At 37.9% G+C, this 287,590-nt stretch overlaps 1 protein-coding gene and 2 long non-coding RNA genes across 3 annotated transcripts; 2 read left to right on the top strand and 1 right to left on the bottom strand.

Moving 5' to 3' along the window:
• On the top strand, positions 54,531 to 63,102 carry LOC110256430. The gene is made up of 3 exons (XR_002337923.1): positions 54,531 to 57,473; positions 57,558 to 57,634; positions 62,381 to 63,102. It is a non-coding gene; the product is annotated as an uncharacterized LOC110256430 (long non-coding RNA).
• MORC1 (MORC family CW-type zinc finger 1) lies at positions 67,509 to 241,375 on the bottom strand. Its single transcript, XM_021070415.1, is given in 28 exon segments — positions 67,509 to 68,534; positions 68,536 to 68,603; positions 71,540 to 71,734; positions 79,392 to 79,445; positions 80,752 to 80,839; positions 89,728 to 89,874; positions 93,506 to 93,572; positions 95,675 to 95,744; positions 111,792 to 111,896; positions 118,667 to 118,912; positions 120,166 to 120,231; positions 139,298 to 139,436; positions 145,251 to 145,356; positions 147,987 to 148,115; positions 172,175 to 172,329; positions 174,570 to 174,713; positions 176,907 to 176,971; positions 179,398 to 179,471; positions 180,137 to 180,216; positions 190,996 to 191,121; positions 213,029 to 213,134; positions 216,071 to 216,230; positions 221,377 to 221,485; positions 222,174 to 222,264; positions 225,245 to 225,313; positions 232,223 to 232,257; positions 237,935 to 237,988; positions 241,249 to 241,375. Coding segments are annotated over 28 exon segments (2,898 nt in total). The 5' UTR covers positions 241,314 to 241,375; the 3' UTR covers positions 67,509 to 68,449.
• On the top strand, positions 257,045 to 273,062 carry LOC110256429. Its single transcript, XR_002337922.1, has 4 exons — positions 257,045 to 257,130; positions 257,231 to 257,283; positions 270,639 to 270,772; positions 272,175 to 273,062. It is a non-coding gene; the product is annotated as an uncharacterized LOC110256429 (long non-coding RNA).

Below are 287,590 nucleotides of genomic sequence, written 5' to 3'. Positions count from 1 at the left end.
TAAGTTATGAAGTACTGATCATGCAGTTATTAAGCTAATATATATACTTCACCTGTGACAGGTCTCAGGGACTATGTACCAGGAGGAGCATCATCACAAATTTTCACATTTTAACTAAAAAAAAAAAAAAATGTACGGAGGGGAAGATAGAGAACATTTTTAACTAGAAAACAGATAAATTCCAAAGTCTTAAGATTTTTCACTGAAAATGTCTCAAGGTCCCAAAAAGTTCAACTCAAATCTCAGCAATAGGAGCAATAACTCCTTTTCCTTAAAGGACTTATTTGTGGCAGAGTAAAGACAGGATGATTAGTAATGAAATATAATACTTAAATCTCTGAGCTTCTGCCTTCACTTGATAAAGAGGAGAGACAATTTTTATGAAGATACTAAAAACAGGAAACATTAAAGTTTAAATAAGAGAACAAAAGAATACAAATTCGACAGAGATGCACTAATAATGCTGCTTGCTGTTCCTTTAACCTTTTCTGAAGAAAGCTGTCTTACTCACTCCCAACTCCTACCACCCAAGAAGTCATGGCTGACTGGATCAGAAGTGGGTTTACCTGAGTCAGGGCAGTCAGTGCATCCTCTAAACCAATCTATAGTTTAGACAGTTATCAGTGGGGGCAGAGCCAAAAGGATACTATAAAACAGAACTGAGATCTTGGGAAACAAGACATAAGTTGCAAGGCGGCAGAAATTAAGAGTGAACACAAAAATGTTGGTACTGAGTGAAGTTCAAAACTCTAACTGATCAAACTAATCAGATAATCATCATGACAATTATTATTTATTAAGAACTTACTAAGTGCAAGATACTGGGCTAAGTACTTATACGCATACCTAATTTAATCACATAAAACCCTAAAAGATGGGTGCTATTATAATCGTAATCTTACAGATGAGAACATAAATATTGATAAAGATTAACTTGCCTAACACTACACAAATAAATTACAGGTTCAGGATTTGAACAATCCATCTAAGTCCAGAGCGAGACCTGTAGAGAAGCCAATTCCTTCAATCAATCCCTGTTTTTAGATTGTCCTTACACCCTACCAATTTAATCATAGTAATCTCTATTTTAAAAAGGCTGGGTTTCTATTATTTAAAAGCAAAAGAAGCGAACTAAAACAAACTGAAAAAAGTATTTCTTAAAAAATGTTGAAAAATAATGAAATTTATAATAGCTTTCACATACTAAGAACTGCTCTACTTTAGGATGAATACAAATATAATTCCACTTAAATGACAGTCTGTGGCTTTCATTAACCACTAAGAACTCTATCAAAACATGTTCACATTAAAGTGTTTTTGTGGACAAGTATTTTATTAATGCCATGTGCTTTTAAATGCCTTAGCCTTTCTTTATCAGTCTATCCCAATTTTAGGGGAAAGAAAAAGAGGGAGGTCCTCACCTCAATGACTTTGGATGCATAAGTCATGTTCGCCCCAGAAATGACAAAACCCAAAACAAATTTGCAAAACAAAATTCCAATGTTAAAGCTAAAACCTTGTTTTGTGTGCAATTTTGTCTAATTTTGTCCTTCGGGAATGAAAGTTACTAGAATCAGAGACAATTTCATTTAAACCAAAATGGAAAGAGAACGGGATAAGTGTTTCAATTAGCACTGTCTTTGGCCATCTCTGATGTAATAGACCACTCTCTTAACATGTCAGTATTTGTCATAATCCTTGAGAGTTAGTAGATGCTTGCCTTGGTTTTGTTTTTACCTAAATTGATTTAGATAGTAGTTGATAATTTTAAGAAATTGGTTCAAGTGTCAAATTATAAAATATATATATATTTTTTTTAACTTAAAATGTGTAAATATTTTTAATTAAACTTTGATGTAGGGCCAAGGCCATTTCTTTTTTTTTTTTTTTTTTCTTTTTTTTTTCTTTTTCTAGGGCCGCTCTCGTGGCACATGGAGGTTCCCAGGCCAGGGGTCTATTGGAGTTGTAGCCACCGGCCCACACCAGAGACACAGCAACATGGGATCCGAGCCACGTCTGCAACCCACACCACAACTCATGGCAACGCCGGATCCCCAACCCAATGAGTAAGGCCAGGGATCGAACCCGCAACCCCATGGTTCCTAGTCAGATTCATTAACTACTGAGGCATGACAGGAACGCCAACCAAGGCCATTTCTTGCGAAAGCCTATCCTGGGAGTTCATGCCATCTTTCTTGTATAAATCTCACTGCCCATAAAACATTATCTATATAGCCCTAGTTTTAGTTTCTTTAAAGTGAAATAAGAACTTAAGAACTTAAAAACATTTGTGATGAAATCTAAGTGTAGAATCTCTCTACATCTTTTCTTCCAAGACTTTAATGGGAATTTTACCCTCATCTAAATTAGCAGCAATTTTTAAGCAAGTCACATTTTTTTTATTAACAAAGTGAACTTAATTATCATACAGAAAGTTCTATCTATCCCCACAATTCATTGACACGATTAATTTTCTTATGTAATTACAATAGCAAGTATAACTAGCAAGTTTAGGGACAAACAGCCCTGGCCCTTGGAAAGTATACAACCCTTGTGGTGGAAGAAATTCAGCAGACTATAGGAGTGTTATCTACCAGCCTATAAACACGAGCAATAGCAGCTCTTGTAATTCTACCAATAGAAAGATTAATTTTTGAATTAAGCATTATTCTGTTTTTGCGGTCTTTCTTCAAAGAACTGAGAGAAAATGATTGAGCCAGTGGGAAGAAACTGCCAGTATTCCTCCAATTTTCATTTTCCCATTCATTCTTTCTTGGTACAGAATCATGATTTTTACCTTGTGACCAAGTAAGCTTTAACATTTCCTCAGCCTGACAAATTTTAGGCAGATTTCTTCTTGATTATACATTCACAATCTTTCTTTCCCTAGAGTATTTACTTTAAAAATACTTGTAATTGCAAATTACTTCTGTTCCTTTTGAAATGTGTATAAATTGCCTTATTAGCCTCATGGCAGTTTGATGACCCAGGGGATAACTTTCTCAAGGACCTGAGAACAAACTCTTTGAAATGCAAACATCAAGGAAGATAGCGCCCTTACTTCTTGGTCTCCTTAGGAGGGTACAAGCTTATTTCCAGTGGGTACCTTGCTCCAAGTTCTAAAACTACCTACTGTCATGGAGTTAGGAGAAAATTTACTTTTCCTAATGGATAAGGCCAATTAGCAAACACAGATGGCATAAGATTACCCCCATCCTAGCTCCTAAAAACTTTCCAGTCCCTTTCCATCCCTCCAACAATCTTGAATATAGAGTTCTTTTCCTGTTTAACTTGTCCAGTGCAAATGACCCTGGAGGCATAGCTGCTGGGATGGTTTTCCCCCTCAAGCTTGGTGTGGCCTCTTTTGGTAGACTTTTCTCTAGCTGGAATAAGGATGTGATGGTTGACACATGATCCATCAATCCCACTCCTGGGCATATTATCTGGAGAAAATTTTAATTCAAAAATATACATGCAACCCACTGCTCATAGCAGCATTATTTACAATTGCCAAGATATAGAAGCAATCTAAGTGTTCATCAAAAATTAGTGGATAAAGATATATATAATATATATATATATGCACACACACACATGACTATTACTCTGCCATAAAAAATAATGAAATAATGCTATTTGCAACAGGACCTGGAGATTATCACGCTAAGTGAAATAAGTCAGAAAGAGAAAGACAAATGCCATATGTCACTTATATGTGGAATTTAAAATATGACATAAATGAACTTATTTACAAAACAGAAACAGACTCACAGACATAGAAAACAAATTTATGGTTACCAAAGAGGAGAGAGCATGGGGAATGGATAAATTAGGAGTTTGAGATTAGCAGATACAAGCTATTATATATATAAAATTGATAAATAAGATGCTACTATATAGCACAGAGAACCATATTCAATATCCTGTAATAAATAATGGAAAAGAATATAAAAAAGTATATATATATGTATGTATAACTGAATCACTTTGCTGTGCACCTAAAAGTAACATAAGGTTGTAAATCAACTACACTTCGATTAAAAAAAAAAAAAAAAGATGTGATGGCTGAATTTCAGCAGTCATATTAATCACAGAGAAACAGCAGGGAGAGCCTAAGTTCCTAACACACAAAATATCACTCCAACATTGGATTAACTGTATCCAGCTTCTTTAAATTTGGGAGAGAAATTTCTGTTTCATTTATTTCATTGTTATTTTTTGAGTTTTCTGTTACTTCCAGGTAGGCCTAATGCATCCATGAATATCTTGATTTCATTTTCTAGTTAATTTCTTCCAAGAGGAAATAAAAAGTGATGAAATAGTGTCATTTGGGGTGCCAGCAGGGGAGTTGGCAGAATGCCATCTATTGGTTTATACCCCTAGACTGTATCTATTCCCTACCAATCAGAATAATCTTAGAGATAAAAGAAAAGCCAATTTTCAGGAAGCTATATATTGAACTTCCTCACAAATGCAAAAATTTGTTCCTTCTCCATTAAAATTTAACTATTTTATATGTGGTTTTAAAAACTAAAATTGTATAGTTATTGGTGATTAATTATCTTTGTAAGTTCAGATGAAATAAAATCAAAAAAATAAAACTGTCTTAAATACCTCACTGAAAAGAAAATATTTGGTAAGACATATTGAACAATCAGTTTTAAAAGACCAGCCAGTATCTCTTGATTGATCATAATTCATCCAGTCTAAATCTTACTATCAAATTGTTAGGAACAATAACACTTGCTGTATTTTAAATTACCAAATTAATATCAGTTTGACTTAATTCACTCAGCTCAGTTGGCCCTGGAAGACAAGGTTCCAGCAAAGAGGTAAATCAATTGGCCTGCAGAGTTTGACACTCATAGGTCACAGGAAAGCAAAGGAAGAGTGAGATAATCAGATTCTAACCAGGAGGCAGGTCTGCAATCTCTTGTCATAGGGCATATAGAGGAGCAGATTTCCTTATTCCTCTAGTCAGAAGTGCTACAGTGTCCCCTACTCTATAAGTTTTTAAATTTTTGATTACCTTAAAAAAGGAATTCCTTTGCCCAAGTCTGCTGGCATTTTTTTTTTTAATCAATTTTGCCATTCTTACATTCTTTCCATTCAATGAGAAATAGCACATACCTCATTTGCAAAAATCAGAATGTGGCAGATTAATGCCCCATGTACCTCCTTTCACTGCTAATAAGTAAAATCCCATTCATCTTTTATTCCATTTCTGCAAATAAAAATGAGGTTGCAGCCTGCTTTTTACTTATTTATGCTAAGTAATGAAGTTTACAAAGCCTTGCCTTAAAAAAAAAAAAGTACAAGTCTTCACAATTAACAGAAGGAATCTAAAAGAAATGAAGAGATGTCCCTGCTCTACTGAAGTTAGAGACAGAGAGCTTTCTGCATCATAAAACAAATTCAAGTGGTCTGATTTGATAAGGTGTTAAATTGAGAACATTCACAAGAATATCAATCTTATTTCATGTGCAACAGGGATATTGCGTGAATATTCATAAACAGTACCAATTTGTGCTATTCTATTAATAAAAATTTCTCCTTGGGAGCAGCATTTGAAGAAATCATTCTTCTGAGACTTGGAAGACTTTATAGATTATTGCCATTCCCTGGAATAATAACCAAAATAAACTTGCAGTTCTGATTAGCTATCTTACCTGACCTCAGTGTTATCTCAGTGTTTTTAAACAATATAAATACTTGTATTAGTAAGTCATATCAGAAAATAATCACTAGCATTTTCCGATTTTTTGACGATCATGATTTGAAAATCTTAAAACCAATGACTGCAATTTTTTTGGAGTCTTTCTTGAGGAGATTGGGTCTACTAACTTAGGAATAATATTTCACAAATATTGTGAAAGTAGAGGAATAACCCACTTATATGCAGCCTACAAGTAATATATCTAAAGCTTAAGGATAAAAAAGTGGAAAATAAAAGCTAAAAACACATATAAGTAAATGACATAAAAGAAAGTTGACATGGTTATAATAATGTTAGGCAAAATAGACATGAAAACAGAAATAACAGAGATAAAGAGGATCACTGGCAATTCATAGTCAACATTTACTAAGAATATACAGTTATTCTAATTTGTACCTAACACATATATGTCAAAATTTATAGAACTACAAGGAGAAAGTATAAAAATAAGAGACTTGGTAAGAAGGAAAATTTTCCACTACCTTTCTGGGTTCTTCTGGCTGGGCTAATAATTAAACTGAAATAAGATTAACAGAAAAAAAAACAATTTAGCTTTGTATGTATGGGGTCCCCAAAGACCTGAGATTCAGAGAAGTGACCAAAGCAGGAGGCTTCTATACCTTTTAGGCAAAGAAACAAATTTGTGACGAACTGACAAGGCAAAGTAACTTAGGTCTGAGTACTAATTAGTGAAGAATCTAAGCAGAGTTTGTTTCCACAGCCCTCTCAGCCCTCATTCCGTCTCTCTGATGATAAGGATGTCTGTCTCTCTACCTCCTGGTATAGGGAGGGTGCCTTTCATGTGAGAGATGTATTTCCTGCTTTCAGGGTGACAAAAGGGGTCAGAGTGTCCTTCTGGTGCTGGCGGTTTCTTAAATAACTTTAATTTAAAATAATCAATGTGCCACTTCGGCATATTTTGTCAAGGCCTGTCCTGAGCCCCATCAAATTAAAAACAACTGTCTCTGTAATTTATGGAGTAATACACAAAGAAATCAATAAGGATTTGGGAGACGCAGAAAATATAGTTAAAATTGACCAAGTTTTGGGAGTTCCCATTGTGGCACAGTGGTTAACGCATCTGACTAGGAACCATGAGGTTGCAGGTTCGATCCCTGCCCTTGCTCAGTGGGTTAATAATCCGGTATTGCCATGAGCTGTGGTGTAGGTCACAGACGCAGCTCAGCTCCTGCGTTGCTGTGGTTCCGGCATAGGCCAGCAGCTACAGCTCCGATTAGACCCCTAGCCTGGGAACCTCCATATGCCCCGCAAGTGGCGCTAGAAAAGTCAAAAATAAAAAAAAAAACAAAAATTGACCAAGTTTAGCTGGCAAACTGTTATACTATGAAAAGGTTACAAGTCCCCATAGATCTTAATTCCTTTGTCCTATGGGGCACCAACAGTGGGTGTCCTGAGCCTCACAGATCAGTCTCATATGACCTCAGTAACCTCATTCACTTATTCCAGGAATACAGTGTATGAAAATATTTGAGAAGAACTGAAATAATAGACCTACATAGAAAACTACATTCAGCAACTGGATATTCTCTTCAAGAATACACAGAACATTTATGAAAATTATTGACCACATTCTAAGCCATAAGCTAAGCCTCAATATACGTCAAAGAATCAAAATTACACTGACACATTCTTTAACAATTAAGATAAAAATTGTTTTAAATCTATAAATTCAGAAATTATAAAACATATCTTTAATGGATAAAAGAATAAAGCTATTTGTAGGTTTTTTTAAGTTAGAAGGAAATGTATAGTCTTAAATGCTTATTTCAGAAAAAGAAAAGTATGAAAACTGAAGTGTTAAATATCAACAGTAAAAAGTTGGAAATAAAAAAGGCTACATAGAGAAATAAACAAAGGTCAGAGTAGAAATTAATAAACTAGGAAAAGAAAAAAATAAAAGTCAAAGTTTATTCTTTGATAAGTCAGAACTTTCAAACCTCTAGATCAGCAGTCCACAACTGAAAGCAATTTTGCTTTCCTCCTCCCTGAACCTTTTCCAGGGGATATCTGGCAATATCTTGAAGATAAACTGGGGTGGGGAGTGCCACTGGCAGGTAGTGGGTAGAGTTCAGAGATGATGCTAAAAATCTTGCAATGCACAGCCCCCAATAACAAGGACTCATCTGATATCCAAAATATCAAAGTTGAGAAACCCTGTCTAGTTTAGATGGATTAGTAACAGGAAGAAGCCTTTAGTACACATTAGGAATGAAAAGGGGCTTCTGTCTGCAAATATAAATAAAGATTTAAAAAGATAGATTATTATTAACAAATGTGTGCAAAAATGGGTAGACATTTATGTAAAAAGCATAACTGCCTAGAAAAAACAAATTATCCGAAAAAAAACAGAGAAACTAAAATGTTCTATGGGTGTTACAGAAATTGACTCAATAGTTTAAAATCTTCTAACTGAACACAGGTACTCTTCTACTCTGCTGGTAAAGAATACAATACGGGGGCAGGAGGTTCTCCTGCGGCACAGCGGGTTAAGGATTCCATGTTGTCACTGCAGGGCCTTGCATCATTGCGGTGGTGCATGTTTGATCCCTGGCCTGGGAAATTCCACATGCCATGGGCATTGCCAAAAAATAATAGTAATAATACAATATAGTATACATTGGAGGTCAACATGGCAATATTTATAAAAAATACAAATTCATTTGCTCTTTGACATGGAACTCCCATTTTAAGAATTCATTCTGCAGATACATTAGGATATAACTGAAATATTTCTACACAGCACTTATTGCAGCATTATCTGCAAAGCAAAACTTTGAAAACAATAGGGATCTTATTAAATGAACTCTGGTATAGTCCCTAAGTGGAATATTATGCAGCTATGAATAAGAATGAAGACTCACCCTGTGCATTGATGTGAAAAGCTGTAAAGGATATAGGTTAAAATTTTTTAAAAATCACAGTCTGTAACACTGTGTAATGTATGTTGCCTTTTGTGTAAGAAAGTTAAGAGTGGAAGAATAAGAATATACATATATTTGCATTGACTTGTATTTGTATAAAGAAAAATCAATACACACACACACAATAAATCAAAAAATGGGGTGAACATGGAGAAGGTTGGGAGTGTAACTTCTTTTCTAGAGAACAGAAAAAGAAAAAATAATCCTTAATCTCTTTTATGAGATTATTATTTTCTTGATAACAGAAACAGATGACAATAATGGTATAAGTCCATCCTACCTAATGCAGATACAAAAAATTCTAACTAAAAAATTAGCAAAAAAATTTCTGCAATTTATTAAAAATATCTTGTCAAGAGATAGTATTTTATCAATATACTACAAAGACCCCAATATATAGAGAAAACCTCAACATTAATTAAAAAACAAACTAAAACCTCTCAGGAAATTTAGTCTAGAAAATCTGGAGCCAGAAAAAGACACCTATTATTATTGCTCCTGTTCCACATGATTCTGTGCCATTCTTTTTGGCATGATAAGAAAAAATTAAAAAGTAAATTGAAGAAATAAAACTATAATAACAGATTATATTGCTATAAACAAAAAATTCCTAAGAAATGACAGCAATATCAGAATTAGAGAGTATATAAGAATTCCAGACATAAAAAGAAAATCAATAAATAAAAGGTAATTGCATATTTACATGCCAGTAACAGAATACAATCTAACATAATTATCACTTATAAAGAAATAATTAAATGATGTCTTTATGTAAATATAGCAGAGATATGCAGATTTAAATGGAAAACATTAAGCTTGTTTTAAATAAATGGAGAGAAATACCCTGTGAGTTGATCATGAGAGTCAATGTTGTAAAGATATCATTTCTTCCCAAACATATGTATAGATTCAATGTAATTCCATCCAAATCCTAAAAGGCTTTTTCATGTAAGTTAAAGGCTGATTCTAAAATTTATATAGGAATATAGAGGGCCAAGAATAGCCAAAATACTTTTGGAGGAGAATAAAGCTGGGGAGAGAAGATGGTGCTGAGAAGTGAGGGCACACCAAAAAAGAGGGGGGAGGGAGAGAGGGGAGGAAAAGAAACAAAGAAGTGGGGGGAGGTTTTAAAAACATGGGGGATATGTAGGGTGTTTATAAGATATCTGCAAAGGGCAGATATATGTGCCCCACTTATTCTTGGGGCCCCATATTTGGTGTTGGCTGTGCAATGTCCATGGAAGCAGGTTTTGAATCACAGGCACAATGGGAATAATGTTAGGGTTTCTGAGGTGGAACTGGCACAGAACTCTTGTGAGAAACAGGTCAACAGCCATATGCAGCTGGAGCAGAGATGGTAACAGGGACCTCAGGTTCTGGGCAACAGGAAAGATTCCCACAGGGGAAGCGAAGGGGCCTCCAAAAACACACTCAGGATTGAATTTCACACAGTCTTAACAAGTGATGGAATGAAACCATAATTAACTTGATTTACACAATAAAAGCAATGTAACTTTTTTTGTCCCCAGTCTGATCTACTCAGAAAACACCATCTCAAATTAATAGGGTTTCTCTTACAGAAATACATCATACCACTGCAACCAGAGAAAAGGAAGAAGGGTGAAAATATGGAGCACAACTTCTTTCCAGGCTTTAGTTTAATGATAGTCCCAGATTCACTTTGTCTCAGATGGCTCTGACAGTAACTGCACACAATATTAACAAAGCAATATAATTATTGACGTTTTGAAAGTCATTTTTTGTTATTCCTGATTATTTGGCTACTCTTATGAGTATAAAGCTGTACAAAAATGATACAAATTTCTGCCTTAAAAATTTTATTGGTCTCACTTTCTATCCAGGATAATTAAACAAGATAATTGGGCAATTGAAGATGGGAAAAAAAGCATGGTAATCACTTGTCATTCTAATCTCATCAGCAGATAATTCATCTAGCTCAGATATGCTACTATTTAATTTACCTCCTTTCAGTTTGGGTAATGTTGCTCTCTAATCAAGGGAATTAAATCTTACTCAATTATAAAGGAATGTTGCATAGGGTAGGAGAACCAAAAAAGCGAAGCATCCATATGTGCATTTTGCTTAATAGCATCTGCTTATGTGTCACCAACAAAAGGCAAAAACTCTGACTCTACTTTTGGAGTCAACTGGTGTTCAGTGAAAAGTAAATAAATGCCTGCTTAATCAATATCTTGTGTTCAATAAGGAAAAGGAAATGATTCTGAAGAAAAGTAAAAATAAAAGGCTCTGCTAAAATTTGAACTTGGTTCTATTTTTCCAAAGTTAAATATACTCATATTAAATCATCCCACTGGTTTTTTGGGCTTTAGTCATCTTATTATGGTTTATTCATAATACTTTTTCCTTTCATCACTAGATATGGAGGGGTACCCATCAAACAGCATAATAACAAACAGCTGCTGGATGTGTCAGAAATTTCCTAGGAAAGAAAATGTGCTTAATATTATTTTTCTCATCTTTTTGTTGTGTTTTGAAAGCTGCTTGTCACTGAGCAGTTTGTATATAATGTATTTATCACGTTACATGAAAAGTGAGAGATTATACAATGGGCCTAATTATCCCCTGTGTGTTGGGAACAGTTTTTGCCCAAATAGGACTAAAATCCACACTGACTGCAAACTGCTGTACCTTACTTGTCATGCTTCTCAGCACTTGGTTCTGACATTTCTACTTTGTTTTTGTATACTTTCAAGAGGGTTCAGAAAGCTCAGAAAAGCACTGTAGTGGAGCCATAAGTTCTGAGACATAGCACCACCTCCCTCCCCCAGTAATTCTCAAAGGGTTTGGGGGGCCCCTCTAGGATACACTGCAAAGCAAAATGTTTTGTCACTTTTCTGACAATGCATAAACTCAAGAGGAAAGCCTTTGTTTTGTGTTGAAATTCAATTTTGTTTCAAAAATAAACATTGAGTTAAATAAAACTACTTGCTATTTACTACATAAATTCTTAAATTCTTCAAGAAGCCAATTCCTGTACCAGACAATATCAAAAAGGTCAGAGATCTCTTTGATAAAATGCCGAGTCATGATTTTGTTTCCATTTTTGTAAGATGTGGGCTGAGTAGCTTGTATACAGACATCTTAACTGTCAAAGGAAGGATTTAAGGATTTTATTTTAAATCTATACAAATTTTTGCAAATCTGCAGAGAAGTCTAACATAGGAGAAAAGGATCTGTTCCTCTCTGGGCCTATGCCTTGATCACTTGCTGCTTTTGAGAGAACTAACCAAAGCAATTTGTCCAGCTGAGGTCTTGGATATTTATTCCAGACCTGTAAATAAATATTCACAATTAGCAGCTTAATTCATAATCACCAAAGACTGGGAATAATCCAGATGGTCAAGAAAACTTTATTCCTATACTATGGAATACTACTCAGTGATAAAAAAGGAACTGATTACTGATATACGCAACAGCCTGAATGAAACTCCAGAGAATTATGCTGAGCATAAAAAGCCAGTTCCAAAATGTTACCTATTGTATATGATTGCATTTATATAATATTCTGTAAATGATAAATAAAACAAATACAGAGTAAGTTAGTTGTTCCCAGGGTTTTAGGAGGTGTATAGGCTGGTGGAAAGTGAGGTTGGGCAAGGGCAAGATGAGAGATCCTGTGATCAAGTTAATATTCTGTAGTTTGAATCTTGTCACACCAATATCGCAATCCTGGTGTGATATTGCACTAGAGTTTTGCAAGAAGTTACCACTGGAGAAACTGGGTAAAGGATACAGAGGATCTCACTGTATTCTTTCTTTAAAACTGAATGTAAATCTACAATTACCTAAAATCTTTGAAAAAGTTTAATTAACCAAAAGCAAGTTACTACATGAAAATCAACACAGAAACAGAAAAGATGGTATCCAATCTGATTCCAGGCTTTGGGAAGTTGTGCTGTGCCCAACATTAGTAATATAAGTGACCGTAATTAATTAAAAGTAAAATTAAAATATTTTTTCCAAAGAATTTTTCCTCCAGATAAGAGCAAATCTATATAATTCTGCCTCCTTGTGTGTTTTTGTTTTTGTAGCAATTCAACCACACAGTTTTCAAAGCAACACAGAAAGGCAATGAAATAAATCCTTTCCAAGATCTCAAAAGGTATTCTGAAAGTAGCATGAAAGTCCTTCATGACCACTGAGCTAATAGTTTAATTACCATTGTATGCAAAATTCTGAGCCAAACTGCCCTTTCTCTTTCATAGTTCTTCTCAAAAGTGGCAACTTTATACTCCTAATGTAATCTATTTGGTTAATAACTCCTACTGAAATATAAACTCCAAGAGGACATCGTCTATGTCTAGTTTTATTGTCCTTTGTCTCTGCAGTCTCTCTCTCAGGGTCTGGCAGACAGTAAGTCTACAATAGGCATTTTATGAATTAAAGAATAAACTCATGAATGACTCTTCTGTCTCTGCCCACTTCATTAGCTCATTTCTCCTAGCAGCACAGAAACTAATGGTTTTATCTTTCTGTCTAGAGATTCTCTGGGCAGTAGGCTCAATGTAGGCTGTGTTTAGATATGGACGCACCTTCTCTTCATTTCAGTTCATAAGTTTAAGGGATATTCAGCTCTGTCCGGGGTGATGGTTCCTATTCCTGTTAGGGGTAGTTGAAAAAAATGAAACAAAGAGAATGTGGAGAAAAGGTAACTCTCCTGCACTATTGGTGGGATTGTAAATTAGTACAACCAACCAATATGGAAAACAACAAAAATTTAAAAATAAAACTACCGTGATTCAGCATTTTGATTCTGGGTATTTACCTAAAGAAGATAGAAAAACTAATTTGAAAATACATGTATACCACAATGGTCATTGCTGCATTACTTATAATAACCAAGATATGGAAGCAACCTAAGAGTCCACTGATAGATAAACAGATAAAGATGTGGTACATATATACATATATACAGTTGACCTTGGAACAACATAGGGGCTAAGGATGCTGATTCTAACTTCACAGTTGGCCCTCAGTATTCATGGTTCTGTTTCTACATCGTCAACCAACCATGGATCATGAAGTATTATTGTATGTATTTAGTGAAAAAAAAATCTGTGCATAAGTGAATCCATGCAGTTCAAACCCATGTTGTTCAAAGGTCCATTGTACAATGGAGTATTATGCAGCCACTGGGGGAAAAAAAAATTAAATCTTGCCATTTGTGACAACATGGGTAGGTCTAGAGGGTTTTATGCTAAGTGAAATTCAGACAAAGATAAGTACCATGTGATTGTCCTTATAATATGGAATCTAAAAAACAAAACAAACAAAACAGAACCAGACTCAAAGATACAGAGAACAAATAGGTGGTTGCCAGAAGGGAAGGTGGTGGGGGTTGGGAGAAATAGGTGAAGAGGATTAAGAGGCACAAACCTTTAGTTATAAAATAGAGAAACCATGGGATGTAATACACAACATAAGGAGTATGATCATGGTCAGTAATATTGTAATAACTTTGTGTGGGGCAGGGTTACTAGACTTACTATGGTGATCATTTTGTAATACACGCAAGTGTCAAATTACTGTGTTATGTAATACTATGGGTTTTTTTTTTTTCAGTTGCACAACTATATATTAAAAAACAACTCGTTATCCACTTAGCTGAGAATAATGCAATTGTGCAAAGTCACTTTGTGTCCTAGTTCTGTAATTTAGATTTGGTTAGGGACTTCCTTTGCTTTGTGCTACAAGATCATTAGTCTTGTTTTCCTCATGACTTCAGTCAAAAGGTCATCCTAACAAATCACAGAGAAAAATAATTGATCTTCTACGTTAGTACTGCATTTTAATGTTCATGATCCAAAAAAGTCACACATTCTGTTTTCTCACTTGATATGACCTTAGCATTTGAAATTGTTATTCAGTCAGTATATAAAGCATACTATGACCACACTAAGCTTTGTTGAAATGTATTTATGCCTAAGAGAATCTAGTTGAAAATACTGAATAATTTTCAAAATAGAAAACAAGCAGAGTGTTTTAATGAACAATCTTAGCCTACATAGAAAAAAAAAAAAAAAAAAAAAACAGTTCCTAACTTTAATCAGAACAGAAGACAGTGTAGAGAGCTATTTATTTTCATTTGTATAGACACCAATTATTTTACACAGAGAGGCCATTGAACTATCTGTAATATGTTAATTATGTTGGGCATTTAATGAAATTGTTCAAATCCCCCCCCTTCTTTTGGCAACAGGGAATCTGGGTGACAGCAGCAGGGAGAAATAACAGCAATTTAGAGTTTTTATGTAGGAATTACAATTGTTATGCAACTATCTTGATTATCCGTCTCCCCCTCAACTCCTCATTGTTCCCCACTTCCAAAAAAAAAAAACCACTTTCCTACTACTAGTCTTAACTTTGCTTACCAGTCTCAGCCCACCTCCTATTAAACTGGTGTGTGAACACAGATTGATTCATGAGCCACTGCAGCTGCCAACCCTCAACACCCCCTGAAAAGAGCTCAGGGTGGAGATGAGGAGTTAGGCACCAGGTGCTCTGGGCACACTGGGAAAACGGGTCTTCATAGTTAAATATTTTCAGAAGATTTTTATGAATCCAATTCTTGCGTCTTCTCCTACCTAGAAAAGCACTAAAATCCTTCATGGGGACATCTGTTCCTCATGACTATCAGTAACCTTCACAAAACTAGTAGCAACTTTCTGTAAAATGTGTGCTTGTTTGCATGTACCTCTCCCTTCACCAAAGTCACATACATAACTGACATTCCCCACTACTTCTGAGTGGTTTCTCAGAGCTATCTCAAATGCTACCTCCTGGACTACGGTCCTCATTTTGCTCACCTCTCAACTTTCATCTTGTGCATATTTAAGTTGACAGTTCGTTAGATTGAAAAAGGATGCAGTGCATTTGGCCTTCAAAATTCATGGCTATGTCACCAACTACCTTTATGGATTACCCTGGGAAAAATCCAAGTAACAAATAATATTTTGAAATCTGTTTTGCTTTCAACAGTGTCTTCTTAAATTATCACTGGACAAAAATCACTGAATAAATTGCAATAGCTTCATGTGATGTTTCATACTTTTTTTTGCTAAGCAAAAAAGTCTCTTAAATGACCAGTGAAAAAAATTTTTAAGAAGCCAGTGCTACAGATGGTGATTTTATCTCTTCATCTCTTTTTTGTGTTATTGATTTGCAGAATAGTTTTCCATATCTAAACTTATGTGGATTCTTGATAATACAGATGTTATCATGACAAAGCATTTGCATCATAAAATATCTGCCTCATTTTTTGTTCAGTTTCAAATAAACTATCTTTTTAAACTTGGCATCACCTTCCTGTAAATGTACATCTTATTCCTGAGCTTTACCAGGTTCAATTATAGCAATGGGAAATAATGTTTAGATTGGCTCAATAGTAAACTGTTCATATTCAAATTTACCATCATTTTTCAGGCTTAAAGTTTGTGTGTTTTTTTGTGACCAACATACAAGATTATCATTCAAAAGTATACAAACAGAATGTCTAATACCACCTGTCAAAAGAGACAACAGGTCAGAGTAAATATTCCCTGAATATTAGCACCTGGTGGGTTTCTAAATGTGTTGTTGAAAAAAAATATACTGAAAAAATTCACTAGTTATAAATATGTAACCAAGGATTTAACTTTGCTTTGAATGTTCAAATTAACATATCTGACTTCTGTGAAAAAAGATGTATTTCAGTAATATTTTATGTAATCTAATGGGCTATATCTGAAGGGAAGTTGCATGTCTAAGGATTTATGATGACACCTAATTGAAAGATATGCTACCTTTTTGGATAGAGAATAAAAGGAGCAGATTTGTTATATAAACTTTGAGAGCATCCTGCTATTTTCTCCTTTAACTGGTGGAATCTCTGACAAGAAATACTGTAAATAATACAAAGCAGTGTGAATGACATTTGGAAAAAACTTGTTCATCATTTGTTTTTCTTTTTGCAACCTTTCTCTGCAATCTTTGACTCAAACCCTAAGAAACAGCATTTCCCTGCAGATTCATGTTGCTCATTAAATGAGGCCTGGGTGACTCTGTAGGATAATCACCACTACAGCCTATAATTAGCCTTAAGGAAAAAAAAACAAAAATAAAAAATACACACATTTATCCATTTATTTCATTCTAGAGCTTGCTGAACAGAGGCACTGCAATTAGAGAGGAAAAGGAAACATGTAGAGATAAACAGAGGTAGGAGAGAGTGGAGAAAGACATGCTGAGTTAGTGGGCTTAGTCTAGCTTTACATATAGGTGTGATATTTTCATTCATTTATTTGAAAACTATTTTGCGGCACCTATTATTTACCAGCTGGATGATAACCATAAAGATAGAACGGAGGAAATAAACACTTATACGAGAAGTGTAAATCAATGACCCTGAAAAAAGAGAAACAAAGGATCTTGTTAGGGAATTCAGGGACATTTACCAAGGACGTATCATTTGAGCTAAAATCTGAAGGAGGGTAGTACTGGATAAACAGGAAAGAAATGTTTGCTGAGAGAGACTACAGAAAAGCAAAGACCTGTGTCAGGAGGAAGAATGGTGAAGAGAAATTAAAAAAGACACAGTACCCAGTGTGGAGAAAGCACAGAGGAAGCATAGTGTGAGCAGAGGCTGGAAACACTGACTAAGCTGCACAAGGTGGAACCTTATAGAGCCTCATATTAATGCCCTGAGGAGGGCTTAAATTCCAGTAATGGATGAATTACCTCCCTCAACCACAGGCCAACTGGGCTTGAAATCCTTTCAGGCATACTGATCAAGAGCTGTTTGTCCACACTGCTGGAGCAGGAAGTTGGATGGCAGAAGAGCCACACAAAGCACTATGTTTCTAAAAAGTCAACTTTCCAGTTGGTATTCTGGTGTGGGGTCCTACCCGTGGGCTGTTAACATGGTGAACTGAGCAGTATACCTGAAGAGAGGCCCAGAGAGAAATCACAGTACAAAAGAGACTGTTTTCTTTTTCTCTTTAGTATTTTTAGGAAAGTTATACAGAGACAGATTTCAGATCATTATAACCAATGACTTCCCTAACAGAGTGACCCAAAGATGGGGTGAACTTTCAAGGAGGAAGGCTGTTCTCATGCTTGAGATGCTCATGAATAGACTTGACAGATGGGTCAGGTGCCTGAAGCAGATACAGTAGATTAATATGCAATAGCTGACCAGTTTACCATTCTTGATATATTTTTTACTGTGCTCTGGACATTTTAATTGGTTTAATGGGTAATATTTTTTGCCTCAGTGGGTGTGAAACAAAACAGAAAAATGACCCTTTGTCAAAAGCCAAGGAAAAGAGCCTTGAAGGACTCAGAACATAAAATTATGACCCTAAACAAAATTTGGGGAATATTTGGAAATATATCTGAAGAGCCAAGCTACAGTCCTCCTGTTCAATAAAGACTCATTAGAAGGAGAGAGTTTAATGTGAAATAATAAAGTGATAAGCTGAGATTTCTGAAAGTTACCTGATCCCTGCTTCTTACCTGGTCCAAATCCAACCCAAACCTTGTTAAGGAAGGGGAAATCAAGAGCAGGGTAGCCCTCTGACACCATACCCTCCTACAGTTCTTGAGTAGAAGTCAAGAAGATGTGAGACCATAATTTCCAAGTCCTGAAAAAGGGGTAAAGAAGGCAGTTTAAAAGGCCAGATAAGGTGATAGGTGTAGAATAAAGCATTTAATGCTCCTGTAAGCACCTGGATATGTGCAAAAACTTCTATGGGGATGAAAAGATGCAGCTGTGGCTTGAGTGAACCAATAATTGAAGACTAGAAAGCAAGGTCCGTATATTCTGTTCATTTGTACTAATTAGTTACTACATACATCCATTTTGATTGTGCCTGTGCCATTTTGATTTTTAGACTTTTAAAAAATATATTCTGATGATTATCCTTGATCATGGCAGAAATAAACCGGATATATGGCAGCACACACCAGACCCCATCCTCCCATATATTAGTGTCATCAGCAAAGCCCAAACAATTCCTGGGAAGTAAAAATAGAATCAGGGTAATAAAGTCTTAACCTTTTTTTTTTCTCCTTTGTCTTGGTCTAGAGTTTCACTTATTCATAGGGTACCATGTGTAGAAGCCTTGCACCTGGCCCTTCATACCAGCGTTCTTTGTGCTAAATGGCTGCACCAACACCTCAGTCATGTTCTGCAATGTGGGATGCACGAAAAATTTGGGGAAGCCCAACAGAATGAAATTCTTACTCTGCCTGGCACAGTTTTTTATCAAATGAACTGAAAACACAAGAACAATGAGTAATACTAAGTCAGCTGATGGCAAATCAGTAAAACTACAAAGAACAATAAATGGACAGAGAAGAACAATATTAATTACAGTGATTAATGTCCAAAGAGGCACAGGAACTTGAAAAAATCATGCTGTATTTCTATTACTCTAAGTTTGTACGAAAGTATCATTCTTATACTGTTTCCCTTTCTCCAGTATTCCTCTTTCATAGAGATACACTTAAAATTTTTTAAGAGATAGTATGTAAATAGAGTCTCTTTTTTCAAAATCTGATACAGTCTTATCTCTTTCGGATCTTGAATCCAAATGAGAGTCAGGGATTGATATCAGTGTAACGCAGAAGCTGCTTTGGTTCCTACATGAAATTTTCCATTTTATTATTATTTTAAAATGATAAGGGCAAGCTTTTTCACAGTTCAAGAGAAAACCCTTAGCAACATAGCAAACCTTAGCAGAAAAAAGAAAAATCGGAAAAAAGGAAAATTGTAAATCTTGCAGGAGTGTCTTTCCTTTAGTACAAGTAGTAGCTAAACTGCCTCAATTTCCACACCTTTAAGCTACCTGGTGAGGCTGTGCGTGTAGATTAAGAAGCTATGAAGGACATGATTTCCCCTTGGTTAAAAAAAAAAGTGATTGATGAAGAAGCCTACCCTTCCATTTTAATTTTGATGAGGCTGGCCTCTACCAGAAGCAAATGCTGTCAGGAGTCACATTCTGATGGAGGAAGCCTGAGTTGGGGTTTAAGGTTATAGGGATCTACTGACTGTGGTTGGAGATTTAACTGGTTAACATTTTTGTTACAATTTTTAGTGTTGTTATGTGTTCCATAGACAACTTCATTGTTTTTAGATAGTTTCCCCTCTATTTTTGCCATAAACTTTGTTATTTTTCATGCGCGATTTTGCAGAACATGTGACTTTATAATGGAAAAGACCACTATTGCAGGTTGGATTCTCTGGAAAGCAGACTCAGAGTATTCAGTGTGCAGAATGTTCATTATGGAAGAGCCTTGAACAACACCTGTGGAAGGGAAGAGAAGGAAAATAGGCAGAGAGAAGTCAGCTGTGATGCAGGCTGAACAGTTTCATCCAACACCACTGGGTAGGTCTCGTACTAAGATTTTGTGTAGGTGTAACTAGGCTATTGGGCTCTGCATGTTCTGAGGGGGTAGTTTTCAGCCCTTTGATGTCAAAAGGTCGCACTCACACATGCCCAGTTGGAGGATTGGTCCTACCACATCTTAATCAGCTCAGCTCAAATTAGATGCAGCTGACACCAAGTTCCTGGGAAAAAGCTTAGGAAAACATTTAGGCTACATGCAGCTTGGGGGACTTGCAAGTCTTAAAACCGTCTTGATTAGGGAAGGCAGGGGAAGTGGATCTGACTAATAATTACCCACGGTTTTAGCATCTTCTCCACCAGTAGTGAATGACAATTCATCTTTGCTTTCATCCATCCTTAATACCAACCTTGATATTATTACCTTGTACTTCTTCCAAATCTGATGATTACAGCAATATTGTTTTATTTTGCATTTTCCAGATTACTAGTGGCAAATATCTTCTTATATGTTTTGGTGGATAATTTGAGTTTCCAAACATTGTACATTTTTCCATTTGGTTGCTAATGTTTTTCTTACTGATTTTTAGAATTATTTGACATTTAACTTTATATATATATCATATTTTAAATTATGATATAAAATTCCAGAATTTTATCAGTTTCTCAACTTTAATGTTAGTTGATAATGCTTTAGAATTTGGTTTCTATAGTATAACAATTATGAAAGTAATTTGCAATAAAACTTTACTGCCTTGGACCAATTAAGACAAACTAATTTGAATTAGAAGGAAAGCTCAATTTAATATAAATGAATGTAAACCAGTTGTTATTAAATTGTATTAATAAACAAGTGTTTGGTATAGTCCTTTACTATTAAGATATTTGAAACTAATATGCAAAATTGTTTAACTTATAAATACTGCTACCTTGTTTTAGTAATATTTTGTATTTTGTGTATTTCAGAATTTTTCAAAATTTCCACAGGGTATCTTTAGGGAGTTTATACTTGAAAATTTTAAAAATTATTTAATGTAGCAAACATTTATTGAATATATACTTAGTGCAAGAGACCATGGCAAGATTTGCAACAACATAGACGGCGCTTGAGAGCATTATTCTAGGTGAAATAGGCAGAGAAAGTCAAATACTGTATGATGGCACTTATGTGTAGAATCTAAAAAAGGCTTAGAATGCTGGTTGCCAACCTGGGGGTTGAGGGAAAATGAGGAGACATTGGTCAAAGTGTAAAAACTTCCCAATTATAAGTTCTAGGGATAATATATAGAATGGTGACTTTAGTTAACAGCACTGTCTCATATACTTCAAAGTTTTTAGAGAGTGGATAACCCCCCCACACATAATTATGTGAGGTGAAGGAGGTGTTAATTGATCTTACGGTAATCACTTTAATATGTGTATATCACATCATTACATTGTATACTTTAACACAATATTATATGTCAACTATATCTCAAAGCTGGGAAAAAAGAAACCATGGCAAGGACACAAAACTAAAGTGAGTAAACAAAAAGACTGGAAGGATGGTGCTAATAATTATAAGAGCTAAATTTTATTGTGCAATTGCAATACGTATGTAAGCACAGTGCCAAGTTATTTGGTTTCAGTAAGAAGAAACTTACTGAAGTAGTAGTTGTAAGTAAGTTAAAGCAAGTAGTTGTAAATTAGAGATTGTCAATCAAGATAGGAATATATCTTTGAGATGGCTGATCTCAAAATCCTCAATATGAAATTCGAGTCAAATAATCAAATATTTTCCCAATTTCCTCTCTGAATTCCCAAATTCCACTTTACTATATGCGTAGTAAATAATTTAGGAGCACATTAAGTTTGAAAGTGAACTTCATTTGAGCATTTAATGTTTTATAAATACTAGATAAGTAGAGTTCAAATTAATGCTTACTTTATACCTAGGTTGCTCATTTGGCCCTCAGCCAAATTGACCCTGCATTTGAGGCTCTAATTTTTGGAGGCCTAGGAGTTGCAGCTGTCTCAGCTAGTTCCTGGAACAGTTTGAGGTAAACTTAGCACACATAAGATCAAATTTTCTAGCTCTATTACCAATCACAACTTCTCCACATGCCTCTTGAAACAGTACTGTCTTTGGGGGAATACAGTGTGTTGTGACAGTATGAGGCTTAGGATAAAAAGCACATATTCAAGTCTTGACTTGGAGACTTAATGACCTAAGCTCTCTTAAGGTTATTTGAGCTTTAATTTCTTCATCTATAAATTAGGAATCATAATGAAGTCTTCCTCACATAGTTTCTATAAGGATCAAATAGAAAATGAGAGTAAATTCTCTTTGTAATTGGAAAGTCCCGTACAGAAGCTATTATTTGTTATTGCTGATTTAAATTTAATTCAGTTGATTTCCTTCGAAGGTAATATTAATTTTGCCTTGGCGAAAAAGCACTGAGATCTGTTTCAACCTCTTTTATGGCCCTTTGGGAAGCCATGGGAGGTTTTGTTGAAAGGCGTAATGGATCTATGTCTACAAGAACATATGCATCAATTATCTGTTTCGAATCTATCATCTCTGTGAGCTATTCTTCTAAAACAGACACTCAAGAGATTTCTGTCCAGGGGAAAAGTTCAAGATAATGAACACATCCTGTTACTGTAAGGACTTTATCCCAATGGAGAACCCAATTTTAATGAGTTAAGCTGTATTACGCAGAGAACTCCTTTTGCCCAGGTTACAGGGAGACTTAGCAACTAGAAATGGCTGTAAACCTGGATGCCCAGAGATGCAAAGCAGATCATTTTAATTAGTGACACAGACTGGACTATTAATAGAAAGTAGTGAAAACTGATAAACTAGGAAGGACTTTTTTGTCTAGAGGCCATAGCTGCTACTCAACAGCCACCCAGTATTTCGCCAATCTTCCATCTTTTCAAGAGAAGATACAAATCTAGATTTTTATGAATTATCTTTCAATTTTCAAAATATACTCTGGGTACCAAAAATGATGGGATCTGGCCCATGAAGCTCTTGGTTTTCATGGCCTACAATCCATAGAGGGAGAGCTACTTCCTTGTCTGGTCCCTCTGAGATCACGATTATTGCATCTTAGTCCTTTGTGTTTTAGAAGCAAAATCTGTCAAGTGGCAGGGTGGGGAGTCAGCAAGCACTGACATCAACTGGATCAGTCCTAGAATCTTGGCTGCACATTGAAATCACCTGAAGAGTTCTTAAAAGTGCAGACGCCTGGGTCCCAATTCCAGAGATTTTCATTCACTTGACCTGGATTACATCCCAGGCATGGGATATTTCTTTTTCTCCTTTTTAGGGCCACTCTTGGGGCATATGGAAGTTCCCAGGCTAGGGGTCAAATCAGAGCTGCAAATGCCAGCCTACACTACAGGCACCACAACACCACATCCTACCTAGATGCTTCTGTGACCTAGGCTGCAGACTGCAGCAGTGCTGGACCCTTAAACCACTGAGCAAAGCCAGGGATGGAACCTGCATCCTCACAGACACTATGGTGGGTTTCAACCTGCTGAGTCAAAACAGGAACTCCTCCCTCCCTTTTTTGGGAATTTTTGAGTGTCCCAAGAAGATTCTAATGGTGCAGCCCAGTTGTGGTCACCAAAGTGATAAAGGGGAAGTAAAGAGGGCGGTTCTTATCAGTATGCTCAGACAGCAGTGGGAAGCGAAGTCACACGGAAAAAACACATCCACAAAGGACACAGTTCTGAGCACTGACAGATTAAATTCCTAAATAGGAAAGGATTTATACAGTTTTTAGACTGTGTTTAAATTGCTTATTTTTCAGACAATGATTCAAATTTGCATGGACTCTACAAAGTTTTGTTTCTACAGTAGTTAATGAAAGGTGCCTTGCCTTACTTTGTCATGCACTTCGCTCTCTAAAGGCGAGGTGGTTAAACACTATCATGGTGGTGTGAAATGAGGCGGTACTTTTGGAACTTCAGAGATATAAGGAGAAAGAAAGCTGGATAGATGAGAATAGCTTTTCTAGAAACAGAACTCTTCTCTGTATTCTTAAGATTTAGGTGAGGCTGCGGATGTTTGCTTCTGCTACCGGCCCCTCAGTATACACCAATTCAAAGAGACTGGGCATGTGAACAGCGTTATCCAAGCCCTCCATTGTCCAGGCCAGTGATTAGTACAGGCCACACCCAAGACAGTCACAGTCTTTCCTCAGATGTGATACCTGGGTGCTTAGGAAGGAAGAGGGAAAATAGATACTGATAAAAGTGGAGCCATAGGGATAAAGAAAGAGATAGGAGTGGAAAGAGACAGGAGGAGGGGAGGATCTCCTTGGAATGGAGAATTGAAAATAATTTAGGTTAAATTCATACATAGTGATCTCTCTCAACCTAGGGAGGACATTGACAAGAATGAGGCCGGTGTGCAGAGACAGAGATGAGATCCAGAGAGCTGATAACATTCTTTGAGGCCTGTGTTCAGCTGTCTGGATGTTTATGTGAGTAAATAGATTCCCTTTTCTACTGAAGCTATTTTGAGCTTGGTTTCTGCTGTTGAGGACATTGGAATTAATCTGCAGGCTCTACTCCTAAACTCCTAGAGTCATCAATTTACTCTAAACCATGATACACACACCTGCTAAAATGGGACTCAGTTTAGAAGACAGAAGAGTGAGCTTTATTTTCTACACCAGATTAAAACTTTATCTGAAGGGAATAATCCAAGTGGGAAAATATACCCATCTCACCAGCCAGTAAATCTGGAGAGATCTAAGCTCTGATCAGATCCAGTTTTACTCCATGTGCAGGACCCAGGAGAGGTGCTCAGGGAGCATTAGCAGAGGAAGATATACACAGCATGTTGTTGTTTCAGCCACTATCTTTCAGTTCATTCTCCCCAAACTGACCTACATTCAGTGTAACTCTGGTGGAAAATCCCTGCAGTGATTTTTGTGAAAATTGACAACCTGATTTTACACTTCATATGGGAATGACAAGGGTCAAGAATAGCTGAGACCATTGCAAAGAAGAACAAAGCAGATACCAGATATCAAGACTTAGTGTAACACCATAGTAACTAAGAGTACAAATCACCGCAGGGATAGAGATAAAACAGAACTATTCTTTTCCTTAACTTTTTAAATTAATTTTAGACTTACGGAAAAGTTGAAAAATAGTACAAAGAATCAGCTTATATCAGTACTCTACTTCCTTTAACATCACTGTCTTGTGATTGAATTTAAAATAAACTTTAAGAGTTTTTTTCCCCAGAGTTCCCATCGTGGTACAGCGGAAATGAATCCGACTAGAAACCATGAGGTTGCGGGTTCATCCCCGGCCTCGCTCAGTGGGTTAGGGATCCAGCGTTGCCCTGAGCTGTGGTGTAGGTCACAGACGCTGCTCGGATCTGGCGTTGCTGTGGCTCTGGCACAGGCTGGTGGCAATAGCTATGACTCAACCCCAACCTTGGAACCTCCATATGCCTCGGGTGCAGCCCTCAAACAAAAAAAAAAAAAAAAAAGGTTTTTCCCTTGTGGCATAGCAGATTAAGGATCCAATGTTGTCATTGCAGTGGCTTGAGTCACGGTTATGGCCGGAGTTTGATTCTTAGCCTGGGAACTTCCAAATGCCATGGGTGCGGCCAAAAACAAAAAAAAAATTTTTTTTTTAAAGAAAGTTTAAAAAGTACACTTTACATTTGACATGGAATTTTTTGTTGTTTAAATTTGTGGTGTTTTTCTATTATCTGTGACCTTGAAAAGTTTTGTTTGTTAATCAATAATCAATTGTATTTTTTTCTTTGAAAATTTTCTTTCCTGATAAATTCCCAATTTTTAGAATCTGATTTTCTTGTAAATTTGTCTGAAGTTTTATATTTTAAATGTGTTGTCACACTTGTACAAATTCAACATATTTATCTTTTAATTTTTGATCCAATAGTTGACATTTTTAAGTATTAGATTTTTAACTATTTAAAAATCTTTTCATATTTTGAGAACCATCTGGCTCTTGAATGGTGACATATCATTCTACTCTTAGAGAATATATTTTGAATTTTGAAAAGAGGCAGAAACTATTCATAGCTAATTCAGGTAACTAGAGTATAGACACACATTTTGCAAGAGGAGCAAACCAAAAAACAAAACCATCAACCAGCTATGATGATAATAGGATGATATTATTATGATTTTCTTATGTGATTAAGAAGCTGCTTAAAAGCCAATTTCCAAAGCATTTTTAAAATAGTGGCTTCAGTTGGATTATATGAGCACCTCCAGAAGCTAATTTGAAGGATAATGTAAAAATTATTTCCTCATTCTGACTTTTGTGACATAATGAAGGGACACATGGAGTGGAAGAAAAGACGCTGCTGAGAGACTCAGAAAGGCTCCATTAGCACCATCACGGTTAAGATGCATCATCATTGGCAAGCCTTATAATTCTTCTATTCATTCAACAAGTATTTGCTGAGTGCTTACTGTGTGCCAGGTTCTGTCTTAAGTACTGGAGATGTGTTAATAAACCAAACAGCCAGAAACTTTGCCTTGTAGAATGTGTGTTCCCATGGGAAAAGATAAAGAATACACAAAATAAGCCATGAAATATTAGAAGATAACTAGTACTATGGAATAAATTTCAGTAGAGGAGAGCATAGGGTGTGGGGGTGGAAAGGATTTGCAATTTTAAATAGGTGGCCAGGTGACAGCTGAGCCAAAGCTTAAAGGAGGTGAGAGGAAAAAGCCCCTTTGATGTCTAGGGAAAACATCCCAGGCAGAGAGGAGAAAGTCCCTGAAGAAAGAAAGTGGCTAGTGTGGCTGAGGTGGGGTGAAAGAGGTGAAGAGTAGCAGCGGGTAAGGTGAGAATGATTAGGGCAGAGGGGAGGGCAGGTTGCATAAAAGCCTGAAGGGCACTCTGTGAACTTTGGTTTTCATTTTGAGAGAAAGTAGAAGAACATTTGGATTAACATGATCTGCATTTCATTTTAGCTGGATCCCTCCGGCTGCTCTATTGAGAACAGGCTATGGAAGGACAAGGGGGGAAGCAGGGAGTCCAGTCAGGAGGTTGTGCTAATAACCTCGATAAGAACCTAGATCCCTGGTTGGTTGTGTGGGAGGTGGTATCTTGATAGAGAAAGGGACCAAATTGTGGATCTATTTTTACTTAACATTCTCATAGGTATTGTTCTAAAAATATGAATTAAATGATAATCATAATATCTAAGTTATTTTAATGAATTGGTATTAGTTTTGATATTATATTCCCTAAAATGCTCACAAAAATATAAAATGTTGTAGAAATGTAAAGTATATAATCAGAAGGAATGAACATATGTGCTGCAGCAGGAACCAAGTTATAGTCTAATTACAAGATTTGCCTATAAATGCAGGAGAGTTGTCATTTTAAGAGCATGGGCAAAATATTGAAGGTCTGTACAACTAAAAGATAAGATAACTCATTCCCTGTGGGCATGTGAAAGGTTTTGCTACCCAGAGATAATAGTTCATAGATGATTGTTTTCTTAGACTTCATTAGAAAGGCTGATACGACTTGAGCACCAAGGGATTAAAGTGTCTGGGACTATCCTTAGTCTCCTTCTAGGCCAGAATGGAAACTATTCCTTAAGAAATAATCTTAGCTTTATGTATCTCAGGGCTTAAATACTCTAGAAGTTAGAGGAACAAGCAGTATATTAAGTGTATAATCTGCCAGGCGCTGTGCTAGGTGCTTATGTACGTTCTCTCATGTCATCTTCATAACTCAGTGAAGTATTTTTAATCTCACTTCATGGGTGTGGAAACTCAGACTTACTGAGGGAAAATGACTTATCAAGGACAATACAGTTAGTGAGTGATAGAGGCAGGATTTAAATTAGTTTGCATGTGAGCATGCAAGAGTGATTTTTTTTGCTGTTATCTTATAAATGAAGTATGTAGGACTCCATGGCTCCAAAGAACTTAAAAGGTCAATGCTGGGAGATAGGGTGGATGGATGACTGTGGGGGTGGATCTCTTGGAGAGATGTGAGTAGTTGTGGCTTCCACACCTGGCCATGCATTACAATCACCAGGAATATTGGGGATATAAAAAATCATTTATTTTGAAAAAGCTTCAGATGACTTCTATGTAGGCAGCCTGTCATTGGCCTTCCCTTCCATTCATGATAGGGAGCAACTCTGAATGAGGGGTAGGGACAGAAAGTAACATGCCAAACTGAAACATAGAGCCCATAGGTAGAAACCTGAAATTCACTGGCTGAGAGTTTTTAAAAAATCTAGGCTTCATGAAATGTGTCAAATACAAACAAGTTTTCTTAACTTTTGTTTCTAAGCAACTAATCATTTTGAGGTACTGAGGTGTTATTCCCTTCATTATCAAAGTTTCATGGAATCATGGAAAATTAGGGAGGGTGGGAGCACAGAGATTTGCACCCCACCCCCCTACCTTGAGAGCTGAGGAGACCAAGACTCAAAGGGGTAAATGGCTGGTCAAAGTTCATAAGAATCCAGGTCTGGGTCTTGATCCAATGCTCTTTCCACCAAGCAATTGTCTCCCTAAATATTTTTCCTAATGTTGTCAGTCATTCTGCTGATAAAACTTGGTATTCCCTGGGTTTAATTTGAATGTCCAATTTTTTTTTTTTTGAGGGCTATACCCATGGCATACGGAGGTTTCCCAGGCTAGTGGTCGAATCGGAGCTGTAGCTGCTGGCCTATACCATAACAGTGTGGGATCCGAGCCCATCTGCAATTTACACTACAGCTCATGGCAACCCCAGATCCTTAACCCACTGTGAGAAGCCAGGGATCAAGCCCACAACCTCATAGCTCCTAGTCAGATTCGTTCCGCTGCGCCGCAATGGGAACTCCATGAATGTCCAATTTTGCCTACCTACAGCTGTCCCCAGAAACAAACTCTGAATATTGAAAAAGCTATTCCCTGTCCACGCTGTTTTAATGATTTAGGTTCCTTCAGCAAGCATAAGACCCTAGCTTGGTTTTAAATGTCAGGATTTTTCTGTATATCATTTTCATTTTTAAAGGTTATTCTAATATAAATTTGGGCTGGGGGAGGTGGCAGAGGCAGCAGGCTCTTTCTAGCACTCATATTGTGTCTTTAATGCAGTAAACCTTCCTGCAGGCCCCTTCATTTGCCTCTCAGACATATGTAATGGTAAATAAACCATATTTTCTCATTTATGTCCCCACTACATTTATGCCAATACATTTTGGAAATAAAAATGAAAGAAATATTTGCCCCTCCTGGACCATCCTCTGTCCTCACAGCCTACTATTCTGCTTTAAACAGCAGTTCTATGTCAGCAGACTTTTCTCTCGGGTGAGTGTGCTCTCTTTGTGCCAGAAAAGAACCAAGGCTTAGTTATAGGGAACAGCTGGACCCCAGCCACTGACCTGAGGAGAAAGAAAAATTGCATTAGAACTTGTTTTCATCCTGGACCAGCTGCCACTCACCTCTTTTCCCCTTTTAAGCCCTTTCTTTGTTGATATTTTGAGCCAAAGAATCAGGCCATTTTCTTTCTGGCACATCCTCAACTGTGTAGGTAGATGTAACTAGATTTTAGCTGTCTTTTCCACGAGGAGGGGTCATTTTTATAAATTAGACCCTTTTCTATCTTCCCTTTCACCATTCTCTTTTCTTAAAATAGTGTCATTTCCCTTCAAAACATTAATTATTTTTTTTAAAAAGAGGAAAATATACTGGAAGATTGAGGATCTCGTTAGATGGCTATAATTCTGGTTGGGCTACTGCCCCCTGATAAATGAGAGTGACAGGCTCAGAAATTGAAGTTGATGAGGTTCTTCACACACCAGGGCCTACTTGTCATGGGATCCCTTACCTGAGATTGCACTGTAAAGCCATTAGGGGGAAAACACAAGGAATTCCAATTAATTCATAAAACTGCAGAATTAAAAAAAAAAAATCTCTGGGCATAAGGCCCTGATTAAAGCTTATCATCTAAAGGAGGAATGCAAATTTACTTGAAAACATTCAGTACATTAAAGTAACATGACTTCATATTTCAATTAGGACTATTTCCTTAGACTCAGTATCACAATGCTAAGTTTCAGAAGAAACCCTGGAGAAGGATAGGACTTTGTGGAGATTGGTTTTAAGATATGGAGACTTGAAGGAAGGAATATTGTTCCATTTTTCCAGCCTCTTTTCTATGTAACTGATCCATTATTTAATCTAATTTTTTTTTGTACCTGAATTTCTGTTCATCTCCTCAGGACCATTCTCAGCAAAACTATGGTATAGACATTATTTTATGATTCGTTTTCTTTAAAATGTTTTTTCTTTTTACAGTCTCATGTGCGGCTTCTGGAAGTTCCCGGACCAGGGGTCAAATCAGAGCTGCCGCTGCTGGCCTACACTATAGCCAAGGCAATGCTGGATCTGAGCCACATCTGCAAACTACACCACAGCTTGAAGCAAGATCTTGAACACACCGTGTGAGACCAGGGATTGAATCCTCATCCCACTGACCCAAAACAGAAACCCCCTGATTTGTATGCTTATTACAAATAACTAGCATCTTCACACCCTTCAACTAACACCCACAAACTCATCTTCCAAGGAAGGTGATAAGTGTGTGCTTTGTGGGCCTGCCTGCCCTTCTCAGATGAGCAATATTATTGTTTGGAAAAGGAAGGGAGTGCTGCTCTCCCCTCTCCTCTGCAGCTTTCTGTCAACTTAAGAGGTAGACCTGGAGTGAGCTTTGGGTCCAGTGATGGAACAGGGCTCAAAAATCCAAGGTGCAGCACTCAGGAAAAAACTGAAACCAGACCTGGTAAACTAGCAAACTATCGTGATTCCAAAGGTGCTGATGAGTGGAAGAGGGGGATCCAGGTAAGGGGCAATAGGGTGACTGCAGCCTGGGGAAGCCACCTGAGAACTACACGGTTCAAAGCATAAGTGGGAGATGGGGTCTGGGTTAAAGCAGAGCTTGGATGCTCTTACTAAGGTACCTATGGGTGGGGAAGGGTTCTTGAGTTGTCTCCTTGGCTCACCCCACCTATTCCATCTGTGTTGGTAATTTAGCTATAAACCCTCAGCTCCAAACCTATCTTTCCATACTTCTTTCTGTGATGCTGGGGTCCTACTGACTACACATTGCTCTGCTGCCAGCTGTTAGGCTCAGCCCATAGTTTGTGACACTACCAGGCAATAATGGAAAATGATCCCACTCATTTGTGTTTCAACTACCAGGTATAAAATGGGACTAACAGCGAGATCACAGGGTTATTAGTATTTAACAAGCCCACTCACAATTCCAGTTTAAGGACACAGTATGTGTAGGGAAAGGAGGGGGTGGGTTTCCCACCTTAAGGAGGATTGACCCTTCAGTCAGTCAGAGCCCAGTATCAGTCAGGGAAACAGAAACCACACTAGTTATTTTAACAGAGAGAATTTAATGCAAAGACTTGGTTAAAAAGACTTTGGAGGACTGGAACAGCAAAGGGAAGATACTGCAGTAACAGATGGCAGGGAACAGCTCCCATCCTAGGCTGGGGAAACTAAGGAAGAGACTGAGGTTATTGGGACATAGAAGCTTAGAAGGGGGAGCTGGAGTTCCCGTTGCAGCTCAACGAGTTAAGATCCTGGCTGGTATCCATTAGGATGTGGGTTTGATCCCTGGCCTCGCTCAGTGGGCTAAAGATCTGGCATGGTCGAAAGTTGCAGCATAGGTCTTGGATACCGCTGGGATATGGTGTTTGCTGTGGCCAGCAGCTGCAGCTCCAACTCAGCCCCTTGCCCAGGAACTTCTACACTAAAGACCAAAAAAAAAAAAAAAAAAAAAAAAAAAGATGGGGGAGCCAGGACCTAGTTTATGTGGCAAGGACATTAGGTGTCTCATAGTTATGTGGCCAGAGGAGGGGTGTGGGCATGAAATCAACTGCCCCTGCCAGCATGTAGCTGATGCTGGGGTAAGTCTGTATGGATATTTTCCTTTTCACTTCTGCTATTAGGAAGTTCAGAGGCCAATGGGTAGCCCACCTTTGGCAAATGAACAGTACTTCATGGCATTAGGGCTGCAATAATCTTTCTAATCTTACTTTATGATCATTTCATTTCAACTTTCTCTATGATCATTTTATTTCAACGTATTTTATAGTATGTACTTTGCATATCTCAAAATCTTTTGGAAAATCCGAGGATATTCCTACTTCCATCTGTATGATCTTCATCTGTATCTTCATCAGTACATTTGTGTGCCTCAGATATACCTCTCTATATGCTTTATCCACATCTGTAACAGTGGGGGAGACAGCAAGATGGTCCATTCTTGTCTTTGTAGTTTCAGCTGTGTGTTTTTAACCCAGATTTGAATATGACAACAATTAAGAAGATCTTAACCTGAGTTCGCATCTACCTTTGCTATGTTTCCATGAGAAAACCTTGCATTGACAGAGATACTAACAGGCTTGTGATATAGAACCCAAAACTTTAAAAGTTCTAGCCCATCAAGAAATCCCATTCATCATTTCATTTTTTGGAAAGGATATAAAAAATGAAATGTCAGAGCTATAATGTCAGGACCGTTTAAAATGTCAAGTGCTTGTTGTTGCATAGCCTGGCTGTCTGCTGTTCTGATCAAACCTCCAACTGGCATAATAATTACAGATGATGCATTGCATTTTCATGCACAACTGGACCCAGATTTATAACAGATCAGATGGAAACATTCTCATTGCCCAGCCGGAAATTTTCTCCTTTTACTACATAGTTTAAGACTTTTTCCTTTGGAGCAGAACATTATTGCTGATCAAGACAGCATTTGGGGTAAGGAATGAGAGAGAAGGACAGGGGAAAAAAAGCTTCTCGACAGACTGGAACTCAGTAATTTATATTATACAGATTTAACAAGAGCCAAGAGGCAGCAAACATATTTAGCAAATGCATGTTTAAGAAGGATGCTGTGGAGACAGTGCCCAGGTAATCCAGTTCTAGGTCAAGATGCAAACTAATTTAGGTGGGCAAGAAAACATATATGAAAGTTCTGTTTTGAACTGACAGATATGGAGGCAATATTTCAGTTTAACCATCACATCCTCACCTGCGCAGAGAGCACTAACGTATAAACAAAAGCAACAGTGCTTCAGTCCAGGATCTTCATGAAAGTCTCTGCAAGACTTAAGTGAAGTATTCATAAGTGGATACCAGTTATAATTAAAAGTCTGAAATCAATAGCATGAACATCCAGAAAACCACATTTCTTCAGTAGGTGTGAAACTGAAAATTTCACAGAAAGCTTGGGGAGGCGTTCCCACAGCCACTTCCCTAAACCAGCCTTGTCAGATGGTTTGGAAGAAGCCTCTCTCCTATATCTGGCTGCTACCCATCACAGATTACTTTCTATACACTGGAAAGGTCAAAGCTCTTGGAAACAATCTCCAGAAGCTCCTGGTCTTTCCATGCCACTGATAACTTCTTCTAAAGTCAATCCTCCCAGGAAATAATAAAAGGACAATTAGCATGAGGCTTTGTCTATACGACTCACTAGCATATACAATGTATCACTGGCATTTTTATTGATCGTCTTTTTATATCTCTCATTGCAACCAGATTCTTAATTCCTTGAATATCCTCATATAGAAAAGCATTCAATGGTAGCGTTGCTAATGAAAATACAGGTGATGAATAGAATACAACCTATTTTCACTTTGAGTTGAGAACATCAGGTAATGCACCTGTGTTCATATATATATATTTACATCTCTACACAGTATTGACCATTTGACTTTTAATCTTGAAGCTATGACCATGTCATAGGAGAATGAAGATTGCAGATATCTAAAATCAGAAGGAAATGACTGTTTGCAAGGCTGTTTTTAATATTTCTTCTCCCAAAAGGAGTAATTCCAAAAACTATCCAAAGCTATGCAAAAGGTTAAAATGTTCATTCCTCTTCTTTTCTCATTTTCGATTCCTAATTTTCCACCTTGACGTGAGCCTTAGGTCTATGCTGACCAGTCCAGTGCTATAAAACTATCACCTTGTATCCCTGTGTACTGGCTGCCATGTTTCCCACTACTACTCACATCCTCAAAAGATAAACTACTTTTCAACATTTGGGGTGAGGGGCAGAGGAATTTTGTTGACAAATTAGACTAATTATGCATATATTCAAGTTGAATGGTACAGACGCATTTCTTGATGTTAAGGAGATTGGACTTAATAGGGTTTGTGGCTTAGTGGGAGGTCAGCCAAGGACAAATGAAGTACACTGAGTAATTAGGAAGTATGCACCTGAGGCAGGACGTCAGCAGGAACTGAAAACAAGTATTAAACTGTCCCTGTACTTTTTACTGGATAAAGACAAATCTAACCACCACAATCATGATTCAAATGTAAAAAAGTGTAAATCCATCATTCTCATAAGATACTCTCCTTTTGGTTTCCATGGCAAAATACTAAAAAAAAAAATTTTGTAAGAGAAATCTTTGTTCTTTATATTTTCCTTATGCGAAAAAAGTCTGTGTAAAACCCCAGTAACAGCAGGTAGGATTAGAATTCCCTATGTATCCCAGGGAAAGTGCAACTGTAGAATAAATCAAAGTGAAACAGGAAATCTGAAAATAAAAAGGAGTGGTGAGGGCGTGGGTGGGGAGGGTGCCATGTTGCAGCGGTAGGGGTGGAAGCAGGGGGACTGTAAGTAACAAAATAGCCATCCTTTGCAAAGGGAAAACACAACTGCTAAATTCAGAGCCCAAGGATTTTTTCAAATTTCTAGGCACTCAGCATGACCGAAAGAGAAGTGGTGGTGGAGATAGGAGAGCTAAAATCAGTTTCAATCTCTCAGTTATAATAACACTTCTCTGTTGTCACTGCTAGTGAGGAAAGAAGCTGTAGCTGAAGGTGCTGGGATAGAGTGGCCTGTGTTGAAAAGCAATGTCAAGTTACTGATGTGGAAAAGAGCAAAAAGATGGAATCCTTTTTGGGAATTTTTAATTGCAGCGTAAGTAACATATGACATAGTAGTTTAAGGAAGGCAGCATAATTTGATACACATATATTGTAAAGTTGAAACTGTCAGAACATGGTCTCAAAACTTAGTAAAGTACTGTCACAAAGCAGGAAGAATTCAGAGAGGCAGAGAGATAGGTAGGGAAAGGGTTTATCAGTATAGGATGCTTGTGAGAAATACAAGCAAGCAGGCAAGGGGGTGCTGCCCTGAGAACTTAATGGGCTACAGTTAAGGAAGAAGGGGAGGGAGTGAAGACCACTTTCATCCCGATTCTTGAGTAAACATCAAGCTTCCATCATCAGCTCCTCCTGCACGTCCAGCAAGGGAGTTTTCTTGTCCCTACACGGTCAAATTGGGACTGTCATGGAACATTGGAAATGAATAAAAAGGCAGTGGACATACCAAAATATGATAAATCATCTCAGATTTCAGGATAATGTCATCTTTTCCTATATTTTTGCTTTTAGTGTGTGCAGAGACACATGTCCTTGGAATCATTAACTTACCTCACTGGATGTGGGTCTCATTCCACCATTGGTTTACTGTTTGAGGGCATGGCTCATGCTTCTGTTACATGGCTTTATTGCCAAGCAAGCCTGCTTTCTCGAGTGATCATTAACAGGGGTCTCCCATACTTTTCTCTACTTACAATCCCCTAGAGGGATTAATAATCACTTTTTATTTTTGTTTTCTATTTAGAAATGCGTTTTAATCTTTGTAAGACATAATTCAGAAAATGCAGTTTTTATATGTTGAAATATACATATGCACATGATTTATGTCCACATTATTGAAGGCAGTTTGTTGTTTTGGTGAACACATTGTTTTCTACTCCTGGGGACTCTGCAGTTCAGCGTTATGAGTGCTTTTCCATTACTCACTACCAAGTTCAGCCATTTTATCAGTGATAGGACAGCTCCCCATGAATATTAGCTTTAGTCTTGTTTCTGCAATCTGTATTTTGTTGATGTATTTCTGGATCATGTATTTCTTCCATTAGCATTTTAAATATCTTTATAACATAACCAAAAAATCTCCCCTTTCCTCCAAAAAAAGTCAAAAGTGACTATGCATGCCCACATTAGCATTTTTTTTTTGCTCTAAAGAAGTCAGGCTGGTTAGAAATCAACCTGTGTAAAGGGAATTATTTTTCAGTTCTTTCTAATTCTTTCAGATAAGAACTTAATGAAAATTTGTGCTGGAGCTAGGAAAATAGCAAAGAGGGGAATGGGGAGTCTCAGGACATGAGAATGACCAAATTTTCAAGGGAGGATGCAGGATTTTTAGTGACACAAGTTCTGTATTTGTTAGCAAGGTGGCACTAGAGGCATTTAACAGCTTTTTGTACCAGAGTGTTAAAAGCTACAGTTTTTTCCTCTTATACAAGGGAATTTGATTCCCAATTATCTTCTGGTAGTTCCCAGTTTCCCAGTTTGATTCCACAGTGTTCCAGTCTAAAACACTGGTCTTTCTGGTTAACTGCTCAATAAAATATCTTTGTTTTATCCCTGTTTTCTTTACCTCAAATATGTGCTCAATAACCACCTTCTTTGATTTCCTCTTTGGCCTCCTTCTGTCTCTCTTCACTTTCATGGTTTATTATTATGAGCTACTGAAGTCTCCTTTGTCCCTGGGCTATTTGGTGCTTTGTTGCCTGGACACTTTCTGCACTTGAGGCTGTGATGAACAGCACCTATAAATCTTCCTAAATCATGTCAAGAACGACTCCTAAGTGGCGCATGGAAGCATGCCGACTGCTACCTTCCCGAAGACTGCAGAATTCCATGCTCAATCATTTATCCTGACTTGTCTTGCAGTCCTCTCTGTTTTCATTCCTCAATAAAATTGAATGTTGAGCTTCAATTTTCTGTCTGTGATTCTTTTCAAGATCTCCTTCCTGGATGCTTGTTTGTAATATAATAATAAAACTTGAATCATAGCAACGATACAGGCTCATGGTAAATAATAAGGAAACACTACAGAAATGTGTAGTAAGAAAAGAACCCTACTTTTAACCTTCTGGCCCCTCAGTTCTACTTTCCATTTGTTTATATTTCATGATGTTTGCAATTCATGTGCATATACATGTTAATTCTCAAACTAGTATCCTGGCTGCCTTTCTTCCTACAGATAGCATTGCATAATGTGCTTATTCTTTATTTCTTCCTTTGCTTTTCACATGAATCTCATCAGATACTCATTTTACAACTATTTAGAGAGTACCTATTATGTGCCAGAAAGAGTGAGAGCACAGGAAATACAAAAGTATGTAAAACAGAAATAGCTTTTGTCCTCATGCAACTTATGGCTCTTCATCTTTTTATTTTCTTAGCATCAAATCTATACCTCTCTTTTGATTAATCTTCTTTGATTTGCTAATTGCCCAATAATTATGTATGGAATTTATAGCTGTTGTGTATTTTTCTGTTCCAACAGATTTGATGTTGGTCATTCTTTTGCAAACTATTTACAGTCAAATTGGGATGTCCACATATGTTCCTGAAGTTTTTTGGTTGTAACCGGGGTCTTTCTTACTGTGGTTCCAATATTTCTTACCTCTCATTTCAATATTCATTGGATCATCAGATACCGATCGCATACTTGTTCCTTTTGAGAAATCAAAAATGACATGTGTTGACTATGTGCCGGCATTATCCTGATACACCTGATTGAACAAACATCTCTATTTCTACCAACACTGATGTTTTGATAACAATGATAATAAACTGTGAAATCTTATTTGGGGTGTATATACTGAAGCTTGTACAAATGTGAATAGATAGTATCCTCTGTGATACTAACTTCTCCCTTATGTGTAAGTGAAGCATTTTATTCCCCTCTTGCCAAATACTGGCAAAATCCTTTTACACTTCTGCAAATATCAACCTCCTACATCTTCATTACTTTCTTTTCCTTGTATTCTGGTGCCCTGGGCTGACTTTGTCTAACAGTATAGTTTTAGCATCTATTGTCTTGATACAGGAAATGACCATGTGTCCCTTGATGAGATCAGCCTCCAGGAATTTCCCTTTAAAAGCAAATTCTATCCATTTTAATTCTCCATATGCCTTTGTCAAGAAAGAGTGGTTCATTGTTGTTCCAAAGTACAGCTAGTCTATTTGAAATCTTCATTTCGTAAATGCCAATGGTCTTTTTTTCTTGAAATACAAATTTTTAATCAAAGGCACTGATTTGTGTGATTAGTTCTATAAACTGTTCCAGAAACCATAATGTAACCCCTTTCTTCTGAGATGTTCTTACTGGTTAAAGATCTCAGTTCCCTAATGCAGGTAAACCACACCTTCTCTGTTCCAGATTCACAATATCTTTCCACTCATTTTTCTCTATTTCTAGGCCACTTCCAACCACATTTCCCATTTTACTGGTTCCTTATTCTTTGTTCTTTAGGAAACTCCATAGATAGTAAACAAAAATTCCTGCCACATTTTGCTTTTATGACCATGTTGTCCCTTGAAATTGAGCCTCTTAAGGATAGTGCCATCCTCCTACTTCTCCATGGGAACTTGCTTTCCTACTCTCGACCACCAGCACTACAAGCAGGATTCATGGACATTTTCAAACATTCTTGACCTGTCCTTTCGAAATTCACTTATTATGCTAGATCCTAAACATTCGTGATGTTCCATCTACTTCCAGAATACGCATCTTTGATCAATGATTTGCCCCTAAGTTAAATGATTTATCCTCTCTACTCCAATCCCTGCCGTCCTGCAGCAATTCTAAGATTAAAAATTAAAACAAACAAAACCTCCGGCATTTCTGCTTTTTGACAATCACCATTTTCAGGTGCTTATTTCAAATAAGGTTTTCACTGACCTCATCAGGCCCTCCCCTCCCATCTTTCTGGTTCTTTTCTAGCTTTACTTAGCCTCCATATCAACTGTGGGTAGTCTGAATCTGTTCCTTCACAAGTTTTCATATGACCCAACTTATTTTATTCTCCATCCATATAGACCCAAATAGGAGTTGAAACCAAGCAGGGCCCTGTGGGGCTCCTGGGCACAAAAGCCTTTCCCAGTTCTTGTTTTTAGGAAATAGGCCTCATTCAGCTTCCATGACCATCCCTGAGTTCCAAAAGGTAGGTTCAAACAACTACTAATCAGGAAAGGGAGGGGATACAGAGACAAAGGAGGAACAGCCAAACAAGGGTGCAGCCTTGGGGCAGGGTCCTGCTTTCTCAAGGAATATATATATAGAAATATCTTTGAGTTCTTCTGCAGAACTACCCTCCTCCCCCAACAAATGAAAGCTAGAGAGAGCTAGTCTGGGGTCATTATACACCACCAATTTTGAAGAAAAATGAAAGGTTGCTTTCACCCTTATCCTTACCTGTAGTCGTATTTTCCACTCCCAAATTATAAAACCACTTATTGTCTCACAAGGGAGGGCACAGGCGTTAGGACATTAGCCTGCTGTGGCCTCCTTTGCCTGGCCAAGTAAAAAAGCTTTTTTTTCCTTCTTCACCCAAAAATCTGTCTCTGCATTCCTCTTTGGCATTGGTAGTCAGAGGCCGAGTTTCGTCAACAAAGTGACAACACCAATGGACTTTGATCTTAGTAAACAAGTGAGCACTCTTCACTTGAGATTGAGGCCAGGCAGATCTAGAACTTGGTACTTGAAGAGTGATGCTCTTGATATATTTCCAGATTGTCTTTCTGAGAATTATACTCTTATCCAAATGTTTGGTTTGCTTATAGTGGTGACTTCATTTGAACTCCCTCCCAGCCTCCTCCTCATTAACATCCTGCCAGACTGAGAGGGCTGCTTTTGAGGAATGCAAACTGCCACATGCAAAATGAATCTCCCCTGCCCTCTAGTGTCCACTTCAAGAAGTGACCCATGGCTCCCAATACCTCACCATCTATTCCCTCTCCCATCCCCTTTTTAATCTCTTACTAATATCAGATTTTCCACAATTCCAAATTTTGTTTTTCAAGGACTATTCACAGATACGATGCCTCAATTTCCAATCAGTATGCCCACCTGCTAGTTTAAAGATTAAAGCCATTTAGCATAAGAACCCGCCCTTCTCTTGGAGTGTTTGTGTCTTCCTTTCTCATTCCTGCCTCTGAGGAAGTATACCTTCTCTGAGACATAGAGGAAAATCAGATTTGAGGGTAGAAAATCTAAAGAGAAATGAGAAGGGTAGAAATATAGAAAAAGATAGAGACCAGACATGGAGGCAAGTGTAGACAATTCTTTCCAGAAATGTATTGCCCAGGGGAAGGAAAAATCTGATAGGAAAAAAGATGACATCATTGAAAGAAGGATTTCTCCAGTATGGAAAACAAAGTTTATCTGTAAGTTGATAAGAAACCTCCAGTGAATTCATCACTAGAGCATATCTCAGAGCAAACAGGAGAGGGTCCTTCATTTCAGATTCTCCCACATGTTTTATCTCCTTTTCTTCTTTATATATGCAAGAGTATCACTGTGCATTGACTAGAAATATGGTCAATAAATATTTATTCCATTGAATTGTATCAACTGGAGAATATTGTACTAGTCCAATTATGAAGCCCAAATGGTATCACAAGTTTGCTTGAAAGGGTCATGTTTTGGTCTAATTGGCATCCCTCACCCCACCACTATCTCCTGCTCTGTGAGAAAAGTGAGCACAAGGTGCATAGCTACTCTACTGTCACTATGTATGTATATCAATCTTATGTGACACCAATTTGGTAAATTATTCAGAATACACAGTTTGAGGGCCTATACAGTGTGCAAAGCAAAACTAAATTTTTGAAATAGTTTCAACTTTTCTGCAAGCGAATTCATTTTGTGACATTTCTTACCCCAATGTGACAGAATTGGGGGAAGGAAATGTTTATGTCGGTATTGCTATCCAGCCTGTTCTAGTTGTTCAAAACAAATAGGATTGCATGTCAGTTCTGGGTAATGAGGCTTGGAAATTAAGTGAATTGAATATAGTCTGAGGTTTTATTTTACACAGCACAAAAGGGATCCATTCAACATATTAAGTAATAAAAGATACTAAGAGCCCACTGGAGAGAAAAAAAAAAATCATAGTGGTCACTGGCATAAGAATTCTGGATTCAGAAAACAGTGTTCTCATTTTAGACTGATTGTCTTTGCTCTTTTAATGAGCAAAAAGGGATGTCCTGTAAGCCTCTAAAGCTTTCTCAGGCTTCTGCCACTGGCACCTTTGGTTTTTGTAGTCTTTTACAAGTTGGGAAGACAGATACACATGCCTTGGAAGGACACTGACTTTCGCACTCTGCCAGTATCTTTTCATCATTAAAAACTGTCATTTTCCCTATGTCCCCTGACATTTCCAACTTTCCTAGAGGAACAGTTTAACCACCACCCTTCCTTCCTCCCCCTACTCATACCCCAGGTGATTAAATTAAATGACCCACATTCGAGGTAGAAATTCATAACAAAATGAAAGATATGGAGAGAGAGAATGGATTAGTCATCTGGGAATTTTGAACATAACTATCTTGATTGAACATGAAGGAATCTTTAGAAAAACTGCTGGCAACATATTTCAATTAAAGGCATGGTCTTAAACATGACTATCTCCTGCTGCTACCCAAGCATTACTAAGCCTGAATCCAAGGATAAATCATAATTAACAGTGGCAAAGCACCACTCTTGGCCTTAGCAAACCGAGATCTCACAGTTAAATAATGCTCAGCCCAATGGTTATATACATGTAGTACCCTATTAGATGAGGGTTTTTGAGGTTTCTCCGTGTGTTGGCAGAGGCTCCAAAAACCTTGAAAATGTGGCTAGGCATCCAGTAATCCTACATCCTGAAGTGATATTAGACTACATGCCTTAGACTACATGCCTTAGTCATAATAAAAAATTAAGAAATTTCTAGAACTTGTCTATCACCCGACTCCAGGCAGTATAAGTGAGAGTGGAGGACTGACTAGAGGATTGAAGCAGTGTAAAGGGATAATATTTTTGGAGGAGAGCGTTGTCAGTGTCCTTGTAGGCTCTCTTCTAGGTAAAGGCTGGTAGGGGGATGGGCAAGGAGGCGTGGTTTCCCCCCTCCTTCCTCATTTAGTACTTCTTTTTCTCCCCCATTTTGCTAAGCTCTTCTCTGAAATCTCTCCAGTGTGAGCAGGGGGAGGGTGGAGAGAAAAGGGGAGCACCAGAGCCCCGACTTGTCTGATACTATCAGGATCATCTACCTTCAGGTGTTTAAAGTCCGCACTTTCTCTGAGGCCCTTCCCCCCCCCCCCCACTCCTTTTCTTTACTGAGACTCCTGGCACTCCCCCTAGACATGAATAGAATCCAGCTTTGATTCCAGGTGATCCCTTGAGCCTCCTTCTACAGGCTCCAAGTCTGGGTTCCTAAACATCTGCACAAATGGTGTTTTGTACTCGATAATTCTTTGTTCCATGCTTGGCAGAATGTAGCAGCATGCCTGTCTTTTAATAGCAGTCACTGGTAGCACCGCACCCTCCCCCACTCTCCAGTTGGCCACCAAAATGTCGCCAGACTTTGCCAAATGGCCCCTGTGGGAGGTGGCGTGCCAAACTGCTCCTGATTGAGAACCACTCTCCTGAGGATCTAACCCCAGCTTTTTTCTTGAGGATTCCTTGCGTCTCCAAGTGGCTCAGCTGGACAAGATCCAAGACAGCTTTATGGCAGCTTCCTCTCACAGTGGCCCATATCTGACCCAGGGAAGAACCCAAGCACCCTTTGTCCTAGCAGATTCCAGGAATGCAGATACCTCCTAAATTCATCTCACTATTCTGCAGCCATGGTCTGATTCTTCATATTTCTCAGGTAGGACTCAAGCACTGGAACAGGGTTTGTTCCCCATAGTGCAGGGCACACCTGCAGGGAGCCGAGGAGATGCAAGGACTCAAAAAAAAGACTTTGCCTGATGGCAGAAAACCTTAAGGCAAGTTCCTAACCAAGAACCAAGGAAGGGAGCTCACCTGAACGGTAGAAGCCGAAGGTGGGCTTCTGATCAGGATAAAAAGCCTGCCTGAATGGTGCATGCCAAAGGTGGGCCTCTGGTCAAGATGAAAGCCTGCCTGCACGGTACAAGCGAGGGCAGGCCTCGTGTAACACAGCTCTCATTTTGATGTTGATGGGGAAGAATTGGGGCTTTCCTGGGAAAGCAATTTCCATGTTTGCACTGGAGAACATGGATTGTTTCTCGGGTGACCTAGTCTTTCCTGCTGTTTTATTTGTTATTCAGTTTTCCTCAGTCTTTCCTGATTACTTGCTTATTATTCTTTTCCATTCTTGTTTTCCTGTGGTGATTTGTGATTTAACAAAATTACAACAATAATATAATAAAAATTTCATCCTGAAGGACTTTTCCCTATTCATATCCAACTTAATATATAGTGTTTATCTACTAACTAGTTACAGTAAACTTTAAGAGCTAGGATTTTAATGAGGTTCATAGAAGTTAGACATATATTATTCTTGATCAAAAGACACCTAGCTATGAGTTATAGAAGCTTTTAAGTGATAGCTAGTTAAGTTGGTTTATATTTCCTTACACTGTCTCCTTGCCATAACACTTTAAAGATAAGCACCAGTCTAAAAACTAGATTTGTGAATGCCAAATTCTTGTGTCCGTGACCTCTTCAACTTGTGGAGACTTGCTGGCCATGGGATGATTTGTACTGAGTCTCCTCCTTTCCACATGATGTATTGTACCTAATTGCCCTTAAATTGTACTCACTAAATTCAGTTAAGACAAAGATGTTAGAACCTGATGTATAGCTGCTGTACCATGTAAAAGATAGCCAATGTACTTTTAACACTGTGATGTAATCTGTGGTAAAAAACTGTCTATATAATCAACCACTTATGCCAACAAAATTTGAGCAGTCCCGCGCCCTCAAAGAAGGAACAAAGAGGCTGTCTCCGTTGCAAAAGCTGACGTCCATCCCTCTCCTTTGGGAAAAAGTGTACACTCCCTGGCCGCCGGAGCTGGCCTCCGGCAACACACACCCACCGACATCATAGTGGTCTCCTTAAATCTGCATGCTGTAGACACGAGGGGTCTTAAACAAGAAACACTCCCCATCAGTTCTTCTCAGAAGCCCTCATTTTGACCTTATCCTTAAAGCGTGATTAATATGCGACTACTTCCTTTGCAAACTCTGCCTGTAATTTATTGCTTTCTTCAAGTCTCGTGGTACCTGGACTGAATTCCATTTTAAACATCCTGTTATCGTGTGTTGAGAGAACTCATATTATACAATATGTATTATTCTTTTACCCGTTTTTTTCCCACTTGCTATCACATAGAAAGTATGTTTGTAGACTACTGATTTTAAGTACATATTCAATTGCATTATTAAAAAAAAAAAAACTAAAGGAGGAAAATTTTTAAGTTTTGACTCTAAATGATTCTGTGATGCAAGTCATAGCACTTTTTTATATCTTTCACAACATTGTTTTTCCTGACCTAAAGTAATGTTGACTCTAAAATGAAGATACATTTTGGCCTGTTAATGCAGACCCCCCAATTTTCAGAAATGTTATAGCCATTTATGAGCCCTCCAGTGTGTAAGGGTGCACTTCTTATAGTGCATGATTATGTCATATTGTTTTTTTAAATCTTTATTTAATCAGCAAAAAATAGTAACCAATTATTAATATCTGCTCTGTGCTTTTATTATTTGTTTCCCTTTCATTTTTTTTTTCCCAAACACTTTAAAGAAAAACTCAATTTGGTACTAAATACTTCTCTTTCCTTGACTTGCTAAGTTATACACTTTAATGAAAATCTGTGTAAGTTTTCCCATAAGATTTAGACAAATCCACTTTATCCTTTCCTTCCTAATTCTTTTGAGAACCTGAGAACCTGATAACCCTCTTCCTCCTGTGGAAAAAAAAAAAAAAAAAAAAAAAAAAGATCACATGCAGGCAGAAATTTGCCCTTAAATTCAACAGGGGATGGACAAGGATTCCTAAAGGCCATAGACCAATAGATCCCAGGATAAGAACTCCTGCTCCAGGTACTGATTTGGAGGCATCCCCTAATATTTGTATTATCTATTGCATTTAATGTTTTTAAAATTAGTTTGGGTATATTTAAGAGGCTATTTAAAAAATTCACATGGGGTTGAGCACTCTATAGAATATTTTAGATTCCCGATTTTCTGTCACAACATGTAATACATATGCAGAATTTTCAAATTTTAATGCTTACAAAGTTCAGTTACAAAATACATCTTAGCACCCTTTGGTGAGAATAAAGTGGAAGCAATACTAGTACCATACCTTTGTTGTTCATATATTGGTTACTACACATTTGTTAAAATGTTTAACAGATTTGTCCATTTGTTAAAATATTAGAATTGTAGTTCTACCCATTGATTTTTTCCCCTGCACTTTTGCTAATATTTATACTATGAATTATATTTGTGACTCAGCTCTTCATTTGTAAATGAGAGAATTGGGGACCAGATCATTTCTAAGACATCTGATTCTGTGATTCTATGTACAGTACAAATTTATGTACTATGTACATAATGCTTATTTTACTTCATATTTAGGGACAGTATCACATATAATCATCTTTTACTCTGGATCCATTTTGTTTCATAACATAGTTAATAGTTATCCCCACTCCATTGGTAGAGACTTATATTCTTGAACTTCAGAGCTGGAAAATAATCTGAGGTATCTGGGCTATTTAGTAGAAATACAGTCAAGCTCCCAGAAAGATTGGTTCCCCAGGTGCCTTTCTTCTTCATTCATGTCTCTTGCTATATAAACCATCTTGTATTTTAGCTGTTCCCCACAAGAATTTCTGGACTCAGGCAGAGAAAAGAAGTTGTTTTAGAATATCATATTTATCTTCTCACCTCAATACTCTGCTAAATTTGTAAACCTCAGAATGGACTGTATGTAGAAGAAAAGGCGGATATGCATTGGTTGGTTACACATTCATTAACCAACAGGAGAGTGGAACTTACATTGCTTCAGCCATTCCAAATGCGTATCTCAAGAATAGCAGGCCACATAGAGCACTGTTACCAACTCTGAAAGGAGGAAAATTGAATTAACTACACACTGTCCTGCAAAGGATACTTTACTACTTCATTTATCATGGATGTGCAGTAGTTCCCTGTGTCAGTAGAACCATTTCCGTCTACATCATACAGCTTAAAATACCATTTTAATTTTTTCTTCATTTTTCCATGCACTATTAGATTTACAGCCGCAATAAATTTGAAAAAGTCAATAAATACATCCTATGGAAAGCAAGGTGGAAAGGGAAATAAATATTTAAGAACACCAATTATCTTTTATTTGTGAACTCATCATTCATGAGCAGGACCTTTAGTACAATTTAATATAACCCACAAATTTTTGGCATAAAACTTTCCCTGGCACATCATTAAAAAAACATAAGTGTATAGAAACAAGTAACTTTAAATAGAAGAGTGCCTTTAGAGAAAATATCTTCTTTTGACAAAAAAAAAAAAAAAAAAAATTCTGAAATGCCATGACAGAAGGCTGAATCCCCACCACCAAGCACTCTATTATAATGGTTTTCTTCTCCCAAGATTTTGTCTTCCATTCAGGCAGAAGACCAGGTACCAATTTTTAATTGGAGGGAAACAAAAGTAGCTAAATTCTATACTCTGTTTTAGAGAAACTGGTTGAAGTTTTTGAACTACTAATCTCCAAGATTCCTTTTAATTGCATCATTTTCAGTATGAATTGAAATTTATGAACCTCTTTTTCCATAAAGATTTGGTCATATTCAATCTTAGAAAAGATAGTTTAAGTGTTGGCAGCTTAGGCAGTTCCCCTCATCATGTTTCAAATTGGTAAAGTATTCTCAGTGGAAGCAGAAACAGCCTGTGTCATTCTTAAAAATCCATACCCTTCACTCTTAGCCTTAAATCATAAACTTCAAACCTTGCTTAGCCAAACACTCAACTCCATTAAGAAAGGTGGCCTGTGCAGTAGAAAAAAATTGTATTGGGAAATAACTATTAAAAAATAATAAAGGTAATTATAATAATTTTTAAAAAGGTGGCCAGCTTGAGGGAGGTGTGCAACTCACTCTGCTGTTTTCCCGTGTGCTCTCAGCTGCTGATGGTAGTATATTGAGCCAAAGAGAATGTGCTATCTGCTGCATTTTGTTTTGGGGGGGATATTTGGGATGTCAAGTCCTATTTATAAAACAAGATGTGACATAAGTACCCCTTTCCCTTGGGAATAAAGGGCTTTAGCCTTATTCATCTGTAAAGTGATATGGGTTTGTGTTTTAAGTTTTTGAAGTCAAGTTCCACCAAGTCTATAAGAAAAGCAACTGAGAAACCACCAGCAGTTCTGGATGTAAAGCAAAGCCTGTTTGGTTGAGTTAATGGCTTTTTAAAGGTTTTATTTGTTTGCTTGTTTGTTTTATTTTAAAGACAACTACAACATCTCAGATATTAGAAGCCAGTGTATTAACCACTATAACATGTCTTCAAAATATGTTACGCTTTAAATTTTTCGATATTGTGGATAGTCTAAAATACTTTAAAAAATCATTTCACTACTTTTGGGTATCAGTTATCTTTTACAACAGGCATCCTTATCCCTTCAATAATTAATATGTCTTGTAAGAGATAAGACTTCTGCTAACAGGTAGGAGTCTGGTAGAATGTTTTTCTAAAGGAAATTGATTTAAGTATCTGCAATATTAAATAGTTCTTACCTTTTCTCTGTCTGCCCTTCCTACTGCTTGCTACCACTACACTTATTAATCACTAGCAGAGGTATGGCTGAGACAAGCAAAATACATTCTAATAGGGCTGAAATTTTAAGATGACATCAAGATATATCTGCAGATTTGGTGTGGGATGACCATTAATTTTCAGAAAAAGGACTGGCAGGTGTAGAGGACATGAGCTAAATAGAACACTATTTAACCAGGGGTACATCCACTTCTCTAGAGCTGACCAATCAATACAACTGTTTCCTGAGTAGGAACGATTTCCTGTGCATGTTTACAAAGGGTCACAGAAGCATCCACACTGTGACACCCTGTGAAGCCTGAACTGGCTTGTTACAAAGTTGACACTTGTGGAATTTCCATAAAACTTTATATTTCATCATGATTCGTTTCACATTATGAGTCCCGCTTCAGTGATCACAATTTTCAGTGTCACCTGCATGATAAATGGCAGCAGGCTAGATTGAACAATGTTGTCCCTGGAACATTTGGTGTTTTATGAAGTGCAGTGGGTGGGTGGTCCCAACATCAGGCTCTGGAAGCTCTGGGCAAACCCTACCTGGAGACAAGCATGAATATTTTCATCGTGGGGTTTAAAAATGGACAACCTGGCTAATCTATAGCCGAAGTTGATTATGGATGAGCAAACATTTCTGCTTAGACAAGTGCAGCCTCTTTCAAAAGCTCCTGCAAGCAAAACATTTCCTGTTTTCATTGCAGCCTGTGATGCAGTCAGGCAAATTAATCCTTACAACCCACAGCCAACTCTTCTTTCCAACTCCCGTTCTGTTAAGGTTTTGTGGAAATTTGCCTTGATGAGACAACTCTGGTGAATGTAACTGAATGTAATGTAATAGCTTGTGTTCATGTTGGACAAGGTTTTAGGTAAATGCTTGTTCTGTAAAACAGAAGAAGATACAATTCAAAGATGGGAGAGGAGGATAAAGAGAAGGGGAGATGTCTCTGCAAACATGACTAGGAAGTATGCAATAGAGAATAAAAAAGACTTTTCTTTGGGGCCATCCAAAGAAACATTGCTAAGTATGCATGCCTGTAGTGAAGCTATGGGAGCTCCTGGTGTAGAGAATTGTCTGGAGAAGTCTGACACTTACTGACCTTGAGACAGAGTGGGGTTCATAAACACTGCATCAGTCACAGGGAGACAATGAAATATGCAGATTCCTAGATTGTGACCCCCAACAATAGCATCAAAACTACTTGGGATGAGACCCAAGAGACTGCATTTTAAAGTGTTCGTCAGGTGAGTCATGTATCTAAGATTTGGGAAGCATGGACCTAGGCTGTTTTTCTTATCCATGCCTCTTTTTAGGCAATCTTAACATCTAACCATCTCTCCATGTGGCTCTTGCAATTGTGGCTTACTCTCACTTGAATTTATATAACCTTATTAAGACTAATTAGAAAAATTATGAGCCACATGGTTCAGTCTCAGGATGACATAGTCCTACAGAGTCCAGCCATCAAAAATCCATTTCAAAATAACGGCAAGTCTTTACTTTCGTTTCTGGAACAAGCACGACTTGCAAGACATTTATGGGTTTCTTCACCACACCCCTTCCTCTCCCATCTGCTCCTCCGTGTACACCCTGCTGCTCAGGGTTCACAGATCTCACTGCTCCACTCCTACTGCCAGCCCCACCTCCAGGATACTTTATTCTTCTATTTCAATTTCTCATAATTCTGTATTACAAAATCCTAAAAAAAAAAAAAAAAAATGGTTTGGCAAGGGCAGGATCCTCCTTTGAAGTTGAAGGAGTGGTGGAAATTGGGTGCAGACAAAGCAGTTCTGGCGAGCCTCAAGAGAGTTTGGGAGCCTATATACAAAAATATTTGTAGATTTACACACCATGTTCTTAGGAGGGAGTAGATTATTGGGAAGAGTTAAACGGGGGTCAAGACATGGAAGCATGACAGCTTTTCAGGTTCCGAAGAGAGTATGGCTCCACTAATAGGTGATAAATCATTTTGTAGAGAGGGATTCAGTGAGGGAAAAAAATACATGGAAACTTCAAGTTAAGCTTTCTCATTGTTTCTAAAATGTACAGAAACCAAAAGGCATACTTTTTACATCTATAAAGAAAGTATAAGATTTTTTAAAAATAAGGTTTTTTCACCTACCACTAAAGATATGAAACTTAGAAGTGTAGTATAATAAAATAAAACAAAGTCATTTAGTGCTTCTAACAGAAAATCCGCAGGTGGAATATATGGTCTTCAGGTGATGGTCATGACCTGGCGTAAATTATAGTTGTTTTTTAGGAGTATGGTAGAACATTATAAAGCTTATATACATATAAAAATTGTTTTATATATATATATATATTTTTTTTTTTAAGGGGTGGGAAACTCGTGTGCTTGCGGATCTCCCATGCATTCTCTCTCATTCTAACAGCAGCCTTACAGGTAGCATTCTTATTATTTTATGGAAGAGAAAACAGCTTTTCAGAGAGGTTAAGTGAACTATATAAAATAGCAAAGCTAGGATGTAGGTTAAGTGAACTATATAAAATAGCAAAGCCAGTCAGCCTTACTCTAAGACCTTTTTTCCTTCTTTCACCCAATATTGCCCTCAAAATTCATTACACTTGAGTTCTTTCTGAAAGAGGTGTCCATAGACTTGAAGAGATGGGACACATTCAATGCAGCATGTTGTGGATTTCTATGTGTGAACTACTTGGTAACACAATCCTACGAGGTAAGGGGGGATGTCTGAAGATGCTGCCCCCTGTTTCCTTCATGCCTGGTGCTGCCCAAGGTAAACAGGTCCTGGGCTCCAAGCTGCTTAGCCTCAGGGAGACCTGAGAGGCCCCCACATGCAGGCCCCCCCTCACCCTGCCACCATAGCCATCTGGCTCAGGACTGAAGGGGTTTGTTTGTCCTTCTCATGTCCACACCCCCCTCCCAGCTCCCATGTTTGATGAACATTTCTTCTACCCATTCTGGAATCCTTGGCCCCTCTCTCCTGGCCCATGATTTAGCCTCTGTTACACCCTTAGACAACAGCCTCTCAGGTTCCCCAAGAAATGTTCCCAGTTCTCTTCCAGGACAGCTGATGAGATACTGGTTCTCCTTCAGCTGATCTGTTCTTGGTCATCACCCAGGCTCTTGGCCAGGAGTCTAGAGCCTTCCTTTACTCTTCAGCTGCTCCTTGGTTTCGCTCAGCATTTCCCCCCTTCATAGCCTTACACCTGAATTCCATTCCACTTTTACAGCCCTCATTTCCCCATTCTCCCCACCTTATAAAATCTTTGGGTAAATAGAAAATAAAGTCCTTGGGTAAAATCTCACTGTAGGTATCATCTGATGTTTTTAATATGGGTCTGTTTGCAAGAGTGATCTTGAGATAGATAAGTGAAAGGTTCTCTCAGTACCCTTCAGAAATGTCTGCTTTAGGGTTTTGTCCAAATGATAGAACCACGAATTTATGAACTGGGTAATATCATTAGGAAACCTTGGCTTCATTTTCATCGATTCAACTCATAGAATTTCAGCTCTGGAAACAGTCCTTCATTTTGCAGATGAGAAATGGACTAGACTAGTAATGACAGCAATTGACAACTGTTGGTGTTGATGTAATACTCGCTATACATACAGGGCCAGGTATCAGGATTAAATGAACTCCTGCATCAGTACAATAAGGCTTTACATTGTTTTAACCAAGAAGCACCCCATCTGAGTTCTAGTAAATCTAGATCATGGCAATAAAATTGATTTTATTACAGTCAAGTGATAAAACCCCATTTGTTCTAGTGTACCCTCATATTCAAGAAAATAAGTCCAGCAAAGTCCAAACCTTAGCCCAGATTAAAACTATTTCCTCCCACAGCCATTTTGTTACTTCTCACAGAAATACTCTGAGAAATTCATGAATCATCACAACCCCCAACCTGAAAGACATTTAGATGTTTTTCTTTTTACATGTGACACTTTTCAAAGACATTTTGCCAGCTGTGGCAGGTGAGTAACAACATATGAATTAAAATTTCTGCCTGAAAATGGTTACTCAGATGGTCAGAAGAAAACCCAAAGAGCAAATTCTTAAATGAGCACATTAAACCCAAATAAGCACATTATATGGTTGATTAACAATTGTCAGTGATATTCAATTGGCAATTTAGGAACAAAAGAAAGGCAGTACAAGGGCCATCTCTTTCATATCAAATACACGTGAATACTTTTAAGATACTTGTGAATTTTTAAAGCCTGTAAGGGAAACATGATGTTTGGCATCTGTGACCTAGCTCATTTTCACCTACTGACATTTATATTAACAGCAAACATAGTCTCTATCAGCCATGGAATTGCTGGAACGTCCTAAGAGGCTCACCTCTGTAAGATGGGAAATATGCTGCTGGCTTAGTAAATTGGTTCTATAATGTGATTGTTATACAGATCAGACACTGTTGTTCTTGACTTGGCCATGATTACATAGAATCTGAGGATTCTGGAGTTCCCATTGTAGCTCAGTGTGTTGAGAACCTGACTAGAATCCATGAGAATACGGGTTTGATTCCTGGCCTTGCTCAATGGGTTAAAGGATCTGGCATTTCTATGGCTGTCGTGTAGGCTGGCAGCTACAGTTTCAATTTGACCCCTAGCCCAGGAACTTCCATGTGCCACAGGTGCAGCCATAATAAAAATTCTAAAAAATATTCAAGGATTCTGGGACAAAGTGTTTTATGATTTTTACCCAAACAAGCTCTTGATTATTACTAGGTTTCCTGGATATCAGGGAGCCCTGATCATTTGCCCCCAGAATGCAGCCAGCACAGCATGCCCAGCTCTCTTGTGAATTAGAAGCCAGTCTCATGTGCAGTTGGTGAAAGGCAAAACAATTGTCTGAGCTTGATCACTTCTACAGAAGACCCAGCTGGAACTGCAGCAAGTCTTTTGCAAGTTCAAGTAGCTAAGGTGGATTTTTTCTTACAAGTACCTGTCTCCTTAACTAATATTGCAAGAGATAAAATTCAGCCTCACCCTAATTCAGTCAGTCTGTCTCCTAAGACTGTTTTATTTCTCAAAGAATAGCCTGAATCCTCTTCTTTAATGACTAGAAGAGATGAATAGGGGCTGCACACAAAGGCAGACAAATGATGGAAAATGTGTACCTATACTCCTGGCTTCAACACTGTGTGGGTTTTTGTTTTTTAAACTATGACTAAAAGAAGAGTCAGAGGAACTGCTTCTGAATTAATGGCTTGGGATCCAGAATCCCCTTTTTATAGGTATCCATTGTACACAGATCTTTGGCAGTATCAGAAATGGGCCTAGAACTCAGTTTTCTGCCACTTTGTGATCTTTCTGGTTTAACATCAGTGCTGGCTGCACCTTTGAACCACCTCACAGCCTAAAAACATTGTTTTGATTCAGTTAGACCGAGGTAGAGACGCAGCCACTGGTATTTAATATTCCCAGGTGCTTCTGTTATGGAACCAAATTGGATCCACTCACCAGCATGAAGTAAAACCAATCTACTGAAACAGGTTGTGGAGAAGGAAAGTACAGCATTTGATTGCAAGGCCAAGCAAAGGGCACCAGTGGCTCAAAAGACCCAAGCTCCCACATTGTCGCCAAGGCATGTTTCTACAATCTTTTCTTAGCCTCTTTGCTTCTATTTTCTATGCTGAAAACTCCTGGTCCTGCTTTACTTTACCCCATCTTCCTGCTTGAAAAACAGTCACAATGCTGATAAATGACTTCAGCTTAAGAACAAAGACCTTAAAGGCATTAAGTTATCCATAGGGTCAACTGAATGAGGACATAATGCGCTGGTCCTGTGCAGATTAGCACCGTTTGCACAGCATGATATGTCCTCTGAAGAATAAGAGGAAGATGAGCCTCATGGCCCCAAGGGGTTTATGAGGGTTCGTTAGCAGGATATGCATTAGCAAGGAGAAACAAAGTGCAAAGGCAGGCTGGGTTGCTGCAGATAGGCCTTCTGCAGAAGCACAATGGTGATTCTCCAGAATGCTATGCATAGACAGCTGACACCAAGCTTCCTCAATGCTAATGATTGCTAAATGCCTAAAGGTCAGAATAAAAGCTTAATCAGCAACTGGCTATATGACTTTTAAAATAACTGAAAAAAAAAAAAAATCTATATCCTGCACCTACAACCCCCTCCTCACTTGACGTAATCCTAAAGAGCACAATAAAAGCAGTGTGGTTTCTTGAGGCGGTGCTCTTGGTCTGTGAGACCTTCAGTCCCCCTGTTCCCACCTTAAGATAAATGTCTGTCTTGTTTTATGTTAACTTTTTTCCTCAAGTTTCACAGCACCCGTTCTTCAGCCCCAACCTGCTGAGCTGGTCTCGGCACCAGATTTCAGGGAAAAGTTTTTAAAGATGGGTGAGGGAGAGAGTTGCAGGATGACCAGCTTGTGGACTTTCTTCTAAACTGGTTGGTAGTGAGGTAATGGGGAGTTGCCATTAACCTTTTAGTTCCTAGGTCTGGGACCCATGAGATTGTGGACAGCATGCAGTTAGCTTCTTTCTCTTGGTGGGGGTTTCTGTGAAGGATATGGCTCAGAATACTATCTACAGTCCCTGAGAAGGAGCTAAAGTCTTTTGACTTTTTAGGTCCTTGACTTTAATGACTATAACTAGTAAATTATTTTTTCCTACTTGGCTGTTTTCCTTTGTGTCCGCATTTTCTCACTTTTCTGATTAAATTTGCTCTTTGGAACCTGGAGAAGGCCTAAGAAGCTAAAGTTTTTGTAAACAAGAGAAAGGCAGAGGACACAGTGGTCTCTCCCGGGAAGGCCCCATAGGATCCTGCTCAGTCACACTGCTAGTGTAGCTAGAATTGAGAACCATGATTCTAACAGATTGTTAAAATCAGTTACAACAGCTTAAGTTTAAACATACATCAGCAAGTACACTTAATGTGTTTAACAAGTAAAAGAGGCTCAGTCAGAATGTTGATAGTTGGTGGTATATATGAAAATGCTTTGTAAATTCTGAAGTGCTAAAAAATTAGGTGTCTTTAGTAATCAACAAATGCTTCCTAAGAATGTCTGGTAGTTCTGAAGTTAGTAACCTTGATCTTTACCCTTAAGAGATTTCAGCCTAATGGTTTACAATATAATAGGGGGTCATTTGTTTCCAGTTAAGTATGTCTTATGAATAGTCTAGCAGTAATTGCGGTCACCTTGTAGGCCAGACAACCAGATAGTGTTATAGGCTGCAGGGAAGCCAAGGGGGTTAATGATCAGCAGTAATTACGACACAAGTTAAAAGTCAAATTGCCTGCTCTGATTTTTAAGGGCTCTCACACAGAGAGAAGCTAAGGAACCAGATAACCAAAGGTCACTTCTGAATTTCAAGTAGATTTGGGGCTCCCTTTCAGGTGTCCTGGGTTAGATTAAGAAGAGAGTAGAAAGTCTAAGATGATTCCCATCTAATTAATTTCATTCTGTGGCAACCAGTGCACAAGGCCGGTGTTGCCCCAATAGCACAAGTGAATGTCTGAAGCACTCAGATCAATAAGCGACAAGAAATTGCAGGAAAGCAACCTCTGCAACTGTAGGCATGTCTTTTCATTTGGAAATATAATTTGAGGTTGATAACAAAGAGAGTTAATCTCTGCGGGGACTGAGGTCAGCATTATCTGCATTTTACAGATAAACATCCCTCCCTCTGTGGGCTGTATTGCACATTTTTTCCTCCTCAAAGTTTTCTCCAACATCATATCACATGAGCTTGGTGATAATGTAAAATAGGATTGGTTTTGTCTGTTTTGGAACTGAAGACTTTGATACCGAGAGGTGAGCCTTATCCAAGATTACACACAGCAGTGAGGGTCAGAGCTGGGCCAGGAGCCCAGCAATCCTACTTGTCTTCAGGTGCTGCCTCTACTCCCATGGTAGCTGGTGATTCATATTACAAAGAGATTCATAGAAGAACTCATTAAAAACAGCAAGGACATCAGATATAAAGCTTTGATTTGTGGAGAATTATTGAACACACATTGTAGTAATTATTAAGTCATACAGCTTTCTCACTTTTCTAAACAGGTTACCCATTCTCTAAGGATTCCTTACCATTTCCCTCACTATTGCCAGGATTGTCTGAGGTTGCTAATTGAAATAATCTGAGAACTTGCATTTGGCTGTTTTATCCTAGTGTTCAGATATAAACTGCTGACAACTGTTATACTAGCTCAAACCAACACTACTTATGGTTGTGAAAAAAACAAAAAAAACCGCCATGTGCTCTGTTAGCCCTATGTAGTTCGGCTCCCTTCAGAAAGTTCCTTTCAGCAAGTTAGTTCGGCTCCCTTCAGAAAGTTCCCTTCAGAAAGTTAGTTAGGCTCCCTTCAGAAAGTTAAAGTAGTTTCCCTTCAGAATATATATTAGTTCCCTTTAGAAAGTTTCCATTCTATGGTCTTTGATTAGTTATGGCCCTTAGTGAAGTTCACTTTTAACCTAAAATCCTTTATAATAAGCAGGAAACAAGTGTTAGAGTAAAAAGAACTGCTAACAACTTGAATTTTTGCAGGAGCTTTGGGACCCAGCCTATGTGAGCAAGCCAGAGAAAGAAATGCGATGCTTCCCTTGAAGACCAGATCACTACAAGGAGTCTGCAATCTGCCTTCACGCATTAATCTGAAAGCCTCCAACTACCCCTCCCTACCCCTTTTTTCTTAGCATAAAATTAAGAATTCTACCCCAGTTGAGATAGTTCTTTAGGATATTTGCCCATCATCTTCTTGGCTTGCTGGCTTTCTGAATAAAGTCACCACTCCTTGGCTGAACACCTTTCTCCCAGCTTATTGGCCTGTCATGCAGCAGGTGAGTTGTACAAGCTTAGGCTCAGTAAGAATTTACTGAGAAATTCAGAGAATTTGCAGAGAAAATTCAGAGAGACTGTTTTACTTCTTTCGTAAGCCTCTGAGGCAATGCTTCTGACAAACTTTTTAGGTCTACCTCTCCATCATTCCTTTGTACCAGTAATCAGGCTTCTATTACCCCATTCTTTCCCTCTTGCAGATACCTCTCTGACAGATTACTCTTGGAGGACTTTAGATTCCATTTAGGAGCTGACAATAGCACTCTGTTTGGAGAGCACCTATTATGGAACCAGATCTGTTTTGCCCTAAACTAAACACTGCAAGCCAAGATTCTGAGATGCCTAGATTTGATGAAAAGAGAGTTATCTACAGCAAGCCAGCCAAGCAAGAAAACAGAAGAACAAATCCCCCTCCCGGAAGGCAAGGGGCAGGGGTATTTATGGGATGAGGAATGAAGACGCAGGGTGGACTGGGGCGTGGGGTACGTAAGGAAAGTTGATTGGAGAAAGGTGCAGTGGTTTTAGTTCTGCGCAGGCGTAACTAGACACAGCTGATTCCAAGTTCCTGGAAAACAACTCTGGCAAACATCTTATTGTTTAGGCTACATGCTGCTTGGAGAACCTACAAGTCTTAAACCAGCCTTGATTAGTGAAGGCAGGTGAAATGGATTTGACCCACAATTTCACACCCAGATGCCTAGATGTGGCCCGAGGGCTGTGCACCGGCCTTCACACCTGTTATAGCAGCAAGAATGTGGAGCAGAAGGACTAAGGGCTGACTTCCTGCTGTGAGATTCTGCAGGCAACTCCACTGGCATTTTTGTGTTCTGAGTGCGTCATTTCTCAGCTATGATGAAATGTAGTCCCAGCAAAAGACTGGTTATCGCTATGGAGCAAAAGATACAAGCAAGGCGCCTAGAGTATGTGCTCCCTGCTCATAATCCAGCAGAAATCCTTGCCTTAGGTATCCATAGACCCTTCTTTCTCCTACCTTGTACCTTCCTTTAGGTTGTTCTCTTCCTTGAAATGCACAACTATTTTGTTACAGGTTGAATACCATAACAATTTAGGGCTCAGCCCTTGGAGTCAGATGGCCAGTACTCCAATTCTGCTGTGGAGTTTCAGGTAAGTTACTTAACCTCTCTGTGCCTCAGTGTCCTCATCTGTAAAATAGGAATGATAAACATAGTACCTACTCTCACATTGTTGTTAAGGATTCTATAAGATAATAAATGTAAAGTGGTTAAGACAGTGACAGTACAGAAATGTTCAATAAGCATTAGTATTTATTAGTCATCTCTTCTTTCAAGATCTCAAAATGATCGAGTTCTCCAGAAAGTCTTTCCTAACTCTACAACTTAGTTGTAATTGTATCTTCTGATGCCAATAAATGTACCTTGAATATTAGAGCTCTGCTATGGTTTGTTATATTATACTGCTTTATTTTCTCCTTAAGGCATTTAATCTCATCATGACTTTTATCCACCAGATTATAAACTCTTTGGGGGCACAGAAAATCATGTCTTCTACCTACTTACTCAACCCTAGCCCCATACTCCTTGCTGTGTGGTTTTTCTGCTGTTACCTGCCCTGTTGGAATGGGACTGAAGAGGTTGCTGGCCTGTCTAGGAATAGGCTGGCTGGACTACTAGTCATAATACTGGGCAGGTTTGAAAAGCAGCCCTATATTACCCAACACCCACCTGGAACCTCTCAACTAGGGAGTACAATGCTTTGCCCTCTCTCGGCCTTGATTATTTACTACCTCTTATTTCAGGGGGATGCACTTATCATCCCATCAGATTGTAAACTCCTTTTGAGTACAGGGACCAATTCCTATTCATCTTTGTGCCTACCTTTCTTCCACGTGTCTCCCAGGTGCTCAATAAATACTTGAAAATGCAGTGGGATAATAATACAGTGTATTAAGGATGTGACTTTGTGCCTGGTAATCCTTTCTATCATCTAGCCCTCCCCCACTCAATAAAGACATTCATTGCCTGAGAGAGAAGTCACTGTACCAGAAAAGCAGAAATCAAGAGTTCATTCTTAGCTCTTGAGTTTCAATATTTTAAGCCATTTGGGATTCAGAGCATAAAATTTATGCCATAAACAGAAAATTTGGAAGAATACATAATTAGAGCCAGTTTCTCCAGTTTCTCCTGGCTACTCTCAAGCTAGATAAAAATTCCAGAGGCCAGGGAAGTGTGGACTAGGGAAGGAAGAGAAAGTTGCAAGACACAGGTGGGGGAGGTGGGGGGGAGTGAAGGAGGGGAGAGGAGTGGAGGGGGTGGGAAGGCCACTGCTCTGTGAAGGTCAAGACTAGTCGCAGGAAGGGGGTGAAGGTAACATAGCTTGTGATTGAGGAAAGGTTGTAAGGGAGCAGTCAACAATCCTGAGCCAGACTGAGAGGCTTCAGAGCCTGGGAGTATAAACTAGCTGAGAGAGGATCTGACCCAGGAGGCCTAGCTGTGCAGAGATAGCAGCCTTCTGAGAGAAACAGGAAATGAGGACCAATTCTGTCTCAGCAAATACCAATGTGAACAGACACTCCTCTGACCTCTGTTAAAACCTTGAGTTGTCGATGCACCAAATCTCCTTGGTAAAATGGGGACTCAAAATATATCCTATTTTTATTATGCAAAACTAAAGTTGCATTTCATAAATGCATTTTGTAAATGAGTGTGTGAGCTGAAATTCTTACCAGCTACACAAATAAAGCATATGTTTAAAAATTTCCCTTGAGATAATCATTCCAGTTGGGCACTAGGTTAAAATTTGGAAGATACAGTGGCCCTCCTTGGTATAAACATGGGGAAAAGGAGGAGTGAAGGAGAGAGGTGAATGGAAAGGAAAGAAGTGCATACATAGAAGATATGGGAGTTCCCATCATGGCTCAGCTGTTAATGAACCTGACCAATATCCTTGAAGACGTGGGTTCCATCCCTGGCCTCGCTCAGTGGGTTAAGGATCCGGTGTTGCCGTACGCTGTGGTGTAGGTTGCAGACGAGGCAGATGTGGCTCAGATCCCATGTTGCTGTGGCATAGGCCACCAGCTACAGCTCCAATTCCACCCCTAGCCTGGGAACCTATTCGACCCCTATGCCATAGGTGCGGTCCTAAAGAGAAAGAAAAAAAAATAGAAGATACTAAAGAAGTCACTTCCCTTATTATTTTTCTTTTTTAATTTACTGACTCAGTAAATATTAGTTAAATGTCTACTTGATGCCACTGTGCTAGGTGCCTGGCCTGGGGAAGCATGTGGGATGTGAAAGGATGATTGATTCTTTGTATTTCTGCACTGTTGTTTCATGAGGATGAATTCATGCACTGCTTGCATTTAAAACGAGAAGAGACATAAGGAAGAGCAAACTGAAGAGGTAGTGTAAAAAGAGCAGTGAAACTAGGGTGCAAAGAGTACAGGATAAATAGCAGGCTTGGTGATCCTTAATCACCAGGCTATGCCTGGATTCAGCGGAACAGAAGTAACTCACTCTGGATGCATAGAGCCCAGGGCGCAGGTTCCCTCCTGGTACAAGAAGTAGCTTCCGGGGAACTGGGCATTTTGCACCCATCTCCAGCTGAAGCATGTAGAAGCTTAGGTGAGAATAGTGCAGCCCATGTCCATTTTCACTGCCTTTTAGGAGTCAATAGCCAGCAACATCGCCATTTTCACAGTGTTTCTTGTTTTTGGACTATCAGCACTGGCCCAGACACAGCTCTGGCGCTCAGCACCCTTTCATCAGTTTCTGCTTTGGCAGTGAGTCTTTAGGCAATGACTCCTTTTCCCTAGCAAATTGATGGCATAATATAGGAGGAGAAAGTTGTCCTGGTCAGTCCTTAGAGCCCACTTAACTTCAAGTCCACCATCTCACTGATCAGGAGAGCCAAACATTTTGATTGTGCTATGCTTTTTAATGACAACTTCACATTTTGACGAGGTTACTCACTACCAAGTTTGGGCTGAACTAGACCCTTAAGTTTGTAGTATTTCCATAATAGAATGGACAACTCCTAGTTGTAGAAGTGAAGGAATCCATGTTGTTCCTTGCATAGAGGCAGACCTTATTTTTGAGGAGAGTAGTTTCCATCACTGACCTCACCTACAAAGATTTGCTAATATCTATGTTATCTTTTTTCATTTTTTGTGTTATTATACATTTTAGGTCAGTTTTTATTTTTTATCATGTACATCATACACAGATATAGAAAACTAAGAGGCTTATAATTTAAATTTTTGAACTTTTTCATTATTTTTCTAAATTTTATTTTACATGTTTGCAATTAAGATGCTTATTCTGCTTATATCTTGATTTATCAATTTTAGAATATAAGTACTTATTTCCTGTTACAGCAAAGGACAAGTATTTAACTCCATGACACCCATACATATCCCAATGGTGTGTTAGAGCTTATTCTACCTTCTGGTAAGAGCTGATTGTTAAATTTTCAGAAATTTTGCAAGCCAAATATTAAATGATTGGCAGCTTGAAATTGACCATAATGGGAGTATGTACACCATGGAAACCAGCAAATGTTATCAGCCTATTTTTCCCCCAGATAAATAGTTGTTACACATTTCCCAGTATCCCAGTGTTCTTTCTGCATACTCTCACAATTGTATATTAATCTGAAAGTCAAGAGTTTCCTTTTGGGAGTTCCCTTCATGGCTCAGTGGTTAACGACCTCGACCAGGATCCACGAGGTTGCGGGTTCAATCCCTGGCATTACTCAGTCGGTTAAGGATCCAGCATTGCCGTGAGCTGTGGTATAGGTCTCAGACGCACCTCGGATCCCATCTTGCTGTGGCTGTGGCATAGGCCAGCACCTGTAGCTCTGATTCAACCCCTAGCCTGGGAACTTCCATATGCTGCAGGTGCGGCCCCCCCCCCAAAAAAAAAATGAAGCAACCTTCATCCTTGGCAAAAAAAAAAAAAAAGAAAAAAAGTTTCCTTTTGATGACTCTCGTAAATATTGTTCGCTGCACAACCTATTGGTATTCCTGCAATTAACGGACAATCCACAAAAAGTGAAACAACGAGTAATTGTGTGCTTATGAAGTATTCTTGCCAAACAAATGAATTTGAATCTATGTAAGCTTCTACAGCTAAATCCAGTTTGTGGGTAATATAAAAAAATAAAAAGCAAGTTAGATGACACAAGAAAGCAATCAATTAAATCTGGAATGCAAGATTTTCTACAGGATCAATGACTCAATTCTCCTAGTAAATCAATAGCACAAATGGGAGGCAGGAGTGTTAGGAAGCTACTATTATAGAAAAAAAAGACTTAAAAAGTCATAACCCCCAATTTCCATGGATGGACCTTGTTTGGAGCCAAACTCAAATCAAGAAACAATAAAAAAAAAAATATGCTTGAGACAATCAGGAAAATTTGCCTATAGATCAGGTATTAGATGACATTAGGAATCAGTTACCTTTGTCATATGTATGATAATGGCATAGTAGCTACTCTAAAAAGTGTCCTTATTGGTAACAGATGAATAATGAAGTGTTTTCAGGTGAAATAATAACAATGTTTGAGGTTTTTTTCCTTTTAAAAAAATCCGGGGCGGGGGTGGGGGGGCGAATGAAGGAGGACAGATGAAACAAACTTACAGAATTTTGGTAACTATTGAAGATGGATGATGGGTCAAAGAGAGTTCACTAGATTATTCTACTGTGAATACATGTAAAATTTTCATAATAAAAAATTCTGCTTGCTTCCTTTGAAATCTCAATAGTTTTCTTTGTGCTTTGCATTGTTCCTTTTTTTTCAAACATACTATGCCCTTGGTTAAATATCTATTAATGAATATTGTTTTTGAAATCCTCAAACATAATAGATAATCTGTCAATGTCCTTTCTTCAGGCCATCTTCCCTGAGTTTGCCTTCTTCCTTCTCAACCAGGATTAGCAGGACACTGGGCTTTCCGCATAGCTGTTGGTCCCAACTGCCCCTCTCCATGACTCTGGACGGCCCGCATCGGTCTTCCTCTGTGGGATTCATTCTCTCCCTCTTTGTTGATACAGTCCCTCATTTTGCCGGAGCACCTGCTCCAGCCGTGTCCTAAGAAAAAATAAGTGTGAAATAAAATTTTTCAGTCCTTGGTTATCTTTTCTTTTCCCACATTTGATTTGGCTTGATACTTTCCCCATAAGAATTTTGGAGCTTTTCTCTTTTCACTTTTAGCTTTCAGTGTTAAGTATTAAGAAGCTCGATTCTGTATTGATCTCCATTTTCTCCCCCTTTCAGAAGATTACAAAATTTTCAGCACGTGCTCTAAGGCCTAGGCAGATGCAGGGCCTGTGTCCTCACATGAGGAAGGGGCGAGGGAACTCAGAGGGCTCTTCATCAGGTCACCGATCCCATTCATGAAGGCTCTGCCCTCATGACCTAATCGCCTCCCCAAGACACCGTCGCCTCAAATATCACCACACTGGGGTTTGGATTTCGCCATATATTTTGAGGGAGGAACACAAACATTCCATCTATAGCCTATCTGGAACCTTTTTCAGAGTTAAGAATGAAAGCAGAATCTTTCTTTCTCTTCTATTAGCATGCACAGCCTTCCAAAGTCATGTATTTTTCTATTTCCCTTTCTCTTTTATTCTTGATGGCATCAGCACACTTTGAAATTTACAGACCCACCGGTAAAACAACTGAAATGGACAAGGAAAAGCAGACAGGAAGACCTCACCCTAGTATCTCAGATTGTTATTTTTTGTGTCTTATTTTTTCTATTCCATATTTTCTTTTCTCATTTTAATATTTTTTCAAGACATTAAATGTGCTGTATCTCCTCAGGAATAAGTAACTTCAAGACAACATTTGAGCAAACAATCCTTAGAAATGAAAACTTTCTGATTTTAAAACTATAAATTATTTTGTTTTCTTCCAAACTAAACTGATAGATATGACAAAAAGAAAAGGATTATGAACATAGCATTCTAACTTTTGACTTGAGTGTGAACAACGTGTTGGCTAATTTGTATTGATTTTATTTGCCAATCTAGATGCAATCACACTTTTAAAAGCAGATTCCTATAATTTGCTTTTCTATAAAATGTCACCAATGCATTAAATACTTTGAAAACAGTCTTTATAAATCAATCTGCACTTATTAGATTTGTTTAAACGATAGCATTAGAATTCCATGCCGAGATTTAATTTAGTTTTAAAATAACTCCCTACATGCAGAACAGTGCCAAGGGCGGAGAGGCTAGTTCCCAATTATTTTCACGCCAGCAGTGCTAAATGTGTTTAATGACTCACTTACCTACAAGCTGTGGGTTCTCTGAAGACCTCCCCATTCAGTGGAACACACATTTTACCTCAGGATATTTTCTATTGAAAAGGGGGGAAATATAGAACCATAGCCAAATGATAAGTAAAAGTTCTTACCTTGTTCTTGTCAAAGGTATCACAGGCTTGATCAACATGTTGATTGGCTTTTTTTTTTAATTTTATTGGAGTATAGTTGATTTATGGTGTTGTATTAGTTTCAAGTGTATAGCAAAGTGAATCAGTCATACATATAAATATACCCATTCTTTGACTCAGATCTTGCAGACCCAAGAATGTCTTAAATGCATGTAGTGTCTGAGGTCCCTTTAGCAGGAATCACTGTCTTAACCACCATAGATTCGCTAGTCTCCATCCTCATTCAAGTCTACAGCTGTTTTCTGGATTTAGTCCCTTAGTCTTCTCTTAGAAAGCTACTCTATATTTCTTACAGCCACAGGCTAAATAAGAATATAAAGCCAGTGAGATTACTCATTTGTACAATTTTAAGACCTAAGTCACTTACTAACTGATGTGCTTACTGCTGTTCAGAGATACCGTTTTCTGTGAAGGACAGAGACAATATTTTTGAAGGCAATCCTTTCCAAATTTTTAGCCATAAATTATGCCTATATTATTCAGTGGTATGGTGGGGTCTAATGGAAGAAAGTTAGTCTTGCAATCAGGAAGCCTGGTTGCTAGACTTTGTTCACTACTTATTAACTACATTGAGCCATTATTTCAGGACTTAAACCTCAGTTTCCTTCGTCTGTAAAATAGTATCAGGAGTATTTGCTTTCTCACACATGAATATTATGAAGGTAAATTTAGATAAAAAACATTTTTTTTTAAGCCATTGAAAAATTACGCATTCTGAGTATTGTTAAATTAAAAGGAAATCTATGTATGAAAGAGGGAAAGAGATAATCAGATAATTAGTAGTAAAAAGAGTTGTAGACATAGGAGACTGTCAAGTGTGGTCTGCAGATAAAACGACAGACTAGGCTGTTCCAGCACTGCACTTGCCACTGCCTCTCTCCCTTTTCTGTTCTTGTCTTTCGTCTGTCAAGTCTGCATCTACGCATGCCCTTTGCCTGCTACTTTTATCTCCCTCCAGTTCCTAAGTTTATCTTGTCCCAGCCAAGCCCCAACTGCCAATGGACCTCAGAGCTGAGCCATGGTCTAGTAATGGACATGAATTGCCCCAGGTTGTTTCCAAGCCCTCTTACTACCAACCATACTTAGGAGTAACAGAATTACATTATTTCTACCTGGAGTCATCTGGTCCCAAGTTCAGATCTCCTCTCCTAAATGTATGCCATCCCCCCCCCCCACCCAATTCCCATGTTGACTCAGTTCATAAGCCTAGTTACTATGTCCATTCCCATTTCTCAGTCCTGATTACCTGTATAAAACCCAGATGCCCCAAGAACTAGAGCCATTGGGGCCTAAATGAACTGCCTTGACAGGAAGTGGGGAGGTTATGATTAATTTTCTTTCAAACATACCAATGTAGACTTTCAATAGAAAATTTCTATTTCATAATGAGAGTTAAATAACAGGTGTTCAATAAGGTTACAGAAATTTAGAACTTATCCATTTGGAAGTATTACTTGAAATCATAGAATAGATGAAATTTCTTATGCAGAGTAAAAAGAAAGATGATGAGATAATGAGGACTCAGCCCTGGGGATTATTCAGTTAAGAAATATGAGGAATATCCTGTTAAAATCTTCAAAAACCATTCTCCAAAGAAGTCTCCCTTCTTTCTAAATGTCTGCCAAAAAATGCTCAGAGGCATTGACTTTTTATTGTCATTAAGATTTGTTAATCACCAATTTTTAGATTAAAGGAAGAATGGATACTGATGATGGCAAAGTAAGGTAATGAAAGTTTTTAAGAGGTCAAGAAAATCCCCTGTGGAAGGAAAACTTCGGATAGATTGAGAATGCAAGGATGTGAGATCCAGACATTGTATTTGGTCATATAAATTATGCTTTTTAAAAAAATCTGCATAATGGTTATTTGAAATAGAAGAGCAACATCTATATCAAAAAACAAAGTCTTGCTATATGTAACATTAACCAGTCATAAGATCATGGGAAAAAATTCATTTATCATAGGCCAAAGAATAAATCCAGTTAATTACAATAAATACAACTATAACATGTAAGATATATGAAGAAAAAATTTAAATACTAATATAGGTCACTAATGAAGACCTGAGCATACAAAAAGGCATATTTTGGTTATAAGTAGAAAGACTATATGTGTGTGTGTGTATGTGTGTGTGCGTGTATTTTTTTTTAAGGCAAGTCTCCCTAGATTAACTTATTACTACAAACTCCAAGAAAAATCAAATAAAATTTGAGGTGTAGCTGGTGACTTAAAACCTAACTCTAAGTTTGATGAGAATTACACATGCAAGGATCCAAAGGAAACTTCTGAAAAATAAAATTATTAACTAGCCCTATCAAAACAACATGGGTCCAACATGAGAAAAGATGAGACAATCAATGGGAAAAAAAGTAGAGATTTTTTTTTTTTTATAGAACCTAGTGCAAATACAAATAGGAATTTAACATTCAATAAGGTAGCACTGAAGATGATTAGGGAAAAGATTATTTAATTAAGAATTCTGGGACAATATTATGACTATCTGGAAACACAAGGAACAAAGTTGTATTTCTAACTTACTCCTTACATCAAAATATATTCTAGATGAATCAAAGATTCAATAACATGATTATTAAAATCTTTATAGAAAACAAGTAAAATTTATTTATAATTTTAACATTGGAAAGTACTTTCTAAATATGACTAAAAAACCCAGAAGCTATAAACAAAAGGAAATTAAACTAAAAATTTTTGAAAATCTTACATGGCTCAAAATACCATAAAAAAATTAAAAAATGAAGAACTGTGAAAAAATATTTGTGATATACATCATATTCAAAAACTAATTTCCCCAAAGATGAAAAATAGTTCCTATAAATCAACAGGAAAATACCACCAAACTGAAAAATGGACAATGGCCAAATTTGAAAATTCAACATTAAAAGATGCTCAGCCTTACTCATAAGAAATGTACATTATAGCTACAAGTGTATACCACTTTCATCTATTTGATCAGCAATATAAGAAAGTTTGATAATTCCTGGGGCAGGTGAGGGTGTGAACATATATTTCTGGGGGAGAACATATTAATATAATTTTTATGAAGTGCTATTAGGCAATATTTTATTAATAAAATACATACACCCTTTGACTCAGCAATTCACCTGAGATTTAACAAGTATAACTGCACACATGTGAAATGAACAGATTTAAAGAATGTTCGTGTTGTATGCATGTAAATCCAAATGAATGAGAAAAATGTAAATATCCATCATAAGAGAATAAATAAATTTTGTTATATCCATAGAATGGAACAATAAAGAGCAGCTTACGGAGTTCCCGTCGTGGCACAGCGGAAATGAATCCAACTAGGAACCATGAGTTTGGGGGTTCGATCCCTGGCCTCGCTCAGTGGGTTAAGGATCTGGTGTTGCCATGAGCTGTGGTGTAGGTCGCAGACTTGGCTCGGATCTGGCATCGCTGTGGCTCTGGCATAGGCCAGCAACATCAGCTCCAATTAGACCCCTAGCCTGGAAACCTCCATATGCCACAGGGGCGTCCCTAAAAAGACAAAAGACAAAAAAAAAAAAAAGAGCAGCTTAAAGATAATGAGACAACTCAGTATGTACTTATCCTGATAGGGAATAATCTTGAAGGTATCTTAAATGGAAAAAGCAACAGCATCTTTTGGATGCTATTATATCCATATTTATTTCCATATAATGATTTATATGGTTTTATACACACTGATTCTGGATGAAATCACAAGAAATTGGTAAAAGCATGCCTCTTGAGAAGAGTAGTTAAGTAGCTTAAGACATGAATGAGGTGAAGACTTTTCACCATATTCCATTTCATATATTTTGAATTTTATATTCTGTGCATGTACATAAAATTAAAATTATACAATTCCACAAATATTAAATGTTTTATTGCTTTTGTCCAAAGTCACAGATATTTCTAAACAAATAAAACAATCAGTTATCAAGGAAAATGTAAAACACAATTCTTACATATATAATCTGTATCCATATTATGCTCTTTTACTATAACTCAATAATAAAATTATCACATAAATTATATCTCAAAGTTTTGGGCGGATTTATATTATCTGCTTTACTGAGTATTAGCTGTAGGTGAGAAAGGGTATAAGGTCTTTTTCAACTCAAGTTTCAAAAGGAAGTGATTTTGTAGTCTTTTGTATATTCATTTTAAAAACTACTGTTTTCCGGTTTTACAATATTTTCAGTGAAAACAAAATTTAAGCCTAAATGACATTTCCATCTTTCTTAGTAACTCACAAGAGAATTAGAGAACACTGGAAATGGTTTCTGAAAGAACAGGAGGAGTTAGGGAGAGAACTGAAAAACATATAAATTGTAAATCAGTCTCCATTTTTAAAATATAAAATATTCCTTAGTGTTAAACGAGATGAATTTTACAATAGCAAGTGCAGAGGAGTTGTTTTTCTTTTTTTTTTAAAGAATCTTCCTTTTTTTCTTACGAGCATTTTAAAAAGTGGAAGGTCTTTTCTGACTTTTAATTTTGAGGCATATTTTCCCTTTTTTGTAAAGGGAGATTATGTCCTATATCTGTAGTCTCCCTATTTAAACGTCTTCTGAAAAAGATTATCTTCTTTAAGCAACACTTCTAAATAACTGTCAATCTGCTCCAGGTCTCCTGCTGGACCACCCTGGAAAAGAGAAGCAATAATCATAGCAGGAGAAGCTACATGGTTTAAACATTCTTGTAATCTCGATGACCTTAGACAAGTCTTCCCTAAGATTCATGTAGCAACAAAACCCAGTTTGCATTTGAATGATGCTTTTCACCTTTTGAAATGTTTTTGCATTTAATCTCATTTTATGTTCATGACTGCTTAGGAATTTGGATTTTTTTCTTCTTCTTTAGTAGAGGTTAGTTCAACTGTTTTTCTCCTTCTATTTAATTACTTGTCATATTCCTAAAGCCCCTGCGCCCTCGTCTCACCCTTCTCTGTTAGAGGCTCTCATCTTGCACCTTAAAAATTCATGAATCTTTAGCTTTGAGGCAAAACAGATAAGTGGGCGAATTTTGTTTCCTCTGTTTCTCCACTTCCCCCCGAAGCATCTTTTCCTATGACCTCTGGCTTGCTGCCCTGATTTGTGCCCCTAGTTCTCTCCTGGGGTAATCTCAAGCTCTCCTTCCCTGGGCTTCTCGGTCCATGAACAGCTGGATAAATGCTCCCTCTTCACTAATCTAAATCTCACTCCCTTGGGCTCAACCATAAGATAAATTCGCTCTCCAACTGAGCTGATGGGCAGGAGAAATTTTATGAAGGACCTTTCAGAAAAAAAAAAAGCCAATTTTATTATTGTTCCTAATAAGCATCTGGCATGATCCTAGTCTCTCCATCCTTTATCTGGTTCCATTAAATGTGTTTCTGCTTTGTTCCCTCTGCCCTAGATTTGCTCAGTCCCCTAACAAGGCTGAACTGTATTGAGTCCCAGCTTTGTGACCAGGGCCTTGTTTCCGCAGCTGGGTTTCCATAATATTGATGTTCACCTAGATTTCCAAATTCCTGACCCTGAGGAATGCCCTGTGTGACCCCTTCTGACACCAACTGCTCTCAGTCTATTCAGTCTGGCTCCTGCTCTCTGCCCAACAGACGAGACTTCCTCCCAGGACACCAGGTTGGTTTTGTCCCCAGCCTCTTCATGTGCATCCCATCTGTCTGCTTTGGGCCCACCTTGTCTCACATCTCTGCTCTACTTCCCTGCAGTTGCTCTGGCAATCAGAGGCAGTGAAAATGGAAATTTCAAGTGGGGGATGAGAGTAAACATATCTGAGTAGGAGCCCTTCGAGTACCTCCCCAATGATACTAGTTAAAGCATTTCATACTCTTCGGGCTAAAGCCTTTTGCCTCTTTACTAAACTTTGTGAATAAGGCAAATTAAATGAGTATAATCACTCTGGCTACTGTGAAGGAACCCAGGGGTTTAATACAGAAGGAAGAATAAACTACTATTTTTTTATTTGTTTTCCTCTAGCTGAACAGATTTGCTATTATGAGAACCAATAATTTTCAAGAACTTTCTTGATAGAGAGTAGTATTCAATTACCAGGATATAGAATATCTTTGACCTTTCTAGTTTTTCTTGTTAGTAAAACAACAGTTATCACTGAAACTCTTACCACATGGAAGGCTCCGTACCAGATGTTTTACGTATAAAAATATTCACTACCTTTCACAGCCACAAGAGCCCAAAAAAGTTCCATCCAAATCCCACTCTCACAAATTGGCATAGAGAATTTGTTGTTGTTTTGCTTCTTAGGGCCACACTTGTGGCATATGGAAGTTCCCAGGTTAGGGGTTGAATTGGAGCTGCAGCTGTGGGCCTACACCACAGCCACAGTGATGCAGGATCTAAGCCATGTCTTGACCTACACCCCAACAATGCCAGATCCTTAACCTGCTGAGTGAGGCCAGGGATCAAACCTGCATCCTAACGGATACTAGTTGGGTTCCTTACTGCTGAGCCACAACAGGAACTCCCTAGGTAGTACTGTTGATAGAAGCACAAATATAACTACCACTATGTGAAAACAGTTAGCTTTAATCATCTTTTTTTCTTTTAGTGATGAAGCATTTTAACTTTTGCCTAGACCACCCAAGAAGAGAGAGATTTTCTTTTTTGGCTACATATACAGTTAATCAAAAATACTTTCTGTGATTTATTTTCTATGTAATTACAACACAAATCCCAGAGAAACCAAAAGACATATATTTTTTGAAGGAGGAATGGACCATCACACTGACTGAAACCCAGGCAGTCGGCTTCAAAGTCCATGCTCACCACATAGGATGCTGATGTGTGAAAGCTTCCTGTCTCTTCCCCACCCCCTTCATGGGCAAGGCCAACCTCCCTCTTCCAGCAGGGCTCCCTATGGGGCACAGCACCTGCCCTTTCATGCTGCAAGGCCCAGGAAAGCCCTATCTCCTGCCCCAGACTCAGGGCCTAAGTTCAAAATGCCATGTGTCCTGGGCTCGATTTATTTCTAACATCTATAGAAAGACTTTTCAACAATCGCTACACGTATTTTAATTTCTGAAGCATTTTATTTTGCATTTCTGTATGCCACAGTAGAAGGTGAGCCTCTCTTCTGTGGCTCAATCTGTCATGGAAGCCCAGTTCTTTATGCATTCAAATATACAAACAAAATGAACAGTAATTCATACTTATATGGTATTTCCTGATCTCTCCAACCTTTCCTATAAGATTAAAGAATCTATTTTTTTAAATATATGTATTAGGGTAAAAATTAAAATATTTTTTGTCTGAAAAAATTAGAAAAAAATTCCTACTGGAAATATGTTATTGAGCAGAGAGCATGATCAAAATACACCAGCAGCACCAGAAAAGATTCTGATTGTTTTAAAGAGAAAGAAATAGGCCTTTAAAAAAATGTTCTAATTTATACTTTCAAAGTTCATTTATTTGTGATTTCAATATCCTTTTAGGGAGAGTAAGGCCTAGGCTAAGTGACTCATCTGAAGTCAGGAACTGGATGATGACGTCAGGGGAGGAAGCTGGCCTTTTCCACCACATATATATATTCCTATCACTCAATTAAAATTTCATCTCTTACCAGCTGAAGTTTCTTCAGTAATACTGCCAGTTTTATACGAAGATTATTCAGTTTATCTTCAGTAGTTTTTCTCTTTTCTTCACATTGTACCAGAGATACTTCATTAACTACTCCTCTTCTGTTTGCATCATAGATAATAGACTGCATTTTTCTCTTTAGCTTTTTCTCATATTGGGCCATGTAAACATCCTGGATCTGAGAATTTTAAAAAAATGTTTTAATGTATTTTTAAAATATTACCCCCCCAATATCAGAAGGCAATTTCATATTCCAATTCTGCACACCTATACCAAGTGTTAACTCTAAATGCATGCACTATGCTGATCTAAATTTAAGATAGGTTGATCTGTTAAGGAACTAACAATCTGATGGAAAAGGAAGGGAGAGGAGAAAAAATGTACAATAGTCCAGTGATTATAATGTAAGGAGGAACACCAAGGTCAGCTCAGAGACCCTTACTTTGAAATGAAGAAGAAACCTAGTCATGGTTGAATTTTTTCTCCCACCAGATTATTCAAGGCACAAAGGGGAGAGGTGACCACACTCCAAAGCACCAGAAACTCATAGGCAATGACAGAGTGGCCAGCCACTTGGGGCCTCCTTGGCAGATGATGTGTTATTTATAACACAAGTCCATAGCATCTGAAAAGCACAGAAGTACAGTAAGAGGAATTCCTGGTCTGTCATTCTCTCTGGTAAAGAGTACGGTTATACACTAACATATATGACCTTTGCTAATTCAACAGTCTTGGTGACTTTCCAAGAGCTCATGTTGTGCCTGAGGCACTCACAGAGTAGAAAGAAGTAACAGAGAGGCCAAATGCTTCAATTTCGAAATGACATTAATTGCCAGCATCAACATTTCAAGAAGGCCAGAGGATATTCTGAGAAAAGAGAAACAGGGAAAACCCTATTCTGATAAACATTTGAATGTTTCTGTGATAAGATTGCTGTGTTTAATATGCTCGGTTGCCAGGAGATTGTAAGGCATTCTCCCTTGTCTTCTGATTCTACTCTGTGCCCCTTCATCCTCCTCCACACTCACTAGTACATGCAGGCCCTTCCCCAACACTGTCCACAGCATCCCCTTTAAGCACTTGTTGATCTCATAAATTTCTCCTTTTTCTATAAAATTCTTTAAACAAACAGACAAAACTCCCTATCTATACTGAATTCTGTTCATAGACATTCACTAACTACTTCCTAAATTTAAGGCACTGAAAATTATTATGGGTAATGCAAAGATATATAAGGTTTAGTCTTGGCTATCAAGAAGCTTCTAGTCTACAGAATGAGATAATACAAGTATATAAATAATATATCTAAAAATAATAATAGTAATAATAATAATATATCTTACAGGAGAAATGTATTGTGCTTCAGGTAAGGCACAGGTATTATCAGAGTTGAGAAGAGGGTGTGGAGTCTCCAATAAAGTCCTGACCTAAGGTATCTGAGTTGGCTTGACATCAGTAATTACACAGTAATTATATATTACCTCCAGTTATACACTTTTTATGTGCTATTAAATGAGAGGAATATTTGGGGGTGGGGACTCAAATACCACACCACAGTGACAAACACTGGCCACATATGTGTGCATTCACATAGATATACACATTCACACACATACATCATGAAATCTATTAAAGGTGAGACTTAATTGTGAAATCTGTAGATTGCCATAAAAACAAATCTTAGATTTTTTTAGAGACTTACACTGCCTGGATGCTTGGAATTAGACTCTGAAATCCTTGACCCAACTTTGACTCTTACCTTATTTCCTGTGTTCTAGACCTCCCTCATTCTTCCAGGTATTCACCAAGTTCATTTCTGCCACAGGCCCTTCACCCTTGCTGCTTTCTCTGTTCAGTAAATTCAGCTCCAGGGCTACATGACAAGGCTCACTCTTGGCCTTAATCTGTTAAAATGTGGCTCAGATATTCCTTGCTCTCTGTTTCTGAAATAGCCTCCCCCATGCCCAGCACACCATCACTGTCTATCCTCTGGCCCTGTACAATTATTTTATGGCACATCACATTATATATTTATTGATTTACATGCTTAATATACTACATTACGGTTTATTTAAGTGTTTCTTATCAGTCTTTCCCTCTGGAATGTAACTTTGATGTAAAAAAAAATCCTGGTTTTGTTCACCTCTGTATTTCCAATGCCTGTCTCATAGAACTAAAGAGTGGAGAGTTAGGACAGCAGGTGTTCAGCATTCACAGCACGGGGATTTCAAACATGTGGGCCCATCCTGCCTTGAATGCAGGCTGCCTTCTGAGGTCTTGGAGGGGAATCCATTTTTCAACATCCTCAATTCAACCTATGGGAAGCTGACGGCTTACAACTAAGGCATCAGCTTCCTATCAGCTGTACAACCACTGCCTCCAGGAAGCTTCACAGATGCTTCCTGTGGAGGCTTCAGTCAAACCCAGGAGGTGAGATTTCCCAGGGCCTGAAGGTGGAGCAGGGTAAATAATGCAACCCAGCTGGAATAATGAGGACAGAGTCAAAGACAGTTCAATGTTACCAGTCAATTATAGTTCTTAGTTTTCAGAACTTTAGAATTTTATAGCTTTTGCCATCTTAAACAATAGCCAGGGAACAACAATAAAAAAGCAACACCAATAATAAAATAAACCAAAACAAATAAAATTTAAAAATAAATATAAAATATGAAGAACAACACTATTTGGAAAAACAATCATACTATTCATCAGCAGTAAAAAGAAACACAAAAATGATATACTTAACGGCTCTGAAGGGCATCACATCGAGTGAATAAAGCCAATCATAAAGTGATACCTACTGTATGATTCCATTTCCATAATATTCCTCAAATGACAAAATTATAGAGATGGAGAACAGATTAGTGGTTGTCAGGGGTCAGAGGTGCTTGTGTGTAGAGTGTGATGATAAAGGGTAACAGAGGGAGATCTTTGTGATAATGGGAGTTCATGTCCTGATTGTGGGGGTGGTTATAAAAATCCACACATACGGTAAAATGAGACACATACTTTATCAATTTCGATTTTCTGGGTTTGATATTGTACCACGATTATAAAATAACGTAAGACAAAAGCATTGGGGAAAACTGGGTGAAGGGTACTTGGGATCACTCTACTATTCTGTAATTTGCTGTGTATCTACAATTGATATTTTCAAGTTCAAAAGACAGCACTGTTAACACAGTATGACATTAAGAATGTCTATATAGCACACTACATTCAAAACCATATTTCTCTCAAAGTTCACTATTTTGGAACCAGCAAACTGTATTTCCTTCAAACGCTACCAGCCAGTTTAGCCAATTTCCTGATTTACGCTCCTCCCTTTCTCAGGCTAACACCTCCAGGAGGTTTCTATAAAAGGTAGCAATTTTGACAACTTTTAGAGCTCAATGTAAAAGGACTTCTGGTTGCTTTAACATTTTAATTAAGTTGAATAGAGAATTGTTAACATGATGAGAGGCTTAGTTCTGCTGGTTAAACCTACTCTTGTAGAGGTATTTGTGGCAGATCAAAATGGAATTCTTCCAAATCCCATTAATTCAGAATGGAATTAGGATTTGAAAGAAAGGATATTCAACTGAGATTTTAATTTTCTGTTTTGAATTTTAAAAGTCAGAGCTCTAGCAGCTCTGGAGCTCTAGAATCCTAACAGGTCTACATAAGGTAAGACAGGCCTAAAAGATCTATAAATTTTGAACCCCACTTACAAAAATATGCGTGTGTTTATCTGGACAGATACCAGAGCAGAAACAATCAACTTTGACTCAATGCACAATAGTAAGGTCAAGGTGCATTCAAAGGTACTTTTTGATGCCACTAGGATACAGAGTTGGAGAAGAGAGGATTGCTAATTTCAAGGATCTATAGTCTAGTTGGGGAGAAAATAAAATACAAAAAACTACTATAATACCAGGCATAGAATTTAATGAATGCTGAAACAGAGTTTTAAGGTTCTCTCCAGAACACAGAGGTCAAGATTAGTTTCATATGGAGAGACTGGGGTAGGCATGATGTAGAAGGTAGCACTGACCAGACTCTCGAAAGAGTGGGCAGGATCACAAGAGGCCAACCGTAGACTGGAGACAAGTATTCTGGGGGGACAGCATGAGGAAAGGCTCAGAGACAGGCCGTCTAGTGGGTTAGAGCAACTCCATTTTGGTTGGAGCAAGGGGCAGGGGGGAAGATAGTGGTTCAGGTTGGGTTGCACAGGACCATCAGTGCTGTCACGAATCATCTGTTACTCTACTAGTTATGAAAACTGCTCATATGAGATCACTTACATGTGGAATCAAATAAAAATGACAGAACTTACAAAACAGAAGTAGATTCAATGATTTTGAAACCAAACTTATGTTTACCAAAGGGGAAATGTGTGTGATAGAGTGGGATAAATTAGGGAACTGGGATTGATATATATACACTACTATATATAAAATAGATGGGTAACAAGGACCTACTGTATAGCACAGGGAACTTTACTCAATACTGTTTAATAACCTATATGGGAAAAGAATCTGAAAAGGAATGGATGTAGGTATATGTATAACTGATTTACTTCACTATGTGCCTGAAATTAACACAACTTTGTAAGTCAACTATACTCTAATAAATTAAAAAAAAAACCAAAACACTGCTGATGTCATCAGGGTGAGGTGACCAAAGAAGTCTGTGACTTATCAAGGGTCTTGCTGTGCTTTGATGTGGCTCTCTTTATTAAAAGTACACACCTTAAAGCAAGATGCCTAGGGTTGTCCTCTACATGGATTTTAGGAAATGATTTTGTTTTTATAACCATCCACTTAAAGCTACCCATCATTAATAATGTCCTCAAGACCAGTTTCATGTGAGGGAAATCATGATTCCAAGTGTTCTATATTTTGCTTGCAACATCTCAGTTTCAACAGGAATTCATGGTCTCCTGACCATTTACCATGTTTTGATTCTTGGAATCCCACTTGCCCTGATCATTAAGAGGATTTTACTCATCATCTAAGCTAACACCTTGAGTTCACACTTATTTAGTCTGGCCTCTAAGACCCAACAATTTGGCTCTAATATTGAGTGCAGACTTGAAAAAATATTATTTAGAAACAGATACAAAGGAAACATATAAGCTTGGATATACTGATATATGATGACAAACTAATTCTTAGCAAACTTCTAAGTTTTATAGCGTAAATATTTAAATCAGAGCCCCCTAACCAGTAGATAAAAACTGCTGAAATATCCAAGAATCTTACTGATAATTTGTCAAGGTGGCTAGCTACCACAGACTTTGAGTTGGAGCAATTCCTGCTGGGACATTAAACAACTTGCCTACCACAGCCCTCCCGCCACTACCCACCCCCAGCACACACAACATATTTTGCTCTCAGCAACCGCCCATATACATCTCATCATGTAATGTCGAGGTCCCTAGTAAGCAAACAATAATTCTTTTATATCAATAGGCTGAAAAGTTGGCATATACCTATTATGAGTAATAGCTGCAAACTCTACCCCGAGGATGAAGTATCATAGTCTGTATAAGAATGAGATGGAAGGAGTAGTGTAGTGAAAAGAGCTTTGGAATGGGACAAATCTGGGTTCCTTTTTTTTTTTTTGGCTTTTAAGGGCTGCACTTGCAGCATATGGAAGTTCTAGGCTAGGAGTCAAATCAGAGCTACAGTTGCCAACCTATGCCACAGCGACAGCAACACAGGATCTGAGCTGAGTCTACAACCACAGTTCTGGGCAACGCTGGATCCCCAACCCACTGAGTGAGGCCAAGGATCAAACCTGCATCCTCATGAATACTAGTTGGATTCATTTCCACTGTGCCACAACGGGAACTCCCAAATCTGGGTTCTAATCCTGACCTGCTACTTACATGCACCATGATATTGGAATCTCTCTGATTCTCCATTTCCTCATTACGAACATGGAGAGAGTGGCACCCACTTCCCAAAGTTGTTGTGAGGGTTAAATGAAGTAACATATACAAAAGGCCTAGTTTAGTGCCTAGCTCTAGTGGCCCTTGACCAATCACAATTTCACATTCATTGATGGAAGTAATACTAGTGCTAGAATAGATTCAAAAATATGTTTGGGAAAAAGCTGTATTCTAATTAGGAAATGTTGGTAAGTCTTCAAGCTGAAAATGATCAATTACTGCTTTTTCATTAAAACGTATTCACAAAATAAAATTCACTTTGCAGTTGAACAATGATGAGAAAATGGGGACTCAAATATTCCTTCATTTACAGTTGCTTATCACAGGCCAGTAGCCACTCAGGCAGAAACATCAGAAGCAACCATATCAACAAGGGTGTTACATTTAGGCACAACATAATATTCAAATACTTGTGGCTTTTCTAAGAAGAAATCTAGTTCAGGTTCTAATTTTCATTTCAAATTTGCTTAGGTATATGCTTTTGGAAACTTAATTCCAATTCTATTTCATTTATAAAACATGAATATTCAACTACACTCACTCCATTCCCTACAAAAGAGATGAGGCAGTGCCTCTCCTTACAGTTGCACTTTGTACAACTCCAGGGGGCATTATTTGCCTCCCAGTCTTTACAGAATTGCATATTATTATGACGGTTTCCCAGAAAATGGCTGTAAGCATAAGACCTTGGAAAAAGATGCTCATATATGTGCTAGTGATGGAGCTGGTGCACCTGTTTGAGCAAACACAGGTAAAGCGTCAGTGAAGATCTATCACCCCAATATTGATCCTGGGGCCATGAAGAGTTCCAGATTGTTGTGGCCTCTATAAAGTATCTGGGAACCTGAGTGACTGTCCTGGCTCCAATGCCAATTCCCAGTGTTAGCTTGGCCAAGTTCACATCTTGGAGTCTCAGGTCCCTTGAGTGTGAATTAAGGAAGTTGAGGGCATATGATTTTTTGAGATATTTCTTAGTGGAATTGAAGGACTCTATGGATTCTTACCGTCCCCCTCCCCCGGAAATCTCTAAGAACTAGATATACAGTATTATAAGAAAACTGTAAAAAAAAAAAAAAGAAAAAAAAATCTCGGCATTCCTGTGGTGGCACAGTGGAAGCAAATCCAACTAGGAACCATGAGATTGTGGGTTCGATCCCTAGCCTCCTCAGTGAGTTAAGGATCTGGCGTTGCCGTGAGCTGTGGTGTAGGTAGTAGACGCGGCTTGGATCTGATGTTGCTGTGGCTCTGGCATAGGCTGGCAGTAACAGCTCTGATTAGACTCCTAGCCTGGGAACCTCCACATGCCTCTGGTGCAGCTCTAAAAAGACAAGAAGACAAAAAGACCAAAAAACAAAAAACAAATAACTCTATTCAGAGAAAGAGAAAGGTTGTAATGAAATACACCAAGAAATACCAGTGATCCTGAAATGATTTAGACTCTAATTTCTTAAAATTCCTTTCATTTTATTAGCATTACTTATTTTTATAGCTACTTATAAAATATAAAAATTACAACTTAAAAAACTATTGACTGAATTTTAAAAAAAGGATTATCAAATTGTCCAAAATAACTAATCTACAAATGATTTCTAATTTAGTACAGTATCTCAAAGATTCACTGAATTTATTTCTTAAAGACTCAGAAAATCATGTTTCCTGTTCAAAATACAGTCCTACTCCAAATGTTTCATAAGCTTTCTGGTTTGGAAACATTTGCATCTTTAAAATTCAAAAAGATATTGCTTTGTGACATCTGATATGCTACACATTAATCTAAGTCTTGATAAGTGAATGCAAATTTGATTTCCTTTCAGACCTAACATTTGGAAATGTATATCATTTCTCTTTTGGAATACAGGATCATTTAGAATATAAATGACTACATTGAAAGGAAGCTTACCTGGTTGAAACACATTTTCAGCTTTTTGTTTGTTTTCTCTGGGCATTGCTCCAGCTGTTTTTGTAAATGATAATAGAACAGGATATTAACTTTTAGGGAATGAACTGTTGACAGCAGAGTTATAACACACAAGTATCTAGTATAGAAAAGGATCAAAGCCTATAATTGGCGAACATTGGTACTGTGGGTCTTTTAAGTCTGGATCTAATTAAATTAATTGCTGCAGTATACCTCACTTTGTTCCAAAAAAAAATATTAAGGTGGCTTACATAATACAACATGGTTTACAAAATTTGCAGATGAAAAGGAAAATCAACGTGAAGGTAAAGTAAATGACAGATAACAAATAAAGCAGTTGGAGTCTGGATATCTTGGATGGGAATGCCACAGAAATAGATGGGAGTCTCTGGCATGTGGAATGGTATTCAAACTCAGAGACTAGTTGGGGTTGCCCAGAAACAACATTTAATAGAGAGAAGAAAGTGGTCCAGGAACAAGCCCTTAGACACACCAACATTTAGAAACCAACAGAGAAGGAATTGCCAGCACAGAGGATGAGAGGGAAGGAGGCAGGAAAATAAGAAGTGTGTTGTCATGGAAGCTACATGAAGAAAGTGCTTCAAGAGAAAAAAGTGGTCAACTGGGCTGAAGGCCTCCAAGAAGTCAGCTAAGAAGAGTGATTACTGCATTTATCAGCATAGCACTCCCTGGTGGCCTGACATGACAGTCTCAGGAAGCAGTGGACTCAGAAGCCCCACAGGAGAGAATGAGCTGAGAGTAGATGGTAAAGAAACAGAAACAATGATGCAGGACCTCATCCAGGATCAGATGAAGGCATATGGCACCTCTGTCAAATTAATCACTTGGTGCTCTTTTCATGGATACCCTTTCATGTGTATCCATTCTTTCTGCAAACAACACCGAGCCTTGGGAGGAGAAGGAGCCCACCACTCTCCTGTCCCCTCTGGCCCTCCCCAGCCCCATGAGTCTCATTTCACTTACTAACTCAGCCTGCTGTGACTCAGCTTGGGGACTGCCCACTCTGAGCCAGTCCAAGGCTCACCCTGGATACACTAGGAGGACCAACTACTCTATCTGTACAATCATCCCAGAGTCTATTTAAACCTTGGCAATGCTGGTTCTCAGTACAGCTTTAATTCTGAGTCCTCTACCTGACAGAAAGAGCCCCATTTTCATTCACTTAAGCCAATCTAGGTCCTCTTTTAGAGGTGGTGCCTCTTTGGCACCACTTTACATTTCTGTTCACTGAAGATTAAATTCAGGCTCTTCTGTCAATCCCCCCAGCCCCCTACTGCCACCACCTTTTTTCTTAGGGAAAAAAAAAAAAAAGCCAGCTTACCTCAGAATTCCCTATAAGTTCCTCCAGAGATGTGTGGCCTAATTCTGATGGTACCTGATACTCAGGAAAAAAATACAGAAGAATCTCCCTAGGAACAATAAGCACAGCAGAGATGGGACTAGACAAGGAAAAGAGATGCAGCACTCACCTGTCAGAACTGGCTCTGTCTACTGGGTTTTGCTGAATATCTTGGGAAAGATGAAAGTTCTCTCCTCCCAAATAGTTTAATTTTATCACTAGCATCAAAGTGTTCTTCTAAAGTCACTGACTGGGGAGAGGGAGGTGGCTATGGCTATAAAAGGGCAACAAAAGGCATATGTGTGGTGATGGAACTCTTCTGTCTCTTAACTGTGTCGAGGCCAACATCCCAACTGTCTTACTGTTCTATAGTCTTGCAAGATGCTACCATTGAGAGAAACTGGGTAAAGGGTACAGGGTATATCTATCTGTATTATTTCATAACAACACGTGAATCTACACTTACTTTACAATAAAAAAGTTTCTTCAAGCAAGCAAGCAAGCATGAGCTCACAGTGCCTGTACAGAATCCAAGCAGTCCAAGATAATCCTGCGCCTACTTGAATGTTTTCCTTGGCAGAGAATGAACTTGGTATCGCAAAATTCCCGGAGAAAAAGAGGCTGACTACAGGCTTACAGACTTTTTTCCTAAGAAAACCAAAGAACTTAATTCTCCAGAGTAATTCTTTTATCAGAGCCTCTGGGACTACTTTTAGAAATCATCCATGGACCCTGGTTTTTCCAAACCGTGATGGTCACTGTTTTGACAGGTGCTTCATTTTATCAAAAGGCAGTAGCACTCCACCCTTTTAGTGTGATGGCTTTTCTAGTATTAACCACCCAGATGACACATATTTCACTCCTTGGAGAATATGAAATTTAGAAATTTACAGCTACCACATCTTAAAAGTGTACAGAGTGTTTTTATGTTGAAGTGTTCCAAGGACTTTGTGTTTATTACCTGAGGGATTTACAAAATTTTTCAATTATAAAATAACAAGGCACACAGAAGATAAAACAGCTGTCTTATATAATTTCCATTCCTAGTATTTAAAATATATTATTTGTGGAAATATTCATTTGTAATTTTAAGGAGATTCAATCTGAAAAGTTAAAAATCCTCAGCATTTCACGACATCAAATTTAACACGCCTCAGAATTATTTGCCTGGCTGGTAAGAAGATTAGTGGGGAGGGGGCAGAATGAGAAAGGGCTTCTGGGCATTTGAGATGAGCATAAACCAGATGGCACAGAAAATAGCTTCAACCAGAGTCCCTGGGAAAGGGGGCCTGGAGTCAGGTTTATAGCGGGTTTGGTGGGGCAGAAGTGGTGAGAGGTTTTCCACACCAACCAGTCTTCTCTCTCCCTAAGTCCAGCTTCCTTTCCTCTAGTACAGGATTGAAGCCTCAGCTGAATAGTGAACCTTTTCATGGTGGGTATAAATTCTTTGGGGGTTAGATTTAGAGCTAATCAGCAACCTTCCAAGGTGGTACTTCTAGAAAAACAAACACTGTCACTTATATCTAGAATCTAATATATGGCACAAATGAACCTTTCCACAGAAAAGAACCTTTCCACAGAAAAGAAACTCATGGACTTGGAGAACAGACTTGTGGTTGCCAAGGGGGAAGGGGAGGGAGTGGGATGGACTGGGAATCTGGGGTTAACAGATGCAAACTTCTGGCATTTGGAATAGATAAGCAATGAGATCCTGCACTGGGAACTACATCTACTCACTTGTGATGGAGCATGATGGAGGATAATGTGAGAAAAAGAATGTGTGTGTGTGTGTGTGTGTGTGTGTGTGTGTGTGTGTGTGATTGGGTCCCTTTGCTGTACAGTAGAAAATTGACAGAACTGTAAACCAACTATAATGGAAAAAATAAAAATCATTATTAAAAAGACAAATATTCAGAGGTAGTGGCATTTGGTGGGGGAGTGGGAGAGGATAAGGGGCAGGTTGGGGAGAAACCTGAATTAGTTCTGAGTTAGTTCTGAATTGTCCTTAGTCTGTGAAATCTCTGCATCAAAATTTATACCAGGAGTTCCCATCATGGCTCAGCAGTTAGCAAACCTGACTAGGATCCATGAGGATGCGGGTTCGATCCCTGGCCTCGTTCAGTGGGTTAAAGATAAGGCATTGCTGTGAGCTGTGGTGTAGCTCGCAGACATGGCTAGGATCCCAAGTTGCTGTGGCTTTGGCACAGGCCAGAGGCTACAGTTCCAATTGGACTCCTAGCCTGGGAACCTCCATATGCCTCAAGTGCGGCTCTAAAAGACAAAAAAAAAAAAAAGACTGAAATTTACACCAAACACCATAATAGTCTAAATAATGTCTCACATGCATGTACTGTTATTTCTAAAGATAGAGAGAAAGATAGGGAGATAGAGATGGGGGAGAGAGAGAGATTAAAGTAAAACACTTTATGTAAATGTTTTACTAGAATCACAGTAGTTTTTGTCCTGTTTACATTTTTGTATTTTCTCAATATACTCAAGCTCATTAATTCCACAGACATTCCCTGGACACCTACTAAAATAGCCCTTATCTAGTGGCACCTTACAGAGCCTGGCATCATGTCCCTATGCTAAGGACCCACACATTCTTATTACACTGAATTCAGCCTAGTCAGGAATGACGACAAGGAAGTTAACATTCTAATACAGTGCAACAGAAACTGGAATGAGGATGCAGTACAGAGAGGAGGTGCTCTAACTCAGATTTGGGAAGCCCCAAAAAGAAGAGCAGGAATTAGCTCGCTGTGGCGGACAGAGGGGTACAGCCTGTAAAGAAAGCATTCTGGGCCAACTGTACTATATGTTGGACAGCTGGGTGTTTTCAGACAGGATTGGGCCCCCTGGTCAGGTGCTTGAAATATGCTAAGTGCTGCTATAGATTTTATATACACAACTTCATTTTGAAGGAGTGATTGAGGAGTTTTTCCTATTTTGAGCCTCTGTGGTTTCCTAATTATTAAGGACACTTATCTCTACCTCTATCTGTACTCTTTCTTTGTCCCTGTCCCTCAAGGACCCCAATATGAGCTTTGTTCTCCAAATTGCTTCTGTTAAACAGCTCTTCCCTTGGGGTTTGGTCCCACAAGCCTGACTACAGAGGAAGACAAATCATCCAGCTCCTAGAGTTGCCAAGTACAAGCACATAGGAAAACTGTTAGATACGACTGAAATAACTGTAAGGTACCCCAAATTATAAATGTAGGGTTTGAATGTAGATGTTTAAAAACACTTTAAAAACCCCTTCATCTACTGTCTTGAGTCCCTTTCTTTGACGATGTGGTTCAATGGTATCTTCTTCCGTTCCCAAGGGTATATCTTATCAAACTTCTCTCTGCCTTCAAACTTTGATTGATCCTCTCATCCACAGAAAGTCCTGCACGGAGATGTGCTAGGAGGTGCTCAACGCAAAACTGCAGGAATAAACTAGTGTCGGTTTACTAGTATCCAGGTGGACACTGTGCATTTTGGGAGGACTCATGAGCCAAGTGCTACCATTTCAAGGGGAGTGTCTCTTCCCACTAAGAACACCCCTTCTCCCCTTGGAGCAATGACTCACAGTTCTACCACCAAACTTGAGAATACAATCAGGAATTTGTCTTTATTAACATTATCTCTCTTTTTGTGAATTCAAAAACTGAGTATCCTAAAGATCTTCCAGACCAACTGTCTTCATGCGGGACTATAATAGGTTTTTGGCTATGACGCTCATTTCAGTTGACTTTCTATAGAAACTACATCCATATCTGAAAGTTTGAGTCGGAAATTTTTGTAGAGTTCAATGAGTTGAGCTATAACCCTAAATTCACTCTGTCTCTATGTATGACAGCCAAGCTTTGAACAGTTCCACTGAAAGGCCATTTCCTTTTCAGACCATGGTCCTACCCTTTGTCAACAAATTTTTCCTTAAGAAAAATTTTTGTGCATCAACACAACTCTGCTCTTTCTAGACAGAAGCAGAGATACACAGAGGTACCTTGTCCATCCTGCTATTCATTTTATTTTATTTCATTTTATGTTTTAATTTTAATTTTTTTTTTTTTTTTGTCTTTTTAGGGCCATACCCACAGCATATGCAAGTTCAGCTAGGGTCGAATCAGAGCTGCAGCTGCTGGCCTGCACCACAGTCACAGCAATGCCAGATTTGCAACCTACACCACAGTTCACAGCAACACCAGATCCTTTAACCCACCAAGCATGGCCAGGGATAGAACCTGTATCCTCATGGTTACTAGTTGGGTTTATTACCACAGAGACACAAAGGGAATTCTGCTATTCTTTTTAAAGAGTAATCTAGTTAATAAGCTTGATCTTGGCTAAGGATAAGAGCAAGCCTCCCATTTGAGGGAGATCGGCATTCATTTCCTCAACCCAGCGAAAGGCTAGGATAAGGCAGAAATGTCATGGCTCCACTTCCTAAAACCAGGAATCAGGTCCTGGTTTTCGACAGACCTCGAATGCTAATTATTTTTAAAATTTTGTGGTCTTTTCTGTTGCTCTGTAGCTGGCAGCAACCTGTAAAAAGTGACTTTCTTTTTAAAACTTATTTTTGGTATTTTTAAAATTTAAGATAATATAAAGCATGTTTGAGCTTTTGTAAAGTCAAAAATAAATGAAGTCTGACTTACTATCAAGTTTACATACACACAATAAAATAAAACAAAGCATTACAGGTTAGCATTTATAAGTAAGGACTATGAGACCAGATAACCAAGATTCAAATCCCAGCTCTACCACTTATCATGCTGGGCAAATGACTTAACCTCTACATACCTCAATTTTCTCATCTGTAAAATGGGGATAATAAAAGTATCTATTTATAGGGTTGTTGTAAGGTTTAAGTGAGTTAACACATGAAGTAGCACAGGCCCAGCACATATTAAATACACAATAAATATTTTTGTTATTGTTGTGGTTGAAAGTGATTTGAGATTTGATACCACTTCAATATGTAGGACCATTTGATAAAATTTAACCATCTGACAGATCTCAGTTTAGCTTATTTACCTCTGACTTACTAACATCACTCAATTACAACCCATTATTCAAAAATAACATATTTCAATATTATTCACTGCTTTTTAAATTAATCCCTTTCAATTTAAGTAAAAGTATTCTTTGAAAATCTACTAATACATGATAGACACAGTGAGGAAAATTCAATCTGTTTTCAAAGAAGTTACTATATCTGAGGATTAAAAAAATTAATACACATGAAACAAAAAAATTGCAAGATAGGAAAATGATAACCTGAGCATAATCAGGGGATAAAAATGGACAAAGGAAAGTACTATTTTTTATTAATTTATTCCACTAACATGAGCCTAATGGAGGAGGCCCACTTAGTAGCATAGGAAGGAATAAGGATGATGCCACGTCCAAAGTGAATGAAGTGGAAGGAACACTCCACATACTTCAAAGGCCTTAAGTTCCCTCTTATGTTGTGACAAGCAGGTCAAATCTGGTGAACAACCGTGAGTAGAAAGAACATGGTGCCTTCTATATTGCACACAGCCAGCCACATCTTTATGCCTGGAGGAACTTAAAGCCTAGTTAACATGAGGAAAAATACGTGGAGCAGGTAATAGAATAGTGTGGTACAGGAAAAAAAAAATAACAAAGAAGACAAGAAATCTCTTTACACTGGTGAAATGTGAGAAAACCTTCTACACAATGCTAAAGGCAAAAGAGAAAACTGGTGAATGAGGAGCTCGTTTTGTTCCAGTTAAAGTCTTGTGTACAATTCTTTTTCCACTGAATATTTTTATAAAACAATCACCAAAAAAAATTCAAGCTGGTACAGAAAGGAGCTTATTTATTAATTCATTTAGCTTTCAGAGTGTTCCGGTGATAACAGTATGATGATTGCAACTAAAGATTCTACATGTTCATTAGGGAGATAGTTTCTGGGAAATTGTAATTTTCTACTGCTGCCTAATTATAGAAGTGGATGCACGTTAAAGTCTTAGTATACTCAATCAGATTATCTCCTTTTTGATCACATGTAACACATTACAATTAATAGTAATGATACACTTAGATGCAGAACAAAAATTAGCCAAGTAAAAAATAATAAAGAAAATGATACTGCATAGTAGTAAATCCAAACTCTGCTGCAAGACAACTGAGCAAATATCTCTAGGTCTCACAGTGCAGGGAGTAGCAAAGGGTGTGTGTATATTGCAAAATGTGTGTGTGAATATGTGTATGTACACTAGTATGTGTGTGCATGTGTATATACACATACCATAATTAAGAGCATGAGACTCCAAATCAGGGAGTCTGGGCTTAAACCCAGACCTGTTCCTAGTAGCTGTGTACTTGTTTTTATGACTCTCAGTGTTACTTAGTTTCTCTAAACTTTTTTGTTTATTATTATTTAAAAGCACTGGGAACTATGTCTAGTCACTTATGATGGAGCATGATAATGTGAGAAAAAAAATGTATACATGTATGTGTAACTGGGTCACCATGCTGTACAGTAGGAAAAAAAATGTATTGGGGAAATAACAATAAAACAATTTTTTTAAAAAAGTTTAAAATAATACCAGCCTTGTAAAGTTGTGGACGTAAAGATCTAATGTATACAAATCACTTGGGTGAATGCCAAAAATGTACTAATGACTCATAAATGACAACTATTATTATCAAGAAGGCCTGGTTCACTAGATGCAATGTCCCAATTGTTGACATGTGATCATACCATACATTTTTTAATAATATGCACATATTTATTCTGATATATACAGGCATATTCATATGTAATTTATTACATGCCACTGTGTCTTAGGGGCCAACTGACATGCCTGAATCTTAGAACTAGCTACCCAATTTCAAACATGATAATCTTACATATTATTTCTAGGCAAATGCTGACAGAAGGTAAGAACATGGTTACAGAATCCCATTTAGGCACTATACCATAGGCTGTGGCAGTATGAGACTGACATCCATCCAGACCACTGGATGAATGGCCATTTTCAGCCTTGTAATATCTGTACAACCCTGAGGTCTGGCTTGCTTCTGTCCCATTCCCAGGCTAGTGCAAGCTTGCCGAGCCAGGCACTGTGCAGATGTGGTGGTCAGAAATTAGTGTCCAGGAATGCAGCACTCTGGTTTCATTTCTTGGTCGACAACTTGCCTCTGGATCCCCAGTGTCATTAATGAAAATTTGTCCTGATGTGAAGTCCAAGGTGGATCCACCTATATGTAACAAGATCTTTATCCTTTTTCCTGGGACAGGGAAGGTATTAGGAGTGTGTTCCCAAAGGTTAGTAGGTCGGGCCTCCATGCCCAGGTAAGCACAGCTCCACATTCCTGGATGCTGTCACAGAAACTTCCATAACTTTCTATAAAAGTTCCCAAGGCAACTGCAGAATGGAATTCATCTCTTATAGTAATTTGCAGGTCCCTAGACTCCAGTCTGTGCCTGAATAGGGGCCATATCTCCCTATACATATGCTCCCCACCTCTATCTTTCTCTTTCTTCCTTCCTGATTTTATTCTTTGACTACTCCCTTCTTCAGAAAGATTCTGTCAATCTCTGGTCAGAAAGTCAAAATAACTGTCCTAAGGGAAAATACTGTTCCAGCTAGAACATGTTGTATATCTTCCACTGTGAAAGCCTCTTCCCTCTTCCTCTGTGAAGCCCAACCAAGCCAAGTGGCTGTGCTAGTTTGGTAAGTGTTACTGCTCCTGCACACACACACACCCACACACACCCATGGAACCTATTTCAGAGCACTCGTCTATATATTAACTTCTTTGACTTGACTACAAGCTCTCTCCTATCATCTCATCGATCCCCACTTAGAAAAATTCTGAAGCTTGGACTTTACCCCCTCCCTGTCCCTAAACTGAGATCTAGATATTTCCAGACTGAGATCTAGATATTTCAATTCCTCATTAACCATGCCCACGAATGTTAGGACTCTACACTGAACCAAAAAGTAATACTCAGTTTCTCTCTAATAAATTCAGAATCTAAAGCTACAAAAAGAGACTTTTAGAAAGCCATAATGTCATGAAGCAGAAAAATAAAAAATAAAAAAAAAAAAAAAAAAGGAAGGGGGGAAGGAGGGAAGGGAGAAATTCTCTAAGAATTCTTTTTTTTTTTTTTACTTTTTGGGCTGCACCTGTGGCATATGGAAGTTCCCAGGCTAGGGATCAAATGAGAGCTACAGCTGCCAGCCTACACTACAGCCACAGCAACGCCAGATCCTTAACCCACTGAGCAAGGCCAGGGATCGAAACCACATCTTCATGGATCCTAGTCGAGTTCATTAACCACTGAGCCACAAAGGGAACTCCCTGTAAGAATTCTTTTTTTCCCCCTTTATCATAATGACCCTCATCCATTTGTGTTTTTTTAAATTGAAGTATAACTGATTTACAATGTTGTATTAATTTCTGCTATACAGCAAAATGATTCAGGTATGTGTGTGTGTGTGTGTGTGTGTGTATTTTTACACATTCTATTCCATTATGATTTATCATAGGACACTGAACATAGTTCTCTGTGCTATACAGTAGGACTTTGTTATTTAACCCTTCCACGTATAAGAGCTTACATCTGCTAATCCTGACATCCCACTCCACCCCTCCCTTAATCCCCTCCTATTTGTTTTTAAAAACCCTTTGTGTGCTCTTATCTTCTATCTTTACAAATTCTGATTTTTTTATTATGTTGGAGAGAGGACTAACATCTACCATATTACCGACCATGTAACATCAGAGCAGTTATTGACAATAGTTCTATTTCAAAAGACAAGACAAGTAACCCATGGTATATCTAAATCAGTGCAGTTAGGAGACAAGTCATAAAGTCATTCTAGTGAATTTTCTCAATAATATTACCACTCAATAGGGGGAAATAATATCAGGAGTTATCACTGCTTAGAGAAGTCAACAAAACATGTGGAAATATGTTAGCAATATCTTTACCTTAAATTAGATGTCAGTTTTCTTACTGTTTCCTTGACAGATGCTCTTTGAGAAGATTCTGTCAGTGAAGAAGCAACTTTACAACCACCACTCACAGAAACTCTGGCTTTGTTTCCAGAACTTGGATTTAAATCCTCCACTGGCATGCTGGGAGAAAACAAGCTGAGTTTTATAATTTCTAAGTAAAAATCACATTAGATACTAATAAATTCAGAAACATGAATACGTGACAAATGAGAGGTTAATACACAACAAATGAAAGCAAGGACTTAAATGTAATGCTGGAAATTATCATTTATGTAGCTGTGTAAAATTAATTCTCAGTTATAAGAATTATTATTTATTCCTGATAATTCTTGTTTCAAGGTTTTTGGGTAGCCATCAAGAAGAATTTTTTTTTTCTTTTTTGGCCACCCAGCTGCATATAAGTTCCTCTGCAGCTGTGGCAATGCCAGATCCTTAGCCCACTGTCCTAGGCCAGTATTGGAACCTGTGTCCCAGAGCTCCAGAGATGCCACTGATCCCACTGTGCCACAGCAGGAATCCCAACAGTAATTTATTTTTAGCAACAGTAGTCACATATCATTAGTCTCTTATTTGCTGAAAGAGGCTTTTAAATTCAAGTTATATTTTCAGATTGGGGGAAGGAAGGTACAGAAATAAAGCAAAGTCAGCTGAAAGAAATATTTAGTCAAGATCTGGTGGAAGAAGAGTGTTCTAGGCAAAGTGTAATCCTGGAGTAGAAGCAAGGTAGGGCTGTTCAGAGAAGATGAGAAGGTTAGGGCTGTTGGAGTGGAATGCACAGTAAGAAGACAGAGAGAGGAGGTGAGAGGCATTGGCCATGGGGCAGGGACTGAAGTTTATTTTAAGCAGACCAGGTGCTACCATTGGAGGGTTTCTTACATGGAAGTGAGATGATGTGACATACATTTTAAAAGGATAACTGCAACATAGAGAATAACTTGCAAAGAGGAAGTATAGTGTACAGTATGTTATTAAGACCTCAAGCTTTCAGTATCGTGGGAACAAAAATGGTCAATGTGAGAGACATAGCTGGGTAGACAGGTAGGGGTCAGATCACACAGGGTCTTGTATGCCAAGTAAAAAGGAGATTTTTGTAATCCCTTCATGCTAATGTCCATGAATTAAGACCACAGCTTTAGAATTTCCTATGTTTGTAGTGTATGAGCCTTTTTAAAAACTGGATAATAGTTTATATCAAATGGAATGTGCTTCTACTGTCAACAGTTCTTTGGTATTAATTATACTGTCTAACTTCAGCTGATACTTTATTTAAGATGAAGAACATTATAACTAATGCTTAATTGTCTGTTAAAGAACACTCACACAATGTCTGAAGCCTATTCATTATAACCTCTTTTCTGCTGAAATTTTATTAAAGAAGTCTTTTAAATTTTTTTTTAACCATTTTGGGAATGCTAGAAATTCATGCTGGTATTGGGGGTGGAGGATAAAATGCACTGTATCAGAGCAGAGAGATTCTTCTCTGAGACTCTGTTTCTTCTATCAAGTAACAGTACCTTCCTCCTAAAGCTGTGCTAATTATTAAACATGATATATACAGAACTTAGCTCAATGCCTACTATTAGCAAGTGCTCAGTAGAGAGTACCTAATTATTGTTATTATAATCATCTTTATCATTACTATCACTACTAATGAATTTTATAAGATTCTTCCATTAAGACTGCTTTAACTGGATTATAGTTCCAACATTCATATTGTAGTTATATTTCAAAGATTGCTTAAAAAATACAAGTTCATAAAAATCTAAGAGTGATGTATGAACTCATATTCAAACACACATACACACACACATGTGCCCACACACACACAAAACATGTTTTAGTTTTTGGATGGATTTTAAATTTCAACTCAAATTTCAATAAATAGGTTGAAGCACTGGCCACAAAACAAACCAGCAACAGCATTGGGGAAAATTACATCATTTATTCAACTGACAAATATTACAGAATGCCAACTCTGAGAAAGGTACTGTTCTGGACACCAAGGACATAGAGGTGAGCAAGACAGCCCCTGCTCTTGTGGAGTGAGTTAGCTTCCAGTGAAAATACAGAAAATAAGAATGCTAGAATGTAAAATATTAAAAGAAATAGATGATTGATAAGGTACTTTAAAATAGTAATAAGGACTCTGAAAAAAACAGAACTCGATGACATGATTTGCTAATTAATGTGCCTTGTCAGAAGAAGGCCAACTATTTTAGATGAAGTGTTCAGGGATGGCCTGTCAGAGGCTCAGTGTTACGAAGAAGGAAAGACACCATCCTTCATGAAGCTTATGTGTACGCAGTGGGAAGACAGATACTCAGAAGACAATCCCACCTGACCATCAGGGAGGAGTTACTCATATTGTGCAAAGGAACATGGGTCATATTTAACAAATAACTATGGAAGTTGAATAAACCATGATTAAATTTGATCCCTGCAACAAGTAGCTCTGTGAACACCTGAGTTTGCCCAGGGGAATCAATCAAAGCCCCCAAAGGAGATAACACTTGAACTCAGCCATGAATGAAAGTGTCACAGACAAGGGCACAAGAGGGCACGCAAGCCCAGGAAGCCATGTGGACAAAGAGATGTGATAAAACAGAACTGTAAGTAATTTCAAAGCTCTGGAAAGCAAAGTGAGGGCTAAGTAGAGAGGCAGGAGCAAAGAGGGCTTGGGACACGCTAAGGAGTTTGTATCTTGTCTTAAAAGCAGTGGGGCTATGAAAGGCTTTTGGGTAGAAGAATGAGGTGATGGGGTTTGAGGGTAAGAATGAGTACTCAGTCAGCAAGTGCAGGAAAATAACAACTCCTACTTCCTGTTTTTGGTTTTTCCCTGGTATTTAATTAAATTTTCTCCTCTGCAAAAAAAGCATGGGTCTTGGATTCAATGACACTGGGTCTGACTACCTGGAAAGCAGTTTAGACAGATTTGGAGCAAAGTGAGGATAAGAATTTGCTTCCTTGAAAACATTTTTTTTTTTAATGCTATTGAATATCCAAAATATTCAGCTGATTTTATTTAAAAGTGACAAAAGTCAAGAAAACCCTAGGAGTTCCTGTCATGGCTCAGCAGAAACAAATCAGACTAGCATCCAGCAGGACACAGGCTTGATCCCTGGCCTTGCTCACTGGGTTAAGGGTCTGGCGTTGCTGTGAGCTGTGGTGTAGGTCTCAGACACAGATCAGATCCTATGTGGCTGTGGCTGTGGCATAGGCCAGCAGCTACAACTCCGATTTGACCCCTGGCCTGGCCTGGGAACTTCCATATGCCTCAGGTGTGGCCCTAAAAAGACCAAAAAAGAAAAAGGAAAAAAAAAAAAAAAAAAGAAAATCCTAGCATGCAATGATTATTACAGTTACATATACATGTATGACAAAAAGATAATGAACCAGACCCAAAAAAATGTTCATGATTTCATAGTCAAACCTTATATATATGTGACATTTTCAGTTCTTTGCCTGTAATACAGTAATTTGAATTAGTTGCTTGCTGTGACTAGAAAGTTAAGCCTGTTCCATTTCATTATTCCCAAATCTCCACAAAAGCAAATGAAAAGATATGGGAGGAGGGTAGAAAATCTAGTGTATTCTATTCTTTCCTGTTTCCTTTGTAAAAAATTTGGTTTCACTCTTAACTGCCTTTGCATTTTGCTATTATTTTCTTTCTTCTTGTATTTAAACATTGATAATTACTTTTCAACTGTATAATTGCATTCCCTTGGAATTTGTATAGTTGCAGTACACTCACCTTTCCCAGTTAGGTGATGAAGAGTTTCTCTTTATTTCCAGAATATCACAGCACAGCTCCTGTTTTTCTTCAAAGAACACAGACAAAATAAAGACAACCACATTTTAGTGATCACACAGTAAAGCGAACTGAAAGAAGTATTAGCAATTCATTAACTACTTACATATAATTTGGCCTTGTATTCAAAACCCTGTCGTAAAACTGCACCAATATGTTCTTAAGGCAACTTATAATAACCTCTTAATAAAGACTATGGAGTAAATATAAAAATCCAAGAGCTTGATTTTTGTAATTTCTTTTTGATGATGCTTATTACCTGCTATTGTTGTGTAGGGGGTGACTAATTGGAAAAGTTTGGCTTTCTTTCACCAGCCTCTGCTCAGACAACTCACTTGTTTTCCCCCAATATTCACTCTATTCCATTTGGGGTTCAGGTTCAAAGATATCCTGACAGGTCTCAATCAGAAATGTGTCTCCAGGAGAGGCAGAGCTTTAAAGCAGGAAGAGAACTACGGTCATCTTGTTAGTCTTCTCACTCAAGAAACCTCAGAAGTGTAGGCTCAGAGGGATTAGTGTCTACTGTCCACAGAAAAATCAGAAATGCTTTGATCTCCTGGGGTTGGTTTCAAGTGTGTCTTGGGGGTGAGCCTAGGGAGAAAGGAACGTGTCCTTCTTCCAGCTATCTCTAGAATTCTTTGTGATGACAGTGATCTTGTTCACCAAGGAAACCCTCACCAATAAGTTTAGGGCCACAGAAGGCCAAGCGGAGCAGGACAATAACAAAGAAAGTTTTAGATGGTAAGTAAATGGCTGTGGACCTGCCTGACTCTCGTAAGGAGACATAAAAGAGAACAGAGAGGTTTTCCAAGCACACTGCAAGCACCACTGGTTTTATTCATGATTTGCATGCAAAGTGAAATTTCTTACCCAATTGCCAACGCATCCATAATTACAGTCATTTGAAAATATTTCACAGTTTTTTCTTTCCAAATCCAGGATGAGTATTTGATTAAATATTAATTTTGGGATCAAAACTGTCTTAACAATTTTTTCCATTACAATTTAAAAATCCAATAGGCACATACTTGAGGACATGTTAATAATTTGAAACTTCTGTAAAAGATTGGCTTTAAAATTAAGAGCCGCTTACAAAGACATCTTGATTGTGCAATGGTAAATTATCCTAATTATGATGAAAAAGAAAAAGTGTGATTTCTAAGGGACCTTGCTAATGGGTTCAAATATAAAGATGTGAATGAATGACTGATTACGTTACCTAAGCAACAAAGTGTGAAGGAAGGGAAAGCTTACAACCAAGAGTGAACACCAAATGATGGCATGGATCAATATAAAAAAGACTGGGAATGATGCAGTCAAAATGAGCTGAGACCTATTTAGGAGACTAAGAAAGGCTTTAAAACTTATTTTAGAACAAGAAGATGACAATGAAGATAATGGTCTTGCTGCTTAGGCCCAATGGTATAATCTTACAATAAGAGAGACAATGGTATAATAATCATACAATACATAGTTCAAGAATTCTAGTGATAATAATGAATGGACACTAAGAAAACAAAATCTTCTGACCCTAGTTTGTTTCCAGCTTCTCTATCCAAGGAAACTGTCTCTGGATTGAATATTATAAGATGGCAACTGCATGTTTTTAAAAAAGCTCATCTCTCACCTGAGACAAATTACATCCCATGGTCATGAAGGAACCATTAGATGTATTTGTTGAACTGCTCTTAATGATCTCAGAGGAATCGTGCAAAATAGCAAAAGAACTAAATCACTGAAAACAGAGGAATTATAATTTTTAAAATAGGTCCTGAAAATTACAGACTTGATATCTATCCTTGGCAAATTTCTAAGCAGAATTCAGTGAGGAGGGTGACCTAAGAGCACTGCTGGGAATTTCAGGCAGTGAGTTAGTGCTGGGGTCACTAGTCTCAGGCAGGAAGCGTCCCCCGTCCCTTCAAAATGTGTGAGTTTGGCAGTTCACTCTTTACCCATCTCTCCTCCCACTTCTGGAATAGTAAGTTTAATATTTTAAAATTCACACTGCCACCACACTTCTGATCTATATGCCACATAAGAGATGTCACATAAGTCATATTGAAAACAACTCAAAAGATTACAACTAATATATGTGAACAGAGTATTTTTTACCTTTTTTCATAAGAGAAGCTTCCTTGTTTTCTTGTTTCAATGAAACATCAGTGTCACTTTTATCTAAAACCTGAAAAACAAGCTCTTTATTTAAAGCTGTGCAAAAACACAGGACATATTGTAAAGTGCAAAAATGATCTTGAACATCAATGCCCATATCATAAAGAGACTATCAGGGTGTGTAGTTTATGCACATGTTTTGAAGGTAGACAATCATAAATGTTGTTGATAATTATATTGGCATGCATCTCAAAGATGGTTGCCATATAATTGTCCTCTTTACATCCACCATTTCTTTAATGGGTTTTTACATTTCTACCAATATTTTTACAGATATTTTTAAAAATCCATATCTTTCCTGGATTTTACAATGACCCCAACAAATGAGACAAGTATTTGATCACCAGGAGCAACCAGGGACCCTCTGCTGTTTTGTGAAGGGTGATCACACCCTGGTTGCTATAGAGCAGACCCAGGGTATGAGCTCAACATCAGTGCAATGAGAACTTCAGGGAGGTCGGGGCCTGGGGCCTGAAGCCCAGAGCGTGATGGGGAAGAACATGGGGACTGGGCTGGGGGCGTACCTGGGAAGTTGAGGGAAGGGACACCTTGTCTTTTGACAGGCTGCCAGGAAACTTGCCCAAAAGGGGCTGCAGAGCCTTTGTGTGCTGAATATAGAGCCAGGAGGGTTGGCAGCAGCTGAGTGTGAGGGGAGCTGTGTGTGTGATTTCTGAGATGGAAGCGGTGGGGGCAACCAGAGGCCAGGTCTCCTATCACTTTGGGCATCCTGTAAGCCCATTTTACAAGGCTAACACAAAATAAATGTACATTTTGGGGATGCACTTTATTAGATGAGAGAGAGAGGGTTAGCATACACCCTTCAGAAAACAGACCTAGAAGCTCCCTTTATGTATTTTTTAAGTCTGTGAGAAGGTGGGGAAAAGATAGCAAAAAGTGAGTATGGAAGAGTTCCTGTTGTAGCACAGTGGTTAACAAATATGACTAGGAACCATGAGGTTGGAGGTTCGATCCCTGGCCTTGCTCAGTGGGTTAAGGATCTGGAGTTGCCGTGACCTGTGGTGTAGGTCGTAGATGTGGCTTGGATCCCACGTTGCTGTGGCTCTGGCAAAGGCCGGTGGCTACAGCTCCAATTAGAACCCTAGCCTGGGAATCTCCATACGTTGAGGGAAGCAGCCCTAGAAAAGGCAAAAAGACAAAAAAAAAAAAAAAAAAAAAAGAGTGGGTATGGAGAAGGCAGGGATAAGGCAGGGGTAAGGCCAAAGCTCCGTCTTCTTGATCTGAAGACCTCTGAACACAATCTGAGACACACTAGGCTCCTCCACTCCACTGTATAAAGCTTGGAGCCATCACCTTTCTGGAATTTACCTACTGTGCATGTATCCTTTGTCTTTCTTGCCCCCTCTAAACTGCTAAACAAACGTGGGATGGAGAGATTATCTACCTCCCTTTTCTCCCCTCCCAGGAAACAAAGGCATCTATTTTGCATGGCATTCTGGAAACTGCTCTGTCAGGAAGCAGGTTAAATGGGCACACATGTAACCTAGCAACAAAAGAACTGTGAGGCTATCCCTCATCGTCGTTTTCTATTTTACTCAAATCCAGAGAAAGGAAGCTTTGCAGGTAATAAATAAAACAGATTCTAAGCTACTTTGGTCCATTTTAAAATATTTGTGTTCTTATACTCTAAGTAAATTCATGCCCCAGGAAGTAAATAAAATGCATTTTTTTTTAAAGTTCATTGTGCAAAATGCCTTTAAAATGGGTGTCTTATTTCTGATATAACATAAACTTTAAAGTTTTCTTCTGATGTGCTGATATATACGGAAAATCTACATCTGTTAAGTGTCCCTCCTTTGAACTGAATATTTTTTGACCAGTTTATAAGCAGCTTGGACTATTTCCCATAATAGTTAGCAGCAACCACAAGGTAAGTTCATGACAGGAACTATTTAACGTCTTTAATAATAACCACTTTGTTATAATCTATGATGATCCTGCTCAGGATGTGTTCATCCTGAACTCTCCTTATGATGGAAACTCTCCTTATGATGGAAATCAGACAGGAGATAAGTATCCAAGGTTGACAAAAATCCCAGCACTCTCAGCAGGGACTCTTGGTGGTGGTATTGTTAATACAGCCTCCTGACATCATTTTTGCATTTTATTGTTAAGTTCTCTGCTTTGAGCTCTGCCTTGTGGGGGCTGTTTCCATGAGGAGCGGCTATGTGCCCTCATCCCCAAAATGTTACTTACACAAAGCTTTACCATCTCTATTGCAGGAGAGATGTCCTTTTCCTTTCTTTTCCTATATTTTCTTTACTCTTTGGCATAGGAGTTTTTAAAAATATTTTAGACAAACAACTCACAGCCTACAGTATTTCCTTTTAAATAACACTGTGTAAATATCCACGTTCATAGGGTGCTGCCATTTTCACAATGCACTTGCAGCTTTGAAGCTCTGGATTTTTTTCACACTGAAACAAGGAAATACGCAGTTGTCTTTTCTATGACACTATTTGTATCATTCGATACTTGCAAAGCTCTTTCACATACATTACTTCATTTCATTTTAAAAATGTTCTCCAGTCACTTAAGCTTAACCGAGTTTCATACTCTGCAGTTTGGGGATATCTCTTTCCTAAGATTTTACTTCAGTCATGAAACAGCTAACACTTCCCACACAGTAAATGAGATTAGAGTTAAGTCTTAACATGAGGTTTTAGATACCATAATTAAAATTATGTTAACAATGACTAGAGTGGGATTTGTCGGTTCTCCAAGGAATGCAAGGGATGCGCGTAATACCACATACTCAATTTTGTGAAGTATCTATTTAAGAGGATAAATAAATCATAAATAAGCTAGAGAGGAAAAAGAGCATACATACCCCAGTCAGCTGGGTAACACTTTTCTCATTCAACTGTAGTTAGGGAAGCTTAAGAACTGGCTGATGTCATTTTATCTGGTTTCTTTCCTTCTGTTTCTTTGCCCCTCCACACCCACCCCAAACATTTTATCAAGGACCAGTAAAGACTACCAGATCAGTGCTTGCTCTCCTGCCAAGTTCCAAGGCCCTTCCTGTTTTCACTCTTCCATAGCGAACATTATGTTCTGGGGGTCCCCCTTTCATTTATTAATGTATTCAATAAAACTAAGTTCCCAGCATGAGTCAGACACTGTCATGGTGAAGACTACAAGGTCCTGCCTTTATGGAGCTTATTTTCTAGTGAGGGAGAAAGATGTTCAATACATAAAAAGGTGAATATGTGATCATATAAGTTCTGTTAAGAAAAATAACACAGGTAAGAGAAGGAGAATGACCTGCGTTACTGCACAACCTGAGTCCAGCTGCCTATCTGGGCTCACTGTTGCTTCCACGCCCTCCTTTCTCCAGGTCTTTGACTGGCTGTTGATTTGTTTGTTCCCCCAACTTTTTTCTAGACTTTCCTCAGCTGGGCCTTGCTTGCCCCCTCTATATAAAAACTATTCACTCTCACAACACCGACACCTCCTGTCCCCATCCTCTGCTCTATTTCTCTCCTTAGCATTTACCATTATCTACCATGCAACATATTTTACTTACCTTGTCTACTGTCCGATTCCCCCACCAGAATGGAAGCTCCATGAAGATAGGGGATAGTGCCTATTTTTCTTTCTCCTGTACCCTCAATGTCTAGGACAGTAACTGGTGATTCATATACTCACAGAATAAAAGAAAATTAAAAAACAAGTCAGGAAAATCCATGTGTGTTGCTAGGAGTGGGGAATAATGGAGTCCGGGCATTGTGAACAGCAGAGGAAAAAAGGCTGTGAGACAAAAATAAGCTTGGGGTTTTGGAGGCCAAGGAAGGTCAGGGTGACTAGAGTGGAGTGAGAAAAGGAACAACCAGCAAGGAGTGAGGACAGAAAGGAGTAAGGCCAGGTCATGAAGGCCCTTGGATGGCACTAAATTTTCTCCTAGGTAGAGAACAGCATAACCTGACATATTTTGTGTGGAGAACTTAGATTTTTACACTGTGGAGGCCAAAAGAAGTAGTGGAATCATTTAAAGGCTATTATTGCAGACCTGGTGAGAGATGTTGGTGAACTGGTCAGGTGGGTAGCTGTGGAAGTGTTAGAATAGAGTATATGTCTGAAGGTTAATGCAGCATGATGAGTTAAGTGCAGTGTGAAAGAAGGAGAAAAATTCACGTTTTGACCTGAGTAGCTATGAGAGATGGTACCATTTATTGAGATGTAAAGCATGAAGAAGTCCCTTGGAATTCTTTCCTCTCTTGATTTTGGTAACCTTCTGAGTCTCAACTCTTCCTTGGTAATTATTATTTTTCTGTCTACTGTCAATCCCTCAAGGAAAACCTTGTGGTGTTAAATGATCACCTTTATGCAAATAATGGTGTCAGAAAATCATCAGCCCTACCTTCTCATCTCTGCCCCAGTTATTTCCATCTGACTTCAGGACATTTACCTTTGAATATATTGCTAAAACTTAAAACCCCCCGTCTCATCTTTACCCACTCAGACTCCCCTGGTTAACGCCTCTTCCTATTTATAATACCGTTTTGTTCCAGGCTGCCATCTCAAAAACTGCTGTCACTGTTTAGTCTTCCATACTCCTTCCCAGGTTATGCAATTTTTCCTTCAAAATGTTTCACTTTTCCTTGTCTTCTTACACTATAACTCTAGGAAGCAGCATCTGACTTGGTTTTTTGGTCTTTCACTTCTCCTTTTTCCAGTACTGCTCCACTATCACAACATTTTCATAACACAAAAGAATTCATTCTTTAGACAAATTTCCATGACTAAGTGTTCCTTCTCAAAACTTGCTTACAGGAGTTCCCATCGTGGCTCAGCAGTAACGAACCTGACTAGTGTCCATGAGGATGAGGATTCGATCCCTGGCCTTGCTCAGTGGGTTAAGGATCTGGTATTGCCAAGAGCTGTGGTATAGGTTGCAGATGTGGCTCAGATCCTGCACTGCTGTAGCTGTGGCAAAGGCCGGCAGTTGCAGCTCCAATTCTACCCCTAGCCTGGGAACTTCCATATGCTACAGGTGTGTGTCCCCTGACCACCCCCCCAAAAAAGACAAAATAACTTGCTTACAGGTCCTGACTATTTACTCCTTCAAGTACAAACCCTTTTCTGGCTTTCAAAGCTCTTCTCCATGTGATTCTAAGATATCTTGGTGTATTTTCAGTATTTCTCAATAAATATCCTCTGTAAAAACTAAAAAGTTCTCTTCAGAATTCTCTGAAGGCACCAGATAGACTTCTGCTTCCACACCTTTGTCCACACAGTTCTCTCTACCTGGAGTACATTCTCTCCTCCTTTTCCTGTAAGTCTGTCCCACTTTTTAAGATAAGTCCTACTTTTTCTAAAATGTCTTCTTATTTACCCCAGCACATACTGATTTCTCCTTTTCTCTGAAAACATAGTAACAGTAAATTACAAATAGTTTTAAGTATTTTTATTTTTTTTATTTTTATATTTTTTTAGGGCCACATCTGAGGCATATGGAGGTTCCCAGGCTAGGGGTTGAATCAGACTGTAGCTGCCAGCGTACACCACAGCCACAGCAATGCAGGATCTGAGCTGCGTCTGTGACCCATACCACAGCTCACAGCAACACCAAATCCTTAACCCACTGAGCAAGGCCAGGGAGCGAACCTGCGTCCTCATGGATGCTAGTCAGACTCGTTTCCACTGAGCCATGATGGGAGGAACTCCCTTAAGTATTTTTAATAGCCAAGCATTGTATCTATGAGACCCAGATAAGACTGGAATCCTGAGGCAAGCTTGATTCTTGCCATGCCATTTCGAAACAGAATTCTAAACTTGGGTCCATCTCCCCAACACAAATCCAATTGTACAGAAGCATTAGTAAATACAGTTTACTGAAAATTGTGTTGAGAAATGGAGGAACATGTTACATACGGTAAAAAAATCAGCTTAAAATTACCATGAAACAGCTTTTTTTTTTTTAGCAACACCCATGGCATGTGGAAGTTCATGGTGGATACTTACCCCACTGAGCCACCCGGAAACTTCCAAAACAGCTCTTCTTGACTTTTCCAACTGCTAGCTGTCTCATCTCTCTCTACATACTTTCCCCTCCAGACTCTTTTCTGCAGCACCAGTCTTTCTGTTTGTGGGATTATCTCCTTCCCTCACCCCTACCCCCCAGACTCACCCTTTTCCACAAGCACTGGGTCACTCTCTAGAGTTCCCTTTTCTTCTACAAAGCAATGTCACTCTCAAATTTCATTCTTTACTCCCATTTCATGGCCCACTTAAAGGCTGAATCTTCCCTGTTTAGATTTATAGAAGGTGGTTTTTAAAAAATGTTTTTCATAACACAAAGAATTATTTTCATTCTGTCACAAATCATCCCGTTAATTCTCATAATAACCTTGAGAGTAGGTAATATGATTCTTCTTTTATAGATAAAAAAACAGAAGAGCATAAGTTGCTACAACTGACACGTGCCATATTGGTCTGAATCTGAACTGAGGTCAATCTGTCAGAGTTCAGAGCCTGTCTCCTTTCTGTAAAATAATGCTAATTTACAGTTTTGTAAAATTGTCTTCCAATTGTTCTTCCGCTTTAGGATAAAGATCATGGTTTTGTTGTTGTGTTTTGTTTTGTTTTGTTTTGGTGTTGCAAAATCTCTAACATAATATTGTTCAATAAATGTGTCTTGGGAGTTCCCTTCATGGCTCAGTGGTTAACAAATCCAACCAGGAACCATGAGGTTGTAGGTTCGATCCCTGGCCTTGCTCAGTGGGTTAAGGATCTGGCATTGCCGTGACCTGTGGTATAAGTCACAGACGCGGCTCGGATCCCATGTTGCTGTGGCTCTGGTGTAGGCCGGTGGCTGCAGCTCCGATTCAACCCCTAGCCTGGGAACCTCCATATGCCGTGGGAGCGGCCCAAGAAATGGAAAAAAAAAAAATGTGCCTTGAATTAGTGCATGATTTCTGAGGGTTAACACATTAGCACATGAATATTTCGATTCATTTGAAATTTCCCATGAGATTTTCCTTTAATCAAGGGGTATATAAGATATTGTCTTTGTGTCTGTCCATTAGTATGTTGGTGGTGAGCTGATAGATGATGCTCTGAAGGGTGAGTATAGACAGCTTTTCCTCCAAAGCCCTTGGAGCAGCTCTGGTTTATATTTCATAAAGGGTCTGGTTCTGTCTCATACTGTTAGCAACAATCACAGGATTATACAGGTTCATATAGAGGCAAAGGTAATATCATCAGCCAAGAAAATGGACTATGAAATGGCCTGCTTTTGAAATTAAGGCAACTTCAATTACCCGAAATCATGGTATTGCAATTCCAATGCACTTTCCCATTAAAAAAAAAAAATTCTGGGAGTTCCCATCGTGGCGCAACAAAAACAAATCCGACTAGAAACCACGAGTTTGCAGGTTCGATCCCTGGCCTCACTCGGTGGATTAAGGATCCAGTGTTGCCGTGAGCTGTGATAGATCACAGACGTGGCTCAGATCCCACATTGCTATGGCTGTGGAGTAGGATGGCAGCTGCAGCTCTGATTAGACCCCTAGCCTGGGAACCTTCATATGCCGTAGGTACAGCCCTAAAGACCAAAAAAAATTTTAAAAAAATTCTGTTAAGAGTCAGAAAAATTTGTCTATTTAGGGTAAATGCAGCTGATTTAGAAGCTGGCTATACAGGTTATTTGCTTTTCTTCTTTTTCACCTGCTTTTGGGTTACTGAGTCATTTTTTACTTTCATTGCATATAGTTGTTTTTTGTATGTTTGCTTTTGGGTCTTGAGGGGTTTTTGGCTACCACAGAGCATAAACCTAGATACTGGAAACTCACCAGCTCTTCCAGACATGCCTCAGCTTTTGTGATATACCACGGAGGCCCTGTCAATGACCCTAGGGATTGAGAGTGGATTGATACCTTTCCTGAGCTGGCACTAGCCTCTCTAAAAGATGTACTAAAGAGCTAACCAGATGTAACTGGTAAAGGACTTAGCTCATGCTGAGTCAAGAAAACAGTTCCATCCACTCATTCCTTTATTCATCAACCTTCCTTCAACCCCAGAAATTGCCACACTCTGGACTGGACATTGGAGATTACATTTTTCAGGGTAAACCCTAGAGAACTCCACTGCCAAACTCTTAAAATACATCTGTCAGTGGTGGTCTGGCCATCAAGTTTTTTAAATGTCTGCAGGTTGGGAAAATAAAGTGAATCCATCTGCCAGTCTGCTCCTGAGGCCAGGTGCAAAGAAAAAAGACCTAAATGACCACAGAGGATAAAAGGTTTAAAGCCAATCCAACCAAAAAGATAGTATGGTTCTTGGTTATTAAACAGGCAGGTCTAACCTGATCTAAAGTAACCACACCCAGAGTTCCTATTGTGGCTCAGCAGTTAACGAACCAGACTAGCATCCATGAGGACTCAGGTTCAATCCTTGGCCTCGTTCAGTGGGTTAAGGATCTGGCATTGCCGTGAGCTGTGGTGTAGGCTGCAGATGTGGCTTGGATCCCGCATTGCTGTAGCTGTGGCGTAGGCCAGCGGCTACAGCTCCGATTAGACCCCTAGCCTGGGAACCTCCATGTGCCATGGGTGCAGCCCTAAAAAGACAAAAAAAAGAGAAAAAAATAAAATAAAATAACCACATGCTCTTTCACCGCTTTAGCAATCTTGGTTTACCACTGATATTCAGAACAGTAACTGAATGAAGATTATTATGAAATACAGAAAAGTGTCAAATGCTAGGGTTTAGGAAAACGGTAAGTGTTGGTTCATATGAGAGTCAGAAAATTTGCATCATGTCAACTTGGGATACTTGCTCCACCAAGATGAATAAAAACATGCACACGTATAATAAAAAAGCTAGTACTTTTATCACTCTGGCTTGAGTCTCAGAAAACGATTCCTTCTCTAACTTACTGTTGGCACTGGCAGGTTTCCTCCCATGGTGTCCCCATACTTTGAAGCTTTATTCAGATTGATCATTGGCTTGCCTGACCATCTGCTGTGGTTTGGCAACCTAATTTTCCCAGTCACCTTTCAGAACAGATTCCCTAGGCTGCCTATTCTGTACAGTCACTTCTTATATCTCAACTTGTGACATAACATGAGACTGCTTACCTCTTTGATAAGATGCTTGGTAATCTAGTCCCATTACTTCATTTTACTTTTTATTGCTTCTACTAAGCATGGTGCAGTGACAGCTAATCAGATTGCATTATTTTGAGGGGCACTGGGGTGCTTTGGAACTCATATGCCAAATTTTTGCCTGGAGTAAAGTTGAACTGCCAATTTATCCCATAGCAATGCACAAGAAGTTTTTAATTGAACTTAGACAAACCCTTAATTACAACAGTACCACGGGGCATTGCTCCAGTAAAGCAGAACGGAAGCAACCTTCACTCAGACATTGATTCCCTTGACATCTGTAAAAGGTGCTATAAAGAATTTCTACTTCTTCCCTATCTGGGATTAAATGGGAAACGTGAATTTTACACACAGGTTTATAAATGCTTGAGACAGAAACAGTTCAGAATACATAGTATTCATTAAAAGAGAGGGCAGGGCATATGTTTTGAGCATGGAAGATAGGAAATAATAGGATTTTCTCAAGGCCAAGCAACCAGGAGACACCAGCTCATGGGAGGGGTTGGCGGAACAGTTATGACCACAACCATGTTTCTAGATTTATAATCTTGGGCAAGAAGAAGACTCTCCTTTCCCGGAATCATCTCTGAGATGACGATCCTGATGATTACTATGTGACTCAGGCCTGAATGGAAAGAAACAAGTCAGATCTTGAGCACAAAAGCAAGTTACTATATAGATCAGATTTAGGGTAGGTAAGGCAAGAAATAGACTAAAGGGAAATCACCTTAATCTGGGCAAGGAGTGGATGATGGCTTAATTTTTTAAAATGAATTCAAGACTACTGGCTGGAGAATGCCCATCTGTGAAACTTTGGAAACCTATCTCAGCCAAAATGCTAAATGTTATTCAATGCAGTATCTACCTGTATCTTCAAGTCCTCACCCCTGAGTAAAGTGTATATAGGTGCACTCCAGCCAACTGGTGTGGAATGCACTGCCTGAATTGGAGTGGGCGACAGCATGTGGAGATGGATAATACAGGGAGAAATCATAATGAGGGTGGCTAAGAAAGTGGGAGCTGGAGTTCCTGCTGTGGTGCAATGGGTTAAGAACCCAACTGCAGCAGCTGGGTCTCTGCAGAGGTGTGGGCTCCTTTTTTTTTTTTTTTCATCTTTTGTCTTTTTAGGGCCACATCTGTGGGATATGGAAGTTCTCAGGTGAGGGGTCAAATTGGAGCTACAGCTGCCAGCCTACGCCACTGCCACAGCCATGCCAGATCTGAGCCGCGTCTGCTTCCTACACCACAGCTCATGGCAATGCCGGATCCTTAACTCACTGAACAAGAATCGCATTCTCATGGATAATAGCTGGGTTCGTTAACCACTGAACCACAACAGGAACTCCAGAGGTGTGGGCTTGATCCCTGGCCTGGTTACAGTATTCAGAATTGCTGCAGCTGTGGTGTAGGTCATAGCTGGGGCTGGGATTCAATCCCTGGCCCAGAACTTCCATATGCTGCAGTTGTGGCCAAAAAAGAAAAAAGAAAGTGGGAACTGAAGTTGAACAGCTAGGGCTTAAGGTGACCACTTCCTGACTGTGTGATTCTGAGCTAGTTAACTGCCCTCACCTGTAAAACAGGGATGAAAAGAGAATTTACCCTTCAGGTTATTAAAAGGATTAGATGAGGAGTTCCCCGTGGCACAGCAGAAACAAGTCCGACTAGGAACCAAGAGGTTGAGGGTTCAATCCCTGGCCTCACTCAGTAGGTTAAGGATCTGGCGTTGCCATGAGCTGTGCTGTAGGTCGCAGACATGGCTCAGATCTGACACTGCCATGGCTGTGGTGTAGGCCGGCAGCTATAGCTCCGATTAGACCCCTAGCCTGGGAACCTCCACATGCTGTGGGTGCAGCCCTAAAGAGCATAAATAAATAAATATATAAATATATGGATTAGATGAGATGAGGCACATGAAGTACAGTGGCTGAATTTCATATGGCCACATAGGAAAAGGAAAGACTAACTCCACTAAAACACATGTGTGCACACACGGTAGAATTTCAGAAAACCACAGTTTTGCAGGATTTGAGATAACAATTCAGCATCATACTAGTTGCTCTGAAATGTTGGAGGAAACTGCAGCTGTGCTAACAAGATTGTGTAAAATAATGAAAGAAGTCTGCTGCAGCACAGACTGATGACTGCACATATAATGTTTCCAAAAGTCCAATCTGGTGGCCATCTAGAGCATTTTGAAGAGGATTAAGACACCCTTAATAAAAACCCAGAAAAACAAAAACAAACAAACACAGGAGTTCCAGTCATGGTGCAGTAGAAACAAATCTGACTAGGAACCATGAGGTTGGGGGTTCAATCCCTGGCCTTGCTCAACAGGTTAAGGATCTGGCATTGCCATGAGCTATGGTGTAGACTGCAGACACAGCTCAGATCTGATGTGGCTGTGGCTGTGGCTGTGATGTAGGCTGGCAGCTGTAGCTCCAATTGGACCCCTAGCCTGGGAATCTCCATGTGCCAGGGATATGGCCCTAAAAAGAAAAAAAAAAAACAAAAAAAAACAAAAAAAACCACCTCATTATTTTCATGATAGTTTTTTAATCTCTAAAAAATTCCTGGAGTTTTAACTGAATCCCAGCTGGCAATTTTCACAACTCCAAACAACATTCAAGTGAGGTCTTACCAACAACACACTCATTGCATGAATTTTAAAAATGAATGGTCCATGCTGCCTGAAAGGCCAAGCATAAATTAATACCAAAAAGGAAAAAAATGCCACAGAAGTGACACCAACAAACTATGTGATCAGAAGCAAATGGAGACAAGGAAAACGAACCCCAGTACCACATGAAGGATTAGGGAGCATGTGAGATATGACACACATAGGATACAGACATTAAAAATGACTTGAAAATAAGGATTATCCAACTGGGAAAGAAAAATACAAAAGAATATTTTAAAAAAGTCTCATTGTATGCAGATGACATGATACTATACATAGAAAACCCTAAGGACTCAACCCAAAAACTACTTGAACTGATTAATAAATTCAGCAAAGTAGCAGGATATAAGATTAACATTCAGAAGTCAGTTGCATTTCTGTATACAGCAATGAAACATTAGAAAAGGAATACAAAAATACGATACCTTTTAAAATTGCACCTCACAAAATCAAATACCTCGGAATACACCTCACCAAAGAGGTAAAGGACCTATATGCCGAGAACTATAAAACTTTAATCAAAGAAATCAAAGAAGATGTAAAGAAATGGAAAGATAGTCCATGTTCATGGATTGGAAAAATCAATATTGTAAAAATGGCCATACTACCCAAAGCAATCTACAGATGCAATGCAATCCCTATCAAATTACCCATGACATTATTCACAGAACTAGAACAAACAATCCAAACATTTATATGGAACCACAAAAGACCCAGAGTCGCCAAAACAATCCTGGGAAACAAAAACCAAGCAGGAGGCATCACTCTCCCAGACTTCAAGAAATACTACAAAGCCACAGTCATCAAAACAGTGTGGTACTGGTACCAAAACAGACAGACAGACCAATGGAACAGAATAGAGAACCCGGAAATAAACCCGGACACCTATGGTCAATTAATCTTTGACAAGGGAGGCAAGAACATAAAGTGGGAAAGAGAAAGTCTATTCAGCAAGCATTGCTGGGAAACCTGGACAGCAACATGCAAAGCAATGAAACTAGAACACACCCTCACACCATGCACAAAAATAAACTCCAAATGGCTGAAAGACTTAAATGTACGACAGGACACCATCAAACTCCTAGAAGAAAACATAGGCAAAACACTCTCTGACATCAACATCATGAATATGTTCTCAGGTCAGTTTCCCAAAGCAATAGAAATAAGAGCAAAAATAAACCCATGGGACCTCATCAAACTGAAAAGCTTTTGCACAGCAAAGGAAACCCAAAAGAAAACAAAAAGACAACTGACAGAATGGGAGAAAATAGTTTCAAATGATGCAACTGACAAGGGCTTAATCTCTAGAATATATAAACAACTTATACAACCCAACAGCAAAAAAGCCAATCAATCAATGGAAAAATGGGCAAAAGACCTGAATAGACATTTCTCCAAAGAAGATATACAGATGGCCAACAAACACATGAAAAAATGCTCAACATCGCTGATTATAAGAGAAATGCAAATCAAAACTACCATGAGATACCACCTCACACCAGTCAGAATGGCCATCATTAATAAATCCACAAATAACAAGTGCTGGAGGGGCTGTGGAGAAAAGGGAACCCTCCTGAACTGTTGGTGGGAATGTCAACTGGTACAGCCACTATGGAGAACAGTTTGGAGATACCTTAGAAATCTATACATAGAACTTCCATATGACCCTGCAATCCCACTCTTGGGCATCTATCCGGACAAAACTCTACTTAAAAGAGACACATGCACCCGCATGTTCATTGCAGCACTATTCACAATAGCCAGGACATGGAAACAACCCAAATGTCCATCGACAGATGATTGGATTCGGAAGATGTGGTATACATACACAATGGACTACTACTCAGCCATAAAAAAGAATGACATAATGCCATTTGCAGCAACATGGATGGAACTAGAGAATCTCATCCTGAGTGAAATGAGCCAGAAAGACAAAGACAAATACCACATGATATCACTTATAACTGGAATCTAAGTTACAGCACAAATGAACATCTCCTCAGAAAAGAAAATCATGGACTTGGAGAAGAGACTTGTGGTTGCCTGATGGGAGGGGGAGGGAGTGGGAGGGATCGGGAGCTTGGGCTTATCAGACACAACTTAGAATAGATTTACAAGGAGATCCTGCTGAATAGCATTGAGAACTATGTCTAGATACTCATGTTGCAACAGAAGAAAGGGTGGGGGAAAAATGTAATTGTAATGTATACATGTAAGGATAACCTGACCCCCTTGCTGTACAGTGGGAAAATAAAAAAAAAAAAAAAAAAAAAAAAGAATTTCCTGGAATCAGAAAAAAAAAAAAAAAAAAAAAAAAAAAAAGTCTCCAGAGACTGTAGGCCTTGGAGAAAAGGGATTATAAAAAGCATTCAATCAAGGATTAAGGGAGTAGGAGGAGGAAGAAATTAGGAAAACAAATCAAACCATTATACAACCCTGAGCCAGAGCAGATATGGTAAGTTTAAAGAATACATGACAAAATATGGCTGAAATAATCTGCAATGGTCAGATTCAACTTAAATCTGAAAAGTAATCAATACCCTAAAAATTTCACTTGAAATTTCACAACTATCAGTACAAGATCTGGAGTCATATGTGTCCAAAACTTGAAAGAGAGAGAAATGAAATGCCCTAATATGAAAAAAAGAGCCTTCTCAAGGGCAGACTCACAGTTATTAACAATACACAGAAGAAAGAATGTGCTGATCAGAATAAAGTTGCTCTCCACATAATGTGAAAAAATATACTCAGAAGGGCACAGGGAGGCAGAGGGGGAGGGTGCTGGGCCAATGTCCTTATAGCCTTAGAGCTGCAACTGATAACATCACCCCTGCCATCCAGTTTGGGCAGGCAGACATAGTTGGCTGTCTTACCTGGAAGCCCTTTAAATATTCAGGCACATGGCTCACCAGCTCTGTCAGACTGTAACCAGCCAGCCCATGCAGACTGGCACAAAATAAGAGAACATACAGCAAAAGTCAGAAAGTGTCTTTCAATTAGACAGAGGCTGGATTTCTCTTTTAAATGACTAAACTGCTGTTTCAATATTACACAACAGTCTTGTGAGTCTGGGTGATATGAAGTCACTACTGCAAGATGGACTTTCTTTGGTGAGCTGAACATATATATTTTGAAGTCAATTACACCTGAAAAGAAGACCCTAAGCTCCAGTAAATCCACCAAAATAATAAAAACCACCTAATTGCGGCAGGTTGGGGTGTGTGTGTGTTGGGGGGGAGCCAATTGCTCTTCCTTGAATGATAACCTCTTACAGCCCCATGTACCCACTTCTTTGAATCTGACAAGTATGGGGTCAGAATTAAAGCATGTGCACATGCATCCAAACACCCACAAGCACTACAGTTAGCAGATAACTGGGGAGGATCCCAGGGGTTAAGAATAATCTTTTTTTTTAATTTCTGAGTTTAAGAAAGTACAGACAGATGAACATTTGGAAGCAACTACTTTCTACCGGAATTACTGCAACTATAGCCAAACAGAAAAACTAATGTGTATCTCCGGAAAATGTGTATTTATCCAGATTAATTGACACTATGAGCTTGAAAACAAACTTCCTGCTAGGATCACAGGGACGCAAATAAATCATACCACACACATTCACACAAGTAACATAAAGACTTGAGAAATATTACATAAAAAGACACAACAATTTTAATATAAATGTCATACCTAATTTGTGAAAAGGCACTTGCTAAAAGCTTTTTCAAAACTTAGAGAAGTGGTGAAGCAATGGTTGCACAAAAAACACCAAAAGAATCTGAAGATTCTTCAAAGCAGGAGGTGACTAGTGATATTCACAGGAAAGCTTATATCACATTTGGCTTGAAAGAGGTAAAGAGGTTGTGTTATTTATAACACTAGTTATAGTTTTCTCTTTTCTTCTGGCTTCTGATTAATTTCAACCATTTTCCTTTTGAAAATATGTTGGCGTTTATTTTCTTCACATCCTGGACTTAATTGTTCCTTACTGTCAATATTAAGGGTTTTTTTTCTGTTCCCATTCACACATTACTCCTAGAGCTTTTCAAGATCCCTTCAGATAGCTTCTTAAAACAATTATAATCACGGGTTAAATGATATGATGCCTGGGAGTAATGGGGGCAGGGGTGGGGGATACAGATGAAATGAGACCAGCCATGAGTTGATAGCTATTAAAACAGGGAAGTGGGCCCATAGGCATTGATTGTATTGTGAATAAATTTCAGGATGTTATTTAGTCAGTAGGGTTTGATCTCACCTGGATTATATTCAAATCACTGTTGACAGTTTTAACTTCAGTCAAAGTTTTACATTCCTGCATAAGGTTTTGACTCTTCTTCCTCTTCATTTCCCAAGAAGAAGCCTATAACAAGGTATTAACAGCAACAACAAAAATGTAAGAATTAGCAGCAATCAATGATACACAATAAACCTCCACTCTTCCCTTTCCTCAGTCTCTATAAACTACTGACCTCTGTAGGATAAAGAGAGGATATTCAATTTCTAATCTTTGCCTTTAAGAAGTATATGACTTATACATGCACCTGCAAAGGTTAAATAACAATAGACAAAAATGACAAAACAATATCCTCACGCATGCTAATGAGTATAAAATGAGTATGTACATTATGGTGTGCAACAGTGAATCAAAGGGCTAGAATAAGTATTTTGCAAAAGATCTGCATGAATTACTGTCTACATACTGAATACATAATATCTCATGTGGATATACACAGTGTTCTTAAAATTTATGTAAATGCTGCTGGGGGGATAAGATAGATATTCATTTCAAAATGCCTGTAAGGGCTTTCTCTTATTATGTCATTCTTAATAGCTACTGGACAGACTTAGTATTATGTGAGATACCTGCAGCTATTTAAAATTTTTTTGATAGTTTCAATGTGCATTTTATAAAATACTGGCTATATTCCCTGTATTGTACAATACATTCTTGTAGCTTAGTTTATACCTAAAAGTTTGTACCTCTTAATATACTGTTCCTATATTACTCTCTCTCTTTCCCTTTCCCCACTGATAACTGCTAGCTTGCTCTTTATATCTGTGAGTCTGCTTCTTTTTTGTTATCTTCACTAGTTTGTTGTATTTTTTGATTCCACAAAGAAGTGAGAGCATACAGTATGTCTTTCTCTGTCTGACTTACTTCACTTAGCATAATGCTCTCCAAATCCACATCCACGTTGCTGCAAATGGCAAAATTCCATTCTTTTTATGGCTGAGTAGTATTCCAGTGTATATATGCACCACCTCTTCTTTAGCCATTCAACTGCTGATGGACACTTAGGTTTCCATATCTTGATAATTGTAAACAATGCTGCTATGAATATTGGGTACATGTATCTTTTCAAATTAGTGTCTTTTGGATTTTTTTTTTTAATATACCCAGGAGTGGAACTGCTAAGTCATGTGGTAGTTCTATTTTTAGTTTTTTGAGAAATTTCTGTACTGTCTTCCACAGTAGCTGCCCCAATTAACATTCCCACCAACACAATAAAAGGGCTTCCTTTTCTCTACATCTTCACCAACATTTGGTACTTGTGTTCTTTTTGATGATAGCCATTCTGACAGGTGGGAGGTGACATCTCATTGTGGGCTTGATTTGAGTTTTCCTGATTATTAGAGATTCTGAGCATCTTTTCATGTGTCTGTTGGACATCTGCATTTCCTGTTTGGAAGGATGTCTATCCAGTTCCTCTGCCCATTTTTTAATTGGATTGTTTGCTTTTTTGATGTGGAGATTGAACTGTTTATATTGGATATAAAGCCCTTATCAGTCACATCATTTGTAAATATTTTCTCCTATTCAGCAGATTTTTTTTTTTACCGTACAAAAGCTTTTACATTTAATTGTGTCCTATTTGTTTATTCTTGCTTTCATTTCCTTTACTTTAGAGACAAATCCAAAAAAAAAACTGCTGCAATTTATGTCCAAGAGTGTTCTGCCCATGTTTTCCTTTAGGAGTTTTACAGTATCCAGTCCTACATTTAGATCTTTAATCCATCTTGAGTTAATTATCAACTACAGTAAAGAAAACTGCAAAAAAAACAAACATGTGGAGGCTAAACAATATATTGCTAAACAACCACTTTACCAAAGGCTCACTGAAGAAATCAAAGAGGAAATCAAAAAATACATAAGACAAATGAAAATGAAAACACAATGATTCAAAACCTAGGATGCAGCAAAAGCAGTTCTAGGAGGGAAGTTTATAGCAATATAAGCTTACCTCAGGAAACAAGAAAAATCTCAAATGACCTAACTTTACACCTAAAGGAACTAGAGGAAGAGGAACAAACAAAATCCAAAGTTTGTAGATGGAAAGAAATCCTAAAGATCAGAGAAGAAATAAATGAAACAGAGACTAAGAAAACAACAGAAAAGATCAATGAAACTAAAAGCTGGTTCTGTGAAAAGATCAACAAAATTGATAAACCTCTAGCTGGACTAATCAAGAAAAAAAAGAATATTTGCTCTAGTTCTGTGAAAAATGTCATGGGCTACAGTAAAGAAACAAACTCATGGACATGGAGAACAGTCTTGTGATTGTCAAAGGGGAGGGGGAGGGAGTGGGATGGACTGGGAGTTTGGGGTTAGTAGATGCAAACTATTGCATTTGGAGTGGATAAGGAATGAGATCCTACTGTATAGCACAGGGAACTATATCCAATCACTTGTGATGGAACATGAGAATAATGTGAGAAAAAGAGTGTGTATATTTATATTTATATTTATATTTATATTTATATTTATATTTATATTTATATATATGTATGACTGCTGGGTCCCTTTGCTGTACAGCAGAAATTGACAGAACATTGCAAATCAATTATAATATTTTTTTTAAATAATAAAAAGAAAAAAGTGAAAAGGCTCAAATCAGTAAAATCAGAAATGAAAAAAATTACAACTGACACCACAGAAATATAAAGGATTGTAAGAGACTACTAAAAACAACTCTATGCCAATAAAATGAACAACCAAGAAGAAATGGACAAATCTGTAGAAAGGTACAATCTCCCAAGATCCTGAACCAGTAAGAAATAGAAAATATTAACAGAGCAATTACCAGTACTGAAATTGAATCAGTAATTTAAAAAGTCCTAACAAACAAAAGTCCAAAACAGGCAAATTCTACCAAACATTTAGAGAAGAGTTAACATTTAAGCTTCTGAAACTACTCCAAAAAGTTATACAGGAAGGAACACTCCCAAACTTATTGTATAAGGCCGCCATCACCTCATACAAAAACCAGACGAAGATACCACAAAAAAAATAATAAATTACAGGCCAATATCACTGATGTACATATATGTAAAAATGCTCAAAAAAATACTAGCAAACTGAAACCAACAACCTATTTAAAGGGTCATAAACTGCAATCATGTGGGATTTATCCCAGAGATGCAAGAATTTTTCAATATCTGCAAATCAGTCAATGTGATACACCACATTAACAAAATGAAGAACAAACACCATTCTGTAGATGCAGAAAAAGCTTTTGAAAAATTCAATATTCATTTATGATTCAAAAACTTTCCGGAAAGTGAACACAGGGAGAACATATATCAATGGAATGAAGGCTATATGTGACAAACCCCCAGCTAACATTATACTCAACAGTGAAAAGCTGAAAACATCTCTTGTAAGCTCAGGAAAAAGACAAGGATGTCCACTCTCACCACTTTTATTCAACATAGTTTTGGAAGTCCTAGCTATAGCAATCAGAAATAAAAGGAAGAAAAAGAAATAAGAGGAATCCAATCTGGAAAGGAAGAAGTAAAACTATCACTGTTTGCAGATGATATGATACTATGTGCAGAAAATCCTAAAACTACTAAGGCTCATCAATGAATTCAGTAAAATTGTAGGATACAAAATTAATATTAGTAATCTGTTACATTTCTATACACCAATGACAAACTATCAGGAAAAAAAATTGAGGAAAACATTCCACTTGCCATCGCATCAAGAAGAATAAAATACCTGGGAATAAGTCTACCTAAGGAGGCAAAAACCTGTACTCCAAAAACTCTGACACTGATGAAAGAAACTGAGAATGACACAAACAGATGGAAAGATATACCCTGTTCTTGGATTGGAAGAATTAACCTTGTTAAAATGACCATATTACCCAAGGCAATCCACGGATTCAATGTAATCCCTACCAAATTATCAACGGCATTTTTCACAGAACAAAAGAATTTTAAATTTGTATGGAGATACAAAAGGCCCTGAATAGCCAAAACAATCTTAAGAAATAACAAAGCTAAAAGAATCATGCTCTTGGACTTTAGACTGTACTATAAAGCTATACAGGCTGGTACTGGCACAAAAGCAGATATATAGATCAATGGAACAGAACGGAGAGAAAATGGGCCCTCTCAACAGAATTCACCCTCTCTGACCATCTCACCTTGAACTGCCTTTTTTCCCTCTTGGCTTTAGTGATAAGACAGATTCCTGGTCTCTCCCCTTTATGCTCTGGCCATTCCTTCGCAATTGTCTAGCACACGTATCCTTTGACAGCTTGCCACAAATGTTGAAATCCCTCAAGTTTCTGACTAGTCTTTCTTAACTCTTTCTCCTTAGTTGACATGTTCTCTTGGAAGTCACAAACTTAAGCTGTATTCATGTTCCTCCCCACAAGTCCAGCTACCTTCTAGGATACCTTATTTCAATGAATGGAATGAACATCTACCCAGGGGCAAGAGCCAGAAATTCTGGAGTCATTCTTGTCATTTCTCTCTGCTTCACCTTCTACACCCAATATATCACCAAAGAGGTCACTGTTTCCTCCTCAAGGCAAATATACAAGTAACAAATGTAGCCACTCCTCTCCACTCCACATGATCACCCTAACCCAAACCATCGTTTGGTTCGCACAAGGCCACAGCAATAGCCTTTTAACTGCTCTGCCTGCATTGCACTCTGCTCTCTACTAATCCACCTTTCATAGTCAACCAAAGCAACCTTTCCTACGGGAAAATCTGATCATACCACCTCTCTACTTAAAACCTTTCCTTGGTTTTCCATCACTTTCACGATAAATACAAAACCCCTTACACCAAAGCTGATAGGCCTGCATGGTTCTGGTCACTCCCTGCCCATCCCACACCACAGCCCCTTTCCACTTTCCTGCTCCACCACAACTTAGTTGTCTTCTTGAGGTACTTCGTATTCCTTGTTTCCTCATTAGCAAATAATGCTTGCACTGCTTGGAAATGTTCTTCCTCTCTTTTTACCCATTGAATTGGAGTTCAATCATAAAAGTTCTGTCACCACTTTTTCAGGGAAGATTTCTCTGTCCTCCCTAGAGTCAAATCTCCTATGTAAGCATTCATGCTATGATGTCATAAAAACTGCCACAGCAGCAGTTCACATTTGTGTGTATAATCACAGGACTGTCTGCTCCATCACTAGAATCTAAGTTCAATGAGGGCTTGGTACCGTATGTGGTTTTGCTCACAGCTGAATCCTCTATAGTTGCCTGGCATAATGAATGGCACATAATGGATAATTTTATATATACACATATATACTCATACATATATATAATATATACATGTAGGGTTAGAGTTAGGGTTAGGTTATGTGTGAAACTCCATATTTAAAATCCAAAAATTTGTTATATTAACAGCTGGGCTCACTTCAACTCTGCAATCACTTGTATGTCATTTTAAGAACATGAAATCTACCCATAAAATAAGGCTACAAATCCCAAATCTTGAAATTCCACAGTTAATAAATATAAATCAGGGAAAAGAAGATAAACTATAAAGTGATAACTTTTTATATTATAAGCATGCAGTTTTTTAGACATAGCAAAAGTTGAGTATCTGCTGAACAGATGAATCTGTACATTCAAATATGATATATAATTCAAAGTAAAATTCTGAAGACTGTGGACAGATTTAGCTTGGTCTATATAGTCTCAAGAAAAGAATAAGGACAAAAACTTCAAAATTATTGGGAATTGGATTTCAAATATTCTAAGAGAATGAGCTACCCAAAAACGAAATGAGAAAAGGCTGCCTTGAAATGTAATAAGTCTCCCTCACTAAAGATTTTCTAGAATCTATATACCGTTTTCCAAAGTATTACAAAGGAACATGAGAGATATTTCTGTAATGTAACTATTATTCAGAATAATTCCTTCTGAAAGAACCACACCTAAAATCTTGCGTCTTGCCATCCTTAACAAGTACATTAAAAAAGGCAGAAGTTTAGTGGATATTTGCTAACCAAATTAGTTTATTGCTTTCAGAGCCTACAGCAACTCACTTGAATATTTTCCATGGTGGCCCATATTCACCCTTTAAGGGTGAAATTAAATTTTGGAAACAGAAAAAAGACATTAGAAGTTAAACTGATGAACAAGGCAGATAAACTAGGCAATACATTTTGGCTTATAAAAGATTTTTTTAAAGATAGTGAGATAATACATGCAATCATTTAACACCGAATCTAGCACAGGGTAAAGGCCCTCTCAATTGTTAGTATTGTTATTGTTATATGCTGAATCCTCTGAGGGCAGATTTTCAAGAAGGAATTAAATAAGGGTACCATTGTAAGAATGAATGTTAATGATTCTTTTTAAAAGAAATAAACTCATTTGGATACATGGAGATTCTAGGATGGTATGTTCATTTAAATCAAGCTCAGCACATAGTTATATTATCAACATCGCATCTCATTTTTCTAGAACTCTGACTTCAGGGCTAACTACCTATGTGAAATCTGGTTAAGCATTTTGCTATAAAGCATTGAATGCAAAATCCTCAAGATTATGGGTTTATCTTATGAAAAGACTTCTCTCTTAAATACAGATTAAAAGCTTTTTCCCATCCAGATTTCTTTAGGATGCTTTCAGTGCTGATATTAGCAATCTGACTTTTCCTCCAAAAGAGAGAATACAGGAAAATAAAGTAGAAATTGGGATCTTGTCCAGGAAACTCAGATTACAACATGTATGCTATAATTAGTGTGCTTTAAAAATGTGAAAATGAAGCAAAACCTTTACTGAATGCTATTTCTGGAAAAGTGAATTACTATACATTCTATGAATAAGAAAAGAAAAGAAGAACACACACACACACACACAAACACACACACACCTGGGGTCTCTTAGCTAGTTTGACATTTTCCAGCAGGGCTGCTGGATGTCTCCACTGCTGAGGTTTCACTTTCTTCTGCATAGACTTCTTCGTAATTTTAGTCTCCGAAACATATTCTATATCAGAGTCCGATCCTTCTGTGCTTCTCTTCCCGCCTCTAGGGTTGTCAGAAAGCTCAAAGGATAAAAGAGACTCATGCTTCAAATCATTACCAGAAGGCCTAATTCTCTGAGTTTTCGTATTTTCCTTAAATAACAAAGAACATGCTTTTAATTTTTGGTAGTTGGCTTACTTATAATTAATTACTATTTCCCTTATAATCTTATGACATTTAGGTGATATTTATTTGTGATGAAAAATTTAAACATCAGAAGCTTAGAAAATAGACTTTGGCAAATGTATACTGCTGTAATGGCTCATTCAGAATTTAATTTAGGAGTTCCCGTCGTGGCGCAGTGGTTAACGCATCTGACTAGGAACCATGAGGTTGTAGGTTCGATCCCTGGCCTTGCTCAGTGGGTTAAGGATCTGGTGTTGCCGTGAGCTGTGGTGTAGGTTGCAGATGCGCCTCGGATCCCGCGTTGCTGTGGCTGTGGTGTAGGTCGCAGATGCGCCTCGGATCCCACGTTGCTGTGGCTGTGGTGTAGGCCAGTGGCTACAGCTCCAATTAGACCCCTAGCCTGGGAACCTCCATATGCCACAGGAGCGGCCCTAGAAAAGGCAAAAAGACAAAAAAAAAAAAATTTAATTCAGCAGAGCTGGGCTGAATCAAGAAATCCTCTGATTTTGAGGTTGCAAAAGACCCTAAATTGAGAATACAATGTGCTTCCTGACTTCCTCCCCAGCAGAGATTTTCTTGCTTTTGGATCCCTGGTGCATTCGTATCAGTAATTTATTCATCTGAATTGGGCTGGGGTTATCAATCCCATCATTTTCCTGTTAAGAAATGTGAATAACCAAAACTGTAAAAGTTTTCCATAATTTTGTATGTATGGTTTATATAACACTAAAGCTTCAAAAAATGTTGAACTTTTTAGATAATAACAAACAATTGAGGAATATAATGTGATATGACATTTAGCAAACACAAGAAACAATGTAGGCATTATATATACGACATATTTCTAGGCAACTATAGACACACTCTCTGATTTTATATATATATATATATAATTTATATAACACAAATATATATTTTTCTAAAAAATGGATCTTGAAATATATTGGAAAGAATATGTTGAAAATAAATACATTAAAATATTTAAAATATCATCTCCAGTAAGAAAACAGCAATTTAAATTTTCTTATTTATATTTCATTTTCTGAGTTTTTCCTAAAAAAGCATGTATTACTCTAATAAGACAAAATAATGACAGTGAAAAAATACCTCCCAGTGTTTACTTTCTGAATCTATTAAACTATGACTTTTGGTCTTTGATAAGTCTTATCCTTCATGTGGGAAATGTTACAAATGGCTCAATTCCATTTTAATTACTTACCTTAGGTGCTGAAGTTTGGCAGGTGGTAGTGAATTCAGTGATCCTACTTGTTGGTATAAACTGAGGCTTTGACAGAAAAAAATCATTAGACAAACGTAAGTAGAAATAACTTTAATTGGCATAAGATAACAATTCAGTATTCTTTATTTCTTAAAGAAGTGCCAAGGTATGGAATATACCTCACCAATCATTATTAAGGAGTCCCTTTCAGTTCAGATATACAGCAGCAATGCATGATTAGTAGTGACTGGACAGTATAAGAGAATCCAATGAAGTATTACAGATTAAATGTCTTACAAGCAATATCAGGGCACCACTCTATCAAACACTGTCTCCACAGCCCTCGACTTCCCTTTCTAGAGAGCCTTTTTCTCTACTTGCAGGTCCCAGCATCTGGAATAAATCTTGACCTTTAGCAATGGCTCTGTATAGTTCAGAGATGTGGGTCAGAGCTTCAGGTTCTTCTGCGGGTAGACTAGCCTTAACTGTGTCTTTAATCACTGTTGTCCCTAATGTCTTACCCCCAACATCCAGTTCCTGCCTTATACTCAGAGGATGATAGCTAGGGAGAGAAAGCATTTGCTTTTCCTGAAAAGAGAAGCACCTTCAAAGCTAGTATTTTGATGTGATAATTGTTACCCTAACATGATGACATGTTAATGAAATATTCAAAGAGAAAATAAAGAGTAATCTGGGCCCTGTATCCCAGGCCCATGGACCCTCTCCTTGGAATGAGACTCTGGTTGGGGTCTACTTGCACCTCTTTTTTGGTGCACCCACCTTCTTTTATTGTGCCACAGACACCACTGTGGTATCCAGCTCAGTGTCCAGATTCTCCAGCACAGAAAGTTTATCTGGCTCTTATAAGTATCCTAACCCCCAAACTGGAGTCTAACTCTGATTAAGGGTTGGATCTGTGGAAAATTTTTCCAGTGTGGATGGCCAGCATAGATGTTGAAATAGTACCTTTTCCTCTGTCCTGAGAGCCAAATGCCCCTTGGCAGCATCTTATAAACTGTAGGTACCTTGAAGGCAACATTTCCAGAACTGAATTATTTCACCTCTGTACCTGTACCTACCCCCAACCAGTACTTCCCTATCAGTCCCTCATTTGACTACTAACATCACCAAGCACCCAGACACCCAAGCTAGGTGTCCTTGGCTAACAACCACTGTCAGTCCCTTCCACTTCATCATGACCAAACCTTGTGGATTTTCCCACAGGTCTGCATTAGCTTCATCATTACCCTGTTTAAATGACTTTATTATCTTTTGCTTGAACTATTTTCTATCACCTCCTCACTTTCTTGCTTCAGTTCAGAGACTTCTCTAGACCTATGCCACAATCACTTTCTACACAATATCATTACTTTTGCCAAAATAAAGAAGACAAGAGAGAAGAAGAGGGGGAAAGAGAAGAGGGGAGGAGGCATTTTAAAAAATGGATGCAAGTGATTAGAATCACCTGGTAAGCCTTTAAAAAAAAAAAAAAAACCTACTGATGCCCTGAAATTCTAATTTAATTATGTGAAGATGGGCACTGGCATCAGTAGTTTATTTTGCTTTTTGTTTTTGTTTTTTTGCCATGCCTGTGGCATGTGGAAGTTCCAGGGTGAGGGATTGAAGCCGAGCCACAGCAGTGACAAGGCTGAATCCTTACTGTTGAGCCACTAGGAACTCCGTCAGTAGTTTTTAAAGCTCTCCAAGTGATCCTAAATAATGCGATCAGGATGGAGAACTACTAGTTTATAAGACAACACCTGCCTCGTGGTGCAGCACACAGCCCACAGTGAGTTCAGGTTTATTAAACATGGCCAAATAGCACTTGGTATGACAGACAAGCGGCTTTCTTCTCTTCTTTTTTTCATTAAAGCATAGTTGATTTACAATGTTGTGCCAATTTTTGCTGTACAGCAAAGTACCCCAGTCATCCATACACACACACACACACACACACACACACACACACACTCTTACATTATCTTCCATCATGGTCTATCCCAAGAGACTGGATATAGTTCCCTTGCTATACAGTAGGACCTCACTGACAACTGGCTTTCAATGGTTGCACCTAAACTTTCTAAATTCTTCTGAGCCATCTATCTGACACCCCTTGCTGCCTTCATACACTAGATGCCCAATCACATTTACTATTCCTCAGTTCACTTTCACGTCCCCATCCCTTCGTATCACCCATTTCTTTGCCTGGAATGATCTTTTTGACCTTCTCCAGCTGTCAAACTTCACTCATCCTATGAGTATCAATTCAAATATTACCCACTCCCAATGCCTCCTCCAACTCCCCAAAAGAAGACTAACTGCTTTACCTTCTATATTCCCTTGGCATTATTTCTTCTTGGATGTGCACATATATATATATATATATATATATATATATATATATATACACACACACACACACACACACACATACACATATATGTAGATATAGATAGAGAGATTCACATGGAACAACATACACTTTAAAAAGTATATTTTTTGATGTACAGGATAACTTTGATTTGTACCTACATAAAGCCTTTAGGATACCTTGAGGCAGAATTTCAATGAATAGCTTGTATAGATTTATAACATTTATAATTTTAAATTACGTATTAATAAATGAAATAAAGCCAAAAAAATAAAACCATATCTTTTAAAAGTCTCCATTCTATGTTTATCCAGTTCACATTCCACTAACAACCACTGTTGTTGCCTTCTTGTTTATCTTTCTAGAGATTTGCTTATACATCATATACAGGCATATATAAATAAGTTTTCTGCACTTTCTTTGAGGTAGGGGAAAAAATCATAGAATATTATTCACACAGTCCGTGTCTTTCTTTTTCACTTAAGGATATATCCTGGAGTTCTATTAGTACTTAAAAAGCTTCTTCCTTCCCGTTAACGGCTGCACTGTACTCTTTCCCCACTTCCAGTTTTATCGAGATATAACCAGCATACATCACTAAGTTTAAGGTATACAGCATAATGGCTTAAATATATTGCTAAATGATTATCACAATAAATTTAGTTAGCACCCATCTTCTCATATAGATACAATAAAAAAAGAAAGAAAAGAGAAAAAATATTTTCCTTGCAATGAGAACTCTTAGGATCTATTCTCCTAGTAACTTTCATATATATATATATTATACAGCATTAGCTATAGCTACCTAAAGTTAAAAGTTTCCTTGAGCTCCCTAACTCCAATCGCTTTCTACCCCAACCCCATCCATGGGCAACCACTTTCTCTCAGTATAGATAATCTGCATTTTTCTAGAATTTTATCTTAAATGGAATCGTAAATATTTTTTGTTTAGTTTATTTCACTAGGAAAAATTATTTTGAAATTAATCCATACTGCTTTGTGTATCAATAGCTTATTCCTTTTCATTGCTCAACAGTATTCCACTGACTGGATGTACTACAGTTTGTCCTTTCACCTACTGATGGTCACTTGGGTGGCTTCCAGTGTTTGGGTATTACAGACAAAACTACTAAGAGCACACAAGTACAAATTTTTGTGTAGGCATAAGCTTACATTAATGTTTTTATTCATTGTCTGTACATCTCCCTTGGTGAAACATCTATTCAAATGTTTTGCCCATTTTTTTTAAAAAAGCAGAGGAAATTTACTACAGTGATTGGTAACAGAGGAAATAGAAGAGGCTGAGAAGACTATGAGGGAATGGAAGATATCCCAGACGTTAACAAAATCAGGAAGCTCTTTGTCCCTTTGGAGGGACAAAGGAAGAAGTGATGACATCAGAACCCAAAGGCCACAGTTCTGTAGGTCAGAAGTCCAAGTACAGTGTGACTCAGCTGGGTCCTCTGTTTAAAAGTCTCACAATTGACTATTTTTAATTGTTTTACTGAGTTTTTAAAGTTCTTTATATATTCTAGATACCAGTCCAGTATCAAATACAGTTTCGCAAATGTTTTCTCCCAGTCTGTGGCTTGATTTTTCCACTTCTTATGCCCTTTGAAGAGCAAAAGTTTTTAAATTTTGATGAAGTCTAATTTAATAAAATTTCTTTTATGGCTCATCCTTTTTGCATCATATTTAAGAAACCTTTGCCAAACCCTAAGCCACTAAAATTTTCTTCCTACATTTTTTTCTTGAAGCTTTATACTTTTAGCTTTCACATTTAGGCCTATGGTGAATTTCAGGATAATTTTTATTTGGCTTGAGGTAAGAGTCAAAGTTCATTCTTTTGAAGTATGTATAGCTATACAGGTGTTTTGGTATTATTGTTGAAAAGATTTTTCTTTCTCCCATTGAAATGTACTATTCCTTTTGTTGAAAAATAACTGACCACAAATATATGAGTCTATTTCTGGACTCTTTATTCTGTTCCATGGTTCTATTTGTCTCTTTTTACACAAATACCAGACTGTCTTGATTACTAAAGTCCCGAAATTAGACGGTGTAAATCTACCAACTTTGTTCTTTTTCAAAGTTATTTTCTAAACATTCTAAATCATTTGAATTCCACATGAGCTTTGAAATTTCTACCAAAAAGAGCTACTTGAATTTTGATCAAGGTTGGGTTAAATCTATGGACCTATTAGAGAGAACTGACATCTTCACAATACTGAGTCCTCAAACTCATGAACACATAGGTTATTTCTCCACTTATATGCTTTAGTTAATTTTTCAGCAGTGTTTTATACTTTTTAGTACAGATTTTACCCACCTTTTGTGGAATTTATTCCAAAGTGTTTCACATATTTTAATATTATTGGAAGTGGTATTATATTCTAAAATTTCAATTATCATTGTTTGCTGCTACTATGTTTAAATAGTTGACTTTTATAGAGTGATTTTATATCCTACAACCTTCCCAGACTCATTTCACTAATTCTAGTAACTTTTTATCAGATTCCATTCAATTGCCTCCATAGACTATCACATTTGAAAAGAAAAGCAGTTTTATCTCTTCCTTTGCAGTCAGAATGCGTTTTATTTCATTTTCTGTCTTTCTTGTTGAGAACCTCCTGTGCAATGCTGAATTGGAGTGGTAAGAGAAAACCTCCTTGTCTAATTGCTGGTCTTAGGGGAGAAATTTTAGTTTTTCACTAGTAAGTACAATTTTAGCTGAAGGATTTTTAAAGATGCCCTTTACCACACTGTTGGAGTTTTCTTCTGTTCCTAATTTGCTAAGACTTTTTATCAGTAATGGATGTGTTGCTTCTTTTTTTGTCATTTCTATCTTACTGGATTTTTAAATTTATGGTATCTTATTTATATGTTATAAATTTATATTGTGTCATTCATATTTCACTGGAATTTTTCTCTGTTGTATGATATCTTATTTAGCTGCTATATTAGTTTGATTCTTAAACACATCATTATAAGAGTTCGTTTTTCCAGGACTAGCTCTTTGCTGGAATTTTCTATAGGAAGGGTAGGTGGAGGATAAGAGACTAGGCAAGTTGTTTTTTTCCCACAAAAAAAAAACTTCTTTTCTTTTCATCTTTACCGCCCAAAATACTGTTTCTGCAAATATGACTTTTTTTTTTTTTCCCACTGTACAGCAAGGGGGTCAGGTTATCCTTACATGTATACATTACAATTACAGTTTTTCCCCCACCCTTTCTTCTGTTGCAACATGAGTATCTAGACATAGATATGGCTTTTTTGAGTATGTTCATGTGCATCCCATATCTTCTACTGTGTGAACCAAAGTAGGTCCAGTAAGTTTCCTGTTGCCTCTAGCTATTGCAAATAAAGGCTATAGCTTTTCCATCTCCAGATGAATCCTTCTTCAGTCAGTGTATTTGTGTTGATTCTTTGAAGGTGCTATTTCTGGGCTTTATTTTCCATTTCTCTTCCTTTCCTCCTGTGGAGTTTCTGCATTATCTTGAATGCTCTGGGCAGCCCTGCAGCATTTTGGTATATATTTCCTAGCTTGATATTGAAATTGGAGTTTGCATTCTTGTTTTCTGCTTTCCTTGCTGCTCTTAGAAGACTCCCAGAAAAAAAGAACAGAAGGGTGCTATATCTATATATCCATATTTATAGCAGAAATCTCTTATATCCCTTTTACCTATGTTTACCATGGTATGTATCAAACTGTCTTATAGTTATGTTAACATGTGTTTCTCTCTTAATAGATTATAAACTCTCAAAGTCATTTTTTTTTAACCTGCAGTACTTATCACAATGTTTACCACTTTATAGGTACTCAATAAAACACTGGTGACTAACAGGATAAAAGAGATGCTCCCAAAGCCTATTGCTCATCTCTTCCTCTGTTGAAACACTGCCACAAGTCTATTCTGCACTCATAACAGGACTACTTTTCCACCACCTGTCAGATGTTATCTCAGGGTTGAGATGCTTTATATTAAATGCCAGTGTCTTGTTCTTGATATAGTAAAATGGATTGAGCCTAGCCTAGTAAATGTATGATACATTTAAATCATTTGGATTTGCATCATGTTTGGTGCTAGCTTAAAGATATTTTTCGCTACAACATTTTACTGTAATGAGTTCTGATCTGAACTACTAATCACATAACTAAATTTTTGAGTAAATAGGTAAGTAAAAACATTTTAAATTCTATACATTTTCCTCTTTTTATATTCATTTCAGAGCTGTGTTTCTGCAAAAGAATTTCAGACATCCCAGAAGAAATACAGCAAAAATGTTTCAACTACACTTTGAATAGAAACATATCAATAATGACAGTACATCTCTGACTGCATTTTTTTGTAAAACAGAAATCCATGTAACATAACTAATCCATCCCAAATTCTGCCTCAGTTACTTAATGAGTCGTTTTTTACTAAGATAGCATCTTTTTTTATCATCACAATCATCTTTGCAGATTTCAAAGAATTGTCATACCCTAGAAAGCTTGCGAATATTAGAATTTATTTTTATATGACATGCATACACTCTCTCAGCAAGACTGATACAATTCTGTACAGGTTTGGGAAGTCCTAAAAATCACAGACTCAATTGGCTAAAGCTGCATGAGATAAAGTATCTCTGGCAGCAGGAAAACTGAAGGATCCTCAACCCAGAAATAAAGGAGAGAATGTCTGTGGTACATAAAAATCATTCGGGGCACTAGGCAGAAATACAGATCCCAAGGCCTCTGTCCCAGAGATTCTTGTTCAGTCTCTTGTAGATCTCAGGAATCTGTATTTTTAAAAACATGTTAAGTTCTTACATACGTGGTCCATTCATCACAGACTTATAACCCTGGAAGGCACATAACCCTTCTAATTTTATATTCATGCTATGTGGGACTGGGGAGAAAATATTTTTATGTTTCTGCCCCATGAAGGCTTTCTGATCAAATTTTCCAAAACCTTCAGACCTAGCTGAGAAGAACAAATCTTGGAATTTATGACTAATTATTAGGGAGAGAACATATGAAGAAATTAACCTCCCTGGAGGTATACGTATATGTTTTAAGGAAGAAATGAGATCTGAGGCCACAGACATATAGTTGAAGAGGCTCATCTTATCTTATCCCCAAGAGATTTATTTATATTCCAAAGGATAATAGTAAGAACCCAGGGAGTTCCCGCTGTGGCTCAGTGGTTAACGAAACCAACTAAGAACCATGAGGTTGCGGGTTCGATCCCTGGCCTTGCTCAGTGGGTTAAGGATCTGGTGTTGCCGTGAGCTGTGGTGTAGGCTGCAGACCTGTCTCAGATCCCGCGTTGCTGTGGCTCTGTCGTAGGCCGGTGGCTACAGCTCCAATTAGACCCCTAGCCTGGGAACTTCCATATGCCGCCGCAGCAGCCCTAAAAAAGGCAAAAAGACAAAAAAAAAAAAAAAAAAGTAAGAACCCATGATCCTTCCCAAAGAGCAAAGGGGTGTGTGTGTGTGTGTGTGTGTGTGTGTGTGTGTGTGTGTTAGAGGGTAGGATAGGGTTAAGGAGGTGGCTGTCCCTTTCCTGTATAAACATCCAGATTCATTTTTTACAGAGTTCCTTGCTGGTAATACAAACTCTGGTATATAACATATAATCTACCTCATCTCATCTGTTGCCCAGGGGCACAAATTAGGGCAAAAGAGAATCAACACAATTATTTGCTATAATTAAATAATGATCTGTTCTGCTCCAGAAACCTCATGTTTGCATTTGGAATAAAATTAATATATGTAGGTATTTAAAACTTAACAGCCTGTAAATGAAGATGGGCAACTAATACTCATAGCTATAAAATTGGATATGTTTTTGCAAATATCTAGTTTAATCCCCTTTTAACTGGGCTGGGGGTGGGGGTGTTACTAGGATCAAGGACTATGATACCAGACAGGCCTGAGGTCACTCATCTTATAAACAACAGAGCCAGGACCTGAACTTAGAGAACCGGATACTAGGCCAGTGCTGTCCATCATATCCTGTTGCCTCATCCTCCTTCTTTAAAGACCACCTAAGCATCACTGCCTCTACAGTTTTCCAAAAGGATCACCACCCTCCAAATGTGCCTAATATTGACAGAGCTCCTCAAAAAGAAACTCTGATTTCTGTTAGCTGTTAATTTCTCAATTTCTCCAACACTGAAGAGCTATTAATCCACACTGAAAGCAGGATAGCAGAGGAGTTCCAAAAACTTTGAGCTAAGAAGCAATCTCATGCTTTTTTTTTTTTTTTTTTTTTGTCTTTTTGCCTTTTCGAGGGCTGCTTCCCAGGGCATATGGAGGTTCCCAGGCTAGGGGTCGAATTGGAGCTGTAGTCACCGGCCTATGCCAGAGTAACAGCAACGCGGGATCCGAGCCGTGTCTGCAACCTACACCACAGCTCACGGCAACGCTGGATTGTTAACCCACTGAGCAAGGCCGGGGACCAAACCCTACCTCATGGTTCCTAGTCGGATTCGTTAACCACTGCGCCACGATGGGAACTCCTAATCTCATGCTTTTGATCTGGCTCTATTCCTACCTTGTTTCTGTGACCTCAGTCAGAGAAGCAATATAGTTTAGTAACAGACTGAGGGCTCTGGAGCCTGACTGTGTTAGTTGAAATCACAGTTCTGTATTTTCCTAACTCCACCGTTGGCAAGCTACTTTCTGTGCCTCAGTTTTCTCATCTATAAAATAGGATTTATAACAATCGTAGGATAGTTATAAGGATTAAATTAAGTCAGTACATTTAAAGCACCTCTAAGGGTGGCACATTCATTTAATCCTTCCATTCACCATTCTCAATGAAGTAGTCTCATGTATGTAATATGTACAGTTAGAGTAATTATTCAGGCTAGTTTCAGAATACACCAAAATATACATAATTATGGAAATCCTGAGGAAGAAATTGGAGAGGAGAAGGGAATTGGACATATGAAAAATATACAATCATCTTTCACCACAAAACACCCTGTAGTGACTAAATGTGGTATAGTATATCCAGAACCAAGCAGCAGATAAACCATGAAGCAAATGAAGTGTGAGCTTCATGACCCCTCCCTTACACAGCCCCTTCCGCGGCCCTGTCCCTAACTTCATATTTTTAATTTTTCACTTTCTTTTTTTGAAGGGGATTCCCAAAAATGTATAAATGTCAGATTCCAAAAAAATAGATCTGCCCTTGTTCAGAAGTATTTTAAATAATACTTAAGTTATTTTCAAATGCCAGATGTTATTACTAGTAGTCTTGGCTAGGAGAGTTTCCTGAGGATTCTTGGGATAGAGAAAGGATGACTCTAGACCACTGCAAAGCAAAAGTCATGGACGGACATCAGTTATTTCTCTAGGGCTGGGTTAGAACCACCATTTATGTCAAGAGACCCCACACCTTTTGTTAGAAGGCTGGGCCTGGACAGGCAGTTAGAAGGCTGACTGAAGGAGTGACAGGTTAAAGCCCATACTGGTAAAGGACAAGGCAGAAAAGGTAACTCAGATGAGATTAAGTTTAAATTCTGCTTAAGCCTACTGGAGTTTAGAACAGAAGGAGGAACCAGATTCAGACCAAGAACAGGATCAGGAGACAAAGGTTTAACAAGGTTAAATTAAGGGGTACAAGCTATGGAGTTTGAGTTCAAAATCAGAAAAATCATGAGGTATATTTCCTTGAACTGAATTCAAAATGTATAGCTGGATTCTGAGTAAGAAGCAAGATTAGGTCTAATGAAATAAGAAACAGGATTCAGGCTCAGAGGGGAGGACTCAGGAGGGCTGATGCTCAGAGACACAGAGTTCCTTCGGAGGGAACCAGAGAGTAGACTGCTCTGGAAAGAAGCCAAGTACCTGTACCTTACTGTGAGCAGAATCAGGAAATAGCCCCTGAGCTACATCTGGCTTTGGAGGCACCCTCTGATTTCTCCTGATTTGCATGCACACTAAGCGAACACTGGCTGTACACACCGTTCTTTTGCTTAAGGAATGTTTGTAAGTCAGAGATCAAATACGTATATTTGCAGTGAAACCTAAATTCATGTTCTCTCCAGTGAAAATCATTTTAGGCAACAGATCTGAACCTCTACTTCTCTCTCCACCTCTATGAATATGAATAGGAATGACAGATTGACATGCAGAGAAGGATGTAATGTAGCAAGGCAACCCCCATTTCTGACCTACAAGGAAGGCTGAGTTTCCTCTGGAGTTCCTACTGGCTCTCAGCAGCAACCTTTGGTCATTTCTGTGAAACCCAGGAACAGACAACAATGGATGGTATTCCTTGGTCCCAAACTCCAGGGCAGGGACTCTGGTAGGCTTTCCATACCACACTGTGCCCTATAGCCAGGCTGTTCTCATGCCCCATCACTGCTGGTACAATCCTGGTTTGTTTAGTACACTACGATGCTGTTCTGTCAGATAGGGTGACATCAGCTCCTCAAGACGTCATGGATAAGAAAATAAATTGGAGGGCCACTTTCTCACACCATATACAAAAATAAACTCAAAGTGGATTAAAGATTTAAAGACCTGAAACCATAAAACTCCTAGAACATATGCAGCATGTTTTTTGACATCAAGCTTAACAATATTTTTTGTATATGTCTCCTCAGACAAGGACAATAAGGGCAAAAATAAACAAATGGGACTACATCAAACTAAAAAGCTTTTGCACAGCAAAGGAAACCATCAACATAAGGAAAAGGCAACATACTGAATTGGAGAAGATACTGCAAATGCTATATCCAATGAGGGGCTGATATCCATGATACATAAAGAACTTATACAACCTCAGGATCGTAACAAACAAGTAGAAATGGACAGAGGACCTGAACAGAATTTTCCCAAAGAAAATATACAGCTGGCCAAGTGACACATGAAAAGATGCTCAACATCACTAATCAATAGGGAAATGCAAATCAAATCAAAACCATGGTGAGTTCCCATCATGGCTCAGTGGTAACGAACCCAACTAGTACCATGAGGATGAGGGTTCAATCCCTGTCCTTGCTCAGTGGGTTAAAGATTTGGCATTGCCATGAGCTGAGGTGTATATCACAGACATGGCTCAGATCCTGTGTTGCTGTGGCTGTGGTGTAGACCAGCGGTTACAGCTCTGATTTGACCCCTAGCCTGGGAATTTTCCATATGCCACAAATGTGGCCCTAAAAAGCAAAACAAAAACAAAAATAAAAACCCACAGTGAGAGTAGATCCCACTTCATACCTGTCAGAATGGCAATTCTCAAAACGACAAAAAACAAGCGTGCAAGGATATGGAGAAAAGGGAACCCCCATGCACCACTGGTAGGAATGCAAATTGGTGCAGCCACTAGGGAAAACATTATGGACATTTTTCAAAAAAATAAAAACAGAATACTCATACATCCCAGAAATTCCATTTTTAGATATTTATCTGAAGAAAACAAAACACTAATTCAGAAAAGGATATGCACCCTTATGTTCATTGCAGCACTATTTTCAACAGCCACAATGTGGAAGCAACCTGAATGCCCGTCTACAGATGAGTGGATTAAGAAGATGTAGCTTATGTATACAATGGAATACTACTCTGCCATAAAAAGGAATACATTTTTGCCATTTGTGACAATGCCGATGGACCTAGAGGGTATTATACTAAGTGAAATAAGTCAGACGAAAACAAATACCGCATGATCTCACTTATGTGTGGAATCTAAAAAACAAAACGGATGAATAAACAAAGCAAAACAGAAACAGACTCATAAATACAGAGAAAAAAACGGTGGTTACCAGAGGGGAAGGGGGTGAGGAGATGGACAAAATCTGTGAGAGGAATTAAGAGGTGCAAATTTGCAGTTACAATAAATAAATCAAGAGGACATAATGTACGGCATAAGGATTACAGTCAATAATATTGTCATAACCCTGTATAGTGCCAGAGGGAAGCTATACTTATCACAGTGATCATTTTGTAATGTATAAAAATACTAAATCACTATGTTGTACACCTGAAACTAATATAATATTGTATGTCAATTATAATTCAATTTAAAAAAGAACCTGGACAAGCAAATCAAGCTGAGTTGAACAGCTATTGTTAGATATCTACTGTGCCCAACACTGAGCCAGATGTGGTCGTGGGAGGTACATGAGAATGAACACGTAAGACCTGCCCTCAAGGAACCTCTACACCAGTTCATCATGAGCAATAACATCTTGTTTGCTATGCTATGAACATGGGGGTTACACGTATGAGTACATTATGCATTATTTCTTTTGGAAAGGCAATGCATCACCACAAAGAAATGAGATCTTCATAGCAAGACTAATAAAGGAAAACATTTCAATTACAGTAAGTATAACAGCCTCTTGTTAGACAAGGGTCTTTGGTGCCATAAATTTTAGATCATGGCAGTTTATGTAAATAGGCTTGAAAAGTACTCTTGATGAATAAATATATTTTCTAAGGCATCTATCCCTGTAGTTATACAGATTCGAAATCTCACATCCTACACAATAATGACACATTAAAAAGATTAAATTCTAAATGAGAAAATGCGTTCACATTCTTCATTACAAAGTTGTGCTCAGATATGCCATTTCAATTTGGAAAACACAGCTAAAACTCCAGCAAGCCTTCTTTGCTCTACATTTACTGCTAAAACAACCAATGTGGGAATTGTCCAACTCTATGGTTTCATTTTTTGTGTCCACATAAGCACCACAAAAGAAAAAAATGCTATTGCTGGAGTTCCTTTTCAACGGGCATGGAATTTTACAAAGGCTATTCACTTGCTGCAAAGACAATGAAAGTGACAAATGAAATCCAAATATAGTCTTTTAGTCCCATTCAAATGCAACACTTTATTTTGACCAAGTGTAAGAATATTACGGTCTTCAAGAATAAATGCAGAAGGTTTTAAATCTAACCTACATAACGTCAGCTTATCCAATGAAAAATATTTACTATTTTTGTACCTATTTGTGAAGAATTCTGCATAAATCAAATTGCTCTTTCAATTTAAAATATGACACAAATGAACTTATCTACAAAACAGAAATAGACTCACAGACATAGAAAACAAACTTTTGCCAAGGGGGAGAAAGGAGGGAGTGGGATGGATGGGGCGTTTGGGGTTGGCAGATGCAAACTGTTATATTTAGAGTGGATAAGCAATGAGGTCCTACTGTACAGCACGGGGAACTATATCCAGTCTCTTGGGATAGATCATGATGGAAAATGGTATGAGAGAAAGAATGTATGTATATGTCTGACTGGGTCACTTTGCTGTACAGCAAAAATTGGCACAACACTGTAAATTAACTATACTTTAATAAAAAAAAATCCTTCGCTCACTGTTTGATGAACATGTACTACACCTAGATGTTGCTAAGGATGCAAAGATGAATAAAAATGGTCCCTTCTTTCAAAAATCTTAAATATAAGAGATAGATCAGACGCAGAACTAACCATAATACCAAGGAGAAAGTGAAATATGCTCTTAAGAAAGACATGCATCCAGGGCAAAGGTAACTGGAAGGAATGAGGTATTTTTACAGGTAGGGAAATGAGAGAAGACGTCATACAGTAATGACATTAGTCTTGGATCTTAAAGGACTAGGAAAGGGGCAGAAGTGACTTCAGACAAAATGGCAGGCACAGAGGCATTTGGAGAAGCATGGACGTGGAGAGCACAGATAAGGAATATGTGGCAGTTCAGTGGGAGAATCCTGCAAAAGGGAAGAAACCAATGCCAAATAAGGACCAGCGTTAGATTAGAAAGAGCCTGGACTATGGGATGAGAATTTTTTGTTTGTTTGTTTTTTGCCTTTTCTGGGGCCGCTTCTATGGCATATGGAGGTTCCCAGGCTAGGGGTCCAATCGGAGCTGTAGCTGCCAGCCTACGCCAGAGCCACAGCAACGCGGGATCCGAGCCGCGTCTGCGACCTACACCACAGTTCACGGCAACGCCAGATCCTTAACCCAGTGAGCAAGGCCAGGGATCGAACCCACAACCTCATGGTTCCTAGTCGGATTCGTTAACCACTGCGCCATGACAACAGGAACTCCTGGAAGAGACTCTTTAAGTTGTGAGTTAAAACTGAGAAAGGGGCAAAATTGAGAGCTGGAAAGCCCTCAGAGAGAGGAACTGATTTTGTAACTCTGCCTTATGGTTTTAAAATTATTGTCTATTGTCTAGATTTACTGAAAAAGAAAATAACAATTACCTAGATGACAGGGCAATTAGCAGCTAAACAATCAAGAATGACAATGAAAATGAAAATGCTTCATTGCTTGGCCAGCAGGTGGCACTTGTCACTTGGTATAGAAAACAGCAGGTAATGAGGAATGAGGGAACACGTGGAGTTAAGAATATTCATTCATCTATTCAGAAAGGAGAAAGAACAGAATGGGCTGTTTCAGATGCACAATTTATAAAGAGGGTCTTGGCTTGCTCACCTGGCTTATTAATTACATCTTGGATTTGAGCCCTCCTCTTGGGTTTAGTGAACTTACACGTTTCCCTTAACAAATACGATTTGCATTATATCAGCTGTTGCCTTTGTAAATGTTCTCATATATTTTTGTCAGTACTTATTGTATGAGACTGAATAGACTGGTGCTGGAATTAGGCAAAAAGGAAACATAGTCCAATTCACCATTTAAAGATGTGTGACTTGATTCAAATTACTGAACTCCTCTGAAATTCACTTTCCTTCCACTGTTATAATCGATAAAACTAGTTGTAATGCTGTGGGATTAAAATATGACACTAACCTGTGGAAAGAATAGCTTTGTTCTCAGCTATTTCATTTTCCCCTGGAGGACAAGGTCTAATCATTGGGGTACGTCTTCTACCAGAACAGCTTTCTGCCCACTGTGAGTGTTCTCTGACTGGGTCATCCCATAGGCGGGACACCTAGAATTTAGACCTCATTGCCCTACAAACTAATAGGCTGCATGAGATGTGGCAAAGAGGCTGCCACTGCTTTCTGATACTAGTACCATAATCCTACATTTGCTACCATTATTCCATCTCTTTGGGCGTAAGTGACACAAAACCCAGAATCAAAGAATCCAAGATGGAGAAAAGTCTTTGATTTACCAAGTCAACTCTTCATTTATCAGATCAGGATGCCTTCTGCCATTAAAGCTGAAATGCAAGAGAGTAAGAAAACGGGGTGTGCATATTTAAGTCATTTTTATATTTGCTCCCCAGGTGTAATCAATAGACAGGTAAACACTGGTAGTGGGAGGCAGGCAGGAAGAAGAGGAGGTGGGCAAACCATAATTTCATGGCATGCAGGTCATAACTTCCTGATACTGAGAGAATAGGCACCACCAATAGGCATAGTGGAACTATGGTAATACACCAGCTATTGCTGGATTTTCTAGTGGTGTCTACCCTACACCAGAATCATGTCTGCACTGAACCTGAATGGCACCAATGCCCTGTTGTTTTGGCTTTCCCACCCTTGCCTGCATCATAGTCTAACAGCACCTCTTCCAAAAGGCAGTCAAGAATTATATTCTCACTGAACAGTGGATGATTTTGAGTCTTTTCTGGCATCAGGCAGATATCATCAAAATAGTTTTTGAATATTTGAGAATTATTTTTGTGAAAAGGGAATTGAGATCACCTTTCAGAAGTCTTCTAATCAGTAATTACCATGTTTTATGAGTTACACAGTTTTTAAAAGATAGATATGTCACACAAATGCTGAATTTTATTTTTAAAATCATATGTTTAGCATACAATTTAAAAGATTGGTTCCATGAAAAAACAAGCCCGTGCTCATCTCCAAGTCTTCATTTATAATGTTCTTCTCACCTGGAATGTGCTATTCTTTCCATCTATTTACCCTAAATGGACTTCTTGATAGCTAAGTGATGCTTCTTCTATGAAACTTTTTTTTTGTCTTTTTTAAGGATGCACCCACTGCATATGGCGGTTCCCAGGTTAGGAGTCGAATTGGAGCTATAGCTGCTAGCCCATGCCACAGCAATGCCAGATCTAAGCAGTGTCTGCAACCTACACCACAGCTCACAGCACTGCCAGCTCCTTAACCCACTGAGCAAGGGATTGAACCTGAGTCCTCAAGGATACTAGTCAGATTCATTTCCACTGAGCCACGATGGGAACTCCCAAAATTTTTTAAATGAAGTTGCCCTCATTACCTCCTTGCAATAACTTCAATTTAGTTTCAGCTATGATCAGAGAAGTATTGAACTAGTACTGTCTTACAATGGTTGCTAATTTTTAAATAGCCCTTAGACATGGTCCACAAAGAGACTGTATATTGTCTGAGGGCATATTTTATTTATTGACTCAACAACTACCTATTGAGTATGTCCTACATGCCAGGCAATGTTTTTGATAATAGAGAGTCACAGTGAAAAAAATCAAGACAATCCTCGCAGTCATGGGGCTTATGCTCTGGTATTAGAGTTTCTCTGTATTCTCCATCATACCTGGTATGGGTCAGACCCAAGGATGAGCATGTGCTCAATGGCCACCTCAAAATTAACCAGTTGTCCATGGTTGGGTGAACCCTAACCAAACTTATCCTTCACTACCACAAACAAAGGATCAGTTAAGAACACTCAGTGCTGGAAGGGTGTGAAGGAAGCGAGAACTATTTCCCCAAAAGGGAATGGGGAGGAGTCTGATGTCCTGGTAGAAGTAGGTTTCTATTTAAATAATGCTAAACTACTTTGTTTATATCTGAAACACACTGCATCTATAAACCCAGCTCAAATTTTTACAAAAAAAAAATCAACTACTGGAGTTCCCATTGTGGCTCAGTGGTAATGAACCCAACTAGTATCCATAAGGATGCAAGTTCAATCCCAGGCCTCACTCACTGGGTTACGGATCCAGTTTTCCCATGAGCTGTGGTGTAGGTCGCAGATGCAGCTCGGATCCTTCATTGCTGGGGCTGTGGCGAAGGATAGCATATACAGCTCCGACTGCACCCTAGCCTGGGAACTTCCATATGCTGAGGGTGCAGCCCCAAAAAAGATACACACACACACACACACACACACACAAATCAACTACCCAGGAAGAAAGAAATAGGTAGAATGGATGGCTCAAATTTGTTACTCCATCTGCCTCCATCAAAATCTCCATCTCAATGATTAATAAAACATCTAATCCTAAACAAACAAAAAAAGTAATTAAGACTCCATGATTGGCACTGTTATTACTCAAAGTTCAATTCTGATCTCTATAGGGGAAAAAAAAAATCCAGAGACTGCAATAAAGATAAAATCAATTCAGGATGTGCTAAATACCTTCACAAAGCTACAAGGAGTGGTAGACAAAATAAGAAACACAACAAATTAAGATATTCCACATTGAAGAGATCTGACTTCACCTAATTCTTCACGAAACTAGCCTCAGGTGGCGATATCTTTACTTCTGACCTGTTATTAAACCCACAACTAGAAGCTCCAAGAATTGTAAAAAGGTGAGCCACTTTGCAGGTTGCAGAATGCTTAGAACAATATCTTTTCAAATGACTCTCAGTATCTTCCCCAAAGAAACTCTGAGACTCCAGGCTAAAAGGGAGGGTCAGGTTTTGTCGGCTGTGTTCCCAGGTGCTAGCTGACTAGCAGGGAAGATCCCTGGTAAGGTGGGAGAGGTACAAAGTTCAAGCTGGTGTAGAAAAGAAAATTTATCTTCTAAGAACTCAGGAATACATCTGATAATCAGGTGGTAGGCCTGAGTATCTTAACTCCAACTCAGGAAGGGAATTTTTTATTCAAATGAGCATTTTATTTCCTGACACGTACACAGGAATAAACACATTTGGACATATACCGCTGACCTCTTCAATTTCCAATTGAGGAATTTGACAGGCTACACAATTAAAAAGTGATAAATCTGGGTGCTACATCTATAAAGTAAACAAGGGATGTAGTTACTTTATTAGTTAAGAGATTAAAACAATAATTCTACATGCCACTTTTTCTTTCCCTTCCAATTGTCATGGTTACCTACATTTATGGATGGCAATGTTTTACTTATTGAATTTTCTTAACAATTAAATGTGACTTTGAGTTCACATATTAATAGCCTAAGATTTTTTAAAAGAACTATTATTTATCTCAAAAATCCACCCTCAGAGAAGAAGCCTAATGAAATAAAAAGAGCTTAATCTTTAGAGTAATTCAGAACTGTGTCCCAATCTCTAACCTGTGACCTTCAACATGCTGGCTGACCACTATGAGGCTGAATGCACATCCTAGAGTGGAAATATACTCCCCTCTTCTCACACACACTGCTGTGTAGATGGACTTAGACATTACATATAAAATATATCATTTGGAGTTCCCGTTGTGGCGCAGTGGTTAACGAATCCGACTAAGAACCATGAGGTTGCGGGTTCGATCCCTGCCCTTGCTCAGTGGGTTAACGATCCGGCGTTGCCGTGAGCTGTGGTGTAGGTTGCAGACGCGGCTCGGATCCCGCGTTGCTGTGGCTCTGGCGTAGGCTGGTGGCTACAGCTCCAATTCGACCCCTAGCCTGGGAACCTCCATATGCTGCAGGGGCGGCCCAAGAAATAGCAAAAAGACAAAAAAAATAAATAAATAAATAAAATATATCATTTGAAGAATTCTCCTCCCTTTCTGGACCCCTAGAACACTTGTGATCACTCCTAGAACAGTCCTTAGATCCAAAATTAAAAGAAGGCGACAAAAAAAGATGGAAAAAAGAAGCTACATATTTTACCTGGGTGAACCAACATTAGTCAATTTGCACACACGAAACCAACAGCTCACCTGTCGATGCTGTTCTGCCAGTCGATTCTGATACCTTTGGACTGACTCTTGAAGTTGCTTCTCTTTCTCATTTTTGGATGGTGATACTGTGCTCATAGTGCCCAGGGGAATGGAAGGTAGATGTTCTGTCTGATGACAACTTTTCACAATCAACAAGTACAAAAGATAACGTCAGGAGGAAATATAAAACTATTTACTGTCTGTAAAGAATTATTAAGGAGTAACTTGCTGGCTTATACCCAAAACACAAATGCAGCACTGCCCAAATAGAGCATTATATTGACAGCTGAAGTAATACATGACCTTAACTCTCCATTTTGCTTTGAAAAGAACTTTATGGGAAATGTGGAGGGTAGTATATATTTATGAGAAGGGGAGGATATTCATTATTTACTAATGCTTCATTTATCCTGCATTATTATGAAATGCGGCCTTTTGCAAAAATCTTTCTTAAATAATTGAAGCTTACCTCATGACTACTAAGCACTTTCCCCCACCGGCAAAAAAAAAAGAAAAAAGAAAAAAATGATAGAAATCTCTGTAAAAAACACCAAATAATTCTGCTTCTGAAACACAGGGATCATTTGATGGCTCAACATCACGTAGACCACCAGTGACTCCTGTGATGGGATGCAGCACCCAGAGATCCTTGGGGGTTAGGGAGCCACATAGTGGAGCTCTTCATCTAGCAGCCCCATGACTGACTGCAGTATCCCAACATCCTTCTCTCCCTGCTGCTCTCAGGGCATCTGCTGCTGGTGGACACTGCTTCCCAGCCTTGTCAAAGGATGGCTCCTTCTAATCACTAATGGGTTAATACATGAATCTCACGATCAAGCAGAACTGTGTGTAAATTGCAATAAACAGGATGCGCATGGGGCTTCTCTCTTTATGATTACACAAAAATACTAATGATTTTTCAGACACATGGTTGGGAAGGTTTGAGGCTTTTTTTTTTTTTTCCTACTTTTGGTTTCATGGCTATGTTCTGGGGAGCTGAGTTAGCCAAATTGTTTAAAAATTCACACAATAGCCAAGACATGGAAAAAACCTAAATGTTCATTGATAGATGAATGGATTAAGAAGATGTGGTACACATATACAATGGAATACTACTCAGCCATAAAAGGACAAAATAACGCCATTTGTAGCAATATGGATACAATTAGAGACTCTCATACTAAGTGAAATAAATCAGAAAAAGAAAGACAAATACCATATGATATCATTTATATATGGAATCTAAAATACAGAAAAGATGATCCTATCTACAAAACAGAGACAAATTGTGGCTGTGGAGAGCAGACTTGTGGTTGCAGGGAGCGAGTAGGATGGACAGGGAGTTTGGGGTTGGGGGATGCAAACTGTTACATTTGGAATGGATGGGCAACGGGGTCCAACTGTGCAGCAGGAAACTGTATGACTGGGTCACTTTGCTGTACAACAGAAACTGAAGAAACAGTGTAAACCAACTATACATTGATTAAAAAAGAAAGAAACATTGAGATATCATATTATTCACTTTAATATGGAGGCTTGACAGAGACAAGAAGTTGCAGTCCCACTGGACATGGCCTCAATTCAGGGCATGGCTGGGGTTGGGTAGAAGCAGAACAAAATGCAGAGGTCAATATTCAGAGCCTGCTTTACACAAGAGTTTTCCTATTATTGGTAGCACTGAAAAGAGGGGGAGGTGTGCACTATAAAATAAATGGGTGTGAAGCTAGAAGAGGGAGGAGGAGGTTATTAGAGAGTCTTCTACCATCTGAAACAGTGCAGGGAAAGTGAAGCATATCACACCCACAGTATTTCTCTGTTTTTCAAAGCTGCAGCATATATTTTTCTTGCCCCACCAACAGAGAAGAGTGAGGACTACAATCAAATTCAAGAACTACTGTGAAAAAACACTTAATTCCACCTACATATGGTATTTGCTTTGATTGTTATTTTCAAAGAAAGGTGGTAGATAAACAAATCAGGGGCCACCACCTGCAATGTTCATCTGAAGACATCTGGGCGGTGGTACCTATGCAGGTTTCTGTTTCATTTGAGAAAACAACCTTGTAGCAACATTAAGTTTTTATTTAGAAAAAAAGAAACCTCCAGTATTTTATTAAACCGCAATCCATTCAATTGTCTTCAAATATTTTTGGAAACAAATTAAATTTTAATATACAATGTAAACCACAGATATTTGCTTAACATCCTCTTCAAAATTCAGACTTTTAGGTTCAGTCAAATGATAGGCATCATTTTTACCCTGCTGGTGATCCCCATTTTCAATTCAGATAATGCATAGGATGAATATAATGGAAGCATACTGACATCTATTTCTTGGATATTGTGACAAAAATGTGCAGCCTCCCTCTGTGCTTAAAGTGGAAAACAAAAAGAGGCTTATGTGGTCTGAAAAGGAATAGCTCCATTTTACCGTGCCCAGCTCACTAATTCTGAATACTACTGTTCATAAAACGGTGTGTTCTGTTACCATAAATTATTTGTCTGGAATTAGGCTTCCTGAAATAAGGCTCCCTTAGAGAGTGGGCAGTGTGGTAAGGTGGAAAGAGTACAGGTTTTACATCAAAGTGCTTGGCTTCAAGTTTCAGGTAAAGAGAGGAATCCTGGACAAGTCATGGACCTCCCTCAGCCTCACTGTTTTCTCCTCTGAGAAATGGAGAAAGCTCATATGGTTATTATAAAGATGAAATGTCATAAGGTGTAATTGCTATGCAAGAGAGAGCTATTATTATGTTTCCTGCCCCAGTTCTGGTTACACAGACACTGTTCATTCAAATGTTGTTCACTGGCATTAACTGTGCTGGTAACTGGCAATTAACTGTTGACAATAAACTGCAATTTCTGTAAATCCAGATAATGCCACTTTTTACCCCATTATCTGTATTTCCACTCATCAAATATTGCTTAATAAATAACTATACTTCTTATCATGCTAACACACTTACTGTAAGTGATCCTAATTCCAACGGCACATATACATCAGGGTTTTGCTACTTAATGGCATATTCTCAAAGTATGCACGACCCATTCAAACGTACTGAATCAGAGGACTGAGCAAGGTCATCAGATCAGTTCCTTTTCTTCCCCTGGGAATTTTCATCTATATTGCTGTTAATAATCTCCCATAAAGGAAGTGTCAACTCTCAAGTAACCACCCTTGTAATCAGGAGTTTTTCTCTACAGCTCCCATTTCTAAATCTCTCACTATCACTTTTTAAGCACATTTTTTTTTGTCCTAATCTTCTCAGTAGAAATGAAATACAGATGGTCAAAATTATGTCAGTATATTTAAAGAATCAAGGATTTAAGAAATTATAAATATAAGAAGATTTCTGGCATTTCAGGCTTTTAAGGTCCATTGGTTTTCTGTCAACATAGCAAATTTATTTGCCTGTCATCATAAGTGGTGGTGTTTTGATGTGCAAAAGAGAATTAATACAGCTTTGAAACTAATTTTACAGTGCTCTGTGATGGCATCACCACTCTTTCAAGGACAAGAGGGAGAAAGTGTGCCAATTCAAGGACAATGGTAAGTTGGAGATAAAGGAAGCTACAGAGGATGGGTTTTCAGTTTTGTGGGTTGAACGAGGCCCAAGATGGGGTACGAAGTCATAGGTTACAACTGTGAGAGGGGCTTAAATTCTCATGGCTTGTTACCAAGGGGCCCCCAGTGCCCAGGGCCTTAAATTGTCCTTATAAAGGGATCAGCCAGACCTAGAAAAGGTGCAAAAGGTACTATGATTACACTCCATTCCAGGTGATGGGAAGATGAGTTAAAGAGAGGCTGTATCATTGTATCATTTACCCAAAGTTTTACAGCTAATGGAGCCAGGAGTCAAACCCAGGCAGTCTGGCCCCAGAATCCAAACTCTAAACACTATCCTCTGCTGTATGAAAGTTCTGAATTCACAGAAAGTGATCAATATTGGAGTTCCCATCATGGCACAGGAGAAACAAATCCAACCAGGAACCATGAGGTTGCGGGTTCCATCCCTGTCCTCGCTCAGTGGGTTAAGGATCCAGTGTTGCTGTGAGCTGTGGTGTAGGTTGCAGATGCATCTCTCAGATCTAGCATTGCTGTGGCTGTGGCGTAGGGTGGCAACTGTAGCTCCGATTAGACCCCTAGCCTGAGAACCTCCATATGCTGCGCTTGCGGCCAAAAAAAAAAAAAAAAAAAAAAGGTGATCAATATTATTAACCTTTTTCTGACAATTGTGGGCTGTACTAATTTTATTTACATTTTCAAGCACACAGGTCTTTTCATATACAAATTAAAAAAAATACTTATCTTAATCAACACTTGGGTGAAAATAATGACAACGAAGACACTATATATCAGACTATTCTTAATATTGAAACTGAGCCACTACTTTCTTCCTACTTAGGAGATATTTAAGTTCCAACTTAGGACCAGAATCAGGAGGCCTGGTCCGGTGGCTTCATGAACAGGCTTCATATCCCCCCTTCTGGGCTTTAATTTCCACTTCTCTAAAATTAAAAAGACTAGAACTACTCATGTTCCCTGAAACACTAGGCTTTCTGCAGTGAGCAGGGGATAGAAATGAAAAGTGGATACATCTGGCCCCCAGATTCTCAGCCTCCAATTCAATTAGGACAGTTCTGTTTTTATCTGTTTTATGTACTTGGGGTCAGAAATAAATGTTATTTGGGGGGAAAGAAAAAAACAAGTTCTACTGCAAACCAAGAAAGGGGACTGAGAAACCCCCTGGGTCTTTGAAACCTAAGAGCCTCTGTCACCTGTGACACTTTTCATTAATCTCTAAATATGATTAACCCAGGTGGAAAGGGTTTTAGTGGCAGTTTCTGGATGTTTTCTTCTTTTTTACTTATTTTTATTTTTTTACTTTTTAGGGTCACAGCAGAAGGATATGGACGTTCCCAGGCTAGGGGTCAAATCGGAGCTAGAGCTACCAGCATATGCCACAGCCACAGCAATATGCGATCCAAGCCACACCTGCAACCTACACCATAGCTCATGGTAATGCCAGATCCTTGTCCCACTGAGTGGGGCCAGGGATTGAACCTGTATCCTCATCGATGCTAGGTGGATTTGTTTCCACTGCGCCACAAAGGGAACTTCTATTTTATTTTTTTCAATTGCTCTATTTTTTTTTTTTCAGGACTAGATGAAAATATTCAAACAAGAAGTTCCCTGGTGGCTCAGAGGGTTAAGGATCCAGCATTGTCACTGCTGTAGCTCTGGTAACTGCTGTCACACAGGTTCAATTCTTGGCCCAGAAACTTCCACATGCCAAAAAAAAAAAAAATCAAACAAGAGTTATTACACTAATGTCTGTATTAGCAATACTGATCCACTTATCCAGGCTAAAGTACTTAGAAAAAACTCCACAGAAATGCAATGCATGACTCAGGGGTGCCTTTGCTAAATGGGAGTATTAAGTCCCCCCCGCCAAGGAAAAGAATATAAGTCAAAAAGGGCTTGTAATAACATTGACATTCATTAATATTTAATCAGTCTTTTTCCTGTTTTAGTATGAACTTCTTCTAAGAGCACAAAGCAATAAAATCAATATACGGGTTAAACTGAAAAATCACATGATCCAACAGTTTAGTGCCTCTGGAGACACCCTCTAGATAAGACTCCTTCACAAGAAGATTGCATATTGCGTGAAAATGAACGGGAAGGCAGAACTCAGGGGCAAGGTCTCCTGCCATGGAAACACAGAGCTGCACACCCAACATTTACAAAAAGTTACACCCAGGTCTCTTTTAACTTGATGTAAAAGAACAGTAACAAAATATCTTTCCAAAGGTGGCAAGGGGCTAGAAAGAGTTAGAAAATATAAAGGTACTAAGCTAAAATTTATCTATAGCTGACACTTTCCAGTTTCAAACATAAATATTTTAGGAATTAAAAATGAATAAAGAATTTTAGATAACTATCAAAAACTACCTGTTTTCCAAGAGGTTAGGGTTATTAGCACAAATCCAGATGTCAAAACATTCTTTTTCCTCATAATCAGTAGACGGAGGCAAGATTCTCCATTTAAGGCAAAGATCTAAAATCACCAAAACAAAATTATATACAAGAAAGACTATAGTCAGAAGTGAATCTATCATAGCAAGATGTCAGGTTGCATATACCAAAAGGATGAGGTATCTTCTGGTCCAAAAACAAGTGAATCCGTAGTCATATAGCATTATATTTGATGGCACAACTAGTTTAGGATTCTATGAGCTACCCAAGGACACCATCAATAAATCATTATTGTTGATTTATTGCTTAAGTTCATTATTATTGCTTAAGTTCTTTCTGTTGGTTTCTGCTAGAAAAGAACCTTAACAGGTCCCTCTTCACCTCTTCTTAAACCACATGAAGACTTCTAGTAACCTGGCTCTTTTTTTTTCTGACCTATGATGTATCTACTGACAATAGCACTGTCCATCTCCAACCATATGACTAACCTAACAAGAAAAATCAATCTCTATCATTTACACAGTTCCCTGTTCTGTTCTCCCCCTCCCTCTACTCCTCACACACAGCTCTTATCTCACTCTCCTGTCTACAATTCCTGACTTCTTTGTCCCTTCCTCTCTTGTAGGACCAAGGCACTTGACTCTCTCCAGGTTACACCTCACTTTAACCCTGAATTCCCTCCAGACACACTGCGAATGGTTCTTAGGTAAATACTTCTCTGTCTAAGGTGGAGAGAGTTTGCACAGTGCTTAAGAATCTGAATAGTTCCACAATGACCCCCTCTATGATCTTGGAAAAATTACTTCTCTGTGTTTCAGTACCATCATCTGTAAAAAGAGTACCTTATTAGTACTTATGTAAAAGGATTCCGGAGAAGTGACATAATAAACATGATAAAAGTTACTAACATTGCTAGACATTAAACATGATGGTTAGTTTTATGGATCAATCTGAATGGGCCAGGGGGTGCCTGGATATTTGGGTAACCATTATTCTGAGTGCCATCTGTGAGGGTATTTTGGATGAGATTAACATTTCAGTTGGTAGATGAGTAAAGCAGATTATCTTCCCTAATATGAGTGGGCTTCAACACGTCAGTTGAAGGCCTGAATAGAACAGAAAAGGCTAACCCTCTTGCAAGTGACTTCTTTTTGACTGTCTTAAACTGGGACATCAGTTTTTTTCCTGCCTTCAGACTAGAACGAAAACATCAGCTCTTCCTGGGCATGGAGCCTGTCAACATTTAGACTGGAATTACATCAGTGAGTTTCCTTATTCTTGGGACTTCAGACTCAAACTGGAATCAAACCAATGGCTCTCCTGGGTCTCCACTTTGCTAACTACAGATCTTGGGACTTGTTAGCCTCCTTATCACTTGAGACAAAACCCTGTAATTAATAAATATCTATGTATCTATCTATCTATATCTATCCATCTATTCATCCAATAAATCCATCTATCCTACTCGTTCTCTTTCCCTGGAGAACCCTAATGCACTATCCTCCTAAGCACTTAAACTTTACATGTGTTAATTAATTGTATTTTCACAAAACTATATTATGTAGCTATAAATACTAACCTCATTTTATAAATAAGAACACTAAAGCTTCAAGAAATTAAGGAACTTGCCCAATTTCACACAGCTCTCAGATACTGGAGATTGGATTCTGGCAGTACCTTGCATATATCTAAAACATAGTCATTTTTAGCCATTAATATTATCATCCAATAGTTTGTTTCTTATGGTCATAAATTTCTAAGTGTTTGCCCTGTGTGTTTGTCTTAAATCTCACCGTCATGCTTTTATTTAGACATTTATGATTTCTCACCTGGATCCTGAATTATGCCAGTAGTTTTATCAGAGGCCCGACCTTAACCTTTGCTCTAACCCTCCTCCAAATCATCCTGCACTGACTTTCAGAGCAACCTTACTACCAGTGACATCTAACTAGTCAAGTCCTCTCTGGACCACCGCAGGCTCAAGGTTGGGGAGGTGTTCACTTAGCCCTATGCAAATAACTACAACATTTCACACACACTACAGTGTACTTTTCTGTTTGCTTGACTGTCTTTCCTACTGGACAGCAGATTTTCTGCAGACAGTAGAGACACAATATATTGTTCTCCTTTTTAAAAACTCCCAATTGCTTATTAAAGTAAAAACTTCTTATCCTAACATTCAAGGTTGTTTAACATGTTTACTCAATCCAATAGTTCTGTCTTCTATTATTTATTCATCACTTACTCACTCAGGAGTCAATTACTGTCTACTATTATTTAACATAATTAGAGTTTTAAGTATTAAAATATAAAAATGACTGTTTCTATCATTTACCACAAAAACATTAGCTGAAGTATACGTCTGATATTAACATACATTTCCAGTTATATCTCTGCCTTTCAAAAGCCTACTTTAAAGACCATGGCAAAGGTTATCTCTGTCATGAAACCTAACTTCAACTTCCCCATTCTTTTTTTCTTTCGACCCTTAATCAAAGAACTTGATGATTCTTTTACATCATTTACATTATTTTAACCTCTATCACAAGTAATGTCATGCTCATCTTAACCTTTCATCTAGATCCTAACCTCCTTGAAAGTAACCCTGTCTTACCCACCTTTGTCTTCTTCATGCCCCATTTTTTAACACAAGGACCTGCATGTCAGGAACTCAGTAAATGTCTGCTAATTGAAACTGAATTCAATGCTCACCACACTGAATAATGAATGGGATGGCCATGGCTTGTCTTCTTTGATACTGAACAGAATCTAAAGATCTCTCAGTATCCTTATTATTCTGGTATCCAAATTCATTCCAAAACAATGTTAGATTTCTATTACCTGAAAGGAAGGAAGGAAGGAAAAGAAAGAAAGGAAGGAAGGAAGAGGGAGGGAGGAAGAAAGAGAGAAAGAGAGGAAGGAAGAAAGGAAGAAGAGGGAGGGAAAAAGAGGGAGAGAGAGAAAGAAAGAAAATAAAATCAGTAAGATCAAGATGATAAAGGGAAGTCTGGATATAAACACATGTATATTACAATATGATCTTGAATATGTAAAAACTAATGCATATACAGAAATAAGAAATTAAAATATTTAACACTGGCTTTCTCTGAATATGGCTAAAATTTGTTTTTTGCTTTATTCTTTCTTGCGTTTTTCCAAACTATGTATAATAAATACGCAATATCTTTATAATAAAACTGAACACAATTGCAGTGATAAAAAATATATATACATATTTTTATGATTACAATAAAATACACTGACATTTAAAGCTTTTTTTCTTAAAACTCCCAGAAGGGACTGTACAGATTAAACTTAAAGGCCACCCTTAAGACTATTGATGCAAATATTTATCATCTTGTCTCACAGCCAGAGTTTCTACTTTATCCATGATTCCCTTTTTGTCCAGTCCCTGTGGTTTATGCCCTACCCTTGCCCCAGATTCTAAATTCCATCCTTGCTTAGAAACAGTAAGGAGGACCACCAGGGAGGCCTCCTTAGGAGGCTGTGTTCTCATTCTTCAATCCAGCAATTGCACTGCTAGGAATCTTTTCGACAAACCATATATATCATAGTGTGAACTGAAGTTTGGCACTTGTCATCAGCCTCTACATGGAGTAAAACATGAGCCACTGAAGCTGCAGACCCACAGCACCCCCTGAGCAGAGCTCAGGGTGGAGACCAGGAGAGGCACCTTGTGCTCTTGGAAAACTGGAAGACTGGGTCTTCTTCTTACATATTTTTAGCAAAAGATTTTATGAACCCAATTCTTGCATCTCCTCATATCTACAAAAACACTAAAATCCTTCAATGATGACTGAGGTCTGTGATGAGTAGTAACCTTCATGAGACCAGCAGCAAGCTTCTGTAATATGTGTGTAATATGTGTGCATGGCTGCCTGCACTTCCCCCTTCACTTCCATGACATACCTTGATATTTCCCCCTTCCCTCTTTGGGGCAGTACTTCAGAGCTCCTGGGCTGTAGTTAAGTGGACAAAAAAGTTGTGGTGGTCATCTGTGAGAACAGCCACTACCAAGGGTGGGCCTGTGAGCCCTGAGGGAACTCAGGCAAGAAACAAAGAAGACTGGCCCACAGCTGAGGTGCATATCAAAGGAGTGATTACAGTAAGTCCAGACCTTCACTTCTTCCCAAAGAAACTGGTTTTCTGTAAATCTTTTTCTATAAATCTGGTTTTCTGTAAATCTTTTGTTCCTATTACTTTCCCTTTGTTCCAAAAACTCTTATATCCTAGCTTCCCCCCTCACCTCCTCGGAGCAGTTTCTCAGGGCTACCTGAGATGCTGAGTCTCAGGCTTAGGTCCTAATTTCACCCCAATTTAACTCTCAACTTTCAGACTGTGTAATTTTTTTAAGTTAACAATAGCACTGTTTGGATGGGTGAAAAAAAAACCCTGGAAACAAGGCGAAACTGGGAGTTAGAGCTAAATATATTATTATATCAAGATCTCTAAGAGAGATTTTTAATAAATTTTAGATATAAAATAAAACAGCATACCTAGTATAATCAACTGTGTAATGTAAAAAAAAAGGTATATATCTGAAAAATATTGATACGACATGCTTTTCTTTCCCCAGAAGAGTACAAGAGAAAGGTTTAATAGCAGATACCTTTGGAGGAAGGACAGTGGTTGAGAGGGAGGCAGTGAAACAAACTTTCACTTTTCATTTTTTACTGTCTGAACACTTTGAGTATTTTTACATGTGCATTACTACTTCAAAATATCTCTTTGAAAAAAGAACCCACATTTACCATTCTGTACAATACAGGGAGCAACTAGTCACCTGTGGCTACTGACCACTTGAAATGTGGCATTTCATCAAAGTATAGAGTTCAAAAAGGTAGGTTCTAAAATATATACCTTAGAAATAAAACATATGAAATTATGGCCAAGCCTACATCAACCATAACATACGACAGTGTGATCCATGCAAAATAAAAATAAACATCTTGACATCTTTCCATCTCTGTTAAAACTGAGGTTCAGGATGCTATTCACCTTTAAGACCAGCAGGGGAGGGACTCAGTCTTCAAAAGGGGCGATGTAGTTGTAATTGGCTGGGCTGACAGCTGCCCTCACAAATCCCCAGCCCTCCTGCCTTGTCTTCACAAAATCCCTGCCAGCTCTCACCTCAGATTTCCCTTCAGATTCTGCTTCTTGGGCTTTTCTCAACCCAGACATTTAGTTTTCTGCTCTTTGCTCAGCCTTTGGTCTTGGCCTAGCCCACACTCCACTTTTTCGCTGTGCACCAGATCCTAGAAATACTCTTTGGTGTCCAGACAGGTTTTGCGAGGCCCTGTTCTCTGATTTCTACATGAACTACTCGGTTCTTATTATGTCAAGACAGGAAGGGCTATAGATTAAAGTCAGGTGACCTGGAGAGCTGTGGCTGCCACACATTCATTGTATGATTGTGGGAAGCCAGTAAATTTTCTTATCCATAAAGTGAGTGCTTACAATAACTTGCCTTATAGGGTTAACACTAAGAATAAATATGACAGTGCAGTAAAAACTATACTGCCAGAAGAAATTTAAGTTGCCAAGTGTTGTACTTACTTTCTCTCTAAATGTTATTTCCCCAAGAAGACTTCACCTTTTCAAAGGAGGACTGTGCTTTATCACTCTACATGCACTCAACTTAGAGTTTGGCATCCTGCATCTAACAAGTCCTCAAAAAATGCTGCTACTACTCTTAACAAAATAGCTCATTAATGCGCTGTTTGGGATAAAATGAAAGTGAAACAATGTCTTTCCCTGAAAACATTAACTAAACACAGTTAAAACAACCCAGCAAACTTATAAAATGAGTATCAACTGTGAGCCCCAACACACACATTTTAGAAGTGGTAAACACAGGCACATATATCTCAAAGGTGGGGTAATACTTGCTCTGTGATCACACTTGTCTTATGACACTTACACATTACATTTCAGTTCACTTTATGCCTACTTCCCCCTCTGGAGAGTGAACTCTTTGAAGACAATAGCTGTTTAGTATCTTATTTCACCTGATATTTAGAGCTTAACGTTTACTTATAAAATTAATTAATATTGAAGAATTGGAGTTCCCATCCTGGGGCAGAGGAAATGAATCTGACTAGGAACCATGAGGTTGTGGGTTTGACCCCTGGTCTCGCTCAGTGGGTTAAGGATCCAGCGTTGCTGTGAGCTGTCTTGTAGGCTGCAGACACAGCTCAGATCTGGCATTGCTGTGGCTGTGGCATAGGCCGGCAGCAACAGCTCTGATTAGACCCCTAGCCTGGGAACCTCCATATACTGTGGGTGTGGCCTAAAAGGACAAAAAAAAAAAAAAAAAAAAAAAAAAAAAAAAAAAAAAAACCTAAATAATTACTGGCTATCAAAGGCATAAATGAGAACACATAATAGCCCAACATCTAATAACCAGGCCTGACAGAAGATAGTATACAATTCAAAGTAGGTAACAGGACAGAGGAAACAACCAAAGTTGTTCAATCTGAGGATCAAAAACAGCTTTTCTTAATTGCCAATAGAACTTCAACTTTTTCCCTTCACGTGGAAACTGATCCAATATGCACAATTTACAATGTGTTATTAAAACAAATTTCTATGGAGTTGACCCTGAAGGCTAGGTAGGTGATTCAGCAAGTGGATAAGTAAATTGGGTAAAGAAATAGCAGTGGGAGGAAATATACCACACCAGTTTCTGTTTTCTTTCATGTGTTAGTCTGTAGAGATTTATATAACTATCCTGAGAAAAAATTTCCTCCTACATGAGGGAGCCTGCAAAGGGCTATCAGCAGATTTTTCAGTAGAAACTTTGCAGCTCAAGAGGGAGATAATATAACCAAAGTGCTGAAAGTAAAACAAACAAACAAATCTGCCAACCAAGAATATATTACCCATATTAAAACTGTCCTTCAGAAGTGAGGAACAGATAAAGAATTTCCCAAACAAAAGCTGAGGGAGTTCATTATTACATATGCCTTACAAGAAATGCTAAAGGAACTTCTTGACGACGAAATGAAAGGAAACTAATTAGTAACTTAAAATCATGAAAATATAAAACTCACTGATAAAGGGAAGTATATAGTCAAATTCAGAACACTCTAATTCTGTAATAATGGTATATAAATCACTTAACTGTAATATAAAGGTTAAAAGACAAAGTATGAAAAACAGCCATAGCTATACTAACTTACTAATGGATACACAATATTAAAACACATAAATTGTGAAATAAAGGACACTAAATGTTTGTGGCAGGGAGGAAGTAAAATGGTTGAGTTTTTACATATGATGGAAGTTAAGTTGTTATAAACTTAAAATAGACTGTTACAGCTATAACATGTTTTATGCAAGTCTCATAACCACAAAGTAAAAACCTATAGCAGGTGTACAAAAGATAAGAAGAAAGGATTCAAAGCATATCACAAAGGAAGAGACCAAGAAAGGAAGAAAGACACAAAGAAACTACAAAACAGCCAGAAAACAAAAGATGGTAATAGTAAATCCTCATACATCAATAATTACTTTAAGTACAAATGGATTAAGTTCTCCAACCAAAAGATGTGAAATGGCTGGATAGATCAAAACCAATACCCAACTATACGCTGCATAAGAAAGACTCAATTTAGTTTTAAGCACACACATTAAGTCAAAGTGAAGAGCTCGAAAAAATATATATACCATGCAAATGGAAACCAAAAGAGAGCATGGGTAGCTATGCTTAGACAAAACACACTTAGTCAAAAACTGTAGGAAGATAAAAAAGGTTACTGTTTAATGATAAAGAAGTCAATTCATCAAAAGGCTGTAACAATTGTAAAATATATACCTAACATCAACATACTTAACTATTAAGTGAATATTAACAGATCTAAATGGAAAAATAAACAGCAATGCAATAATAGTAGGGAATTATTTACCCTTCTTTCAGCAAGGAACAGATCATACAGAGAGAAAATTATTATTACTATTATTATTTTTTTTTGCTCTTTTCTAGGGCCGCACACACGGCATATGGAGGTTCCCAAGCTAGGGGTCCAATCTGAGCTGTAGCTGCCGGCCTATGCCAGAGCCACAGCAACGCGGGATCTGAGACATGTCTGCAACCTACACCACAGCTCACGGCAACATCGGATCCTTAACCCACTGAGCAAGGAAAGGGATCGAACCAGCAAACTCATGGTTTCTAGTCGGATTCGTTAACCACTGAGCCATGACAGGAACTCTCAGAGAGAAAATGATAAGGAATTCATATACTTGAACCATACATTATATGAAATGAACCTAACAGACATCGTTCAATAGCAACAAAATACATATTCTTCTCAAATGCCTATGGATCCAGATCAGATCATATGTTAGGGTGCAAAAAAAGTCTTTTTTTTGTTTGTTTATCACATCTGTAGTTGTATAATGATCATAACAATCTGATTTCACAGGATTTCCATCCCACAGCCCAAGCACATCCCCCCACCCCCCAAACTGTCTCCTCAGGAGGCCATAAGTTTTTCAATGTCTGTGAGTCAGCATCTGTTCTGCAAAGAAGTTTAGTCTGTCCTTTTTTCAGATTCCACATGTCAGTGAAAGCATTTGATATTGATGTCTCATTGTATGGCTGACTTCACTTAGCATGATAGTTTCTAGGTCCATCCATGTTGCTAAAAATGCTGGTATTTCATTCCTTTTAATGGCTGACTAATATTCCATTGTGTATATGTACCACCTCTTCTCGATCACCTCCTCTGTCAATGGACATTTAGGTTGTTTCCATGTTTTGGCTATTGAAAATAGGCTGCAATGAACATTGGAGTACATGTGTCTTTGCGAGTCGTGGTTTTCTCTGGGTAGATGCCCAGGAGTGGGATTGCTGGATCAAATGGTAGTTCTATGTTTAGTTTTATGAGGCATCTCCATACTGCTTTCCACAGTGGTTGCACCAATCTACAATCCCACCAACAACTACTAGGGTTCCTTTTTCTCCACACCCTCACCAGCACTTATTGTTTGTAGACTTTTGGATGATGGCCATTCTAGCTGGTGTAAGGTGGTACCTCATCGTGGTTGTGATTTGCATTTCTCTAATGATGAGTGATGTTGAACATCTTTTCATGTGTTTCTCAGCCATCTGCATGTCTTCTTTGGAGAATTGTCTGTTTAGATCTTCTGCCCATTTTTGGATAGGCTTGTTTTTTTTGGTATGGAGCTGCAGAAGTTGTTTATAAATTTTGGAGATTGATCCCTTGTCAGTCGATTCACTTGCAAATATTTTCTCCCATTCTGTGGGTTGTCTTTTTGTGTTGTTTAGGGTTTCCTTTGCTGTGCAGAAACTTTGAAGTTTGATTAGGTCCCATTTGTTTATTTTTGTTTTTGTTGTCAATACTATGATGAAAGGTGGATCTGAGAAGATGTTGCTGTCATTTATGAGTGTTTGGCCTATGTTTTCCTCTAGGAGTTTGATAGTGTCTGGTCTTATATCTAGGTCTTGAATCCATTTGGAGTTTATTTTTGTGTATGGTGTTAGGGAGTGTTCTAATTTCATTCTTTTCCATTTGGCTGTCCAGTTTTCCCAGCACCACTTACTGAACAAGCTGTCCTTTCTCCATCGTATAGTCTTGCCTCCTTTGTCATAGGTTATTTGGCTGTAGGTGCATGGGTTTAATTCTGGGCTTTCTATCCTGCTCCACTGATCTATATTTCTGTCTTTGTGCCAGTACCATGCAGTTTTGACAATTGTTGCTTTGTAGTATAGTCTGAAGTCTGGGAGCCTGATTCCTCTAGCTCTATATTTCTTTTTCAGGATGTCTTTGGCTATTCTGGGACTTTTGTGCTTCCAAACAAACTTTAAACTATTTTGTTTGAGTTCTGTGAAAAATGTCCTTGGTAATTTGATAGAGATTGCATTGAATCTTTGGATTGCCTTAGGTAGTATAGTCATTTTGAGAATATTAACTCTTCCAATCCATGAGCATGGTATATCTTTCCATCTATTTGTGTCATCTTTGATTTCTTTCATCAGTGGCTTGTAGTTTTCAGAGTACAGGTCTTTTGTCTCTTTAGGTAGGTTTACTCCTAGGTATTTTATTCTTTTGGATGCGATGGTAAGTGTGATTGCTTCCCTAATCTCTTTTTCTGCTATTTCATTGTTAGTGTATAGAAATGCCATCGATTTCTGTGTATTGATTTTGTATCTTGCGACTTTGCCAAATTCGTGGATGAGCTCTAACAGTTTTCTGGTAGAGTCTTTAGGATTCTCTAGGTATAGTATCATGTCATCTGCAAATAGGGATAGTTTTACTTCTTCCTTTCCAATTTGGATTCCTTTGTTTCTTTTACTTCTCTGTTTGCTGTGGCTAGGACTTCCAGAACTATATTGAAGAGGAGTGGCAAGAGCGGACAGCCTTGTCTTGTTCCTGATCTCAGCGGGAAGTCTTTCAGCTCTTCACCATGGAGAATGATGTTCGCTGTGGGTTTGTCATATACGGCCTTTATCATGTTGAGGTAGGTTCCCGTTATGCCCACTTTCTGAAGGGTTTTTATCAGAAATGGGTGTTGGATTTTGTCAAAGGCTTTTTCTGCATATATTGCGAGGATCATATGTTTTTTTTTTACTTCAGTTTGTTAATGTGGTGTATCACACTGATGGATTTGTGGATATTGAAGAACCCTTGCATCCCTGGGATAAATCCCACTTGATCATGATGTACAATCCTTTTAATGTATTGTCAGATGCGGTTTGCTAGTATTTTGTTGAGGATTTTTGCATCGATGTTCATCAGTGAAATTGGCCTATAGTTTTCTTTTTTTGTGGAATCTTTATCTGGTTTTTGTACCAGGGTGATGGTGGCCTCATAGAATGAGTTTGGGAGTATCCCTTCCTCTGCAATTTTTTGAAATAGTTTCAGAAGGAGAGGTTTTAACTCTTCTCTAAATGTTTGATAGAATTCGCCTGTGAAGCCATCTGGTCCTGGACTTTTGTTTGTTGGAAGTTTTTTAATCACGGTTTCAATTTCAGTACTTATGATTGGTCCATTCATCTTTTCTATTTCTTCTTGGATTAGTCTTGGAAGATTGTATTTTTCAAAGAATTTGTCCATTACTTGTAGGTTTTCTATTTTATTGGCATATAGTTACATATAGTAGTCTCTTATGATCCTTTGTATTTCTGTGATGTCTGTTGTTACTTCTCCTTTTTCATTTCTAATTGTACTGATTTGAGTCCTCTCTCTTTTTTTCTTGATAAGTCTGGCTAGGGGTTTATCAATTTTGTTGATCTTTTCAAAGAACCAGCTTTTAGTTTCATTGATCTTTTCTATGGTTTTCTTTGTTTCTATTTCATTGATTTCTGCTCTGATCTTTATAATTTCTTTCCTTCTACTAACTTTAGGTCTTGTCTGTTCTTCTCTCTAGCTGCTTTTGATGTAACGTTAGCTTGTTTATTTGAGCTTTTTCTTGTTTCCTGAGGTGGGCCTGTAGTGCTATAAACTTTCCTCTTAGAACGGCTTTTGCTGCATCCCATAGGTTTTGGAGTATCGTATCTTCATTGTCATTTGCTTCTAGGTATTTTTTAATATCCTCTTTGATTTCTTCAGTGATCCATTGGTTGTTTAGTAGCATGTTGTTGAGTCTCCACGTGTTTGTGTTTCTTGCAGTTTTTTTCTTATTAATTTCCAGTCGCATACCGTTGTGGTTGGAAAAGATGTTTGATATGATTTCAATTTTCTTAAAGTTACTGAGGTTGGATTGGTATACCAGGATATGATCAATCTTAGAGAATGTTCCATGTGCACTTGAGAAGAATGTGTATTCTGTTGCTTTTGGATGAAATGTCCTATAAATATCTATTAAGTCCATCCGGTTTAATGCATCATTCAGGGCCTGTGTTTCCTTATTGATTTTCTGTCTGGTTGATCTGTCCATTGCTGTAAGTGGGGTGTTAATGTCCTCCACTATTATTGTGTTATTGTTAATTTCTCCTTTTAAGGTTGTTAGCTGTTGCCTTATATATGGTGGTGAACCTGTGTTGGGTGCATAGATATTTAAAAATTTTATATCATCTTCTTGGGTTGATCCTTTGATCGTTATGTAATGTCCTTCTTTGTCCCTGAAAATATTCTTCATTTTAAAGTCTATTTGTCTGATATGAGTATTGCCACTCCAGCTTTCTTTTGATTCCCGTTTGCATGAAATATTTTCTTCCATCCTCTCACTTTCAATTTGTATGTGTCCCTAGAATTGAAGTGGGTCTCTTGAAGACAGCATATATATGGGTCTTGTTTTTGTATCCATTCAGCCAGTCTATGTCTTTTGGTTGGGGAGTTTAGTCCATTCACACTTAAGGTAATTATTGATATGTATGTTCTTATTGCCATTTTATTAATCACTTTGGATTTGTTTTGCTGCTCTTATTTTCTTTCCTTCTTCTCTTGTTCTTTTCTGGCTAGAGAAGTTCCTTTAGTATTTGTTGTAAGGCTGGTTTAGTGTTGATGAATTCCCTCAGCTTTTGCTTATCTGTGAAGGTTTTGATTTCTCCTTCAAATCTGAATGAGAGCCTTGCTGGGTAGAGTAATCTTGGTTGGAGGTTTTTTCCTTTCATCGCATTAAGTATATCATGCCATTACCTTCTGGCCTGCAGAGTTTCTATTGAAAAATCTGCCAATAACCTTATTGGAGTTCCCTTGTGTGTTATTTGTTTCTTTTCTCTAGCTGCTTTCAAGATTTTCTCTTTGTCTTTATTTTTGGTCAGTTTGATTAATATGTGCCTCAGGGTGTTCCTCCTTGGGTTTATTTTATATGGTACTCATTGTGCTTCCTGGATTTGAGTAAGTGATTCCCTCCCCATGTTAGGGAAGTTTTCAGCTATTATCTCTTGGAATATTTTTTCTCTCTCCTTCTCTCTCTCTTCTCCTTCTGGATGTTGGTGTGTTTCACGTTGTCCCAGAGTTCTTTGAGACTCTCTTCATTTGTTTTCAATCTTTTTTCTCTTTTCTGTTCTGCATCCGTAATTTCCACTAATCTGTCCTCCACCTCACTTATTCGTTCTTCTGCCTCCTGTATTCTGCTGTTAGCTGCTTCTAGTGAATTTTTTATTTCAGTTATTGTATTTTGCATCTCTTCTCACTTAAGTTTGATATCTTGTATCTCTTTGGTTAGTGTTTCCTGTAAGTTATCCATCTTTGCCTCCAGTTTATTTCCAATGTCTTGCATCATCTTCAGCATCGACAGTCTAAAGTCTTTTTCCTGGAGGCTGAGAATCTCCTCATCACTTAGCTGATTTTCTGGGGTTTTTCCTTTTTCCTTCATCTGAGTTATAGTTCTCTGTCTTTTCATTTTTATAGGTTTTTGGTGTGTTGACCTTTTTACAGATAATAGAATTGTAGCCTCTCTTACTTCTGGCATCTGCCCCCCTGTGGCTGAAGTTGGTATGGGGGGGCTTGCTGTAGGCTTCCTGATGGGAGGGGCTGATGCCTGCCCCCTGGTAGGTGGAGCTGATTCTAATCCCTCTGGTGGGTAGGGCTTAGTCTCTGGATGGGATTAGAGGCAGCTGTGTGCCTGAGGGGTCTTTAGGTAGCCTGTTTACTGAGGGGCAGGGCTGTGATCCCACCTAGGTTGTTGTTTGCCCTAGGGCTTCTCAGCAGCTGACTGATGGGTGGGGCCAGATTTTCCCAAAATGGCCACCTCCAGAGAAAGGCACACTGCTGAATATTCCCAAGAGCTTTGCTTTCAATGTCTTTCCCTCACAACAAGCCTTGTTAACCCCCATTTTCCCAGGATGTCATCCAAGAACTGCGGTCAGGTTTGACCCAGATTCCCATGGAGACTTTGCTTTGCCCTGGGACCCAGTGTATGTTAAAGTCTGTGTACACCTTTTAAGAATGGGGGTCTCCATTTCCCCCAGTCTCGTGGAGCTCCTGTGTACAAGCCCCACTGGCCTTCAATGCCAGCTGCTCCTGGGCTCTTTCTCCCCATGCCAGATCCCCACACGTGAGAGGTTGATGTGTGGCTCAGAACTCTCATTCCTGTAGGTGAGTCTCTGTGAACCAGTTAGTTTCCAGTCTGTGGAGCTTCCCACCCAGGAGGTATGGGGTTGTTTATATCATGAAATCACCCCTCCTACCTCTTGATGTGGCCTCCTCTTTTTCTTCTGGGAGTAGGGTATCTTTTTTAAGGTTTCCAGTCCATTTGGGTCACGAGTGCTCAGTCTTTAGTTGTGAATTTTGCTGTTTTTAGGAGAGAAGTTGAGCTCCAGTCCTTCTATTCTGCCATCTTATTAATCCATGAATCCAAAACAAGTCCTAATAAGTTTACAAATACTAAATCATATAAAGTATCTTTTCTGACCATAATGGTAAAAAATATAGAAATGAACAAGAAGAGGAAAGATGGAAAATGCACAAGTGTGTATAAATTAAACAACAGAATCCTAAACATTTAATGGATCAAAGAGGAAATCAAAAGGGCAATTTTAAAATATACTGAGGTAATGAAAATGGAAATGCAGCATACCAAAACTTAGATGCAACAAAAGCAGTTCTAAGAGAGAAGCTTATAGTAATAAACACCTACATTAGGAAACAAGAAAGATCTCAAATAACCTAATATTATACCTCAAGGAACTAGAAAAACCTCCAAATTTAGCAGAAGGAAGGAAATAGCAAAGGTCATAACCAAATTAATAAAATAGAGAATAGGAAAAAATGGAAAAGATCAAGGAAACTAAGAGCTGCTTTTTGAAAAGACAAGCAGAACTGCCAAACCTTTAATTAGACTAGCTAAGAAAGAAAGTGAAGACTCAAAATCAAAAATGAAAGAGGCGATATTACAACTGATACTACAGAAATACAAAGGATCATCAAAGAGACTACTATAAACAATTATAATCCAACAAATTATATAACCTAGAAGAAATGGGTAAATTCTGAGAAACATACAACCTACCAAGATTGAAGCATGAAGAAATAGAAAATCTGAATAGATCAAGAAAGAGTAAAGGGACTGAACCAGTTATCAAAAATCTCCCAACAAATAAAGCCCAAGGACCAGATGGCTTCACTGGTGAATTCTATCAAACATAAAAAAAAAAATAATAATGCCTATCCTTATCTATTTCTTCCAAGAAATGGAAGAGGAAGTCATACTTCCAAATTCCTTTATAAGTCCTGTATTACCCTGATTCCAAAACCAAATAAGGACACAATAAAAAAGTACAAGCTAATATTATTACCGAATATAGATGCAAAAATCCTCAACAAAACAAAGCAAACCAAATTCAACAGAACAATAAAGGAATCATGCAGCATTTATTCCTGGATGTAGGAATGGTTCAACATAGCTAAGTCAATAAACATGATACATCACATTTATGGAATGAATAAAAATCATATAATAATCTTAATAGGTATGGAAACAGCATTTGACAAAATTCAATACTCTTTCATTATAAAAACTCTAACAAATCAGTTACAGAAGAAATGTATCTCAATGTAATAAATGCTATTATGACAAGCCCACAGCTAATATCATATTCAACAATGAAAAGTCAAAAACTTTTCTTCAAGATCAGGAATAAGACAAAGATGTCCAATCTTACCACTTCTACTCAATAGAGTACTCGAAGTCCTAGCCAGAGCAATTAGATATGAAAAAAGAATAAAAGGCAACCAAATCAGAAAGGAAGAAGTTAAATTTTTTCCAGTTCGTAAAAGACATGATAGTATATATGAAAAACTCCACACACACACACACACACACACACACACACACACACACGAAACTGTTAGAATTAATTAAGAATTCAGTAAAGGTGCAGGATATAAAATCAACATACAGAAGTCAGTTGCATTTCTGTCACTAACAATGAACTATCTTAAAGAGAAATTAAGAAAGCAATCTCATTTAAAGTCATCAAAACTGGAGTTCCCATTGTGGCTCGGGGTAACGAACGCAACTAGTATCCACGAGGACAAGGGTTCAATCCCTGGTCCCACACAGTGGGTTACGGATCTGGTACTGCCACAAGCTGTGGGTTAGGTTTCAGACATGGCTCAGATCCAGCATTGCTGTGGCTGTGGTACAGGCCAGCAGCTGCAGCTCCAATATGACCCCTAGCCTAGGAACTTCCATATGCTGTGCGTGAGGCCCTAAAAAGACAAAAATAAAATAAAATAAAAATAAAATTATCCAAACCAATTAAAAAAACTTTAAATTAAACCAAGGAGATCAAAGACCTATACACTGAAAACTATTAAGATACTGATTGAAGAAGACACAAATAAATAGAAAGATATCACATGTTCTTTGATTGAAAAAATATTTTTTAAATGTCCATATTACTCAAAGCAATCTATAGACTTAATGCAATCCCTTTGAAAATTACTCTGTTTTTCACAGAATCACAAAAAACAATAATGAAATTTGTATGAAACCACAAAGACCCTGAATGGCCAGGGCTCTTGAGAAAGAAGAACAAAACTGGAAGATCACATTTCCTAATTTCAAATTATACTACAAGCTACAGTAATCAAGACATTGGAATAAAGACAGACAAAATGACCAATGGAACAGAATAGAAAGCTCAGAAAAAAACTCACACATATATGGTCAACTAATCTTAGACAAGGGTGCCAAGAACACACAATGAAGAAAAAATAGTATTTTCAATAAATGGTGGGGAAATTAGTTACAGATGCAAATGAATGAAAATGGACCCAATCTTACACCACTCACAAAAATTAACTCAAAATGGATAAAAACTTAAACACCTGAACCATAAAGTTCCTACAAGGAAATACAGAAAAAAACTGTTTGACATTGGTCTGAGCAATGACTTTTTTGGATATGACACCAAAAGCACAAGCCACAAAATCAAAACAATAAACCATGTGAAACTATATCAAACTGAAAAGCTCCTATATAGCAAAGGAAAAAAATAAAAAAAATGAAAAGGCAAAATATAGAAGTGGAGAAAATATTTCCAAATTATTTGTACGATAAGGGGTTAATAACTAAAATACACAAATAACTCATATAATTGCATAGCAAAAAAATACTCTTATTAAAAAATGGGCAAAATACCTGGAATAGACAGCTTTCCAAAAAAGATGTAACAAATATCCAATAGGTACATGAAAAGATGCTCAACATCACTAATAATCAGGGAAATGCAAATCATAACCACAAAACAATAACACCTCACACTTGTTAGGATGGCTACTATCAAAAAGAGGAAAGATACCAAATACTGTTGAGGATATGGAGAAAAGAGAATCCTTTTACACTGTTGGGAATGTAAATTGGTACAGCTATGATGGAAAACAGTATAAAGTTTCCTCAAAAATTAAAAATACAACTGCTACATGATCCAGAAATCCCACTTCTGAATGTACATCTGAAGAAAATAAAATCAGTATCTTGAGGAGATATCTGTACTCCATGTTCACTGCAACATTATTCGCTGTAGGCAAGATGTGGAACTATGGAAACCACCTAAGTGTCCATTGATGGATTAATGATTAAAGAAAATGTGAGTGGAGTTCCCACCATGGCTTAGCAAGTTAGGGACCTAATGTAGTCTCCATGAGGATGTCAGTTCCATTCCTGGCCTTGCTCAGTGGGTTAAATACCTAGCACTGCACTATAGCTGCAGCATAGTTCACAGATGCAGTTTGGATCCAGTGTTGCCATGGCTGTAGCAAAGGATTGCAGCTGCAGCTCTGATCCGAGCCCTAGCCCAGAACTTCCACATGCTGTGGGTGTGGCCATAAAAAGAAAAAAAAAAAACAGAAAAGAAAATGTGTGTTTAAGAAAGAGAGAGGCAGGGACAAAGACAGAAACAGAGAATAGAATATTATTTAGCCATAAAAAAGTTGGAGATCCTGCCATTTGCTACAAGAATGAAATTGGAGGACATTATGCTAAGTGAAATAAGTCATAGAAAAATAAATACTATATGATGACTTATATGTGGAATCAAAAAAAATAAAGTTGAACTTATAAAAATGTAAAATAGAATAGTGGTTGCCGGCAATTGTGGGCCAGAGAAAATAAGGAGGTGTTGGCCAAAGAGTACACAAACTTTCAGTTATAAGTTGAATAAATTCTGAGGATCTAATGTATAGCATGGTGATTATAGCTAATAATACTATACTGTACACTTGCCATTTGCTAAAAGGGTAGATGTTAAGCATTCTCACCCCCCAGATACATGCAGAAAGGTAACTATATGAGGTGACTGACATGTTAATTAACTGTATATTGGTAAATATTTGGCAACATGTATGTGCAGCAAATTACCATATTGTTCACTTCAAGCATACATTTTTTTGTCAATTATACCCCAATAAAGTTAGAAAAAAATTCCTGTCTATCATGGTCTGGCAAGAAATAGTAAAATAAATAATGAAATTCATTAGGTTGGTCTTAACGAATAGAGTGGCATACAATTATGGATACTTTTAATATATGGTTTTAATAAGGCACTTATGTTAATATGTCTAAATGAAAGGTTGTAAAATTACCCTTTCATCCAGAAGTAAATTAAGAGCAAAAGAGTGAAATTTCAAAACAAGAAAAAGTACTTGATTTTTAAAAAATACATCTTAAATATTTCCACTCACCTATGGAGAGTGTTATGGAGATAACCCCAAATTTATTAATTTCAAAATTATACTATTTTAACATCCTCAAGATATTGATTTTAAAATTCAGTTTACTCTTATAAATAGGAAATGGCTATAAGCAAACAGATGATACTCAGAATTAGAAAAGAATATCTTGAGACTTTTGTTTGAATAATCAACAAGCTTGTTAAATTAATGGAATAATGAGGGATTAATGTGCACAGAATCAAAGCCCTAATTTCCAGAATGAGTATCTGAGAAAACCTAAAATTTAATTTATTGCTAGCTATGCACAGAGCAATTTATTGAGAAGATTCCTGATGTTTAAATTAATCTAGTTAATTTTTCATGAGCCTCTTAAAACCAGGAAAACATAATGAGAACTACAGCAATAACTTACTAAAAATTTGCCAAAAACCAATAACTAAAAGAACAATTCACATAGATTTTGCCTCTTAAAAAAAGGAAAAATGTAACACTCTCCTAGATGTCAGCTTCATATCTATTCGCAGAATGTACAATTAGCCAAAGGAAGAAGTAATAAAATTCAGTAATGAACTACCACAGCAAGGCTTTGATGGTTTCAATAAAAATAAGGAAGCCCAGAACAGTTTATAAAATCAAAGCACCAGGAAAATCATAAGATGGAGAAGGTATTTAAATCAGGTTCCTGCCTTCAGGTAGTTTTACATTAAGATAGGTGAGTACATTCTATTTGCAAAGATCTCCTCAGACAGAAATTACACATCCATTCTCGGGGGACTAAATCACACCTCCTCCTCTGTTGACTATTGTCCTGTTTGTCATTACTTCTGTCATTCTTAGCTAAGCTAAACATTAGACCCTCACTTGCTAAGTGGATCCACAGTGTGATTGTTTATCATTTTATCCTCTTGATGACATCTCTGGCTTAGGGATGGCAAACTGGTTTCAACTGATACGCCGACTTCAATTAGTTGGTAGAGATGCCTATATACTCTCAAGGCCAATTGCCACTTATCAGGAAGAACTTCCATGAAGGCTTAGAGAGTGTTTGGTGCACATGAAATGAGAGAGGCCTATGTAATGACTTCACAAAGGACTCTATTTGAATTGAAGGAAAACAAGAGGAGATGTCATCAGCAGTGGTGAGCACAGCAGGCTCCCCAGCAGAACTTCAGGAATTTGCAGAATCGGTCCAACTTATGCTAAGTGTCAGCTCTGTTACCTCACCTGATAATGTAGCATCATTTTGTCTTGTTTCAAATCAGCTTTTTCCCATGAGGCTCTTACTAAGCTTCACAATTATTTCAGAACCCCCTACTCCCACACCTGAAGAAATACACGATGATGAGAAAATTAACATAATTTCTATCACACTTTTGTGTGATTTTACACCTTACTTCCCATAACTACATCTATACATATTTGAAAAGCTGTAGCATATATATGACATCATGCCATTCTAGATAGTCACTAGTAGACAGGGATTCAAGACCCCTAGCTACACTCTAAGGTCCCCCAGTGCTTCCCGTCTTCCAGTTCAGAACCACATCATTCTGTGCACTGGAGACTAGAAGGAAGATGGTTGGAGGCCTCGTGATGACAAGCCTTCCAAAAACAAATCAGAGGAAAGTTAAGTTTCTACTGGGTCTTTCCTGATCAAGAAATTACTTTCCACTTTTATATTTTTATTTAGTCATTTTCATATTTTTTCTTTATATACACTAATTTTTTCCCTATCTTTTCTAAAATGTGGAAATCAAAATTAGACACAATAATATAATCTACAGCATATTTACAAAAAGTTCTGTGTTATCATGGGCAATAGCATGGTCTGCTATCTGGGTTGACATAACTTATCTTTCTACTAGGACTCACCTTACTTAAATATATGCAAAACCCCTAACAGACTTAATGTCCTCAAAAATCTAAAGATCATTTTTATGTTGTTAATACAACTTATGTTTAATTCTGATTTCATGGTCTTAATTTCAGAGTCATTAGACACAACTTACTCTTTAGACTAAGGTACACATAAGCATACTAATGCAGAGAGTTTTAAGGACTTGATTCTGATATGATGGGGAAAATTCAAACTGTAGGAATCAAAGTGTATTTAATTCCAGACAAAAGAATGGCTGGGTTTTTCATTTTTTATTTGCAATATAAGGCAGATCCTCTGAGATATTTTAGCAAGAAATACTGTAGATACAAAAAAAATGTCATTATCATGATAATAATACAAGTTCAGTCAGAAAGAAAAGGAAGCATAAGTGCTGTCAATGGTGATAATTTCAATTACCAGGTGAAGGCAGCGTAAATGGATACAATCTAAGAATGCGATTAAAAAAAAAAAGTCAATCCACTGAACTCCTGAACCATCCTGCTATTTGCTGGGGGCTTGCACAAAGTAACAATTTTAAACAAAGCATATATTTACGCCATATAAATCAGGCAAAATGTCTGTATTATTTTTTAATATTTTAATTTTATCTCTAATTCATCTAATCAAGATTTTAACCAATGCAATTTGTTTAGTGGTAGAGAGTTCTACTGTTGTTGCTGTCAAGTAGTAAATTACCAACTAAATGGTAGATGAAGGTTTTTCTTTATAGAAGTTTTAAAGTTAATAAGCAATGAAAATATGACAGAATTAGAATATAAGATTTTGGAACTCCTAATGAATCTAATGATCATTAACCGTTAATACCACTAAAAGAGAGACAATCAAAAATACATGGCTCCTGATAGAACATACTGCCACCTGTGAAGCATTTTGACCAAACAACAACACACATCTGAATTTGTTCAAGCTGCTGGATTTTACCAATTTACAAGAAATAAATAGAATGGAACAACCTGTGAAGCTACACCCAGTAACAACGAGATATTGGCAGTGTGCAAACTAGAAGAGGGTTCTCACCAGAACCCAACCATGCAGATACCCTGATCTTAAGACTTTCAGTCTCCTCAACTATGAGAAATAAATTTGTGTTGTTCATAAATCAGCCAGTTTAATAGTTATCTTGCTATAGCAGCCCAAGCTAAGACATAGAATATTATCCATTTTTAAAAGAATCATTCATCTAATAACTATTATCCCTTACTTTCAAAATTATACAAATTGAGAAAGTGATAGGAGTTAGGTGACAGCATAATAGGAAGATCTGTAATGGGCTATTTGCCCTTTTCCAGTGTCCCATTTCTACCTCACTGGAGGTCATCAGTGGGCGGCCCTGTCCTATGCAATAGGATTTAAATAAAATCAGAGAAAACACTGGCCAAACATAACATAACAGGAAAAACAGCACATTAGTTAACAGCCAACATTAGATTCCAAAAAAGGTCCTGACAACATGAAAAAAAAATGGGCCTAATAAGGTGATAAAATTTAATAGGAATTAATGTATGATTCTACACTAGGGTCCAAAAACAATTACAGGAAAACTATAAGAAAGATATGGCTTAATAAGAATATACATTAAAGGGTTTTTTGGTTTTTTTTTTTTTCAGTCTTTTTGTCTTTTTCTAGGGCTGCACCCGTAGCACAAGGAGGTTCCCAGGCTAGGGATCTAATTGGAGCTGTAGCCACCGGCCTAAGCCAGAGCCACAGCAACTCAGAATCCAAGCCACGTCTGCGACCTACACCACGGCTCACAGCAACACCAGATCCTTAACCCATTGAGCAAGGCCAGGGATCTAACCCTCAACTTCATGGTTCCTAGTCAGATTCGTTAACCACTGCACCACGACGGGAACTCCAACACATTAAACTTTTTTTATTAAGAATTTTAATTGGTAATAAAGACACTGAGCATCAATAATGCACTTACTGAGAATTACTGTATTAGGCTATAGCAACAAAATTACAACTTAAAGAGATGATTATCCCATTTTATTCAAGGTTGTTCAGGTATCATCTGATATTTTTGTTTCTGGGTGATATACTTTGTAAAGAATAACATTAAAATGGTGAATCTATTAAACACCATGTCAAAGAATAACAACAGAACTTGGAGGTGTTAGGATAAAATAAGACTGAAGAGAAACAGTAAACTTCAAATATCTTGAGGGTGGTCATCTGAAAGCCTTCAGGCCCATGCCTCATAGGCACAGGGGTGGGGAATGAAGGCAGCCTTGCTAAGTCCTCCTCATCCTTTAGGAAGTATGTCTTCCTTTGGGAGGCATTCTCTGGCCTCTAAACCATGAGCTCCCGACTGCTGGCTTCTACACATTCATTCTTCTCTGTTGAGCACAGTCCTATTTCCAATTGTCAAGTTGTGTCAGCCCTGCTAGATGATAAATTCTCAGAGAGGGTAGACCATATCTGATTTGTTAGTCCTATAACACTCCGTGCCAAGCTCAGAGGAAAGAATGAGAGAACGCATGAGAAATAGATTTGACATTACTATGAAAACGTATTTTCTTTTTTTTTTTTTTTTGTCTTTTTGTCTTTTTTGTTGTTGTTGTTGTTGTTGTTGTTATTGTTGCTATTTCTTGGGCCGCTCCCGCGGCATATGGAGGTTCCCAGGCTAGGGGTCGAATCGGAGCTGTAGCCACCAGCCTACGCCAGAGCCACAGCAACACAGGATCCGAGCCGCGTCTGCAACCTACACCACAGCTCACGGCAACGCCGGATCGTTAACCCACTGAGCAAGGGCAGGGACCGAACCCGCAACCTCATGGTTCCTAGTTGGATTCTTTAACCACTGCGCCACGACGGGAACTCCTATTTTCTAACTCACTTGTGCAAAGATTCATGGGCTACTTCAAGAAGTAGCAATTTTTCTTTCATGGGAAACCCCATTCATGCTTAAAATGTCTGCCCACTTGCCTAGGGCAGGAGTCTGTCCACTTGCCTGGGGCAAGTGAGGCAGAGGGGATTAAAGCATGGGGGTGGGAGTTTGACAAGATTAAATGATTTTAACCTTACCATCCTGAGGCCCTATGAATTCTGCTGGGAAAAGCTGTGCTTATTACATCACAGATTTGCTCTTATTTTTAATTTTTTTCTTTTTAGGGCCATACTTGTAGCATATGGAAGCTCCTGGTCTAAGGGTCAGTCAGAGCTGCAGCTGAGGCCCATGCCACAGCCACAGCAACACCAGATTTGAGCCTCATCTGCAACCTATGCCACAACTATGGCAACTCCAATCTTTAACCAACTGAGCAAAGCTAGGGATTGAATCTGCATCTTCATAGAGACAACATTGAGTCCTTAATCTGCTGAGCCACAGTGGGAACTTCTGTTCAAATTCAAATTTCGTTTGCTATTTCTATCTTTTCCTTCTCTTCCTACTTGAAAAATCTGATGATTAATATTTCCATTTTACTGTAAGGATGCATAAAGTTGCAGAAAACATAACAGGAGACAGTAAAGTGAGGACAGAATCAGAGATGAGAAAAACACTGCTGAGATTCTCAGCATTAACTGTGCCAAAAGTAAATGCAGACTCAACAAATGACACTGTCATTACCTCTCCATTTCCCTTTTTTGCTGATTCGATTTTTACAAGGGCCCAGTTTTCCATAGAAACACATCAGATTTACAGCAACTACAAAGATTGCATCTTTTATTTATAAGGCAAAAAAACTACCTAAATACTTTTCATTAAAATTGTGTGTCCTGTAATATTGGCTCAGAGTATTAGTCAAGCATGATGTAACTTCACTTATTCCTGTGGGAATTAATGAGCAAAGACCTTGAAGGTGGGTTCCTCAGCACAGTTCCTGAGACTACCGATTCTGACCCTGCTTACTTGATTCAGTTTGATAATGAAGTTTGGGGATGGGGTTGAGACATGTGAACAAATACACGTGTTCACTATGCTTTCTTTACTCTGCTTTCCTTCTAGAAGAACAGCTTTTGGGGAGAATAACCTCTAGCTCTAAGTCGATTCCCAGACAATTATGGAATGAAGAAATCAACATGTTATTAACCAATAACAATTAAAATACAAATATAGCTTACACATTTTGAATCTCATTACATCCATTGATAAGGTTTTGAAAAAATGAGGTAGAAAAGATAGGGACAGGAAGTTCCACAGAAGGGGTAAGGCTGGAAAGTGACACCCTGGAGTTGAAGGTACAATGTTGGGAGGGCACCCACACTCCAGGCAAAGGAGCTTCTAGAGAGCTCCCCCTAGAGTCAGGACTGAGTATGACTGTCCTGAGTAAATGTGGGCTGGATAGAGACCATTCCTATCACCTTTAAATTTAATGCCTAATTCTTTCTGAAGACTTAATTCTTTACTCTAAGGATAAGCAAGACAAGGAAGGGGCTACAGATAAGATATGAGAATGAAGAAAATTACATAATTTTCAAATGCTTAACATTTTCCCTTTGTACCATGTCATGCTAGCATTTAAAAACCTATGAGTAGGCCCTGACTCTGTATAGAGTATACTTCACTCTGTATATTTCTATTTTCTATAGCTTTAAGGACACCCAGCCAAATAATGTAGTCATTCTTACATTTAGTATAACTACAAACATGTCTCTGAGAAGAAAAAAAAAATACATATACAAAAAGTACGCCTATGCTAAGCCAAAGTTGCACGGATGTACTCTTCAGAGAAGTGCTTCTTAAACTTTAATATGCATACACATCCCCTGTAAATTTTGCTAACATGCAGGTTTTAATCCAATAGGTCTTGGGTGAGGCCTCCAATTCTGCATTTTTTTTTTTTTCTGGCCTCCCCCTTGGCATGCAAAAGTTCCTGGGCCAAGGACTGAATCTTCACCACAGCAGTGAACAAAGCCACAGCAGTGACAATGCTGGATCCTTAATCACTATGCCACCAGGTAACTCTGAGATTCTGTATTTATAATAAGCTCCCAGGTGATGCTGATGCTACTGGTCCACAGAGGAGGTTTTAGATCATGACATAAAAAATCCAGCTTTGGCAGGAAATGTGTGCCCTCAACTTCATTCCCACTGTTACATTTTTTTTTTTCCTGAATTCCAGCACTCTTTCCTATTTCATTGGTAAGAGAAAATTTTAGGACCAAGCAGAGTGGGTACAAAAGAAAAGAAAATATTCTAAAATTACAACTTCAAGTGCAGGAATAATGAGATTTTAAGTTGTCTCAAGAGTAGAGACATAATTTTTGATATGCATGAATTATACATACTTCATGCAAATCACTGAACAAATACACAGTAGCCTGTCTATTTCTTTCTACAAATTAAGCCCTATGTCTGCATAATTTAAAGGAAGTTTATTTAATTAATGCATAGCACACTACCTCATTGGTCAGGTATCTCTGGAGAGTGAGGTGACCAGAATAAGTCAAATTTTCCAGAAAACTGAAGTTTATCTTTTTACTTTTTCAAACGTATTTAGTCTAGTGATTTTTAATCTAAATCTTTAGGGACTTAATATATGCAAGACTAGTTAGATATACAAAACAAGGTTTAGCATATCTACAACTATCCAGGGTCAACAATGATTATGCTATAGCATGATATAATAATTCTGCAGAAGGGAGTTCCCCGGTAGTGTAGAAGTTAGGAGTCAGCGTTTTCACCCCTGCAGCACGGGTTCAATCCCTGGTCTGGGAACTGAGATCCCACATCAAGCCACTGTACCCCAAGGCCAACTTCCTCCCCCCCAAAAAAAAACCCTCAAATAAACAAATAACACTACTATAGGAGATTCTCAGGTCCACATGGGACCCTGTACCCCTACACAGTAGAGTCCTATAGTGTCCTTTGAGGGTTTCTCAGCTTATTCCCAGCAAATTTCTGCCTCTTTCCTACATGATCAGTTGCCAATTCATACAGCTGACTGCCCTCCTCTTACAATTTTTATGCTGTTGCTTTATTTTGCACATAATATTCAGGAAAGATTTTGAAACTAACTTCTTTCTTATTTCATTTATTTATTTATCTATTTATTTATTTATTTGGCTTTTTAGGGCCATACCCACGGCATATGGAGGTTCCCAGGCTAGGGGTTTAATCAGAACCATAGCTGCTGGCCTATATCACAGCCACAGAAACATGGGATCTGAGCTGAGTCTGTGACCTACACCACAGCTCATGGCAATGCTGGATCCTTAACCCACTGAGTGAGCCCAGGGATCAAGCCCATGTCCTCATGGATACTAGTCAGATTCGTTTCCACTGCACCACAATGGGAACTCCTACGTTTGTTTTTTTTAATGCAGGGTCTCTTTCAGGGTTTTGGGTTACTAGTTACCTGAAACAGTACAATCATTTCACCTTAAAGAAATCACCAAGTTAATCCTCCACTGCGTATCTCTTACTATGACTATTAAGTACTCACTGATCCCGGTGTCCTTACAGTACTGGACCAAGTACTGTCCCATAACTTTTAGAAGATGATTATACTCTTTGACATTGAGAAATTCCTGCTTATTATGGGATGGTTCCATGATCTCCAAGGGTATATTAACAATTCCAACAACACCCGCACCAAGTCTGAAAGAATAAATACATATATAACACATGAAATTGAGCTAAGGAAAAAGTAGATACACCCTCATCTGTTGAAAGCCATTTTTAAAAAGCAAACTCAATCATTTGGTCTGGATCATGTCAACGTTTAACAAGCTATCTTATAGCTGCAATTGTTTATGTAAGTCTATGGTCACCCCAGGTGTATTGGTCCCATAATATAATATCTCTTAATATATCATTACTGAATTAATATGACTCCTTTTCCTAACCTACAACCTCACATGGGGAGTCAGGGAGGGTGAGAAGAGGAGGCCCTTTTTCATTAAACACCCCTAAGAATGCCTTGCAGTGATAAACCAACAAGGTCCCCCTAACAATGCTGGCCAGAGAGTCACTTTCCTCATCCTCATTTTGCCTGTCAGGTTGGATTTCTTATCACTGCAGAGGTCCATGGGTGCTCACTGAATTCTAATAAGGTAATCTACAGGCTGGATTATCTGAGAAAGTAATAGCCTGGTGGATAAACTTCACTTTTTTTCCCCACATTTTCAGCAACTCCTGATGCAGTAGTTGGGATTCTGCTTAGTGACACAGCCAGTTCAGAGAAAGGGCATCCAGGAGCCTAACTCTTCAGAGGCTCCCCACTGCCCGCAGCCTGGCACACAAGTCATGCCTTCCCAATTTGGGGTGCTGCTTACCATGTTTTTTACCACTTTCCCCTTCCACCCTGCCCTCCTTTCACTATTCATTCTTTAAGTCTAAATTGGAGCATCATTTATTCCAGGAAGCCTGACTTAATTTCCCCCCGTTTGGTTTACTGCCCCTCCTAAGATGCTCTCTTTATACCTGATACTTGCTTCTAACATATATTTGTTTGTTGGTTCACTTATTCATTCACTGATGCATGTATGCTCAGCACCAAGCCCTATTCCAGGAACTAGAAATATATTGTGAATAAGAAACACAAGGTCCTTGTTTTTGAAGTTTCTCTTCTACTGAAGAATAACAGGCATTAAGGGTGACAAGATCATTTCAGATGATGATCAGTAGTATAAGGAAAATATAGCAGGTGCTGTATCATGTGAAGAGAGAGAAGGCAGAGAGGGGTGATGGCAGAGGCTAATTTTAATTAGACAGTCCAGGAATACCTTCCTGTGGAGGGGACTCAGAGTTGGTACCTGAGTGACATGCTAAGACCAGCAGTAAGAAGATCTGAAGACAGAAGTTTCAAGGCAGAGGGAATAGCAAATGTCAAGGCCCCAAGGCAGGAAGAAGCTTAGGCTGTCTGTGGAGCAGGAAGCCTGCTGGTGTGAAGGGAATGCAGTGAGGGGGTGGTTATGGGCGGGGGGTAGTGGTGGTGTGTGTCCCAAAGCCAGGCAGAAGCCAGATCATTGGAAGACTATGAAAACCAGTTCTATTCTACATGCACTGGGACTTTAAGCAAGAGAGTAAGTCAACATGTTTTAAAAGATCATTCTTGCTGTTCCCATACAATATAAATATATATTTATATACTTGTCCATCTCACTGGACTATGCTTCTCAGCAAAAGGTAGTAGGTCTTCACTGTTTTGTCTGCAGAGATTAGTACAGTGCCTGGCACATGATACTGCAGTACAAGTACTTGCTGAATAAAGAAATGAGTGAACTGCTAATTCCTTAAGAGTGAGAGAGCAAGATAAAAAATGTTCCCCTGAGCCATTCTACTCATTACGGTTATCCTGTCTGACTCTGTTTTTCTATAGTCTCTCTTCAGGACTCTACATAATTCATGAGAGCAGCCTGTGGAGTTTCAGACAGACCACTGGGAAAGCACCAGAATGTATTACTCTGGAATCCAAACAGGCTGGAGAGTGTTAAGAATATATGCTCTTGCAGGTAACTGGTGGGAACTCTTACATGAAGGGACTGCACAAAAAGGTTAACAGGGTTGTGCTATAAAACTATGGATTCTTCTTTTCTACAATTTCTTTACTCTGCTTGTATTATCTTTAAGTTGGCAAAATATTAAAAACTTAACCTGAGTAGATGGCACAAGAAATGGTAAGATTTCCAAAAGTGTGCTTCTTTCTTAGAGCAGACATGCAGCTCCACTGATATTATGAATTAGGCAGATTAATGCTTGGGCGTTGATGGGAAGCATGGGGACTGGATGTGACACCTGCTCCCATTGTGATTAACCACTCATCCAACTCCACAGACTGAATCTTACTGCAATCTCCCTCATCCTGCCTGTGCCTCTGAAAACAAAAACATACTTACAAGGACTTCAGTTTCAACTGTGGGCCCACTTTCTCATGCATTTTGATCAAGCGATTATTACTGTAAATGAACATCCCAGCTTGGCTTCGGTTTTCTATGTTCACACCAAAGAACAGGGACAGTGTCCTTGCTTTCTTTAATTCTCTAGCATTACATTTAGAAAGTTAAAAAAAAGTTTTTATTAAATAAAAATAGTTTACAAACTGCTAATAATTAAACTAGAAGGCAAACATCAAAGGAACTCTCTATAAAATTCCCAGGTATTTTGAGAAACCTAGTAGGTACACTCAGTATCTCTGCATAGCCAAGTATTTTACATAAACTGATAGGAAATAACTACCAGTCAAACACAAACATCCCTTGATTCAAAAATGAGTTTGCAAATTTAAATTTATAAGAACTAGAAAGTGCAAAGGAGCTGTGAAATGTTAATGGGTCTAATATGTACACTGCAGCATTTCTGAAAAACGGTGATTCAACTACTTTAAAATTTAGGTGTTCCTAGCACTGGATATGACATCTAACTTTCAGCATGTTCTCAAACCTCCAAATATCCTACACAGATCAGAATGGGCCAAAAAAAAAAAAAATTTTCAGTTTCCATTTTCTAAATCCAGAGGTAAATCAAAGTTAATACAGCACGATTACAAGGGCAATAGACATTAACTCCTATTTTCTTTGACTCTGTATGCTATACTATGTTTTATGTGACTTCTGTATTCAAAGTGTAAAAATAGAAATTGACACATAGAATATGACAGAAATATTCATAGTAACAGGAGGCAGTTTGGAGCTATGAAAAGCACCTAGATCTAAGAACCAGGAAGATGGACCCGGCCTCGAATACAAGCTTGTCTTTGTAATAACCATGTGATTGTTGGATAAATCACTTCAACTTTCTATCTTCTCTGAAAAATGGGAATAATACCTGCCCAGCCAACTGGGATGCTGTGAGGACTAAAAGAGATAATGTTAAATATAAACCTGAAGGACATTAGGTGCCTAGCCAATGTTATTTTCCTTTTCCAACCCAAGAATGCTATCAAATAGAATTCTCCTCTACCCATCCTTCCTTTCACAAAAACAGCTTTTTCTTTTCAAATTCATGATCATAGGCTATTATAACTGACATATTTTTCCTAGACTGATTAAATACATCTATCATTAAAGGACAATGATAAAGTTCTATCTGTCCTTCTACATGGATATTACATACAGAGTGCATCAGACTTTCTGATGCAGTTCTTGACATGAGTTTATACGTATTTTTAAAATGCATATACATGTAGGGTTAAATACATATGAATTAAACCTTTTTTAAAAATGTCTACTCAGTAATTAGATCCTGCTGTTCAACTGAAAAAATACTGACTTTGTAAGGGACCCCAAAACAGGGTGCAGGAGGATATGATGTAATCACGCTGCAATATTAAGTGGCATACCAATTGTCTTCAAATTTAAAAGAAGCATTTTGCTATAAAGGTAAGTTCACACCAACTGGCATTATTATTAAAATATGGTTTGGTCACCTTTCATGCCTATTGTTATGATGACAAAAAAGCTTTTTTTCTTCTGAAGACTCTAAAGAAGCCTCTACTTTTCAATGAAGATTTCTATATTTATTTAATATTTATTTTGATAAATGCATAATTACCATTTCAAATTTAAGTTTCGAGGGAAATTATCATTACGTAGCACTTCACAATTCACACACATGCACAAAATACTAAAAAATAGTAATACTTCCCTAAAAATTTGTTTCTCAAAGTTATTGCAGTTTTCAAAGTCTGACTTTACTCGGACAACAGCAATTACTTTCAGTTTAACTTGTTTAACACCTGAGCTGGATAGCAAGTCAACCTTACTAAATAAACAATGGTTTTGTAATACATGTTTGCTGTTTTCATTTTAACCATATATAAGTGGTTACTTTTACTTGAAACATATTTTATCTTAAATTGTAAGTGTACTAGAAGAGGGAAGGAACCCTCTAGAGATTAAGTGGCAAAGGACACAGGGAAAGTGAAGTTGTCAGGTGAACCCCTGGCTACTTCAGTTCTTCATCTAATCAGACAATGAAATAATTTTTCACTCTTTATTGAGTTTTAACATTATGTAAATATATGTGATATGTGTACATGAAATATATATTTTGTAAATACTTTCCATTGATTAATTTGGTTGGGGGATTTTGACCATATTATGGTGACATCATAAGATGTCACAGGCTGGGAAGAGAAACTGTCACAATAATCCCCAAATATGCCTACTCAGAAATCAGATTTTGTTTTAACATAGAGCAGAGGATTCTAGCAAACAGAGTATTTTATGTCTTACCTCCGTTTCTCCTGAAGAATCTTATGCTTTGCTTTTACATCTTCCAATGCTTTCTGTAATACATCCTGGAAAAGTACATTTGGTAAGGAGAGAATATTATGCTATTAAATTAATAACAGCCGAGCTGATATTTATTATCCTGTTATCTAAAGGTTTCACAAGGTTTAACAATGACAGGTCACACTGTCTAATGCAATTCTATCATAGCAGATACTCAATAAATACTTGATAAATGATTAAATTCCAATAGCTAAGAAGACAAACCAAATTCTAACCATGGTTCTCAAAAAGAGAATATGTACAAAAAGCACATATTCTGATGTGTTCTCTGCCTTTAGAGAAAGAGTAACTGCTCCCCGTAACATCACAGTGGCTTTCCTACAAACTATATGAAAGCTTGGGGAAGTCATTCAATGTACCTAGATGCTGGCTTTTGCCTATGGCATTTAGAAAATGCTGAATCACATGATCCAAAAGTACAGCTTCTTTCAGGGAAAAAAAAAAAAACATATAATTAAAAAATTTTAATCAGTAATTCCTGTCATGGCTTGACAGTAACAAACCCAACTAGTAATATGAGGACGCAGGTTCGATCAATTGCTGGTCTTGTTCAGTGGTTAAGGATTCAGCGTTGCTGTGAACTGTAGTGTAGATTGCAGACGTGGCTCTGATCCCAAGTTGCTGTGGTGTAGGTTGGCAGCTGCAGCTCCAATATGACCCCTAGCCTGGGAATTTCCAGATGCCACAGGTGCAGCCCTAAAAAGACCAAAAAAAAAAAAAAAAAAAAAAAAAAAAATTATCAGAAGCAACAAGAAAATGTCTCCTTTCTATCAAGTTCAATATAACCCTAACTAATAATTCCCAAACTTTTCCTTTATATAATACTCCATCCCTGGGCTTTCTCCCTTTCAGACTGCCTTAATACCAGTGCCCACCTGTCTTTCTTTCCTTCTCTTTTAATTTGATATATTGGCTTATTCACTACCCTATCTTTGGTATGCAGAAAAGAAATAATGCATGATTATTTCACAAATAAGAATAGACTTTTAATATGCTCCATCCACCTGAAGTGAAGGATGGGCATCTCATTTGATGGGTATACCTCTGACTAAACCTTATTGTCACTGACTTTAAAGTAAAAGAAAAAGGTAAATGGTTGGTAAGTATTTTACTTCAAATTCAACTACTCAACTGCCTAGAGGAATTTAAGAGGTCAAATGTCAAGGTCCTTCTGCTTAGCTCTCTCCTCTGAGTTAAAGAAACCAGTGTGCATCAGAGCAACAAAGCAAACCGCTCACAGCCGTCTCTGCCCTTCCTGTCAAGGCACTTAGAGCACAGAGCAGAGAGGCCATGAGAGGTAATGGGCTCGGGCAAGAAGAAAGCAAGGTCCTGACCCATTAGAAAGAGACTGTTTCTCTTGTCTCGCAAATATATAAAGCCAAGGAAATTGATTTTTTGAGAGACAGAATAAAGAATGCTTAAACTTTTCTTTAAAAATCAATAACAATAAGAAAGGTGTACGCTTACCTTAAAAAAAAAAAGTGAAAGGAAAAAGATAAGAGAATTTTGGCAAAGCCATGGATAGCTTTGGGGAGTTAACACGTGCTACTTTTTCATTTCGTCTTGAATTCATGACCACCAGATATGAGAGCTCTTTACTAGATACAGCTCTGGTCCTTGAAAGTTTAAGGGCAAATTACAGAAAAAAATCATACATCCTCTGTAGAAGAGGATGAAGGAGGGGTAAAATGAAGCATTTTTCTCTCTATATATGTCCTCATCCCATTGTATGCATGCAAATAAACATGCTATGCAATTATTTACTGTGCTAGAAACCTTGATGCCATATTTTTAGTAAAAGTTAGCAACCTTACAATACATGTCCTGCAGCAATATTCTTTTTCTCTTAGTTTCTCTGCATTATAATTAATAATCATAGTCCTTTATAACCTATCTTACTCATGGGCATATTGCAAGGATTACAGCAAATGTTTATATACTGTGTGGAATAACTCATAAGAAAAGAGCTTTGTAAGCTGGAAGCATTGTTATTAATATTCATAATTATAGTACATAATTCCTAGCCCTAGAAAGAAGGATTGCTTATTGGTCTTCTCCTTGTTCTCCCCATTTATTTAGGTCCATAGGGAGCTATAATTTGAAGAGATATTTTCAGGGAGACTCTATAGGCTAGTTCTTTCTGCTAGCTTTTCATTATTTTCTTCTTTCCGCTATTATTTTTCCTATCATTTTAAAGAAATGAGTTATGATGCTCTTCCCCACTCTTCCCAACTCACCCCACGTTTTGTTCATCTTTGCTCTCAATCTCAGCCTTTTCCCCACTTGCTGAGTTTCCTCTCCTTTCCCTGCACACATCTATTCTATTTACCTGTGTTAAAATTAACTTAATTTACTGAACTTTTTTAAAATTTTAGGAAGTAGGTGATAAGAAACAACTGTATACAGGAAAAAGTAAATGACACTGTCATACCTTGGTAGGAGAAGACAAAGAAGTTCCATCAGTGTAGTTTACTTTGATTTGTGCTTCTTTCAATATGAATTCAGCTAAAACAGAAGCAAGATAATTTAATAAAATGAAATTCTTTCAAGCGTTTTTAAACAAGCATATCGTATATCTCCATGACCAGCAAGAATGGCTTACAGATAATAACCTTAGAAAATCCCATATTCATTCTATAGTTTTCACGCATTCCAAGACTAGGTAACCATACTGGGTTTCCTCTAAGGCAAGACAATTTAGAGGGCATACATACGTCATGACTTAATATTTGATTGACTGAAAACTCTCTAAAATTCATGAAATATAGTTATAGAGCTTCTCCTCACTCCTGGATCACTAGGAAAGGATGGCTTTGTCCTTTGGTGGGAGGAGTGAATGAGTAGAACATTCCTTCTTAAAGTGGATACAACACCAGTCTCTAAAATGATTAACTCTGTATCAGGACAACCTGGGTTTTGAAAATATATCAATATAGTTCCAAGTGTATACTTAGAACTTGAATTATTTTTATAATAATAAATAACATCATCATTAAATAAAACCAAAGATAGAAAATGTGTTATGAAGTTCATTAAAGGTAGAAATTGAATTTGATTAATTGAGATTATTCCTACAATGCCTAGAGTAGGGTATGTCCCACAATAATTGCTCAATTAATGCTTGCTGAATAAATTAACAATAATGATGCAGGCCATTAATAATTACATACCTATCTTTACTGCTTCTTCTGCCTTTTTAACTTCGTTTTTAAATGTCTCTTTAAAAGAAGATGTGACATACAGGTACTTTCTGAAATTAAAAAAAAAGAACATAAAGACGTCAGATTATCATTTTGTACCTGATACAAAAATGCTCCTTAGGAAGACTATATACTCCAGAGATTTGCTATTATTAAGAAAAGTTCATCAAGTAAGCTGCATTTAGCTGGTAAATCAGCAAAGTTTATACCTAAGGAAAATTTACTGCCTTTAGTACTTGGCAATTTTGCTTTTATAAGGGAACTTTAGGAGAGAGATAAGAAAATCTCTCCCCACACAAATGTTCACTTGCACATGTAAAATGGGATAAATTTCTTAAAAAGAAAATTTTCTATGCAACTGATCCATTATCAAAATTACCGGTTAATATACATAGCCCTCTTATTCAGATCATCACTGACACTGGATAAACTGCTTCTCCTAGTCCCTAAACAATTATCTCTAGCTGAAATGCTCAGAAACACACATTAACATACCATTTTAAACTAATAAAGCACATTTTCTACATTATTGCTCAAAAGTCACATTTTCAAGGTCCAGTGTTTTATTGAGAGCAAAGACACTCTAGAACAATCAGGGAGAAGGAAATTTTTATATATTTATGTATATATATTTTTTTCCCATAAACTCGAAATGAGCAATAAACAAGTGAGACAAATCCTGTAGAACAGTAGTTCTCTGAAAGCAGTTGAAACCATGAATATCTATTATAAAGGATTCCTGGAATGAGGATTTTACATGTTGGTTTAAATTATCACGGACAGAAAAATTCCAGAACATTCTTTAATTGAGAATGTGCAGAGCTCTGTATACTTGGTTTTATAACTTTGGCCTCATACTTGAGTCTACTCACGTAGACTCAAAGACTTACTATTTTCTGCTACCTTCATTGTTTAGAAAGGTATCAAATTTTTGGTGAAAGGTAGATGGTAGAGCATCTCGTGAAGCCAAAACGTTTTAAAACATATAAATAGAGGTGTTTTTTTAGGCAGAGGGGACCGTCTAAATCTATACCAATGAGTCTATCCCAGGGATAGGCAAAATATTGCCCATGGGCCAAATTTGGCCAGCAGCCTCCTTCTGTTATACCTAAGACCTAAGGTTTGTTTTTGTTTTTTGTTTTTTGTTTTTTCCCATTTTAGAAGGAAAAAGTAAGAATATGTAAAAGAGACTGAATGTATACAGATATTTACTCTCAGGCCTTTTACAGAAAAGGTTGGCCAATCCCTGCAATCTAGGCAAACAGCGACGGCTTTTGAATAATAGCTTGACCTACAATTGTTTTTCTATGTTCTGACTTTTAACAGTGTAAGCAGTAATGCAAATTCCTCATAACACAAACAGGTCACACATACTTTACATGGCTTTTAGCTGGAATCTGTTTATACTTTGTTTAAGACTCTTATCATCTCAACAGAAGCTACACAGGTATACTCAAGACAGAATGCCTTCATGATTAATCATAAAGAGTTGGAATCTGTCTCACAAGATTGTTGGGAGAATTAAAGGTGTCAATAGAGCTAAAGAACTTAGAACAATGCTAGTTCACAGTAAGTACTTAAAATGTGTTTTATCTAACAAACACCTTATAGGTCTGTTTATTAGATGTGTGATTTACAGGAAGTGTGTCTTTTAGAGGGGAAATACACTGGTAAGGAGGAAATGAAGTGAGGAGCTGAATGATTTCTTTTTAAGAATCTGAAAAATCCACAGAAACTTGCCCAATTACCTTCATAAAAAGGCTTAATGCTAAAAAAAACCTCATTGAATGTCATCTTATATTCACCTACTTCAATGGTTTAATGAACAATTTGAGTTTAATAACTAATTCTTACCTTTACCTCTAACTTCAGTATTCATTTTCAGAGAAGATTACATAGTAAATACAAAAAAGGAATACCCATAAAAATCTAAAGTAAAACGATTCTCAGTTTGTTCTCTTGACTTTTTTTTACAATAAACCCAATTCACTTAAGTCATAACCTAGGTGTACTGGAAATCAGTCTCTAACAGATTTAGAGAACAGCAAAACCTACGTTTTACAGTAGGAAATCATTGGTCACTATAAACTAGAATTATCATTTTTTAAATCATGTGTTAATCACATAATTTATCTTGCTTGATCATTTAAATCAAATCTTTAGAAAAATCAAAGTGAAATCAAGGAGAAATTGTTTGAACAATGAAGTAACCCTTCAAAGATGATATGAATTAAACTACTCAAGCATTTTTATAGACTATGTGTATATAGCCATAGAAAGTGCAGGTGGCATAAAAAGTACCAACTCTGCCTTAGTGCTTAATTTTAAACAACAAAGACCAACAAATGTGTTCTCTTTGTGGTTTGTGTCATTGATATAATGTCATTGGTCCAGATGACATTTTAAAATTTACAATTGCTCACAACAATTAATGGAAGCTAAGAAATATATGCAACTTTGTAAATCCAGTGTAATAAATCTCCCCATTCTCACAAAAGAAAAAATTTTCAGTCAAATCTCCATCCACAATCAGAAGCCCCCATCAGCTTCACACGTTACTTTTTCCTATGAGTGGATTCTTTCAGATAAAAGTAACTTTGAGAAGCAGAGTGACACTTCCACTGGAGGGCAAGGAAGTGGATCCATCCAGTTCTGTCTGTTCCTCAGTCCTTACAACATTCCTTGCAAGGCCTCTAGAAATGGCCTTTCGGTTTCTCAGTGGTTAAAATTTTTTCAAACCCACCTTCCAAACTTTGCATTTACTTTACCTCTGCCCACAACAAATGGCTGGGGTCTCTGTCTCCATCTTGCTTCGGCCTCCTCTCTAACTCTACCTCATTCTGCCACATTCTAGTCTTCACCCTTCCTTATGAGTTTCCCATTCTACCCCCCTACTGTCTTCCATCAATAAAACCATACTCAAATATTTTGCTTTTGTCCATTTTCCACATGAACCAATTAATTGAATACTTTTTTTTCTAGAAGAGCTTGAAAACATGAACTTAATGAAAAGTATTGAGGGAAGTGACAATTAAAACAATAAAAAGATTTGCTCCTGGAGTTCCTATTGTGGCTCAGCGGGTTGGGGACCTGATATTGTCTCTGTGAGGATGCAGGTTTGATCTCTGGCCTCATCCAGTGGGTTAAGGATCTGGCATTGCCACAAGCTGCAATGTAGGTTGCAGATGGCACTTGGATCCAGTGTTGCCCTGGCTGTAACAGAGGCCACAGCTGTAGCTCTGATTCAGCCCCTGGTCTGGGAACTTCCATATGCTGCAGGCGTAACAATAAAAAGAAAAAAAAAAGTTTTGCTTCTTAGAATGGCAAAAATGAATTAAGAAAATACTGTTAACAAGTATGGATTTAGAATAACACAAAAACACACTCTTACACAACTGTTGCTGTAAATATAAATTGGAGTCTACTTCCTGGAATGTAAATTAACAGTACCCATCAAAATTAATGGTGTACCTATCTTCTGACCTAAAATTTACTTCTGTAATCTGCTCTATAGAAATAATCAGATGTGAGCATAAATACACATACAGTCAATGATGCCCAAGCATGTCTAGCTTAGCACTGTAACAATGAAAACCCAAAAAAATCCTAAATATACATCAATAAATAGCTAAATAAACCACAGAGTGCTGCACAATACATATAATAATGACAGGGAAAGATTTCCAAGAGATAACTTGTAAGTGAAATAAGCAAGTTGCATATAACATGTTTTTAACAAAACTCCCTATGTTCATACAGGGAACTATACTCAATATCCTGTTATAAACCATAATGGATAAGAGTATGAGAAAGAATATATATAACCGAATCATTTTTTGTACAGCAGAAATTAACACAGGATTCTAAACTGACTATACTTCAATAAAATAAATTTTTAAAAAACTCTCTGTATGTGCTTTGTGTGTGTGTAAATGTGTAGATGATGATCTAGAAGGGCATTTTTTTTTTTTTTTTTTTTTTGTCTTTTTGCTATTTCTTTGGGCCGCTCTCGCGGCATACGGAGGTTCCCAGGCTAGGGGTCTAATCGGTGCTGTAGCCACCGGCCTACACCAGAGCCACAGCAACGCGGGATCCGAGCCGCGTCTGCAACCTACACCATAGCTCACGGCAACGCCGGATCGTTAACCCACTGAGCAAGGGCAGGGATCGAACCCGCAACCTCATGGTTCCTAGTCGGATTCATTAACCACTGCACCACGACAGGAACTCCCAGAAGGGCATTTATTAAATTCCAGGCAGAGGTTCTTTTTTAGGGAGATTACAGAGTGCCAGAACACAGACAGAATGCCAAGTGGTAAAGAGGGCTTTTAGTTATTTGATCTTTTCCAATATCTAACTCTGTACTGTTTGAACTTTTATTAATTTTACCATTTTAGGAGGAAAACAGAACTACAACCCCAAAGAGAAATAAACCCCTAAAGAGAAATAAATTATGAAAAATATTGAGTATTGTTTAAGATTTTATGTGGAAGAAGTTTGGAGTATAACATAATACGGCATTTTGAATGACTATTTTAATCAGAATCACCCGCATAAATTACACTTTCATTGGTATTTAACACTCACACTTATAAAACTTGTCCAAAACATGTTGGCTAATAAAAAATGAAATATATATTTTTTTAAATTTTAAGTTTGAAAAAACAGGCCACAAGAAAATGAAAATTCTAAAGTTCAATTTATTCATAAAAAATAGCCCACAGTTGTGAATCATAACTATACTGTAATATTCACCATCATAATTATTTTCTTTTTTAAATTATGAGTTGACCTGATTAGTCATACTGTAAAATAGTTATAATCCTTAATTATTCATCAAAACATGTGAAGAGGAATGATCAAGGATCTTCTGGCTAGTATAACGTTGACAGCTAGATCTGGATGTCAGATAGACCTCTCCAACTTAGTATGTCCAGAACAAGTGGAAAGAATCCCACCACTACTCCTAACCCCTACACCTGCACCTCTGCTATCATCCCTAAGTTTTTGCTCAGGGGAAAAAAAACTTTGAAAGCACCCACAACTCCTCATTTTCTCTCAACTTCACATCCAGTGCATCAGCAGGTATTAGTGCCTCTATCTTGACAATATTTCTGTAATCTGACCACTATTCATGCTTCCACCCCTACTCCCCCCAACTCAAGCCACTACCATCTCTCCCCTAAAATACAGCAAAGGTATCTTACCTAATCTCCCTCCCTCCCTTCTTGCCCTTTAAAATCAATTCTTTACTTAGCAGCCACAGTCATCTTCTTAAAACGTAAATCAAGAAAAGTCACTCTTAGGTCTTTACATTCTCAACACAACCACCTCTTCTTGCCACGTTTCTCAAGGCCCTATAATATCTGCCACCATCTACCTTGTCTTTTCCCAATCGCTGTGTTTGAGCTACATTAGCCTTTTCCTGGTCTTCTCTTCCTGGAAACATCTTCCTATAAAATTCTTATATGACTCACTGTGGTATCCACCCTCCAATATGTTCTGTAATGGCTCTTGTCTCCCAGCATGACCAAAAGAATATGGAAGAAGTGATGGTAGATTATTCTTGAGGCTAGGTTCTAAAAGACTGAAGTTTCTTCTTCATTCTCTTGAATTGCAAACTCTGGTGGAAACCAGTCCCTGCACCACGGCAAATACTCAGGTCACCCTGTGCAATGGCCTTTGTGAAAAGGAACCTAACTGCCAGCCATGTGAGTTGGCCACTTTGGAAGGGTGTCCTCCAGCTCCCATCAAGCCACAGCAACCCCAAAATCTCTTAGCAATGTCATAGGAATCGCAAAACAAAACCACCCTTACAAAGCCACTCTCAAATTACTGACTCACAGACACTGAGAGATAATAGATGGTTTCTTTATTATGAAGTCACTAAATCTAGGGGTGATTTGTTATACAGGGATAGATACTATATTCACTTTCTCAGTTTATTCAGCTCTCTCCTCAAAAGCTATTTATTTAAAAGCGACTTCCTTGATTTCCTAACTAAAATAGTCATCTAACATCCCCCACCCCATAAATCTCTATTTCTTTGTCTTTTTTCCTGGCAAATTAGCCACCTTTTTTTTTTTTTTTGGTCTTTGTATGGAGACCATAAAGGAGGTTCCCAGGCCAGGCATCGAATCGGAGCTGTAGCCACAGGCCTAAACTGCAGCCACAGCAATTCAGATCCGAACTGCATCTGCAACCTACACACCACAGCTCACGGCAACGCGGGATCCTTAACCCACTGAGCAAGGCCAAGGATTGAACCTGCGTCTTCATGGTTACTAGTCAGATTCGTTTCCACCAAGCTATGGCGGGAACTCCCCCTCTCTCCCCCCCTTTTTTTTTTAACTTACTACCTTTTCACCCTCTAGAATTAAGCTTCAGAAGGCAGGAATTTTTTGTGGTTGCTTATGCCAAATGCTGAATGCCTACACGATCGCTTGGCACAGGGCAGTCATCCCATCCATTTCTTATTATCCACTTGTATAATAACAACCACTGTTTGTTCACAAACGTGTGGATTATGATGAGCATTATGTTTAAAATACAACATATTTTTATTTTCATCCTCACAACAACCCTAAGGGGCAGAAGAATTCCCAGTGTTCAGTGGAGAGGTGTCAGGTTTAAGGAATTGCTGACCATTCACAACTAGTAAATGACAAAACCAAAACTCAGATCCAAGTTTGGCTGATCCAAATTTTGCTTTTGACTACTTTCATATATTGAAAAACTAAATTTAAGACAATACAAACACATGAGGGAATACATAAGACGCATAGTTTACAACAGAGATGCTTTTAAAACACGATTAGCCTATCTAGGTGGGTGGGATGTGAGGGGCTGGGGAACATCCATAAAAAGTGACGACAGTCCCAGAAGCAGAGTGTTTCAGAGGATTCAACAGAAGACCATGAACTTAGTGGCCCTGAGAAACTTCAAAAGGATCCCTCTGCTCCAGTGAAAGCAGGAGGATTTCAGTGCTTAGGAAGCCAAAGCAAAGCAGTGTTAATGAGGAATGGAGGTCCTCGAATAGATACTTGGGCTCTGTCTACCTTAAAGAGCTTTCAAAAGTGACTAGTGGAGTTCCCGTCGTGGCGCAGTGGTTAATGAATCTGACTAGGAACCATGAGGTTGCAGGTTCGATCCCTGCCCTTGCTCAGTGGGTCAAGGTTCCGGCGTTGCCGTGAGCTGTGGTGTAGGTCACAGACACGGCTCGGATCCTGCGTTGCTGTGGCTCTGGCGTAGGCTGGCAGCTACAGCTCCGATTCGACCTCTAGCCCGGGATCCTCCATATGCCGCAGGAGCGGCCCAAGAAATGGCAAAAAGACAAAAAAAAAAAAAAAAAAAAAAGTGACTAGTCTGTGTCCTTCCTTAGGCCTCATGTGCAGAGATTTAATGCCTGCATAAATCTCAGGGTTTTTTTCTCTATTAAACCTAAAAAATTCAAAGCCAAAGAAAATCAGTAATGTCTGTTGCCTAAGATCAAGTAACACAGCCATACATTAGCCTGTTCCATTATATAAATAAACAATATTTTAGATCCCAAGAATTACAGGCTTCTAAAATATTTAAGTTGAAAAAGACCTTAGAAATCACCTAGCTGAAATTCCTCCACAAATAATAATTCTTTCTACAACATAGGTTCTCCCAGAGACAAATCTGTCCTCATCTTGATGGGAGTGCCTTTCACTGCTGAAGAGTATGAACTTCATTAATGTCCTGCAACACTCATGGCTTTCTCTCGTGTCATGTGAGTCTGAAGAAGCTAAATTTGCTGCCCTAGACACACTGGGTTTAGTATTCTGGACATTAAACCTGCTAACTGGACCAGGGACTGGTGTTCAACCACAGGAAGCTATGTGAAAAATCAAACCATTCTAGTGTGTCTTATCCCCAAATTCACTCAATAAGGACGCTGTGAGTTTTATGGTAGAAAACCCATCCTTAGAGGAGCAGGTACTAAGTATACACAGTAAAGCCAGCTCAGTAGAGCCCAGGTATATCCTGGACAATACTGGGATGTTGCTTCAGCTCTCTAGAATATCCCAGCTATGGGATGACACTGAGTCAAAGGTGACAGTAAAGAGGCTGGGTGGTGCCTTCCTCTTTGACTCCTCTGAATATCCTTATATTAAACAGCAATGGAAAAAGATGATCTGTGTCTCTCTGGCTTGCAAAAACAGCATAACATTCTCATGCTAAGCTTGCTCTAAATGTCTTCTACTTCTATCCAGCCATCCAATTTCTGCCCTCTGGAATTCCAAGCATCATATGGCAGCCTTTCAGGTTTTCACTCAGGCTCTAAGTCTTCTCTCATCCATGGCAAGATGCTCAATTCCAAAGACCCCCCCACTCCCAGACAGTTCATTTACTGTGAGCTAGGAAGTCTGCTTCCCTCCTAAAGCATCCCCATCTGAACATCATCCTCGAGACACAGTGCAGACAAGGACATGCTTTATAAGGACTGTAACCATCTTCTTCTGCTCACTAAGTTCCATAAACATTTTCAACAATCCTGTCACACTATCAGCTTATATTAAACTTGTGGTCAATTAAAGCATCTTTTTTTGCCCCAAGTAAATCACTTTCCAGTCTAGTATATTAACACAACAGATTTCTAAAATCTAAATTCAGGACTGTATGTTAAATTACATTTACCTTTTGTACATCAAATCTTTCACATCTTGTTCATATTACACCCAACAGAAGATATTCCTCCTAGTTCGGGGTCAATTATGAATTCAAACATATTCTTTTTTATCGTTATCGATAAAAATACTAAACAGAATATGATTAAGGGAGGAAACCAATGACATGACACCAGAAATTCCCCTCTGGCCCCTTCTAAACTTGTTAAAGATTGGAGTAAAGGAGCTATGGCAACTCTAAGTACATCTACAATTAAAATGTAGTCTTCTTTTGTTTGCTACGAAAATATACAGAAATGACTGACCATGACGTAAAGTCATGTATTCTTATAAATAATACTTCAGGGCTCATTTCTAGGCATTTATTGGAGCCTGGATGTTCAGGTAGACATTCAATCATTTTTAATACATTTTAAATGCTTCTACTCTGGCCAAATAGGATCATCCCAGCTTTTAATTCTTTTTGATACAGCTATTAGTGTCTTTGGGGAAAGAAATAAAGTAAGGGTTATCCTACTATTAGTGAGGTAACATGGAGAGAACTCCACACATTTCTTACATAAAACTTTTGCCACTAGAGAACCTACAAGGAAAATAATACGCAAGTCAATAAGGCAAATGAAAGAAAGTTCAAGCCTAAGGGATAAATCCATGAAAAATCAAATCTGTCCATACTGTAGATCCCAAATATCAGAGTTTATTGGAGCACCATAAAACTTGTCAAAGGTTTAATCCCCTTTAAGTATCTTTTAGGGAATAAAATAAATATTTATATTTATTTCCTGGTAAGATATATATAAGAATATTACATTGAAAGGTACATAAAAAATATACCGGGATGGTAAATAGCCATCCCTTGAAACAAGTAATTCAGGGAGATGAAATTCAATTTAATAAAATTCCCTCAGAAAGTAGAGACAAATTTACATTTTCCATTGGCTTAAACCATTTTTCACCCAAACTCACTATGAGAAGAATAATTTAATTTGAAAGATCAGCTCTATTGATTGATCCAGGAGACCCTTGGTACTTCCCAGAAAAAATAAGACTGATGAAAAGGAAATGTCACTTTGATATGAATTAGGGAACAAAGAGATTTATAGAGTAAGTCTCAGGCTTCACCCTTTCATTTTTAAAAATATGATCTGCAATCTAATCAGAAATCCAAAGTAAAGCTTTTGAGGAATCCATTGGTATGTGATCAGGTCATTCAATTCAGAATCTACAATTTTTAATATTAATATTGATATGAGTGATTGCAAGGCCCCAGAACCTCAACTACTTTTTCATGAAAATGTGACAACATAACAGATGTGGGTCTATTAAAAAGAATTAATGTGGTATAGGAGAAGGAGCATGGAATTTGAATTGATAAAGAATTCAGAGCCAGAGATGTGAGTTCTTTCCAATTCTGACATTTATTTATTTCTAAAATGATAATAAAACATAACCCACAGGGTCACTGCAAAAATCAAATAACATAATAAGGCATATATACAGACAATGCACAAGCATTAAACGTTCCTCTCAGTAGATAGTAAACTTCTGTAAACTAAAAGTAACCTTTTCTTTCTTTGCTTGTGTACCTAGCCCAATCTCAGACTAACAGAAGGTCTGATAAAAGTTCAGTGAATAAATTAATGACCACTCATAAACACACACACGAATTAGTGTTTGGATCACACCCATAGTTGTGTAAGTTATATAATATGTAAATGTAAGCTTCAAAAAAGCCTATGATAAAATATAAAAGATAAATAAAATATAAATGAACCATATGTGTCTTATACACATGTTCATTCTATATGTAATATACATGCACAAATGTCACAAATGTGTATATGATTTAATAGTTCAAATATATTGTATTAAAAAGAAACAAGAGAACTGATTTTTAATAGAATATATCATAATTGAAGCACCTAGGATTCACTGAAGTAAACAATAAATTCTTAGGTGGGAGACCATCTTCACCGCAATATGTCGCTATTTTGGCCAAACACATGTTTCACATTACTCTGCAGCAAACCTTCTAGAACAGTTTGAATTTTACTTAAAATGTAAAATCTTACTATCAAATTGTAAAAGTCTTACTATCAAGTCACTTTGACAATTAGGGTAGAAGGTATTTTACAAATAAAAACTCTATGAAGAAATTGAAGAAAGGTGAGTTACCTGGGTCTGTAGAGGCAATAACATAGGTATTTTGTTTTAACTTTTTTGGCCTGAATGAATATTCTCATCCAAGGGTCAAAATACAGAACAGATGTATAGGCTCTGAATGACCATCTCTCTGGAAAACTAGAAAAGAAAATATCAAAGGCCACACTATAGAGGATGTAATAATGATATTATTTGAGAAGAAAAAATAAGACTACTAAATTATAATGGTTACTACTAACAGCTTTAGGAAATTTTTTTTCTAAATCCAATGACACATCAAACACCAGCAAATCTTCCAACAATCATGCACCCTCTAAATACAAGGGCTTACATGAATAAACCTACACTTTGATTAGAACTGAACTTTTCATCTAATTCTAAGTAGATTTACATCAGCAGTAGGAAAGATACTTCTCATTAAAGCTATCAACCATCCAAGAAGGACAAAACCAAGTCAAATAAACAAAAGAATCCCCCTCCTCAAACATAACAAAAAGAATCTAGGCCTGGATTTCTCTGGTGGCCTAGCAGGTTAGGGATCCGGTGGGGTCACTGCTGTGGTTCAGGTTCAATCCCCGATCTGGGCATTTGCACGTGTTGTTCGCAAGGCCAACAACAACAACCAAAAAGAATGTAGGCCCCCATAAACAAAATACACAAATACATTTCCATAAAGTTATTGCAAACAGAGAAATACAATAAAAATGTTTCATGTGCTTGGAAAATTATGAGTAAGAAACATAAAACTTCATTCTATAAGTGCAGTAAGTATTAAAGTATTAATGGCCAGCTGAGGGGAGAAGTCTGACAATATAAGTGAAAAAAGAAAAAAATAACAGATGGAAAGGCAATAAAATGGGAGCCTAAGAAGAAAACTATTCTTTGTTGTCATGTTGCTTTAAAACTCCAAGGACCTTCTATATTAAAGTCTACTTATAAACTCTAAATCTTCTCCAATTAGGTGAGAAATAGAGACCAAAATCGAGCTTAGCCATGCTTAAGAAGTAGCACTCTTCATCCTCTATGAAGGGCTACAGGGCCAAAGAGAAAGCTGGGGACAGTAAACCTATCATTTTCACAATCCCACCTCAGTCTAGAGGGAGATAAGTTGTTGGAAAGGAAATATAAAACCTGTTGGGGGGAAGAGGCTGCTCAATGGGTAGTTACTCCATAAGAAAGAGCTCCAAAGAATTTACACAAATGAAGACAAAGCCCATAAGCAGTCCAAGGATTTCCTGGTAGGTAATAAGTTCCTCCAGGCAGAATCTGAAGCCGATTATAAAGTCAGGAATTTCTTTTATTTGTTTAAAAATAAATTCTTTTAAAGTAAGCCTTGAGTAGAATTCCTCAATATAAATTACATAAAAGTATCTAGTCCATTGCTATCTCCCCCAGTATAAGTGCAGCTTTCATGTGACAAGAAAGGCTGTCTGCATTAAGGTGCAGCACTACAATAATGTAGTCAGTTATTAGTGTACCAGACGCTGCACAATCAGGAAAGTCCTCACCTGTTAAAAGAAAAAAAAAAAGTCACCTTGGGACACTATAAAAATTCTGAGAACTCGTGCCATTATTCAAATCCTTTCTGGATCTCCTGATTTGAAATTGCCCTTACAGCTAGAAGCTGTTTCATCTGACTCTCCTCAAAGCTAACACTCCTCTGTCATTTGAAGGTAAAAGTCAGAAGTAATTCAGAGCTAAGTTTGAGAATTTGAGGACTATGGTGAAATATCAAACTAGGTTAGACAAATTTTGGTTAAAAATATTACACAAATATAAATTAAGGACACTAGTACTTCTAACTCTATTAACTCATTTTTTAAACTCATTCAATAAATATTTACAGATAAAAATTCATAGCATTGTGTCGGGGATCCTCAAGAGCTCCTCTGTGTTAGAAGATTGTGCTAAGTCTCATGGGACTTGGCATCTAAGTGTACTCATGGCTAAGATTTATCATGGAGACATAGTAAGGTTTTACAGGGGCTCATGGGGAAAACATAGGTGGTGTCTGGAGGATTCCTTGCACAGCTTTCTTAGGTTCTCTCCCTCTTATATAGGGTCACACGGAGACTACTCTTCCCCCAGCTATGAAAATGTAGCAACACATGTGCGATGCTTCTGTCTGGAGAAGCTCATTAGAGATTGGGCACTAAAGGTTTTCTTTTTTTGTTTGGTTTTTTTTCTGGTTTTTCTTTTTTTAAAAAAAAATAAAAAGGATTTACTGTATAATACATGGTACTACTTTCAATACATTGAATGTATATATCTATAATGGAAAAGAATCTGAAGCTGTAAACCTGAGACTAACATAATATTGTAAATCAACTATAGTTTAATAAATGAAATTTTAAGACATAATCCACATCACAATGGTAAATTTAAAAATATATATATATATATATAATGGCATAAAACCACTCTATCACTGTCATTCACCACCATGCAGGCAGGAAAGCTAGTTTCACTTAAGAATGTCCTTAATAAGGACTTCCCGTCTTGGCGCAGTGAAAACAATCTGACTAGGAACCATGAGATTGCAGGTTTGATTCCTGGCCTCGCTCAGTGGGCAAGAATCCAATGTTGCCATGAGCCATGATGTAGGTCGCAGCCGTGGCTCAGATCTGGCATTGCTGTGGCTGTGGTGTAGGGCAGCAGCCACAGCTCCAATTAGACCCCTAGTCTGGGACTCCATATGCCCCAAGTGCGGCCCTAAAAAGACAAAAAGACAAAAAAAGAAAAAAAAGAATGTCCTTAATGAGTCAATAGAAATAATTTTATTACATCTCAACCCTTGAGTACAAACAAGCCTTTTTAATATTCTATGTTATAAAATGGAAAGAATGCATAAAGCACTTTTGCTGCATTCCAAAGGACTGTGGATTCTCATGATACTTTGAGTTGAAATTTAGTTGCAAGTTGAACTACAGCATGTTTTCTCATGGAACAGCATTTTTATCTGAAAGAAAAATCTGCAAACAAACTACGGTTTGTTCAGATTTGGGTATTTGGTGTTTTCTCAAAAGTAAGAGAGTCTATAACCCCGGGGTGTGCGGGGGGAGGGATGGCAGTATTGTTGCTAAAGATAACTGTCAATTAAAATTAGAATGCTCGAAAACTTTTATTCACTATTGTGAGCTTCACAGCTTCCTAATACTTAAGCACTTACTTCTCTGATAAGGTCAGTGTTATAATTAACAAATGTGATTTCTAATATTATATATGATAAACATATCTCAGTGAACCAATATTTTCTAAACGACCAATGCATGAAATTACAAAATCATGCATAGATAAAAGATTTAGCAAAGTACAAGACATGCCAATAAATTTTAATATAACAAACTACAAAAAGTTCATTGATAATAGTTTCAGATTTCACACTGAAAATCACCTTTAGGAAACTACCACTCGTCGAGCTTTGGTGCAGTATCAAAGACAAATATCCACAATTATCTGAAAAGCCTTTTAAAATACCCCTCACTTTTCCAACTACATGTCTGTGAAGCTAGATTTTCTAGATATAGTTCAATCAAAACATTTTATCAGAGATGAATGCAGAACAAATATGAGAACCCAGCTGTCTTCTATTAAGTCAGACATTAAAAAGATTTGTACACATTTAAAACGATGCCGCTCTTCTTACTGTGTTGCAAAAATAATTATTTTTCATTTTTAAATGTTACTGTGTTAACAGTTTATGGTTTTATGATTATTTTTAAATTATTAAATATTTAAAGTTTCATTTCTAAGATGATAAATAACAAAAGCTCTTTGGGATCCTCAATAATTTAAGAGTATAAAGGGATTCTAAGACCAAGATGTTTGAAAGCTGCTGAAAGAGAGTTTCTCTCTCAGTTCACTGAAAGTCAAGGAGGCCATGTGAATACCCTGGATGTTTGTTAGGCAGATGATTATAATTTTACTTCTGCCTAGAATGCCATATGTCACTCTCAGGGAAGAACAGAAGACACCTCAGAAATGCACAGCATAAGAAAAGTGTCTCACTTTTTTTTTAGTTACAAAATGATGTACAACAAAGACAGCCATTGTAGCAAACACTGAAAACACCTAAATGTTTGGTTTCTTGTTCGATTTTGAACTTCAGATGCATCGGTTGATCTAACCATAGCCGTAATTCCTCAGCATGTTGTCACCACTGGTCCACTCAAGATCCCTCTCCTTTGCTTTATTTCACTCTTTCTTCAACTTTCACTCTCATTTCCCTCCTGAGTAATTATCTATCTTGAAAAGGTTAGTATATACCTTTGAAAGTGTGTAGTGTTATAAAATAGAGTTGTTTTATAAAGAATTATGTGTTTTCTATTTAAATAAATATTACTGGTGCTATAATTCTCATTGTTTCCTATTTTTTCTTTCATGATTATGCTTTTCAAATTTTTCCATGATCAATTAGTTCTTACACATATCATTTCACAGTATGCACCCTCTATATTTCATTTTTTGATTAAAATTACTTATTGAACTCAGATGTACCTAACTCTCTACTTCCATTAGTGATGCACTAACATCCATGAACATGTCCCCACTTAAACTTTCTGGAAAAACAGATCCATGAATGGGGTTATGCAATTTATATCCCCATCAGCAGTGCAAAAATCTTCACTATTCCATATCCTCTTCAATACTTGGTATTATCCACCTTTCTAATTGCTACCATTCAATACTTTTAAAATGATATTTTATTGTTGCTTTAATTTGCATTTCACCCCTTTATAATGAACTTTAACAATTCTTCACATATTTGCTATTTATGCAGACTTCTGAATAGAGATCTCAGACCTGTTAACCCTCCTAGGAATTTTACACATTTGTTTTGGTTTTTCATACTAGGCCTGGTCATATAAGCACTCTCTGCCAAGTATGTATCAAAATTCCAGACTCCCAGAAAAAAAGTAGGCTTTCTGCATAAGCCATACTGTTTGCACAGTCAACACATGGTATCTTCAAGAGATCTAAGGGAAAAAAAAAGACTGTTATTCTCCGCCACCCAGGAACTGCTTCATATATCCATATATCTTTTCCAAGAGGTGTTCTTCTCTTGGTTCCTCCTACATGTCTTTTCCATCTTAAACTTTTCCACAAGTGTCCATATTTCTATTTTTGTCAGTGTCATCGTTCTCTCTCACTTTCTATTTAACTAGCTATGACAAACTCAGAAAGGAAGAGGGGGAGAGCAAACCCTTATCTATTAGGGAAAGTTTTATATTAGTGAGAACTCTTCACCAGCCAGCTTCCCAAAAGCCAGCCAAATGGAAATCTTGCAAACAAGCCTTCTAGTGTTAACCCTTCTACACACACTTACTTTTGAAAATTCCCATTTACTTGTGATAAATAGAATGGCAAAAACTCTTACGTTATTATGATATCAGTGATAGACAAAAAAGGCTAAATGTGAAATACGTAAATACGTAAAATAGGCCACTCAACATCACTTTCAAACATCTTTATGTAATGCATAAGGTCCTTCATGATGTGGACTCCACTTAACTCTCCAGGCTCTTCTCCTGCCAGCTTCAGTCTAGCCATTCAGGATCACATCCGTTCTCCAATATGGGGTTATGCTTTCTTGCCCCTAAGCTTTGGTACATTTAATTCTTTGGCCATTTTCAGTTAGCTCCTCTTCACACTTCAGGAGATCTCACTTTCTCTCGAAGCCTTCCCTTACTCCCCAAGATTGGATGAATCACTCTCCTTCGATGCTCCCCTCCTTCTTCTGTGCCTCCCCATCACAGCACTTACCACTTAGTGGTGTCCTAATTGCCTGTTTCCTTATTTGTACCTCCATAAAAGTGTATATTCCATGAGGCTAGCATCTTTATCAATAAATATTTGTTGAATAAGTGATAAATTATTCAGGACTTCCTTGGCTTCATTTAGAATGAACAACAGAGGGTTCCGTATATAAGACTTTTTAATGATTGATCATCTCTTTGCAAATAAAGCCACTCACTTTGGAAAATCAAACACAAATGTACTAAGTCATCATGGTGTCTTAGGAGATTTAGGGAAAAAACACTGTTACTCGTCATCATCTAGGAACTGCTTCATGTATCTTTTGCAAGAGCTGTTCTTCTCTTGTTTCCTCCTAAATGTCTTTCTCATCTTAAAATTTTCCAGAAGGGTCCATATTTCTATATTTGTCTGTATCATCTTTCTCTTTCAATTTCTATTTAATTGGCTATGATAAACTGAGAAAGGAAGAGAGAAAGCAAACTCCCTAATACACACACACACACACACACACACACACACACACACACACTCGGCATCACAAGACAGACTTGAGAAGAGAGAATTCTAGGTCAGAAACTGGTTTTATATCCTGTGGAAAATAACAGGAGGAGATGGAATACTCTATGTGCTTCTCCCTTAATCAGCAGTGGTTATTCTCAAAAAGTCTCAAATTTAGCCTCCGGCAGTAGCTGTGGCCTCTTTTCTCTGCCAACTATCCACATTGTCCTGCTGCTACTGGAGGTATTGCTCCATAGGCAGCATACCATAGGTGGACTGATGTGTTGGGGCCACCAAACTGTGTTAAAGGCAGGACAGGGGCTGGAAAGAGGGGTCTCATGACCAAGACCACATCTTCCTTATCTACTCATTCAGATGCTCTGTGGCTGGAGTCTGAGAACGTGAATTTTTTAAAGTGATCCAGTGATTTTTTAACTCTACCAGTTTTGAGAACCAGTGCCTGGTAGGTCGACTGGATAGGTGGTAGATAAGGCAGTTTTCCTGAAAGAGTTGTAGAACAATCTCTGGAAGGTATTTGGACTCCAGATTTATTCACACTATGTACACAGACAACAGACTCCCATCCAGCCCAACGACTGAGCTACCTTCCATAGTTGAGAAAACTCTAAAATGTAGGCTCTAGGAATTCCCGTCATGGTTCTGTGGTTAACGAATCCAACTAGAGCCATGAGGTTGCAGGCTTGATCCCTGGCCTCGCTCAGTGGGTTAAGGATCTGGTGTTGCCGTGATCTGTGGTGTAGGTCGCAGACACGGCTTGGATCCCATGTTGCTGTGGCTCTGGCGTAGGTCAGGGGCTGCAGCTCCAATTCGACCCCTAGCCTGGGAACTTCCATATGCCACAGGAGCAGCCCAAGAAATAGCAAAAAGACCAAAAAAAAAAAAAAATGCAGGCACTAAACTAAATTAGATCCCTTTTGGAATTTATCTCAGAAGTGCCATATTTCTATTCATGAAAATATTGGATATTATAACCAAAACTAGTTTTCTAGATGTATTGCTGAAGCAAAATAAGGGATTTCTTGAAGTTGAAATTAAGAAGGCCTATATTATTTTGAATATAAAGAAGTACACAAAGATTTTTAACTAGGTGAAGTTCTGAACTATAAAGCAGGCTACCAAATTTAATCTTGCGGTAGATTATATTTAAGAGAAATGTCAACTCAAAGAGGTAATTTAAAAGAAAAGTTACAAGTTACGCAAAGTAATCAAAGTGCTTCTGGTTTAACCACAGCATAGCAAGCAGCACATTATAACAATTTGAAGCTGTAACTTTTGATGTGTTCCCAAGCCAGCTCAGTTAAGACATAAACTAGAGACATTATGGAATTCTGCCCAATGACTGTCAATTTAGAAACACACTGGCAACGTGGCACCTAATTTCAAACCATTACTTAGCACAAAATTTCAACTCCGTTACTCTGTACTATATCATTACTTTCAGAGCTGTTTTTTTGGCTGGGTTCCTCTAGTTGCCTAAAATCCTAAACTGTAATGAATTCCAGGACCACAACAGGCCTCTTGAAGACAGCCATTGCCATGATGCCTTTTGACTACAGAATCCATGTTTTCTTTCATTTTCTTGTGAAGTTGAATATGTAAAATAGTCATAATGTTAAAAAGATAATAAGTAATTGAAAGCAACATGGGCGCAAGGAAACCACATGCATAACAGACCAGGTAAAATGGTCATATGACCCTGGCCCCCAAAAAAGGAAATCAGGAAAAATGCTGTAGGAGTTAACAAGTCTTCAGAGTTTGGATGTCAAAAAAGATTTCAAAGATAACAGAAGCATTTTAAAAATTTTCCTAAAACTTCCTCTCTCATCCCAATAGAGAGCCCCAATGATCATCAGGGATGGAGGACCATAGACGCCACTTCTGAGAGTGTCAGCACCTTCCAATGAAAGTATCTGCAATACCCTTAGAAAATGAGACAGGAACTAGATAGGAGTTCCCACTGTGGCTCAGTAGTAATGAACCTGACTAGTATCCATGAAGGCATAGATTTGATCCCTGGCTCCACTCGGTGGGTTAAGGATCTGGCATTGCTGTGAGCTGTGGTATAGGTTGCAGATGCAGCTCGGACATCATGTTGCTGTGGCTGTGGCTGGCAGCTACAGCTTCAATTCGACCCCTAGCCTGGGAACTTCCATACGCTGCAACTGCAGCCCTAAAAAAAAAGAAAAAAAAAAAAAAAAGAAAAAAGAAGAAAAAGAAAGAAAGAAAATTACCACCTAGACACTGACATTCAATTTGGTTTACCTTAATTCATTTGTTGCTTGCTATGTACCAGGCATTGATCTGGTTTACAGAGCATTACAGTAAGTTCTAAAAAGAAGCATTGTAGGAAAAGAAGAATTGAGGGAATTAAAATGCATTAGAATTTCCATGCACTCAGAATTGTGCCTAATCTATTTCTATAATATATATATTATGTATATGATGCTATAGCTTCATTTTATAGATGAGAACACTGAAGTTAAGAGACTATAAATAACTTAACACTAACATGAAAGCTCTCTCCACAGAATTCAAGCCACTTGGGGGTGGAAATATTTGTCCGTTTTGTTCCCTGATATATCCCCAGCTCCTAAAAGAAGGCTTGACAGTCATACTCAATAAATATCCACTGAACAAGTGAATGTAAAATGAATCTATCTATAGTAGAAGAACTAGAATTTGAGACAAGTTCTAAGCAACTACAAAGTCCTCTCTTTTTATAATACCCCCCACCTCTGTCCTTCTAAGGTTGATTGGTTTGAAGTACAGCATTGCAGTGTAACTTGGAGCACTGAGAGTCAGATGATGGACTCAGGCAGCCCCACCTCCAGTGCCCCTACCTGCTTATAAGCCTGAGGTTCTGGTTCCTTCAACTTAATTCGCAGAATAGGACCCAAGGATCTGGTGGCCACATTGTAAATCAACTATACTTTAATAAAACAAAGAGTAGTGAAAGTAAAAAATGAAGTAATAAGACCACATATTTTTCAAGGAAGTTCTACCAAATCTATAGGTAAATAAAAGATTCATTTTATACAAACTCTTTCAAGTCAACAAAAGAGAAGAAAAACTCCCCTACTCATTCTACTATATTCTATATACCAATACTAAATAAGACAGGGATAATAAAAGTGTAACTATAGCCAGTCTCATGTGTAAGCATAAAGGCAAAAGAAATATTAAATACAGTACTAGCAAAATTGACACAATGAATCATAAACTGGTTGGGATTATTTGAGCAGTGAAAGGATGGCTCAACACCATAAACTCTAATACAATAATACATTGCTTTAACAGATTAAAGGAAAAAACTAAACTAAACCACTCAATGGTTATCAAAAAATTAACTAAAATTTATTACCTGGGAGCTGGAGCAAGATGGCGGAGGAGTAAGAGATCACGCACACCTCTCACAAACACATCAAAAAAAAACACATTTACATGTAAAACGACTCATACAGAACATCAACTGAATGTGCGCAAAAGAACTTAAACCTCCAAAAAGGGCAAGAAACTCTTGGCATAACTGGGTAGAACAAAAGAAAAAGAGAGAGAGAAAAGGAATCAGGACAGGACTGGCATTCCTGAGAGGGAGCCGTGAAGGAGAAAAGAAACCCACCTTCTGGGAAGCCACCTAAACTGACAGAAAGATCAGCCGAGCTGGAGGGACCTCAAAGTTGCCAAGAAAAGCACAGCACCTGGACTGAGATCAGCAAAGTGAGAGCCACAGAGATCATCTGAACCACTGGTCCGGACACCACAGCCTTAGACGCTCGGGTTGGGGCAGGGTGCTAAGACTTATGCTACAGAGGTCAGTCCTGGGGAGAGGACTGTGATTGGCAGTGTGGAGATAGTCTAAGGGGCTAAGGAGCAGTGTACCACAGGCAGGAGAGCAGTACAGCATGAGCTGGGGAGGGGAACACAACAGTAGAGGGAACCAGGGAGAAGGTCTGGACCCACAGGAGTGGCAAGATATATTTAAAATTCTGAAAGGAAAAAAATTGCAACCTAGAATACTCTATCCTGCAAGAATATCATTTAAAATAAAAAGGGAAATAAAGAATTTCTCCAACAAAAAAAAGCTAAAAGAGTACAGCAATACTAAACCCACTCTAAAAGAAATACTGAAAGGGCTTCTCTAAATTAAAAAAAAAAAAAAAAGTAAGAAGAATTAGAATGGTGGAAACCACAATTGGAAAGCAATCACTTAAGTAAGCCAGCATACAGAGCCAAACATGAAGATGTTGAAAAAAAAAAAAAAAAAAAAAAAAAAAAAGACATCAAAATCATACAATGTGGGGAAGGAAAATAAGAAAATATAGATTATTTTTTTTTATTTTAAGGAGGAGTTCCCATTGTGGCTCAGTGGTTAATAAATCCAACTAGGAACCATGAGGTTGCAAGTTCAATCCCTGGCCTCGCTCAGTGGGTTAAGGATCTGGCATTGCTGTGAGCTGTGGTGTAGGGTGCAGATGCGGCTCAGATCCCATGTTGCTGTGGCTCTGGCATAGGCTGGTGGCTACAGCTCCGATTCAACCCCTAGCCTGGGAACCTCCATATGCCATGGGAAGTGGCTCTAGAAAAGGCAAAAAGACCAAAATAATAATAATAATAATAATAATAATGTGTTTGAGCCTATATGACTATCAGGCTAAAGCAAGCAGATATAGGAAGGGGTTAACATACTTAAAAAACAGGGCAATCACAAATCAAAACTGAACATTACATTTACAAAAACTGAAAAGTACTCAAGCATAAAATAAATAGAAACCATCCAACCAAAAAAAGAAAAGAAGAGAAACATAGAATCAACTTAAAACAAGGTTTAAAATGGCAATAAATACATATCATTCAACAATGACCTTAAATATCAATGGACTGAATGCTCCAATCAAAAGACACAGAGGAGCAGATTGGATAAAAAAGCAAAAACCTTCAATTTGCTGTCTACAAAAAACTCACCTTAGAGCAAAGGACACACAGATTGAAAGTGAGGGGAATGGGAAAAGATATTTCATGGCAATGAACAAGACAGGAAAGCAGGAGTTGCAATACTCACATCAGACAAAATGGACTTTAAAACGAAGGCCATACAAAAAGATAAAGAAGGACACTATTGAATGGTTAAAGGATCCATTCAAGAAGAGGATATTACAACCATCAATATATATGCCCCTAATATAGGAACACCCAGATACCTACAACAAATACTAACAGACATAAAAGGAGAAACTGATGAGAATACAGAATAGGAGACTTTAACACCCCACTCACATCAATGGACAGATCGTCTAGACAGAAAAGCAACAAGGCAACAGAGATCCTAAAGGACACAATAGAAAAGTTAGACTTAATTGACATTTTCAGGACATTACATCCAAAAAAAAATCAGCATACACATTCTTCTCAAGTGCACATGGAACATTCTCAAGAATTGATCACATACTGGGGCACAAAGCTAACCTCGACAAATTTAAGAATATAGAAATTATTTCAAGTATCTTATCTGACCACAATGGCATGAAACTAGAAATCAACCACAGGAAAAGAAATGACGAAAAACTTACTACATGGAGACTAAACAACATGCTACTAAAAAACCAATGGGTCAATGAGGAAATCAAGAAGGAAATTAAAAAATACCTCGAGACAAATAATAATGAAGACATAACCACTCCAAATCTATGGGATGCTGCAAAAGAAGTGCTCAGAGGTAAATTCATAGCAATACAGGCCTTCCTCAAAAAAGAAGAAAAATCTCAAATTGACAACTTAACCCACCACCTAAATGAATTAGAAAAAGAACAAAGTCTAAATCCTAAAGTCAGCAGAAAGAAGGAAATCATAAAGAACAAAGAGGAAATCAATAAAATAGAGATCAAAAAAAGAATAGAAAAAAAACCCAATAAAACCAAGAGCTAGTTCTTTGAAAAGGTAAACAAAATTGACAAACCTCTGGCTAGACTCACTAAGAAGAGAGAAAAAAACCCAAATAAACAAAATAAGAAATGAAAAAGGAGAAGTCACAATGGATACTAGAGAAATACAAAAAAAAAAAAAAATGGAGAATACTATGAACAATTACATGCCAACAAATTTGACAACCTAGAAGAAATGGACAACTTTCTAGAGACTTACAGCTTGCCAAAACTGAATCAATAAGAAATAGATCAACTGAACAGACTGATCACTAGAAATGAAATGGAATATGTCATAAAAAACACTCTCTACAAATAAAAGTCCAGGACCAGATGGTTTCACAGGCGAATTCTACCAAACATACAAAGAAGAACTTACACCCATCCTCCTTAAACTTTTTCAAAAGATTAAAGAAGAAGGAACACTCCCAAAGACATTCAACGACACCACCAACACCCTAATTCCAAAACCAGACAAAGATACCACCAAAAAAGAAAACTAGAGGCCAATATCTTTGATGAATATAGATACAAAAATTCTCAACAAAATTTTAGCCAACTGAATCCAACAACATAAAAAAAAGATCATACACCACGATGAAATGGGATTCATCCCAGGTTCACAAGGATGGTTCAATGTACACAAATCAATCAATGTCATACATCACATTAACAAAAGAAAAGTCAAAAACCACATAATCATCTCAATAGATGCAGAAAAAGCATTTGAAAAAGTACAACATCCATTCATGATCAAAACTCTTACCAAAGTGGGTATAGAGGAAACACACCTTAACATAATAAAAGCCATTTATAACAAACCCACAGCAAATATAATACTCAGTGGAGAAAAGCTGAAAGTCTTCCCACTAAAATCAGGAACAAGACAAGGATGTCCACTCTCACCACTGTTATTCAACATAGTACTAGAAGTCCTAGCCATAGCAATCAAACAAACAAAAGAAATAAAAGACATCCAAATAGGAAGAGAAGAGGAAAAACTGTCACTATATGCAGATGACATGATACCATGTATAGAAAACCTCAGGACTCAACCCAAAAACTACTCAAACTGATCAACAAATTCAGCAAAGTAGCAGGATATAAGATTAACATTCAGAAATCAGTCACATTTCTGTATACCAACAATGAAATATTAGAAAAGGAATACAAAAATACAATGCCTTTTAAAACTGCACCATAAAAAAACAAATACCTAGGAATGCACCTAACCAAGGAGCTAAAAAATTTATATGCTGAGAACTACAAAACATTAATCAAGGAATTTAAAGATATAAACAAATGGAAAGATCCCATGCTCCTGGGTTGGAAAAAAGAATATTGTAAAAATGCCCATACTACCCAAAGCAATCTACAGATTCCATGCAATCCCTATCATAATTACCCATGACATTTTTCACAGAACTAGAACAAACAATCCAAAAATTTATATGGAACCACAAAAGACCCAGAATTGCCAAAGCCATTCTGAAGAACAAAAACCAAGTAGGAAACATAATTCTCCCAGACTTCAGGCAATATTACAAAGCCACAGTCATCAAGACAGCGTAGTACTGGTACCAAAACTGACAGATAGACCAATGGAACAGAATAGAGAACCCAGAAATAAACCCAGGCACCTATGGTCAATTAATCTTTGACAAAGGAGGCAAGAATATAAAATGGGAAAAAGACAATCTTTTCAGCAAGTATTACTGGAAAACCTGGACAGCTGCATGCAAATCAATGAAACAGGAACACACCCTCACACCATGCACAAAAATAAACTCAAAATGGCTGAAAGACTTAAATGTAAGACAAGATATCACCAAACTCCTGGAAAAGAACATAGGCAAAACATTCTCTGACATCAACCTCAGAAATGTTTTCTCAGGTCAGTTTCCCAAAGCAACAGAAATAAAACCAAAAATAAACCAGTGGGACCTAATCAAACTTATAAGCTTTTGCACAGCAAAGGAAACCAAAAAGAAAACAAAAAGACATCTTACAGAGTGGGAGAAAATAGTTTCAAATGATGTAACTCACAAGGGCTTAATCTCAAAAATATACGAACAACTTATACAACTCAACAGCAAAAAAGCCAACAACCCAATTGAAAATGGGCAAAAGACCTGAATAGACATTTCGCCAAGGAAGATGTACAGATGGCCAATAAGCACATGAAAAAATGCTCAACATCACTGATTATTAGAGAAATGCAAACCAACACTACCACGAGAATGGCAGACTATTGCCTTTGGAATGAATTAGCAATGAGATCCTGGTGTGTAGCACTGGCAACTATGTCTCGTCACTTATGATGTAGTATGATAATGTGAGAAAAAAGAATGTATGCATGTATGTGTAACTGGGTTACCATGCTGTATAGCAGAAAATTGACAGAACAGTGTAAACCAGCTATAATGGAAAAAAAAAATCATTATATACATAAAAAAAAAATTATTACCCGTTTCCTGATGGGGAAAATAAATAAAAGGCACTCAACAAACAAGAAATAAGTGACTTCCTCAGTTTGACAAAAGGCTTTGATTCAAAAAAATAATAACTAGAAAAGATATCATTCCTAATCATTAAACATAAAATAATTTCATTAAGACAAAAACAAGACAAAAATGTATGTCTACTATTACCATTTCTATTTAACTAGCTAATTAGTTAAAACAAGAACAAAAAAAAGAAACAAGTATAAGAGAAATACACAAACCTATCACCATTTGCAAATAAAAACCATAAAGAAAATGTAACTAAAAACTTAGAATAAAACAGTTCAGTAAATGGTGAAATATAAAGTTAACAGGCAAAAAAAACAATGACTTTATTACCTTAACACTAATGAATAAGTAAAACTTTATTACCTTAACACTAATGAATAAATAACCAGAAAAAGCAATGGAGGGAAACAAAAGTCTTACTGAATGCCAAGAAGAGTCAGAAAATACCCATGAATAAACCTAGCAAGAAATACACAAGACCCACATGAAGAAATAATAATAGCTAACAATTACTGAGTACATACTATATGCCAAGAAGTATTTTAAGTGCTTTTTACAACATATATCGCTTGATCTTCACAACCGTGTGATATAAGACTATTATTATTACTATTATTTTCAAATGAATAAATTGAGGCTCTATGAGGTTACTACCTTCCTCATGATAACACAGCTTGTAGAACATAAACTAAATTCAAACAGTCTAACTACCAAAGCTCTGTTCTTAATTACTATGCTATACTATGGTGTTATAAAACTCCACTCGACTAATAAGAACCAAAACATAAATATGCTAGTTCTCTTCCAGTGGACTGGCAATCAAAAGCCTAAGAATTTTTATAATAAAAATTGAAAAGCTGATTTAAAAAATTCACATAGAAAAGAACATCTACAAGAAGAGCAAAAAAAATTTTTTTAAGTTTAGGGGTAGTTATCTTACCAAATATAAAAATACATTATAAGAGCTATAAAAATTAAAATTTTCTAATGTGGCAGGAATAAAAAAATACATTAGTGAAAAGAAATAGATATTTAAAAACAGATCCATGTACCGTAGGAACCTAGTTTTTAGTAACAATGCATTTCAAATAAGTAGAAAAGGTTGAACTATCTTACAAAAGCTATATCCATGCAAACTATTATAGTTGGAATGGATAAGCAGTGAGATCCTGCTGAATAATATAGGGACTATATCCAATAACTTGTGATGGAACATGATGGAGGATAATGTGAGAAAAAGAATGTATGTATATATGTAACTGGGTCACTTTGCTGTACAGAAGAATCTGACAGAACATTGTATATCAACTATTATAATTTTTTAATTAAAAAGTTTTAAAAGAGGCCATATCCATGAGGAAAAGAGGAAATTAATCTCTCCTTCCCCCATGCACACACACTTTATACCACGTACAAAAATTTCAGTTATTACTTATAACTGCATGTGAGTCTACAATTATCTCGATAAACATTTTAATTTTAAATATGTCAGGTTTCAGATAGGAGAAAATATTTTCCTCACTTAAATTTAACATCCAAAGTATTAACAGCTAGACTAAACTTAATATTCCTAAAAATCAATAAGAAAAACTATATGATAGAAATATAAGAAAAATAAACAAAAAAATTATAGAAGCAAAGTAAGTGTTCAAAAAACATGAAAATATACTCAGCTTTGTCAATAATCAGGAGAGAACTACTGCAGAGAAATACTTAATTTACCTTGTAAATTTTTTCAAAGTAACAAAAGTTTATTATCTCACAGTTCTAGAGGCTAGAAGTATTAGATAAAGTTAGCATAGTTGGTATTTCTAAGGGCTGTGAGGAAAAATCTGTTCCATGACTTTTGCCTAAGTTCTGGTATGTTGCTACCTAGCAAAATTTTTAAAGATTGAATATATCAAAGCTTGGTGAAAAAGAGACTAAGGGCCTTGAGAAAATTCACACTGTTGGTTGCATGTACAGAAAATTTTAGCTTTTGGCACAGTACTTTAGCACTATCTACTTAAGTTTAAAATTACTACCACTTAATCTATTAACAATATAACCTATAATAACAGTATTATTTCTGAGAATACTAAAGAAATACCTGTATTTATGACCCAAAATGCAAGTATAAAGGTCAGTATTGTTAAATGAGTAAAAAAGTGAAGTCCCATCAATAGAGAAGTATTGATGTACAGTATCACATTATATAGCATAATGCATAATAACTGAATATTATGCAAAATTGTTACACACCAACATATAGTAATTGATTATTATACAGCCATTTCAAAAATTAGGTATATCGTTTTAAGAAGAGCCATCTTTTAAAATGAAATATAGCATTATCTTATAGAGCAACAAGGGTTTCTGGGAGTAATGGCTGATTGCAGTGTTACAGCAAAGAAAAAAGAAGTGTAATATGAGCCTGGAACACCCTGTGGTTCCAGCGAGTACAAAAATGTCCAAAAATGATGACGACAGATGAAAAGAACATACGATTCAGTTCAAATAGGCTCCCACTCGCCAAATTTAGGACAACTTTTGCCACAAAATTTATATTAATGGTGATGGGTTAGAGTCTAGGATAAAAAGAATAAAAAAAACTCCATGGATCCTTATAGCATATAGAGGAAGAATAAGAGGTTGAAAGATAAAACAAGTGTGGTAAAATATTTACATTTGTGGAATCTGAGTGAATTCTTTGTATTACTTTTGCAATCCTTTTCAAAAGTCTAAATTATTCCAAAAGAAAAAGTTTAAAAAAGTTTGAGTTTAATATAAACTGAAAAATACTGGGGGGAAAAAAGAGATGGAATATTTAAAAACTCAAGTTTCAGAGTAATTTCTTTTTTCTTTTTTTTTTTTTTGGTCTTTTTGCCATTTCTTGGGCCGCTCTTGTGGCATATGGAGGTTCCCAGGCTAGGGGTCGAATCAGAGCTGGAGCCACCAGCCTACACCACAGCCACTGCAACGCGGGATCTGAGCTGCGTCTGCAATCTGTACCACAGCTCATGGCAATGCCAGATCCTTAACCCACTGAGCAAGGCCAGGGATCAAACCTGCAACCTCATGGTTCCTAGTCAGATTCGTTAACCACTGAGCCATGACGGGAACTCCTCCTCAAGTTTCAGAGTAATTTCTACAGAAGAAGTGAGATTAAGGGCACTGGGATTAAAAATGAGGAAGCACTATTACACTGATCTGTGTGTTTATAGAGATTTGAATAGTTTTCAGTAAACTATGTACCACCCCACTCTCTGCCCCCAAAGAATAATGCCCCTGGAACAGGTCATGGACCACCAGGTAAACAAGGAAGAGTGAGATGTAGGAGAGAGTAAAGAAAACTAACATGTGGATCCACGATTTTATGGCATTATCTTACATGAAATTTTAAAATCTTAATTATGAAATAATCATTTCATACATCTATAGAAGGCATTATATGTCTTATGAATGAAATTTAAAACACTGAATTATAGAATTCTAACCCCACACCTGACAACTACATAAAACTGTCTGGGTAAGGAATGCTGAAGTAGAATTACAATCCTGTAGATTTTGCAGATGCCAATTTAGACTAACCACATCTGACGTAATGATGGGCACTGACTCATTTTAAAACCCTCCACCAGCCTGTCATCTTCCATTTGCTTAATCCCACTGCACTCCATCAATACAGGACCTTTAAAAATGACTCTAAATTTTAACCATCTCTGTGACTGGGACAGAACATTATTAAGAGCCACCAGTGAGAAACAAAAAACGGATGAGCTTGATTCTGTTTTGCACAAATGGACTACTTCAAAGGGAAAAAAATACAACTTGGTGAGGGGAAAAAAGTTACAAAGGTTTGAGGTGTGTGACTTGATCTAGAGTTCCAAAAATTACCACAGCATAAATTAATAAACAAAATTGTCTAAGCAGGCCCTAAAGAAACATCTTGTTTTCTGTTACTCATTTTCTTTAATATTCAGTATTCTCAGCCCTTCCCTACCCCTATATTTTGTTCCAAACTCTTGATTTTTTTTTTTTATTTCTTACAAAACTATTTTTCATGTCATCCCCTTCCCTTTCCAGGAAATTTGCCTGCATTTAACATGATATAAATCAAAACAATTCTTTACCTGAATATACAACGCGTTTTCTACATATCACCTTGGAATCTCTGTATGCTTCCCTGGCACTCTCCACTTACCACATTCGCAGATTCAAACTCCAGTTTAATACCTCACACGTTAAATGCAAACTTCCACCTCATCTGCAGTCTGAAATTCTGAGATGACTCTTACCGATCTACATATTTTTTTTAAGTGAAAACAGGTGGTCTCTAGACTGACATTGCCAAAGCACATGCCACTGCCCCTGTACTTGAACATCACTCCTAATGATATTTTCATGAGGTTATTGTCATCTCCAAACAAGGCCCTGTCAGTAGTCGGATTACTACTAGTAGAGCCTTAGCCCAAAGCAGAAAGATGAAGGGTTTTGACTGCTAAGTTTAAAACTGATGCCAAGTATTCGCAAGAACTATATGAAAGCTCAGACCCTTTGAATCAATAGTTCCCTTCCTGGGAATCCATCTCAAGAAACCAATTCAAAAGAATTAAAAAATATATATCTATGAATATGTTTACTTCAACTCTATCCAAAAAAACAGGAAGTATTATGTAAATTACGATGAATCAGCTCAAGGGCCACTTATCAAGAAACCACTATGAAATGAGGCTTACTAAGACTACATAACAAGAGTTCCCTGGAGATCTAGTGGTTAAGGATACGGTGTTGTCACCCCTGTGGTGCAGGCTCAATCCCTGGTCTGGGAACTTCCACATGTTGCAGGCATAGCCCAAAAACAACAACAACAGCAAAAAGAAAAAAAAACCACAAAAAAACCTGCATAACTTAAAGTGTAGAAATGAATCATAAATGAAAGAAGAAAAATGAGAAATTGTACTTAAGAAACACTGGAATGGGATAATATAAATTAGGAATTATGATATAGAAATTATCTTCCTCAAAAAATTTAAAAATATTGTTTCATTTTTGATTTTACAATAAACAAAATTGGAAGAAAATAAAAAAATACCAGAAAACCTCTTCTCTGCAGCCAAAAACCTGAAAACTTGGATTTTCCTACTTCTATGTAGAAAATCAAATTATTTTCAGAGTCAGCAGGACTACACTATCTAAGACTAAAGGTGAAAATTACACAGTTCCAAGGTTTGAAACTTGTTTTGGACAGATGTAAAATCATGCTAGTTGCTTTGAGGGGATACAATAATCAGAAGAAAAAGAAATGATTAGTGGGGAAAAAAAGTTGTTATAAAACCGTTTGTTCTTGAAACTAAGATTATATAAACTATACTTGATTAGAAGTTCAAATATCATAAGTCCTAATGGAAGAGGAGTCAGATAAAGATCCACCTTGGACCAGATGTATTCTTTCAGCCCCAAGAGTGAGTGTTTTTCTAGTCCCTTGGCGAAGAGGAGTTAGGTGTTACTGTCAGAATCCACTGACTTTTCAAAGGAGAAAACTACAGTGGCATTTATCACTTCACCCCAAGAGGTACTACCGTTGTCCCTTCTTGGCACTAGGGTGATACTCATACCAGAAGCCATGAGAAGTATCTTTGGTATAGAAAGTACATCTCCTCTTTATAATAATCCTTCCTCATAAAATCCCATCCTTGTCTTTAAAAAATTTTTGTCTTTGAAGTATGAAAAAACTTGCTGAAAAATCAAACAAAAAATTCCAAGATGGTCAACGTTCCAGAGTGAAACTGTACATGTCCTGGTTCTGATCCATTTTCTTTATTTTGTAATTAACTGCCTAAGTGGCTTAAGAAGCTTCTGGCTTCATTAAACAATCTAGAAACAGTAAGAATGTTTCCCAAAGAATTAACTGTCAAATTATTCCTCTAATAATGTATTATTTCCTGATGCTAGTGTTGAAATGCCAAGGCACACTGACAGAGAACTATTTGAAAATTTGAACTCAAAGCTTTTAAACAGTATTAAACATTGGTTTTGGAACCAGCTGTTGAGCAAAAAGGCAAGGTCAGCCAGCAAAAAAAGGAGGAAATAGTATTGGAGGTGATAGTAACTTCTCTGGGCCTCCTTTCTGATATTGACATTGTTAATGTTAGCAAAAAAGTCCCCAACATTTGTAGAACATTAATTAGGCTGGACATTTTCTGCAAGAGGAAAAAACCCTCCATTTCTACGTAAATTAATAATTCCACATGTTAGAATGAAACGAAAAAAATATATAAATTAGAAAAAAATAAAAAAGATAAGTGTATTATCAAACATTAAACTTTCTAACTGGGGAAAGGACTTTCAAAATTTCACCGCCAAGGAAAAAGAAAAGGAAGTTCTCTACTCTGATGTGATTACTTGGGTCTCAATATCTTAGTTTAAAGCCCTCTGTCCAATGTGATAGCTACTGGCCAATTGGGCACTAGTCCAAACTGGTAGGTGCTATATGTGTAAAACATACACTGGATTTCAAAGATTACAATGAAAAAAAACAAAAACAAATGTAAAACATCTTGATGTTTTCCATATTGAAATTGAAAATATATATACATATATATCAGATAAGATAAAAGCATTACTAAAATTAATTTTACCCATTTTTACTTTTCTTAATGTTGCTACTAGAAAATTTAAGATGACATACATGGTTCAGATTTGTGGCTCTCATTACATTTCTACTGAACAACACTGGTTCATGAAACCAATCAGATTGGATTAAATTTCTTTAAAGTCCCTTCTAACTCTGCATTGTGACACAAAGAGGCTACAGGTTTAAGCTAATTAAGCTTCACATACAAAATTACTTTAGAGAAAGCTAGGTTTAATCACTATTTCCTGTTTCTCCAGACTTTTTCACCCATGCCCACTACTGCTTTCTCATTGTTTGCTATGGATTCCCAGGCCAAGAAAAACAAATGTGTCCATTTATTTATTTATTTATTCATTTATAAACAGCAAGTATGTAGTTCACAGAGCCATTCTGAATTTCTCTTGGGTTATATTCCTCTGAATCTCCTGGGGAACATAAGAAAAATACTGATTCCTAGGTTTGATGCCTAGAGATTCCAGCTCAGTGGATCTGGGATGAAACAGGATCCTGTACTTCTCAAGAAGCTTCCTAGGTCACTCAGAGCCTCAGTCAGATTTGGGAATCAGCAGTCTAGCCTAACTTACTTCATCCGTGACTGGGGTAGAATGAATTGTTCTAGTGCTAAGGCCCAGTGGCCTCCAACCTGGAACCAGTGCAGGACTCCTAATTCCAGCTCACTGCCACTGTTGAGACACATTCTGTCAAATACATGTGTTACTCACTCCTCAAGAGCTCCAGCCATCAGGATGTCTTCCTTGTCAGTTTTAACATCCAACTCAGGTTCTCCACTGAGCAGAAGTTTCAAGTTATAAATAACCAGCAAAGTACCTAGTGGAAAAATAAATGTTTGACCTGTCAATACTAACTACACTAAGTATTAGTTATGGTGCTGTATTATCTTATCTATGAAATTAGGCCTACAACAGACTAAAATTCCTTCTGTGCTTCAGGAAATAATATGCTTAGATAAGTTTCAAGGTATATGTCTCATAGCAAATTCCACTCTACTAAGGTGGTTGAGTTTTTACAATTCAGTGCTTCTTTTAACTACTTAATTCATTATGTCTTTCAAATTGGATTCTCAGACTTTGGCACTCTTTCCATAATTTGCATTATAAAAACTGCTAGAAGTCTGAACCAAATTTGTTTTATAGGTAAAGCTATCATTTGCAGAACTGAAATGAATGCACATAAGAACAAAGATGAATTTTTGAAATTTGTATAAATATGAAATATTATTTTTAGACTATAAAATTTGTGCTGGTAAACTTTTTCTGTATAGGGCCAGATAATAAATATTTCAGCTTTTGCAGTTGCAGCCCTCTCACAACTACTCACAGTTCAACTCCAAGTTGCAGTGTGAAAGCTGCTTGTACTGAATACCTAAATGAATGACGTGGCTATGTTCCAATAAAAATTTATTTACAATAACAGGTATCAGGCTCATTTGATCTTCAGGCCCTTGTTTGCTGACTCCTGCTCTAAAGCACAGTAAACAAAAAAGTGCAAATTCGTTATGAAGTTTTTTATAATATAAAGACAAGCACTGTCAGAAAAAATAAAAGAAAAACAAATTATACTTTCCTTGGTAGTACTAAAACAGAAGGGAGAACAGCAGAGTGACTAAGAATTTGGATGTGGGAGCCTAAATACCTGTGTCTAAATCTTGGATCAATAAATAAATAAATAAATAAATAAATACATAAATCTTGGATCAACCTGACTTCCCACTGTGGTTCAGCAGTAACAAATCTGACTAGTATCCATGAGGATGCGGGTTCGATCCCTGGCCCTGCTCAGTGGGTTAAAGATGGGCATTGCTGTGAGCTGTGGTGTAGGTCTCAGACATGGCTTGGATCTGGCATTGCTGTGGCTATGGCTATGGCCAGCAGCTGCAGCTCCAGCTCCAATTTGACCCCTGGTTTGGGAACTTCCATATGCCACAGTGTGGCCCTCAAAAGACAAAAAAAACCAAAAAACAAAAAATTCCCACACAACCTTGTATCAACCAGTTACATTTATACAATGACCTTAGGTAAATTGCCTAAACTCTATGAACCTATATTTTCTAATTTATACCATGGAGCTCATGAGGTACTTAAAACACAATCCTTTGTCTGGAGGATTAAATGAGTTATAAAGCATTTAGAAAAGTATCCAGGAAATATTATACCTTTCATAGTATTTATACAAGTATTTCACAATTAGAAGGCAACTAAGAGATTACATTAACTGTTCTTAAAGTATGCTATGCATATGTTAATGAAGGGAATATTTATTTAATTACCACTAGTTTTGCTCTGTGAGAAAAGGAAAAGGATGACATAAAACATCACTTTTATTATCTCCTCTTAGTACCTCTAATGGAGCCACATGTCATAAAATTTACCCAAGGCCATTGTGAACTCTAGCTTGCAAATGAGCAATATCTAAGCCAGCAAGTCTTCAGGCATGTGAGAGGGAAGGGCTGGCTCTTGGCAACTGACTGACAGACATTTCATTGAGATTTCTTAACAGTCTCAATGTTAAAAGTTTGAGGCAAAGGGCATTTTCATTCTATTTGCTTTGCATTTTTATGTACAAAGCCATTCTTTCTGAAACCATAATTCCCCTTGCAGAGCCAATAGACACATAACATTTTTGTTCCTTCATAGCTAATAAACAGGTATTAACTACCTGCTATGAGTGATACATGTTATTTCATTTGTGATTCCTCTGTACATATGTACCACACTCACCCACAAAACACATGAAGAATGTTTTTATCTCAAGATAATCTCATGACTCCCTGTCTCAGTTACTTTGGTCTTTAGTCTTCACTAAATTGTCACTTTCCAGTGAGGCCTTCTGAGTCACCAAGTCTTAAAGTGCAAATCATCCCTCCCATTCCTAATAATTTTTTTTCCCTTTCCGACTTTATTTTTCTCTTTACCACCATCTAACATGGTCTCTATTCTACTTATTTTTCTTATTTATTGTTTTTACCCATCACTAGAATGTAAGCAGGTAGGGATTTTTGTGTCTTGTTCATTGCTGCATTTCCAGCATCTAAAACAGTATCTAGCATGTAGTAGGCATTTAGCATATTTGTGGAATAAATGAATGGATAAACACTCAAAAAGAAATCACTTTTAAACAAAATGCCACCAGTTAGAGAAGAAATTTTAAAGGTAACATGGGCCAAGCCAGAAAAAAATTCTCAGAATTTTGCTGCAAACATAAAAGAGTATTCATATTGAAAGGATTTTAATATGAACATAGCAGAATTTTGCATATAAACATTACAAAAAGCAAAATGCAAATGGCCTTCTTTAGAGTAGGAATCTTTTTGTTTCTAGGAATGAAAAGTGGTAGAAATCTGGAGAAGGACTGGCACAGAAACCTAGATTTGTTCCTTTATAAACTGCTAACTCTTATAAACCCTGAGATCATTTAATCTTGGATGCTGCAGTCAAGCATCACCTGACTTGGTTACATAGTGCAGGGGCTGTAAGATTCCCTGTTGTCAGAGCCTGCAGCATCCTCTTCAGTTTCACAAAGCTCATACAAATACGAACCTTTCTCCCAGTGTCAGGAACCTAAGAGTTATTCCTGCCTGGATTCTCCTAAGACAAAACTTGCATAAATAAAATGAATAACTGCCACATATGAGATTCCATGTGATAGTATAAACAGAAAAAACATGAAATCATATTTATAGTCTTTCATAAGACACTGAAAACAAATACTTCCACATCAAAATTTCAGGGTTTTGATGATCTTACCACATTTCCCATAGATCACATCAAATTGCTGCATCAATTCAGCTTCAGTTTTAAATGGAGAATACTTATAAATTATAGACAATTCCGTTGAGAATTTTTGAAGATTGTCTGTGACAGATTCTCTGGTTTTTGTTAGCCATGAGGGTATTGGAACCACAACCTATGGAAAAAAAAACACATCAATTTACTATGAAATAAACAAGTAAAAACCATCATTCTTTTGCCTTATCCTAATTCAGTTCATTTACCATCCAGCCAAATGATAAGACACCAAGTTAAAAGTCTTTTTCCCCATGTATTCTAGTTTTATAAGGAAGAAGTAAAAACAAACATGTACACTCTTTGTTTTATTCTAAAAATACTCCACTGCAGGAGCTCCCATCATGGCTCAAAGGAAACAAATCTGACTGGTATCCATGAGGACACAGGTTTGATCCCTGGCCTCGCTCAGTGGGTTAAGGACCCAGTGTTGCCATGACCTGTGGTGTAGGTCGCAGATGTGGCTCACATCCTGCGTTGCTGTGGCTTTGGCATAGGCCAGCAGCTTAAGCTCTGATTCGACCCCTAGCTCAGGAACCTCCATATGCCATGAGTGCAGCCCTAAAAAAAAAAAAAAAGACAAATAAATAAATACATACTGCACTTTGCTTTTATAAATAAATAAAGCACTTCACTGTAGAACGTGGGGATGGTTTTATTCTAAAATGTTCCACTGCAGAAAGTGGGCACAGGTGGAATGTACTGAATCATGGCTAGAATGGCAGAGGAAACAACAGTATCAGTATTTTAGGAGTTGAAAAGTAGGTGACAGTATACCACATAAATCAACCCGTGTCAAAAAAGAGAAGACCCAGCCTGATTTACAACTGAGAATCCTCTAAAAGGCTCAGAGATCGATGGCATGAATTCACTCTGGAGGTAGGAAAAAGGAGAAGAGAGGGGGAGAAGCAGCATCTGGATCCCCATCTGGCAAGAGCCCCTCCCCACCTCCACAGGGACTGGATGTTTATTCTCTGGAAAGAGAGGAACAAAGCATGTCTGGATTAGAGGATATACCATGCACAGTTGGCAAGGGACTTAACTGAGATTAGAGGGATTAAATGAAAGTATACATATCGGATGCTGAGAATCCCAAATCTCTTCTCTCATTTGGCTGCCAGAAAGCTGCCAGTCAGGCCCTCAGGCAGAAGGGTATAGCAGCCTTCTTTGAGATCTCTGACCAGTTGAGAAAGAAAGACATAAGGAAAATTACACTAAGGATTCTCCAATAAAACCACCCAGTAGATCTCATTATTGTAAACTGCAGAGCTGCCAAGCCCCACCCATATTCTCAGAGCTTTCAACTGACAGTTTATTGGACTAATATTCAGGATTAACAGCCAGCTAAGAAAATCCTCTAATGTGACAGACAGAGACCAAATAAACAAGCACAGACAAAGCAACTCAGTGGTAAAACAAACAAAACAAACAAAAATAAGAGGAAGATGAAGATTTCAGGGGAAAAAAAAAAATCATAGTATCTTCAGCACTCTAAGAAGAAATAATGTATCCATGAAACAAGAACTAAGTATCTTTAAAAAGGAATGTTGAGATACTAAAAAGAGTCCTTGGAAGTAAAAAAAATTTTATGAAAGAGTTAGAAGATAAATCTTAGAAAAAACCCCAGAAAACAAAACAAAAATATATACATAAAGGACAGAAAATAGGAGAGAAAAGATAAGTAAATTAAAGAACCAGCTCCAGACACACAAGAGCTTAAGAAGAGGTGTTGTAAAGGAGAGAAAAGATAATAAGAATGGATGAAAATCATCAAATGCTACAGGAAAATATCCCAGAATTAGACTGAAAATGTTCAACAATAGATACAAACAGACCGCCCAAAAGCAAAACACCAAGCACTGGGGGAAAAGACCTTCAAAAATAGAGGGAGGGTAACTGGGTCACATAGAAGACTCAGAAATTAAAATGGCTTCAGTGTCTTCAATAACACTAGAAATTACAAAATAATGAAGAAATGCCTTCAAAATCCTGAAAGAAAATACCTTCCAAGAAAAAGTATTAAGCCAAACTATCACTAAGGATTTCCCATTGTGGCTCAGCAGGTTACAAACCCAACCAGTACCCCAGAGGATGCAGGTTCCATCCCTGGCCTCGATCAGAGCGTTAAAGATCCGGCATTGCTGTGAGGTGTGGTGTAGGTTGTAGGTGTGGCTCAGATCCTGATTTGCTGTGGCTGTGGTGTAGGCTGACAGCTAGCCTGGGATTTGACCCCTAGCCTGGCAACTTCCATGTGCTTAGGGTACAGCCCTAGAAAGCAAAAATAAAATAAATATATAAGGTAAGAAAGATAAATAAAAACAAACTATCATTAAGTGTTTGGGCAGGATAAAAACCTTTTACCTGCCTCACATCCACTTGCTGAGAACACTAATGGAGAACACAGCACAGCCAGAGAGGGAGCAAGCTGGGAAAGAAGCCCTGACACAGAAGAGAGGTGAAGAGAACTGCCAGGATGATGGCAGGGGTAAACCCCAAGGTGGTAGCTGACCACCAGCCATGGAAAGCAGGACTGTGAGGGGCAGCACACAAGAAGACTGCAGAGCAGAGTTCTTCGGGAAGGTGGAACTGACAAAATGAAATTGTCTGGCAGGAGTCCAGCATGCCCACTGGTATTAATATGATGATAAAGACATATAAATCCAAGCGAATTTTCAGTGACAGTGATGAGTACACAGACATTAAGAAATTATTACCTACTGATTAAAATTAAAAGTTGGGAACAGGAGTTCCTGTTGCAGCTCAGTAGGTTAAGAACTGGACACAGAGTACATGAGTATGTGGGTTCAATCCCTGACCTAGCTCAGTGGATTAGGCATTGCTGCAAGCTGTGGCACAGGTCAGAGATGGGGCTCAGATCCAGTGTTGCTATGCCTGTGGCGTAGGCCCCAACTGCAGCTTTGATTTGACCCCTAGCCCACGCATTTCATATGCCACAGGTGTGGCCATAAAAAGAAAAAATAAAATAATGGTTTATTACATGGTATACGTGTATATTGTTTATATAGTCTCATGATGTAAATACTGGCATATTATTGCTTATATAGTCTCATTATGTAAATAATGACATAACGAAAATCATAAGCGAGCTTTGTTGATGGTGGAGAAGTGGAAGGGGGTGTGGGCATATGTATGTGTGTGAGATAGGAGCAAAGAAAAAGAAACATAAAAATCTTTCTCTTTTATACAGGGAGGTTAACAGATAATGCCTAAATCAAATCAAGAAAGAGCAATTCCCGGGAGTTCCAGCAGAACTCCCAGTGCAGCAGAAACGAATCTGACTATTAACCATGTGGTTGCAGGTTTGATCCCTGGCCTTACTCAGTGGGTTAAGGATCCAACATTGCCATGAACTGTGGTGCAGGTCACAGAGTGGCTCAGATCTTGCACTGTTGTGGCTGTGGCCGGCAGCTGTAGCTCCAATTTGACCCCGAGCCTGGGAACTTTTATATGCCATGGGTGTGGCCCTAAAAAGCAAAAAAAAAAAAAAAAAGAATAAAAGAAATAGCAATTCTAGCATGTTATGCAGAAATCTGCAGGAAAATATAAAAAAAAATCAGTTAATATTGTTGAAAGAGATAGCGTCTGTAGAAGTGGAAATGGGAAGAGGTTCCTGGTTTTAGTTTTTTTAAAAAAAGGAAATGGCCCATTTTAGGAAAACTACAACCTCACTTTGGCTCAATTTCCCTTGCCCTTTACAAAAAGTACAACACAAATGCTTAAAGTATTGCTTTTCCTCATGTCAGAACCCCACTCAGCTACTCCCTATTACCTATATACCTATTCCTGTTAATCAGCCCCACTACACAGGTGGGCATGCCAGGCTCTTGCTGGACAATCCCACGTTTCTGCACAGTCCCTCCAAACCCCAGTCATCTCCAGGTCTGAGACTTGCCACATGCCATTTTTCACCACATACCAGCCTTTCTGGTTGCAAGCTGTACTATCCCCATAAAACCCTCATTGGCCACTCAAGACTCTCTAATCTTTCCATCTACATCATTGCTTTTGACAACTAAGTAACAGCAGGAACACACACTCATTAAACAGCATGTTTTATTTATTTGTTTATTTTGTCTTTTTGCCATTTCTTGGGCTGCTCCCAAGGCATATGGAGGTTCCCAGGCTAGGGGTCTAATCGGAGCTGGAGCCACCAGCCTGCGCCAGATCTCAGCCACGTCTGCAACCTACACCACAGCTAGCAGCAACGCCAGATCCTTAACTCACTGAGCAAGGCCAGGGATCGAATCTGCAAACTCATGGCTCCTAGTCAGATTCGTTAACCACTGTGCCACGAGGGGAACTCCAAAACAGCATGTTTTCCAAACACCCTCATTTTGTTGTTTATCCAATTCACACATGTCTGCCTTATTTTGTGATAAAATTGAAAACACTTTAATGGTCAGGTGGTTTCCTTGTTTTCTACCTTCCACAGGGTCCATCCAGTGCTGAATAGATAGCAGTTCCTCAAGATGTATCTGCTGGACTGAATTACAATGGATGTTCATAATATTAAAACTGTGACACTGCAAATTAATAAAATGTCACTGGGTCAGCAAATGGAGTTAAAATTATGGCCAATAGTTATAGCTTTAAGTCTGTTTTGCATTCAGTTTCTTTAAATGTTGTTTTCCCAGTCTTTTGAATCCAATATTCTATTTATTGCAAGAATGGTGATCTATTTCTGGACAAGCGGTGGAAATGTTCTGCAGGCTTCATTGTGCCCAAGGGAGCCTCTTATTCTGGGAGATCTGTGTAGATGTGTAATAAAAATGAAGTTCTGAAAACTGCCTAGGAGTTAAAAACCTACTTAAGAGGAGTTCCCATTGTGGTTCAGTGGGTTAAGGACCTGACGTTGTCTCTGTGAGGATGTGGGTTCCATCCCTGGCTACACTCAGTGGGTTAAGGATCTGGTGTTGCTGCAAGCTGCAGCTCAGATCTGATGGCTGTGGCTCAGGCCTCAGTTGCAGCTCAGATTCAACCCCTAGCCTGAGAACCTCTATAGGCCAAAGGTGCAGCCATTAAAAAAAAAAAAAAAAAAACACACACTTAAAAAAGGGATCAATAGGACATGCCTCCAATGACCCCGGAAGGGCCAGCCACCCTCTCTCCATTTCCCAAATATATTCCTAAATTTCTAAAAGATAATCAGGAAAAAAAAAAAAAAGCATGTTAGATTTTATCTCCTGAGATGGTAAATGAAAACAGTTTTGTTACCATGGGAACCAAAGGAAAATCTCAACCCTTACCTCACTCAGACCTTCTCTCTCACAAAATGTCTGAGAAAAAAACACACAGGTCATCGTTTCTTCCTTCTTTGTAAAAAGAATAAAGTCTTTTCCAATCCTCATGGATCCACTATATTAAAAATCAAGAATATAATAGTTCACATCTCAAAGACTAGAAAGAAGGAACAGGTGAGCATGATATTGTGTACTTAACAGGTTGTTCTTTTCCTAGAAATAGGTCCACTGCTTTGCTGATTTATCACCAAGAGGGTATGATTTTTTTTTTTTTTCCTCAAAGCAGAGCAGATTTTGAATTAAACCCAACAGTCTTGCTTGAGATATGACTGCTGAAGATAAGGTGCTGTCCAGGGCTCAAGCAAAGAACAAGCATTCGTCCCTGGACGGTACCACCCAGCTGACTGTTCCCTCATGTCCTCTTTCTCTTTGAGACACAGTAATAACACAGACACATATAACTCCTACACTAAGATATGCTTTGAGAAATAATAGAGCATAGACATGTGGTGAAGTTCTAGGGTACAGGGATGCTATTTCAGCAATCTCTGAAAAAAGATTAATCATCTATTTGAGAATTGTCTTTTAAAACACTGTAAAGATTTAAGTCAGTTATGGGTATGGAAATTCTAAAACAAGGAAGGTAGGACTCTCACGTTTATATTCTTTTTTAAGCTTTAGAAACTTGGATCATACTCTGTAAGATTTCCTTTAACCAGATGTTATTCCCAATAATCAATATAAATAATATATGTATTAAATATATAAATTATATAAATGTATTTAATTTAAAAAAAACTCACCTTTTAAGACCATTGCCATATTGCCCAATAAACTTCAAGGCTGATAACCGTTTCTTGGATGTTCCAAAGTAAATGATATCTGAAGCTTCCTCTAGAATTGACAAGGACATGCAAGTGGTTAGAACTTATGTGTCATTCACAATGGCCAGAGGTCCAGTTGTCAGGATGTCACATATATATTAAGACACAACTATATGTCTTGGGTCAAGCTAGAGACAAGGATGCTTGTCAGGCTCCATCTTCTCTGACCAGGGTCTTAATGGTAATAGATTGAAGGAGGTCAGAGGGATCTGCCATGTGACCCTGGGTAAGCAGAGCCTTAATTTCTTCACCCCTGAAAGGGAATTACTAACACTTATATCACAGAGTTGTTGATGAAGATAAATGAAATGAATTAAATGAGATGATGTGTGAACCTTGAAGACAATACATGCCATTTCATAAATGCTAAGAAAGTTGTTATAAGTATTTGTACCATGAGTAGTTTTCCATGGTTTTGGCCCTTATCCAGCCCCATGTGAGACTTAAAAGGGTAGAATGGCTCTGGTCTGCTACTAACTGGGGAAGAAGGCCTAATTATTTCAGACTTTGAAAATTATTCTCCTGAGCTCTCCTGGGCATTCCGGAGTTACAGAAAAGAATCCTCTGAACTTCAGAATATATATACTTCCAAGAAACAGGAATGCTCCCAGGGAAACAGGAAAAGATAGAAACGGGTCTTCCGACTGGCTACTGAATACATCCTCCAAAACTGTCCTAAGGACCCTGCGTCTGTCTGGGTGCAAACATGCACCCAGTTGAGTGGAACTTGGAATGGGGTGTATAAAGATATTCAGCTTGTCTGAAGCTAACTGATCATTTTACCACATGTTCTTATTATGGGTTGGGTATTAGATGAGGGTATCCATAATGATAATATTATCTACCACTTATTGATTAGTATGTGCCAGGTACTATATCATATACTTCATTTGCACTGAATATATAGAATTTATAACAAGCATACAAGGAAGATTTTATTATTATCTGCACATTACAGATGAGGAGATTTAAGTTTTAGGTATTTATGTTACTTTACCAAGGTCACACTGATCAATGTTAGCCCCAGAACTATAATCCAGGGTTGTAAAAGACTAAATCCAATGGTTTTTATCACACACCACACAGACTCCCATGTATGGTGGCCAGGAACAGAACACTGAATAGGACAGACATGGCCCCTGTCCTCAATAACTTTATGTCATGGGAGGAGAAACAGACTGAAAGAGTTTCGACAAATAAACAAGATCTTTTCTGAGAGTATTAAGGGAAGGAATTAAAACCATCATAACATGACAGAGAATTAGCAGGAATGGAGCCTGCAGATGGAATAATCTGGGAAGGCCTCTTTCATAAGGTGTCATCTGAGATGAGATTCAAATGATTAAAGGCCAGGCCAGCAGTGGCTGGAGTGCTATAAGCAAAGAAGTGAGCAGTACAAGAAAAGGTCAAAGAGGTGGACAGAAGCCAAATAATGCAAGAAATTGGAAGAGTGTGAATGTCACTCTAAAGTAATGGAAAACCACTAAGGGTTTTAAGCAGGGGCATCAATGAGCCATTGAATGAAAACATCCACTCAGGATTGCTAAGTGGAGAATGCACTGTAATGGGGCAAGAATGGAAGTGAAAGAGCTTGGAAATCACCAGAGTCATCTTCTATGGATCAAGATTGATCTAGCTCAGCTTGAACAGATAGATTTTATATTTGGTCATCAGAAAAACTCCCCCAACTTATTACTTGAGTTCCACTGTTAATAAAGAATTGCTCTCTCAACACTAGTGGACCATTTTAAAACACAACTGTATATGTCAACTGAAGCGTGAGTTCCTCCTAAAGATTTCAATATTTGTCACTTGTCTGTGTTTTGAGCATTTTGTTTGTGGACCTGTATAAAGGAGTTATTCCTTTTTTTTTAAAGTAATTGCCTTAAACTATATCGCACATATTCTTTGACTATTCAGATCAAGGGTGTCTTTGGAAGAAGAAAATTACTTTTTTTTTTTAAGGGCCACACCTGCAGCATATGGAATTTCCCAGCCTGGGGGTCAACACCAGAGCCACAGCAGTGCCAAATCCCAAGGCACATTTATAAACTTCACAGCAGCTTGTGGCAACAACCAGATCAAGACCAGGGATGGAGCTCACAACCTCATGGATACTAGTCGAGTTCTTAACCTGCTGAGCCACAACAGGAACTCAGAATATAATTACATTTTATTCTCAGCTTCTGTCAGTACAGATGATCACTCTTTTGTCTGGTGTGGAACTGACCAGAACACTTCTGTATTACTTGAACTCCCTCACTGTTCGCTAAATCTGGTGGTCAAAAACCCTGGCTTGTGGGACATACACAAGTGTTACAGAATCTAGGAATAAGCTATCCCAATTAATGCAAATCCCTTATCTGAGGAAAAAACATCTCAATTCCATGGTAAACAGTACTATGCACCTCCTAGGTAGTGCCTTTTGTTTGAAGACAGAAAGATAAATCATGCAGGGCATTGTAGATATTTCCACTATGATGAGAACATTCCATTGAAGGCAACTAAACCTTTGAACATGCAGAGAAAAAAAACACAAACCACAAAAAACAAGGAGAGGTGACCTGTACCTCAAGGTTAAGCAGAAAAATTTTAATAGCCTAATGACACTGGAAACTGCCCGGGTCTCTTGCAAGCAGTATCTGAAGGATGTGCTAAAAACAATCTGAGTCCATCCAATTAATGTTTGTTTTCCCTTTCTTCCCAGATGCTTTTCCTTACAAGAAATCTGTACCTTGTACCTTTCCTTTTCATTTCAAATACTGATTTATAGTCACTTTTTGTCTTGCTTTAGATGGCTACAATGAATTTACTCTGTCAGCTGTAATATTTAAACCTAAAAACTTCAACAATATGTTAAGATGGGTTTATTTTCCCTAATAGCTCCATACCTGTTTTAATATAGATAGCTCAATTTACTTTTATTTATTTTATGGGTTTTCAGACTGTTTGCTCTAACAACCAGTTAGGTATCTAGATAATTAACTTACCAGGACTCATACCACATCCATCATCCAGGAAGCACAACATGAATCCGCCCTGCAGTTTTTCATTATCCACTGCAAGAGAAAACAGCCATTACTAATAAATATTGGGCTTAATTTGCTCATCAGAAAGTCATGCTGCTCACATAATTATTTGTCCTCCTTAAATGCAGCCGCTGAGTGACAGAGGTATGGCACAAGGATGAAGCTCAGAAAGGCATCTTGGCTACAGCTTCACAAGAAGCTGCAGGGGGGAAAACCATCATGCAACAAAAAGGCTTTAAATTAACATAAAACATGTACATATTAATGAATTATGTATACAGCATGACATGCCCTGTGCTGGAATCTGACTGGTTCTTTTAAATGGCAGGGAATTTCTCCCCTGAGGAGGGAATAAAGGTAGATGGTAATGATGTGACCCCAGGATCCCTCTATCAAACTCATCAATCCTTAGGCCCTTCCACCAAAGCAGTAATTCTAAAGTCAATTCAGGTCATTCTTATTAAATTCATCAGGCTCTCTTCCCAGTAGCTAATTCCCCTAAGAGCCATTTGTACATGCTTCTTAGTGGCAGCAAATATTTGCCTCTTGAAAGTGCATTTGATTTTTGAAAACAGTTATTTGAAATCAATTTTGATGATTAAGAGGGATCATCTAGTTACATAATATAATCTCCTGTTTAAAAAATTCTGAAGGTGTAACAAAAACTAATGAGACTAATTTTAACACACACAGAGCACAGTTTGTAATCTGGCTCTCAATATATCCATATATTCAATATTTCGATGTATGAATTCCAGCATACCTCTCCTTTTCTTTTTGTTTGATAAAACTTTATTGAGAAATAGCTTACACAAGAAAAGCTGCACATGCATAAAGTGTCTAACTGGATACATTCTGACACATGTAAATACCTGTGGAGCCATCACCACAATCAGGGTAGTGAACATAATCAGTCCAGGTGTTTCCTTCTTTCCCTTGTAGTCTCTTCCTTCTGCACCTTCCATGGGCTGTTACCCAGACTCCATCCCCAGGCAGCCACTGATTTACTAATCCTATCTTATAGGTTCACTTCTAGCACATTGGTTAAGTCAACTCTGTGTTCAATTATCACCTCTAATCCACATTTTAAAAATTAATGTTTAAGATAATTGGTAAATATCTAAAACTCATATCTAGGAGTTCCCTGGTAGAGCAGTGGGTTAAGGATCTGGTGTTGTCACTGCTGTGGTGAGGAGTCAATCCTTGGCCTTGGAACTTTCAAGGGCACAGCTGAAAAATAATAAAACTAAAAATCATGTCCAAACTTTCTGAGTTCATGATATATGGTCATGTGCCCACTTCTAATCCCCCCCTTCCTCTCTCTAATTCACTTCCTGTCTACAAACCCTTTGGCTCTTTCCTACCATCTCATTTCCCCAGTTCCTCTCTCTACCTGGTCCTCTGGTCTGCCTACTTCGACTTCTGTGTCAGACTATTCCTCTCCCCTCTTTAGGTATTTTTTCTATTCAGCCCTCTCTCTGACCAAGGCTGACACTTCTCTACTGTCCAACTCCTGTTGAGTTCTTTGCACAGTGCAGTAGTTCTCAACCTTAACTGCACATTTGAATCATCAGGAGATTTTTTTTTTTTTTTTTTTTGCCTTTCTAGGGCCACACCCGCAGCACATGGAAGTTCCCAGGCTAGGGGTCCAATCGGAGCTACAGCTGCCAGCACATGCCACAGTCACAACAACGTCAGATCCGAGCCGAGTCTGTGACCTACACCACAGCTCACGGCAACATCAGATCCTTAACCCACTGAGTTAGGCCAGGGATGGAACCTGCAACCTCATGGTTCCTAGTTGGATTCATTTCCGCTGCTCCATGATGGGAACTCCTGGAGATACTCTAAATTAATTAGTCTTAGATGGGATTCAGGAACTAAACCTCCTCCTGATTCTCCTAAGGTTTAACAGAGCTAGGAACCACCTAATCTGAGTCTTAGCCTGGGTAATTAAAACAATTGATTTTGCAGCTCTTGGTATATAGTAGGCATGTAAGGAACTTGCAGGAAGCAAGGCATTTCTTTGGTGAATAGGTGGGAGAAACATAAAATTCCCAAGTGATATATACAGTGCTTAATTTTTCTATAAATTCCAGTGAGGACTGCAGACAATTGCAGCCTCAAAATGTAATAGTACCCTGGAGTTCCCATCGTGGTGCAGCAGAAACAAATCCAACGAGGATCCATGAAGTTACAGGTTTGATCCCTGGCCTCGCTCAGTGGGTTAAGGATTTGGCGTTGCCATGAACTGTGGTGTAGGTTGCAGATGCGGCTCGGATCTGAGGTTGCTGTGACTGTGGCATGTGCTGGCAGCTGTAGCTCCAATAAGACCCCTAGCCTGGGAACCTCCCCATATGCTGCGGGTGCAGCCCTAAAAAAGAAAAAGAAAAAAAAAAAAAGTAATACTCCCCTGGTACCAACTCTAAGGCATGGCCTTACTTATTTATTTCACTTCAATAAAAACAATGAGTTTCAGGTAGATTTCTATTATCTGTTAAATATGCATGTCCAAAACAAACCACAGCACCTTCTCCCTCCATCAGACTGCCTTCTCCTTCTATGTTTCCTGCTCAACAAATGGCATCACTCTGCTGTCAAGCTTCAGCTGCCCAAGTGAGAACTTCGGAATCAAGCTCTCACTTACTTATCCAATGTACAGACATGTCTTCTCAATTCTACCTCACATTGTCTCTCAGATTTGACCACTTACTCCATCCCCACAACACTGTCCTAGTTCAGGAAACCATCCTCTCTTCTGGATTCCAGCAACAGCTCCCCCACTCCTTGCTCCCACAAATCAGAGTGTACCAACAGTCTGCAGCCAGCTGTGTGTTTCACTACTCTCCTGCTTACAACCCTTGCACTGTCCACAGGATGAAACCCAAGCTAATTAACAAATTTAGCTTGCCTTTCATGACCTGACCTTCCTAACTCTCTTTAACTTTACGTGTGCTGACTTGGCAAAGCTATGGTGGTTGGTTGTTTGGTCAACTTGATGTTGCCATGAAACTATCTGTATTGTAATTAACATTTACCATCAGCTGACTCTAAGTAAAGCAGACACTCTCCATAATGAGGTTCAGTCTCATCCAATCAGCTGGAGGCAAAGACTGAGGTTTCCCAAGGAAGCATCAGTCTTCTACTTCACGACTGTAACACGGAAATTCTGCTTGAGAGTCCAGGTTGCTGGCCTGCCTGAAGAGTCAGAACTCAAAACTGCAACATCAATGCTTACCTGGATTTCCAACCCAACAGTTGTCCTACACATCATGTGAGTCAACTCCTTAAAAAAATCTGCCCCTTTTCCTCTCCCTCCCTCCTTCTCTAGCTATATGTATATCCACAAATAGAATGAGAAAGATTAAGATATATAAAGTTAGATATCTATCTTGGGGGGGTAGAGATTATCTACCTATCTAATCTATCTCCTATTGGTTCTTTTCCTCTAAAGAATCCTAACACATACCCCAAGCTCATCTCTTGTCATCCCCTCCTCCTGCCCATTCTGCATTCTTCCACTTCCACACAAATAATCCCCCTGGACTAATCTTGAACATCTCAAGCATTTCTGTAACTCCACCAGTGTCCTATGTTCTCTCCAGATTCAAGCAACTATATATACCACTCCTCTGCCCTTTCCATCCTTGATTCTCTAGGGTAAGGCCTATTTTCCCTTTAGGTCTTTAGTTCATTTAAGACTTCTTCTAGGAAGCCTTCCAAATCCTTCGACATTATCAGGTGCTCATAATGAATGTTTTCTTTGTAATTTGTGTTTCTAACTTTTTGTAGTATATTCAAATACCTATTCATGTACCTATTTCTTTTTCAGACTAGTGGTTCTTACCCTTTTTGGAATTCAGTTGCCTCAGAGATATGATGAAAGCTAAGGATCTTCTACCCATAAATGATAAAGATACACATATTTTTCACAGATCCCTTCAGTAGGATTACACTTCCTTAAAAGCAGGTGCTGTGTGTATTCAGCACTTAACCCAGTGCCTGCCACTTGGTAAGCACTAAAAAAATGTAATGAGTATACATCCATGTTTACTAGAACTAATACACACTGACAGATAAAATATCCGTGGCCAAACATTCAGTTTGAATTTTAGCCCGCAAGTTAGCTGAAGAAAATTTAAGGTTAGAAAGTAATTCAGAAGACTCAAGAAATAATTTCAAAACTAATCCAGTGCTTAGATTAATTATGCAGCTCCATGCCAGTTCTATCTATTGCTACATAAGCTCTGGTCAGTTTGTTTATTTTTTATTTTTTAAAGAAAAATCAGTTTGCTAGGTTGAGAGCCATATTGTAGTTTGCCGCAATAAAATGTTTTAGAACATGAACAGGTAATTTAAAATCAAAAACCGTTAAGATCAGCTTTTCACAAAACCCCTATGACCTAAATAAGGAAGTGCCACTTTCAACTCAAATATCAGAGATTCTTTTTTATTTTTTTGCGACAAAGGCAAGTATTAGAGAAAGCAGGGTGAAGTAAATACCACCGTGCCTTGCTGTGTCTGCACAAATCCAGAAGAACATAACGTGTGAATTCTGATCACATTTGTTGTACTTTGTGATTCCAGATAATACTTCTCAACCCTTCTGCTCTTCATCAATAATGTGTGTGTGCTGAATGAAATTCAGCTTGAATCTTTTCTCCCTCCTCCACTGCCAGGACCACTGGCCTCATTCAAATTCTCATGAAATCACTCCATAGCCCCACTTCCCTGCTATCCTTCTTTTCACTTCCGCAGATGGTCTTGGTCTACAGACCATCCTGTATGGTTTTGCAGGAGTGTATTTCTTTAAAGAGAAAAAGAGCACATTTCTAATTTTCCAAATGTCATTGCTCAAAACTCTTCAATGGTCCACTGGCACCACTTAGTATGGTATGCAAAGTGCTCATCCATTTGGATCTCACACTTAGCTCAATTCAACTTGGCCTAGTCATCTATTCACCAATGCTTTTTCTTTCTCCAAATATGTACACAGCTCATTCTCATGCCATTCAGGTCTTTGCTAGTGTATCACTTATTTAGAGAAACTTTCTCTGTTCACACCATGAAAAATAGTATCACCTTCTGATCACTCTCTGTCCTCTTATCTCACTTTTTTTTTTCCTTTTCAGCACTTATCATGGCCTGGTATATTATTTATTTGCTCATTTTTTTTTATTGTCTACCTCTCATTAGACTGCATGTTCTATGAGAGCACAGACTTCATCAAACACTTTGCTCACTGATCTATCCCCAGCACCTAGAATTGTTTGACTCATTCATAATAGATACTCAATAAATTGTTATTGAATAAATGAATGAATCTCTGAACTAGTCTGTCTTTACTATTTTTCTCACAATTCCTCTGACAGGAATATTCTTTTCTTCTTATACTAGTTGACAAAAATCACATCCATGTTTCAAGCTCTAGCTCTTTATAGAAGGCATTCTTTCTCTGTGTTCCCATCATGATTTGAGTCTCTGCCCATCAAGAAATGCTTACTCTGGTTTACTCTCCTGTAACCAGATATGTATGGGAACACCACTGTTTCTCCACTACTGGCATTTCCTTCTACATGGAATAGAGTTCAGTTAGCAGTAGTAACGGGGCCATTCTCTGTCCCTTGATCAGTTTTCCCCTGAAGCAGTGAGCTCACTCAGGTGATTTGGGGAAGACTAACCTAAAAGGTTCAGTTCAAACCTCTCCTGTTCCCTGGAGAGCGTGCTGCCTGCAGAGAGCACAACCCACCAGGTGGGCGAGACAGCATGACCTCTCTGGCACTGAGCTCCACACTCCCAACTGGCATTTATCAGCAACAAAGACTGACTCTCTTATTTTATTTCTCAAACTTTTCAAACCTGAGGAGTAGAAAGGGAAGAAGAGTGTCATTTCTTTTCTTATGTTTCCTCAGATCTCTCAAGATGCCCATGTCTCTCTTCCTCATGAACCAGAAGCACCCACTTAGCACCAAATCTTAAACACTTGGAAAACTGAGTTGAACTGAGTTGCTTTTTAAATATTGATAGGGATTTGTATCATGGACCACATTCTCCCACTTGTGATCAACAGCCAATATTTACAAGAGAACAGATAGAATCTGGGCTTGGAATCAGTTTTAACACCACAGGCATTTCTCTAAGGTGGTGTTAAGCAAGAACTGGATAACAAAATCTAACTTCTTCTTCACCACATTCTTTTTTTTTTTAATGGCTGCATCTGAGGCATATGGAAGTTCCCAGGCTAGGGGTCGAATGGGAACTGCAGCTGCTGGCCTATGCCACCGTCACAGCAACACCAGATCCCAGTTGCATATGCAACCTACATCACAGCCTGCAGCAACACCAGATCCCTAACCCACTGAGCAAGGCCAGGGATCAAACCCATATCCTCATGGATACTAGTTGGGTTCCTAACCTGCTGAGCCACAACAAGAACTCCTTCTTCACCATATTCTAATGAAACGAACTAATAAGCACAATAAATGGTGACTGAACATGAAGTCAGTAAAGAAAACATACTTGGTTTGAATTTCGTATGCTTCAAACATTCACACTACACATTCACTTATGTATTTTAAAACTGCGGTAAGTTGGAAATGATGTATACTTGATTACGAATAACCATTAAGTTAATATGCATTTTAAAATAAAACTGTTTTCTCGTGGCAGACAAATTGACTGCTCCAAATCACTCTGATGCTTTCACAAAATGCTGGAAGATCTAATTTTGTAAATAAGTCCTCTAACAAGTGAACAATTTCACGTAAGGAGTGTACTGTTCTCAACCTGGCTCCCCACAGGGTCATTGTATTCACAAAGCACTTAGGTTACATTAAAAATCTATAGAATATGGTTTGATTTTCATGAAATAAAATAAAAGCAAAATAACTACAGGCTTTTTATTAGGACAAAAAAGAAGAAGAAAGCAAATCTGCTCACCTGAAAATACATCAAGTCTTGTAGCCCCTGCATCTCTGGAAACAATATAAAAATATTACTGCTTCAGTATGAAATTATGCTTTTAAAAATTATATTAATCTGAATTGCTCAGGTGACATATGTCTATTGTCAGATAGCAAACAATAGAGAAATCCACTTAAGTTGCTTCAAAGACAGTTACTAAGATGTTTCACCCTGCATTTGTAGACTAAGACATGATCGCCCATAATTTGAGAATGTTACAAAGCCTGAAACTCAGAAATTTAAAAGAAGAGATGAAATTTACAGGTAGTTACACAAAAAGCTTGAGAAAATGAATATGAATATCAAAAACAATGACTGGAGAATAATCCAGAAGTCACAGGAAGATTTTCATGATATTTTAGTGCTAAAAGAAAAATAAAAATTACTAAGGTAATATTTTTACCATACGATCACATTTTTAAAGAACATATATGATATACATGTGCATATCTGTAACGAGTGCAATCAATACAGTGGAAGAAAGACATCCTCTTCAATAAATGGTGCTGGGAAAATTGGAAAGCTACATGTAAAAAAAATGAAAGGAGAACACTATCCTACTCCATATACAAAAATAAACTCAAAATGGATTAAAGACCTAAATATAAGGCCAGACACTATAAAACTCCTAAAGGAAAACAGAGGCAGAATGCTCTTTGGCATAAATCACAGCAACATCTTATTGATCCACCTCCTATAATAACAACAATAAAAATACAAACCAATGGGACCTAATCAAACTGACAAGCTTTTGCATAGCAACGGAAACCATTAAAAAAATGAAAAGACAACACACAGAATGGGAGAAAATCTTTGCCAATGATGCAACAGGGGCCTAATTTCCAAAATACGCAAACAACTCATGCAACTTGACAACAACAACAATAAAAAAACCCAATTGAAAAATGGACAGAAGGCCTAAATTGACATTCCTCCAAAGAAGACATACGGATGGCCAACAGGCAAATAAAAATTGCTCAATATCACTAATTATTAGAGAAATGCAAATCAAAACTACACTGAGGTACCACCTCACACCAGTCAGAGTGGCCATCATTAACAAGACAACAAATAGCAAATGCTGGAGAGGGTATGGAGAAAAAGGTACCCTCCTCCACTGTCAATGGGAATGTAAATTGGTACAACCACTATGGAAGACAGTATGAAGGTACCTCAGGAAACTAAATATAGAGCTACCACATGATCTAGCAATTCCACTGCTGGGCATATATCCAGACAAAACTTTCATTGAAAAAGAAACATACACCCCCCACATTCATAGCTGCACTATTCACAATAGCCAAGATATGGAAACAACATAAATGTCTACTGAGAGATGAAAGGTTAAGAAGATATGGTACATATATACAATGGAATATTATTCAGCCATAAAAAAGGCAAACTAATTCCATTTGTAGCAACATGGATGGATCTAGAGACTCTCACACTAAGTGAAGTTAAGTCAGAAAGAAAAAGACAAATACCATATAATATCACTTATTTGTGGAATCTAAAACACGGAACAAACAAGTTCCATCTAAAAGTAACAAACAAGCAAACAAAAAAATAGATCAGAAATAGATGATGGCCGAGAAGAGCAGACTTGGGGTTCCAGGGGGCGGAGGGGAGGGAGTGGGATGGATGGGCATTTTGGGGGTTTGGGGGATGCAAACTGTTTTATTTGGAATCAATGGGCAATGGGATCCTACTGTACAGCACAGGGAAATGTATGTAACTGGGTCACTTTGCTGTACAACAGAATTTGACAAAATATTGTAAATCAACTATACTTCAATAGTAATAGAATTATAAAAAATCAAAAACAAACAACAAAAAAAGGAATGCAATCAAAGGTTAAAGTGCTTTTTCTGTAGGTCAGAAGTTGACAAACTGTGATAAACTATGGGCCAAATCTTGCCCACCAGTGTTTTTGTAAATAAAATTTTATTGGAACACAATCATGACCATTCATTTACATATTCATTATATTTTCTATAGTCTGCCTTTCACTCTAAAGTGGTAGAGTTGAGCAGTTTCAACAGAAAACACATGGCCTGCAAAGGAGACAATATTTTATTTTATTTGTTTATAAGGGAAATTCCCAGGTCAGGGGTCAAATCAGAGCTGCAGCTGCCAACCTATGCCACAGGCACAGCAATTCGGAATCCTTAACCCATTGAGCACGGCCAGGGATTGAAGCTGAATCCCTATGGATACTAGTTGGATTCCTTACCACTGAGCCACAACAGGAACTCCAGAGAAAATATTTTAATATCTGACCTGAAGTATGCTGGATACCCCCCTCCACATAATGAAGTCACAGGTGCCTTTTCTTTTTTTTTTTCTTAGTTTTCTACAATTCACAGATATTATTTGCGTATTTTCTTAAACTAGTTTTTAAAAGTGAAAACTTGAAAGGAAAGGAGAAAGAGTCAGAAGATCCTGGTTTCCATATAAAGCCTATGAGAGAGAGGAGGAAGACAATGAGGAATGAGGTCTTAGCTGATGAAGTGGGTATATTCAGAGAAGAAGTCTAAGAGGAAGCTCAGAATAATAACAACCAGTGGGGCTCTAATGGGGAAATCTGAGTGTCTCCCCAAGTTTCTATCAGTCTCGACCTAAAACTACCCAAGATAAATCGGAGTTAAGTACACTGTACTTGTTCTACAAGTCTAGTTTCAACATTGGCCCCTTAGCTCCTTGCTCTAGCCAATGGCTGCTTCTAATTGCCTCCCATATAGAAATTCTGGAATCAACACTGCCTTTCTTGAGCATTTTCTATGTAACAAGGAAACACTGAATAAAGCATACTTAATCCTTCCCTTCTATTCCCTACCACAATCCTGTGACACACAGGTATAATGATCTCCATTATATAACTATACATCATACAAAGTACCATGTATACAATTGCTGCTCAATAAATGCTACTGTACTGAAAATTTTTTCATGGAAACAGTTTCTTCATAGAGAAATTCCATGGGATAAGGCAAAGAACAGTCACTAACCTTTACAGCATATTGGTACATTTCCTAAAAAGCTTTGTACATGAGCCAGGTACTATCTTTTTGAACACCTGTTGTATTATTAGGAAGAGTTCCCCAACTGTTTCTTCCTATTCTGCCACATTTTTTCCTCCTCTCTCTATAACATTTTTAAACAAATTCGTTTTAATTTTGACAACTACAGGAAATCATCAAAATCGTGAATACAATGATTATAAAATAACATCTTAGAGTAGCAGAGGAACTTCATGAAGACCTCTGCAAAACCAATTGGGCATCTTAAGTCTGTTAAACAGCTTCATTTGTTGTCAATTACTAGCTTCTAAGCAGTGATGACAAATTCCAGCATTTCCTGAAGAGAGAAGATCTGGGAAGTTCAGGCTGGCCATAGGGAACATTGGGAATGATAAAACACAGGCTGGGCCCAGGACAGCACCTATTACACACCTGATCCCATTGAGGAATGTGGCTTCAAGGCTGCTATTTCTAATCATGAAACAAAACAAAACAACAAAAGCATGGGATCCTGATTCCTTTAAGTAGCATCTCATTGTTCTCACACTTTACAAACAATTCCTTATTTTCTTCTTATTCCTTACAAATATTGTGCAAATTTTCACTATAAGTCAAACAAACATGAGACCAGCTGGACCTGGTCCAGGGGTTGCCAGACCAGTTTACAAATGCTACTCTAAGAACTGCTTTATTAATCACATTTCTCTCACTCCCCTGACTCTGAAATTGGTCTTTCTTTGCCAATCAATCACCCTCTACTTCATAAACTGTTACCATTGTTCTATTTCTTCTACATTCTGATTTTACTTGCCCTCTTTTGTTGAATAAATGAGTGAAACACCTTCATGGGAGAAAAAAACAGTTGGTAAAATAGACAAATGTGTTCTTTCAAAGCAACAGATGTCAAGGTGCTGAAAACAGACATTTAGGAGGACTAGTGGACACAGGAGGAGACTTGCTTCACAGCTTTGAACAGAATCAAACAGTGGAAACCCTGAACTTCTGCAGAGACTAACCATGAACACTCATACACACAGCCTCATCCCTGTTAGCTCTGAGTTCACAGCTCTTCTCTGACCACCCAACTTTATTTTTTTCTCCTCTTCCCTCACTTTTTATGATGACACTGAGTTCACTGGTTCTACATAGTTTCACATAAGGAGAAGCTAGTGATTCTTAGTGGCGATGAGCATTGCTGTGCAGGAAGTTCTTGATGCAATGACTACACCCTGTGGTCACACTAGTCACCTTTCTTCTAAGACCAAAAATGAGGGGGAAATGCCAAACACTGAAATATCAATGGCAAGGATATTTAGATACCTCCACTGACACTCCTTATCTAACAACCACATACTACTCTCTGGGTGGACTTTGCTTTCTGCAGAAAAGGTGAGTAAAACCTTCTGTTATAGTGAAATACAAACACAAACAATCAAATGTCATATTCAGTGAGTTGAAAAACTGACTTCTTTGCAAACTCCCACAAATATAATATTGATCAGGCCTTAAATTGTTAAAGTGTTTTCCTTAAACATCAGTATTTTTGTCAGAGACGCTCAAATGGGGTAAGGGAGTTCTGTAGCCAGACAGCCTGAATTCAAATTCTAGTTCTGCCAAATACTAACTATATGTCTTTGAACAGGTCATCTAGCCTCTTCTGTGCATCAATCTCCATGTCTATAGAAGTGAAACAATGATTCTCAGCTCAAAATGTTGTTGTAGGGGTTCCCGTTGTGGCGCAGTGGTTAATGAATCCGACTAGGAACCATGAGGTTGCTGGTTCGATCCCTGCCCTTGCCGTGAGCTGCGGTGTAGGTCGAAGACGCGGCTCGGATCCCACGTTGCTGTGGCTCTGGCACAGGCTGGCAGCTACAGCTCCGATTAGACCCCTAGCCTGGGAACCTCCATATGCCATGGGAGTGGCCCAAGAAATGGCAAAAAGACAAAAAAAAAAAAAAAAAGTTGCTGAAAAGAAGAATGAGTTAATGCTGTGTATGAAGAGCTTAAAACAAAGTCTGACATGCAGTAGGAAGTCAACAACAGTTAGCTCTTAACTATGCAAATCCCACCCCCCATTTTTTGGCTTTTTAGGGCTGCAGCCATGGCATATAGAGGTTCCCAGGCTAAGGGTCGAATTGGAGCTGCAGCTGCCAGCCTACACCACAGCCACAGTAATGCGGGATCTGGGCTGCACCTGTTCCGCAGCTCACGGCAACACCAGATCCTTAAACCACTGAGTGGGGGCTAGGAACTGAACCCAAGTCCTCATGGATACTAGTTGGGTTTGTTACCACTGAACCACAAAGGGAACTCCTAGGCAAATCACTTTGATGCAGACTTCAATAAATGCCCAAACCCAAATCTAAATTCTGAATATGTACTGATACATAACTCAAAAAAATACAGATGAAAATTTGTTATTACATGGTTATTAACAGAAAAACAGATGTCCAATTTACCTTCAAATACAAATGAATAAAGATGAAAAATTCCTCCTCTCACCCATTCTTTTTCCTATAACACATTGATTTTATAGGAAATCAAGTCACAAGGCACTCCAGGTGAGGAAAATGACATCGTCTTTTCCTCTCAACATATAACTAGACTTGATTAATGTCACAAAGTCCCTTTTTCCCTTTGAATAACTCTGTTCACAGATGAGCCTTACCTTGCATTGTCCAGCAATTCAGCCAGTGCTCCAAAAAGGAAACTGTGTGTGGTGCTGATGAAGAAACAGAGGGAGAACAAAAGTTAAACCAACTCCGTAATCAATGTAAAAGGTTCAAGACACATGCAGAGTTCTAGACAGATAATCAATTAAGGAGTTATTCTAGAAACAACTTTCTCAGCACGGTCAAGATTCTGAAGTACATGTGCTCCATCATAAAGTCAGGGCTGAGAACACGATTGCCAAAATATGCCGTCTACTCCCAATAAAACAAAGACTTCAAGGACTTTATTGTACTTAGAGCAAATTTTGACATTTTAAAATTGCTTAATAAGCATTTATTCAAGTTTTATAGGAGAATGTTTCATTAAAATTGTATTATTTAAGGCCAAATTATTTCTGAAAAAACTTCATCAGAAACCTAGCTCTCGAAGTTCCCGTCGTGGCGCAGTGGTTAACGAATCCGACTAGGAACCATGAGGTTGCGGGTTCGGTCCCTCCCCTTGCTCAGTGGGTTAACGATCCGGCGTTGCCGTGAGCAGTGGTGTAGGTTGCAGACGTGGCTCGGATCCCGCATTGCTGTGGCTCTGGCCTGGGCCAGTGGCTACAGCTCCGATTGGACCCCTAGCCTGGAACCCCCATATACCGAGGGAGCAGCCCAAGAAATAGCAAAAAGACAAAAAAAAAGAAAAGAAAGAAAAGAAACCTGGCTCTCTAAAAGACCTTAAGACACCATCTGCAGACATAGGCACTAGGTCTGCACCAATAATCTATACCTTTCTGTGGAATCTTTCCACCTCAGAAAGGTCTGTTCCTCAAAGAACCTCACAGATTATCATCGGTGATCTTCCCCTGTACCTCTCCTGCCAGGTCCTGGAGAGCAGAACACACTAAAGAGCTGTCTTTATTTACACTTTGAAGGTTGAATGTTCCACTGTCGGTGACACCAAGCAGCCTTCAGGGGCCCATACTTGCTTGTCATTTCCTGATGTGGGTATTTCAATCAGCAACCTTATCACAGCATTGAAAGAAAATTAGGTACATAATTTTCTTTTTATATTTAGTAAACATGTAGCAGAAGCAAGACAGACTCATTTATCAAAAAAGAGTTGTTTATTTGTACAGGAGGAAGGATCACTGACTTCCTTATACCTCAGCGACTCCAAATACCTCAGGCTAAAGGACAATATGTTAGCCAAAAAATGTATTTAAAAATATATATACATATATCTTTTTTTGGAATTTTAAACTATAAACACATGCTAATGAGGGGTCTCTTGAGTCAAGGCAGCTTTCGAATTTGTAATTAAAATAAACCTACTAAATACAGTTGTTGCAGAAAGGTGTCCTTCACGCAAAAGAAAGTTAGTACTTAAAAATCTAAAATAGAGCAAAAAAAAAGTGTCAATGATGTGCTTTACAAAAGCAGCACTTCAAACCACAAGCCTTTCTAAACAATCCCTCAGAAAGGTCATTGCAATCATTCTGATCAAAAGAAGCCATGTAAATTTCTGTACTATTTCACTGGAGATTTTTACTGACTGTCTGGCATGTGCCAATGTGGAAAGCTGTGGTATTTATCCTTTGGGGGTTCAGGTCAGTGAGGGATAGTTAGAAGAAATGAACTGAACCCTGAAGAATGAGGAGCATTCTGTCCCTCGCAGAGCCAGAGGGAAACTCTCCAGCAAGCACAGGAGATGCAAAGATCTTGAAGCAGAAAAGAGCCAAGGAACTTTCCAGTTCACTTTGGCTACCATAAAATAGGGAGATCACATTGAGATGTGGGATGACCTGGTCCCGAAGTGCTTCCTGCTTCATGGTTAGGAGTTCATACTTGGTCTACATGCAACTGGAAACCACTGCCATGTTTTAAGAATGACGTATCTGGTTTAAGTTTTTAAAAGCTCACTCTGGCAGCTTTCAGTAAAATAGATTATAGGGGAGGAAGAATGGGAAGCAGAAAATCCAGTCTAGTGGCTATGTGGAGTCCAAAAGGGAGATAGCAGTAGAGATGGAGAGAAATGGATGAATTTCACTCACTGAAATACAATAAAGAGAACTTGATGGATTGGATGGGGGTGAAGCAAAGGAAGAATAAAAAAATCATTCGTGTTTTTACTGAGGCAGGTCTCAAAAAAAAATCTTATCTGGAAGAGCTGAGATGATGCCAATTTGTATCTGATTTTGTTGCAGCTGCTTCATGCTGCTGTCATTTTTCTTATTAAGTTACCAGACCACCAACTGATAATAGGGTGGTTTGGGGGAGGTAGTATGGGGGAGGAGACTAGGGAGCAATAGCTCCAGAAACCATATAAAACTGAGGCTGAGGAAATTTTCTAAGAAAAATTTACAGTCCTTCCACCACTCAGCTTATAATTTTTCTTCAACTCACTCAAAATTGTTATTTTTTCATTTATCTTCCACCTCAATTAACTTTTAACTATCTGTACCATCCGTTTCAGCTTGAAATCATTCTCCGTGATAACAAGATAAAAACTAAGTACCAGCAGAATATTGCCTGTTTGTTTTATTCTGTAAGAATTATACCACACTTTTCCCAAGCAGCAAGCCAGGTTCCTTCACACCTCCATTTCTGTGGTTTCAAATCTGCTGCTTTCTATCAAGCAGTACTTTTAGTAAATCCAAATTACTAAAAGGTTCCAAAAAAATCAGCATACCAGTGTGAATTACATAGCACTCACTAATATACTTTGCTGTGTTGGAAATGACAGACGAACTAGAACACCTCTGTCATCTACCTTTGTAATCTGAATATTTGAAGGAGTAGACGAAACGGATCCTGCCCTGACAGAGAGGAAACACTGCCCTCGTAAAACTAAAATGTGAGATTACTACCTCATGGAGGTTACATTTTCAGAAAGACTCACCATGCAACAGAAATGGAATCAATAAATACAAATTACTCTCTGGAGGGCAATTTTAATCTTGAAAATGTCAATGTGTTGGGTAAAGAAATCACTAGAAATAAGTAAGGTTGGTGGAACGAGGCTTCTGCTGACCTACAATTAAACAGTTTGTTAAATGATAAGTAAGGGGCCTTCCTACTATTTTGGTGTTCAGTGAAGTGCATCAAAAGGGTTTGGTCTGGTCCAGATATATATCTTTATCACTTTTTCATGGCTTTTTAAAAGTAAAGCATATACATTTAAAATAAATAAATATATAACTTCATAAAGCAATGATACCAAGTTCCTTTTTTTTTTTTTTTTTAAGGGCTATTTCGCTAGAAGATGAACAAAAGTCTTCTCCATTGTGTGGAAAGCCTCCCCGTCTGGCTACACCAGGGCACTTACGAGTTTGCGTGGATGAAATCCAGATGCAGCTGGGCCCGCCGCAGAGCAGCATACTTGTCGCCCATGGCCTGGAACGAGGGGCAACCCACGTGGCCCTGAGAGACAGAGACGCAAGAACCAAAAGCTATTCGCCTACCTCCACGCCCACGTTCACGTTCACGTCCACGCCCACGCTCACGTGAGGGCACCTGGCTTGCTGCGCACGCACTCCTCCTGGCGGCCAGAGCACGAAGCTCTGCCTTGTGAGCCAGGGTGTCAGGCGAGTAAAGTCTGCTGCTGGTCTTGGAACCACCTGATAGGAACAGAGCATCTGTCATGAGGCTCCTCTTCCTGAGCTGAGGTTTAGGTAACCTTCCTATACAGTTATTTCTATCATTCCCTGGCTGGAAAATGGAGCCCAAGGCTAGCGCTAGCATTTCATCAGAAATGATCACACGCATACACACACATACACAAAATAAGAAGAGTCTAGATCGCAAGGTCAGAAAGGGAGGAGGGGATGGTCAGGAAGGAAAAGGGGTAGTTACCCTTGCGCAGTTGTTACTCAGCCCAAGTAAAGGCGCTTTGTGTTTTTACCCTAGCACTCACCTTCCCGAGCCCCTTGGGCTGATAATGTTTTGTTTTTGTTTTTGTTTTCTGGTTGAAGGAAAAGAAGAAAAGATCATCCAGAGAGAGAAAAGAAGAACTAAAGACAATCAAAAGAGAATTTGGACTTTGCTGTATGTGGAGACATGTGTTCCTTGAAAACCTTTTCCACCTGTCAGCTGACATTCAACTATTTGATGTGTTGATGGGGCTCAAAGAACAGACATTCTATATGATTCCAAAAGACAGAACTGAGAAAGTGGAAGGGGGAAAGAGAGGCTTGAGGAGAAATATAAGGAAGGGCTCAGTATGCCAGTTGTCCAAAGGGAGGTACAAAGCACCGAGTCACCAAAACTCAAACTGAAATGGAATTTGTCAAGGATGTGTTTTGGAAAGCTCCTGGTTGGGATGAGACATTAGTAGACGTCATTGATCTCTAGAGTGTTCAGACTCATTCATTATAGGGCAATATGACTTGCAAATAAGGTAGCTCAATAGGACTCAGTAGATGTTCTATAGGAGAGTTTTAAAATCAGAAATAAGCATCTAAAGAATAAAAAAGTTGAAATACATGTGTTTGTGATTTCCAGGCATTACAAAGCAATGATGCTTACAAAAAAAGAAAAAAAAAAGGTGAGTTTGGGGTGCTCATTCAACTTCTAAAGAAGAAAGTTTATCAGCTACTACTATATACAACTCAATAAAGGAAGAAAGGATTTGAATGGCAACCCAAAGGCATAGACATTTCTAATTTGAAAACTGGAAGTAAATGTAAACATTTCAAGTAATTTTCCTGATTGCATTTTTGTTTTAACAGTGGCTGATATGATGGTATTTTGATAGCAAAATCTCTTTACTATAAGCAACGTGAGCTATCTTTCCAATTTTTCCTTTCATAGAAAACTCAATGAAAATATGATATTTTATTTCCCTTTTATGGGTAAGAAAATCTTGATGAGCCTCTTCTGGATTTATTTTACTACCCCAATTTCCAGCTGCTATCTCAAAGCAATTTACTATTGGGAGGGCACAGGAGCCACTAACTTGTAATTAGTAAAAGCTGTAATACCTAATTTCTACCAGAGGGAAGGATGTGACTATCACCGAAGCACTCCTAATAATCTGAGGAGAGCCCTCCCACAGTAAGTGGGCAATCCCAAAGCACTAGCTAGTACTGGTTGGCTTGGATGACAGACATACAGAGGGAACTCCTACATGGTGCTAAAAAAGAGCCCTGAGATCATTGTACACAATCCACCAAAAGCCTTTTCCCTATTTCAGCTCTGCTGAGCCACTCTGCTGTCATAAAGGCAATTCTTGTTCCTCTGTAAGGTATACTTTTGGGATGTGCTGTTCTAGACCCCCTTTCTCAGCCCTGCCTCAAAATTCATTTTAACATTATTTCATGATAAAAAAAAAATTCTGGGCAAATAGCAGGGAGGGGAAATTTAAAATGAGAACACCATCTGCCTATCTTACGGATGATCCTAATGTTAAGGACAGTCAATTTGGGATAAGAGACTCCAGTGATTCCTAACTAAACGTTTCAGCTTTGCAACATTCATGTACCAGTTACAAACGATGGCTCAAATCTTTCAAACTCTACTTTCTCCCTTTCACCTAAATAACTTTGTACGGACCAACTTTTCATTGCTCTTCACAAGCATGTTTAAATGTAAGACAAAGTTTATACACATAAAAAAATGTGTGCTTGTACCTAGAAGCCATGCATAATGGCATGCCATTTCCTAAGAACTAAAGAAGTGAGAATCTCTCTTGCTCATTTTCTTGCTTTTGTGTGAACCTGGTCAGTGTGTTTTCATTTCTTCCAATCTTCTCATGTTAGACAATGATGGGGTTTTCATTACAGAAATTCTGTCATCCATATAACTGACCCTCTATATTCCAGGTAAATAGCACTTTGATAAGCACTCCTAGAGATCGTAGAAAATATGAGGCCCAATGCTCGCCCAAAGAATAATGATGGTATTCAATTAAATGAGTTAGGAAATGGAGTTCCCGTCATGGTGCAGTGGTTAATGAATCTGACTAGGAACCATGAGGTTGCAGGTTCAATCCCTGGCCTTGCTCAGTGGGTTAAGGATCTGGCGTTGCCCTGAGCTGTGGTGTAGGTCGCAGACATGGCTCAGATACCACATTGCTGTGGCTCTGGCGTAGTCCGGCAGCTACAGTTCCGATTCGACCCCTAGCCTGGGAACCTCCGTATGCTGAGGGAGCGGCCCTAGAAAAGACCAAAAAAAAAAAAAAAAAAAAAAAAAAAAAGAGAGAGAGAGAGTTAGGAAACATGATATTCACTCTGGGTTGGCTAATCCACTAGTCATTTTCTCACCCTTCTCTTTCTACCATCAGAAGCTGAAAACTTGCTTTTCTGGACTCCCCTATAGCAATGGGTGGCCATCTGATTTCATCCTTATAAATAAGATAAAAGCAGAAGTGTACTCTGTGGTTTCTAAAGACTGCTATTTAAAATTGGGCACAGGTAGGGTGTTCCATCTCCCTCTTCTTTTGTTTCTGCCTTAAATATGATCTCAATACCTGGATTTTGGGGTATCATTTGCATCCATAAGGGAAAGTTCAAGAGAACTGCATGAAGCAATCCCAAACATTCTTAAATTACTAAATGAAAGCCGAAATTCACTCATCTCTAGATTTTTCATTTTTCATTATAGAGCAAAACTTAATCTTTATTAGTTTCCATGATTACAACAATTATCAGTTTAAGTAATTATAATTATTGGTTTATTAGTTTAAGTAATTATTATTGTGTTTTCTTTTAGTCATAACCAAATCCATTCCTAATCAATAGAAAGTGAGACAAAGCATATTGCTAGGAAGCAAAGAAGCATGATTTCCATCATTTGGTATTAGCATAAGATTATTTATTATGAACTACAATTTATAAGTCTTTTCTCACCAGAAATTAAAAATGTGAATTTAGAGGAAGACACTTGCAGCAGCCATCAGAACAAAGAGATAGAGTAAGGGGCAAGGTGTGCATGTGTGTACAGAATATCATAACAAGAATTATTAGACTGAAGCACAGGAAGAGACAATGTTGCCTGGATAAGGCAGAAGCGGATTAAAAAGGAATTGGAGTGTCAGGGTGAAATTTAGGTTTAGTGTGATATATCATTTGGAGCCATTATCGGCTCATGAAGCAAATTGGTTATTTATTTGGTGACAGCAAGCTCCATGGTAGGTTCTAAGAATATAAAAATAAAAATGTCTTGTTTCTGCCTTCAGGGGGTGACAGTTTTACAGAGGCAGAGTGTATCACTTTTCAGTGTAGGAAACAGAAGTCGTTCCAGGTACGTCGGACACAAAGGGACATAATGCAGGGAAATAGAGATTTGCAAAACCCATGGAACAGATGGAAGGACTAAAATTGGAGGCCACCACCAGACATTTGAATTCAGCCTCACACCAGGAAGCTCCATAATAGAGGGCAGCTGTCTTCCGATGCCACTGATACAACTGCCTCCAGTTACCCATGAAGATGGTTTCCACATACAGGAATACTGAGGTTGGCCATTGCCTCCACGTGCTCATACCCCTTGTCCTGCATAGTAGCAGCAAAACAAAAAAGTATTTTTCACATCTAGAATCTAAGTATAGTTTCAAGGTTTTTAATCTCTCTACCTGGAGAGATTGGAGACAAGATGCACGGAGACTAAGGGAGATGAAATACAGTTTCCACCACACTGATGGATTTTTAAAGCCTCAATTAGTGCATTAAGGTGTAACAGATCCTCTGAGAGAAATCTGGGCTCCAAGGAGGGAGGTGGGTTAGGAAAGATTTCCAAAAAGTGATGGCACTTGAACAGTGCCTGGAGAGATTTGCTAGGTGAATAGAATCAGGATTGGCATTCCAGGTGGAATGCTCACTCAGTTGAAAAGAGGAAAAGTATGAAACTACACAGACATTCAATAAGTAGCTCATTGTGTCTGGAGTGTGGGTCACAAAGTGCTGCAGGAGAGGAGGAGGTGCAAGCCTCAAGAAGACTGGGAGGGAAGTGGGGGTCAGATCACAGTGGACCCTGAAGGCTGTACTGAAGAATTTGGAATGGATCCTGTTGAGAGTGGGAAATCACACTCAGGCCTCAAGTTGTAAAGTGCTATAAGTGAATTTAAGCTTATAGTTGGCTCTGGATCCATGTGACTACTAGGTTGCAGGATTTCAGGCCTAGAAGCAGGAAAGACAGTTAGCAGAGTGTTACAATAGAAAGTGAGTGGGTTTTTTTTGCTTTCTTTTGTTTTTTTTAAGTGAGAAATAGCCTCTTGAGCTGGTGAGAATTTGACATTACAGGGGAAAGAGATGAACTGGACACCCTGATAGCTTACGAAGCTATAAAGTTCACCTGTAGAAGACTTGCAATAAAGTGGAGAAGAAGCAATGGAGATGAGGATGGGAGTGGTGCCAATGTGATGAGATGAACAGGAAAGGTCTTGATTAGAAAACTTGAGAGTGGACATCTCTAAATGGAATCACAAGATGCTAGTAAATGCAGGGGGAAAATACCGGTTTCAGTGGCTTAAATTAGGGAAAGGTCTGAGGGAAGAAAGAAAGAGAGAGCAAAATTTACTCTATGCTTATAGGCTTGAAGTCCTGGGGCGATTGTATTGTTGTTGACAGTTCCAGGGTAAGTCACCCAAAATTGCCAGTTTGAAAGGTAGAAGAGAATGAGTTCTTTTTGTCACACTAGGATTTGACATGAAACAGGAAATTCAAGCAGAGAACTGTCCATGCACTTTAAATAAGTATGTAGCTTTCCTGTCTTCCATAGAATTAGCTAACAATGGGTTGTCATTTTTCAATCAATAAAATACAATGTTGTGGAAAATCTTAGTGAAGTCATTGAGCTTGTGTGCCTCTGAAGTCAGAGGCTGAGAAGTTCATGGGAATGGTAGAAGCTGGTTAAAGATACTGGGAAGGAGTTCCCATTGTGGATCAGCAGAAACGAATCTGACAAGCATCCATGAGGACGCAGGTTTGATCCCTGGCGTTAAGGATCTGGCATTGCCGTGAGCTGTGGTGTAGGTGGCAGACACGGCTCAGATCCTGTGTTGCTGTGGCTGTGAGGTAGGTCAGCAGCTACTGCTCTGATTTGACCCCTAGCCTGGGATCCTCCATATGCCACGGATGCAGCTCTAAAAAGAAAAAAAAAAAAAATTAAATAAAGATACTGGAAAGAAAAGAGACACACACTTAGGTAAATGTATAGGGAAAAGCAAATTTTGGGATATAAGTTACTATTTGTCAAGACTGATGAAAAAAGTCTGCAAATTTTTTTTTAAACTGGACTCCCATTTAAATACAAATGCTTAATTTCTGAATTAAAGCTGTACATCAACTCAATAGCCTGCCAAGAAGTCAACAGTAGCCCCACCCTCAAAAAGACAAGACAGTGTGTTCTTTAATCATGTTTCCTGGGATTTGACCACAGAAAATGAAGGGGAAATAATGTGTCCAGATCCCTCTCAAACTTGTTCCACCTTCTTTCAACAAAACCCTTTTCTACTTCGTTGCAAATAGCCAAATTGAATGCATTATTGGAATGCAAAGTGACGAAACAACGCACATTGATCTTTGGGGCACTCTGTAATAAAAGTCTTTGTAAAAGTTCAAAGGTGGAAAAAAACCTCACACATGTAAGGAGGACTTGGACCCTGACCTTTGAGAACAGCCCTCACAGACATGCAGTGAATCACTGGCAATTCAAAGGGAGAGGTAAGTACATTTTTCCTGCTGTGCCAAAAAGAACCACCTCTCAAAATTTCTTATCAAACTAAAATTGCAGACCTTTGAAATGAAACAAATTGTCCTGTATGTTCTCCAATGGACCATTTTCAGTCTGGGGACCTTTCTTACCCATGATTGTATTATCTTCCCCTCGTATCACACCACAATGACATTCAGAAAGTGCTTGGTGTATTTCAGACACTTACATAAATGTTTGTTTCTAACGTAAAATTTGCTGTCTATTTTTACTATTATCATATCCCTCCCATATCAGATTGCCAGACTTCTGTTATTGGAGGTAAGCTCAAAGAATGTTGTAATAAAAAAAAATTTTTAGGGCAGGGACAACTTTCGTCTATAATCAAAGCTAGCCAACAGTTTTAGAATAGCTCTTGGTTTTATTTATTTTATTGTTGAACTTGAATTATCTTTGTTCTACCATAAATATAACATGAGGTCAAAGCAATGCAAAAAATTTAACATGTAAAAGAGATGAGCCTGTGATGTGATACTAGGGGTCTTCTATCATCAGTCTTACACCGCCACTATCTTGTTATTTGTAGCCTGAAATTTCTTCAACAAGGTTTAAAGCCTTTCATTTCACAGACACTGCTGGGAGAAATAACAGGGTGTGGCAGAGAGGAATTACTGAATGCCCGCTGAATGTAGAAGTAGCGAGTTTCAAGATTCCCAGTTGAAACATTGATGCTATACTGCTTTTCTGGCTCAGAGGTATTTGCTAGATATCCCTGCCATGGATGGGGACTGGAGCACTGTCCAGAAGGCGCAACTTGCTCTGAGACCTTTCCTGGTAATGTGGCTATTGATGGGGCATCTTCCTGGGTGTGGTGACCAACAACATATAATGATATTGAAAACATCTAATCAACAACAACAAAAACGTCAACAGGCTTTGACATGAAGTGTGTACTTGGGGATTGAGAGTCCACAACAACTCACAAGTTTCCAAATTCCACACCTTTTCACCCCAAATCACTCAGTTTGGGTGTGGCACAGGGAGATGGAGGGTGGGGAGGAGGTCATTTGCTTAGAGCCTAAATCCTTTTCACAGTGGCTTCCTGACTTTGTATCAGTCTCTGGAACATGCTTCTCTCAGTCTCTCTTCCTTTTCTTTCTTTCTTTCTTTTCTTTTTTTTTTTTTTTTGAAAGCCCATTTCTTTCTCTTTAATTTTCTCACTTGTCCATCTGCATTCCTAGAAGAAGCACTCTCCACCGAATTGGTAAATTGTGTGGTTGGCTGTTTCTATTCAGAACATCACTTTCTGCTGAAGCTAAACACCCTATCATTTAAGAGACCCTCATCGCTAAGTTGCCTCTCACCAATGAAAAGTCATATTTGCAGTGGATATCATCACTCCAAAAGTGGTTTTCCTTTCTTCATAGCTAGTTCTTATAGATAAAAATTACCATAATACCAGAGGTGATGAATAATTGTCATTATCAACTTTCCACTGGCAAGATCTTCTTCTAGAAAGAGGCATGCCATCGTATGCCAAGTAGTCCAAGGGACTGGGCTCTTTAGATTTGTCTGGATTTATTGAATTTCATCTCATGTTATTTTATTTTGTTTTCATTTTTGGTTGCCCCTGGCATATGGAATTCCTGGCCAAGGATCAGATCCCAGCCATGGTTGTGACCTACACTGCGGCCACAAGAACACTGGATCCTTTAACCCCTGTGCAGTGCAGGGATTAAACCTACATCCTGGTGCTGCAGAGATGCTGCTGATCATATGGCACCACAGTGGGAACTTCTAACCTCACCCTATTTTATAACTTGGGGCTTCAAAGTTTCTTCAAGATGGCTAGGTGCATGATGGACTAGTATATGGTTGGTCATTTATATACCCCTTCTTCTGGTTTTCACTTTCCCCTAGAACACAAACATACCCTCAGTCTCTGCCATGGCCTTGTCTTTGTACCTGTATCTCAATCATACCACAAAATGTCTTTGTTTAATTTTCTTAAACTGAATCTTAATGCTTATTCTTTCTGGGTTTGTAGTTTCTTCCTTTTGCTCATCCTCCTTTTTAGGACTACCGCTCCCTTCTTGTCCACACCTAAAGATCCCTTCTTTACAGCATCATATCTCATCTAAAGTAGCCAAAGATTACTAATCCAGAGTAGAAAGTTTGCTGGTGACATTGGAGACTATGACACCCTTCAGAACTAATGGGATAGGGCCATTGAAAAAGGCTGAAACTCCATAGCCGTTACACCTTTATTAAAAGTTAAATCTCGGCATTCCTGTCATGGCTCAGTGGTTAACGAATCCGACTAGGAACCATGAGGTTTCAGGTTCGATCCCTGGCCTTGCTCAGTGGGTTAAGGATCCAGCATTGCTTTGAGCTGTGGTGTAGGTCACAGACGAGGCTCGGATCTGGCATTGCTGTGGCTGTGGTGTAGGCCGATGGCTACAGCTCCAATTAGACCCCTAGCCTGGGAACCTCCATATGCCATGGGAACAGCCCTAGAAAAGGCAAAAAGACAAAAAAAAAAAAAAAAAGTTAAATCTCTATTCCTCATAGTAAGCCTGTTGGAGGGATAATCACATTTTCAGAGCCTTGGACTCACCTGCACTTAACTTGATTTTCCAGTTCTAAAGGATAATATTTCCAGGATTGCTTGAGAAATATATTACAGTGGATAACAAAGAAAAGGACTGTAATAATGCATTTAATGCCTATTATATGACTAAGAATAAACCAAATAATCTGGTTTTAGGACTCATGAAAAATTTGTAAATTCTATCTGAATAGCCTTCCAAAAATGAAACCAGTGCTGCCATGGTATGCCAGCCTCTTGCAAGTTCCCTAACTCTTGCCCATTTGCTCCTTCCCTGGTACAGCTTGCTTCCATGGAAAAGAAATGCACCCATCAACCTGTTGGTCTTCTTTAGCAGGAATGGGAACTAAAAGTTTACTTTAGCCTCAAACCTTGACCCAGAGATATAAACCATTCAACAATTTTTAAATTCTGAGGATGGGGACTGAATCAGGAAAGATGGGGATGGGGGGGGGGGAACGGTGTGGGAGAGCATTTCTTATCTTTCTCAAACCCTTCTTCTATGGAAGAGAGAAAAGCATTCTCACCATGGAAAATCTCAGCTGAGCCTCGAAGGGGCTCTTCCTCCTGCTACCATTCTCTGTCAGCCTTCCAAATACTCCTTTCCTTTTGGATAAACAAGAGTTTGGAGAAGCAAAGCTACCCAAGTTTGAAGGGTTTTCTCTTTGCTGCTTGTTACAGAGTGAAGTGTATTTCCCACTCTCACCGCCACCCCCCCCCCCCGCCGACAAGTTCCTATGTTGAATCCCTAACCCGAGTATCTAAGAATGTGACTGTATTTGGAGAGAGGGCCTTTCAAGAGGTGATTAAGTGGGCCCTAATTCAGTCTGATTGATGTCCTTGTATGAAAAGGAGATTAGGACAGAGACACCAGGGATGTGTACGTGCAGAGGGAAAAACCCTATGAAGAGACAGCAAGAGGGAGGCCAAAGAAAAGCCAAAAGGAGGGACACCAGAGGCAACCAAATCTGTCAACACCTTGATCTTGGATTTCTAGCCTCCAGAACAGTGAGAAATAAATTTCTATGCTTATGTGACCCATTCTGTGGTATTTGCTATGACAGCCCTAACAAATTAATACCCCACTACCCAACAACAATTTATGGGAAGCAGTTTCTGCCATTCTTATTCAGAAACTGTGCCAACCAATGTTCTCCTTTTAAACTTGTACCCTTTCCAACCCAGGAGTCAAAATTCTCTGTTTATGCTCCCCAACTCCCCTACTGACCATGGCATTTCATTTTCAAATGCCTTCATCTATAACCTTCTCCTATATCTAACTCCCCCATCTTTTCCTCAAGGAACCAGGCATTTCAAGCAGTAATTTAAATCCTTTAAAGCTACTCCTTTCCCTGGAGAATCCAGCTGTTGTTTTTTTTATATTAGACTGAAACACGTATACTTACATTTTGATCCTGAGTGAGTCACACTGGTGAGGGCTCCATTACAGGTTACATCAAGGGAAAAAAGCATCATAAAATGACAAAACAGCCCTTACTTCAAGTCTGCACTAGATCATCAAGCTTATCTTCTGAGATTACCAGAACCATGGGAACAGATTGTTTCCCTATGGAACTAATACTAATACCCACAGAGCAACCTGCAGAGAAAAATCTGGCCCATTCACTACCGCAGTGAGTCTTGAGAAATGCTTTCTCTGCTTTTAGTTTAGTGAAGCAGGGAAGACTTAGAAAATGACAGACTGTGTTTTGATAGGAGCCAATTGGGCAAGGTCCCTTGGTAGTTCTGTGCTCTGTAAACTAGCTAGCACACTGCTGATGCTCAATAAATGTCACATAGTATCAAGTATCAGTTATTCAGTGTATAATGAGGAAAATGCCTTGGCATGCATTACATCAAAGCTTAATCAAGAAGTTATATGTTTCTGACACCATGTCATAAAACAGATTGTCATTTTTACTTAAATTGCTAGACTGTATACAGCTAGACTATATACATTTGCATTAATGACACATATTCAAATTACTCCAATTTGTTTATAGTGACAACTCATAGAAATCACTGAAATTATTTAACATCAATAACAGGATTTTTTTAAGTGGGCCAGTATAATATTCCTAAATGTTATTGTGATAGCCTCAAATGATGGTTGACTAATGTATCATGTCCATTTAAGCACCTTGATCTAAACCCATGCTCTTTTCTTGCCAGGAATTTTCTTCCTCCCTCAACAGAATTTGTCCTTATGAAAAAAATCCAACAGCCTCACTAGGAAACCTTCTCTGAAATGATCTTCTCCCACACAAGAAACAATGTTTGATATATCTTTGTAACTCAAGTACTTGGAACAATGCATATGAAGTGTGTTCAAACAGAGGATTCCAAAAGTGCCTAGATCATAGGAAATGCCTAAAATAGCTGAATGAAGGAACACCTGAAGGGTATTTCTATAAATTCCCCATTTTCTAGCTTTATACTTCTCTGTGGTAGATGTACATATTAGCAAATAAATGGGAAAAAGAAAGGAGAAGGAAACCCTAAACAATAGGGGGTAGCCTAGATCTCAAGAAGACAATGAACCCCAGGTAGTGGACAGCTCCCCTCCTCTCCAAACCGAGAAGGACCAGTTCACTCTTTCAAAGATCATAAACCACCTATATCTAGTAAAAGAGAAGTCTATTAGGCAAGTGGTTAAACTTTACCAAACGACACCAAACCCAAGGCATCTTAAGCTATAGCAAAGTTTAAAATCTGTAGCAGTCACACTGAAAATGAATACAAAAGCATAATACATTTCTCTAATGTTTTAACTAATATGTGCAAATGAATCCAGCTCCTGCTATTAATATATGGGAGCAGGGTCGGGGGGTTGGGGAGTGCGTGCCCCCAAATCCTGACAACGGCACTGAAGAATCAAAGTTATGATGGTAAATGGGAATGTAGTGTACTTTAGTGAAGGGAAAGGTTAAAGAAAGACTGTGCCTCCTATTCCCCTTCAGCAGTGCTTCAATTTATTTACAAATTGAGGGAGTTCCTGTTGCAGCAGAGGGGGTTAAGGATCCAGCATTGTCTCCAGTCCAGGAATTTTCATATGCCACGGGTGTGGCCTAAAAAGAAAAAAAAAAATTCACAAATTAAGAAAAAAATAAAAACAAAAGCTCTAGCTTCCAAGGCAAAACAATATTCTACATAGTAATTCAAAAAGTTTCCGCGTTATAGCAACTGAGTCTGAATTTGTTATCTTGTGCCTCACTAAAGAGCGACTTTCTGCCTATAGCAGAGAAACTGATTCACTCCTGGGATATAGGCACTGTGTCATTCTCTGCTTAACTGCACATCAAAACTGTGGGTGTAATGGGATATTCCCTCAGTCCTAGGAGGGAAACAGTACTTCTAAGAGGTCTGACCTGATAATAATGACACACTATCTTGTACCTTAGAACATAAACTACATCAAACCCTTCTGCAGTCAAATCAGTTTAAAACTGACTCCTTTACCAGGTGCTATGGTAAGATTTTGTTCTCAGATAGTAACTCTTTGAGAATTGCAAATAACTTCACAAAAATAAGTGCTATCACCAGCTTATTTTCAATAGATTGAATGCTGTTGAGAGCTCAGTACAAAGTTTAAAGGGATTGTATCTTATCCTTCTTCAACATGTTGACTTACCCTCCGCTTTTCCTGATGTTGATGATGTCACTGAATTATGCTAGTACCATGCCCTCCATCACTTCTTATCAAAATTTTGTAAATGAGCATTGCATTCTTCAAAGATTTGCAGCCTGTTGGGTCTGATTGTATCGGTGACATGACACAGCAGAAACTAAATTCAGCTTGCTCCTTGGTAAAATGAGGTTTTCTTTTTTTTCTTTTTTCTTATTAAAAAAATAGTTTTAGATCTGATTTCACACATTTCTCTTCTAACATTTATATTTCACTGACATGGAAAAGAACATGGGCGCTTACATGGGTTTATTATATCATATTAAAGTAACAATTTCTAGGTATAAAGCATCGAAGTTGTAAACGGATTCCATTGATGAGTTTCACTACTTTAAGCCACTTGATCTTTCTAATTTTCAAATGGAATATCAAATAGATATTCCAATTTCAATTCAAAGAGCATTTCTATGTCATTATAATTAAGATTGCCAATTTTTATGAATCCAGCTTATTTCTTTCATAGATCGTAAGAAGAGACAAGCTATCAGAAATACTATTTTAAAACCTAAAGCTTAACATGAAAACAAAAGTGCTATAGTTTAGTTGGTTTTTTGGGTGTCATTAAGATAAGACTGTATATTGATATACTAGTATAGGAAAATACTGAGTCAATTTAATGCAGTTCAGTTTAATTTGAATCAGTTGATTCAGTTAGGTTCCATAATGTTTATTGAGGGCTATTATATGAGGCTATTCTATGAAAGGCCCTGTGCTAGGTGCTGAAGGCATATAAATAGGACAAAGAAATAGTATCAGCCTTCAGGAAGCATGTAATCTGCTTAGGAACACTGAAATGTACACACATAATCATTATACAAGGAGGCATGATCTAAATACTAAAAATAGTCAAATATAAAAACAAGCAGCCAAATCTGATTTGGGGGATCTGAGATAGCTTCATTCAATAAAAAAGAACAAGATTTTCTGGCCCATGAAAGATCAAATACTTTTACTTCCTCTTTGAAACTAAATTGCTGAGGCCACTGAGGCTGCATTCACCTGTGGGCGGAATTGGGGTCACATTTACCTGATTTGTTTCATTTCATTGGCTTGTGCCTCTAAGTACAAGCAGCTGCTCTACTCCTGCTTACAAGCTTCACCCTGTAATTTCTGAACACTCCTTTGACAAATTATTAAACCTCTCTGAGCCTCACTTTACCCATCTGTAAAATAATAACACCTTCACCATGAAATTATCATGAAGATTAAATGAGTATATAAAATTCATGAAAGAACTATTATAATTTTAAACTTGTATTAGCATCCCAGCAAAAACAACTTATTCATGACCCATGTCATGAAATAAGTAATAAAAAAGGATGCAATGCTGTTCCCATCCCCCCTCCAAACAAGGCTCATTTTAAGTCCAAAAACTGAAGAAGATGGAAGAAAGAGGAGAAAAGAGGATGATGAATTTCTCCTTTGGTTCTATAAATTTTAAGTAACAAGAAAGTATTTTTCCTTTGGTTTTCTTGAGATTATTCTAGTCTACCACTCAGCTGCATATTTATACTGCTCCACCAAGAAAAAAAAAGGAGACTTACAGAAATGTGCATTAGCTGTTGCAACAACAAAAACTTTTCTAGATGGTCACATGGGATAGGCTTCCAAGAGTTTGCTGTGCTTATTTCCAGATATTTGTCTTTCCAAGCTTTTCCTTAGTAAATGGAAGCACAGCTCTCAGCTAGGTAGATCCAGGTTTTCTAAAAACTCTACAACTTGAAGATAAACATCAAGAAAGTTGTCTCCTACCACTTTTATTTCCCTACACCCATTCGTTACAGATTGCATGATCCTGATGAGACTGGCTAACAGTTTGCTATTAAGAATGAATTGTGTGATGACTTATTCATTTACCTGTTAATCATGCCACTAAAAAAGGGGAATTGTTTGAAAAATCAAAATGAAAAAATTGTTCCAGACAAATCTTATCATGCAGTTAAACAACCTTTGTTTTTGGGAGTTCCCATCGTGGTGCAGCGGAAACAAGGCTGACTAGGAACCATGAGGTTGCCGGTTTGATCCCTGGCCTCGCTCGGTGGGCTAAGGATTCAGCGTTGCCACAAGCTGTGGTGTAGGTCACAGACGTGGCTTGGATCTGGCATTGCTGCGGCTCTGGCATAGGCTGACAGCTGTAGCTCCAATTAGACTACTAGCCTGGGAACCTCCATATGCTTTGGGTATGGCCCTAAAAAGACAAAAATAAAATAAAACAAAATAAATAAAAATAAAACAATCCTTCGTTTGTAATTAAACTTTGCATTTTTATATCTGTAGAATCATTTGCACTTGTAAGAAGTAATACAGAGAGACTCTTCACTGAGCTGCCCCCAATGGTAACACCTTGCAAAACTATAATGCAGTGCAATATCACAACCACAATAGTGACGTTGATATAGCTAATTTCCCATCTTATATGTATTTGTGTGTGTGTGTGTGAGAGAGAGAGAGAGAGAAAGAAGTGTATTTAGTTCTATGCAATTTTATCACAAGTTTATGTTGACACATCTAGCACCACAGTCAAGATACAGACCACTTCCATGCCTACAAGGGTCCCTCATGTCACCCTTTTATAACCACACTCACCTACCCCCTCCACCCCTAATCCCTAGCGACTACTAACATTTCTTCATCTGTAATTTCATCATATCAAGAAGGTTATATAGATGGAATCATACAGATGAGTAACAAGCATGAGATAGGCTATTTTTATATATTATAATTCCCTTGAGATACATCCAAGTTGTTGTATATATCAATAAATGCTAATATATTATTGTTGAGTAGTAATCCATATTGTACTTGTACCTCAATGGGTTTAACATTCAGCTGTTTCCAGTTTTTGCCTATTACTAATAAAACCTCCATGAACAACTCCTATACAGGTTTTTGTAGAAACGTAAAAGTTTTCATTTCACTACGATAAATGCCCAGTAGTGCAGTTGTTGGGTTACATGGTAATTGCATGCTCAGATTTATAAGAAACTGCCAAACTGTTTCCCAAAGTAACTGCACCATTTTATATCCCCACAGCAACAAATGAGTGATCCAGCTTTTCCACTTTTTTGTTCTGTTTTGGTATTTTTTTTACATTACATTAGTCTGTGTGAATGGTAAAATTAGTAAATAAATACACGGCCCATATAAGAACAGCCTGTAAAAAGTCCTCCCCAAAAGTCCAAAGGGTAAAAAGTCAGGAGTTATATAAAAAAGCCATCTCAAGCAACAGCCTCTCGCTGACTTGTCTCAGCTCATAGGGCCTTCAGGTATGAAGGAAATGCTTCAAATTCTTAGAAAGTACCCAATATGCCCTAAAGCTCTACCTGATCTAAATTGAAATAAACAAATCTTTTCTTTCCTAAACAGGATCATGGCCTATAAAATGCTTCAAGCAGCCCTGTGTTCAACATTGCTTATAGGTAAGAATCTATTTCCTTTTTTTTTATCATGTCTTTTGCAATTGTTAAGTTGATAGATAACCCCTTCTGACTTTTTAAATAAATGAACAAACATGTTTTATTCATAGACCAATTCTAAAGTGTTAGGGAAACAATACTATTGTGTCATGCTGTGGTTTTGAACATGTTTGTGTTAATCGTATGTGTGATAATTTTATTCCTAATTATGTATTAACATATTAACATGTTACAGTTGCTAAGAAGTCTCTTTAACTTGTGCCTCCAAAGATGTGCTCCAGTGTCCTTGAACAAAGACAATTTTTAAGTGCCTTTTAGAAATTGTAATACTTACATGATACAGTTGTGTGGAAACCTCAAGGTATTTGAGAGTGTGAATTCATTAACCTTTTAGGCTATAGCTCAAAGAAGTGCTGAAGGCACCAAAGGCCAGATGATTTGCTGCCAAATTGACCCAGAAACTCAGAGGTTTATATCTGAATTGAACTGAGAGGTCATTTGTTTTTCTTGTAACCAAAACTGAAAATACATACAACAGTGTAAATTATCTTCATAGTTAAGTCTCTAAAATGTACAAATACTTCTGATGAAGACGCTTAAATCTGAATAAATTTCTACTTTTATAAGTTTGAGACCCAAACTGATGTGTGTGTGTGTGTGTATATATATATATATTATATATATATATATTTCACTTGAGACGCAATCACAGGTAAATACATTGGTATAGATATATATCTAGAGTATGAATCTAGATATGTGTATTCATACCCTTTTATTCCTAAGCATATGAATAATTTTAACAAAGAGTGTTAATCTTCTGTATTGTACTTTGCATTTAGGACATGTTTAAACAAATGATTTAGCAAATTTTAGCTGAGTTATTTATTATTAAGCAATTATCATCAAGTCATACCAGGTTATAGCCCACATCTCCGATTGAAGAAAGTGAGGCTGACTCAGTTTAAAAGAGCATATGAGAAGCAACTGTAATTGAAGTCATGGGCTGGTTATAATCCACCAGTATCATGCTTTGCCTTAACTGCTGATCCATGCAGTTGACTTCAGAGTGGGCAATGATGGATGACTGCAAGGCCAAAGGCACTACAGTTAGTCCAGATTCACCTGTGAACAAACCAAGTCAGAAATACCAGCCAAAGGGAAAATGGTTCTATAAACTGCCTTTTACAGACTTTCTTTAAAAACAAATTGGAATTAACTTTAACTTCAACTGAGATAAAAATATGTCTACCTATAAAGAAAACTGGTTTGACAAACTTCCCTTGAAAAACAAGCAACCAAACAAATAAATAAAATTTTTAGTAGAAGTTCATGATATAACATGTTGAGGGTGAGAATCCAGGACAGAGTAATGTGGACACTGCTGGATTAACCCTTCAGTTATCAGGAAAGACTTTACTGTTTGCAGGCTGAGGAGACTGTGGTCCTTAGAACCAGATTCATTTATTACACTAAAAACTCATTTAACTGATATTTTCTAAATCACATACTTCTAAAGTAGGAAATAATAATTTGAATCAAATTTGTTTCTTCCTCATCCCTCCCCCCTTTTTCATTTAAAAATGTAGCCTATTCATCTGAACTTCCCTGGAGCCCTTCTGCTTGCCTTAAGAAAGCAACACTTTTTAAAAGTTTATTTTTATTATTAAAAAAGTTTTCTCTGTTACAGATTAGTTGTCTAATAAATTACTTTTGTCCAGAACTTAATTTGAAGTAAGTAGGGAAAAGATCTCATTATCTATTTCCCTAGTGGGAATGCTCAAGCCAAAAATGATGAAGAGCCTACTCAAGTAATTACATTTATAAGCAGAGTCCCCAAATTATTTTATTGATTTTCTCAAAATAGTAATTTATACACACTGGGGCTGATTCCTTGGTCAGAGAATTAGAGGTCCAAGTGTCATGATTTGATTAAAAAACAAAACAAAATGAAACAAAAAAACACTCTCTTTAGCATTTAAGTCAAGAATTGCCTTTTCCTATAATAAGACAGTAAATTGAATACTACTATTTCAAGCCTTTATTATGTGTCAGGGGTTTTCCATATGTTACCTTGGTTCAGCTCTGATAATCACGCTAAAAACAGGATTATGAGACTCATTGTACAAAGAGGAAACTGAGGCTGAGAGAAGTTAAATGACCAAGCTACAGGGTCAGTCAATGGTGAATGACCCATTCATAGACAAATTCTACCTCCAGTTCTTCGAAGAACAAAACTCTTCTTCCTGCTACACAAACTGTTTCCTCTGTCACCTCTGCAATACCAGGTGTGAAATATGCAGACATGAAATAGGCAGCAGAGCATGCAAGATCTCCTACTAAAGACGTAATGGAGCCAATACTGTAGCTATTGGTTTCACAAGAAAAGGTAGGGAGTTAGAGAGCTGGGTGGGTTTATCCAAGAAAATAGGGCCAAACCAGGACATAACTAAGGACAGTTCCTAGTTGTATTGATTTAAAGAAAAGTCCTAAACCCAACATGTTCCACTTCAACAGGGCACTTTTTAAATTTTATTTATTTATTTACTTACTTATTTAGTCTTTTTAGGGCCACACTCAAGGCATATCGAAGTTTCCAGGCTAGGGGTCAAATGGGAGCTACCGTTGCCAGCCTATGCCACAGCCACATAAACATCTGATCTGAGCCACATCTGTGACCTACACCACAGGTCACAGCAACGCCAGATCCTTAACCCACTGAGCAAGGAAGGGATTGAACCCGCATCCTCATGGATCCTAGTCAGGTTTGTTACCACTGAGCCATGACGGAACTCCAGATTTTTAATTTTTTTTTTTTTTTTTTTTGCAGTACAGTAGATTTGCAGTGTTGTGTTAGCTTCAGATGTACAGAAAAGTAATTTATCTACACACACACATATTTTCTTTTTCAGACTTTTACTATTATAGTTTATTATACTGAATATAGTTCACTGTGCTATAGTCAGTTCTTATTGTTTATATATTATGTATATAGACACAGTAGTGTGTATCTGTTAATCCCAAACTCCTAATTTAGCCCTCCTCCTCTTTCCTCTTTGGTAACCATAAATTTTCTATGTCTGTGAATCTGTTTCTGTTGTGTAAATAAGTACATTTGCATCATTTTTTTTAGATTCACAAATAATATCAGATTGATATTTGACTTTTTCTGACTTACTTCACTTAGTATGATAATCTCTAGGTCCATCCATGTTGCTGCAAATAGCATTATTTCACCCTCTTTTATGGTTGAATAATATTGCACTGTATATACTACCATATCTTCTTTATTCATTCCTTGGTCAATGGACATTTAGGTTGCTTCCATGTCTTGGCTATGGTGAATTGTGCTGCAATGAACATTAGGGTGCATATATCTTTTCAAATTATGGTTTTCTCCATATAGATGCCCAGGAGTGGGGTTGCTGGATCATAAGGTATTTCTATTTTTAGTTTTTAAAGAACTTTCATACTGTTCTCCATAGTAGCTGCAACCAATTTACATTCCTAGCAACAGTGTAGGAGGGTTTCCTCTCCTCCACACCCTCTCCAGCATTTATTATTTGTAAACTTTTTGATGATGGCCATTCTGACTAGTGTGAGGTGATACCTCATTGTAGTTTTTGACTAGCATTTCCATAATAATTAATGATGTTCAGCATCTCTTCATGTGTTTTTTTTTTTTTTTTTTTTTTTTTTTTTTTTTGCCTTTTCTAGGGCCGCTCTCGTGGCATATGGAGGTTCCCAGGCTAGGGGTCGAATCAGAGCTGGAACCACCAGCCTACGCCAGAGCCACAGCAACATGGGATCCGAGGCGCGTCTGCAACCTACACCACAGGTCAAGGCAACGCCAGATCCTTAACCCACTGAGTGAGGCCAGGGATCAGGCCAGGGATCGAACCAAAACCTCATGGTTCCTAGTCGGATGCATTAACCACTGAGCCACGACGGGAACTCAGGTTGGTTTTTTTGATACTGAGTCGTATGAGCTGTTTGTATATTTTAGAAATTAAGCCCTTGTTGGTTGCATCATTTACAAATATTTCCTCCTAATCCATAGATTGTCTTTTCATTTTGTTTAAAAGCTTTTGCTGTAAAAGCTTACACATTGATTGATTTGGTCCCATCTGTTTTTGCTTTTTTTTTTTTCCTTTTGCCTCAGGAGACTAAAAGAAAACACTGCTGTGATTTATATCAGAGAATGTTTTACCCATGTTCTCTTCGAGGAGTTTTATAGTTTTCTGTCTTATATTTAAGTCTTTAAGCCATTTTGAGTTTATTTCTGTATATGGTATGAGGGAGTGTTCTAACTTCATTGATTTACATGCTGCTATCCAGCTTTCCCAACACCACTTGCTGAATAGATTTTCTTTTTTCCATTGTATATTCTTGCTTCTTTTGTTGAAAATTAATTGACTATTGGTATTTCTGGGCTCTCTATTCTGTTCAATTGATCCATATGTCTATTTTTGTGCCAATATCGTGCTGTTTTGATTACTGTAGCTCTGTAGTATTGTAATAGGGCTCTTTAAAAAATGAAACAGCCCCATTTCATATAAAGAGGAAATATGGAAAATTCCCATATATAGAAAGTGCTTCACTGAGCAGGTAAACCAGTCCTTGGGGATGACCCATCCATGAAACAATTTAGGGGTTCACACCCATATTATTGATATGTGGTCAAATCTATCCATAAAGTACAAGTATGTTTCCTGGTTTTAGAGAGAGGAAAAAATAAACTGCCTTTGGCCTGTTTCTCTAACATAGGTCCAGCTTTTGTTTTTCAACCCAGAGTTATTAACCAAGGCCTATTTTGTCTTGAGGTGTTTTTGTTTGTTTTTGACAAGAGCTTTTAAGCTTACGTTTTTTCCCCACAACCTTAATCATATCTCCACTCCTTCCGTTTGCCTTCTTCTCTGTTACAATAGAAGAAATGGATCTTCTCAGCCATCACTTCAGCCTTGTACTTCTTTAGAGTCTGTATTTCCTGATACAGTTTTAGTTTATTATACAGGATTTTGTTCTTAACTTTACCTACTCACTTTGGCTTAAGATTGATTGATGCTGTCAAGAAAGTGGGTAATGAGGATAAACTGGGAAATAACTTGGTTGGAGGAAAAAAATGTCCCTGACTATGACTAGATTCATGAGCACTCTGGATGTTGTAGAAAAGCTGTTTTCCTAACCATGTGCCAACATTGGTCATGGCTCTAGAATTGGGTGTCCTGCCAACATACATAGGCAGTGACCCAGAAGGAGTCACTATTGATTGGATCATGTAAAATACTGCCTTTTGTGAGTCACAAAAGTCTCTGTTCACAAGATTAAAAACTAATAAAAGACTTGCCAGGAGTGTCCGTTGTGGCACAGTGGAAACGAATCCAACTAAGAACCATGAGGTTGCGGGTTAGTTCCCCGGCCTCACTCAGTGGGTTAAGGATCTTGCATTGCTATGAGCAGTGGTGTGGGTTGAAGACGAGGCTCAGATCTGGTGTAGGCCGGCAGCTGTAGCTCCGATTAGACCCCTAGCCTGGGAACCTCCATATGAGGCAGGTGTGGCACTAAAAAAGCAGAAAAAAAAAAAGAAGAATACTTGCCGGCCTCAAAAATACACCCCAGGGAATTAAGTGGTCATGAACGTGAGCACATATGTGGCATATATGATTGTGCCAAGAGCAGGTTAAAACAGATGGAAGTTAAACTCAGGTAATTACAATTTCTGTTTGTTTTTCAAAGTACTCAACACATCAGCAATGGTAACATCAATAAAGCTGAAGTTCCTAAGTTAAAAGTTCAGTTTCGAAAGCCTTTTATCAACAGTTTAGTCAGATCATAGGGATTTGTTAGCTAGTCCTGCAGGTCAGCACCTCTTTCTTTTTTCCAGTTCACTTGCATCAACCCTTTTTGTTTTCTGCCTTTACTTCTCCTACTTGTCCCTGTCCCTTTCCCCATGGCTTTTCATCTTTTGTAACCTTTGCAACCTCCCTTCTTTTGTCTCTCCTCCCTTAGGTTTCTTTTCTTGATTTCTCTCTTCTCCTTCTTCCTTCTTTTTTTTTCTTCACAGTTTTTCTCTCATAATCCAAATTTCTTCTCCTTCTTCTCTCTCTCACTAAATTTTATGTGAATTACAGCAAAGGGAGAGAATCCATTATACTAAAATACAACCCTTTAATCTTCACTTAAAGTGTTGGGTCAGTGACCAAAGTTTAGAGTGGCAAGGAAAAAAAAAAAAAGGATTTCGTTATTTGTAAAGCAAATTCCTTACTTAACACAGAGAATATTCAAGTCTAAAAAATACGAACCCTAAACATGAGTATTTTGATCTCTTACTTAATTATAAAATTTCTCCTACAGTTAGACAGATTTTTGAAAATTTTACCATATTTCCAAGGCATCTATATATTCTTTTTTCCTTATTTTCCTTTGTACTTAATTCCTAATGGCCATTTATACTTTATTTTAGGACTTCATTTATAAGCACACATAATTACCTGGACACTTACTTCATCTTTTTTTTTAAAGATGTAAACATTTTAAGGACAGGGACTGAGACTCAGTGCAACAAAATAGTAAATAATAAATATTATTCCTTAATTGCTTATACTAAGTGCTTTACCTACAGAATCACATTCCTAAGTATTTCTGAGCTTGTGACAGGACTCTAGTGCTCATCTCCATCCCCAGTACCAGGTGCCAAGCAATACTACAAATATCATTATCACCCAGTACCTAAGGGAAACAGCTAGTGAAGCGCCTCTCCTGTGAATCTGGTAAACTTTTAGCATCTTCCGTCCCCATTGAATCCCATCATGTTTATTTCTTAGACATTGGAGGTTACGTGAGAGAAGGAGGTTGCCATTGTAACCATCCAGAGATGACAAGCTCCTGCTGGCTGGAGAAATGACTGAATAGTCTGTAACTATGCTGATGGCCATGAAAATGATACTTGTGGTAGGAATCTATACACTAAAAAAAAATGAGAAAGCCTGATGTGAAATTTAAGACAGAATAAAAGGGCAGAGTCTGATGGTAGATTCCTATTTTCTTTCATGCAGCTCACTTAGAGCTCCCTCTTGGTAAATCCAAGAAGCATACTTGGCGTGTCCAGCTCATTCTTCTTTCTTCCTCTTAGGAGTGAGCTGCCCCAAGAGAACACACTTTCTGTTCTGGTTCTGCAACCTGACATTGTATATGAAATTTTCCAAATTCTAGGTCTAGTCACTAGGCCCTTTATATGCTTATACCAGGCTACATTTTCCAAGTTTGCCTTTCTCAGTAATAAAGGAAATAGGTTGCTGTTTATAATCAACTCTGGTTTATTTCTCAGCTTGATCAAAACCAGGACAAAGAAGGCAAGCGCTATGTGTAGTTATACGTTATATGTCAGAAGGTGTCAGAGAATCCAACAGGTCTGTTGTCTCAGAAACATATTTTGCAGAGCAGAAAATGGAGGTGCAGGAATAAGAAGTGGCTTGTGACCTAACTAGTCACCACACAGCCAGGATAAGACTCCAGATCTCTGATCCCTCTTAGTTTGCATGGATAGAGCTATAATCTCAAATACCTCCATACTCTGAAGCATCTGCCTTATTTTTACCATACAGAATTTTCTGCAGAGGACATTCCAGAAATATTTAGATAGTAGAACTCAGCTTGACAGATCCTATTAAAACTATGATACAGGATGAAAGCAAGGAGAGTATGTAGGAAGTTGAAAGAAAGAAAGATTTTTTTAATAACTTACAATTATAAAGTTTAAAACTAATATGGCTGATATTGCCTACATTAAAAAACACACACACTCACATACACACATTTAAAAACCAACAGAGTGATAAAACTCATGGTTCAGTTTTCAAACCCCAGCAGTATTATGCAGTCTTACAAACACAAACTCTGATCTTGCTCTAACTTTCAAGGTTGATCAGGCAGAATGGAAAAGGGAGGGGAAATTTCTCAAGCAGAGAGGATAATAGCATGCCCTTCTATATTACTTGCATTTTATTTCCAGTCCTGCCACTGACTTACTCTGTGACCTTGAGTGAGTCATTTCATCTCCGTGTGTCAATTTTCTCATTTGTAAAGTAGGATAATAAATACTACTTTCTGTCTCTCTCATGGGAGATGTTATTATCCCCTCCAATTAATATTTAATGGATGTTTGTTGGGCCCATAATGCTGAGGTAGAAGCTTTGTTCTGGGAGGTAGGGGGAAGAGAAGATGAAACATTTTCCATGAGCAAAGAGGTGGAAGATTTACAAAAGAGAGAATTATTAGTGCTTAAAATAGCTATGGCTTATATTTTAAAACATGCTTCTCTGCCAAGATTTATGCAATAGCATTTTTTCATAGTTACTGTACAATGCACCAAAATAATCATGGCACAGAATATTGGTTTTAATTTCAGATGATTCCAAGTAACATTATTTTAGGCAATTACTGTACTTTTTATGTAGCTGTAAACTATATTCTAAGCATAATTTATTTAGAAATGTTTATTAGATATTTATGGTATTGGATCTACTTGCCTAGCCACTACCTTTGTTTCTCTCTTTTTTAACAGAAAAAAAAATCTGCATTAAACATATAACTCTGTAAATAACACCTTTTCTTAAAAGAGAATGAAGAGAAATCTGAAAAGTCACCTATTAACACATCCCAGCTAAAACCCAAATTTTAATGCTGGTCAACCCACAGCAATCAGCCCAAATGAATGAGAGTTTCCTACTCTCCAGGTCAATCCTGTCTTCCCATTCCTGCTGTCATTCACCTCACCCAGGCACTACTAATCTCTCATTTGGACCATGTGAAGAGCCTCCAACTTTGTGTTCCTCCCTCCGCTCTCATTTACCACTTATCCTTCACCTCATTGACAAAAGAGTTTTCAAAAGTTAATCTGTGAATGAATAAACAAAGTGTTGGCATACACACACACACACACACACACACACACACACACATATAATATTATTCACCCTTAAAAAGGATTGAAATGCTGGCATATGCTATGACAAGGATAAACCATGAAGATACTATACTAAGTGAAGTAAGTCAGACACAAAAGGGCGAATGTTACCTAGTTCCTCTTATTTGAGGTACCTAGAATAAGCAAATTCACAGAGATGGTAGGTAAATGGTAGGTAGTTACCAGGGGCTAGGGAAGAGGGTAATGGAAGTTGTTTAAAGGATACAGAGTTTCTTTCTTTCTTTCTCTCTTTTTAACGTTATGGCCCTACCCTGGCATACGGAAGTTCCCACGCCAGGGACTGAATAGGCAACTCTGGATCCTTTAACCCATTGCACTGGGCAGGGGTTCAAACCAGTGCCTCCATATCGACCCGAGCCACAGCAGTAGAACTCTTAACTCACTACGCCACAGCAGGAACTTCTAAAGGTTACAGAGTTTCTATTGGAGATAGTGAAAAAGTCGGGAAATGGTGGTGATGGTTGCACAACATTATGAATGTACTTGATGCCACTGAATTGTACAATAAAAACTGATTAAAATGGTAAGTTTTATATTATGTATATTTTATCACAATAAAGCAACGGTTTAAAAACTGTATCTGGTCTTATCATTTTTCTTGTTCAAAAATGATAATTATGTACAGAGTAAAGTCCGAACTCCTTGGCGTGACGGTAATAATTCTGAATGGAGCTCCAGCTTATCTTTCCAACATTATCTCTGACACATCTATACCACAAACAACCCTAACTTTCAGTTGGCAAAGTGAAGGTCATTGAACCCATGCCTTGCTCTGCTCCCCTTTTCCCTGGCTCTCCAATCTTTTTGAGCCTGGAATATATGTGCTTTGCTTCCACTCCCTTCCTCCTGGCTGCAGAAACCTCACATCCTTTGAAGCTTAACTTGAACCCAACTTCTCTGTGAGACCTTCCTGCCAATATTGGAATTAATCACTCCTCTTTCAGGTAGTCTAGTCACAATACATCTTATAGTTATTTTTGAACTCAGAATATAATATGAATTCCTTAATGGAAAGGGTATATATTATTTATCTCTTTATGCAATGACAAATATCAGAGTAGGAACTAGAGTGAGGCAAGTGGAGGCCTTATGGCAAACAATTTTTAAAAGCCCAAGAATGAATTCCTTCTTATATTTTATACCCTATGGACCTCACTTACCTCATCCTTCTCTTAACTCTGGTGATTATCTGTTCACCTTGACATCAGTTAGTGCTTATGATGCACTGTATTAGTTATCTACTATGGCATGACTAATTTCCACCAAACCTTAGCAGCATAAAACAATAAACACTTTTTATTTCACAGTTTCTAAGAGTCAGGAATTTGGGCATACCTTAGGTCAATTGTTCTGAATTAAGATCTCTCATGAAGTTGCAGAAGCCATTGCAAAAGGATGTAAAATATCTTATTAATAATTTCTATATTGATGACATGTTAAAAAGGAATAATTGTTCATATACGGAATTAAGTGAAATATATTATTAAAATTTTAAAAAAACTTCAGTGGGAGCTGTTGTCTTTTGAAGGTTTGACTGGAACAAAAGCATCAGGCTCCCAGGTAGTTCAATTACGTGACTGTTGGTAGGAGGCTTCAGTCCCTTGACATGTGGGCCTCTCCCTTAGAGCTGCTTGAGTGCCCTTCACAATATAGCGGCTGACCTCCCATAGAGCAAGTGACCCAAGAGCTGGTCATAGCAGGAACTATAAAGTCTTTTATGTCTTACCCACAGATATCACACACTGACACTTCCTTAGAATCCTGTGGTTATTCAGGTCAGCCCTACTAAGTGAAAAGGGGAACCACACAGGATAGGAATAGTAGTAGACTATGATCTTTGAGGAAAATCTTAAAGGATTGCTTTCACAAACATGCTGGTTTGATTGTACTGCTCCTTAGCAGCAAGTCAGTATTACTTCTAGAATCTGTTACTATTATCTTCTGAAACTGATATTTGTAATTTATTTTTAAATAATTGAATAAGCTAAATTATTAACTTTTTATAAGTGGAGACTATGTCTAAGTCATTTTTGGATCCTCCATATGCAGTACAGTTTTTTACACCCAGAAGCCTCTTGATTTATTTATGATATCCAGAGAGGCTGTCATTTGCAATAGTTATTTAGAACTAGGGCTTACTAGATTGACAAATTAAACTAGAAGTAACATAGCTGATAACTAGATCTCTGCTTAGAGCTCAAGACCAAGCCCAAGAAAACATGACATCATAATGAATGTGTAAGTAATGATTATTTCTTTTAAAAAAATGCTTTTATAATTATTGTTACTTCTATCTGGCTTCAAGCATCCCTTCCTCTTAGTCATAATATAGCACAGTGGCTCTGCATGGAGAATTCCGTCCTCCTTTCCAATAGTTCTGTGGCCTTAGACATGTTATTTAACTTTTTATGCCTTCGTTTCCCTGTCTACAAAATAAAATGATTGATAGTACTACTTAGATTTGTTGTAAGTATTAAATAAGGTAACTCAAGCAAATTATTTAGCGTTCTGCTCAATAAATGTTAACAAATTTTATTTCTTTGTTTGTTTGTTTAGAACTCTAATCCAGCCACCTCTAACCACTGTTTTCAGATAATTGGTCTTGCAGATTCCTAATGTAACATCTTTATTCACATCATTCCTTCAGCCTCAAATTAAAACTTTCCCCTTCTCCCATTACACCAAATATAATCTTTTCAAATATAAGGAATAGGTTAAGCAATTTCCCTGACCATGAAAATTGTTTGTGCCCCAGTGTTCCAATGCTTCATGTAACACTGTCTCCTAAGCTCCTTTAGCACAACCAAATCCTGTGCTGCCTGTTTTATTTTGTATGTTGGACCCTTCATCCCCTTCTCCTATACGGGTGAGGTTTCATAGCTTATAGTTCACTGTAACCCTGATTTATAGGATTAGTGATCAACAAAGGCTTGTTAATGATGAAGATGTAGAAGGATTAATGTAACATGACTTACAACTGGATTCGTAATAAATGCTCCTTTATCACAAGAAATGGACAGATTACATTGTTATCACAAATAAGTCAGGAGTGTGTTTTTCTTTTATATTGACTCAAATTACAGCTCTGAGTGTGACTGTGTTTTATTTAGGAATGAAAACGTAACATAGACTTAAAATTTCAAGAACCTAAAAAAGTCTGGGTTTTAAAAATTATCTTTTTTTTTTTCTTAGTTCTAGAGTGGGAAGGAGGCAGAAAATGCAAGCCTGTTTGATGGGTCTATCCACATTCACTACTCTAACTACAGTGTCAGATTTGGGAGCAGTCTCCTTCAAAATGAAAGATTTATCTATTTTGGAAGGCTAGGAAAGCAAGAATAAGATTGTAGACTGCCAGATTTGAACCAAGTGGTTTGTATCTACTAATTTATCCAGTCCTTACAGTGAGCCTGCTATTGTCTTACAATGTTATTATTATTATTATTATTATTATTTTTTGTCTTTTTGCTATTTCTTTGGGCTGCTCCCTCGGCATATGGAGGTTCCCAGGCTAGGGATCGAATCGGAGCTGTAGCCACTGGCCTACGCCAGAGCCACAGCAATGCGGGATCCGAGCCGCCTCTGCAACCTACACCACAGCTCACGGCAACACCGGATCATTAACCCACTGAGCAAGGGCAGGGACTGAACCCGCAACCTCATGGTTCCTAATCGGATTTGTTAACCACTGCGCCACGACGGGAACTCCTGTTATTATTATTTTTATACTCTTTACAGATAACTAGAGCTCAGAGAAATTAAGCAACTTGCCTAAAAAAAGTGATACAGCTGAAATTTGAATTTAACTCTGCAGGCTTCTATGCATGAACAGAAACTCTGAAAATTTCCTGCATCCACAACAGAGCCTTGGCTTTCATACTGTATGACATGCAGGTCACATAGGGTGGTGACAGTACAATGATGCCAAGGACTGAGGAGCAGCCCTCTTCCCAGGGCAAAGCTTTTCCACAGTTTCCTTCTCAGGTGCCCATCCTCCCAAAGACCATAGTTGCTTTAGGATGACACAGTTTCAGAGTTCCCTTCGGGGCTCAGCAGTTAACGAACCCAACTAGGATCCATGAGGGTAGAGGTTCGATCCCTGGCCTTTCTCAGGGAGTTAAGGATCTGGCATTGCCGTGAGCTGTGGTGTAGGTCACAGACGCAGCATAGATCCAGCGTTGCTGTGGCTGTGGCATAGGCTGACACCTGGCAGCTCCGATTTGACTCCTAGCCTGGGAACCTCCATATGCTGCAGGTGCGGCCCTAAAAAACAAAAAAAAACAAAAAAAAGTTGACACAATTTCTTTCTTTAAGAAAAACATTGAAATGTAAACTATTGCCCTAAAAGATTCCATGCTCTTGGACTCAATTACAGGAGCTTTGGGAGCACCATTTTTATTGGAGGACCCAGCAAACCAATTCCTACGTCTCAAAAGACACATATATTTGCAGGATTACTGGGATTCAGATTACAGTCCGAATACATGGGGAAGCACACTGGCTAATCAGGTATTTGCATTAGAAATAAATGGTCCTTCACCATCTCTCTTTTTAAATAGGTGTGGCATCAGCTGGCATTAATACACCACCAGCCCAATCCATGATTTTTCCTCTTTAGCTGCCCTGGGCTGTACCTGCTCTTCCGTCTCCATGAACTGGCTTTTGTCTGGTAAATTCCACCTCCTCCTTCAAGACTAAGATCAAATATCCCCTCCTTTCTGAACCTTTTCCTTCTTTCCAGGAAGGCATATGCCCTTCCTTTTTCTCTCCCTTATTCAAGCTGTTCACATGAATTGTTCTCAAATGTCAATCTGGAATTATTTTCTTATTCGCCCAACCTCCTTACCTAGACCACAACGGTAAGGTGCTTGTCTTATCCATCAAGGTAATTATTTTCAAGTTTCAGTGAATTAATTATTGCACATTTGGGTAGTTGGATGGATGGATCATGGTCACAATTTAGTTCCCTCTTAGATTTTCAGTAGCTAATATTCCTCTGTGGTAATTATCCAAGCCTTTAATGTCATTCCTTCATTTGCTTACTTTTTATACATTTTCCTCCTATTTATCTGTATTCTCACTCCAAGAGAAATGAAGTAGCTTTCATAAGCCAGCTTTATTTCATGCTTACCTTTTCAATGCAAAACAATATTGAAACTCCAGGCCAAATGAAATTGTTGAATTGTCTGAGGATTTCAATTATTCATGATTTCCCTCTACAATTTAGCAATTTAGAAAACAAAGGAGTACAATTAATTAATTAATTAATTCCTTAGCTTATTTATTCTTTCTTTTCACATGTATCAGGCTCTTGCCATCACCAGACATGACAGTTGTATAAAATAATAAAGGAATTGAATATCCTTATTTTTCTGGGGCCGGGGTCCTATCCTTACTCTGCTTGGCTGGATTTTAACTGGTCTGTTAGGATCAGTTTGTTTCTGCTTAGCATTCATTGATGAAAACAACCAGCTTGAATAATGCATTGAGTTTTATGCCTGTTTTCTTCTCCAACAGGCATCATTTAGAGGTATTAAAACAAGACATTTGCTTATTTGGCAAATTAAATAATTACATAAGCTGGTAGACTGTGTCTTCTTTATGGAATATTGAAATTTTCAAGTGCACTCTTGCCTATAATTGTAGACCATTGCTGTAATCAGCTGACAGATACCATAATGTAACAAGACTCTATTACACTGGTTCATACGGGGGCCCCAGACATACTGCAAAACATTTGAGCATAGAAGTAAACAGATCACTAAAAGTATGAAAACCAAACCTTACTTGATATTATTCTTCCACTGTATATCGCTCAGTCTTTGGGGAATATCTGCATGATAATCAGAAAAATTGATACAATGTGTTCTAAATACTCAGAGATCATAACTTGAGTTTCCTTTTTTTGCAGGCTTATGAAACATGGACTGCTTTGAAAACAACAGCACAGTATTACCTGAATGTGAATAATTTGCCCCATGACACATCTACTGCCCAGTAAATGTGCTTTGCTGGTAGCCAGGATAGCAAAAGTAGTGGAAGCCAAAAGGGGCAATGCCTCCAAACCACTAGATTTGGAGACCTCAGGGCAAATCCATCCCATCTACTAAATTATTTATTATGTCTGCCTCATGAAGCTATTGAAAGGAGTAAATATGAAAATCCCTGTAGAGACCTAGAATTAGAAGCTCTCAATAAATTGTTGCTTTTAAAAATGAGAACTAAAATAAAGACTGTAGTAATAAAATTTACCAAATGGTAAAAGGAAATAAAAAAACAAAACAGTAGTGTCATTAAAATTCCCTGTCTGAAAGGAAAACAAAACAAAACAAAAAAAACCGTTCATAGCTCTTGCTTTCTATTGCCTCTTCTTTGAGAGAATTAGTTCACTTTTTGTTCAAGGAAGAAAATGGGATCTCTCATATGGAACTGGTCCTCTCCTCTTTTCTTCAATACTTGTCACTTCCTAAAGTCAGTCTATTCCAAGATCATACTTGTGAATTTTTTTTCATCAAAGCTGTACTGTTTTGGGCAATAGAGAATAAAATCTTAGCTCATACTAGGGAACAGATGATGACTCGGAACCCACTGGAAGCCACCCACCTGTAAGTCTTCCTGAGAAATTTTGTCAAAATTACGCAAGTTTTATGTTCCAGCCCATAATATATTTTTTTGTTTTGATATGAAATAATAATTTTTAAAAATCTCAAATCCATTATTACTCACTTTCCATCCCCCTAAGCCCCAGCCCTAGTAACCACTAATAAACTTTCTGTAGCTATACAAAAAAAAGAAATAACCTTTTGAATTTACTGGCCCTATGTTTTTATTAATATTTCCAATAACATGGAAAAATTGATGTTACATAAAATTGCACTATGTTTGTCCATGGAATACCACTTCAGTACTCAAGATTGAAAAGTACTGAGATGATATAACCAATCACCAAGACTCCCTTGAAATCACAGATAAGTGGACTTTTGCCTTCAAAAGTCAATTTCTCCGTATACCTAGGTCAACTGTTCTCTGCAGAGATTTCTTTTGGTAAATAGAAGCATCTCCTCAAGACTATAGTTGGTCTTATGTGATCTTTTATTTATTTTTTTTCTTTTTGGCCACACCTATAGCATATGGAAGTTCTTGGGCCAGGGGTCAATCTGGGTTGCAGCTGCAACCTGTGCCACAGCTGCAGCAATGCTGGATCCTTAATCCACTGCGCCAGGTGATCAAACCCATGCCATTGCCAAGACAATGCTGGATCCTTATCCTGCTGTGCCATAGCAGGAACTCCTTATGTGGTCTTAAAACAGCTTCAGGCACTTTTTCAGCAGGAAAAAATCAGATGCCACGAAGCTGCACTATAAAGATTTTGGTCCAGCACTTTCTTCTCCAAAAGAACACCAGTAGCTACTCAGTATTCTCCATTTTTTCATTCCATCCCTTAGAGGTGTTTTCAGTGAGAATTGAGACTAATGCATAATTTATTATGTTAACTGCTATCCATTTCTAATACACATAAACAGATTTTTAAATCAAATCACAACTGAATGGACAAAAGAAAGAAATCGAGGAGTTCCCGTCATGGCACAGTGGAAATTAATCTGACTAGAAACCATGAGGCTTCGGGTTCAAACGCGGCTTGGATCTGGCGTTGCTGTGGCTCTGGCGTAGGCCGGCAGCTGTAGCTCCAATTAGACCCCTAGCTTAGGGCTGCACGCACAGCATATGCCGTGGGTGCAGCCCTAAAAAGACAAAAGAAAGAAAGAAAGAAAGAAAGAAAGAAAGAAAGAAAGAAAGAAAGAAAGAAAGAAAGAAAGAAAGAAAGAAAGAAAGAAAGAAAGAAAGGAAGGAAGGAAGGAAGGAAGGAAGGAAGGAAGGAAGGAAGGAAGGAAGGAAGAGAAAGAAAAAGAAAGAAAGGGAAAAAGAATCACCTGGTTTTGCACTAAGAAATAAATTTGACAATAATATATTTTGCTACCACAAAGTTCTAATCTTTGTTTAATATAAATGTAGAATGCCTATGTATTGGTCAGGGTTCCCCAGAGAATTAGAATCAATAGAATGTGTATATAAATAGAAAGAGATTTATTTTCAGGAATTTGCTCATGTGTTTATAAATCCTGACAAGTCCAAAGCTACCCGTCTGAAACTAGCCCAGCAAACTGAAGACCAGAGAACAAGTGTTACAGTCCAAGTCCTATGACCATCTGCTGGCAGGAATGCTTCTTGCTCAGGAGAGGTCAGCCTTTTGTTGTATTCAGGCCTTCAGTTGATTGGATGAGGCCTACCCACATTACAGAGGGCAATCTGCTTTATTAAAACTTAACCCATTTAAGGGTTAAGCTCATCAAAAACACCATCACAGAAACACTGAGAATAATATCTGACCACATATCTGGGCAGAGTGGCCCAGCTTAAGTTGGCACATAAAATTAATTAGCCATTACAATCTATTTTAAGTTATTTAGATTCACACATTCACACAGCTGGGATTAGAGCAACATATGATAGGAAAAAAAGAAAAGGACTTTCATGTGCTCATTTTACTCATTATAACACAAGAAAGAAGCTTGGTGGGTTGTGGGGCACAAATAATGGAAAATTATAAGTTAGTTGCCAAGTTGATTTTTTTTGTTTTAATTAATTTTTCTTGGTCCTTCTTTTGTTTTGTATTTTCTAGAGCTGCACCCACGGCGTATGGAGGTTCCCAGGCTAGGGGTCTAATCGGAGCTGTAGCTGCAGGTCTTCACCAGAGCCACAGCAACACAGGATCCGAGCTGTGTCTGCGACCTACACCACAGCTCACGGCAACGCCAGATCCTTAACCCACTGAGCGAGGCCAGGGACTGAACCTGCAACCTCATGGTTCCTAGTTGGATTCATTAACCACTGAGCCACGATGGGAACTCTCCAAGTTGATTTTTATTTAGGTAACACTGAGAAACGATTCTGCCATTACATTGTTAGCTGATCAAACAAGCATGGAGAGGAGGTTTCTTGTCTAAACATAACTTTATGAGAAATTATTAGAAATTAATATATCAGAACACAAACAAAACACAAACAATCTAGGTCTACCAAAAATAATTTATCTAGAAATCTACTTCCACACAGCTGAACAGGAAGCAGTGAATATTCAGTTGTATAGATAAGGACTTAAGAAAACCCAGATACTACATATTTAGCATCCACATACAAAATTAGCTTAGACTACAACCCAACTCAGTGTTTAAAGAATTTGATTATATTACGGTACCAATTATATGACTAATTTAACTGATTATTTTCCAAATAGCATGTGAATTAATGTAAGTGGCTTTTTTTTGGTGGGGGGTGTTTTTTAAGTCTATATCTAATTTATAAACCCTGGGAGTTCCCGTGGTGGCACAGTGGTTAACAAATCTGACTAGGAACAATGAGGTTTCGGGTCCAGTCCCTACCCTCGCTCAGTGGGTTAAGGATCTGGTGTTGCCATGAGCTGTGGTGTAGGTTGCAGACGAGGCTCGGATCCCGCGTTGCTGTGGCTCTGGGTAGGCCAGTGGCTACAGCTCCGATTCAACCCCTAGCCTGGGAACCTCCATATGCAGTGGGAGCGGCCCAAAGAAATAGCAAAAAGACAAAAAATAAATAAATAAAATTTAAAAATAAACCCTGTATAAGGTGCTTTAAGTCTGTATCTAATCTATAATCTTATGTAACAGCCTGCCTATTTGAAAACTGAAGACTCTTTCTACATTTTTATGAGTCCAGAACAAACTACAGCAATCTGGACAATATTAGCAAAAATAGAGAGGATGAGAGGCTATACTTTACATCGCTTACTTCCTGAGACTCTATATAACCTCTGTGGCTGGGGTGTTTACATGTTCTACAGCAGCATTAAGAACTTAAATGCTCTGGTGATTCTGAATTTCTAAAGTAGATGGTTTTAATTTTAAGGTCCAAAGGAAACCATGTTGACTTGCCCTCTTTTTCTTGATTAAATCGGCCCAGTATTTAAGTGGAAGTGGCTGGTAATGACATTCCTACTAAATTCAGAGTCCCTGAAACTTCGGTGCAAAGTTGAGGCTCACCAACCTCACTCTTAAATAAATAGTATTCTACTAAGTTCTCCTGCATTTTTTATAGAGCCAGTCAACTAATATGCCAAAGATCACACTGACCCTTTTAATGGTCTCTTGGACCCTGTACCCTCTAGAATTCCTGCAATGCTGTTTCACACAGTTCCCCAGTGGACCTTCCAATGCTAAATTAGCCCAAGGAAAGAATTCAAGTCTTCCTTCAATGTGATGCATAAGAAGCACTGTTCTAATATTATTATATATCCAGCTCAAAAAGCTGTTCCTTTAAAACTTTTGACTGATGAATAGGAGTGGAAATGATGTTCCTTATTGAGACACAGACTTTGCTGTGTACTATACTAGATAGCCCTATATACTTAATCATATTGAATTATGATAACATTCTAATAAAGTAGGTCTTTCAGATCCCATCTTAAAGAAAAAAAATTAAGGATTAGATATATTCCTCAGATATAGCTAACTGGAGGTAGCTCTAAAACAACTATTAGAAAGTCTAAAGTACTGGCTTCATCATTACTAGTTATGTCATCTTGTAAAGTAACATATCTCTGGGGCTCAGTCTCCTCTTCTGATTATGAGAATAATTAGACCTACTTAATGTGAGAAATACATACAATAATACAAATAAAGCACTTAGAACAGTATCTGGCATGTAACTAAACACTCAAGAAAAGTTAGCTATTATTCTAACCTTGTCAAAGGTTACATGAAAGCCCATTCTCTTTTCACTATTTCATAATTTTGCTCCCGAATTCTGTCATCCAGAACTCAAAGCTCCCTATGATCTGGTCCCTCTCTTATTATTTCATCTACTGCCCTCAAATGCTCTTGCTACTTTGCATCATTTATTGATTTATTTATTCACTTATTTAACAAACACTATTGTCATCTTTCTTTTGCCTAGTCAAGGTAGAGGTACAAAGAAGACTGAGACACAGTCCCTTTTGTAAAAGATAAGCATCCATTTATTTATAGAGATGAAATACAGAAACGCAAATTACAAATCATTTATGCACAGAGGACAGACAACTTCCTTGTGGAAGTTAGGGAAGGCTTCACTGAGGAGATGGCTTTACATTTAGGTTTCAAAGGACACATACGAATAATATGTATATGCCATCACTATAATAAAAACTTTTCTATTTTACTATGGTTTATAATTATAGTATATACTTATACAATTCTTATTATAGTATGCATTTATACTGTTATGCTATTATAGTATGAGCTTTTTAAGATCAAAATTTACATGAGATTTATATTTGCAACTCCACCAATACCTAGGATGATGCCTGGTACACAGCAAGAAACTTCTGGATAAATTGGTACTGATAAGGAGGATGCCTGACAAGAAGGTAGGCAGTATTCACAAGATTTTCCTGTTACCTTTTGCTGTAGACTGAATGTTTCCCTCTCAAAATTCATATGTTGTATTTTAACCCCCAATGTAGTGAGTTTGGAGGTGGGATCTTTGCAGCTGATTAGGTCAGAGAGTGGAACTTTCATGAATGGGATGAGTGCCCTTAAGAAAAAGAACTCAGAGAACTCACCTGCCCTTTCTGCGATGTGAGGACACAGCAAGAAGATGGCCATCTAGGAACCAGGAAGCAGGCCCTCACCAGACACTAAATCTATTGACACTTTGATTTTGAACTTCCCAACCTCCAGGATTAAGAGAAATAAATTTCTATTGTTTATAAGCCACCCAGTCTATGGTGTTCTGTTACAGTAGTCCAAATGTACCAAGACACCTTCTCATATCAGCAGCCAAACAAATAAGATATAATTTATCCACATGCTGTCCAGTGAATCAATAAGAAAACTGAGTAAGAACTCAATAATATTTTTTCATTTCTGGCTCAGTTTCATCTACACAGCAGACCCAGTCTCAAAAGACATCCATTCTCCTGTGCCAATTCATTATAATTTAAACAGAATAACTAATGGATGGGAGTACTGTACATATAGAAGGAATTAAAAATGAGATTATTTATTTTCATGTGTTGCTTTTACTTATTCCATTTATTTTCTTCAAATTGATCTAAAACATCTTAGGCAACTGAACCAGCAGAGAATATATATATATATATCTCACACTGTTATCTTCAATAAGAGCAACAGCCTGAATGAATTTTATTGAACGTAATTTAGCATTGAATGGTTAAATATATTTACCGCCCATCTGAAGCAGTGATATTGCCAGACTCCTTTAAATCAGAGACAAAAAATAAGTGTTCTGAGATTACATCACAAATTGGAACTGTCATGAAAGGCAGTTCAAATGGAAAAATGAAATATATTATCTAAATTCAAAATATTTTATGCCATCCATCACAGTGACAAGAGCAGCTGCATTTTCTCCTTCTGATCATAATATTAGAAAATAAGCTAATTGTCTTTAACAGACAATTTCAGGAAAGGTATGCCTTCTTAGCCCTACCCTCTTTTGCCCCACCAAAAGTACATTTTAAAAGGGGTTCTTTGATGATCTTTAATCCAAGCAATAACTACCGGGAGGAAAAAAATGACTTGTAGTATAGTTAAAATTTTAAAAACCATTAAATTTACTACACATAGACTCTCCAACATTTTTCCTGATGGGCTTAAAGTTTAAGCTTGGTTGTACCCTCCTCTTGGGGGATGAGAAGGATGTAGTCTGTTATTTAAGAATATAGTCTCTGGGAGTTCCCATCGTGGCTCAGTGGTTAATGAACCTGACCTAGTATCCATGAGGATGCGGGTTAGATCCCTGGCCTCGCTCAGTGGGTTAAGGATCCAGTGTTGCTGTGAGCTGTGGTGTGGGTCACAGGCACAGCTTGGATCTCCCATTGCTGTGGCTGTGGTGTAGGCCAGCAGCTACAGCTCCAATTTGCCCCCTAGCCTGGGAACCTTCATATGCTGCAAGTGCGACCCTAAAATGACAACAGACCAAAAAAAAAAAAAAAAAAAAAAAAAAGGGGGAATGTAGTCTCTGGAGCCAGAGGCCTGGAATCATAGTCCCCTGGCTATTACCGTCTCCTTGGTCATGTCCCTTAGCCCCTCTGTGGCTGAATTTCCCATCTGTGAAACAGAAATGAAAAATGCACCAACCTCAGTGGGTAGAGTGGGGCTTGCATTAGATAAACTTCTGATACATCATAGGCTCTCTATAGATACTCTCTTGCAGTAATGAATGCACAAATCTCCACTTTGGTTTCCAAAATAGATTGAAACATTAGGAAAAGTCTTCATTTTATAAACACTCAAGGTGCCTTTTTTTTTTTTAAGCTAGAAATATACCCGATTATAATAACAGTGTAGAAGAAATTGTCTTCTAGGGACCCGGCCAACAATTTTATCATTTGAATTTCTGCTTTTTAGTTCACATACCAACACTGATCATTTTCCCTTAATATACCATAAAATAATTACCCAAATGATGACAACAGGAAGAAATTAAAATTCAGGGAATGCCAAGTGTTGGTATCTCCAAAACAACAGAGCTTAATTTTATTATTACTCTGCTTTTCTAAAGAATCTCAAACACTGACCCCACAGGTCAGTGAGGTACATTTGTGAGCTTTCTATCTCTGAGATACCACAATTACTTTGTGCTGAGGGTCAAGGGACTCAAATTTAATGAGGGGGTCCCATGTGTGTACACTATGATGATCAAAGCACCACAAGGAAGCTACAGCAGCAAAAGTGTCTTGATGGCTTGATGTCTGCCTGTAGCTCTGACCTCATCCTGGACTCTCTTTTGTAACCTGTTCCTGGAACACTGGCGTTCAGCATCATTATAAAATATGCCAAGTCTGCTCCAACCTCAGGGAGTTATGTTTCCCTCTGCCTGGATTCTTCTTCGCCTGAGGTTCATAAGGTTGGCTTTTTCTCATCATTTAGAGCTCAGCTCACAAGGGATTCTCCTCAGAGAAATCATCTCTGACCAACTAGTCTTTTTTTTTTTTTTTTTCCCACTGTACAGCAGGGGGGTCAGGTTATCCTTAGATGTATACATTGCAGTTACAGTTTTTTCCCCCACTCTTTCTTCTGTTGCGACATGAGTATCTAGACATAGTTCTCAATGCTATTCAGCAGGATCTCCTTGTAAATCTATTCTAGGTTGTGTCTGATAAGCCCAAGCTCCCGATCCCTCCCACTCCCTCCCCCTCCCATCAGGCAACCACAAGTCTCTTCTCCAAGTCCATGATTTTCTTTTCTGAGGAGATGTTCATTTGTACTGGATATTAGATTCCAGTTATAAGTGATATCATATGGTATTTGTCTTTGTCTTTCTGGCTCATTTCACTCAGTATGAGATTCTCTAGTTCCATCCATGTTGCTGCAAATGGCATGATGTCATCCTTTTTTATGGCTGAGTAGTATTCCATTGTGTATATATACCACCTCTTCAGAATCCAATCATCTGTCGAAGGACATTTGTATTGTTTCCATGTCCTGGCTATTGTGAGTAGTGCTGCAATGAACATGCGGGTGCATGTGTCTCTTTTAAGTAGAGTTTTGTCCGGATAGATGCCCAAGAGTGGGATTGCAGGGTCATATGGAAGTTCTATGTATAGATTTCTAAGGTATCTCCAAACTGTTCTCCATAGTGGCTGTACCAGTTGACATTCCCACCAGCAGTGCAGGAGGGTTCCCTTTTCTCCACAGCCCCTCCAGCACTTGTTATTTGTGGATTTATTAATGATGGCCATTCTGACTGGTGTGAGGTGGTATCTCATGGTGGTTTTGATTTGCATTTCTCTTATAATCAGCGATGTTGAGCATTTTTTCATGTGTTTGTTGGCCATCTGTATATCTTCTTTGGAGAAATGTCTATTCAGGTCTTTTGCCCATTTTTCCATTGATTGATTGGTTTTTTTGCTGTTGAGTTGTATAAGTTGCTTATATATTCTAGAGATTAAGCCCTTGTCAGTTGCATCATTTGAAACTATTTTCTCCCATTCTGTAAGTTGTCTTTTTGTTTTCTTTGGGGTTTCCTTTGCTGTGCAAAAGCTTTTCAGTTTGATGAGATCCCATGGGTTTATTTTTGCTCTAATTTCTATTGCTTTGGGAGACTGACCTGAGAAAATATTCATGATGTTGATGTCAGAGAGTGTTTTGTCTATGTTTTCTTCCAGGAGTTTGATGGTGTCCTGTTGTATATTTAAGTCTTTCAGCCATTTGGAGTTTATTTTTGTGCATGGTGTGAGGGTGTGTTCTAGTTTCATTGCTTTGCATGCAGCTGTCCAGGTTTCCCAGCAATGCTTGCTGAATAGACTTTCTCTTTCCCACTTTATGTTCTTGCCTCCCTTGTCAAAGATTAATTGACCATAGGTGTCAGGGTTTATTTCCGGATTCTCTATTCTGTTCCATTGGTCTGTCTGTCTGTTTTGGTACCAGTACCACACTGTCTTGATGACTGTGGCTTTGTAGTATTTCTTGAAGTCTGGGAGAGTGATGCCTCCTGCTTGGTTTTTGTTTCTCAGGATTGCTTTGGCAATTCTGGGTCTTTTGTGGTTCCATGTAAATGTTTGGATTGTTTGTTCTAGTTCTGTGAAAAATGTCATGGGTAATTTGATAGGGATTGCATTGAATCTGTAGATTGCTTTGGGTAGTATGGCCATTTTCACAATATTGATTTTTCCAATCCAGGAACATGGACTATCTTTCCATTTCTTTACATCTTCTTTGATTTCTTTGATTAAGGTTTTATAGTTCTCGGCATATAGGTCCTTTACCTCTTTGGTCAGGTGTATTCCGAGGTATTTGATTTTGTGAGGTACAATTTTAAAAGGTATTGTATTTTTGTATTCCTTTTCTAATGTTTCATTGCTGGTATACAGAAATGCAACTGACTTCTGAATGTTAATCTTATATCCTGCCACTTTGCTGAATTTATTAATCAGCTCAAGGAGTTTTGGGGTTGAGTCCTTAGGGTTTTCTAGGTATAGTATCATGTCATCTGCATACAGTGACAGTTTGATCTCTTCTCTTCCTATATGGATGCCTTTGATTTCTTTTGTTTGTCTAATTGCTGTGGCTAAGACTTCCAAAACTATGTTGAAGAGCAGTGGTGAGAGTGGGCATCCCTGTCTTGTTCCAGATTTGAGTGCGACGGCTTTCAGTTTTTCCCCATTGAGTATTATATTTGCTGTGGGTTTATCATAAATGGCTTTGATTATATTCAGGAATGTTCCCTCTATACCCACTTTGGCGAGGGTCTTGATCATGAATGGATGTTGAATTTTGTCAAATGCTTTTTCTGCGTCTATTGAGATGATCATATGATTTTTGACCTTTTTTTTGTTAATGTGGTGTATGATACTGATTGATTTGCATATGTTGAACCATCCTTGTGAACCTGGGATAAACCCTACCTGGTCATGGTGTATGATTTTTTTGATATGTTGTTGGATTCGGTTGGCTAAGATTTTGTTGAGAATTTTTGCATCTATATTCATCAATGATATTGGGCGATAGTTTTCTTTTTTGGTGGTATCTCTGCCTGGTTTTGGAATGAGGGTGATGGTGGCCTCATAGAATGTCTTTGGGAGTATTCCTTCTTCTTCAACCTTTTGAAAGAGTTTAAGGAGGATGGGCACCAATTCCTCTTTATATGTTTGATAGAATTCACCTGTGAAGCCATCTGGTCCTGGACTTTTATTTGTAGGGAGTGATTTTATGACCTCTTCAATTTCATTTCTAGTGATCGGTCTGTTCAGTTGGTCTGTTTCTACTTGATTCAGTTTTGGCAGGCTGTAAGATTCTAGAAAATTGTCCATTTCTTCCAGATTGTCAAACTTGTTGCCATACAGTTGTTCATAGTATTCTCTTATGGTTTTTTGTATTTCTGCTGTATCCGTTGTGATTTCTCCTTTTTCATTTATAATTTTGGTGATTTGGGTTCTTTCTCTGCTCTTTTTAGTGAGTCTGGCCAGGGGTTTGTCAATTTTGTTCACCTTTTCAAAGAACCAGCTCTTGGTTTTATTAATTTTCTCTATTGTTTTTTGAGTCTCTATTTTATTGATTTCTTCTTTTATCTTTATAATTTCCTTCCTTCTGCTGACGTTAGGACTTTTTTGTTCTTCTTTTTCTAATTCATTTAGGTGAAGGGTTAAGTTGTCAATTTGGGATCTTTCTTCTTTTTTGAGAAAGGCCTGGATTGCTATAAATTTCCCTCTGAGCACTGCTTTCGCAGCATCCCATAGATTTTGAGAGGTTGTGTCTTCATTATCATTTGTTTCAAGGTAGTTTTTAATTTCCTTCTTGATTTCCTCATTGACCCATTGGTTTTTTAGTAGCATGTTGTTCAGTCTCCATGGAGTAGGTTTTTTCTCTTTGCTTTTCCCATGGTTGATTTCTAGTTTCATGCCATTGTGGTCAGAGAAGATACTTGAGATAATTTCTACGCTCCTAAATTTATTGAGATTCGCTTTGTGTCCCAATATGTGGTCGATTCTTGAGAATGTTCCATGAGCATTTGAGAAGAATGTGTATTCTGCTTTTTTTGGATGTAGTGTCCTGAAGATATCAATTAAGTCTAACTTTTCTATTGTTTCCTTTAGGATCTCTGTTGCTTTATTGGTTTTCTGTCTAGAGGATCTGTCCATTGATGTGAGGGGGGTATTAAGGTCTCCTACTATGATTGTATTCTCATCAATATCTCCCTTTATGTCTGTTAATATTTGTTGTATGTATCTGGGTGCTCCTGTATTTGGGGCATATATGTTGATGATAGTAACATCCTCTTCTTGGATGGATCCCTTAATCATTAAATAGTGTCCTTCTTTGTCTTTCTTTATGTCTTTTGTTTTAAAGTCTATTTTGTCTGATATGAGCGTTGCGACTCCTGCTTTTCTGTCATGTCTATTGGCGTGAAATATTTTTCCCCACCTTTCACTTTCAATCTATATGTATCTTTTGTCCTAAGGTGAGTTTCTTGTAGGCAGCATATTGAAGGTTTTTGCCTATTTATCCACTCAGCCACTCTGTGTCTTTTGATTGGGGCATTCAGTCCATTGACATTTAAGGTGATAATTGATAGATGATTATTTATTCCATTTGAACCTCGTGTTCCAGTTGATTCTATGGTTCTCCATTCTTCTTTTTCTTTTTTTTTTTTTTTTGGATGGTCTCCTGTTATTATCTGCTTGAGTGTATTTTTTTTTCATTTTTTGCAAATGCAATATTTGGTTTTGGCTTGTGGTTGCCCTGTTTTTTAAGTATGCTAACCCCTTCCCATAATTGTGTGTTTTAGCCTGATGGTCCTGTAAGTTCAAACACTTCATTACTATATTAAAATTAAGAAGAGAGACATACATATAAACAAAAAGGGTTATTTACCTCCTGACATCCCTTGCCCACATTTTATGGTTTTGATGACTCTTTTTTATTTTTTTCTTTTTAATTTTATTTTGTTTGAAGCATGTTCATGATTAAATCTGTATGCTGGCTTATTTGAGTGACTGCTCTCTGATTGCAGTTTCCTCAGTCCTAGTTCTTCCTCTTCTTCTTCTTCTTCTTCTTCTTTTTTTTCTTCCCTTTCCTTCCTTTCTTTTTGGTTTAGAGAAGCCCTTTCAATATTTCCTTTAACCTGGGTTTTGTATTGCTGTATCCTTTAAGTTTTTGTTTGTTGGGAAAAATTTTTATTTCCCCTTCTATTTTAAATGATATTCTTGCTGGATAGAGTATTCTAGGTTGCATATTTTTTCCTTTGAGCACTTTAAATATCTCTTGCCATTCCCTCCTGGCCTGTAGTGTTTCTGTAGAGAAATCAGCTGATATTCTTATGGGGGTTCCCTTGTAGGTAACATTTTCTTTTTCTCTTGCTGCCTTTAGGATCCTCTCTTTATCACTAACTTTTGCCATTTTTATTATGACCTGTCTTGGTGTGGGTCTGTTTGGGTTCAGTTTGTATGGGGCCCTCTGTGCTTCTTGTATCTTGAACCCAGTATCCTTTAGATTTGGGAAGTTTCCAGCAATAATTTCTTCAAATATATTTTCCATCCCCTTATCTTTTTCTACTCCTTCTGGAATTCCTATTATGCATAGATTGGCCCGCTTTATATTATCCCATAGGTCTCTTATATTGCTTTCCAGTTTTTGATTCGGTTTTCTGTCTGTTGACCGGATTGAGTGATTTCCATTATTCTATCTTCCATATCACTGATTCGTTCTTCTGCATTATTCATTCTGGTTTTTACTGCCCCTAGTTCAGTTTGCATCTCTGCAAATGAATGTTCTAGTTTTTCTTGGCTCCTCCTTATATTTTCTAGTTCCTTTCTGAGGGTATCTGCATTACTGTTCATATCTTCTCTTAATTCCTTCAGTATTTTCACTATTTCTCTTTTGAACTCCAGGTCTGTCTGACTGCAGAGATCTGTTTCATTGTTGACTGTTTTAGGTGAGTTCTCCTGTTGGTTTGACTGGGGGTGGTTTCTCAACTTCTTCATCTTGCTTGTTGTTTTCTTTCTCCTGAGGGAGTTGTACTCTCCGTGATCGGGCAGTGTTTGCCTTGTCACTGATGTGGAATATTTCCTGAGGGCTGGCGTTGTTTGACCAACTAGTCTTAAGTAGCTTACTGCATTAGTCTACTCTTGCCCTTGTAAATTACCACGAATGTAGGGGCTTCAACAAAATGAATGTATAATCTTACAGTTCAGTGGGTCAGAAGTCCAACACCCAGCTCACAGGTGTCAAATGTCAGCATGGCTGTGTTTCTTTCAGGACAATCTTGGTGAGAATCTGTTTCCTTGTCTTTCCCAGATTGGAGGAAATCCTCGGAAGAAAGGATGGTCCATTTCTTCCATCCACATAACCAGCAATGTTGCACACTTTGCCACTTTATCCATCATCGTCACATCTTCCCCCCCAACCCGCCTCCACACTCAAATACACACACACCAGAGCTGAGCTTATGGTTTTGATGACTCTTTTTTATTTTTTTCTTTTTAATTTTTTAGGGATTTGTGATTAGATTAGACCTGCCTGAATAATCCAGCATAATCTTTCCCTCTCAAGGTTCTTGATCACTGCAACATCCCTCTTGCCATGGAAAATAACACACTCACAGATTCCCAGGGTTATGATGAAGATATCTTTGGAGTCTCATGGTTCTACATACCACACTTAACTCTCCCCTAGTCTCTATTATGTTGCCTTTTTCTTTCTTATTATGTTTGGTAGCACCTGAAGAAATTATCCTAATTTAGTCACTTATAGTTTATTTATTATACATTTCTTTATTATATAAAAATCCTTCCATTTACTCATTTCCACTATACTATTCTGTAATATTGAGAATAAGAATTTGATCTACTTCGATGACAGTAGTAACCCCAACTCTGAAAGCAGCATCTGGCATGACATAGGAACTCAATGAATTCTTGTTAAGTGAATAAATAAAATCAGCTTCAGTAAATGATGTATGCTCCAGAGAAAAGCTGCCTAAATTAAGTCTTGAAGATAGATAAGGAGATTGTGGGGGCCAAAATTAGGGATTGGACTCTCCAGCCTGTGCAGAGAGCAGAGTCACTGTAGAATGACAGTAGTTCTCTTGCAGAAGTGACAAGGGATGAGAGAGGCTGGAAAAGCGAGTCAGAGGCAAATCACCAAAACCTTTTCTGACTTCATCTTGCATGTAATAGGAGTCATAGAATGGTTTTATATTGAGGAGTAACTTGATTATCTCTGCATTAGGGAAAACGCAATGTCACCAATGTCACTTTCAAAGGAGATTATTTGGAGTAAGGCCAAATGGGAGGCTTAGAAGTGAGTTTTGTCCTATCTCCCAAGATTTTAGCTGATTAATCTGATAAGTGAAAGAATACCAAAGTGTTACGAGAAAATTGTTAGTAGAAAAATCCATCTTTGCCAGGTAATACATATTACAATAGTTGACCATTGGAGATAATTTCCTTCTTTTCCCTAGCAACTGTGAAAGATGTTGGAAGCATATTGGGCTGTCTTTTTAAAGTTTTGTGAAATCTTAAAGAGGACAGCTCACTGCTATAAAATATATATAATTTTTAAAAACCCTTAAAGATTCCTTTTATATGTTCCATTCTAGCAGTGTCATATAGAGTTACATTTGGTAAGATATTCTAGGTGTCTTTTTCTCAATTGCTCCAACTGTACAATGGTATAAACAAAACACTGCTATGTGATTATGGCTTACAACTAGGTGTGAGAGAGGAAAGAGTCAAAGACCACCTCAAAGTTTCAAATGGATAATGAAGCCTTCGAAACCAGAGAAGACTGATGA

The sequence above is a fragment of the Sus scrofa genome, chromosome 13 (genome assembly GCF_000003025.6).
Source record: "Sus scrofa isolate TJ Tabasco breed Duroc chromosome 13, Sscrofa11.1, whole genome shotgun sequence".
Classification (NCBI taxonomy): domain Eukaryota; kingdom Metazoa; phylum Chordata; class Mammalia; order Artiodactyla; family Suidae; genus Sus; species Sus scrofa.
This window is presented reverse-complemented; position numbering and strand designations above follow the sequence as displayed.